The 288358-nt window shown below is 36.2% G+C and overlaps 1 pseudogene; it reads right to left on the bottom strand.

Moving 5' to 3' along the window:
* Window positions 1–191113: 191113 nt before the first annotated feature.
* LOC149170601 (antifungal protein ginkbilobin-like protein 1 pseudogene) lies at window positions 191114–191518 on the bottom strand (annotated as a pseudogene).
* Window positions 191519–288358: the final 96840 nt, after the last annotated feature.

Raw genomic sequence — 288358 nt, 5'->3', positions numbered from 1 at the left:
TGATGGAGAGGATGTTGCATCTGATGAATCCCCAAGTTCTAGGCATGTGGTTGACATGTATTAGTGTCTAAACGTTTCCAAGAAGAAAACAACCATCGAGAAGGAGGCCCCAAATAGAGCGAATGATATAACTTAAGAAGTCAAGGGGCTCCTACTCTAATTGACGTACCGAAAGAGAAATTTGTGCAAATGTTCAGAGAAGTTGGACCACTAGTACCCTCAAGACAAAAGGCACAAAACAAGTCTAGGAAGATAGCACCAACGAAAGATATGTCCATGAGTAGCTCACTTCATAACACTCCATCGGACAACACAAACACAAGTCTTCCTCCTGACATCTCAGTGAGTCTTCCCACTTTGGACTACAACATTGTTGAAGACATTAAGAAGACCCATGTAAACATCAATGTGTACGAACTCACCAAACTCATGAGTTAGTGGGATATTTTGTTGCACACAATGGGAAAAACCTCCACATACAATGTTGCCTCTTCTAGCAAGGGATCAAGTAAGTCTCTCGGATCACTCAGATCTATACTCAATGCGCTTGGAAAAGAAGAAATGAACTTTCTTTTCCCACCATTTTTGTTATATTTCAAAACTTTTAACTTCAATGTCCATAATTGTTTGGTTGAATCTGGTGCATTAGTCAATTTCATTCCACTCTCCATTTCTAAAAGGATCAATGCATAATGGAGTAGTACAATCACAGAGATCATCCAGCTTGATCAAACATGTGTGCCAGTAATTGGTGAACTCCAAGATGTGATCATCTAGTTATCGTCTGAGAGACAACATCACTAATGCATCAACAATGTGATAGTCTACATACTTGAAGCATATGGCTTACTACTCAGTAAAGACTGGTCCAACAAGTTACAAGGATATTTTGCTACAGACTGGTCACATTTATGGATTTCGTATCTAGACAAAAGCAATCAGATTCGAGTGTTTTCAAAGAGGTATATGAAGCACAACGTTACTCCCTTTGATGATTAGAATGAACTATTGGCTTTCACAGAACTTTTGTTCAACAATTTCTTTATGGAAACGCAACTCAGGTGGTATCTTACATAGTTGATCCCCACCCAACTAGATACACAGTTGGGTCTCCTTCCTTGCCCAACTGGTGAAAATGAAGCTTGTACCATACTTTGTAATAGTATTAGTAGTAGTGTTAGTAGTACTAGTGTGGAAAGTGGTCCTTTTATATATGATTTTTGGACCTTGTATATTGACAGATCAAAAACAAAGGATGTCTCTAGAGTCGGGTGTGTTTTGATTGACCAAGAAAAAGAAAGCATTTAGTCTCAAGCTTCTTGGAGTTCGAATGCACAAACAAGACTGCTGAATATGAAGAAATTGTCTTGGGTCTGCACAAAACCCTCGGCCTCAATGTCACTATGCTTAAAGTGGTAGGTGGTTTAAAGACTGTGGTACGGTAGGTAGGTAACACCAAACAATTTCTCTCACCTTGTCTTACAAGTTACCAAAAAGAGGTATGGTGGATTATTTCTAATTTCAAGCTTTTAATATCATATTTGTACCAAGAATACACAATGCAACTACAGATGCTCTAGCAAGTGCAGCTACTACGATGAAACCGCTTAGGGATAGGTTTACTATTGATATTTTGTATAAGTGATATATCGGTGACAACATAACTATGCGTGTTTTTGATGATGATGATGAATAGATACTGCACTTTATGGGAAATGATGACATTTTCAAAGATGCATCCATAAATGAAGACATGCTCGAGTTGTCTCTACAAGACACAACTGATCAAAACAAAGGAAACCCCATCCCTAAGGGTGTGATGTCACTTGAAAAACTCTATGACTTGTAAAACGACTTCAAAGGACCCATGAACACTAAAACCCACAGTTCCACATTGATGCGTGAACAGAGCAACCAAGGAAGAGAAAAGGATATGAAGTTCGTAAATATTGGCATGGTTCACATCAGAGGAGCGTCAAGCACTTTTCCACCTATTCAGACAATACCGAGATGTATTTGCATGGACATATGATGATTTGAAAACATATGACATTCGAATGGCCCAACATGTCTTTCCAATCAAAGAATGGGTCAAGATTTTTTAGCACAAACTCAAAAAAGTCCATCTGTCACTTGAACCCCTCATACAGAAAGAATTCACTAAGTTGTTGAATGATTAGATCTTATACAAATTTCATCATTCTACATGGGTTTCGAGTCTATTTCTTGAAATAAATAAGTCTAGGGAGATCTACCTGTGTGTTTATTTTCGAAATCTTTACAAGCCCTTGGGCAAAGACAACTAACCTATGTCCTCTATGGAGTATATCTTGAAGATAGTATCTGGATCCAAAATGTTTTCTCTCCTTGACTAATGTTTTGGATATAACCAGGTTCTGGTAGTGGAACCTAACAGTCTCAAATCTAGTTTTTGTATAAAGTGGGGTAGTTTCTCTTACAGAAGAATGTCATTTGGGCTTGCAAATGCAGGCACAACCTTTCAACGCACTATGGAGATCGCCTTCTCTGGGCTCATGAGACAAAGCATGGTGGTCTAACTTGATGACATGACAATCTTTTTAAGAAAATAGTCCTACCACTTGTGCCATCTCAAGAAAATATTCGAGTGATGTCAAAAGTATGGTATATCCTTGAATCCCAAGAAGAGCATATTTGCAGTGTCTGAGGGGAACCTCCTTGGTCATATTATCGCTAATATTGGGATCAATGTTGATCTGGATCGAGTTCAGACAATGACGTAGATTCCTCACCTAGTCAATAAGAAAGCTATGCAGGCATTCTTGGGAAAGATAAAATTCCTCTAGAAGTTCATCTCGAATTATGCATAGATTGTCAAAACTATCCAAGATATGACCAAGATGGATGTAGTCTATAGCCGGGGAAGGAAGGAAAAGGATGTGTTTTCTTGTATCAATCAGGTAGTATAAAATCCACCTATGTTGTACAACCCAGATTTCAGCAAACATTTCTTTCTATATACATTTGCTTCTGACAATACACTCATTGCAGTGGTCACACAGAAGCATGAGTTGAACAGTGAACATCCCATCTCCTTCATGAGTGCGACCATGCAGGGGCCTAAGCTTAACTATCCCATAGTGGATAAACATGCATATGCTCTATACAAGGCAGTGAAACGCTTTAGGCCTTACCTACTGAAAAGTCATTGCATAGTGTTTGTGCTACACCCAGCAGTCAAAGCATTGCTTGTTCAACAAGAGTTGGGTGAAATACATGTGGATTGGATGATAGGACTTTAAGAGTTTGATCTCGATATCAAGCCAACTCGCACTGTTAAGGGTGATGGTCTTTGCATACTAGCAGAAGAAGAAGTACATTCTGAAGAGGAAGAAGAAGATCTCATTGGTTGGGAGCACGAAATCGAGATGTATAATATAGAACAAGCACCACCAACTTCGCACGGAAACTCTTAGTATAAAGAAGTGCATTGACACCTCCAGCATGGAACCTTTCCCTCTCACTTTTTCATGCAATAGAAGAGGGCACTTTGCCTCAAAGCCCTATATTACCAGTTGGTGTATGGAGTGCTTTACAGAAAGCATAATAAAGGGATTTTTCTCAGGTGTCTGGAGGCACAAGATTCAGAGAGAGTACTAGATGACATGCATGACGGACTAGCTAGAGGTCATTTTGCGGGTAACACAACTATGTATAAAGTCATGAGATTCAGTTTCTACTTTCCAACATTGTTTAAGGATGCACATGCTTATGCCTACAAGTGTTGGGTCTGTTAGTGATGTGCTGGCAGAACATGAAGGTCAACAGCCCTCGTAGAGACTGTTGTTGTGAATGAACCATTTCAACAGTAGGGCTTCAACATTATTGGGGAAATATCCCCCATTCATCAAGGCAACATTGCTACATTCTAATTTCTATATATTATTTCATGTGGTAGATGGAAGCAGTTCTTATCAAACAAGTGAACAGTCAAGAAGTCATCAACTTCCTTTAGCAGAACATCATCTTGAGGTTTGGAGTTCCTGTATCGCTTGTTTTTGACAATGCAACTTACTTCTCTTCATTTAAATTGTATGATTTTTCATTTCAATATGGTATTGTGCTTAAACACTCATCTAACTACTAGCCACAGGGTAATGGTCTTGTTGAATCAATAAACAAGAATCTCATTCACATCATCCAAAATAAAATTTACTCTAAGCAGTGAAACTGGCATTCTACCTTGGTGAATGCACTCTGGACTGACTGAGTTACACCCAAGCCCTCTCTGACCACATCTCCATACTTCCTTGTATACAGTGAAGAATCCATCCTGCCACCCAATATCTACTTACCTACACTTCAATTATCCCGAGAGTCCCGACACGTGTCGTGTATATTGATTTAGCATAGGATGTACATATTGTACAAGTTACAGGAAGAACAGATGAAATAAAAAGAAAAATTTACACTTCACCATAACTGTATCAAGAGATTGTTCAATCGTAAGTCTGCAGGGAATTCTAGCTTCGTTATGGGTGACCTAGTCTTGAAATGGGATAAACCCCTTGAGGACAAAGGAAAACCCACAAATTTTCAGTCTCTATGGATTGTTCCATACACAGTTCATGAAAAACTTGGCCAACACACATATCGGTTGCAGTCACTTGACAAGAGGATTGAAAACCTTCCTCTCAATGGCCAAAATTTGAAATGTTATTTTTAGTGATCTGGGGTTGTGCCCCACCAATGTACATAGCATGCTTACTGTTACTCTATTACTTTTCTATTTTTGTTTGCTACTTTAATTTCCTATTTTCCCTTTGTTTTGTTTTCTTTGTTTTGGTTGTCTTGTCATTTTATTTTGTAAATAAGTGTTGTCCTATACTGTTTTGGATTTTGAATAAGTATGTGACTAAGTTTAAAGAGTCTTGTGATGCTGCAGCACTTGACTAGTCCTATGTCCCTCTTTCTTGTGCCTGGTTGTAACTTTTGGTCGAAGAAGCCTAGATGGAAAATACGAACCATCTGTAAGGGAAGCTATGGTCAAATCATGAACCTATGTCCAAACTGGGAAACCCCATGCCCGTACTTAGTCTTCTTCTCTATGTGTTCAAGCTTAATCCAAGTAGTAGAAATATAGAAGGGGAAAAATCTAAATGAGAAAACCTAAATTAGAGGTATTATATGCTTTCTTGAAGGAAAAACCTTTTCTGCTCTCAATAAGTAAAGATCCCTCTTCTACCTCAAAGATAAATAAGTTCCTATGATAAGTCCTCTTTTCAAAATTGCCAAGGTGAAAGAAGAGAAAGGATTCCTACACAGAGAGGTGAAGAAGGAAACTCCACCAGGGTACTGACCAAGCTTGTTGGTAGTGGAGCAATGCTTGTGTTCCTATGTGACTCTATTGGGGTAATATCCAGGCCTGCTGGAAGAGGAGAAACACCAAAGATGAAAACTTATACTTTCTGAATCTTAAGCTCACGAATGAAACTATACTTCTCGATTTTGAAACATTGTGATCTAGTTAAAAACTTTGTTAGTTTTTGACTGAGTTGGTACAAGGTGAACCATGTCTATCCACAGGGTAAGTGGGGAAGCCAAGGTAACCTGCACAATGAAACAATACTTCATGAAGGCCAATTCCATGTGCTGCAAATGAACTGAAATACAGAAGCTGGTATTTAACCAATGCGTCGCCAAGTGTTGTGGTGGCTGCAACACCCTCCAAAATTTTGGCCTGCATCCAAATTTCATAGCCTTCCTTGGTTTTAGCTTGATGGTCACAAACACTCGAGCTGATCCCATGAGCTCTTCTTAAGTTTTCACACCCTCTTCACTTGATCGATCACCAGTCATCTTTTGGCATGTTGATCTCTATGTTGTGCTTGCAATTTTTTCTAGCATTTGGAACGTTTTTCTTTGTGTGTATTAGTTGTTTTCATTTTGTCGACATTGTTCACACTCACACACTAAGTTGTAATCACTATCCCACAATTGTCATCACGATCGTTCAAAGACATATTTCAACTATCGCACTTATTGCTTTCAACCTTCAAGTCAGTCTCACTGAGCATATGTTGTCTTGGTTATTTGAGGCGTCTTCGCGTTGAGTCATGTTGAGTGAGTGATCACATTTTCATGTCTGTATGAGTACAGTTGCTCTCACACTTTTCCAATTTTCCTGAAAATATATCAACCAGATAACCCTCTGTCAACCAAACACGATCTCAGTCATCTTGCACTGCTCCGGATAACAACGCTGAGCTTGAGTGTTTCCTCTAGGAAGCCTACTCTACGCAATTTTGGAAATCAACTAGTTGACTCAATATTAAAACTGCACAGAAGTTGTCCCATAAGCCAATCCACTTTGTGCTTCTCGCAAGATATCCCATCAAGCCTCCTGCTGATGAACCATAGAAAGAACTTGAGTTGTGACCGTGGGTTGAACTGAGCCCAAGAATTGTGTAGATTTTCCTATCCTGCCCATCCTGCCTACTCTACAACAAACTCAAAAACTCCAAAATGCTGTCATACCAGCCCTTCTTGCCTGCTTTACAGCCAGCCGAAGAATTGGGTAGATTTGTCCTACCCTGCGAGCCCTTCTTGCTCGCTCTTCAAACATCTCAGGACTTGCATAGAGATGCTCTGTCCAACCCTTCTTCCCTACACTACAATAATTTTAGAAACTATATAGAACTTTCCAAGCTCAGAATGTCTCTCAGGATTGTGTGTTTTTGACTAGAAGCTCCTCCAACCCAAATTTGTTCTCATTTGGAAAAAAAATAGATTTTTCTTTCAATGCCTCTTTGTACATGCACTATCCTCCCCAAAGAAATTTCATAGATCCCAACTGGGTGACCTACTCAGTGCTTCCTTGAAAAATTGTGCAGATTGGCCCAGCAACTCCCCGACACCCTCTGTTGCCTTTATCTAGGAAATTGTGTAGTTCTACCTCCTTGCTGGGATTTTCCATGCAACTGTCATTGTTGTCTCTTATTGTGAGAATATGTCTCCAAGTGACATCTACACAGTTACCCCCAACAGTGCTCTAGAGCCCCACGTCCTCGCCAGTGTTATGCTTCGAGATTCTTAGTGCCTTGTTCCTCTCCCGCTCACCTGCACCAAAATGGAAAACAATGCATCATGGTAAACTAAGGGATTTTTGTATTTGATGTCATCTCATCATTAGTGATTGCAGGAATAGGTACACCAATGAAACATGGTGGGATGACAAACGAGATGGAAAAGAGGCGCATGCTAGAAGACTTTCTCATGGTCAAACGAACACATGAAGAAAATCAAGGAAGGGAGCGAAAGGGACACATGCACATGCACCATCAAGAAAATAACAAGACCATTGAAGACCCCGCAAACCTTTCCATGTACTGGTGGAGACATTTTACACCAATAGCATGTTGTCACTCAGCAATATATCACCTCGGCACAGACACTACAGTCATCCAATACGTGTTGGCAAGGTCATGTCAAGTTGTGTCATAAGTCATCTCAACCACATCACTACTATGGTCCATAGTTGTTGTAATCAATGTAATGTAAGGTGGAAGTGCAAGAGACCCACATATGAAATCGAAGAGTCATGTAAAGTTGAAAAGTCATAAGAAGTTAAAAAACCATGAGGGAAGTCGAAGAGTCGCAAGGGTCAGTTATACCCCCTTGGATATATATACCCCCTCATCATATGAGCAAAGGGATTTTCACCTTGGTTCTTCCCACATAGCCTTTAGAGTGTTTAATTTGTTCTTTGAGGAGTGAGGAGTGGCTCCAACGGCCCGCTACTGGGACTAGTGATGTATGTTGTACAAATGTGTCTTGAATCTTTTGCTTAATTAAGAAGCATGTCTCAAGCCAACACGTTTTCACACATGTTTTGTATCCATTTGTAACACTATTCTTTAAATGTTTGTAATGCATGTTTGCTTAACCTGTACTAAGATAGTTGAACTACTTCGGTTATTTTAGTACTCATATTGTTGAAGATGTGTTGTATTCTTTTATCACTGTTGTCCTGTCTATGTGGACTACTCCACCATAGATTAGACAAAAAATCTTTGTTTGTTTCTTGGTGTTAACGACCATCACCCCTGTGTGGAATATTTCACTAGACAGTGTATGTGTTTTCCCTTGAGCTTTGTTTTTCATTACTACCGTGTATGTTGTGGATTATTCCGCTAGATGCTTGATAGACCCTTCTTCTTTTTCATGTGTTTTTCTTCCTAGCTTGGAACTATTCCTTCTCATCAAGAGGGCCAATAAGAGAACCCTAACACAAAGTTACGTTACGCACTCACTAGGCACACCTGCCTCGCTTTCTTGAAGTTACAAGAATAACACTCTCATGTACAGAACAGTAAGAGCTAAGGCAAATCCATAAGAGAATGGAAACTAAGCCATCATACTAGATGTGAATCTTACACCGAATGGTGTGAGGTCCAGTTAGGACTTCATACCAGGGAGATCCCTTGAATCCCATGCAACATTAGATCCAAAACTAAAAGGATATAAAAAGACCAAAAAAGGAGGCAATTGAGCCCCTCAATAAGGGACTACTAATACAACAGGTAGGTAATGACGGTAACCTCTTGGAATTGTAGAGGATTGGGGTTGCAAAAATGGATGGAGGAAGATAAATATATGAAAATAAACACCCTTAGTACTCTTGGTATAGAAGATAAAAAATTAATGATCAATAGTCCCTCCAAAGAAAATACAAATTGGAATAATTTTGTGTTTTCAAAGAGTTTAGTCATGGAAGGGATTCAAACATCTTGGAATTCCAATATACCTGAAATCACATTCATCTCATGCATGCGAAGGAGTATTAGTAAAACTTATAAGCAAATTTTTCTTGAAGTGAGTTTGATGGCATAAGATAATATGATCGCAAATTCTTACAAGAATGTGGTAGGGAAAGCTCCACGATTTTTCATTTTCTCAAATGGGCTTTAGTGATGACCCCTAAAAATCTTGGTGGTTTGGGAATGGATATCCACTTCTAACAAATAAGATAGTGGGAGAAAAACAAGTTTGGATATCTTTCCCCCAAAAGGAGGTATGGTGTGAAGAAATATTGAAGGAAAAATGTGTTCAAGGAGAAAGACATTGATGCGCAGAATCCATCCAGATAATGAAAATATTTTTCTCTATCTTGAAATTATTTGTTTCATAATCCCCAGGCATCTTGTTAGGGTTGTATTTCAATGCAAGAAATGATAACAATGTTAACATATTTATTGCTAATACTATGCACCGAAGGCCTCCTGAGAAATTTCTTTAATTCTTTCCCCTACAAGAATACTTTTGTGTTCAAAGGAAATTACATTGGTTAAGATCTCCAATTGGGATGAGGATGAGAATTGGATGATTTATAACTTAAGGAATTTTTCACCATAGTAATTCAAATTGAAAAAAGACATATTGATTTTTCTTCATTTGACTTGTTAAAATTTTACAAAGATCTATCGAGTTTTTCTTCATTTGACTCATTATGATTTAATGAATGATATGAATTTCACTTTGTCTCCTCGTACTGATAACAAAATGAGGCAGATGTTTGTTGAGCATAGGTTTATCACTTTATCCAGACTCAATGGACTAAATTATGAAAAAAAACTCTGTGAGGTATACTATTAAAACCTTGTCACACATGATCATCAACCATGACAAAGGTACCCCCCTTGGAGTTATTCTTTATGATATTTTTAGACTCTCTAAATATGAAAACACCATTGAATTTACCTGTTTGGACTGATTAAAGTTAATCAAATGGGAAATATTGGAGAACACAGTGACTCAATATCTATATTCTAAGGGATATTTTGGTAGCAGTCTATCCCTTAAACATGGAACTTCCTCAACAAACCTCTTTTCTCAATGTCTCGCTGAACCTTACCATCCTAAGAGTTTAGCATTCACATTCTGATGCTTTCACATCCCTGTATCCTAACACTCTTTGGTGTTCATGAGTTTAATCTTCCTGGTAGCCTTGGGTTCATGCCTTCTATTGCTCAAGGGATTTATTTACCCTCTAATTCCTATATTGACCATCCATCATATACCTTAAAATGCCCCTCCATTTGTTTGACCCCTTGCTCAAAATTTATCTCCAAAACAATATTTTTTGTCTCATTTCCTGTCAGCTAATGTAGGACACCTCACTGTGTGCCTTTTGACCTATATCTTCCAATCGACTTCAACACTCTACCTAGGAAGAATATCCAGAAGCATATCAGTACCTTGGAACTTTTAGTCCTAAGTGGCAGGTTACCTTGCGTTCGATCGAGGGTTTTCATCATTAGCTCCAGTTAAGTGACTCTATGAGTGTTTGATGACAAAATCCTTCTCACACTAGCTATATATTACGCACATCTTGGAGACCATCATGCTTATTGGTGGCCATCCTCACATCTGTTAACCATTTTGCTGAATTATGGTATGTTCTATGCTTAGATAAATTTACTTTTCTTTCTTATTATTATTCATAGATTAGCAGTCACATGTGCATAATTAAAGTGCAGATACAACATTAAACGATCAACAGAAAACAAGCCAAGACAAGAGACACAAGATGTGGTGGCTAGCTAAGGACAAACCCCACAATGTGTGGGGAAACCCTTTGATCAAATCTTCTTTTATCCTAAATAATTCACTAGAGAGAAATAGTACAATAAATCCGATTTATATCAGTAGTAGCAAACCCTAGATCAACAACATCAACATTAGCGACTTCATCATCCAAACTACGGCAGTCGATATCTCGCAAACCAACCATCGAATTGGCTTGATTCCACCACCAAAAAAAGAAACCTTCAGAGGAGGTCCAGATGGACCTACAATGCAATTTAGAAGAGGAGGTTTGATGGTCAATGCTGGACAAATTTTGGATCTGTAGTTGCAGCTTCAGGTTCAGTAGCTTCCTTCCACATGTGTGAGAGAGAGCCTCTTTTCTACGTAGTAGAGAAGAGCCTCTTTCCTGCGTAGGAGAGAGAGAGAGAGAGATGTGATGCGATGAGTGAGTGCAAATGAGGAAAATTCCTCCTGTATTTATACACAATTGTTGATGTTTGAATAGATGTGATTGTTGGGCTTCTGAGCCTACATGAGTTGTAGGTCAGCTTGATAATAATTCCATAACCAAAATAAATTCATATCTCCGTAAATACTTATCGGAACTGGATGATATTTAGATCAATCCTACACCTCTTGACGAGAGGAATCTAATAAAAATATTATCAGCCATGAATAAGATGACCCAGATGAATTTTGGCCCTAGTTTCCAATTTTGACACTCCCTCTCAACTAGGGAGAACTTCATCTGTAATTTGTCTGTCGGTCGCAATATGTCTGTTGGTCGCTACTACTCATCCATCAAATGCACTACCCTGTATAGCCTGACTCTTGCCCTGCTCTACTTTATTCTGCCTATTCTACTTTGTCTTGTTCTACCCTGTACTGAACTGTACTGCTTTGCTCTGTTCTGTTGTACTCTGCTTTGTTCTGCTCTACTCTTCTTTTGTCTGAATTATGAAGAATAAGAAATTCTCGAGGATGTATCATATTGACTCAAAGTCAGTCTCAGAGTATGTACCACTGGTCCCAGACTAGTCTCAAACAAGTTGAAGTCAACGTCATAGTGAGTACAACTCCTACCACTGGTCCCAGACCAGTATCATCCTCCGCTGACTCAAAGACACCGTCAGAGTGTGTACCACTGGTCCCAGACCAGTCTCAACAGACCCGAAGTCAGCGTCATAGTAGGTACTACTCCTACCACTAGTCCCAGACCAGTATCACATTCTCAAAGAGTGTACCACTGGTCCCAGACCAGTCTCAACCAACCCGAAGTCAACATCATAGTATGTACCACTCTCACTGGTCCCATACCAGTACTACACTGACCCAAGGTCAACCTCAGAGTATGTACCACTAGTCCTAGACCAGTCTTAACTGACCCGAACTTAGCGTCATAGTGGCTACTACTCCTACCACTAGTCCCAGACCAGTATCATTGGTCCTAGATCAATGAAGGTCATCCTAGTGTAGGGAGTATAGTAGATACAACGATGCATCCATCAGTACTACTATGGTCCCTAACTTCATTTCCCTGCTCATTGATCAAATGAGAGGTACTTCCCATGAGTCCTTGACTGCATGGGTAAGATGCCTTGATAGGAGAACTTAATCAATCTTGTCCTCATAAGAGAACTAATCATCCTGCTACACAATCGCTATGGAGAACACATCATCCAGGCCTCACAGGAGAACTAATCATACTGCCACATAATCTTCATGGATAACACATCATCCAAACCTCATAGGAGAACCAATCATCCTACGACATAGTCGTCATGGAGAACACATCACCCAGACCTCACATGAGAACCAATCATCCTGCTACATAGTTTTCATGGAGAACACTTCATCTAGACCTCACAAGAGAACCAACCATCTTGCTACATAGTTGCCGCAGCGTGTACATGTATACGACCAAGGGATGGTGAATCATCATGTGGTCATATATCGCTCTAAGAAATACCCTGCACCCACCCCCAGAGATCCCAGAGCTCAATGCATCATACAGGACCCTCATCAGAGGGATTTTGAACAACACCAAGTTGTTCTGGGAAGGTCAGGAATTTTACTTTCCATAGGGGCTTTGTCAGAATGTGGGCGACCTATTCATTTATACTAATATGTTGGAGCCTGATAGCTCCCCACTGCACCATATCTTGAATATAGTGGTACCTGATATCTATATGCTTGGAGCGATCATGAAATATGGGATTCTCTTACTGATGAATCCCCCTGTAGTTGTCACATAGGATCACGGTGGTATCCAATGTAAATCCAAACAGCTCACTGAAGAGCTTTCGCAGCCAGACTCCCTCACAGGAGGCCATGCTAGTAGCAATATACTCTGCTTCGGCGGTGCTCAAAGCCATCGACTTTTGCTTCCTGCTCATCTAGAATATCGAAGCAGATCCCAAGGAGAAACAACACTCGGAAGTGCTCTTACGGTCCTCCACATTGCCTACCCAATCAGCATAAGTGTATCCAAGTAGTCTCACATCTCTCGCAGTGTATATTAACCCATAAGTAATTGTGCTATGAAGATATCTCAACAGATTCTTGGCACCAATCCAATGTATGTGGTGAGGCTCAACCATATTTTGACTGAACATGTTGACTGCGAAGCATATATCTAGACTGGAGTTCGCTAAGAACACTAATTCTCAGACAAGTTGCCAATACTCAATGGAATTTCGTAAAATAGGTCCCGCAGCACTACCACTTAACTTCTTGAAGTCAAGCTCCATCGGGGTAGTCACAGGCTTCTAGTTCACCATAGAAAATATTTTCAATATCTTGACCACATATTTTCCTTGAGATAGGAAAATTTCCCCTGGCTTCTGCCACACTTCAAGTCCTAGGAAATAGTGCATCAGTCCTAGGTCCTTCACTTCAAATTCAAAGGCCAACTCCCTCTTACATTTGTGAATGAGAGGGTCTGCACCTGTTAGAAAGAGGTCATCCACATACAACACCAGTATGAGATGTTTGTCATATTCAACCTTAAAGTAAAGGTTAATATCAGTTTCACTCCTAGTGAATCCCAGCTTCATCAAGTAGCTATCGATCCTCTCATACCATGCTCGGGGTGCTTGCTTCAACCCATAGAGAGCTTTCTTCAACCTTCATACATGAGATTTTTTATTATAAATCTCAAATCCTTCAGGTTGCTCCACGTAGACCTCTTCTCTGATTGAACCATGCATGAACATAGTCTTAACATCCATCAGATGTAATTTCCATCCTTATGAAGCCACAAGGGCTATGATAGAGCGGATGGTGGTGTTTCTGGAAACAGGTGCAAATATCTCATCATACTCTTTTTCTTTCGGTTCCCTGGTGTCAGCTTCTAGAGAGCTCCTTACAGTGAACATTTATTAAGGAGTCTTGGAACCCAATGCTTGATGAGGAAAACAGTTTTGTACATATACAACAACGTTTGCAGCTTCGGCCCATAGACTCTTCAGAATTCTTTGATCATGGAACATGGCACGGATAGCTTCCACAATCATATAGTTCTTCCTTTCTGCCACACCATTCTGTTTAGGAGTATATGGTGTAGTAGTCTCCCTCTTAATGCCAGCCTCTTTACAAAAGACATGAAACTCATTTGATTCATGTTCAGTTCCATTATTAGTCCTTAAGATCTTGATCTTCTTTTTGGTTTGACTCTCGATTAAGGCTTGAGATGTGTCACTAGACATGACACCTAGCAGACTTCCTCCAACCTGATATAATGAATAAACTATAAACCCAAGAGTTAAGGACACCAGGTTCTTTTTGAGGAAAGATACATATAATACATCCTGTAAGTGGATCGTATTGCCTTGATTCAATTTAAAAGGGACATTGCCTACAACTTTCACGGGATATTTCATATTATCTACAAGGAAAATTTCCAGGTTAGTTTCTTTCTCTATCAGGTTATGGAGAACTTCTTTGTAACCAGTGAAGTGCCTTGAGGCACCACTATCAATGAGCCAAATTCCCATTGAGTCCAAAGGAGCAGAGGTAGATAGAGCAGCTGGTAGATAATATTCATTCTACTTATTTTCAACAATGTTAGATTCATACCTGGAATTTCTAGCCTTCTTGAATGATTGTCCTCTTCCTTCACTTCCAACACTCCTTTTACCTCTGCTATTATATTTTTCATTTTTTTGATAGTCATGAGATGGATCTTAATCATTGTCCTGTTGTGAGTCCTTTCTATCAGGGCACTCCCTTGCATAGTGACCTGCTTTATTTCAAATGTAACATCGTCCTTTTCTTCCACCCTTAGGTCCAGCCTTTCTTTTTCATTTAGTCCTGGAAGTGTTTCTTTTCTTATAATGAGAAAAAAAGGTAGGAGGAGGACCTTTAGGCATGGACATTTCTTGCTTTCCTACCCTTGTTTCTTCTTGGATGCATCTAGCCATTAATTCCTCGAAACCAAGAATTACATTGTTGTTCAGAAGAGTAGTCATAAAGACGTACCATTCAGATGGTAATACTCCAAGAGTCATGAGTGCCATCTGACCATTAGTAACAGTCTCCCCAATAGATAGGAGATCGTCCATGATCTCGGTGATTTTTAGGAAGTATGCTTACATACACTCATCTTTACCCTTGTTAATTTCCTTCAGCTTATTTCTAAGAAACAAAAATTGATTTGCATCATTAACTTTAGGTAAACTCACTGGTCTATTGTAGAATTCCTTGGAGGTGTTCAGGTCAGAGATGTAGGCCAGCAAGTGCTTGTCAATCAAGTCTAGGATGATCTTCTTTGCTTTGACTTCTCTGGTTTCCCATTTGTTCTTGGAAGCAGGGGATGCATTTGATGAAGGCTCAACAATATTGCCTCTCACATGGTCCAACACTCCTTGATTTTCTAGGGTTAGATCGATAGACATCTTCCATCCGTGATAATAAGCTTTCTCACAAAGCTTGTCCTTTGCAGGAAAGAGCGATGAGGAACCCATAGTTCTTTTAGGATAGCCTTGCCAATATTCTCTTTGGTGATTTCTCTTGCTCTTGCTCGGGCTTTGTCTTCACCTCAACTCTGATACCATTTTGAATTATGGTATGTTCTATGCTTAGAGAAATTTACTTTTCTTGTTATTATTCATAGATTAGCAATCACATGTGCATAAGTAAAGTGCAGATAGAACATTAAACGACCAACAGAAAACAAGCCAAGGAAAGAGACACAAGATGTTGCGGCTAGCCAGGGACAAACCCCACAAGGTGTGGGGAAAACCTTTGATCAAATCTTCTTTTATCTTCAATAATTCAGCAGAGAGAAATAGTACAATAAATTTGATTTATATCAGCAATAGCAAACCCTAGATCAGCAGCATCAGCATTAGCGGCTTCATCATCAAAACTAGGGCAGTTGATATCTCACAAACCGATCGTCAGATAGGCTTGATTCCACCACCAAAAAATGTGGCCTTTAGAGGAGGTCCAGATGGACCTACAAAACAGTTTGGAAGAGGAGGTTTGATGGTCAACGCTGGTCAAAGTTTGGATCTGCAGTTGTAGCTTCAGGTTCAGCAACTTCCTTCCACATGTGTGAGAGAGAGTCTCTTTTATGCATAGTAGAGAAGAGCCTCATTTCTATACAGGAGAAAGAGAGAGATTTGATGAGAAGAGTGAGTGAAAATGAGGAAAATTCCTCCTATATTTATACACAATTGTTGATGCTTGAATAGATGCGACTGTTGGGCTTCTAAGCCTACATGAGTTGTAGGTCGGCTTGATAATAATTCCATAATCAAAATAAATTCATATCTCCATAAAAACTTATAGGAATCAGATGATATTTAGATTAATCCTACACCTCTCGATGAGAGGAATCTAATAAAAATATTATCAGCCATGAATAAGATGATCCACATGAAGTTTGACCCTAGTTTTGAATGCAAAATTGGATAACACAGTGACTCAATATCTATATTCTAAAGGATATTTTGGTAGCAGTCTATCCCTTGAATATGGCACTCCCTCAGCAAACCTCTTTTCTTAACATCTCACTGAACCTTTCCATCCTAAAAGTTTAGCGTTCACATTTTGATGCTTCTGCATCCCTGTATCCTAACACTCTTTGGTGTTAATGAGTTTAATCTTCTTGGTAGCCTTAGGTTCATGCCTTCTATTGTTCAAGGGATTTATTTACCATCTAATTCCTATATTGACCATCCATCATATACCTTAAAATGCCCCTCCATCTGTTTGACCCATTGCTCAAAATTTATCTCCAAAACAATATTTTTTGTCCCGTTTCCTGTCAGCTGATGTAGGACACCTCACTGTGTGCCTTTTGACCTATATCTTCCAATCAACTTTAACACTCTATCTAGGAAGAAGATCCAGAAGCATATCAGTACCTTGGAACTTGTAGTCCTCAGTGGTAGGTTTCCTTGCATTCGATTGGGGGTTTTCATTATTGGCTCCTAGTTAAGTGACTCTATGAGTGTTTGACGACAAAATCCTTCTCACACTCGCTATATTTTATGCACATCTTGGAGACCATCATCCTTATTGGTAGCCATCCTCGCGTCTGTTAACAATTTTCATCATTAACTTGTAATGAGACTATTTCTCACATGTTCAAATTTAACTCATTTATTCACATGTGAAAAAATATGTTTTTCAAATAAGCGGTGACCAAGACCTTCGGTAGAGCCTTACATCACTCATCCTTGTTGCTTCTCCTAAGCTACGTATATTGTTTTTGGATACAAATCGTCAGATTGATCATATCATGACACAACTTCCACGTTGTGTCTATCAATGGACATGATAGTCATACCTTTTTTTGAGAAATCACTTTGACATAGCTACTGAGCATGGGAATGCCTCACTTAGGACATGATCTTCTATATTTGACATATGTGGCTTGTTTCAAGTCTCTTGCAAGCCCAAAGCTCCAATCCTTTCTCTTTTCTACTACAATAATTATAAAGTATTTCGGCTATCATCTTCATATCTAACCTCACACTTCTGGGGGCATCTTTTATACAACCAAATGGCCTCCTCATTAGATCAGAGGAGAAAGAAACATTGGTTGGATAAAATACCTATGTCACAAGCCTATTTTCTAGGGCAACACACCCAAGAAACAAACATGGAGAGTTATATTTCCTTCCATCTCCTAGCCAAAATTGATCCCTTGGTTAACACTCTGTTTTTCCTAAAGGGTTGTGTTACTAGATATTTATGAGATTTTGGAGGTCAAAGCATGAGTTTATTGACTAACATTACACTCTTCACTGAAATATTAGCTATAAAACTACAAAACATATGTCTTAGTCCATACTAAGGACATTGTTATTCCTAATGGAATCTCACAATAAGAGAAAGAGAAATAAAGTGAGGCAACACCCTAGATTTTTCCTCATTGGAACTCATGAAAGAATATGCAAGGATTGTTATCGGGAATAGTGTCTATGCAGAGTTGCTAATCCCACTTAAGGCTGGTAGCTACCTTAGAAACAAACAAACTAAAACCACTTTCGTTTTCCTTTATGAGAAGTAGATGAGAGAAGAATAAAGGAGACCAACCTCTGTCTTGCGCTTGGTTCCTTGCTTGATTCCTTTCCCTTCTGGTAGATCTTTGCCACTCACTTCCTCGTCTACCCGGCTTCAAAGAGCACCTGTAGAATCAAAGCAGCATAATACTATCCAAGAACAGAGATCTACTATCATAAGCAATATAGGACCAGATATATATTGAACACACAAATGCATAAATCATCAATCATACAAGAATGTGGAGGAAAACTTGAATAGTTTTATTAATAATCAAGAAAGAGCAAAGAGGATTACAACCAATTGTTCTGAGCCAGCGTCATCCTCTCAGCAAAAAAACCCTTCTTCACCTAATGAAAATCTTAGATCACCCAACACTATGGTGTTACACCAAGAAACCAACACCACTTCCTTACAAGACACAAAATTCCAGCCTCTGGATCTCTGGGATGAGGGATCCATATATAGATGTATGCAAGGGGGGTGAGTCAGCTTTTGAGATTTGATTAGTGTCCTCCCTCTGATAGCTCTTGATTCCACTTGGAGATTGATGATCTCTTACTCATCCCTGGGCGAATGTAGAGAAGCAAGTGTCACATGAGAAGTTTCTGGAAGATTCCATGATTCTCCACCTTGCAGATTGACCATGCCATTTGTCCACTCTCGCCCATCGCACCCCATAGAAGGGAATTTCAACATGCATCGCACCTACTGTGTGTCGGTAGGTGGGATGCAACGCACTTTGACCATGGAGCAGGTGAAATGGTCAAGTTTTGACCAGTTCTGAGTAGTTTTTCATGGAGAACTTCTGGGAGATGCTGTAATCAGTTGACCTTGTTCTTTTAGGGGTTGGAACAACACCTTTAGGGACTTAGGAGCCCTTAGTTTATGGACATTTGTGATTGGGGTTGCAGTTCCCAAAAATGTCTATAACAAGGATGAGCCTCTCTCCATATTTAAATTGGATTCTTGGTCATTCTAACAAAGGTTGAATGGTTGTTTAAAGTTTGCAAGAACTTAAGTATTGTTATGATTCCAAAAAATTGAGAGAGAGAGAGAATGGAGCTGAAGGAATAGAGGAGGCTTGATCCAGCCAAGATGGTTGTAATCATTCATCTTCTATCTAATAATATAGATCTATTTCTGTACTGTCTACTTGAGGGTGTCAATATGGTATTCATTTACTTGTTGGCTCGATTACATGATTAGTAAGTAGCTTAGATGCATGCTATCTTATATTCTCTTATATATTAATTTTTTGATTATAAAGGTTTATATGTTGTAGATATTATGCTTTGTCTTGTTTATGTGCAGGTTCTGATCTAGGAGATGGCAGGGAGGTCTCCTTAATAAAATAGAGGCCTCCTTAATAAAAAGGCTTATGAGGATCATTACAGTGAATTTTGTCGGTTAAGTTTTGGAGCTCTCTCTATTTATCATTGGCATGAAAGATTGTCTGGATTAATAATGGAATTTCCTAGACTTGTCATTTCCTAGATAGCCATGGTGTTCTGGGTTCATTTATTTGTTTTTCTATTTGGTGCTCATGTTTCCTTTAGCTTGGGTTCAGTTAATAGTTCCTAGATGCCCCGTAACAACATGGGTTGAGTTACTAGTCCTAGAAGCTTTGGTTGGCAAAATTATCTGGAATCCCTTGGTGGGTTGATTTACTATACTTGGAAGTAATGCTTGGACAAATGATCTGGAAGACCAACAACATCTATGGGTTGCATTACTATTCTTGGAAATCTTGGTTGGAACAAACACTTTCAAGTTGGAAGGCTTGGGAGAGACCAATCTAGTGATAGTTTTTGATGTCTGAATGTTAGGTACAATCATTGTTTGATGGGATGAGGTGGATTGGCACCTCAAAGCCCTAAATGGTTTTGATTGATGTGTTTTATGAGATATCCCATTCATTCTTGGAATATGGTGCGGGGGTGGCTAGCTGAAGAGATATTTGGCTGAGCCATGTCTACGAGCGGGTTCGTGGAAGTCCCATAATGCTTTGGCCTTTGTGGTGACCTTCAGTATTGCAGCAATAATGCTGCAACTCCTGGGCTTCCTACTTTACTTTTATCAACCCGGTAGTTCGTAACAAACTTGGAAGCGATAGTGTTGTATGCACAAGTAATAGTTCTTACTGCAGGTTGTCACTTGGTGAGCTGACGCAAGATCACTAGGAGCTCAACCCAACTTCTATGGATTCCAAAAGATGCTCTACATGTGATGAAAGGGAAAAGAGAGATTACTCTAATAATGTTATTCTACTTGCGGAAAGGAAGACTGAAATGTAAGGAAAACCAAGGAGATCCTAGTTAACCACTAATCCTACTTTTGCATAAAGCACTATGAAAATCGTGAAAAAAAATGCCATTACCTACTCAAAGAAGTAAACAACATCTACCTAAGCTATTTCTAGAACTAAATGAGCAAAAAGAATCTTTTTGGAATTTTATGTACTTTTATGTGAATTTGTCATGCAGGTAATTTATTTGTTTATGAATGTCTCAATGAATAGGTGGCGTTGGAGGGTGGTTTTAGGACTTGAGAGGATGTAGGATGATGTGGATGGGTCCTAGGAGGTCTTAGGTGGCCTTCTGGATGTTGTTCCCACACTTGGCCTTCAAAATAAAGCCTACAATAAAATATACAGGAGAACATAGAAAATGTACAGGAGGAAAAATAACGTTCTACACGAGGCCTACATGAGGAGGCCGAGAGCAGTTTTCACTGTTTTGAAGGTGGGAGAGTAGGTGGAGAAGGTAGATGAATGTTGGGATGAAGTGTGAGGGCACCTAGGGTCTACCAAGAATCATTAGGAGAGAGAAGGATGATTGGATTTGCTCAAGGAGAGGGAGGAAAGTCTATGGAAAATGCAGGAAACTATGGCCGAATTGAGGGGACACTTGGGCGACCTGTAGGGCATGGATTAGATGGAGGGTCGAATAGCTGATAGGATGGCCTGCTACTAGAATATATATGTTGCATAAACAACTGACAGTAAACCAATGAGATTAAGCAAGGAAGGAAATAAGTGCATCTAAAAAACATAATTTTTGCATCAAAATAAACTATGATCTATGAAAGGAAATGCTGATAACCATTGCATGAAAGAAAAGCATGAGAGAATACTATTGTAAATAATGAAATGAGCATGATGAAGGAGTTCTAAAACGAAGCAAACTAGACTATGAACCAATTACAAAGCTGCAAACACTAGAAGTCCTATAAATGAAGAAAATCTGTGTTTTTGGGGCAACAAGAGGGTCTTTGCCTCAAATCATTGTTCCAAAGAGAGGAAGAGAGACTAAGGCACTATTAAAAGCCTTTCGGATCTTTTCTTTATCACTGCGTAACCTACTATAGAAAACACAAATGGAAGCAACCTACTGAATCATCAAAAGCAACCTATTCTTAACCATAAAAGAAATGCATCTAATAACAACCTATTCCATAAACTGAAATGAAACTTACAAATACAAGTAAAGAGGAGCCTAGCTAATTGGATTGGGCCCTAACCCAAGAGCTTCAGGCCTCTGAGGTAACTCAGTGCTAATTCAAAAAGGATTCCATCTTTATTCTCAAAACAATAACAAGATTACATGAACTGTCAAGATAATAAGCTCGAAGTTGAGCAGAGTTTACAGAAGCAATACTGCAACAATAATCCAAAAAAAAATCGACAAAAAATTCCATAAAAATCCGACCCTAGTGAGGCCCTAGGCCTCCCTACCTATACAAATGAAGCTACCAACAACTTCCTCAAAATCAGGGAGGCTTGGCTCCCAAAACTTGAGATAAACATCAGTTATCCTCCACTTGCTCAGCTGCTTGCTAATGCATGACTTGGCTGCTTGTACTCCAAGATGAATGAAGGGGAATTCAAAGTGAGGAGTAATAAATGAGGGGGATTCCCTCCTATAAGTCCTCTCCTTTGTCCACTTCAAGTTACTGCTGCCATTTGTCAACTGTGTTATCTCAAAATCAAGCCCTGGAAGGCTGCAACCCAGGAAGACTTCAAGTAACTATTTCACACCAATCTTTTGAATAAGGCTTAGCCTCCTTAGCCTGAGAGGGCTCTCTCAAAGGATTATTGATTTTGACTATTAGTAAGATGGCTAACTCTTGTGAATAACATTGACAAATAATGAAGGTTGGACAAACATTACATAAGTTTCCATTGGGCCTATGGAGTCAAACATACTACAGCAAACAATGATGATGCCTTACATAGAAGTCAGGGCATTTAGCATTTGGATGTTCAGAATACCACTTATATAAAACCACAGTTTACAAAGACATACAGGAAGTCAGAGCATGATCAATGAGTTCTGAGTGATTATGCATTTGTACAGCTGTAAAAGAACACTAAAGAAAATATACCATCACACATTCTGAACAAGAAAATCCCTTATGAATCCTGAGAAGTGAAACAGTCATTTATATTACTGAACTCTGTTTTTACATAAGCCAAAACAGTCCTCTGTTTTATAAAATATCCAACCCTCATTACATCACTGTCTTAGCTATATATAGAATTATTATTCTACCTAATTCGAGATTCCTCCTCCAGCATGAGGGGAATTCAATAACTACTTTTTATGACACCTATCTGCTTTGCAACAAACTATTAAATACAATAAGTGCTAACTGGAGTTCTAAAGAGTTCTAATTTGACTATGACTCTAACTCTATCTTCTTCGTAGAATGATTCCTCTTTGTTCTTTGACACCTGGTCTCCTTTTAGTTTGGCTGAGATGGCTGAGATGATTGCTGAGATGAGTATTTAATGCTCCATGTTGGCCTTGGATGCTGAATGCTTTAACTGCTCAGTGATGTTAGGTGATATCCCTTGCTTTTCGGTTCCAGTCCTCCATAACTTCGAATATATAGCAGCATGTCTTTTAGCCCTTTTAATAACCCAAAAATATAGAACACCACCATGTTCTTGATGTGTTGGAGGCTTCATCGATGGCCAAGTGTGCAAGCCAAAATTCCTTGTATGCAACTCATTCAATACCCTATGACCGGTAATAAAGTGACTTTATAACAGAAACTTTGAACTTGAGTTAAAGCATTCCACCTTTTAAAGGTACACCTGTCTTGATCTGAATGGTTGTGATGGCTTCATTTGGTCTCTTACATATCCTTTAGGTGTTTCCTTTTGAAAATTTCTGCACATATTACCAAACTGTTTGTCTGCGTTGAAAACACCACCTACAGCAGTTTCGTAGCGCGCTACGAAACTGCTGAATTGTTTAAACAGCCTGTCTTTGACCTGAGGTATTTACCGCCTAGACATTTGATTGCCAAAACTCCTTTTGATCTTTGATACATATAGCAGGGATCTACATGTCCTCAAAACAATAAAACTAAGCAAAATTTGACAAAATTTGGAACAAAACCTTTCTTTGAACAGCAACTTCATTTAGCAGCTAACTGGCCTAGCTGTGCCTTCAAGTCTTCAACTTTCTTCCTCATAGCTTTATTTTCAGCTCTTAGATGCATATTTATCTTTCTGATGAATTTGGCCTCTTTGATTGCTGGAACTGTCCATGTGTAAACATCGGCTACTGAATCCAACTGGTTTGCTAGGTTTTCACTTCCTTTCCATACAACTTTACGATAATTTGCATACCTGACTGCAGACTCCCTAGTGGCATTCTTCACCTTAGCAATCTCATGTTTAGCTGCTTCTAACTGGTTCCTTATAGCTATAATATTACCTCCTTGAGATATGATGACTGTTCTATTTGTGTCTTTTTGCTTAATTTTCTCTGCCTCCTCTGTTCTGGGCAATTCCTCGGCTTCCTCTGTTCTGGGCAACTTCTCGGCTTCCTTTACTTGCTTCCTTGTAATAGGTATTCTGGGTTTGAAAATGAATTCTTCACCTGGCTCATCAAACTTCAGCCTTTTTGAGGCCTTAGACTTCTTGGTACTTTCTGGTGATGACTGTGTCAAATCGATATGCACTGGTTCAATTTGCTCAAACTCAATGGCCTCCAATAAATCATTCAGGCTTGCCTTAGATACTAGGCTTTCTTCAGCAGCTATGGCTTTACCTTTTTTTTTACTTATTTGGCTTCTTGTCCTTACCCTTGACACTGTTTCAGATCTACTTGTTTCAGGTACAGTCCTCTGATGCTGAGCTTCTTCTTTTGTTGATTGCTGAGGTTGTTCTCTAATGATCAATGGCTTCACTGGTTTTCTTAGCTGTGACTTGTCTTGCTTTTTATCTCTTGCCTCTTTTTGAAGCTTAGCTATCGTGAGTTCTTTGACTGGTTGTTCTTTAACTGGTTGTGGAGTAAGGCCAGTTTTGCTTTGGAAACCAGCCATGAAGATGAACGAATTCCAGTCTCTGCCTATCTTCTGGAGGCCATCTAAAACTAACAATTTAACCAAACCATGGTGAAACAAAGAGGTTTCACAATCCTCTTTCCTCAGCTGCACCTTATCACACATTTTACTCAAACTGCGAAATAAGTAAAAAGGAATGTCTATGGAAGCTTTCCCAGTGAAATGTAAAAGCAGCTTGAAGTGATAAGAGTAGACCTTATTGTATCTTCCTTCACAGGTCAAGTATTTCTGAATACAGGTGAGAAGAAGGGCATAATGCTCCTTGACATAGTTTCTGGGCACTGCTTTTGTTAGGTCTTCATTCACATATGCCTCTTTTAAAAACTCTTTGCATGGATTCATATCAAACTTAAAATTCTTAAACCATTCTTGCCGCCCTCTTGGGATCTCTGTTACAGCAGCTATTGCCTCCGGAGACACTTGAACTTCCAACATAGCTATTTTTGAATTTAAACCGGTGAAGTTTAAAGCAAACTCTTTGGTTACCTGTGCATGTCCTCCTTGCAGCTTTTTACAAAAGTTCCAGCACCCGGCATCTTTGAATGCTTTCTTCACGCCTTCATCTCTCAATGCTATGTCCAAACCTTCAGGTTCGGTCCTCTGGAATTTTCCAGATCTGTGTTCTTTCCTCTCCATTTTTCTTTTGAAATCTTCACACACACAATGACCAACAGCTTCAGTTGAAATGGCGGTTCAGTTCTCTTTAACTCGGCCTCGCTTGTAATCAGGCTCGCTTGAAAACAGCCTCGCTTGAAAACTCAAATACATCATCATACAAGCTTGTCACTTATGCATCGCTTATGATCATCATAAAGATCCATGCATGGTAAAATCCATTGGAATGATATTTCTGTGCATTTCAACAAATCTATTGGTGGAGTAGCGACTAATGAGCGTTTAGACATGCTACGGGAGGTACACCAACTGACATGAGAGGACAGAATTGGTGACTCATCAACAGACTTGACACTTTGGGAAAGATTCGCTGCGAAATGCACGAATCCACGATTTCGCAGCGCGGTTAGTTTTGAATTCTAATAATGCGCTGCGAAACGGCTTAATGATAATGCGCTGTGGAATGGCTGAACAATGATTACGCTGCGAAACTGGCCAATAGGAGATTATGCTGCGAAATCACGAAAAGAATCGGTGACTAGGATAAGACAAGACATGACTTATGAAACCATGATGGTGGAGGAGGACCAATAGGATTCGAGTATAATTTAAATCAAACACCTTTAAAGCTCCAACCCTAAGTAAGAAACATAAAACGAAAACAATTTGACACAGACTTTTGACATTGAACTAGGACAAAGGATTATATGCAATTTTTTTTTTTTTTTTTTTTAGTTCTAAGTGATAACAGTGGCTCCACTTGGGATAGTGTGCTCCTGTAGTACACTAAGAACTCGTAGGTCCAGTGCTTTGTTCAATTTCTTAAAAACACACACAGAGTTGACAAGCATTCCTTTCTAGCTTTGTGGGCCTTCACCTCGGGCTTAAGCTTTCTGTTCAACTTGTCATTTATTTTCAACAAGAAAGATTCATAAAACGGTTATATACAATGTTTGTGAGACACTTGGCAGAAATTCATTAATTGTAATGCTTTAAGAACCTGCCATTAACAGGTCCTCCAGCATTTGGTGTTCCATCAACTTCCTGCAGAATGTAGGTGTTATTTCCATGGAAAGCAGAAATCTGATATGGCCCTTTCCACAAATTTTGAAATTTACCATGTTTACCTTTCTCTTCAATTCTGGCTTCCCATTTCAGGACTTTATCATGAATCTGAAATGTGACCTCTTTGATCTTTTTGTCAAATGCTCTCTTGACCCTATTCTGGTTTTGTTGATGACTGTCAAACACCTCACTTCTTTTCTCCTGCAAAGCTATTAGCTGATTGATCCTTCGCTGTATAGCATTTGGTTCCTCTTCTAATCCTTGAATCATCTTCATTACTGGTACCTCGAGAGATGTTGGGAATATAGCCTCTGCTCCATACACAAGTTCATATGGTGATGTTCCAATGGACCTCTTCATGCAAATCCGGTCAGCCCACAAGGCATATTTCAGTTTCAAATGCCAAGCTTTTTTATTTTCTTGTAGCAGCTTCTTTATGATTCTCACAAGACTCTTGTTTGATGACTCAGCTAATCCGTTTCCCTGTGGATAATAAGCAGTGGAATGTCCAAGGGAAATGTGATACTGATGACAAAAATTAATCACTCTTTTGGACTTGAAAGCTTGAGCATTATCTGTAATGATCTTGATTGGACAACCAAACCTTGATAATATATTATTTTCTAAGAAAGAAATAATCAGAGAATCATTTGCTTGCCTTGTGGGTATTGCCTCTATCCATTTTGTGAAGTAATCAGTGGCTGTGAGAATCCAGCGATGCTGTCCTGATGAGGGAGGATGGATTTCCCCTATAAAATCTAATCCCCACTGCTGGAATGGTGCTTCAACATAAATAGGAACCAAGGGCATTGGCATGAGCTTTCTTTTTCCTTCAAATACTTGACATTCATGGCATGTGGCTATCTTTTTATAAATATCTCTAAACATAGTTGGCCAAAAATAGCCAGCTCTCAAAACCTTGTTTGCAGTGGCTTTCCAATAATGATGACCTCCGCAATCCCCTTTATGAAACTCATCAATTACTTTATCAGCTTCTTCTTCAATGAGACAATTTAATAATATTCCTCCTACATCTTTCCAAAACAGATTTTGATCATACACAAAATATCTGAGAGATTTCAACTTGGTAAACCGAGCTTTGGACTTTGAAAGGTTATCAGGAGCTCTATTATGCTGCAAAACAAATGCTATATCCTTATACCATTCAGAGATCAGGAATTTTTCATTTATCTGGACCAACTCTTCTTCATTTTCAGAAATTTCTGAGATTTCTGTGCTTAAATTAATATCAATACAGTCCAGATTTGACTGAGTCAACAATTTGACCCTTTACCAACTTGGTGGGTTTGATCTCAATATCATATTCCAACAACTTTGCTATCCACTTCCCCCTTTTTCCATCTGGATCAGCTTGTGTAAGAATGTCTTTTATAACAGTATTTGGCACGTATGCAACAATGTGAGAGTGCAAAACATAAATTCTGAAATCCTTAACGGCTTTCACCAATGCATAAGCCTGTTTCTCTAAGATATTATATTTCAATTCAGCATTAGCCAATGTCTTGCTAAAAAAGGAAATGGGCTGTTCAGTACCTTGACTTCCTTTTTGCAATAAAACTCCAGCAATTGTGTCTTCAGAAGCAAATGTGAAGATCAGAAACTCCTTGGTAAAATCCGCGCTAATGAGTACTGGTGCTTGAGTAAGTGATTTCTTAATTTCTTCAAATGATTTCTTTGCTTCAGGTGTCCATTTAAAATCTGCTCCTTTCTTTAACATCTTTGTTATGTTCTTAACCACTTCAGCAAAGTTAGGAATGAATCTTCTAACAAAGTTAACTTTCCCAAGAAAAGATTGAATCTCCTTCTTACTTCTTGGTAAATCTAACTTTTAAATTGCACTAACTCTATTAGGATCAATCCTAATTCCCTCTTCAGAAATAATATGTCCAAGCAGTTTGCCAGAAGTTAAAGCAAAAATACTTTTGGTTGGGTTTAGAGAAATACCAAACCTCCTACATTTCAGTAGGACCCTTTCAAGGTGCTTTAAGTGGTCTTCTTCCTTTTTTGAAAAAACTGTGATATCATCAAGATAAACCACCACTGATTTGTCCTTTTCTTCAGCAAAATCAATGTCCATTGCTCTCTGGAAAGTTGCTCCAGCATTCATGAGGCCAAAGGGCATTTTTGCATACATGAATGTTCCCCAAGGAGTACTGAAAGTTGTCTTCTCCTGATCATCTGGGTGAACAAGAATCTGATTGTACCCTGAGAAGCCATCAAGCATAGACATCCTTTGTGAACCAACAATATTTTGCAAAATGAAATCCATTTTGGGAAGAGGGTAATTATCCTCCAATGAAGCTTTGTTTAAGTTCCTGAAGTCTATACAAATTCTGATCTCCCCATTCTTTTTCCTAACTGGTACCAAGTTAGCAAGCCAATTTGAGAATCTGATTGGAACAATAATTTTGGCATCAAAAAGATTTTTGACCTCTTTTTCAATCAGTGGCATTAGAAGAGGATTAATCCTCCTTAATTTCTGCTTAAAAGGCTTCTCATTTTGCTTAATTGGGATGGTATGTTGTATGATTGAAGAATCATACTGTTTCAAATCAGCATAGCTCCATGCAAAAACATCAATGAATCTTTTCATCATTTCAACATATTTAGTCTTCATATCAGCTGAAAGGAACTTTGAAATCTTGACTATTTTAGGCACTACTGAGTCACCTAAATTATAGCTTTCCACTTCCTCCTCATTAGCTTGCAGTCTTGGTGCTTTGAACACATCATTTTGATCAAATAATTTCTCCAAAGGAATGAGGCCTTTAGGGATTAAATTATTTTGTAACTGTAAGACTTCAGAACCTTCCTTTGATTCTACTAACATGTTCTGCTGATCTATTTGATTGTGCTCAAACTCTTCTTTTAATTCAATGAAATTTCTTACCTGCTGGTCATCCTCAAAAACTTGCCAATTTATGATATTATCTGGTATGACTGGTCTATGGCGAACCTCCACCTCATAACTATCAGAAGAGTGCTTAGGAATGACAAATAAACTGGCTGAAACAGCAAGAGAATCTGTAATAGAGTTTTGGTCTCTAGTTTTGACGCTAAAAGAGTAAGTCTGAAATTTTTCTAACATCTCCAACACTAAATTTCTGTATGCTCTCATTCTTACATCCTTGGTTTGATATGCACCCTCTATTTGTTTAATTACCAATTCAGAATCTCCACAAACAACAATGTTTTTGGCTTTCAACTTTATCAAGGCTTCCAGACCTAAAACTAGAGATTCGTACTCAGCCATGTTGTTGGTACAATCAAAATTTAATTTGTATGAGAGAAACTTACTTTCTTCAGTTGGACTAGTGATCCAAATGCCAGCTCCTGCCCCTTCTTTTCCTGCTGATCCATCAAAGTACAATGACCAACAGCCCATGATATCCTTTTCATCTCCTTGCTGTCCTTCATGACTCTGATTTTCTGCAGGTTTATCTTCTAATTCTCTCCCAACTGATTCATTGAAAAGGATAGCTGAACCAAGACCAGTATCACATGAGTAAATAGGAAAATTCTGAGGCTTTTCTTTGCTGCTCACCATGTAGGCCATCCTTGTTTCACGGTACAACCTCCTTTGCTCACCAAACACTGGAATAGTAGCATATGTAAGATCCATCTGCATTGTGCCCTTGATTTTGGCTGCCCATGACCTTGAAAGAAGCATTCCAAACTTAGGTGGAATGTCTGCAACAACAATGTCCATAACAGTGGTTTTTGCTGGAATTTGTGTAAGACCCACAACAACATCTTTTATCAAACCAATGCAGTGAACTCTCTTTGAATCAAAGGAGAATAAATCCTTATATGGCCTAGTAATCTCTAACCCCAGTCTTTCCATAATTACCTTAGGCATAAGATTATGTGATGCCCCTGAATCTAACATAGCATTATGTAGAGTCATGTCATGGATGGTAATGCTTATGTAGAAAGGAGGAAATTCTTCATTTTGTTCATCCTCAAGCCTTGGACCCAAGCATATAATAGGATTATCTTCTTGTACATTTAGGATATCAGCCACTCCTGGTTGTGAATTTAGCATTTCAACAATTTTGCTTCTGTACTTATCTACCTTGAGAATTTCATTAAAAGGGACTGATATTTTAATTTTTGCAATCTCATTCTCAATATTAAAAACAGAGGTAGACTTGTCACTTTCTTTGGGAGGAGAAGAAATTTGAATGTCCCTTTTGTCAAGAGGAGGATCATCTTTACTTTCACCTACCTTTGCTTTTTCCTTTTTATCATCAGCTGTTCTTGAGGAATTCTTCTTGGGCTGTGCCTTGTTTGCTGTGATAGGAACATCTCTATTCCTAAGATTGTACTGCTTCTGTATCTCAAATATAGCATGCTGATAACCTTTTAAGAAATCTGAAGGCTCCTCTTCTGATTTTATCATGCTAGACTCATCATGTTCCTCCTTAGTTAAGAAAATTCCTGAATCTTCTTCATCAAAGCAATGGATAGATTCCTCAGGGACTTCAGGTTCTTCTTCTTCATCCACCAAGTTTTGTTGGAAAGGAGGTCTCACTGGAGGATCTGCCTGCTGATTTCTGTTGTCTCTTGGCCTTTGCTGATTCTGAGGTCTTCTGAACTGTGGGTTTCTAAATTGAGGTTCTTGTTGTGCTTGAGGAGCAGAAGTATTCCCAAGAGCTAATCGGTCCATCAATTTCTCCATGGTTTTCATCATTGTTTCAAACTTGTCTTCTTGAGCAGAGGTAGAAGGCTTCTCTTCTTCCTTTATCTTTGTCTTTGCCATCTTTGATTTCTTAGCAGCAAGCATATTCACTTCTACCTTAATTGCATCATTTTGCATGTCAGCAAGAGAGGCTGACTCCCTTTCTCTGAGTAAAAGAGAAAAATCTGAATCAAAGGACTCAGCATATCTCAACTGTGCCAAAGCTCCAGGAGGCTTCAGATGAGCTGGAATAGAATTATAAACTTTGTTAAACCTCTTAGAGAAACTTTGAACAGTTTCCTCTGGAGCTCTCCTAAGATTGTTATACTCAGTAAGGGCTTGGACAGGGTTAGTTCTGTTTCCCCATTTCCTTAGAAAGCTGTCTTCAAATTCTACCCAACTATGAATGCTTCCAGCTCTAAGGGCTTTAAACCATTTTCTGACTTCCCCAATGAAAGTTTGAGCAAACAGTCTTAATTTTACATCTTCATCATCCACTTCTTCCCTGTCAACAAAATCATTGAACCTATCTACATGTTCCTCGGCTGTAATATCTTCATCTCCTCCCCATATTGGAATTCTGGCAGCATATTTACTAGGAAGATCATGCAAAACAGCAGGGAGAGCTAGAGGGGCATACCTAGCAGGTATAGCCATAGTGAATGGGGGAACAGTGATAACAGGTATTGTATGACCAGTGGAACCAAAACCAGTATGAGATGTTGTCTGAGGACTATTTGAACTAGCAGAGGCAGAAGATAAAGTATGGGTACGAAAAGGGCTATTTGGACTTTGTAAACCACTGACAAAAGAACTCCAATTTGGGAGAGGTAAACCAGTTTTAGATTTGAGCAAAACTTCAAAAGGGTCAAGCTCTTTGAGCTGATTCAAGTCCTCTTCCTCTAATAGCAATTCTGAAGTAACAACCTCCCAAAACTCTTCCTTATCTTTTTGTGACACTAAAGATGAAGTATCAATGCCTCTCTTTTGTAAATCTAAAATAATTCCAATAAGCTCTTCTTCGTTTTCAGACCTCAACAATACCTCTTGAATTTTATCATCAACAATTTTATCTTCAGGACTTCTAGAAAATTCAGGAAACAAAGATTTTGAAATGTTTGAAGTACCTGGTATATCAGAAAATCTTTGTCTACTCCTTGAGATAATGTTGGGATTATCCACAGGACTAGGTGGGTTTGGGTCAGGATTACTCCTTGTATATCTTCCTCTCGAAGCCACCTTTTTAACTTTAAGATTGAATGGAGTCGCCAAGGTAGAATGTAGCCTCGAAAACCTTTCTGAGCTCCTGCTACCTTCAGAAGTTCAGCTTCATAATTTCGGGAATGAGTAATCTTCAGGCTCCTGGCAGACGCACCAAAATGTTATCTCAAAATCAAGCCCTGGAAGGCTGCAACCCAGGAAGACTTCAAGTAACTATTTCACACCAATCTTTTGACTAAGGCTTAGCCTCCTTAGCCTGAGAGGGCTCTCTCAAAGGATTATTGATTTTGACTATTAGTAAGATGGCTAACTCTTGTGAATAACATTGACAAATAATGAAGGCTGGACAAACATTACATAAGTTTCCATTGGGCCTATGGAGTCAAACATACTACAGCAAACAATGATGATGCCTTACATAGAAGTCAGGGCATTTAGCATTTGGATGTTCAGAATACCACTTATATAAAACCACAGTTTACAAAGACATACAGGAAGTCAGAGCATGATCAATGAATTCTGAGTGATTATGCATTTGTACAACTGTAAAAGAACACTAAAGAAAATATACCATCACACATTCTGAACAAGAAAATCCCTTATGAATCCTGAGAAGTAAAACAATCATTTATATTACTGAACTTTGTTTTTACATAAGCCAAAACAGTCCTCTGTTTTATAAAATATCCAACCCTCATTACATCACTGTCTTAGCTATATATAGAATTCTTATTCTACCTAATTCGAGATTCCTCCTCCAGCATGAGGGGAATTCAATAACTGTTTTTTATGACACCTATCTGCTTTGCAACAAACTATTAAACACAATAAGTGCTAACTGGAGTTCTAAAGAGTTCTAATTTGACTATGACTCTAACTCTATCTTCTTCGTAGAATGATTCCTCTTTGTTCTTTGACACCTGGTCTCCTTTCAGTTTGGCTGAGATGGCTGAGATGATTGCTGAGATGAGTATTTAATGCTCCATGTTGGCCTTGGATGCTGAATGCTTTAACTGCTCAGTGATGTTAGGTGATATCCCTTGCTTTTCGGTTCCAGTCATCCATAACTTCGAATATACAGCAGCATGTCTTTTAGCCCTTTTAATAACCCAAAAATATAGAACACCACCATGTTCCTGATGTGTTGGAGGCTTCATCGATGGCCAAGTGTGCAAGCCAAAATTCCTTGTATGCAACTCATTCAATACCCTATGACCGGTAATAAAGTGACTTTATAACAGAAACTTTAAACTTGAGTTAAAGCATTCCACCTTTTAAAGGTACACCTGTCTTGATCCGAATGGTTGTGATGGCTTCATTTGGTCTCTTACATATCCTTTAGGTGTTTCCTTTTGAAAATTTCTGCACATATTACCAAACTGTTTGTCTGCGTTGAAAACACCACCTACAGCAGTTTCGTAGCGCGCTACGAAACTGCTGAATTGTTTAAACAGCTTGTCTTTGCCCTGAGGTATTTACCGCCTAGACATTTGATTACCAAAAGTCCTTTTGATCTTTGATACATATAGCAGGGATCTACATGTCCTCAAAACAATAAAACTAAGCAAAATTTGACAAAATTTGGAACAAAACCTTTCTTTGAACAGCAACTTCATTTAGCAGCTAACTGGCCTAGCTATGCCTTCAAGTCTTCAACTTTCTTCCTCATAGCTTTATTTTCAGCTCTTAGATGCATATTTATCTTTCTGATGAATTTGGCCTCTTTGATTGCTGGAACTGTCCATGTGTAAACATCGGCTACTGAATCCAACTGGTTTACTAGGTTTTCACTTCCTTTCCATACATCTTTACGATAATTTGCATACCTGACTGCAGACTCCCTAGTGGCATTCTTCACCTTAGCAATCTCATGTTTAGCTGCTTCTAACTGGTTCCTTATAGCTATAATATTACCTCCTTGAGATATGATGACTGTTCTATTTGTGTCTTTTTGCTTAAATTTCTCTGCCTCCTCTGTTCTGGGCAATTCCTCGGCTTCCTCTGTTCTGGGCAATTTCTCGGCTTCCTTTACTGGCTTCCTTGTAATAGGTCTTCTGGGTTTGAAAATGAATTCTTCACTTGGCTCATCAAACTTCAGCCTTTTTGAGGCCTTAGACTTCTTGGTACTTTCTGGTGATGACTGTGTCAAATCAATATGCACTGGTTCAATTTGCTCAAACTCAATGGCCTCCAATAAATCATTCAGGCTTGCCTTAGATACTGGGCTTTCTTCAGCAGCTATGGCTTTACCTTTTTTTTTACTTATTTGGCTTCTTGTCCTTACCCTTGAAACTGTTTCAGATCTACTTGTTTCAGGTACAGTCCTCTGATGCTGAGCTTCTTCTTTTGTTGATTGCTGAGGTTGTTCTCTAATGATCAGTGGCTTCACTGGTTTTCTTAGCTGTGACTTGGCTTGCTTTTTATCTCTTGCCTCTTTTTGAAGCTCAGCTATCATGAGTTCTTTGACTGGTTGTTCTTTAACTGGTTGTGGAGTAAGGCCAGTTTTGCTTTGGAAACCAGCCATGAAGATGAACGAATTCCAGTCTCTGCCTATCTTCTGGAGGCCATCTAAAACTAACAATTTAACCAAACCATGGTTAAACAAAGAGGTTTCACAATCCTCTTTCCTCAGCTGCACCTTATCACACATTTTACTCAAACTGCGAAATAAGTAAAAAGGAATGTCTATGGAAGCTTTCCCAATGAAATGTAAAAGCAGCTTGAAGTGATAAGAGTAGACCTTATTGTATCTTCCTTCACAGGTCAAGTATTTCTGAATACAGGTGAGAAGAAGGGCATAATGCTCCTTGACATAGTTTCTGGGCACTGCTTTTGTTAGGTCTTCATTCACATATGCCTCTTTTAAAAACTCTTTGCATGGATTCATATCAAACTTAAAATTCTTAAACCATTCTTGCCGCCCTCTTGGGATCTCTGTTACAGCAGCTATTGCCTCTGGAGACACTTGAACTTCCAACATAGCTATTTTTGAATTTAAACCGGTGAAGTTTAAAGCAAACTCTTTGGTTACCTGCGCATGTCCTCCTTGCAGCTTTTTACAAAAGTTCCAGCACCCGGCATCTTTGAATGCTTTCTTCACGCCTTCATCTCTCAATGCTATGTCCAAACCTTCAGGTTTGGTCCTCTGGCATTTTCTAGATCTGTGTTCTTTCCTCTCCATTTTGTTTTTGAAATCTTCACACACACAATGACCAACAGCTTCAGTTGAAATGGCGGTTCAGTTCTCTTTAACTCGGCCTCGCTTGAAAACAGCCTCGCTTGAAAACTCAAATACATCATAATACAAGCTTGTCACTTATGCATCGCTTACGATCATCATAAAGATCCATGCACGGTAAAATCCATTGGAATGATATTTCTGTGCATTTCAACAAATCTATTGGTGGAGTAGTGACTAATGAGCGTTTAGACATGCTACGGGAGGTACACCAACTGACATGAGAGGACAGAATTGGTGACTCATCAACAGACTTGACACTTTGGGAAAGATTTGCTGCGAAATGCACGAATCCACGATTTCGCAGCACGGTTAGTTTTGAATTCTAATAATGCGCTGCGAAACGGCTTAATGATAATGCGCTGCGGAATGGCTGAACAATGATTACGCTGCGAAACTGGCCAATAGGAGATTACGCTGCGAAATCACGAAAAGAATCGGTGACTAGGATAAGACAAGACATGACTTATGAAACCATGATGGTGGAGGAGGACCAATAGGATTCGAGTATAATTTAAATCAAACAACTTTAAAGCTCCAACCCTAAGTAAGAAACATAAAACGAAAACCATTTGACACAGAATTTTGACATTGAACTAGGACAAAGGATTATATGCAAATTTATTTATTTATTTTTTTTTTTTTTTTTTAAGTTCTAAGTGATAACACACTGCATCCTTGACTTTGACCACAAAAATCATCAATAATTTCCATTAAACACATATTAGACAACATGGCATCATAAATAACTCAACTCACTCTATAAGCATAAATATAATCAGAAAATCATACAGTAAGCTAGGAGAATGGTTGATTTGACTAGGTTAGGAGGTAAAATGAGCCCATATAATTACCCATTTATGAGGCTCATAATCACCCCCTACTGAAATTGTTGCGCATCCTTTGAGAAGCTTAGTCCATCTCCTCATCTTTTCTGGCCTTGGTGGCCTCCCTAGCATCCCATGATTTTGATGTGGTCTCCTCTTCCTTGTCATGGAATCCTATCTTCCTGTCTACCCCTTCCCACTATTGTTTCTCTTCTTCTTCTTTTCTACCTTCTACCATTCCTAGCAGTAGTGGGGGACTCAATTTGAGGCCAATCCAATTGACCTTCAGCCTCTACCTAGAGCGCTTGTACATTGGTACTCCCCTTAATGCCTCTTTCATCCTCATTGGGTAGTGATACTCCCTGATCTGTAGACTGTGTGGTAAGGTGTTCCATCTCCTCATATAAGCATGCACACAATCATCCCCAAGCAATCTTTCCATATCCTCAAAATGTGCAATGGCTTGTGCCCGATCACTGATGTATCTAGAGGCAATCTGAGGATTATGTCCAAGCGGGTTATGTGTCCTGATGAGTGCCATGGGGTCTGATGTCTCAAGCTCTAATCATTAAGGGCTCATTCTGCTCCTTTATCATCAACTTTCTTATTTCTGCTGCCCTTAACTCTTCATGGTTCATCCATGAGGCCATGGCCATTAGTTGCAGGTCCCCCAGCCTAGCATTGGGGTGCCACACATTCATGTCTATGAGGGACATGTTATGCAGATGGAATTCTGCCATCTTTGCCTTATCTTTTGATGTGCTCTGGTCACATAGGTCCATAAACTGTCTGTAATCTTGGAAGGAATTGTGCCTCTTTGTGCCAAAGTCTTGATCTGAAATTGCATCCATTGGTCCTTGAGATACAGGCCATAGGATTTTGTTGGTGTCCTACATTGCAATGCCTCCATGGACCAGCTGGCCACGCATGCCAGTTGGGTCTCTTTCTCTTGCAGTTGTGTTCTTAGCAATTCCTTTTTAGTTTCCAGGTGACTTCTTGTGATTGCTTCTCTGTGTCTGACATTACTTAAATCCCTGCCCATTTATCTGAGTTTATTCTCCATATGGCCAATATCCTAAACTTCCATGGATTTGGCTATTTGCATCCACCTATGGGTCCTTATTCTTTCTTTCTCCAATTCAAAGAATAGTGGAATTGCAAATTTTTGTAGAATTATTCTTCCCCCCTCAAGAAGATTGTAATAAGAGCCAAGACTAGGCTGGCGGTCAGGTTCTTGTGCCTTTTTTGATTCCTCCTTTCCCTGTGGCTATCCTTCTATCCATTTTTCAAGTTTCTCGGTTTCCTGTAGTTTTGACAGGGTCTCCTGTAGAACAGTTTGTGCCTCCTGTAGAACTGTTTTTGAGTCCTGTACTTCTACTTTCTCTTTTCATGTGGGAGACCTAGGAGTCCGCCTTTCATAAGTGATAGTTGCCTTGGAAGGGGATTCTTTTCCTTGGGCAGAGGGTGAATCTTCAATAATATTTGGCACTTTAGAAGAAGGCTGAGGTTTCCCTGTTTTGATCCTGGTGCTCTTCCTAGCCCTAAAATACATTGAGGTCTGCATTTTCCGTTTTTGTTTTGGTTTAATGGGTGTGCCGAGGGCAGTGAGAGTAGTTGTTGCCTCTCTTTCTAGGGTATCAGGGGACACTTCTGTCTTTTCTGCCCCTTTTTCTCCTCCTTCTGTCTTTTTCTCTGTCTCTGCTTGCTTTGTTTCTCCCTACTCTATTTCTTCAGCTTTCTCCTCCTCTCTTTTGGTTTCTTCCTTCTTCCCTTCCTGTCCCTCTAAATCACCAGTTTCTTCACCTTCTCCCCCTTGCTACTCTTCCTCCTCACTACCAGTAGGGCTAATATCATAGGTCAGGGCCTTTATGTCATCTTCAGCAGTCATGTTTCGGAAAATTTCCCATGCTATGGGGATTGTAAATGTATGGAGGGCTTCTTCCACTAAAATTTTGATTAACCCATGGTGAGCTAGTTGGTCTGGATTTCCTGCTTTTACTTTAGTACTGGAGTCAATGAGGGACTGCAGGAGGAAGTAAGGGATGCCGAGCTTCTGAGGGGCTGGAGTGTCCATGCCATATCTTAATTCATGCATGATTCTAAAGTGGTAACCATAGACAATGTTGTACCGCCCCTCACAGGAAATATACTTGATTATTTGATAGCTAACCTCATCCCAAGGGTATCGTATGCTAGCCCTTCTTATGCCATTCTTATCTTCTACAAGGGTTTCATTGTTTTGAAAGAAGTTTTCCTTGGTAGCCTGGCCAATTGGTTTTTCATCCTTACTCCAAGGCAACCCAAGAGGAAGGGTAGTGACCCTGCTGATAAATTCAGGTGTTGTCTCCATGGAAAGGCCTTTAAAAGTGATAGTGGCATTTGTTCTGTAGTGAGGTACCAAAGAGTGGAAAATTCTTCAGCAATTTCCTCATCAAACCCTCAGAATTTCTCAAAAAAGCTCATCCAATTTGCTCTTGTGAATATGGCCACTACTTGGGGGTGTGCATGGAGCTTGGAGGAGTTGGTGGGCTCCTTCCTCATAAAACCTCCTTTAATTTTGTGAATGCTTCCTTGGAAAACCAACTATAGAAATGGAGAGAAGATTTTTTTGAAGAACATAGAGAGACAAAGAGACTGTGTTTTTTTCTAAGAAATAAGTAGCAATTCTTTTTATGAATTTCTTCCACCCAAAAGTTTCATTTTCTCCTGAAAATTAAACCAATGTTTGCATATTTTGATATTCAATGGAGGTATGCTAAGAACCTACCTCTTAAGCCTGAGAATTGTGCTAAAAATTGTGTTTTCCCTCTCCAAAACAGCTTACTGGCCCTCCTGTAGGATTCCTGTATGTTCTCTTGTAGAACCTCTAAGTACTCTTGTAGAACACCAAGAGTAGGGATATGGGAGAGATCAGTGGAGAATGATGGGTACGAGGCTTGTGGGGGCATGATAAGGTAACATGAGTGGAGCTTCGAGGAGAGAATGAAGGAGAAAGGTGGTGAGAGTGCTTTGGCGAGGAGTACTTATGGATTTTTATGAATATTTCCGGTGATGGAGGGTGAGCTAGCAAAGTGTACATTGGCCCCATTTAGACTGTTGGTGCCCACCTACCTTGTCATCATTTCCCTTTTGTCGTAATCATCCCTCATGATTGCATCAGAGTTCGCACCGCCTCCACTAGCTGTCCTTGACATATCTCTCGAGTTTGACTACGCGCAAATGTGGTGACATCTTCATATGAGTGAAGTCAATTGGATGAAGGTGGTCAATTTAACTAGCTACCTCAACCCCAGCCAGCCTCAACCATCTCATTTTTGTTGCATGATCTCTAATTATACCAATGAAAACATAGGAGTAGGTTAGTTACTTACCTGGGATCCAAATATGTTTGTTGTGAGGTGTTATGGCCTTTCCTTCTCCTGCATGCCTTTATTTCTTTTAATGCATGCTTGTCTGCTTGCTGAGATATGGCTATGCTTTGTGCAGGTTCCTTTTTGGCTGGATCTGATCTTCAAGTGTCCACTTCAACCTTCAGATTTGCATCCTCATGCTGTTGATGCTAGATTTTAATGGGATCAACTGCTACAAGAATTCATACAGGAGCTCTTATAGCTGCTTCTCCCTTTGAAATTTTAGCTTTTTTTGTGTTTGGAGCTATGAGGATGATGCCAAAAATGCAAATAGAGATGATGAGGTAAAGTGTAGGCTTTAGGTGAGGTGAATGGTGTTGTTCCCTTTCTTTTTCTAAAAACTATTTTATCTGTGTTTTTTTCATGGGCAGGAAGAAGAATGATATCTGGGATGTGATGCGGGTCTATAAATGATGGAAGAGAGGTTTGAAGACTACAGGAGGATTTATAAATCCTTTATGAAGCTTCCCTTTTCCTCAAACTGCCTTTAAAATCCACTTCTAGCTCTCTATAATTTCTATAGGAGCCTCCTGTAGAAAACACAACACCTTTTGTAGAAAACACAGTTTTCGAAAAATAAGAACAGCAAGGTGGAAAGAATGCCAAGAATAATGGGGAAAGGTGAGGGAAGGTAGAATAGGTGCTGGTATTGGTCTCAGATCTCCCTTGGCACCTTCTACTGCTTCCTGTAGTCCTCCTGCAAACCTGCAATACAATTGGAAATTCATTTTTCTTTTTCTTTTTCTCTGTTTTTTTTCTTTGCATTTTTTTAAAACAACCAGGGTGCCTCAGGGAGGTTTTCACCGTAGTTTCCTACCCTGGGTGCCTCCAAGGGAGGTTTTCACGCAGGGATCTTATTTTCTTTCTTCTCTCTTTTTTTTGATATCACTCGGCTGCATCAGAAGAGGTTTTCAACCCAATGATGGGACTCAAGCACCTCATGGAGGTTTTCACTTGAGTCCTTATTATTATTTTTTTTTCTTTTTATCCAGTGAATGGGTAAAGTGGAGGCTAAGACATGGTTCAATACCATCACTGACTTATTCAATCCTTCAATGAACTCTCGCTTGGAGAGGGCTTTCTTGAAGACTTTCATCCGGTATCCATTGACAAACATGGGGATGGCTTCATCATCAATGGTTCTTATTAGAATTAAACCATTTTCATTGCATTTCTCCACAATGTAGGGTCCCAGCCATCTTGTCCTTAGCTTGCCCTTGAAATATTTGTATCTTGAATCGTAGAGTAGTGCCTAATCTCCCTCTTGAAATTTTTTTTCTTTGATGTTTTTGTCATGCCATATGTTTCTCTGAAGCTGAACTACCTCTGTATGGAGAAGGGCCTACATTCTGTGTTCATCCAATCCATTGAGCTGGAGTAATCTTTCTTTCTTTGCATGGCTAAGGTCTAGGTACAGCTAAGTTACCATCCTCAAGGTGCTGAATTCAAATTCTATTGACAACAAAGCCTTCTTCCCATAGACTAGCTCATAGGGTGTGAACCTTGTAGTGGTCTTCCTTGTTGTGTTGTAGGCCCAAGTGGCCTCAACTAATCTGTTCGCCCGATCTTTTCTGTTGTTGCTCACTACCTATGTCAGGATCCCTTCCAATGCTCTGTTAGTGACCTCCACCTACCCATTGTCTTGTGGATGGTAAGGGGGGGAATTCCTGTGCTTGATTCTATGATGTGTGAGCAGGTCTTCAATTATATTAGAAGTAAACTAGCTACCTTGATCTGTAACCAACTATCTTGGACACTCAACCTTGTAGAATATGTTCTCTCTCAATAATTCAACTACTTTTTCCTCTATTGTTGCTTTGATTGCTTTTGTCTCTGCCCACTTCGTCAGGTAATCAGTGCACACAATGATGTATTGCTTCTGTGTTGAAGGAGGGTTGATAGGCACCACAAAGTCCATGCCCCACTTCTCAAATGGCTCAATGGTAACTTGAGGCTGCATGGGAATTTCATCCTTTGGAGTAGGTTTCTCCATCCTTTGACACCAATCACACTGGTTGGTATATCTCCTCACATCCTGATGAAGAGCGGGCCAATGGTAGCCTACTTGTAGTATCTTGAAGGTAGTTCTTTTTGCTGCAAAATGACCTCCACAAGGCCCGTCATGACAGGTCAGGAGGATGTCAAAAACTTCCTCCTCCCTGACACATCTCCTCAAGATCTGATCTGGGCAAGGTTTGAAGAGATTGCCCCCAATCCATGTGAAAGGGCCACTTTTCCTTACTATCTTGCTCTTCTCTTTTGAGGATAAATGTGGTGGGAACTATGCTGAAAGAAAGTAGTTTGCTATATCAGTAAACCATGGAGAGAGTACTGAGATAGAAAACAGGTGTTTGTCTGGAATTTGATCATCCACCATTCCTTCTTCACCTGTAGGAAAATTTACTCTAGACAAAAAGTTAGCGACAACATTTTCTTTACCGGGCTTATCAACAATGGTCAAATCAAACTACTGTAGTAAAAGAAACCATATAATAATGTGAGAATTTACATCTGACTTGTTCAATAAATATCTAATTGCAACATGATCAGTGTGCACAAAAGTTTGATGGCCTATGATATAATGTCTGAATTTGTTTAAGGAATGCACGATAGCGAGGAGTTCCTTCTCGGTTACCATATAGTTCAACTCTACCTTTGACAAGTTTTTGCTTATATAGTATATGACATAAGGCAAGTTTTCATTAATTTGTCCCAAGGCTGCTCCTATTACTTTGTTTGAGGCATCTGGGTGAATGTGGAAAGGTAGGGCCCAGTTTGGGCCTCTTAAAATTGGGGCAGTCACGAGTTTTCTTTTCAAGGTATCTAGGGCTTCTTGACAGTTTTCCGACCATATAAATTCGACATATTTTCCTAATAGACCAAACAACAGAGAGGCTAGCTTGCTAAAATATTTAATGAATCTCTCATAATACCCAGCTAAGCCTAGGAAGATTCTGACATCTCTCACCTTTTGAGGAGGTGGGACCCTTTGGATGATGGCAATTTTGTTGGCATCCACCTCCAATCCTTGTTGAGATATTGTATGACCTAGCACGGTCCCTTCAGTCATAAAAAATTCACATTTTTCCAGACTGAGGGACAAGTTCATCTCAATACGCTTGTGTAGAAATTTTCCTAGGTTAGATAGAGCTTCTTGAAAGTCAGAGCCATAAGGAGTAAAGTCATCCATGTATATCTCTACTGCATCATGAACTAATTCAGAGAATATACTGAGTACCACTCTTTGGAAAGTGGCTGGAGTGTTACACAAACCAAAAGGAAGGACCCAGTATGCAAAGGTACCCCAAGGACAAGTGAAAGTTGTCTTATCTTGGTCTTCTGGGCTGATTTGAATCTGATTGTACCTGCTAAACCCATCTAGGAAAGAGAAAAAAAATTTCCCTGCCAGACCATCTAACACTTGATCTATGAAAGGTAAAGGAAAATGGTCCTTTTTAGTGGCTTTTTTCAATTCCTGATAGTCGACACAGATTCTCCACTTACCATTTTTCTTTGGCACTAGCACCAAAGGAGAGACCCATTCACTGTCAGAGATGGGATAGATGAACCCTGCATCAAGCAATTTCTGCAGTTCTTCCTTAATAATATCTTTAAGTGTTGGGTTCATCCTCCTTTGAGGTTGCTTGATTGGCTTGCAACCTTTCCTGATGTATATATGATGAGTACAAACTGAAGGGTGCACTCCCTTCATCTCCTTATAACTCCAGGCGAAGGCATCTAAGTGCTTTGTTAGTAGGCTACACTGTTCCTTCTCCTGGGAAGTGGATAGGGATGGATTTATTTTTAAGGTTCTTCCTGGACCGAACTATATATTCTTAACAAGGAGAGAAGTGGAGTTGGCTGTATAGAGGTTAGTTGAGGGGTTGTTTAGGGTTTCTCTTGTTATGTCCTCTAAAGGTGATACACTGGGAGGTGGATTTTGAATCAGATTTTCAATCATATCATCCTCATCTTGCTACTTTCCTCCCATGGCAATTTCTAATGTACAAAGCGGTGCGGAATAAACTTCATCCTCATATCCCTCCTCCAACAAGAGAGGTAGATAATGTTCTAACGAAGGTTGGGCAAGAGGATATATGATTAATTTGGTGGACATATGCCCATTCCTTATGGTCATGTTCCTAGCTCGACAACTAATGTAGGCATTGGTGGTAGACAACCAGGGTCTTCCCAGAATGAGAGGATACCCAGTGAGCTTTGCCTTGGGCTGGAGAACTAAGAAATCAGCAGGGTACTCCCAAGAATCAATGGAGACCATCACATCTTCCACAATCCCCTCAGGGGTCACGGTGGAGCAGTCTGCTAACGGTAGCACTGTTGTGGTTTTCCTCAAGAAGCCCTAGAGGTTATGTTTGAGCATTGTGTCCTTTGTCATCACATTAATGGTGGCTCCCAGGTCAATCAAATTATGTGGAATCAGCGTGCCATTGATGTGGACATTAACCACTGGGCTTCCAGGGTCTAGATATTTTGGCCAGATTACCTGCCCCAACATCAAGTCAGACAGTTGCCCCATGACATTGATGGTCGGGGCATCTCTCTTGCACCTTCCTGGATGCCTAAAGAGCTTCTCTTTAATAAACCTATTTTAGATACGCACATCCTTTATGGCTTGGAGAAGTGGTATCTTTACACATAAATGTTTCAATTCTCCCAGGAGTTCAGTTTCTTCTGGGGTAGGATAGACTGTCACAGATAGTCTTTCAGGAAAGGGTGGGATTGCTTTCGGTTCACTTTTCTCTTTATCTTCCTCAACCTCCCTAGGTGGAGGTTGACTATCTGGGATAACTTTCCCAGATCATAAGTTAATTTCCTGAATCTCCACAGCATAAGTTGGGCATGATGGTTTGTCACTATACACTTGCTGAGCCTGTCTATTGTTCGGGTTCAAATTCGAATGGGTAGGCATTTGGGGTTTCTTTGGTGGTGCAGGAGGTAACGGCTGTGGTTTGGCAGGTGGTGGAGGCAAAAGAGCAGGAAGAGAGTTTTATTGCAGCCTCCACCCCTAATAAGGTGCATTCCATTGAGGTGGTGGCGTTGCATAGGATTGCAATGAATGGTTGACTGGTTAGGCATGATATTGAGATGAGAAGGACCAAGGAGGAGGCTTGAACCAAGAAGGATGAGCAGGGGGACCCCAAGAATGTATGGAAGTGACTTGGTTGGGTTTGTAGTATGCCTGGGATGTTCCTTGCATTCCCTGCTAATATGGTCTAGGTCCATGAGGCCTTCATTGGTTTATGTAATAGAGCTGCTCAATGACTCCCTCAGCCCCTTCATATACAACTTTAAGTCCGTGTATGGAAGGGCACTTATCGGTGGAATTCTTTCTTAACACACTGAACAAACCTCTATAGAGTTCAATGGGCATTCGTTCCTAGGATGCCTCTTGGTGCATCTAGGGCAAAAGATGGCCAAAGCCCTCTCTGCGTCCTCTTGTTTCCTTTTGATATGCAAGGTATCCATTTGCATGGCAAGAGTTTGCAGCATCTCACTATTGAATTCTTCCAACATGCTTCCAATTTCTTCTTTGATGGATGAGTTGGAGGAAAAGGCACTGGCTATGGGTTGACTCCCCCTACCTTTCTTTCTGGCTACTCTACAATGGTTTCTAAAAATAGTATTTATGTCTTCATATGACAGTTGGTAGATGTCTCCCATAGCCAGTAGATGGAGGGTGTCTAGAAGATCTTCCCAAATTCCCCTGAGCAGAACCATCTTCAGAGACTTAGGGTCAAGTGTACACCCAACCCTTTTATAACTGAGCTAGAACCTCTCCTCATAGTCTTCCAGGGACTCATCACTTCCTATAGTCATTCAGAATATTTCTTCTTTAGTATCTTTTGACCTACAATAGTCTCAATACTTGTTGTTAAAGGCTTGCTGCATCTCAGCCCAGGTTGTGATACTATTGCTAGGTAATCCCATGAACCAACGCAATGCCACATCCTTGAGAGTAGAAGGGAACAGTTTCAACTTTTTCTCATCTTTTGCATAGTCATAGGTTCGACAGATTGCAGCAAACTCAAATAAGAAGGTGTCAGGATCTTTTGTAGTCAGACCATGGAAATGAGGTAGGGTGGAAGGGCTTATATTATTCATTTTAGTGTCCCCATTGGTATCCTGAATGGCAAAGATACCCTCTATTCTCTCTCCATTCCCTCTAGCATTTCTGTGTTCAGCCATTGGCTCCAAAGGAATGGTTTCTTCTTCTTCTTCGCCTATAGGTTCTTTGAATATGTCCGGCTATTCAACAAGTGTTCTTCTTGATCATAGCCACCGAAGAAGAGAGAAGGTTGGTTGTGTGAAGCAGTGGTGGTGTTGGGAAAAAATTTACCTGGATTATCTCTATTCCTACGAGACATGAAAGGAAATATTTTTGGTTGGTTTCTGTGTCTTTTTCCTCACACTAATAGTACCTGCAAAACTGAAATTGATTGAACAAACAAATTGCAACTAACTGAAATGAACTTGCTGAAATGAAATTGCAAAACTGAAGAGGAAAGAAAAACAAATCTATAACTGAAAGAAATGAAATGATTAATCTACTTTTCCCAAAATGGAAATTGCATAATTGAACAGGAGAGCAGGGAAATGCGGGACTGAAAGAAAGGAAATGACTATTCTACTTTTGCTGAAATAATCTATTGGCAGAATGTTGCAAGAGAAAATAGAAGAAAGAAGTAATCACAGAATACTCTAATGCTTCCCTGGAAATGGCGCAAAAAAGTGGTGAGCTCCAGTATTGTAGCACTAATGCTGCAACTCCTGGGCTTCCTACTTTACTTTTATCAACCCGGTAGTTCGTAACAAACTTGGAAGCGACGGTGCTGTATGCACAAGTACTAGTTCTTATTACAGGCTATGACTTGGTTAGCCGATGCAAGATCACTAGGAGCTCAAGCCAACTTTTATGGATTCCAAAAGAAGCTCTACATGTAATAAAAGGGAAAAGAGGGACTACTCTACTGATGTTATTCTACTTGTAGAACGGAAGACTGAAATGTAAAGAAAACCAAGGAGATCCTAGTTAACCACTAATCCTACTTTTGTTAGAAAGCAATATGAAAATCATGAAAAAAATGCCATTACCTACTCAAGGAAGTAAACAACATCTACCTAAGCTATTTCTAGAAGGAAATGAGCAAAAAGAATCTTTTTGGATTTTTATGTATTTTTATGTGAATTTGTCATGCATGTAATTTATTTGTTTGTGAATGTGGCAGCAAATAGGTGGCGATGGAGGGTGGTTTTGGGACTTGAGAGGATATAGGATGGTGTGGATGGGTCCTAGGAGGTCTCAGGTGGCCTTCTGGAGGCTTTTCCCAGACTCAGCCTTCAAAATAAAGCCTACAAGAAAATCTACAAGAGGACACAGGAAATCTACAAGAGGAAAAATAACATTCTACAAGAGGCCTACAGGAGGAGGCCGAGAGAATTTTTCACTGTTTTGAAGGTGGGAGAGTAGGTGTAGAAGGTAGATGAAGGTTGGGATGAAGTGTTCGAGCACCTAGGGTCTACCAAGAATCATTAGGAGAGAGAAAGATGATTGGATTTGCTCAAGGAGAGGGAGGAAAGTCTATGGAAAATGCAGGAAACTGTGGCAGAATTGAGGGGAGACTTGGGTGACCTGTAGGGCATGGATCAGATGGAGGGTGAAATGGATGATAGGCTGGCCTACTGCTAGAAGATATCTATTACATAAACAACTAACAGTTAACTAATGAGATTAAGAAAGCAAGGAAATAAGCGCATCTAAAAAACAAAGTTTTGCATCAAAATAAACTATGATCCATGAAAGGAAATGTTGACAACCATTGCATGAAAGAAAAGCATGATAGAAGACTGTTGTAAATAAGGAAATGAGCATGATGAAGGAGTTCTAAAACAAAGCAAACTAGACTATGAACCAACTAGAAAGCTGCAAACACTAGAAGTCCTATAAATGAGGAAAATCTGTGTTTTTCGGGCAGCAAGAGGGTCTTTGCCTCAAATCATTGTCTCGAAGGGAGGGAGAGAGGCCAAGGCACTACTTAACCCACTATAGAAAACAAAATTGGAAGAAGCCTACTGAATCATCAAAAGCAACCTATTGTTAACCATAAATAAATGCATCTAACACCAACCTATTCTACAAACTGAAATGAAACATACAAATACAAGTAAAGAGGAGCTTGGCTGCTTGGATCGGGCCCTAACCCAAGAGCTTCAGCCCACTTAGGTAACTCAATGCTAACTCAAATAGGATTTCATGTTTATTGTCAAAACAATATCAAGATTACATGAACTGTCAAGATAATAAGCTCGAAGTTGAGCAGAGTTTACATAAGCAATACTGCAGAAAAAATCCAACGAAAATTTGACAAAAAATTCCACAAAAAGTCCAACCCTAGTGAGGTGCTAGGCCTCTCTACTTATACAAATGAAGCTACCAACAGGTTCCTAAAAATCAGGGAGGCTTGGCTCCCAAAACTCGAGATAAACATCAATTATCCTTCACTTGCTCGGTTGCCTGGTAATGCATGACTTGGCTTCTTGTACTCCAATCTGAATGGAGGGGAATTCGAAGTGAGGAGAAATAAATGAGGTGGATTCCCTCTTATAAGTCCTCTCCTTTGTCCACTTTGAGTTACTGCTACCACTTGTCCACTGTATCCTTGACTTTGACCACAAAAATCATCAATAATCTGCATTAAACACATATTAGACCACACGGCATCATAACTAACTCAACTCTTTCTATAATCATAAATATAACTAGAAAATCATACAATAAGCTAAGAGAATGGTTGATTTGACTAGGTTAGCAGGTAAAATGAGCCCATATAATTAAAAATTTACGAGGCTCATCAGTTTGCATCATTAATATGAGGTTGTTTCTCCTTGTTAATTCATGTGTATTTTGGTGGTTTATATATGGATTATACGGTTGTTGTTTCCTTGGCATATTTGGTACTATTAAGTTGGTTATGAACATGTATTATGATAGTGGCTATGTTTGGCTCATATCATGTTTTTACTTGTAAATGAATGAACAATGTATGTATAACCTAATGGATGAAAGTGCAGCTAATGTGTTGAGGCATCAATTCTTCTTAAAAATTCCCAGATAAGTATGATACCCCTATGCTCAAATATGGTTTTTAAGCCTCTAGATTACATAATTGTGACATGTTTGTCAAAATGCCTACCCTGACAAGTACGGGTCCAATTACATCCTTGTTTAAGTAATTGAATTTGTATCATTATTATGTTGTTATCTTTTAGTTCTCAAAGTTTCATTGAGTTCTCCACAGTGACATCAGCTTTGGGCATGAAAGAGTGGCATAAATCCTAGATTCACATACATAGGTCTGAGGAGAAAAGTCCCTAGACGCATGCATACCCATGTTGTGAAAGCGTCTCTAGCCTCCTGGGTACATGAGTTTCCATATTAAGCGATCATTTGGGGGATTAGTGGTCCAAAAAGTTAGTGGGACCTATTATCACTCCATAATTTTTCTAGGCTGAGGATGAAAACTACAAAGGTAGCCACAAAACCATTTTTAAAGTTGGGATCTCGCCCTTGCAACTTCAGAGAGGAATCTCTATATATGATTTAAATTTATGTTTCAGATTTTATACTAGCTATTTGAGTTTGAGATGGGCTTTTCAAAATTTTGGTTGAAAGATGCTGGAAAGTTCCATTGGGTATGGAGTCATGAACCTTTGCGTAATGAATCAAAAAATGACAGAGTAGCTGTAATAGGGAAAGATAGCCAAACTTTTGGATCTTATAGAGTGTCTATGGGGTGAATATGATGAATATGATTTGAGTTCAATTAAATATAGAGCATACTATGATGAATTCTATTTTTAACATCAAAAAGAAAACATGGATGTTTCTAACAAGCCAGAGCAACATACACTTAAGGAAATTCAGCCCTTAATCTTCCCGCAACAATAAAGAGGGAAAAACACATGGAAAATAAGAAAAGAAACAATTTAACATAAGAATGACATCACCAATGGTCTAACACGACAATCCTAGAACAAAAATCTCAGCATTTCTACAAATTGATCACTTTGAGTCCAATCCACGACTTACATAAACAAAAATCTCTATTCTTCCCACATAATCCAATAGATTCCAACCCTTCTAAGTTTTATTAGAAAGTATTAATATCCTACCTATTGAACTAACTTCAAATTCCAAAAAGGAATCAATTATAAAATAATATCTAACAATTTCTCGAAAAAATATAAACAATACACTAAAATTAAAAACAATCACTCGTAAAATGCAAGAAATATCAAAATTGGTTCATTTATGCTAATCCTTTTCCTCTAAATCTAGAGTAGTTGTAGTATTTTTCACATAAGATATGAGTTTCATTTCAAACTACCAACCCCTTTTTTCCTATGTTTCAACAACTACCGACCCAGCCATCTGTTAACACTTCTACATGGCCTATCGGAAAAGTTCCACATCACTTCCAATTCCCTGATACTTTGCAGTCCTTTGTGTTTTACTCGTAGCTTCTGAGCCATTCATCTTCTAACACTTCAACTTATTTCACTATAGGAGCCTTTAAGCTGCGTAATATTGTCTTAAGATACATTCGACTTAAGGTACATTACAACAACAATGAATCTTGGTATTTCCTTGGCCCCTTTTGTTTTTCGCTTTCTCATATTTCTTCACATCGGACAAAGGGTTGTGACCTAATTCTCAGCTTTAGGGCGCTAAGGTATTTAGGCTCTTGCTAGGAGGCGATTTTCCTTTCTTAAATTCTCCATCGTCTTGACTTGTTTAAACCTTCATGACCGTGAGCTGGCCCTTCTATCGGAGCTCCCTATGTTCGAAACTCTTTCAAGTGCCACACATTAAAAAATGTCGATATCTCTCAACCTCTGACTTACAAACTATGATCTTAATCTCATCACTTCCACGTGTAACATTATGAGTGGTGAGACCTGTCACCCTTTTTTGGCCTCTTATGACCCCTGAAAATGTTAAATCTTCTTGTCATGTGTCCACCATACAGCCATGCCATGATGACATCAAATACCATGTGTCTTTATCCAAACTGTTTGTACTATTCCATATGTCCCTAATCAAAACCAATCCTATTATGTAATGTGTCCCTTATTGGAACCAATCCTATTGCGCTACACATCCCGCTAGAGGAGAAAGAAAATGGCCTGTCCTTCCTTGGTTTTGGAACAAATTTATTTGTTAACCTGTTTCTCTGCATCCCAGCGGTTTAACACTACCAGCCCCTTTTCCTAGAAATTTCACACTATATCACAACATTCATATGACACGTTCCTCCAATATGCCAATTCGTCTTGTTTTCAATTTGTTGGTCGCCGAACACATATATGCCATATGACATGTACCTCCAACTACAAATTTGCTGATTATGATGGTCCTCTAATGTGTGATCATTGATTTGTGATAGTTGTGATGTACGCTAGACCTCTGATCACTAATTTACCAATATCACTAATTGCAAAAACATTGAACATGCAATCACTAATTTTCCCTTGTGCCTTTCCTCTGATATGTGATCTCTGATATCACTCTATACCTCCGATATGCCTTCTTTTAAAAGGATTCAACCCTAAGAATTCAACATGCCATATCTTTTAATCGATAAGTCCATTTTTGGACTTCCACATACCATTGGAAATATTGTTCAGGGCAGTTTCCAATGGAGAGGGTTTAGTGTAGACTTTGAGTCCTCTTTTTTCTTGGAAAATGATTGAAAGCCTCTCTACTCATTTTCTCTTTGGACAACTTAACAATTCAAATCAAGACTAACGGATTTTTTTAGACACATATTTTCAATGATTTAAGCAATTTGAGACCTTAGTACCAAGCTTAGTTTAGACTATAATATTTGGTGAATTTATAGGCTAAAATTTTCTCGCAGGTTCCCAAAATAAATAACTGAATAAATAGAATTTGATTACCTATATTACAAGATCCTAAGAATGGGTCCAACTGGGGATGGCATCCTGCTTGTGAGGTGACAAAGAAGGTCATAGGTCAGTAGCCTTCTCTATTGGGCTGATCTAAAACATGCAACATGCTCTGCCCTGAAACCATTTAACTAAAATCCAGCTAGTAATCTGTTCCAATCCTCACAACTGAACCAAATCCATTCTTCAAATTGTAATCTGAACTCTACGCTAAAAACTAGAAATCTCTACTACAAACTGAAGTTCAAAAAATATCACTGAAAAAGATGCTCAGAATGTTGATCTTATTCACACTCCTACCTACTTTAGGCTACTTATACCCTTGAAAAATCAACTAATAGAAAAATTCCAAAACAACCAATCAAGTAGTTGTATACTTGATGTGATTCTTAGGCCGTGTTTCAACAAAATGGAAAATGGAAATTGTAAGTGAAATGATATTTGATTGTAGCTGTTTCTTTCATAGGAGAAACATAATCAAAACTCTGCAGTGAAAAACTTTGATTGTAGCTATGGCATAAAAAAAAACATGATTTTTTTGTTGATCCTCAAAGCTTTCAATGACTTTATTATTATTTATGGACAGTTCAATTGTTCTCTCTTTTCCATCGTACAGTTTCAGCTGTGAGTCATCATACCCATTCTCAAAATACTCCTCAATATCAATATCAAAAGGTAGCACTACCACTTCTTATTTTGGCTGACAAATGTTCTCAAAAAGTTGATTTTGATCTTGAAAATTGTAAAACTGAACATAAACATTTATGATCTAAAAGTCCTTCAAAAGCTTATCAGAAAAACTCTTCTAAGAAGTTGGCTTTAGCTTTAGAGCTACATTTTCATGCCCTCAAATAAAGAGGTAGTAAATTTGAGAAATCATCTTCCATTTCATCATCATCACAAATATCCTAGTATTCTTTGAAACCTTCAATAGAAATAGGGTCTGCCACATACCCTGTCATTTAGATTAGGCAATTCAAACTTTGAATTCTTCGGAAAATTGAGTCGCCATGAGTGTTTTTGCAATATGGATTCTTAGACAATGGAGCCACCAAGTGAATGGTTTAGCCTTCATATGTTTGACTGTTGTCCACGATCACCAATCAGATCTGAGACTTGATAGTCTTTCCTGGGGAAAATAGAAACTTGTCCCCAGTATGGTTGCCAAGATATTATCACTCAGTAAATTTCCTAGGCTGAGGAAGAAAAATACAAAGGTAACCACAAAACCACTTTTGAAGTTGGGATGTAGTCCTTCCAGCTTCAAAGAGAGATTTCTGTATATGATTTAAATTTCTATTTCAGATTTTAGGCTATATATTTGAGTTCGAGATGGGTTTTTCAAAAGTTTGGTTGAAACATGCTGGAAAAGTCCATTGGCCATGGAGTCATGAACCTTTGTGTAATCAATCAGAAAATCACAAAGTAGCTATAATAGGGTAGGATAGGAAAATGTTTTGATATTATAGAGTGTTTGTTGGCTGAATAGGATCAATATGATTTGAGTTCAATTAATATATAGCATATTGGGATGAATTCTATATTTAACATCATAAATAAAACATGGATATTTCTAAGAAGCCAGAGTAGAGTACACTTAAGAAAAACTGACCAATAATATTCTTGCAAAAATAAAGACGAAAAAAAATATGGAAAATCAGAAAAAACAATTTAACATAAGAAGCACATCACCAATGGTATGACATGAGAATATTGGAACAAAACTCTTTGTATTTCAGCAAATTCATCACTTTGAGTCCAATCCATCACTTACATCAATGTAGAGCAGTTTTCTTCATACATAATCCAACACATTCCAACCATTTCTAAGTATTATTACAAAGTATTTATAGACTTCCTACTGAAATAACTTTGAATTCCAAAAAGGAATCGATTATAAAATAACATCTAACAATTTCTGGAAAAAATCTAAACAATACACTAAAAATAAAAACCTTTCGCTGCAAAAATGCAAGAAATCTGGAAATTGGTTCATTTGTGCTAACCCTTTGCATTGAAATCTAGAGTCGATGTAGTCATTTTCACACAAGGTGTGAGCTGCCGTTTGAAACTACCAACCCATTTTTTCCTATGTTTTAACAACTACCAACCCATTCGTCTGTTAACACCTCTCCATAGTCTATCGGAGAAGTTCCACATCATTGCCAATACCCTGATACTTCATTGTCCTTTGTGTTTTATTCATAGTTGCCAACCCATTCATCTTATAACACTTCCACTTATTCAACTATCGGAGCCTTTAAGCCCTGTAATAGCACCATGATGCTACTTCAAAGCTTTTTCCTCATTGAAACTTTTTCCTTAAGATACATTAAAATGAAAATGAATTTCGATACTCCCTTGGTCATCTTTGTTAGACATTTCCTGTATTAATTCACAAAGGACCAAGTGACTTGACCTAGTGCTTAGCTTTAGGGTGCTAAGGTACTTAGGATCTTATTGGGGGGCGATTTTTATTTGTTAAATGCTTCAGCACTTGAGTTCTTTAAACATTCATAACTGCGAGCTAACCCGTCTATCGAAGCTCCCTTTGATAAATTTTTTTTCAAGTGGCACACATTGCGAAATGTCGATATCCCTCAACCTCCAAATTGCCAACTCCTATTATGATGTCATCACTACCACATGGCACATTTTGAGTGGTGATGAGTGTCACCCTTTTTTGGCATCTTATGACCCCCGAAAATGTTGAATATCCCTACCACATGTCCACCATATAACTATGTCATGATGATGTCAAATACCACATGGCTTTATCGACACCAATTGTATTATGCCATGCATCCCTTATCAGAACCAATCATATTTCACCATGTGTCCCTTATCAGAATGAATCCTATTGTGCAACGTGTCCCACCAGAGGAGATAGAAAAGAGCTTGTCCTGCCTTAATTTTGCAACGAATTTCTATATTAACCTGTGTCTATATTTCCTAGCGTTTTAACATTATGAACCCCTTTTCCCAAAAATTTAACACTATATCGCCACATTCATATCACACTTTTCTCCGATTTGCCAATTGACCTTGTTTTCTTCTGATCGTCAAACACCAATATGCCATATGTCATGTACCTCTGATTGTCGATTCACCGATTATGATGGTCCTATAATGTTACGATCAATGATTTGTGATAGTTGTGATGTATGATGGACCTATGATTGTTGATTTCATGATATCACTGATCACAAAACCTTATGAAATGTGATCACCACCTTTTCCTTGTTCCTTTCCTTCGATATGCGATTGTCGATATCACTTTGGACATCTAACATTACTTCCTTTCAAATGCTTCAACCCTTAAACTTCAACGGACCATATCTTTTGATCCAAAAGTCTATTTTTGGACTTCCACATACCTTTGGAAAGATTTTTCAAAAAACATTATGATGGGGAGGGTCAAATGTAGAGTTTGAGTCCTTTTTTCTACTTGCAAATTGACTGTAAATTTCTCTACTCATTTTCTCTTTGGAAATATTTATAATTAAAATCAAGACTAACGTATTTCTTTAGACACATATATTTTCAATCATTTGAGAGATTTGAGACCTTAGTACCCAAGATAATTTAGAATATAATACCTAGTGAATTTATAGGCTAAATGTTATCACTAGATTCCCAAAATAATAACTGAATATATAGACTTAGATTACCTATATTATAGGACCACAACAAGACCCAGGGGTTCGTTACTTGAGTGGCTAAGATAGATTTTTGGAGTTATATTCCTGATGTGGAAGGTATGTATCATTTCTTTCCATCAATTCCACTTCCTTAACTGAAACATAGGGAGTCTAATCATATCATAGTAACTTCGCGTCACATGTTTACCCCAGTTTGTCAGCTACTTAGGTAGATGTGGGGGTAGGGTGTTACAGAGTGGCATCATAGTGAATTCCACTCTCCTTGGGTCATATCTAATACCACAAAGTGGTATTAGAGCATGGTTGAGCCCTCAGCCTGGATGGGTTGTGTGTTGGTCATGCATTCATGTCGGTTGCATATGTGTTTCTTGTGTTGTAAAACCATGTGCTTGTTGAATTTTTATGGTATGGGTTATGGTTACAGTGAGGTCGCCATGGGAATTTGATGTTGCTTTTGTGGAGTATGTCGTCATGAGTATATGGTTGGTTATGAATTGCTTATGCATGTTAGTATTCACATGTGGTCAAGGGTATAATGATGTGGTGGTTGTTGTCATGCATGAGGTCATGATATGTGTCGTTTATATGGTCATGCATTGATGATTGGACTCTAGCTAGAATGATGGTTATATGCTTTTATGATTACTTGTCACATTAATAGATGATGTCATGATTATGTTATAGATGTATTACGTTGATTTGTTGATATTTCAAACGTGGTATCCTCCCCAAATTATGCTAAGATACACTGGTTTATTGTGATTTGGTTTAGCTAACATGATATGCCTTGTAGGAAGAATATCAAACATGACTAGGAAGATGTTATATTATAGTTCCCAAGACTATCCCTATGGATCAGATGAGCAACGTGGTGGTCAGAGCTCTTCTAGTTTGGCAGACACACTGAGAAGTTTAAAGGAATAAATAAGGAGTTGTAAGGCAACAATGACATAATCATACAGTCAAAAGAGAAACAAACATAGGTAAATGTAGTGTTACTTCAGAGTTTGTTAGAATTGCAACGAAACAGACCCCTTCAGATTAGCCATGAGTAGGAGGACAAAAGCAATGAGTAATATTGAAATAGGTCTCATGGTGAGCGCAATTCAGATAGAGATGACATAGTTAGAGATGGCAGATCATTGGATGAGGTGATGGATACATGTACTATTCTAGTTCTGGTTCTGACAGGAATTATGATTAGTATCATGATCATCCTTATAGGAGGAGTTGTAAGGAATGTTTGCATGATGATTTCAAGAAAGAAAATCCACATACATTTCATGGCGAGATGAAGAAATCATAGGATGTAGAAGCATTATTTCTTGGTATGAGGAAGTTCTTCAAGTTGCATGATTATTCAAAGAACATGAAAGCTAGAATAGTTATATTCAATCTCAATGGTAAAGCAATTATTTTATGGGAAGATGTGAAGAATTTTAGAGGTATTCATGAGGAGGACTTGACTTGGAATGAGTATGAGATCTTCTTCATGAAGAAGTAGCTATGAGAAAGGTACTATGATGACAAGGAAAAGGAATTTTATGAGCTAAAGATGTGTTCAATGATAGATGAGGAGTACAGTAGTAGATTCTTGGAGTTGTTAAGGTATGTGCCTTACCTCAAGGAGTCGAAAGCCGAGATTTAGATATTCTTGAGTGGGTTTCCAATAGCATTCAAAGAAAAGATTGTGTTTGATGAGCCTAGATCATTGGAGGAGGCCATTCGGAAGCTAAACCATTGTTACGAGAAATCAAAGGGCAGATATGAGACTAAGCTAGACTAGAAAGGTAATGCAAATAACAAAGGAAAATGGGACAAGAGGTGATCAAGGTCTTAAGGTACTGGTAATAAAGACAATACAACACCATATAAGAAGTTCAATGCATCGGACAGAGGAGAGGGACTCCGATTTGAGGAGAAAAAAAGGATGTGGTCTAGAAGCCTATAGAGTGTTGGACTTGTGGCAAAATCATCAAACGAGGGATTGTCCATAACATTAGGGTGGTAAACCGTAGATCTATTGTGCTTAGGGGTAACATATAGTGGGAGATGTTGGGAATAGTATTCCTAGGATCCATGCAATGTTTGATAATAGACAGGAAGATAACCAAGCATCTATTATCGAGATGGACAGTAAGATCTATAATAAAGGTGTTTCTATTTTGACTGACCCTAGATATAATTATAGTTATGTTAATCCTAACCTAGTGAATAATTTTGGCTTGAATGAAGAAGTGAATGGAGAGTTTTGGTTATTGCAGTTATCTATAAGTACTAAAAAGAAATTTCATCATTTGGTAAGAGCTTGTACACTTATTTCAATGGTATGGATACCTCAAGACATTTGAATGTATTACCATTGGGATCATACAGTATGTTGTTTGGCATGGATTGGTTTTACTTTCATATAACCAAGGTGGATTTTTATGATAAATCCATTGAGTTAGTTGATGACAATGGGGACCAAAGTGTTTTGTAGGGTAAGAAGAAAGAAACATCATTCATAATGGTGACAGCTATGCAGGCCAATCATAGTTGCACAAAATGGTATGTGCTATTTCTGGTGCACATTTATAGTGATAAAGGTAAGGAAGTTAAGGATGTAGATGTTTTATCCGGTTGCCCAATTTTACAGTAGTTTTGGATGTATTTGGTGTAGATATTTCAGAGTTGCTACCTCATAGGGAAGTAGACTTTTCTTTTCAGTTTGTGTGAGGGGAAACTCTGACACGAAAGGCACCTTACAGGATGTGTTATGAAAGCAGCTCACAAAAAGATAGAAAAGATAGATCAACACCTTAGAATTCAGCCTCTTCGAGGAGGCAACCTCCTTTACATTACACAAATGAATGATTCCTTGATGATTCAAATGACAAAACCTCCTTTCTATATATAGGAGTCTAAGGAGTCACAATATAACTCGGCCAACCTATCAATAATAATATAAAGCCACAAAAATAACAATAGAGGGATTCTATGGGGCACAAAATATGGGGGCAATACGGGCACAACAATATTAATAAGGGATACAACTACAATAGTAATGGGGTAATCACTAGTATTATAGGGACCTATCATGCCCCTCTCCTTCAAAAAAGTGTTGTCCTTAATGCTTGAGTAGTTCTGGATGCTTATGTATAAAATTCACATTCTCCCATGTGGAATCTTTAGCCGATAAGTTCTTCCACTTGATGAGATACTCCGAAATTGATCGATTTCGTAGCTGTCGAGTTCTTGTTTCTGTGACTGCTTCTGGTTCCAATATAATTTTTCCTTCCTCATCAAGTTCTGGAAATATTGTTTGAACTGGGAGCTTGTTGCCTATAACCTTATTTAAACATGAAACGTGGAAAACTGCGTGCATCGAGAAGCTGCAAGAAGCTCCAATTTGTACACCATCATACCAATCTTTTGCAACACCTTGTACGGACCATAATACTTTGGTGATAATTTATTATCCTTCTTAGCTTACTTGAGTGACATTTGTTTATATGGTTGTAGCCGTAGGAATACCCAATCACCTACATCAAAACTTCTTTCACTGCGATGTTGATCTGCCTGTTGTTTCATTCTATTCTACGCCAACATGAGGTTATCCTTTAAGAGTTGGAGGACTTGTTGTTGATGCTCGATGTGATTTTCCACTGCTTGAACCTTAGAATTTTCTCTTAAATATGATGTGATGGATGGTGGCTGATATCCATAAAGTGCCATAAATGGGGTCATTTTTGTTGTTGTATGGAAGGAAGTGTTATACTACCATTCAGCCAGAGGCAACCATTTGACCCATTGTGTCTGTTTATCAGATACAAAGCAACGAAGATATCCTTCCATACATTTGTTTACTATCTCAGTTTTCCCAACAAATTGAGGATGATAAGATGAGCTATGAGCTAACTGAGTACTAATACAAGAAAATAATTCTGTCCAAAAATTTCCAGTGAAAATGGGATCTTTGTCACTTACAATAATCTTTGGGTTTCCGTGTAGCTTTTGAATTGTTTCCATAAATGCAGTAGAAACTATACTGGCTTTAAATGGATGTGATAATGCAAAAAACTGTGCATACTTGGTAAGTCTGTCAACTACCACCATGATGACCCTCTTTCCCTCAAACTTGGCTAAACTTGTGATAAAATCCATCAAAACCTCCTCCCAACGTTGGCTTGGAATGGATAAAGGTTGTAATAGACCCGGGGTCTTCATTGTTTCAACTTTATTTTGTTGGCAAACCAAACATTCCACCACAAACTTTTGAATATCTGATTTAAGGCCATCCCAAAAAATTCCTTCTTAATCTTGTGGTAAGTTTTTAAAAATCCTGAGTGCCCTCCTAAGGGAGAAGTGTTCAATTCCATAAGAACCTTTTGTTTCAGTTGGGAATTCTTACAAAGGTATAAGAGATCTTTGTACCATAACGAATCATTTTTCTAGCTAAATCTATTAGATGTACTGGAATCTTGTTGTAACTTTTGAATAAGTGCCCACACTTCTTCATCATTCTTCCATTCCTCCCTTGCTTCGTTTATCCAATCTGGTTGGATAATAGAAATGGCGCACAACAATGCTTCCACATCCTCGTCCTTTCTTGAGAGTGCAACTAACACCACATTTTGCTTCCCTTTTTTGTAGATGATTTCAAAGTCATAACCCAACATCTTTTTGACCCACTTTTGTTGCTCTTCAGATGATAATCTTTGTTCTAAAAAGTATTTAAGGCTATCATGATCCGTTTTTACCTTGAAGTGTCTTCCCATTAGGTAGGGCCACCATTTCTTAAGTGCATGTAGTATTGCCAACATTTCTTTCTCATAAATATCTTTTTGTAAAAACTTTACCTTGATTGGACAACTTTCAAAAGCAATGGGTCTTTCATCTTGCATTAAAACAACACCAATTCCATTTCCTGAAGCATCACACTACACAATAAAGGTTTTTGTGAAGTCCGGTGTAGCTAAGACTGGTGCTTGGCACATTGCCTCTTTAAGATGTTCGAAGGCCTTTATTGCTTCTGGAGTCCATGAAAATGTATCTTTCTTCAATAATGTTGTTAGAGGTGCTGCTATTCTCCCATAATTCTTAACAAACTTGCGATAATACCCTGTCAACCTGAGAAATCCTCGCAGATGCTTTATGGATGTGGGGATTTTCCATTCATTAATGGCTTTAATTTTTCTAGGGTCTACCTTAACTCCTTCATGAGATACAATATGACCCAGATATTCCACCTCTTGTACTCCAAAGAAACATTTGGATCCTTTTGCATATAATTGTTTCTCCTCCAATAGTTGTAGTACCCTGTCAACATGTTCAACACGATCCTTCCATGACTTGCTGTAGATTAGTATATCGTCAAAAAATACCAACACAAAATTTCTAAGGAAGGGTTTGAAAATGGAATTCATCAAACCTTGAAATGTAGAAGGTGCATTGGTAAGGCCAAAAGGCATGACCAAAAATTCATAATGACCCTCATGAGTTCTAAATGCTATTTTCGGAATGTCTTCAGCCTTCATTCTGATTTGATGATATCCTAAATGAAGATCCAACTTGGTGAAGTAAATTGATCCATGCAATTCATCCAATAATTCATCAATGATAGGAATGGGAAACTTATCTTTAATAGTGAGTTTGTTAAGCTCCCTATAATCCGGACACATGCGCCATGATCCATCCTTCTTGTGCATCAATACTACGGGAGCAGAGCAAGAACTTTGACTAGGTTGAATTATACCAGCCTCTACCATTTCTGCCACCATACATTCAATTTCACTCTTTTGGGCATATGGATATCTGTACGGCCTGATGTTTGGAGGAACACTTCTTGGAATCAGATGAATAGCATGATCATGATCACCAATAGATGGGAGACCTTTGGGAGTCTCAAATACCTTGGAATGATTGTCCAAGAATTTTTGGAGATCTGGAGAAATAGATGATTTTGATGTGGAAACATCTAGCAAACATAATTGTGCAATTACACCTCTTTGTTCCTTTTTTAGAAGCTTTGTCATACCGTTAGAGCTGATTATCTTTCTTAGTTTCCATGCAATACCCCTTAATTCAACTCCTTTTCCTTCCACATAAAATTTCATGAAAAGTTCTTGAAAGTTAAAAGCTATTGTACCCAAGGATTGAAGCCATTGGACTCCTAGTACAACATCATCACCTCCCATTGGAATGGAAAGCATTGGGCTAGTCAATACATATTCTCCCATGGATAGCTTGATATTATGGCACTTTCCAGAGCAATTTATTGTTCCTCCATTTTCAACCATCACTTGACACTCTGGTGCTGAATATAGGAAGCAATTCAATTCTTTTGCTACCTTACAATGAATAAAATTGTGGGTACTTCCTAAATCAATCAACACTATTACCTTTTTCTTCTTGGTTTGTCCTTCTATCTTGATGGTTTGAGGAGTGGTAATTCTAGCCAACGCATTACAAGATATGGTCGGATTCATTTCTTCTTTATTTAGAATTTGTTACTCGCGTATATCCTCTTCTTTTGACCTTTCTTGATCATTTTCCTCTTCCTCTTCACAATCTATGTAGAATAATTTCTTCTCAGCACACTTATGACCTTTAGTGTATTTGCTATCACAACTGTAACAAAGCCCTTTTTCTCCTTTTTCTTCCAATTGTTGTGGTGTCAACCTTATAGGTTGTGGAAGACTAGGGGCAACAACACTTCCATCTTTATAGTTGTGAGTGGTATGCTTCTTGGTTGCCATAATTTTGATTTCCATTTTTCTTGCTAACCTGACTGCCTTCTCTAATGAATCAGGTTCCCAAAGGCGAACATCATGTTGGATATTATCCTTTAAAGTCCCTATGAACACATCAATCCTATGCTCCTCTGGAATATTTTTTACCCTTATGTTCAATTTTTGGAACTCCTGAATGTGCTCCATTATTGAAGCCTTTTGTTTGAGACTTATCAATTGGCTAAAAAAAGTGTTGCTTTTTGTATCCTCATAATGTGCTGTCAATTCTTCCATAAAAATTGCCCAAGTGATAATTTGTTTACGAGAGCAAAGCCATTGATACCATACAAACTGGTTTGGTTCCAAATATAAAGTTGCAAAACGTACCTTTTGTGTGTTTTGCACATTATTGAGATCGAAAAATTGCTCCATCTGTAATATCCATGTCACGGGATCCTTGCCATCAAACTTCCTCATATCGATTTTTGGAATATGGTGGGTCTTAGATCCAACATTAGAGTCTATGTAATCATGATTAACATTTTTTTTGTTCGCGTCATGAGTTTCCTTTACTACCCTTTCACCATTAGTAAGTATTTCTTGTAGAAAATTTTTCAAATATGCCTTCAAATCTATCTTCAAATCGTCAATCTTAGCTTCCACGCCCTTTATCTTAGATTCCACACCATTTATCTTAGCTTCTGTTAGCTTTTCTGAGAGTGAAATTTGTTGCACTTGGTCTTGTAATTTTTATATATCATGTAGCATTTCTTCCTCTTCTTCATGAGTCATGCTAGAGCTTTCAGTTTGCTTACTAAGTGTTTGCATTTTCTTTCCTCGGGGCATTAGTTACTGATAATAATGCTCTACTATGCCGTTTGAATTTCTTCAAAATAATTTTTCAAACCAAGCTTAAGCAAAAATTTAAAAAAAATCTACACATCTTTTTTCGCTTTGTAGGAGCTCGATATTGCCTTGATGTATCTCTATAATTTCAGATCATCCAGTTCTGAAATTGTAGCTTGCAGTAGCCCTCTGTGTCCTCTTTCCAATGCCACTAGTTTGATTCCAATTGGATTCTCCAAAGAAGAGTTATGCCAAATCTCCCACAGTGACCTGATTATAGACTAGTTCAGTAGAGCGAACTTGTACGACGGGCCACGTGTCCCTGTTTCGACCTTTGGCTCTAAACAATATATACAAGAATCTACAGTTCGTCCTCTTTCTGTACCTTTTTACAAATTTTCAATCCGATTCCAAGAGAGAAAGTTATGACGATTTTCCCCAGGTCACCTGTTTGGAATGTAATTTAGGAGTCTCCAAAAAGACCAACTTCCCCAGATCATATCTCCGCAACTATAGTGCGAAAAGCTCTGAAATTCGGACCTAAGCTTCAGTGCGATCTCATCTCAAATAGGTTTTTCTTTTAGCTTCTGGAACATCGCAGAAAAGAAGTTATAGCGAAAATGCCATGATGACCTGTTTGGAGCAGCGAAACCCTAGAATCCAAAGCTCTGATACCAAATGTTATGAAACGAGCTCACAAAAAGATAGAAAAGATAGATCAACGACTTAGAATTCAGCCTCTTCGAGGGGGCAACCTCCTTTACATTACACAAATGAATGATTCCTTGACGATTCAAATGACAAAACCTCCTTTCTATATATAGGAGTCTAAGGAGTCACAATATAACCCAGCCGACCTATCAATAATAATATAAAGCCACAAAAATAACAATAGAGGGATTCTATGGGGCACAGTAATAAAAATATGGGGGCAATAGGGGCACAAAAATATTAATAAGGGATACAACTACAATAGTAATGGGCTAATCACTAGTATTATAGGGACCTAACATGATGAGTACACCTCAATTGGTAGATTTGAAGTTTCAGTTGAAGGAAATGTTGTACAAGTGATACATTGGGGAAAGTTTATCACCATGGGGAACACATGTACCATTTTTGAAGAAGAATGATGGTTCTCTTAGGTTGTGCATTGATTATAGGAAGTTAAACGAAGTGACCATCAAGAACAGGTATCTGTTATTGAGTATTGATGCCTTGTTCGACCAGTTCAACGGAGAAACAATGTTCTTAAAGATTGATCTCAGATCAAGATATCATCAGGTACACATTAAAGAAGAGGACATCTACAAGGAAAATTTCTCAACCAGAAATGGGGATTATGATTTTTTTGTAGCTCCATTTTCTTAATGAATTCTCCAACTACCTTTACGTGCTTGATGAATAATGTGTTGAATACTTATTTGAACAAGTTTTTTATTATGTTCATTGATGATATATTGGTATATTCAAAAAATGAAGAAGAGCATGTCGAGAATTTAGTCGAAATGCTAATATTGTTGAGAGAGAATCACTTGTACGATAAGCTTAGAAAGTTTAGTCTCTTTCAGATTGAGGTACACTACTTGGGACATGTGGTTTCCAAGGATGGAATATTAATGGACCTAGAAAAGGTAAGAGTTATGATGGAGTGGGAAGCTCACAGGAGTGTGGATGAGGTGAGATATTTCATGGGGTTAGCAAGTTATTAGAGGAGCTTCATCAGAAACATATTGCAAATTGCTTATCCTATCACATCATTGTAGAGGAAAGGTAGGAAGTTTGAATGGATAGAGGATTGTGGAGCAACTTTTGAGAAGCTCAATTAGTTGTTGACACATGCATCCATGTCAAAGATTGCAGATCCAAACAAAGAGTTTGTAGTATGTACAAATGCTTGCAAGATAGGACTTGGTGGAGTCCTTATGCAGGAAGGACAAGTGGTATGCTATGAGTCATAGAAACTAAATGAGAGTGAGCACAACTAATCGACACATGATCTTTAGTCGGTAGCTATCCTACATGCATTGAATATGTGGAGGAACTATCTTCTAGGTAGGAGGCACTTATTGATGAGTGATCACAGTGGTTTGCAATATTTATTTGACCAATCGAATCTAAATGGTAGGAAGACTTAGTGGTTGGAAACAATCAGTGAGTTTGATTTGGAGTTCAGGTATATCAAAGTTAAAGAGAATAGGGTGGAAGATACTTTTAGCAGTAAGATATAGGTAAATCACATAGCAGCTATGACCTCCCATGTAGTAGATTTACATGATAGGATTTTTCAGGAAGGTCAAAAAAATGATAGGTATATGGAGATTGTGCACAGGTTGTAGTAGAGTATAGGTAGTAGTATAGGTACAAATACAGGTAGTGGTACAGGTGTAGCTATAGTTGTCGGTACACATAGTGGTATAGGTATAGGTACATATGTAGGTGCATAGGATGTTAGCTATCATCTCATGACATATGGATTGGTTAAGTTTAGGGAAAAGATATATGTGTCATATAGCAGTGAGCTTAAGAAGGTGATCTTGAGGGAGTTTCATCTGAAACCATATTTAGGCCTCGCAGGTTATCAGAAGATGCTGACAACAGTGAATAATTTGTAATATTTTTCTAGTTTTAAGAGAGACGTGGAAGAGCTTGTTGCTTGGTGTTTGGATTATCAGCAGGTGAAGGCAGAGTGTATGTTTTTTATGTTGTCATGTTGGTTTCTTCTCAGGAGGATTATCATTGTAAATATTGCAATGAGCTGAGTTATAAAGCTCCATCAGTAGTATGTTTTTCTTACAACAAACTTGTTGGCTCTACGTGTTTTTGAAAATCGAGGACGGTTTTCCCCCAAGTGGGAGGGTTCTATAATAGCCTTGGTGAAAATTCCATGTAAACAAAAGTTAATAAACAAAAAATAATAACCACGATTGATGTGACATTTATTCCAAGCTGAATGTTGGGCAAAGCATAACGATGGGGATCACTTGTGGTTAATTAATGGCTAAGGAAATTGGCAAAGGAAATGGCAAAGGCTTTGGAAAAGAAAAATGCCATTTTAGCACATTTATTTATGAAAATAATGGAAATTAGGAGAAAAGGGAGGTGAAAAGTCATAGGTTGCATGTGAGGAGGGAAATGCTAGAAAAACATGGAAAATGAAGAAAATAGAAGCCTCATTATTAAAATTTCTCGTGAGGATTAATAAATAAAGTTTTGTCAGTTCATTTTTGGAGCTTTCTCTCTATTCTCTGTCTCTGATACTCTTGTAAACAGAGTTTTCTTGGAGCACTCTTAGAGGAGTGTGGCATACTTGGGATTTGGAGAAAGAAGGCAAAGGAAAAGGAGGAAAGCGTAAGAGGAAATCATGATCAATAACTACAGTGGATTTTCATTGCAGGTACCGCGTTTCATGTATGTTTTCCTCACTAATTTTGGCATGCATAGCATATGCATGTGGTTTATTCGTCATTATCTATCATTGGTATGGAGGATTTCCCAGATTGATAGTAGATTTGACAAGGCTTTCTATTTCCTAGATAACCATGATGTTGTGGGTTCATTTCATTGCTTTTCAAGTTGGTTCTCATGTTTCCTTTAGCTTGGATTGAGTTAATATTTTCTAAAAGACCTATTTGGACGAACGCTCTAAAATCCATCTAATACCTTGGGTTGAGTTACTAGTCCTGGAACCATTGGTTGGAAAAACACTCTGGAAGCCCTTGGTGGGTTGAGTTACTAGTCCTCTAATCCTTGGTTGGAAAAACAATTTGGAATCCAGGTAATAGTTGCGGGTTGAGTTACTAGTCCTAGAAGCCTTGGTTGGAAAAAATTCTCTGGAGCCCTGGAAGGTTTGGATACAGACCAATGTGGTGATGGTTTGTGATGTCTGACCATGAGGTGGAATAATTGTTTGTTGGGTTGAGGTTGTTTGGCCTCTAGAAGTACATGGAATATGGCATGAGGGTGACTGGTTGAATAGAGATTTGGCTCAGTGATATCTACGCTCAGGGGGTTCATGGAAGTCGCACAACTCGTTGGACTTTGCATCCTTAATATGAGGTTATTTCTTCTTTTTAATCCATGAGTATTATACCAGTTTATACGTGGATTATATGGTTATTTTTCCTTGGTATTTTTGTTCCTCTTATGGTTGTTATGAACATGCATTATGACAGTGGATATGTTTGGCTCATATCATGCTTTTACTTCTAAATGAATGAACAATGTATCTATAACCTAATGGATGAAACTGAAACTATTGTTTTGAGGAATAAATGCTTCTTAGATATTCTCAGATGAGTATGATACCTCTATGCTCAGATCTATTGTTTAAACATGTAGATTACATAATTGTCCAACCAATTCCTTGTTCAAGTAATTCTAATTGGATCATTATTCTATTTTTATCTTTCAGTTCTGAAAGTGTCATTGAGCTCTGGGCAGTGACCTAATATCTAGGCTTGTAAACGTGGCACATATATTGGAGTCACAGGCACAAGTCTGAGGATAAAGGTCCTAAGATACATGCATACGCATGATGTGGGAACGTTTGTAGCCTCCTCGATGCATGCTTGTCCATATCAAGGTAGGATTTGTAGGTTTAATGGTCTAAAAGCTTAGTAGGACCTTCGGGCTCATTACCTGGGTGGTTGGGATGGATCCTAGGAGTCCTATTATTGATGTGGAAGGTTTGTATCGCAGTAACTTCTTGTCACATGTTTACCCCAGCTAGTCAGTTACTTAGGTAGATGTGGGTAGAGGGTGTTTGAAAAACGACAAAGCCTTAATCATCTATACCAATCAATCAAATATTGTCAAACCCTTGTAATTGTTATCAAATATTCTCATACACTAGCTTCAATGGTCAAATCAAAATGACATATTGATATGCATATTCCAGTCATCTACAATAATAAGTTTAGTCAAGACATTCACATTCTCTACAGTAATTCAAAAATTCAAAATCCCCAACTCATAGAACTTTCTAACATCTACTTCATATTTGTTGGACTAACATACTCCTAGTGCATTCCTAATTTTAAGCATAAAAAATCAGTTTTTTGACCTACAGACATAACCTCATCCATAGGATTTCTTCCATGTTGTTGGATGCCTATAACAACACTGATAAGATTTCTTCCATGCAGTTGGGGCTTAGACTAAGAGAAACCTTCTCTTCTCAGAGTAGAACTTGCTAGAGACAAGCAATATGAAATATTTCTCTATCAATGTCCAAAAATTTTACTCCAACAATAAATAATCTTCTTTACATTTGATATAAATTATTAGGTGTGGGGATCTTATGGAGATTTTATCCCTCTTCATGAGCAGCCACTTTAGTCATCATCATTCGAGTCATCAACCTTTCTATCATAATACTATCAAGCATCAACAAAACTATTAGATAATGAAGTCCAACTATATCATGTTCTACAAACATATCTCCATCATGGTCCTAACATGTTAGCTTAAGCTACTTCATCATGACATGACATCAAATTTTCATGAAGAGTTAGAATCTTATGATTAGGGAAGCTACCAGGTTTATGATCATAATTCAAAGATCAAAATTACTACATAAATTCTTTATTATATTATTTAATCATCAAGATAGGGCATCCAAATTTATCCCATTGTCGAATTCAATAAGGTTATCAAAATCTAAACAAGGTCAACAAGAAGATCTTGAATACCAATCTTATTTCTATGCTTCTATCATCATGGTTAACATTCTTATTACAAACACTTAGTAGTATCAAGATACGATATATAAGAGTCAATGTGCTAGCCTTCTTTATAAGATCAAATCCATTATGTCTAAAATGAGACATGCTTTTCCAAACATCAAATATACCAATATCTCAAAAACCAATGTTTCTTAATAGAATATAATATATTTGTCCAATATGAAGTGCATAATTTCATCATGATTACCATGCATAAAATCTATTTTCATATATATGAGTCATTTGGGAAGGTGAAATCCCCATCATACCTTAGGGTTTACCTTTCCATACAAGTAGCTAAAACATAATATTGAAACAATACACCATACATACCTTGTAGTAATCAAATGCCAGTGTATCTTGTTATTTGACATTGGCAGTGGAAACACTTTGTCAACTTCATTGACATGTGCAACTGCTACTATTCTCTTCTAGCACTAGCCATCCTTTCCTACATCTCAAATGATCCTCAAGAAGGATCCACTTATCACATTTCATCAAGAGGTTAGAAGTATCCAAATGCTCACATATACATTCAGGAAGTAAAACTAATAATTAAAACATTAAACTCAAACAACAATGGAATCAAAAGGAAGTGACGTAAATCTAAAATATGCTTATCTTTTAATGAAATGAGATCAAAACCCTCTTTAAGAGTCATGAATGCCCATCAACAATATACCATTTTTTCCTTCAATATATCCAACAACTTCATCAACAACTATTACTAATAGAGACCATCTAGGCCTTAATAAAATCTGTCATAAGTGCTTGAACATTTTAACATTGATTGTATTACGATTTCTAGATTTCATATCTCAAATATTTGTCATAAACCAGGGTTTGTACCAAAACCCTAACCTCATGATATCCATGAAATCCTAATAACCAAATTGCATAGGGTTTCCTTCAAACCTTATAATTATTTTAGGTATCATCCATCTTTTGATGCTTCCATCAAAGTGGTCTTCATAGGGGTGATATTCAATGACTTTTATTCAACCCAACTCTCATACCATGTTAATTTTATTTAGGGCTATACTATTCATTGCTTTGATAATTGCACTTCTTCATTTAGACATTAAATTCACCCCATAAAATCATATCTGTATTTAATTTTACAACATTATTCAACAACATATGCAAATATGTATAAATAACAACATCATCATCATCAATGAATCAAAACATAAAGGAACAATATAAGAAAAAAATTCACACATAGAGACAACAGAATTTTTTGGAGACCAAGGCAAAGTCTACTACAGGGAAAAGTCTTTCACATTCTTCTTCTTATTAGATTGTGATTCAATGATTCAAAAAAAGAGTGTATAATGATCCATATTTTCAATCATAAACTTGTCCAGAAAAAATCAACTAATCAACATCCATAAGATGAATCCTACAAATCTAATAACCAAACCCTACTTTAAATGCCTACAATCAATTATGATTGTTTGTGGTCAACTAGTAAAAAACTTTGTCAAAAAAAGCAACCAAACCTTAGGTCCCAATGGCATGGAGAGAGCGTCGTGTGTGTGGTTGAAACACATCAACCACACACATAAGACTACATGCCCGCGGGTATGACCTAAAACTACTTTTGTCATGCATATTGTTGGAAACCAAAACCCTAGCAGATGTATAAGCTTGATACCTTGAAATCTTACACCTGTGCAAGAAAAATTTCCATGAACCATCTCAAATGTGTGTGAGCCAAGCCAAAGAAAGATAAATAATGATCATCGTGATGATATCCAAATGAGGTTAAGGTCACTTGTATTTATATCCTTCTAAGGGTGTTTAATTTTCTTTAGGGCTGGCATGATCAAATATGCACATGTGAGATTTAATTAAAAAATATGCTTTCCGTTGTACAAGTTGAGCGCTTCAATAGTCAAAATTGGTGCTCTCTAAAAGAGGAATCTCATCCCATGGTTGGAATTTGTCACTGAGCTACCAAATTAACAACCTTACTAGTTATCAAACTAATATATGATATTCAAGTTATTTTTCATTCTTGTTCCATAATAGTGTCTGGCTTCTTATTTCTCAATCCCTAATAAAATACCAAAGTTTTATTCTAACCCCTAGTAGTCCTATATAGTGGTGTTATATATAATTATTCTCTTCCAATGCATGTTACCCTAGCTAAGAGAAGTTACATTCAGGGACTTATACTTCACATATTTGAGATAGAAAAAGCATACGACTATTTTATAGTAAGTATATATGTATATATATATATATATATATATATATATATATATATATATATATATATATATATATATATATATACTTTTCTTTCCTTTAACTTCACATAACCATTCGCTATACAAGATATACTCACAAACTAAGAAGATAGGTCCCAAAATTATTCAAGAATAGTTTATCCAACTATGTACATACATAAGAAAATATTACAATACCGTTTTATTCAATTTGTGCACTAATTCTCATCGGCACAAGAAAATTTTTTATCAACACATTTTAATTTCTCTTACTATGATGAATTCTTCTTACTTTCCAATCCCATTCATTTCAATGATGTAACAACCCCTAGTTTATTTTCTATGTAAGTAAAATTTGACCAAGGTTATAAGACACATATTCTAAGTTGAATGGTGGGTAGACATTATAGTGGGGATCACTTTTGATTTATTTAAGGCTAATGAAATTGGCAATGGAATTAGTAAAGGTAAAGACACATTAGTTGGAATTTAATCATGAAAATAAAGGAAAATAAGAGAAATGGAAGGTGAACATGCACAAATTTTCATGCAAAGGGAAATTAGAGGAAAAATGAAGGAAAATGAAGAAAATGGAGGCGACAATAATAAAAAGGCATCAAAGAACCAATTCATAGATTTTGTTAGTCTTAGCTTGGGTGTAGTGAGAAAGAGAGAGAGCTCCAAGAGGAGAGAGCAAGTGAGCACACACAAGAAGGAAAAAGAAAAGAAAAGGACAAGCAAGGACAAGAAAAGAAAAGGATAGAAAGGAGAAGGTAGGATAAATAGGTTCAGCAAAAAGGTTTTGCAGGTTACAGGTTGCATGTGTGATTTCCTAGCTGACGTGTCAATGCATTGTCCATGCATTTATGATTTGGTGGATTTGCTGTCATTGGGATGGATCTTTCCAATTTTGAGAGCGGTCTCAACTTTTCCTCTCCATTTCCTGGATAAACGTGGTATGATGGGATTCGTTTCTTGGTTAAGCTTTGGATTGCGAGAAAGTTTTGGAACCGAGTGGGGTGGTCTTTGTAAAACCCCCAAGGGTTTGATATGAAGATGGTTTTCTTTGGAAAGCCCTTGACAAGTGAGTGGAGATAGAAAAATACCTCAAGGTAAGGTGAATAAATTCTAAGGCATCTAAGCTTGGTTTGGTATTGTTATCCCGAGATTAGTTTAGGTGATATCACGGTAGTTTGAGGGTGGAGGTGGTTTAAACTATTGATTCCCTTGGTTATTTATCTTTTGGTTATCCCATGATATTCCACATTCATGCTTGAAATATGGAAAAAGGGTGATTGGATGAAATAAACAATATGGTCACATGGTTTGTTGAAGTCCCTCACTTTATTGGATTTCGTATAGGTTTATAAGAGATGTTTTCCTATTGTGAATTATGATCATTTGTTCTTGTTATTATGTTGGTTTGATGTTTTTTCTGCCATGGTTAATATTTTGGTTATATGTTGGTTATAAGCATGACTTAAGATGTGCTCTATCTATGGATCTCATTATTCTTTGGTATGTTAATGAATGGTTGATGAGTGCATGGGCTAAAATGTGTTGTTGAAGCTACTTGGGAGGCAATTATACCTTCTTGGTGATTATCAAGTAAATTGTAGAGATTTACATTTAGATATGAATTCATGACTTGTATCTTACATGTTCACCATGTGTTTGACAAAATGTGTATTGTGTACTATGGCTCTCTAGGTCAATATCTCATTCAAGTTTGAGTGTCTAGTATTGTTGTCATATTAGTCATGCTTCTTGAATGTTTTTGGTAGTTTTGGGTAGGATATTGCAAGATAGGATGAAAATGTCGCTCAGATCATAGAAACACATGCACATAACAAGAATATTTGGGTCATAATTGCTAGAAACTAGGATTATGAGTGTGGTTGGAGCCTCATAACCACATGCATTACTTACTATGAGCATGTTTGAGGGTTGGGTCAAAGAAAAGGTTGTTATAACTAAGGATCTGGTCATTAGAAGTTGTGTACGAACTTCTAACTAATTTAATGCTCCTGAGGAATATCAGTATGTTGTCAGTTCTTAGCCACACTTCCATCACTAGAAATTGGAGGTTGGTTCATGTCATAGTGGCAAGTCATTTCACATTTACCTGAAAGGGCTTGTAAAAGTGGGTAAATGTGGGGTGATATGTTACACGATGGAATCAAGGCCTCCATGTTCAAACACTTGGACTTGATGGGCTAAATGTATATGGTTATGTATGCATATTAGATCCAACATGCATCATCGTGGTCATTATGCAGTATGTGTCATCATGATGTTGTTGGTATGTGTTGATGGTGTTCGACCCACCAACATTCAAGGGATCTCCCCAATATGAATTCCCAATTAGACCTCACATCGTTTGGTGTAGGAGTGTCATCTGGAATACGACCTGGTTGTCGATGCAATGGGCGCTAATGATATTCCCTAGCTACAATTATGCATAGAGTGATGTATAGTGACTTTGGTGAGAACAAGTGTGTGACCCTATGGAGAGTCAAGTGTGACACATGAAGGTTCTGCCACATGGGAGGGAAAATAAGTGAGCCCCTTAAAATCCAACAACAATACACAACGTGAAAGGAACACACAAACATAATTACATCACAAGATAATGTGTGAAATAATTCACAAGTTAACAACGATGAATTAATACATCACGACTTCAACAAGATTTGTATCAATGAAAATGAAATAGCTCATAAGAATAAGCGTAAGTTAAATAACATACATTGCAAATATAACAGGAATATTCCTACTACAGTTACAACATATGCATGAAAAAGTGTCGACTCTAAACTTTTTATTAAGTGAAAGTTCCAATCATACATACACCATTAACGCATCAGTAGCCCCAATGGTGGAACATGAAATCAACATCAACTACTCCTCTAAAGAAACATCTTCTATGTTATGGAGAAGCCAAGGCTCTCACAAAACTCCCAAGCTCCTGACTCTAAGACTAAGCCTAGGCAAAAGATTAGATACCAAAAGCCCTTTTCATGAGTTATGAGATTCTATTTCTAACAAGAGCGGGTGACTCTTCAACTCGCCTTTGTGACTTTTGGACTACCCTAATGATTCTTCAACTTATTTACAAAATAATTCATTACATTACATCATGGGGTGGGTGGGGAGAGAGGGAGGGTCAGGTGGGTAGGGAGAGAGGGAGTGTAATGCCCTATGGTTGTTGCGACGGACAGGTGGCACGGGCGAGCTCACCTGATCCGGATTTAAATAGGAATGCAACAAATTATAGAGATAACCATAAACACAAAGATGCAATGGAAATAATACTTCATTTCATTAATGTGAAATACTGAAATATGCTTACAAATAGAAATTGAAATAAACTAGCTAGGGTGATGGTAGCTTATCTCTAAGAAGAGATGTGGCAGTTACATGCCCTTGAACTGTGTTACAATGAGGCTCAAAGGCCTATTTATTGTTGAGAAACAATGGGAAACCCAAAACATCCAAAAACCTAACCCTAGAAGATGAAACACCAAATTGTGGGCCTCGTTTTGTGTAAGTTGGTACATCAACTTCCCAGGGTCGTAACTTTGGCACTTGATCTCTGTTTGACACATACAATAGCTTGTTAGAAAGATCTATCCGAGAACTATAACCTTGGGAAGAGAAAAATCAATCCGTAGACCCATGTTGCTCCCAGATTTGCCAAAGAACATCGTTTAGGGCCTCAAAATGGCTCCGGAAGTTCAGGACTTGGAAAACTGCTAAAAATAGTAAATTGTGCTACAATTATGGAAACTGAAAAACTGAAAGAGACAGTTGTGGGGGTCCAAATGGGATAGGTGGGTGGCCACAAACATCCTCCTGGATCATTCCTCCATCCTTAGGAAGCAATGGTCCCCATTGCGTTGAGTTCCTCCATCTGTTGAACTTGGTTCGTGAACTATTCTGCAATCTCAAATGTGTCTAGTAATGGTGGGAAGCATGATCGACGATGGTACACATTGAACACTTGGTGTAAGAAAAGGAATGGAGGAACGTTGTGCTCCAAAGAATTGTTTCCCATAGCCTTGGTAATGTTGTAAGGACCATGTCGACATGGTCGGAGTTTCTGATGGGCTCTTGTAAGGAATTCTTTCTGCAGATGCAACTAGACTTTGTTGCCCACCTGAAGCTTGTGTGGTAACCCTGTGGGCGAGGAGAAGTTGTTCCCGTGTTCTGTCATGAGCATATTCCTTTGCTGCTGTTGTTGCGTAGAGGAACCCTTCGCGGGGGTCATGGATATGGTGACGATCTTCCCCTAACTTTGGGAGCAAACCAGACAGAAAACAAATTTTCTAATCTGTGAGATGAGCTTGCTTCCTTTCTTAGCAGTGATCAAAGAGGTGGTGGTAGGTGGGGCTATCTCTGGTATCTTGTATAATGAATTATCCACGGAAATAATGACAGCGTGAGGCCTTGACTCATACATAGCATGTCGCCTCCACAAGTATGGTTGGCCTAATAATACGTCACAAACATCCAGAGGTGTAACATCACATAATACCTCGTCTGTGAAGGGCTTGATGCTGTAGGGAAGGCAGCACTACTGGAAAACTTTGAGATCTCATCCTCCATGAAGCCACTCGATATTGTACAACTACGAGTGTGGTGTAGTTAGTATGCCCAAGCGCTTCATGACCTCTACTGAGATGAGGTTCTTTTGGCTACCATTGTCGACAACGAATTGCAGCGGTGAACCCTTCACCCACATCTGTGAGTGGAAAAGACGCTCCCCCTCCTTTGGGTCTTTAGGATCATTCTTGTAGATCTTGGTGGTGGCAACAGTGACGCTAGGCTCTACATCAATGATCTACTTCCCTTTACCATTCCCCTTGTCGGGTTATGACTCAGAGTCGGAACATGCATTTGATTCTTAAGCCTTCAACTCAGCCATCAGCAACTATTTTGTCCGACACTCACTTGTGTTATGAGTGGAACTCTTGTGGAACTCACACCACTTTCCCGTGTCCTTCTTCGACTTCATGGTGTTGTTTCTTTCTTGCGGCTTCAACGGCTTGTCTTGGGTCACCCCGCCTTGGCTTTGTCCTTTGGTATTTGGATTTGAAAATCGAAAGTCTCTCTTATCCTGTTTGAACTTTTGCTCGATTTTTAAAGCGTATTGGTATGTTGTGCTGAGCGAGGAGACATTCAGAAACTCCATCTCTTCTTGTATGCATCTGTGTAGGTAGCCGCAGTATTTGAGTACCAGATGCAACTTAGAATATTTGATACCCAACTTTGTGCAAAGGGTATGAAAGATGTTTGTGAACTCCGGCACATCTTGGTCCCTTCTCTGCCATGGTGTGGTCCATTTGATGTATTTGTCCTCATGGCTTTTGACAGGGTAGTACTGCTCCTTGACGACATCCTCAAATGAATCCCAAGTGGGTGCAGCTAAAAATAGTGAGCCTATACTTTCATTCTTCTGCTCCCAGTAGGTTTCCCCGTAGTCCTTGACGTAGGGGGCTGCTTTTAGAAGCACGAAAACAATATTTTCTCGACTCGAAAATTCATGAATAGAAAAATACCCATCTAGTAGATTTAACCATTTATCTACGACATCGGCATCTATTTGACCCACAAAGATGGGGATTTCAAAATTCACTTGTACCTTAAATGGTGTGGCATTTCCAGAGTAGCTGTTGGAAGTTGATGCATCGCCTCTGGGTAGCCGCTAAAGGATCTACGCAAAACTGTCCACCATCATATTCTTTTACTGCATGAGGGCTTCCTCGAGCAAGATTTTTATAGGATATCCTACCCCCTCATATTTATTTTCATCTGCCATGGGAGGCCATTGAGATTTGTGAGGTTGATCTTGTAAAGGTTCAACCAGATCGAGCCCTAGCTCCTTATATCCTGACCTCGTTGGGGACATGCAAAGAAAAACATAGAAAAAGCAGACCGCTCTAATACCATTGATCTAGATTTAAATAGGAACGCAACAAATTATAGAGATAACCATAAACACCAAGATGCAATGGAAATAATACTTCATTTCATTAATGTAAAATACTGAAATATGCTTACAAACAGAAATGGAAATAAACTAGCTAGGGTGATGGTAACTTATCTCTGAGAAGAGATGTGGTGGCTACATGCCTATTAACTATGTTACAAGGAGGCTCGAAGGCCTATTTATTGTTGAGAAACAATGGAAAACCCTAAACATCCAAAAACCTAACCATAGAAGATGAAACGCCAAATTGTGGGCCTCGTTTTGGGTAAGTTGGTACATCAACTTCATGGGGTCGTAACTTTGGCACCCGATCTCTGTTTGACACGTACAATAGCTCATTAGAAAGATCTATCCGAGAAATATAACTTTGGGAAGATCAAAATTCACCCAGGGAACCATGTTGCTCCCAGATTTCCCAAAAAGCATCGTTTAGGGCCTCAAAATGGCTCTGGAAGTTCAGGACCCGAAAAACTGCTAAAAATAGTAAATTGTGCTACAATTATGGAAACTAAAAAACTGAAAGAGACAGTTGTGGGGGTCCAAATGGGATAGGTGGGTTGCCACAAACATCCATCTGGATCATCACTGGGTCAGTTGAGTGACGGAGGAAGAGGCGAGCTATCGTTGGCGAGACATGGGTGAGGTGAGCTGTGGTTAAACAGTTGAGCGAGTGAGTGTGAAGGAAAGCCGGGCCACGGACTTATAGTTGGCAAGCGAGTATATAAAGCCCACAAGCCGACTTGAGCCACAAGGCAATATTCATGGCAGTTGGGCGGGCACACATTATAACGGGTGGGTCGACGTATGTTAAAATGGTGAACAGACCGACGGACGAGTTATGTGAGCTGTGGGTCAGCCGAACGCCCAAACGATGGATGGGTTGGGTATACATACAACCAAATGGTGAGTTGGTTGGAAATTTGAACTTGGACGAGCAGCAAAGACGAAGTGTGAAAGTTCTGTAGTTGAACATCATGAGGATGTGTCTGCACGATGTGTAGAAAAAAGGAAGAACCGAAGCATGAACGGGTGGAAAAGGTCGGGTAGGTGGCACGGCGTGTGCGTCCACCGAATGACTCGGTGAACGAGTCAGGTATGACTTTGTGCAGGGAAACCCATGGGTGGGCGTGCCCGGTTAAGGCTGAACGACAGTTCGTGTAGGGTGACACAGAGGTGTGCCCGCCAAATGGTTGAATAGTGGAATTGGTGGCTCGTGTAGAGGCAACCCGTGATTGGGTGCGCCAGATGTGGTGAGCGATGAAAGTGCGACAGTTTGTGAATGAGGTGCAACCGAAGTATGTGGAGGTGCAGCCTAGCAGGTGTACATGATGACACAGGAGGGAACTCGAGTTGGGAAAATGACACGACGAGCTGAACGAATGAATTCTGGGGTAAATGAAGACTTGGGAAGAATGTGCGGCAACCGTTCAGGTGTGCCGATGAGCTAGGCAGTGAAGTTTGCCGAAGTTGTAAAAATTGGCTAAGTGTAAATTTGGGGTTTCCTCCAAGATTTAACTTGTACATGAAAGATTGAACTTATATATATTGATTATTCAAGCAGGGTCATTATAGGGAGTTTCCCCTCCCAGTTATACTGTTGTGCATTTGTGTTAATGCTAATGAATGGTTAACTTCTGTTTTATGATGAATGTAAGTAATTGGTAAAGAAGAAAACAAACTAAGTATCAAATGTTAGGCATAGTCCACGATCACAAGTATTGGTGAAAAGAAAGTGGTCGGTGGTGCCACACCTCGCTATAGTACTACCAGTGTAGGGGTGTGACAGGTGGTATCAGAGTTTCTTGACGATGAAGTGCTGATCCCATTGCACTATTGTGACAGGTGGTATCAGAGCTAGTTAACTGAATCGGGGAGCTGATTCCACAGGAAGACTGAAGAATTGGAAAGAAATTCAAGTTTTGCAGGTGACAGGTGGTATATCAGGGTGATTTAGGGTTGCAGGAAAGTGGATGGCAAAGATGGTGGAAGGACCTATGGTAGGTGAATCTAGCCATGATGCAGGTGAAGCTTTCCGTTACAAAGTGTTGGAACAAGTGAGTAGATGGAGTTCTAAATGGGCTTCGATGAAGGCCGAGAATATGAAGATTTAGGAAGGTTGTGCAAAGATCAAATAAGAACTTGAAGAGCTCAAGGAACTTGATGAGGAGATCTAGTAGAATGGTCTTAGTCTTCAAGAACTCTTGGATGAGAGAGTTCCACTAAGGGAGAAAAGTGCCATGGTGGAGATTAAAATCAAGCAGCTTGAGGATGAGATGAAGAAAGAGTTTCTTGATAAAAAGGTCATTGTAATTGAGTAGGATGAGCTTGACTACATTGACAGACTTGGTGACTGCTACTGAAACAATAAGGCAGACGTTCAAAGGCTTAGTTCGATGGAAGCATTCAATGGGCACTTGGTTGGTGCACTTGAGCAGAATGCGATAGAGGACAAGCTTGGGGGAAGTCAAGCTGAGCCAGGATCGAGTTGCTAAGAAGAACCAAGCAAGGATGTGAAGTACCTTAAGAGGGATGTTAGGTTGGAACATAAGTGAATGGAAACTTCTGAGGCCAAATTTCTAAAGAAGGTTGCTGATATAAGACACAAGATAAAGCCGACAGAATGAGGTAGTGCCTTGAAGCTGAGTTTTGTGCAAGTAACCATGAAGGGCAAGAGATTTGTAGCTTTGGTGGATACAGGAGCTACTCATAGCTTCTTAAGTAGGAAAGCACTAAAGTCTTTTGGAAAGGAAGCTAAGATGGAGAAAGAGTGGAGTGCTTTCAAAGCAGTCAACTCTACCATGAAGGCTATTACTGGTGTGGTGGAGAACACTCAAGTGAGAGTTGGCTTGTGGTTTGGAAAGTTAGACTTGAGGATCGTGGACATGGATGATCATTCTATTGTTCTGGCTCAAGATTTCATGAAGCTTGCACAAGCCATACTAATGGTGGACCAGGACATTCTCTTGATCATAGCTGAAGGGAGGACCATGTTGGTTCCGATGAATAGGAGGAGTTGCTTGGGGTATAGACAAAGGATGGCTTCTATGACTTTGTATCCTAAAGATCTGAATGTGAAGCATGAGGATGTGGAGCAAAGAGGACTTGGGAGTATGACTCAAACAATGAAGGAAGAGAAGCTAATTGACTTCGTTGCAAGAGTGAGGAAGAAGGAAGGAAGTGGGAGATAAATCTCAGGAATTCTGAAGCACTTGGGCAGAGACATCTTCTACTCAAGATCTTCATGATGGAGTTACAGATGAAGGGAGTCTGAGTACTTCTTTAGTGGTAGTGGTTGGGGAGGATTATGCAGGTAGAGATCCAACTCGCATAGTGGAGTTTTGCAGGTGTTCTATGGCATATATTACTTTCAGTTGACGAAAGACAAGCTTGAGAAGCTTGGGTGTACATGTTAGGAGGTTGAGGCTATGCACAAATAGTTGAGCACATAGTACCAATCTGATACACGGGTGGATGAGAGTCAGGGAGGAAACTTCCTGGCCCTTCTCTATCGATAGACAACCTTGGAGCTGGGTTGGTGCAGGGACCTTGGTTGGAAAGGGTTGTACCACCTTGATAAGGGGCCTTGGAGGAGGCTTCTTCAAGATGATATATGGTTGGTTGACCGAGTTCACTAGACTGATTTGTAGGCTTGGATGGAGATGATTGATTGTTGTGATGGGTCCACATAGTTGGACAGCATGGGAAACTTGAGTCATGAGCATCAGGTTGGAGATATGGAGCACGACAGCCTTATGTAGGGACATTATGCGAGAGCACTTGTAGAGGTGTCGCTTATGGGCATCCAATGAGGAGTGCCAAGGTAGGGATGTTGTGCAAGTGGATTTGCTGGTGTGACATGGAGATGTTTTACTTATGAGCCGATGGGGATGTTGTGCACTCTTGTACAATGAGACCATTGACTAAGCAACATGTTGTAGACAAGATGAAGGTTACTTCACGGACCTGGAGATGGCTTATATTTGGATGGAGAGGGATTCTTGATCGATTTGATGTTGTGGCAAGAGTCTGAGAAAAGACTGATGATGGCATAAGGATGTGCATTCTTATGATTTGAGCATGACAGTTGGACTGGTCACCTGACTAGTTTGAGTCATGAGGGACGTTAGTGTATAAAGATGTGTTAGCATTATGTTGGAGTATCATGGCAGAAGCTCACACGATGGTGATACATGATGGAGGCTGTGTATTATATATGTTGCAGGGATGTTTGTGTTGTATAGATGGATCGAAGTCATGGATCAAGAAGATGACTGTTTTAATGGATTATGAGTCATTGGATGGTAGCTATGGTGGATGGCCAGATTGCCGAGGATGACAATGAGTTTAGGTGGGGGAGGATATAATGCCTTGTGGTTGTTGCGACGGACAGGTGGCACAGGCGAGTTCACCAGGCGAGCTAAACGACAGAGGAAGATGCAAGCTGCAGTTAGCGAGACACGGGCAAGCCGAGCTGTGGTTAAACAGGTGAGAAAGTGAGTGTGAAGGAGAGCTGGGCCATGGAGTTATAGTGGGCAAGCGGGTAGCTCGAGCCCACGAGCTAACTTGAGCCAAAAGGTAGGAGTCATGGCGGTTGGGTGGCCACACGTTATAACTGGTGCGCCGACGTATGTTAAAACGGTGAATAGGTCAAAAAACGAGTTATGTGAGTGGTGGGTCAACTAAATGCCCAAACGATGGATGGGTGGGTATACATATAAAAAAACAGTGAGTTGTTTGACATTCGAACTTGGATGAGCAGCAAAGTAGAAGTGCGAGAGTTCTGCGGTTGAACAATGTGTGGATGTGCCTGCACGACGGTCAAAACAAAGGAAGAACTGAAGCATGAAGGGGTGGATGAGTTCGGGTAGGTGGCACAGCTTGTGCACTCGCCAAACAACTGGGTGAACGAGTTGGGTAAGACTTCATGCAGGGCGACTCGCGGGTGGGCACGCTTGGTTAAGGCTGAATGGCGGTTCGTGCAGGACGACACAGAGGTGTGCCCGCTGAACGATTGAACTGTAGAATTGGTGACTCGTGTAGAGGCGACACATGGTTGGGTGTGCTGGACAAGGTGAACGACAGAAGTGTGACAGGTTGTGAATGAGGTGTGACCGAAGTGTGTGGAGGTGCGGCCGGGCGGGCATGCACGGTGACATGAGAGAGCGCCCGAGTTGGGAAAATGGCACAATGAGTTAAACGATTCTGTTCAGGGGTAAACGAAGAGTTGGAAAAAATGTGCAGCGACCATTTAGGCATGCCGACGATCTGGGGAAACGAGTTTGCCAAATTTGTAAAATTGGCTAAGAGTAAATTTGGAGTTTCCTCCAAGATTTAACTTGTAGATGAAAGATTGAACTTATATATATTAATTATTTGGGAAGACTCATTATAGCGAGTTGCCCCTCCCAGTTATACTGTTACTCATTTGTGTTAATGCTAATGAATGGTTAACTTCTATTTTATAATGAATGTAAGTACTTGGTAATGAAGAAAATAAACTACGTGTCGAATGTTAGGCGTAGTCCACGATATTAATTATTTGGGAAGACTCATTATAGCGAGTTGCCCCTCCCAGTTATATTGTTACTCATTTGTGTTAATTCTAATGAATGGTTAACTTCTATTTTATAATGAATGTAAGTACTTGGTAATGAAGAAAATAAACTACGTGTCGAATGTTAGGCGTAGTCCACGATCGCAAGTATTCGTGAAAAGAAAGTGGTCGGTGGTGCCGCAACTCACTATAGTGCGGTTGGAAGAGTACCACCAATGTAGTGGCATGACATGGAGGGTGGAGTGGAGTAGTTGGGATGGAGGGTAGAGTGTTTTTAATTTCTTCTTCTTTTTTTCTTTTTTTTTTTGTGGGAATTATATATATATATAGATTATGAGGTTTTTTTTTTAACGTAAAAAAATTGGTATTAGATTTTTTTTCTTTGGTTTAATTTTTTTCCTTAAATTATATATATATATATATATATATATTTTAATTCATTAGCTGATTTGTTTTTTCATTTTATTTTTTTTTACAAATTTATAGACTTTTTTTCTTTTTTTATTTTTATATAATTTTCCATATTGATTTTTTTTGTCATGTTTATTTTTATTTTTATTTTGATGTTTTATCACCAATATGAAAATCACTAACAAAAAAATAATGTTTATACTTGATACATAACAAAATTTAAAGTGTCAAAAATAAGCCTTCTAAAAAAATGTGTTGATGCTCCATTAACACTTTCCAAAATCAGCATAAAAATCACTAAGATTTAAAAAAAATGTTCATTCATGATACATAAAATAATTTAAAGTGTCAAAAGATGCTAAAAAAGTTGTATTCTGAATCACCATTTTCAAAATCGAGTGATTTTTTTCTACCTCAAAAAAATAGGTACTAGGTAATTTTCTCATTTGATTGGTAACTATGTTTATTACCAAGGCTCCTTTAGTGACCTTCCATGTTTTTCTGTAAATGTAGTTACATAGCGTTCACCTCCCAATTTCCCTGTTGAAATTAGATTTTTCTTGAGATATCAATCATACCCTTCCTCCTTTAACAGGAACTGGTTTCCATGTCTTACTTTATAAAAACCTTACCCATTCCAATTGTTTTACATGATTTATCATCACCCATATGAACCTCTCCAAAATCTCATTGAACATAGTCATGAAAATGTTTCCTATCAAGTGTGCCATGGAATGAAGCCCATGAATCTACCACCCATCCATCAACAATATTTTCTAATGAAAGAATCAAAGCATCTTGTAACACATCACCTGTTACATTCGCTTCATGATTGTTCTCTTGTTGTCCATCTGCCTCTTTTCCCTTCCAAGATTTATATCATTTCTTTAGGTGCCCTTTCTTCACACATTTCTAGCACAATGTCCCCTATTTGGATTTGTATCTTCCTTTCCTTGACTTACTATGATATCATAGGTTCGTTTCTCTCTATAACTTTCTTCCCCTAGACTTTGAAATCAAAGCATTACCGATTGTCTCACTTAAGTTTTTATTTTGCATTTCCTCACAAATGATAACACTAAAAACATCACCAAACTTTAAAGTACTATATCCAAAGACAAAATCATTGATGGCCATGACTAAGCCATTCCAACCTTCTGGCAATGAGCATAGAAATAATAATAACTTCATCTTCAAAATTTACCCCTACAAAATTTAACTAACTGATAACCTTGCTAAATTCAATTTAATGATCGGCAATAGTTTTACCTTCTCAGATATTCATATTGAATAAATTCTTGATAAGTAATACCTTGTTTGGCACTAAGGGTTTTTCATATAGTTTGGTCAATGTCGTAATTAGATCCTTTGTTGTCATTACCTTTGAAATGCTTAAAGCCACCGACATTGTGAGGCATAGTCGTATTGTTCCGAGTGCCTTTCTATCAAGAGTCTTGTATTTTTTATTCGGCATGCTTGTGATCTTTTTTACTTTTCCATTCAATGGTAGGTAAGGATCGCTATGCTACAAATAATCATTCATTTGCATCTTCCATAGTTGGTAGTTTTTGTTGTTGAATTTCTCAACCCTAAACCTACCATCTTCTACCATAGCTCCCATGCAAACCACAAATCCGTCTTTGCTATTCATTTATCAAGAAAAGAGACCTTCGAATTTGATATCAATTGTTATAAATTAATTAACAAAGAAATTAAAGATATAAAATATTGTACAAAAACAAATAGTTAAAAACATAAAACAAGAGAGAAACAATTATATGTGGTTCACCTAATTTTGGCTACATCCATAGAGAGACAACCTATCTTTTCATTTATATTATCCAATGAAATGAAAAGATACAACCTACAAAAAATCCAATTTAATTTTCTCTTCGCTCTCGCACAACCTCTCCTCTTTTTTCTGTGGATATAATAATACACACGCACAATACAATTCCCTCGTACAAACTAAGGGTTTCCTTATAGGCCAAAAAAACCTAAATTAACATAACTTCTACCATCAGATTGTTGCCTAATGAACAACCCATATTTACTATTAAATTGCAATATTTTACAAGGTAATTTTTTATCTAGTTTTGAAGGTCAAATATTTAAATATCTAGATTTTCCTTTAGCTTATATGATAGCCTTAACATTAGCACCCCATACCATTGTCGATGTTGATCCATCTCTTTCCTTGTCTTTTGATTCATTTGCTTTCGCGTAAGAATATTTCACAAAGGTTGCATCCAAACCCTCTAATCCTATTCCTAGTTCTTCAATCATTATAAATATTGTCGATGATGAGGCTAAATAACCTATTTGGCCCAAAACTATTGTTGAAAAACACACTATCCCTTCACCTGCTGTATGTCTGTCATAAAGCCCTCTTTCGTCTCTTCACTCTACCATGCCTTCTCAAACAATTTATGATCATCCTTCTCACCAATCTGACCATAAAGATACAACTGAATATTTCACTACTATAGAGAGTTTTTGAAATCAAGGATACAACAAAACCTAAGCCGAGTCTAGAAATAAACACTATGATGCGTAGGTAGACTTTTCTTTTATTGTAACCAGATTCCATCACTTTTGACTCCTTAACACAACTCCATGCACTTAGTTTGGACCCAAGTTATTGTAAAGTAGCTTTGCGCCTATTTACATAATTTGTTGATGTTGCTCCTCTTCTTTCTTTGCATGTGATTTCCAAAATCCGAGTCTAACAAGAATAGGATCTTTAGCTAGAGAATTAACATCAAGAACAACCTGAAAAGTATATTGCATGTGGCAAACCATTGCAAACCAAAATTCTGCCTATTGAAAGTATTCCTACATATGACCATAAACACTAGTAAAGTGCTCCCATTACAATTTAACCTAGCAAATCGATTGATTTTGGACCATGGTTTCTCCCCAATCTAATATTTGAAGTGCCTCTACCTGGAAATATCCTTTCAGTTCCACCTATACCAAATTCTAATATATCACATGAGAATCATCATGAATATAGTTTTTACTAAGGGGGCATGAAAAATACTATGTACTTTGATGTGGCTAGGCAACACTAGCTGATAAGCTACTGGCCCAAATCTAGCTATGATTTACAAAGGACCACAAAACATTGTTGCTAATTTAGCACAAGTTCGTAGCCTCAGAGTGCTCTTTCTTTATTTGACATTCACATACACATGTTCTTCTAATTTAAATTCCTTGTGTGTTCTCTTTTGATCTAAATAAATTTCTTGTCAACCTTGGGTAGTCTTGAATTTTTTTCTAGGTTATTCACCACCTATTCCATTTCTTGTAGCACATTGGGTCCTAATACCAACCTGCCATCTAGCTAAATATAGCTCAAGTGAGTACAACATTTTCTTCCATACATTTCTTCAAAAAGGCTCATTTTTTATAGAGGCTTGATAAGTATTATTATAAGAAAATTCTACTAAATGTAAGACATCTTCCTACTTAGCAAGTATTTCCATCGCACACATCCTTAGCATATCCTCTAGAATTTGGTTGATTCTATCTACTTCTCCATGTATTTTTGGGTGATAGGTCATACTAAAATTAAGTTGCATTCTCATTCCTCCAAATAATGTTTTCCAAAAAATTGGAGGTGAATTTAGCATCTCTATCAGATATCACCATTTTTTGTATGCGATGTAACCGGAAATTTCCCACATAAATATATATGTAATCTATGTTGTCCCAAAGGTAGACCTAATGATTATAAATGGTGTTTATTTGATTAGATTGTCTAGTACTATAATAATAGAGTTATTCTTCCTTCTAGGAATTGATAATTTAGTAATAAAGTCTTGAGAAATAACTTCCCATTTCCATTTCGGAATGGGTAGTGGATTTAACAGTCTAGTTGGGTGTTGGTGTTCTACCTTCACCTGTAGGATTTCTAGACAATTAACCAAATATTTTACCACCTATTTCCTCATACCAGGAAAATAAAATTCCTTCCTCAATGTTGAAATCATTTTCTGGTATCCCATATGTCTTATGAAAGGTCTATGGTGACTCTCATTTAAGATAAGTTCTTTTACAATAGCTTTGGAACAAAAATTTTATTTCTGAATATCATCAATTTTTGTAAATTTTTCACATAACTAGGAACTTCTATTTAGTGTATTTTTTTGCAAATTTTTTTAGCTAAGCTTCATCTTTCTATGTCGAAATTATGATTTATTCAATAAAATCAGTTTTAGCGATGCCTACTAAAATTCGCATTAGTGAATTTACATTTGTACTTAAAGCATCTACTACTTTACCTTCTTTTCCCTTAAAATTCCTTACATCAAACTCAAAAACACCTAAACATGTCATCCATATAGCTTGTCTAACATCTAAATCAGACTCTGAAAATGTATTTTAAATTAATGTTGTCACTGATAAGTGTAAATGGTTTTCCCAACAAATAGTGTCTCTCCATTTTTAAATCATGTATGACTTGCGTGAGCTCTAAGTCTTAAACAACGTAATTCCTTTCATGAGATTTCAATTTCATTAACCCATATGCCACTACACAAATATCTTGAATTATAACACCACCTAGCCCTTGATGGCATCCATCAAAACACACTTCAAACCATTTTTCTTGATCTACAATCTTTAAGATAGGTGCTTCTATTAGGAGATGTTTTAATTTGTCAAAACTTTCTTGGCACCTAGCAATACATTCAAATTTTACTCTCTTCTTTTCTAAGTAAGTAATGGGATAGGTGAGTTTTGAAAAACCTTCAACGAAACTTCTGTAATACCCCATGATTTCCATTAAGGATCTGATGTGTGAGACATCCTTAGGTATGGGCCAATTTAAAATGGTATTAACCTTTTCAGGATAAAAAAATAGTCCTTGCTTTGAAATGACATGACCCAAATATTGGCTTTTGTCTTTGTAGAACTCACATTTATATAATTTTGTGAAACAGAAGGCAGTAAGGGTTGAGGTTGAGAACGCAACTAGATCTAGTAACTTGGTAGTAATTAATGTTGTAAGTAATCAACCAGCAGATAGGATGGATGGCTTAGTAAGAATAAAGATGATTAATGAGAGCACATGTGGTGTTATTATAAGTGTAGTGGACTTAGAAGTTAAAAACGCAGAAGTTAAAAACTCAGAAGAATATGCCGATAACTCCCACATGGCTTCCAGCATATGCAAAGACAAGAATAGAGACTGCGTTGTTAACTACAGTGTGGTCATAGGTAAAAACAGGAATGAGGACAAGGGCTAGCATGAATTTCCAGAACGTGAGGACGACATTAAAAATTTGGAAGGTGAACAGATTATTAGTAATTAAAGTGACCAGCATATTACATCAAACATAGGTTATGATGTGAGGTATTATAGCAGCGTTAGTGATGAGACTGTAATTAGAATTGATGACGGTTTTCAGAACAATAAGGGTAGCACTATAACACCAATAAGTGAATGTAATTTTAACCCTAAAAATATAGATAAAGGCAACACAAATGATAGATATGTTTTTAGTAAAGGGTTAGGGAATCCTAATGATGTAGGGGTTTCAAAACCACTGTCTAGTAGAAAGGTTATTAATCTTTTCTCCTCAACTCTCACTCCCGAAGGAAATTAATACTCTTAGTAAAGGCTTGGGATTCGCGGTCTCCCCCCAAAACATTCCATTTGAAAACATCATCTGCAATATTCAGAATGGGACTCAAGGCCTTTCATTAGATGACAAAGAAGTAGTAAAGCAGGAGTTTGCCCTTATAATGATGAAAGCTAATCCATCAAATGGTAATTTAAATAAGAAAGAAAATGTTGCTCTTAGGTCACTTCGTAATAATGACAATATAGTGGTGCTTAGGGCTAACAAAGGAGGAGCAACTGTCGTTTTAGATAAGGGTGATTACATTCATAAAATTGATGAACATCTCAACTATGTTAGTTACAGAAGATTATACTCCAACCCCACTTCCAAGGTTATTAAACAGGTTAAGAAGGCTGTCATGGGGTCAAACCTCGATGATAAAACAAAAAAGAGGTTAATTCCATCCAGTGAGGTCAGTCCCCAAATTTATGGATTACCAAAAATTCATAAAGAGGGGGTACCTCTTAGACCAATAGTCAACACCATTAGTTCCCCCACCTATGAATTAGCTAAATATGTGGCTAGGATCCTGAAACCTCTAGTTGGAAACACAAACTCCTTTATAAAAGACTCTAATGACTTTGTAGAACTCATCAAGAATGAAAAGGTTGATAAGGATGATATTCTAGTTAGTTTTGATGTTGTCTCTTTATTTACAAAGATTTCCCTTGATGAAGTTGTTCTTGTTATAAAAGAAGTCACTGATCCAGATACAGCTAAACTTGTAGAAATTTGTTTGCATTCCACTTTCTTCAGTTTTCAAGACAATTATTATGAGAAAATATTAGGAGTCACCATGGGATCCCCACTTTCACCCATTATCGCGAACTGATACATCGAACACTTTGAAGGAAAAGCCCTTGAATCATACCCTCTAAAACCTACATGGTGGAAGAGATTTTTTTATGACACCATCCTAAAATGGACTCATGGCAATGCTGAGCTCGAGAAATCTTTTAATCATATTAACTCTATATCATCTAACATCAATTTTACTATGGAGCTTTAAGAAAATGGTAAGATTACTTTTCTAAATGTCTTAGTTAGTAGAAAGGACGATGGTACTTTAGGACACCAAGTTTTTAGGAAGAAAACCCATACAGAAAACTATCTCCATGCTAATTCATACCATCATCCAACCCAAAAATTTGGCGTTTTAAATGCTCTTGCCATTACGGCTCTTAGAATTTCTGACTCTGAAGACCCTAATGAAGAAATTAAGCACTTAACCTCTATTTTTGAAGATATAGGATATAAGGAGTTTAATATCAAGAAAGCCATAAAAAGAGCTCAAGAGAAGGTTCTCTCCAAGGGTCCGTGAGATGATTACGAAAAATAAATTTGCAAAAAGGTGTACCTTCCATTCATTCAAGGGGTCACACATAAAATCACTAAGATTCTAAGAAAGAAGGACATACTCACTCAGTTTACAACATGTGGAACAATTAGGAAAAAAATGAAGTCTGTTAACGATAATGTTGAGCATCATCAACTCAAGGGTGTGTATAAGATTGATTGTTCATGAGGGAAAAGTTATATTGGAGAGAGGGGGTGGTCTTTGAAAATACGACTTAAAGAGCACGGAGCAGATATTAATAATGGGAGATCTCGTACATCAGCTTTTGTAGAGCACTCCTCCAAAAGCAAGCATCATGTATGTCTAGAGAATGCCAAGATTATTGCAAGGGAAGATCATTATCAAATGAGAAAAATCAGAGAGGCTATTGAAATTATGAAGGTTCCACATAACCTCAATAGGGACAATGGAAATGAGATTAGTGGAAACTGGCTCCCCCTGATTAGACATATCAATCCCTCCAGACCTTTCGAGGAGTAGTACATCAGGTTTGTCCCCTACCCCCTCCTTAATTTCTAAACTCTCTCTCCATTAGTTAATTAATTAATTAATATAATATACTATAATTAAAATAATATATTATGTTATATAATATAACATAATATAATAATTTCTTAACTCTCTCTCCATTAGTTAATTAATTAATTAAAATAATATAAATTAAAAACGAGTTAAAAAATTAATAATTACCTATTTTATTAACATTAAGATATTAAACAACTAATAAATAAAAATAAAATAAAATTCAAATAAGACTAAAATAGATCTAATATTTACTACTTTATTAATGAGGCAATTAAAAGAATTAATATTATTTATAAATAATATGAATTAAAATTAACATAAACTATTTATTTAATTAAGTAATTATTTATTTAATTAAGTAAAATAATATAATAAAATTTCATATTAAAATAAAAATTAAAACAAACTAGAAGGAAGAAATAAATTCATGAATTAATTATCTAATAATTCATATTAAATTAAAACAATAAAAATTAAATAGGTTATATATTTCAGAATTGGTCAGCAAAATTGTTCTCTCAGTCTATCACTCGTTTCTATCCTGATGATGGATCCCCTTTGGGGTTCGAAACATCAATCTAATGAACAAAATATCATGGATAATCCAGATCATATTTCTCCAATTTTGCATATAGTTCGTGTTCTCTTAAGGTTTGTGACACCATTCTCAAGTGTTCTTCAAGTTTTTCTTTTTTTTTAGAATACACCAAAATTTCATCTATGAAAACCAACACAGTTTATCCATGTACTTGCTAAGAAATTTTTTTATTAAACATATGAAAGTTGCAGGCATGTTGGTAAAACCAAATGGTATAAATAAAGATTTGTAGTGCCCATACCTAGTTCAAAATGTCGATGTATGAATTTCTTCATCCTTTATCCTAAACATATGATATCGTGTTCTCAAATTAATTTTTGAGAATACTGTTGCTCATATTACTTGATCAAAATGATCGTTAATGCGGGGCAACAAATATTTATTTTTTATAGTAAATTTCTTCAATTTCCTGTAATCTATGAACATTTTAAATGTACCATACTTTTTTTCACAAAGAGTACCCGAGGTCCCCAAGGTGAAACACTCGGTCTAATGTAAACTTTATCTAGTAGTTCTTGTAATTGCATTTCGATCTCCAACATTTATGGAATATGCGTTCAATAAGGTTCCTTACACACTAGGTAGCTCCTTGTACTATGTCATTAGAAATATTTACATCTCTTATGGGAGGTAGTCCTAGAATTTATACGAAAAATACATCCTTAAACTCCCGAATTACAAGTAAGTCATATAATATTGGACTTTTTGTTTTCAGATGATTTTCTTCAATTTAGAGAGTAAAGATTTTTCAACATTTTCTTGCACTTATTTTTAGTTGTAATGTTTAAATTTGTCTAATAGAAGGTTCTTCGTATGCCTTTTATCAGTTGTTCTATTCCTTCTTCATTAACACAAGTCACCTTTTTTTCTAGACAATTTATTACAAATTTGCTTTTCTCTAACTAGTCCATGCTTATCAATAGGTCATAACAATGTAGAGGAAGTACATTTAAATTTAACTTCGTTTTGCATCCATTTAATTTTATAGAGAACTTATTGATATAACTAGTTACCTTCCTCTTTGTTCCTACTACCAAATCTACTAATCAAGCCTTTCTAATTTTTTTTGTTTTAATATTACATTTTTCCACCACTTGTGGGCTAATATAGCTAAGAATGTCTCCTTGCTCAATTAATAGAAAGACATTTTGGTTCAGTATGTTACCTTCCATTTATATCAAAGTGGACTAGTGCATCACTTATTTGTCCTCCACACATCATTAATTTGGGGAATGTTCCTTTCAATATCGTTTATTGTAGTGGATTCATGGATAGCATGTACATTTTGTAGATACCTAATATTGTGTGGAGAATTTCTTAATAAATGGGGTTCTCCAAATCCCCAATATTCTAAAGGTTCTCTCTCCTTTGTAGTGATTTCCCCTTTGTTGTTTAACTCCATTTGTTTTGAGCGAGTGTGTAATTGAGATGTTTGGGGTTGATTGTTCCAACAGGATCTCTTTTTGTGATGATCTCTCCCAAAAATTCTCATAAAAGATGAGTTTTGCTTCTTTATTCCTCATATAGACATGTTTTTATCCTTGCTCTACCACGATTTTAAACTTTCACTTTTATGTTTAAACTGTTGGTAACACAATATTGCCTGCCTTATTGCCTCATCCATTGTCCTAGGATTTTCAAATTCAATCCTTCTTTATAAGCAAGACACAGACAATTAAAAGACCTTTGTACATCTTCTTTCTCTTCCTTAATACAAGAAACATGTCTTAGTAGATTGGTGAATTTTGCATCAAATTCATCCATGGTTAACTGTCCCAATCTTATATCATGGAACTCTTTTGCATGATGATCATAGTACCTCTCATTTAGGTACTTATATTTAAGTTGTTTCTTGAATTATTCCCATGAACCTATTTTCTCTTCTAGTTTATGCATTGTTTTGGCGTCCTCCCACTATAAGGAAGCTTCCCCTTGTAGTTGAGATATTTATAATTTGACTTTTAAATTACTATCATATTCATAAACATAAAAATACTTGGTAATGCTTAGTATCCATTCTTATACGTATCCATTTTTTCACTAGCAAACATACGAGGTCTTATCTTTTTAAATTCTCCCTATAACTCTATTTTCTTTTTCTTTTTAAATCTTTGTTCTTTTGGAGAAGTTTTGTCAGATTCATTCCCACTTTCATTTATTTTTATTTCAGGATCAAGACCCTTTCTCTTCAATGGATTTTCCTTATCCCCCTATTCCTATCTATCCAAATAATTGTGACTTGAATTTTCAGTCAAATCATTTATTATTTTTTCCTATTCTTCACTTACCTTAAACAAAATTTATGACCAACTCTTATATTAGCCAATTCTTCATGTGAGTACCTTACTATTTCCAAAAACTAAGTGATGAGAGGTGTGCCTTCTCATCGAAAATCCATATACACTTCTTCTCCTTCATTAAGAGGTTGATCTAGGGATGATGCCATTTTTTTTTGTTAAGGTAAGTTACTCTTGTACCATATTGTCAAAGAAATAAAAAATACATTAGCTTGTCATATCGTCACAACTATATCACAACCTATACATTTTATTCTCTTGATGTGTTTTTCCCTTAGGCCTAGATTTAAAACTAACTGCTCCAATAACATAAGTAGAAAACCTCCATACATATATATATATATATATCTTTCCTTATGCTTATCTTATATTATTGAATGCCTTAGTTCTTTTATACTACTCTCCTTTGATATTTTCTTTGTATTGTCATTAACAAGTTTGTTAATTTATGATTCTCTTATATATAGGTTTTTTTTGTTCATGACCAAAATTTTTCCTCTTGTACTAAATTGTTCCAGAAATAATCCCATTAACGTCTTTGTTAAGGACATTTAACCTCTTTAGTGTTGGTAATCACATCATTACTAATATTGTATTTTCTTTTGATTATGGTTGTGGATCAAGTTATGAATCTTATTCTCATTAAATGGTATCTAAGGGATATACTTATGTCTATAAATCTTAGACCTAGGTTGAGCAAACGACACCTTATTTAATTCAGATATCTCCATCCCTCTTTAAAATTAGTGTCTTTTTCTCCCATAGTTGAATTCGGTGCATTCAATATGATTTACCATCATATAGTCAAATTATTCAAATCATTAGACACATTCAAATCTAAATACTATGTTATTGCACGAGTGCACATGTAATTTGACTAACGTTTTATAATCCAATTCATAATTACTAGTGTATGTATTTAGTTCACATTGATATATTCAAACCCTACGAAATGTTATATATTATGTGCACATAGTCTTTGCAATTCAATTGCGAGATAATTTGTGCTAGTCTTGATCCCCGCATGGAAATGGATCGTTGGTCCAATTGGCACTAATCACGTGAAATTCAAATGGGATACGATTAGGGTTGGCATTGAATGATTGTGATTTTATCTAGGAAATCCAATAGTGGGTTGATGTCATGGTTTTCCCAAAACCTAAACTTCCAATTTGATTCAGCTCATTTTGTAATTGTTCACTCAATGAGGCACTACTCTTCATGCGGGAATTTGAAATTGAGGATTTGGGGGTTTTCCTACCCTTGTCAAATTTTAATTTACTATGTCTCTCATCATTGGCTTGATGTGATCCCCATGGAATCACTTTCTCAAGATGAAGAAGAACATGTAACTTTTTGCGTTGTAATCATAGTGGCACTGTTCATTTTGTTCCTTAATAATCGGTTTTGTAGTTACAGTTTTCCCATACATTCGTTAAATTTCATAGCTATGTTGCAGGAGGGCTTCACCTCGACTCAAGTGTATGGAATTGTATCATTTCATGATTGTATCTGGTGTATTCCCATAATGGTATTTAGCCATTCCATTTCCATTTTATTGGTATGCTCACTACAAATTTTCCATTCAAATGATTGACCTTACCATCATTCATTCAGGATGGTGTGCATGACTTGGGGATTTTCTTCTAATTCTTCATTTTGGTCTCTTTACCATTAATATGAAATTTCCTATGATTTCATATTTGTATGTATGGTTAACTTAGGGACATTTGACACCCTCCTATTTCCTTGAAGATAAATTTATATTCTGCTTTCATCATCTCATTAATTTTGGGCATTTTTCTTGGTTTTCCCACTCTATTGTTTTATGGCCATAACATATATTATGAGCTATATGGTTGGTATTGAAGTCCAAATTCAGGATTAAACTCGAAGTAATCATTTTGGGTTTTATTGTTTCTTTATATTTAGCACTTTTACTCAGTTTTCTTAGGCATCATTTGGTGACACACTAACGTTTGTGTGTATATCTATAGGTTGTAGGGGAGATAAGGTCACAACACAACTATGATAGGTGATCAAAGTTCTATTCCTCTCTCCTTAATTGGTTATTATATAATGAATATAAAGTCACCGTTCTTCTCATTTCTTTAACAGGAAGTCCATGGATGTGGGATCATCATGGAGATTTATCACAGGTAAAATAATGTCACCCATTCAACTCTAGTTTTCTCTTTCATCATTATGCTCATTAGAAGTTGAATACAAAAGTAATGTATGGGTTTTTTTCCCTTTCAGGTTCCATATGCATTTTTGGTGAACCATCTGTTGAATTTCAATGACCTCCCAACTTTGAGTTTTCAACACTTTGACTCTAGCATTCTCCTAAATGTAAGAATTTTTATTTTCTTACGCATTCTTGATGGATGTGTTGTTTGCAAGGTCTTGTGAACTAATTCAAGGTTATGAAAAAATTCCTTTAAAGTTGTTTATTTATTCCTACCTGACCTGGTCAAGATTCATGGTGCAATTTCTCTTGGAAGAATTTATCAACCTTCTAAGCTTTGGATCGAATATGAATTTAAGCTTTGACCCTATATTATGAGCTTAATATCTAAACTACTAGCTTAATATAATTTGAGTTTCTTTGTTGAATATTTAATGTGATGTTTTTTATCATGAGTATCAATAGTCTCTTTGAGATTGTAGTTAAAATTTAATATATAGTTTCTGTCTAGATGAATTTTGATCACTTTCATTGTGTTTAACAACTATGGTTCATATCATATTACTATGATGTTAAATTGTTTACTTATAGACTCACATAGATATGCCTATACCAATTCGACTTCTTTTTAGTATCAAATGCTTTCTTTAGGTGATGTATATTAAATTAACTAGACTATAGATGGGAGTCTATGTATATTTTTATTATAATTCTATCCATGTGACTTAATATTGTCAAGTTATCCTTGGAATTATATGATTGTCAATATTAAGGAATTAATATAAGGCTTTTCCTTCTTTTTTCCAGATAAAATGTTTATTAATGTTAAACTTATATAGTTCTTATATTGTATGTTTTTGTCATTAAGGTTGAGAATGTCAAGCTTCTCGATCATAAATTTAAGGGACCTTACTTTAGTAAATTTACACAGAGTAATCAACATATCATTTACTAATTTTATTTCCACGTTAAAAAGGATAACTACAATGTTACTTGTTAGTGTTATTCGATCATAATAAATGACCAACTAGGAAATAACATTTCTAATAAATAATTTAGAGAAACTCATTTTTCTTTTATTTCTAAAAATCGCTAGGCTCACAAACAGAAGGTATCCTTTGTAGATAATTTATGACTACATAATCATACAGATTTTCTAGTAGCCATGGTGGTATAAAGTGTACTATGGTATAAATTCATAACTAGAACTTTACTAAACATTGTTATAATATTGCTTCACAAAGTAATATCTCCTTATATTTGCATCCTCAATAATTTTGTATAATATACAATATTTCTTCTCTATAAGTAAAACCATCATATTTTAATACAATTATTATATAACTCCCTCTAATTAGACAAATATTTCCTACATGGATCCTTCTCTTCTAATCATTAAAATTGAATCCATGGATCTATTTAATTCTCGAATTTATATTCAATATTTTTCCTTTATTTCACATTTCGGAATAATAACCTCTTGTACGCATATTATTTACACTATTAACCATGACATATCTTTATACATTTTATCCATTATTGTTTATCATAACACTTTAGCATATATTTATACCATAATTTCTCCATGGACTCTCACCATAGACTTCTAGCCTATTCTATTATTCCATACCTACGATAAATAAAATAATAAAGAGTAGAATAAAAAACTATAATTCTATCTAGCCATAAACTGAGGCTTGGGAAATATTCAGTAATCAAGAACATTTAACCCAACCATGAACTACCTCTACCAATTCCGCCTTAGCTAACATATTCTTAGCCTCCTGAGCCAACAACTTCTTTTTTTCTAGGTGGTTTGTTTTATGGATTCTTTCCCAACATATTTTTAGTAGCGTCTTACTTTAAGGTCTTCCAACACTCTTTCCTAGACCTCTTTGTTTTAGCTTTTTCAAAAAACATCATTTTATTTTTCTTTAAAATATGTCTTTCTCTCTAACAATGGTTTATTCCACCCCACTTAGTATTTGTCTTCAACTAAGTCATTAACATAATATTTTTCTCCCATTATGCTAATATTTTTAAATTATTTTCTTCTAAGGATTCTTAGGAGACTTCTAGGGAAGGTTCATCATGTGGACTTGACCACTAACAACTTTTTCTGAGCTAACAAGAAGTCTTCTAAACTCTAGTGTTGTTTCCTGAATATTTCCAAGAAATTTATTTACTAATTTAAATAATAATAAAATAATTACATCATCAGAAAAGTCCCATCATGTATTCCACAACCATTAAATCCAATGATAGTTCAATGCATAAAAATAGTAATCATTTAAAAAGTAGAGCCATAGGGTTGTTAGAATACTACTTTGGAGATAAACATAAACTTTTTATTTTTGTATACTACTATCAATATTCTATGGAGACTAAATCTCCACTATCCACTTAATAGTTATCTGTAATTAAATTAATATTGTACAAGATTTATTTTAAAATTATTTAATTAAATGTAAAAAAGGGCATCCATGGGGGCATGAAATAGATAATGACATGGTGTTCTATTAAGGCACTATTGAGCTTTTATTGGCCAATCAACATCCGATTTTTCCAATTGGGTGATTGAGGGTGCCTGTAGACATCGATGGTGTTCCAAGCATAGCTGATTTCAAGGTCATCGAAACCATGGACAATACTGATCACTATCCATGTCTTCTAGGGATCAATTGGGTCTTTGATAACTAGGTAAGTATAAAATTGAAAATAATATAGATGATTTTCGAAGGAGGATATACTCATATTGTCACACCATTGGATTTTCATGAAAGGGATCGGTCTGTAGAGAATGTGAACAACGAGCTTAGTCATGAGGATCTAGATAATATCTATAATGTTACAACCTAACAAGATGATTATGTAAACCTGACAACTCATGGAGTATTAATGTGGTGCAACATCAAGTCCTACACATCTGACTTTGACGAGGCTTCGGAGAATTGAGAAAATTAGTTGCATGGGGTCAGTACTAAGGGAGGAGCCCATATTATGAGAATGGTACGTTGGATCGAGATTGAGGTGAACAATCCACCTTGTTTTGTTGGTTTTTCTAAGGTGTTTTTTTTTCGCGAGAGTATGAAGAGCACGTAGTAGATTGCCAGATAATTTTTGCAGTGGATGTTGTACTACATGCTACACTGACTAGGTGGTGGGATACACACATGAAGCAAGTCGTGATGTGGTAATAATGTAAATAATTGTTAAAGATTAGATTTCGAGACAAATTTGGGGTCAACGGAGAAAAATACTTGGGAGGGGAGTGCCCTAGAAATCACTTGAAGTGGTGGACCACAATTTTGATGAAGGGAGGAGTACCTCAGCAATAGTTGGTACACAACATTATCCGTACCTTGGATATCATTTCGAAAAATTGGTATATTGAGTTAGAGGTGTGTAAAGCAACCCACGAGAGGGATTAGGTGGCTAAAAAATTCCAAACAACATTTAGTGTTCAAGCAGAAGAACTATCATTGGAGGAGGCTCTTAAAGAGTTGTGATGGAAGTTATTTACAGAGAATGATCCAATTTTAGCCAGGGATGTACCATTGTGTGATACATCTCAACACTCAAAACAAATGCATGAATTTTTGGAATATTACAACATATTAGAAAATCGATGGGATGATGAGGATGATCCTTGTATTATATAAATTCCATAAGTGGAAGGAAAGTACGCAGTGGAGGGACCTCCATTTTTGTTTAAGGAATATCCACAACCGATCAGACAAAAGAACGTTAATCATCGAATCAACGAACATACCAAGTTGTTGGCCAATGAAATTTACTAAGATAGTGGTATCATTTGAAGGGCCATGAGTTCATCATATTGAGAATTAGCTATTAGAAATGGGACATAAGTCATAGGTATTGATGAAGCCAAGATCAAAGATGTGGAGATCGGAATTGCACCAATTAGCAGTGCAACAACAAGGCTAATTGATGGCTATGCCACCTTACAAGAGGTGAGTAAAAGTTAAGATGACCTGGGAAGCAAATAAGGGGTGAGTTATCCCCTATGTACATATGTAAATTTTGTAAGTAGGTATGATTAAGGGTTAGAGAGAGTGGGACTTAACTAGAGGTTAGATAGGTATAGTTAAAACTAAGCATCATGTTGTGTTAGGGGTGATCTTGACTCAGGTACCTAAGTCATTATAAATTACAGGTTTGCAAGATAAACATTGGTCAAAATGTAACTGAGCATGAGAAGGCTCAAATATGTTGATGATGTTCAAGATCACGTGAGGAAGAATACATTAAAATGATTTACCCCTTCATGCAAATATTTGGGGAGAGAGAAAAAGGTGGTTGAACTCGTTATCGAATCCCATTCTGAGGCAAGAGGAGGCTTGCAATCTATCAGTCAACCCATGTATTATCGAGACACAATGGATATGAGGACTATCATTTAGGTGAGGTAAGACCTAAATCGACTAATACTAAATAGGGTGATTCAGTGGCTCATGTGAAGCATCATATGAGACAAGGTTGGAAAATGACTGTGTATGAGATTAATGATAATCAAGGAGATTCAAATATGAACTCCATCATAACTAGGAAAAGGAAAATTTCTTATAAATTATTACCTAGGAACCAAACGAGAGAAAGTGAAGTATTCAAGGATAAATTTAGGACCGAAAAACACATGGTGAGTGTGAGAATCCTTTGAGAGAAGAGAGAGAGGAATCACATAGGGATGATGTGTTGACGATATGGTAGATAAAGGAATGGAAAAGGATACCACCTTGAATAGAAAGCTTGACAAGCGGATGTGACTATGGAAGAATAGGTCTCAACAAGGAGACTTAGGTAATAGAACTAGAAATAGGAAGTGTGGATCTGAGGGGTGGGGAAAATTCACTGAGAGGTTTAAATAAAGGAGATTCCCTCCATTCACAACAATAGTTCATGAATGAAGAAACAAACGTACTAGTGACTTTAGTTGGATGACATATGACAAGAAAACTTGTAGCCTCTTCGAATAGGATGGTGTCAGTGTAGTCCACATTAGAAGGACTATAGTGAAATTATGGGGTTTTATCACAATGCATGATGGAGAAAAATGAACAAACATGAGACAATGGTAAGATTTTAGTGCAAGGGCAAGGCCTACATCATGAATAGAAGAACCAACTTTACGCCTTGTTCCATTGCTCCAAGGGAACGATTGGGTATAACTCTAAGAAGGAGATAACATAGAAGTCATAGGAAGAAGGAGTGCACCAGATGGCTGATTGATGAAGTAGGATCACAACATAGAGCTAGTATAATGGTTGGTGCATGACGAAAGAAGTTGCCACATTGTACGAGGATAGCAGGAAGTGGAATAACATGGTGTGAGTAGATGATATTGACCATTGGGATTTTACAGGAGGAACCAACCAAGGAGGTCACTGCTAACAAAAAATTTAGAGATATTTTGAGATAGAAAGGACTATGCAGAGTGGAGCTAAATGAGGCAGAGGATATTTTGCATAGATACAACACACATGGGACAGCTGGAGAAGAACCAAGGTATATATCTCAATAGCCTATGCGACAACTCGGTCGAATCAGCGAGAAGGAGGGAGGATTCAAGAGAACTCCCGATGGTTATAAAATAGTCAAACGAAAGCCAAGGTAGGGTTAGTTATTGGTCATTAGATGATGGTCAACTATTCAGAGTGTTTTGGAAGATAAGTTAGAGTCAGTCTTGGTAACAATATTATGTTAGTGTAATTTGGGAACCATGGTCGAGTATGTCATTTCTCACCAATGATATAGTAATGGGTTGTATTTATTGGATATATCTATGTTGGTGTGGATGGTTTATGATGGGGTTTCTGTCATGTTTTAATGGTGTCGTAAAATGGTGAGAGAGACTAGTAGTCTAATGCATATAACTCTAGGTATTTTTTCCTCTTTTGCTAATATATATATATATATATATATCTATATATATATATATATATATATATATATATATATATATATATATATATATATATATATATGAACTATTGTTGGAAGAATTGTTGTACTCTTTTGTGCTTATAAATAGTAGTTGGAAAAACCTTGTGTACCTTTTCTTTTATTGCATAGTTTTTTGAGTGTATGGATGAATCTCATAACTAGGTGGATGTTATATATATTAAGCGAGGGTTTTACATGTTTTTCATTGCGAGATTATACTATCATTAACAGTTTATAGTTTACTTGTTTAAACCTAATCATCATCTTGATGATATGTTTTGACGTAATAGTATATAGTGATGATTTGGTTCTGTATGGTCTCACAATATTATGGTCGTTAAACCTCGCAAATTGAGTGCAAATGTTGACCACTTCATTATAATCTGAAGTATGAGCTAGTTTTATATGTCCCTGACACTTGTGTAATAGGAACACATTTGTCACTATGTTTAACATTACCTCGGTTATGTTACAACGCACATGGTCATGGTTACGTTAAATATTTTGAACTTTAAACCTTACAAGGATTTTATGCATAATCTAAAAAAGCTTATAAAGTCAAAACCTTACATGGATCTGCAACATTTTTTCATGTTTTGCGGTGTAAAAAAATTTTCTACTTTGAGAGACTTTATCTCTTTCACATTATAGTAGATTTGAACTCTAAATTAACTAAACCATATACATCTCAAATTCATTGATGCTTTATTTTCATATGATGATGATAATGACTACTATTCTAAGGTAAATCAATCTTGTGTTGGAAATTCACAATAACCCCACACACAAGGAAGCAATATGGCTGCAAAGGTAAGAGATTCCTCCGGGTTTTATTCAATAACCCCACACAAAAAGAAGCAATATGCCTACAAAGATGAGAGATTCCTTCTGGTTTTATTCAATGAGGAACTAATTGTTTTATGTATTTAGTTTTATAAGGGTGATTTTTATTTAATATTACTCATATTTAATTGGACTGCATTTTAATATGATATTGATATATTTCATTATGAATTAAAGCAACAACCAAACCAAAGATTTATTTTGGATTCATTCCTTCACACACATGAACCGTGACATTCTCAAAACCAAAGATTATTGTGGTCATATTTTGCAAATGATTGGTTAAAATTCAAGAGAAATTTCCCACTTCATACCCAAGTGGAAATGACCACTTCAAAATATTTAAAAAACATGTGTTTTTCATACAAAACAATTTTATAACTCAAAAAATCATGCATTTCTCACACTTGTTAGGAGTGATTCATATTTTAACTCATTATTAAAAAATCATGCATTTCTCACACTTGTTAGGAGTGATTCATATTTTAACTCATTATTAAGTGATTTATGATTGAAAATCTATAATTAATGTAAGTTGAAGGCATCCATCCATAATAAACATTTAAACACTTCCTACATTATACATCTCATATTGCTAGAATTAAAATTATATATATGTAAAATAACTAAATTATAACTTTATTTTAAATTACTACTATTTGTTATTAACTATAAAGAATTAATAATATATTTTTCAAGCATTTATACATTCCAAAAAAATTAACAAGCTTTTAAACCATGAATACTACCCCACCTTACAATAGAGATTCTTAATGTCTAAATAAACGGATGTAATAACATGCACCAATAACTTGTTTTATCAATATCACATGCACAAAAAACATATCTAATTTCATATGACACTTGTTCATATAACATTTATTTTAATTAATCAATTTAATTAAAAGACAAATACAGACACAAATCTAAGGCCATGAGTAATGCCAAAAATGAATTTATAATTTGCATTAACATAGAACATTGATATATACATGGAGAGGGAAGCTACTTGGTTTCCTCTCCCACAGTCTCTTCGTCTTCCAATTCCATTTATTTTTCTATTTACAATATTTGCATGGATTTACCTAATCCAAAAGATTAGGTGTCAACATCCCCTCCTAATCTGAAGGGACGTTCGTGAGTCCTAGCATCATTATGAATCTTTCAAACTTTTTCCTGCTAAGATCTTTGGTGAAGATGTCTCCAATCTGCTCATCTTTGGAACAATTTCATAGGTGGATTGTTTTGGCCTCAACAAAATGTTGAATCATATTGTATCTTGTATTGATGTTCTTGGTTCAATCATGAAACTTTGGTTTCTTGGCCAACTTTATTGCAGAATTGTTGTCAATAAAAGGAGGAGTTGAATGCACTTGTTTCTCGTACAAACCTTCCAGATCTTTCTTGAGACACACAATTTCCTTTGTTGTTTCAATTGTTGCCACATATTCTACCTCAGTTGTGGAATCTGTTGGAACTAATTATTCATGTGACCTCCACGAGACAACTCCTAATCCAAGACTCATAACCTAATCTGAACTAGATACGCAAGTTTCTTTATCTCCATCGAAATGTGAATCAGAGTATCCAATCAAGTTGATGTCACCTACATGTGTATACTTGAGTCCAAGGTCTTGAGTTCCCTTGATGTACTTTTTTGTAGCACACAAATGACCCTCACAAAGCTTTTAAATAAACATGTAGAGGATTCCAACAAAAAATTAAATGTTTGATCTCGTAGTAGTGAGGTAGTTGAGACTTCCTACAAGTTACCTGCACTTTATTGCATCATCAAATTATTTTCCTTGAGTGGATGTGAGCTTTAAACTTTGCTCCATCGGAGTAGTCAAAATATTGCACTCAATCATGCCAAACCTATTCAATAGATCTCCAATGTACTTCTTCTGAGAGAGAAATATAAACTTTGGATGTTGGGCTACTTCAATACCAATATAGTAGTGAACATAGCCCAAATTTATCATTTCAAAAACTTTCCTCATTTCTTTCTTTATGGATGCAATGTAGTTCTCATTGTTTCTTTTCATCAAAAGATCATCTACATACACCACAAGATATACAACTATTTTTCCAACTTTCTTGACAAACAAAGTTGCCCAGCAAAATCATAATGTTTGAAATTGAGTTTCAAAATATGCTTAGTTATTCATTGTATGAGACTCGTGGTTCTTTCTTGAGGCCAGACAAGGATTTTACAATTTTGCATACATTATGTTCTTGTGATGCAAGCTTGGCCTGCAATACCCAGGATTTCCTCTCTTCAATTGCAACATACACCTCAGTTGATGCCAATCAAACACCCCAATGGCTAATTCTAAATCATTCATGAAAAAATTTACTGCATTTCCAATGCCTACCGATCGCCTTTTACCTGTTATAAAGGTTCTAGCGCCAACACCATCAATCGATCTGTCCTTCTAATCATCTTTCATGGAGAGGTCAGAATATTATATTGAAATAAGGCAGATAATCAAATCACTGGACTAATCGTATAACAGAATAACCTTCATTGTTAGAACAACTCGGATAAACGGTCTCAAGGCCCTCCGCTTGGATTCGAAAGCTTCCTCGCTGCCTCAGGTAGGAAGCTTCGCTCCACTTATAATTTAAATGCCATTACACGTACTTCAGGCAAATTGTGATTCAATTCAAGAAAATGTCACATAAACCCAACTGCGCCCACGCTTGCAGGTATTAATATACAGTTTATATATATATATCATCGGCAACCCTCTCCACGCGTACAGATATGTAGTTAACAACAAATAGGTAACTATTGGTTTGAATGGCTAAGAACCGCTCTGCCAGTGGACACCCTCTCCACGCGCACAGTTATATAACTAACAGTCAATATGTTAGGAACGCGCTGCCCTTTCCATACATATAATACCGCCTTCGAGTCAAACGCTGGAGAATTCACTTGCAAAGTATTTAATGCATATGGTTATATATATCCATGCTTGCGAGACGGTATTAATAGATAATTTTATATATATCAAATACAAACAGCTGTACCATGTGGAAGTGGCGGAATTCTCAAATTCATTTTGTAAAGTTTGGTAATTCTTTCACTGGAAATTGTGCCTGAGGTTCGAACTTATACTGCACTGTCACCCAACTGTATTAATACACAGATCTTTCAAACATTCACTGGAAATTTACTTATACCAAATTCTGTCTCTTGGAATCGATCCATTGAGATTGATTTGTTAACTCCATGATTTCAATTAAGGCGCAGGCTAATTTGATAACTCCATAATTTCACACAATTTCATATAAACAAACAGTCATTCACATTGATGTCTTCACAACCAAATTCTATGAAACGTGTATTCAACTTAAAATCTAGTTACAAAAATATTCCACCACTTAATGAATCAAGCCCCACAATTCTGAAAACACATTGTTTTTACATTAACAAATGCAACTAAATACTTACAACCTTTCTTCGTGGTGAAATATTCAACAGTCGTGGCCTTACAATTTGTTGAAGGCTTACAGCCTTGTTGTCTAAGCTTACTCTCCTTCTCTCTCTCCTCTTCAATGCCTTTGAGGCTTCATAATTTATTAAACTTAGCATGATCTAAAAATCCTAAAATCACTCAACTAAAAGCTCTAAGACTCTACATGCAATGCACACATATGGAAGAAAGCATCTCCTCGGCTTTATTCCATCTTTTTCCCTGTTCTAAAATAGAAAAGCTTTCCTTATCACTTAATGGTCCACATCCATTCCTTTTATGCCTAAAATCTCTCCTAGTTTTATTTATTTATTTTGAGAATATATAATTAAAAGCCTAAATATTAAAGTGACTTGGAATTTAGGAAACTAATTCCACAATTGCATGACCCCTATGTCTATTATTTACAATAATATCCCTTTGGGCTGAATGCTCCTGCATCATACTCCCAAGGTAGAAAAATTTCATGATCTCCTGATCATGTGTTCAGATCTATGTTTGCCTGCATCCCATATCTTGTACTGTAACTTTCCATTTGCCACTACTTCTGCCTGTTGTTCTTCTCTAGGTCTCCACACTTTATGCTGCTTTGCTCCACTAGCTGTACTCTTGCAATCTTCTGTTGTCTTCCTCTTGCTGCTTCTCTTTTGCTTCACTACTGCTGGTCTCTTCCGGAATTCCTTCATCATCATCCGCCTCATCATTTCAATTTCTTTGTCTAGCAGATTTTCTCCAGCTTCTTCAGTAAGACCTGTACTCACAAAACAATTGTTAGAATAAAAAATATAAGGCATCAGTGCCTCTTCTGCTGCTATCAATGTTGTCTCAGCTGTCATCATAAATGTCACCCCACATGTTGCTCTAGCTGTCACTATGGATGTTGCTGCCTCCCAAACTTCCTGTCCCTCTGGAACATTCCTTTGCTCGGCACCTGCAATTTCATCTGCAACTTCTTTCTCTGGTTCAAACGTCTCCAGCAAACATTTCAGCATTTCATCAACATGCTGCAAATTAACTCTAGCATAACTTCCATCTTCCCCTTCGACAACCTTCAGTAATTGTCCACCATCATCTTGATTGATTATGTCAATCAAATCAAGTCCTTCAAACATTGTAGCCTCATCTTCTAACATTGTAGCAGCTCCAAAATTTCGTACACCAGTCTTCTCTTGGCTATACAAACAAGCCAACTCTTTCTTGTCACCCATGGTAACAAGCCTCTGTTTATGAGACATGACTGTCTCATCTTCTACCCGCAACAGTTCTTCTTCTCTCGAGACAATTCCAAGTGATGAACTGTCTTTTATATCACCTGTAAACACAATCAAATTGTCAGCATTAAAATCATAAGACACAACGGTCTTACTTGTTGATTTAGTCATCTGAAAATCTTCACTGGTTTTCTCCTCAGCTTTCTCTGGCAATACTTCAGTATGTTGCTCTGAGTTTCTTCCCAAATTCTTTGTCAGCACATCAGTATGTTGATTCGCATTCACCATGAGACTGTCAGCTAGTCTCGCCTTCTTACCATCTATCTCCAAGATGTCTTTCTGCTCTTGTTCACTGTACTGAACTCTTTCATCTACTGCAATCTTTCTATCATACTCTGAATTTATCAACAAGTATTCCAACAAGGCAATTTCTTTGTAGCATTGCTGAAGCATATCATCATCACCATTTTCTGCTTCCTCTGTCTTCATTTCCTCCTGACATCTTGCTATCTCAGCATCGATCTGAACATTCTTCAGATTCAACTCTTCTTGAACAAACTCTAAAGCTTGCTCATCTCCCTGTATTGTACTTGCAAACATACACAACTCATTAGTTTTAAAACCACAAGACTTTTCAGTCTCGACTGCTTCCTTCAACATTTTTCTTTTAATATATCTGCATGTGGGATTTTCAAACTCCAACTCTGGCGCAAGAACTCTAAGTCCCTTTTTCAACAAGGCAATCACAATTTGCCTCAACCTCCTCTGCAACTGTCGCCAAATCACTCTCTTTCCCTTCAGTGGAAAGATCCATTTTCCTTTCCGATTTTCCCGCTCTTGTAGCCATTCTTCTAGTACCTGCAATTGTACCTTTATTTCTGCAATCTCTCTTTCTCGAACCTCTGCAGTCATTTCATCTCTGTGGCATTTCTCTGAACCTCTTCTTCCTCTAGAAAAACTCCCTCTGCCTCTGGCAGACTGCTTCCTCGTAAGTTTCTCATTCACCATGAGTTGTACTAGCCTCTGCAACAACAATCTCTCTTGCTGCAACTTACCTCACCAAGCTCTCCTCACTCAGTCTTTTGGTAAGTACTGGTTCACTGCCTCTGGAACCTCTTGAGCACTCCTCTGCTCTCTCTAGGCTATCTCTTCAACTCACCTTCTTCTTCTTCATGACACTTCAATTGTCCTCCCTATCTAGCCTTCAGCTGAATGCCAGGTTCACTGCCACCTTCTCTGCAACCATAAACTTCATTTACAAATTTCAAATCAGAAAAATAATCGCACCTCTTATGATCTTGCATGATCTTGTCTTCTTTCCTCTTCTGCAATCCTGTTCACTTGTGTAGTTTTCATATCATATTTAAAAATCATTCATCACACTTCAGTTCTCAAAAAAAAAACAAACATCTTCAGCTGAGCATTCTAGCTCTGATACCACCTGATGCAAGCCTGGCCTACAATACCCAGGATTTCCTCTCTTCAATTGCAACATACACCTCAGTTGATGCCAATCAAACACCCCAATGGCTAATTCTAAATCATTCATGAAAAAATTTACTGCATTTCCAACGCCTATCGATCGCCTTTTACCTGTTATAAAGGTTCTAGCGCCAACACCATCAATCGATCTGTCCTTCTAATCATCTTTCATGGAGAGGTCAGAATATTATATTGAAATAAGGCAGATAATCAAATCACTAGACTAATCGTATAACAGAATAACCTTCATTGTTAGAACAACTCGGATAAACGGTCTCAAGGCCCTCCACTTGGATTCGAAAGCTTCCTCGCTGCCTCAGGTAGGAAGCTTCACTCCACTTATAATTTAAATGCCATTACATGTACTTCAGGCAATTGTAATTCAATTCAAGAAAACTTCACATAAACCCAACTGCGCCCACGCTTGCACGTATTAATATACAGCTTATATATATATATCATCAGCAACCCTCTCCACGCGTACAGATATGTAGTTAACAACAAATAGGTAACTATTGGTTTGAATGGCTAAGAACCGCTCTGCCAGCGGACACCCTCTCCACGCGCACAGTTATATAACTAACAGTCAATATGTTAGGAACGCGCTGCCCTTTCCATACATATAATACCGCCTTCGAGCCAAACGCTGGAGAATTCGCTTCCAAAGTATTTAATACACATGGTTATATATATCCACGCTTGCAGGGCGGTATTAATACATAAGTTTATATATATCAAATACAAACAGCTGTACCATGTGGAAGTGGCGGAATTCTCAAATGCAGCGTGTAAGGTTTGGTAATTCTTTCACTGGAAATTGTGCCTGAGGTTCGAACTTATACTGCACTGTCACCCAACTGTATTAATACACAGATCTTTCAAACATTCACTGGCAATTTACTTATACCGAATTCTGTCTCTTGGAATCGATCCATTGAGATTGATTTGTTAACTCCATGATTTCAATTAAGGCGCAGGCTAATTTGATAACTCCATGATTTCACACAATTTCATATAAACAAACAGTCATTCACACTGATGTCTTCACAACCAAATTCTATGAAACGTGTATTCAACTTAAAATCTAGTTACAAAAATATTCCACCACTTAATGAATCGAGCCCCACAATTCTGAAAACACATTGTTTTTACATTAACAAATGCAATTAAATACTTACAACCTTTCTTCGTGGCCAAATATTCAACAGTCGTGGCCTTACAATTTGTTGAAGGCTTACAGCCTTGCTGTCTAAGCTTACTCTCCTTCTCTCTCTCCTCTTCAATGCCTTTGAGGCTTCATAATTTATTAAACTTAGCATGATCTAAAAATCCTAAAATCACTCAACTAAAAGCTCTAAGACTCTACATGCAATGCATACATATGGGAAAAAGCATCTCCTCAGCTTTATTCCATCTTTTTCCCTGTTCTAAAATAGAAAAGCTTTCCTTATCACTTAATGGTCCACATCCATTCCTTTTATGCCTAAAAGCTCTCCTAGTTTTATTTATTTATTTTGAGAATATCTAATTAAAAGCCTAAATATTAAAGTGACTTGGAATTTAGGAAACTAATTCCACAATTGCATGACCCCTATGTCTATTATTTATAATAATTTCCCTTTGGGCTGAATGCTCCCGCGTCATCTTGACCCTTCACAACAAATCCTTGTGCTTGGGACATAAAAATATTCTCTTTTAGATATCCATTCAAGAAAATAATTTTTACATCCATTTCATGGGCTTTCCAACCCTTCTAAGATTCCAAGGTAAATTGTGTCTCGATGGTATCCCATTTTGTTGTTCCTATTGTTGCAAGTGAATTTGTAAGCACACCTTTTCATCTCTTACATCTTTGACATGTATGATAGATTTAAAAATAAATTTCTTAATTTTTTTAACTAACAATAAACACAATTATTAAATATTAGGTTCCAAATTATTTGATTCCACACACATTTACATGAATTCATCTCAATTCCATTCCAAATTAATTGATTAATTCACAGTGAAGGTTCAAACCCAATGCATTCTGTTTTTTACATAATAATACAAAACTCAATTAAAAGCCCTAATGGAAACAATTTTTTCCTTTTTAAATAGAGAACTATGAAGGGGAATAATACTAGAACATGAAAGCCCGTAGGGTCTTCAATAGATGATGATCAAGTGCGCTTTCAAGGCACTCTTAGATGTTAAATCAACGGTTCAATTTTGTACCCTATTCGGGTGTTATTCTTGGAAATGATCATGATGTAGCCTCATTCTTGCCAAACATACAAAGAAAATAGTAGACCATGAAAACACTTTTTTTTTGCATCAAAGCTCAAGCACCAGAACCATGAAATCAATCTAAGGATCCTTGGGAGATATATGTTCCTCAAACATATGACGAAATTGGATTTAAGGACAAGAACCATCGACTTACAAAATCACTATCTACAAAAATATTCGTGAATCAAAATAAAACATAAATTAGTAAAAGTCACTACTACTATTCATTTCTATATGGACATTTTGAAAAAGATAAAATAGAGCAAGGGAAAAATATTTACCCTAAATATATTTTTTCCTATTTTAGTTAACACGAGGACATTAACTTCTCTCTCAGGACCTTTGTATCCAATCATGGGAAATAATATGGAAGACAATGGTTCACGTCTTATGTCGAATTGTGGCATGGAGATGGCTCGTGCTATTGATAGCAATGATCCTAGATTACTCCTCCTAAGTCTATGTTAACCACATTACACTTTCTCATATCCGTATTTTAACTTCTCATCTCAATCCCCCATGGTCATCCTTAATTCATATCATCCTTCTCCTTCCATGGTCATTGATTGATATCATCCTACCTCTTCCACAATTTTTATATATTTTTCTAATGATTTTTCATTGTGAAGCTTCATAGGCAAACAACCTAAACTTAAAATCCTTGAAAATAGCTCATTCTTGGGTAAATAATATATTTACCATAATTTAAGCATGTATTTTCATAAACAAAATGAATAGGAACAAGATGGAAATAAATATACCTACAAGAGTTATGCCTTCAAGAGTTACTTATTTATGTTTTTTTCAACCCTTTAAGATGTAGGAGTAAAAGTGTAAATGTGAAAACTTACTAGTGTTTACTACCAACCAAAAAGTAATGCAATTCCTTATCCCTTAGTAGGAAATTAACTTTTCACTTCATATATCAATTTATATTTTTTTGTAATGTAAGGTTTAACATTTTGGCTAAGTCAAATTAGACAAAAAAATAACAATAATAACAAAATAATTTAACCGTCAAAATAAAATAATAGAATAAAAAAATAGCAAAATAAAAATATCCCTATAAAATAAAATAAAAATACAAATAAAATGGCCCATGGGTTTGATCCTTGATATCCATGTGGAATATAGCTTATTTAAACAAAAACCAAACTATATCCATCTTCACTTCAATCTATCAAGTAGTCAAATCTCTTTTCAATCTAAAAGAAGTTTGCATATAAGATATTTGATACATCTAGTTGCTTGGTAGATGCAGAGTTAAGATGGATCTAGACTACTATTAGTAACTAATGTTGGGTTGAATATCCATGGTTAAGAATCTTGTTATGTGGTTTTTCAAATGTTTATATGTTTAAATCATATATTATTTTTTCTTATAACTAATATAATAATGACAATTTAAAATAAAGTTATATATATATATATGTGTGTGTGTGTGTGTGTGTGTGTGTGTGTGTGTGTGTGTGTGTGATGATGATGATGATGATGATGATGACGATGATAGTTTTTTTATTGACTATGTCTACCAAGCATACACTAGTTATTAGGTAGATGCTGAGAATTTAAATTCCCTGACATATTCTAAAACATTCATCATAGTAGTCACAAATCAAAGGTTGAAATTTATCTTAAAAGTAGTTATGCCCTTTTATTAAAGTTTATTAATTATGAAAATGTCAAGGTTTTTTGGACATATGGTATTAGTAAGCCATGACATTATAACAATGTCTATTTCACTATCAAGGATGTTGATGGTTAAAAATCATGTTAAATGTTTATTTCAATTTATGTATGTTTAACTCATAGTTATTCTTTTTATCATTAAAATTAATAAAAATAATTTAAAATAAAGCTATAATTGAGTTATGTTTTACTTTTTTTTTTAAATAATAGCAATCGAAGGTGTATTATTATCTCTCTTATTTTTTAACCTAGAATGAGAATTTTGTATTTATATATGCAAGTTTGTGTGATGATCACAATGAATACATGAGGTAGTACGTATCTATGTCTAAAAAAAAAATCATGATTTGCCTTATCACAAAAAACTAGAAATTTTTTGAGAGGGACTCGACAACAAAAAATAGGGTTTTGTAGATATATACCTTTCTAACATTTTTTTTCCCTTGGAGAGAAGCTCTTCACAAATATGAGTTAAAGACGGAGTATCCCAAAATAGTAAGAGATATTGCCTGGATTTTTTTTGGCTAATTGATAGGGGATAAGCTTTAGCCTTGGTTGTTTGTCATGCATTGCCCCATGAATTTGCAACTTTAACTTACAACAATGTAAGGCATATTATGAGGTAATTATTTTGATACTTATCCATGTGTTATCTGTTATTATGCAGATATGCCTATCTATTCTGGAATAGGGTTCTAGAATTTCAATTTCACTATTAATAATTATTAGGTTAATAGTAGGGATTTTACATCCACTAAATATTCTAATATACATAAATCAAAACTTTAGATTTATTTTCAAAACTGTTGTTCCTTTTTTTAATTTTAGTTAAATTGAATTTGGAATAGGGCATTCAAAAATTTAATTTAATTATTAATACTTGTTAGGTGGATGGTAGGGAACTTCATGGAATATTGTAAAATATTCATATTAGTATACAAAAATTAAAAGTTTAAATTTATTTCCAAAGTAGTTGTTCTGGACACCTAATCTTTGGCATTAGGTTAATCCATGTAGATATTTGAAATATAAAAATAAAGGGAATTGGAAAACTAAGAGGCGTTGGGGGATGAAACCCAATAGTCTCCCTCTCCATGTATATATCCATGTTAGATCTTAATGCAAAGTATCAATTCATTCGTGGAGTTCCTCTCCATGTATATCTCCCTGTTCTATCTTAATGCAGAGTATCAATTCATTCGTGGAGTTACTCCTAGCTTGATATAGTATGAGAGACAACCCCCATTTTTTAGCATTTTCTTCCTTGTAACTCCTATATAATTTCATTACTATCTACTATATTGTCCCCATGGTCATTTTTTACAAGTATCCTTATGTGTTTGAGCTGAGCATTAAATCGAGGAATATTTATTGGTTGTGGTATACTTTATTTCTTTGGATTCATGTCAAAATGCTTTTCAATGCATTGAGATTATTTGTGAACACTAACTAATGTTGGTTCACCATTGTTTTATGTTTGTCCATTAGTGTGTACATTGCTTTGTGCATAGTGTGTTGGCTGACTTAGAACTCAGGCTTGGATACTCAATGTGGTAGGGGTGTTGAGGTGGTGTTGTTGCATAAATATGGGATGGAATACAAGCCCAAGGGGTGGTGTATTATGCATTTTCATGGATTGTATTACTCTTGGTCTAACCTTAAACTTGTCACTTAAACCAAGAGGAACCTGTGCATTGATATATCTCCTCATGCATGGTGCGTTGATCAATGGTATATTGGTCATATATATATATATATATATATATATATATATAGATATATATATATATATATATATATATATATATATATATATATCAGGTCCGATGGTGGTTGAAGTGTTGAAGGTAGCATAAAAAAAAAATCATTTCATTATAAAAGTCAACTAGTGATATCCTCAATGAATATTGATGAACCCTTAACCATGGTACAGTTTCCTTTGTGCCTTAAACTTGTTTTGATGGCATGTTGTAGCCACTACAACCACCCTCCAAAATTTTGTCCTACACCTAATTTGGGAGCCTCCCTTCAGAGTTTCAATTGATGACTGCCCACCCTTAGGTTCACACCCTAAGCCCATGGGAGTCTTTACATCCACCTTGGTTGTTCATTTCACCCAAGTTTCTACATGATTGGTGTCTAAGTCATGTTGCAACCTTGTCCTGGTTATGCTCAAATTCTTTGCTTCATGTCGACTTGTTGTGTTTGCTATGAAAGAATTTATCACACTCACACACAGAGTCACATGTGTCATTACACATGCATCATCACAGTCGATCAACAATCAAACACGAGTGTCCCGCTTGTTTTTTCCATCGTCGGTCAGTCATGTTGAACATGTGTGTCTGGCTACCTTGAGTTGTTTCGTCGTCGGGATTGCTGAAGTTCTGACAACTGAACTCCACTCTATTAGCCAGACCATCACCCCACCATCGACTCGGTCAACTATCACCTAGAGCAGTGTATAAGTAGCAAGCAAGTATTTCCATGTTGTGTTGATCAGAAGAAATCCAATCAAATCTCAAGTTAACCATCGAGACAGTAAGACCCGTAGCCACCTGAGGACTGATTCCCATAAAAAATTGTGTAGAGGCTACTGACCTTGCATGCTTTGCTGACTAAGGAAATTATGCAGACAAGTCAGATAGAAACCAAGTGTTTTTCCCTACCTCCCTCATAAAATTGTGCAGTTTTCCTAGTCAGTCCTCCCGACAATCGATCAGATGCTCATCTAGGAAAGTGCCCAATTTTCATTAGCAAACCTTCTTCTAGACAATAGTTTGCTCAACTTAGGAATTGCACAAAGATGATCAGTAGGTTGGCTTATCAGCCTCAGTGTAGTTTTCCTCGCTTGTAGCTCCTACCAGCAGACTCCTAGTTCTCTGCTGGAATTACATAGTTTCTGCTTGCCAAGCGCCCAATAACTGATTGCATGTTCCCCTTGGGAATTGCATAGCTTCTGTTGTGAGTGACCAAGCACCCAGCTGCCAGTTCCCTTTGAGAATTGGGTAATTTTGACTACCAGTGTCCCCGCCAGTTCCTCCCACATATTGTAAAATTTTTGCTTATTCATCCTCCTTGCAGCTTGACCTATTCTTCAAGAAAATTGTGCAAATTTTTCTCTGTAGCCCCTGTTTCCTGCTCATTCTTGAAACTATGTAGATTATTCCTACCTTGCCTTCCTACAACTAGGATAGTCCCTCCCAATTGTTATGCAATTTTTCCTTCCAACCGAGCCGAACCTCAGGGACAGTCACTATCGACTTAGATTGCTCACGTTCATCACGTAGTGACTCTTGCATAGTTTTCATTAGTAGTGTCTGGAGTCATCATCTCACCTCATAACCTTGTTAACTCCCCCAACCATTTGCATCTAAAATGATCATGTGTCATGTGTGATGGAAGACATCCATCACCTAGTAGCACTGTAGGTCGACGTGCGGCCCAATAACAACACGAATATACTAACATTGTCATGTCAGGTCATGTCATGGGTCATGTCGGCAATAGCTCTACTATGGGCTATGTTGTCAATCAATGTACTGTAACGTGGAAGCCCAAGGGACCTGCTTGTTGTACAAATATTCATGCAAAGTCGAAAAGTCATGGAAGTCAAATAGTCATGAGGGTAGTCGAACAGCCACAAGGGTCAGTTTCACCCTTGACTATAAATACCCCCTTATTTTTACATGCAAAGGACTTTCACATCATCTCCTCCCACATACCCAAGAGAGTCTATACTATTTTCTTTGAGCAGTAAGTAGTGGCTCTAATGCCCCGCTCACAGTGTTAGTGATGTACGGTGTAACGATGTGTATTGGAACTTTCTCTTAATTCAGAAGCGTGCTAATAGGCCAGCACATTTTCACACATGTATTGTAATTGTTGTAAGACTAATCTTGAACACTTGTAATGCATGTTGATTTAACTTGTGTTGAACACTTGAACTATTTCACTTGTTGTAAAACATAATCTATTAATTGAAATTTGTTATATATGTTGTTAACATTGTCTCGCTCGTGGTGGATATCTCCACAGACATCAAGCACACCTTTCACATAAAGCCTGTTGTAACAACCGTTTCACACATTAGGACTCATTTGTTCAGTGTTGTACATGTTATCTTACCTTATGAGTTGTGACTGCCACATCCGTGTGGACTGCTCCTCCGAAAGATACACTAGCATTCACTAGGCACACAAACTTCACTAGACCACTCTCCTATGCTAACAGGCAAAAGTTAAGGAAAATCCTTAAGACAATGGCAAATGGGCCATCATACCCGATGGGAATCCCACACCAAATGGTGTTAGGTCTATTTGGGACTTCATACTGGGGTGATCCCCTGAATGTTGGCGGGTCTGCTACTGTTAACATTTCTAGTGCTAGAATGAGGGAAGCCAATTATATATGGATGAGCATCCCCTCACACTCATTCATTAATCATTTGGTGAACGTAGTAACTCACACTGCCTCTCGCCTACATGAGACTTTGTAGTTGGTTACTCCCCACCTCCCACGATTGAACACAAGATCCTGTATCATCAACTTTCCTTTGTCCATCCCATCACTCGTCAGTTCATGAACATAGTTAGACTAATGCCAAGATTACAACATCTTCCATATGCATCAAGGAAACCGAAATCCACTCCCACAGGAGTTGTTGTGTCATCGATGGAAGAAGTAGTCCTTGCCAGACTTGAAGGTCTCACAGAAGCTATTGAAGATGGAGAGGAGCCTCTAGTCTTCTAGCAAGGTGAACAAGACACTCTTGTGAGCTCGGGATCAAACTCCATTATAGGAGGTAGAGGGGAAGGAAGCAGAGGAGGTGGAGGTGAAGACAAACCAATAGACTCGGAGATGAAACCATCAAACTTTGAAAGAGAGGAAGAGGATGAATAATAAGAAGAGATGGTTGACCCAAATCTTGAATAGATGACTGAGGTACCATTGTCTCTCTCAGTTTTTCTGCACCAGATGTTGCAGCGAGTGGAGAGAATGAACATCAATTTCAACCCTGACAGTATGGTGAAGGCAGAAGACCACCTAGGCAACTTCTACCTACAGTTGCAGACCCTTGAGGTATAGTTTGACGATGTAGCATGTAGATTGTTCCGATGTACCTTGGATGGTCATGCAGCTGCATGCTATCATAGCCTTCCACCAAACTCTATAATGAACTCGGGTGCATTGAAACTCATGTTCCTTAAGAAGTTCGCTGACGAGAAAACCACATCCATTCTACTCAAAGAGTTGGGAAGCCTCAAGATGGAGGGAAAAGAAAAATTAAAATCCATCAATCACATGTTTACACATATTCTAAACAAGTTTGTTGCAGACACTAAACCTCATGACTCCATCACTGTTGATTACTACATGTCTACAGTGCTAACCGCCATTGTGTAGTACATCAAGACAGTTGTAAAACCAACACTCTTGGTAAGTTGTGAAGAGGCTATTGTTGTATAAAAATACCTACACGTGATCAGAGTCATCAAGAATGATGAATCAATGGAGGACTCCAAGGATGCGAGCAAGAAACCCTGAGCAATGGCGAGCAAGGGCAGAGACAAGGAAGTAACCAATATTGAGACCCTCACTCACCGTGTCAGTAACTTGACCAAGGAAATTTCCAACCTCAACAAATGGAAAACGAACACATTTGCAAGCAGCCATCTACCCAGTCAAAGACAAGAAAATAGCTAATCGAGTTGCTCATCAAGCAGCAACTGGTTCACTTGAAAAACTATGTAGAAGATTGTGTTCCAACTCGAACAATGTGTAGATCCTAAGTTTTGTTCCTTCCATGAATAACATCACCATGAGAAATCTTGTTTGGATTGGAAGAAATTCGTTATCTTTGTATGCAATCATATGCTTGATACAAAAATAAATATGCAGGAGAAACTCGAAGATGCTGACGATGACCAAGAGCTTGCAGCTGATGAAACATCAAGTTCTTGGCATGTGGTGAACGCATATCAGTGCTCGTAAGTAACGTTGAAGATGAACACTGAGAAGCATCCCCAAAATAAAAGTGATCGCTACAATCTTAGGAGCAAAGGGGTTGCCCCTAAACTTGGGGAAATGCAATAGAAGGTGAGACTGTTGATGAACAAGGTTGATGCATTGACTGCCCCAAAGAAAAAAACATAACAGGTCTAGAAAGCAATGATGGATAAGAGTACATTCATGAGCAGCAAGTTGAAAACCATAATGCCGGACAACATGAACATATGTTCCACCATGGACACCTCAGTCAGTATACCACCTCTAGACTATAACATTGTTGATCACATGAAGAAAACTGGAGGGAACATTAGTTTGTTCGAGTTAGCCAAGGTCCAGAATCAGTGAGATATCCTGTTGTGTGTATTGGGACTGATAGCAATAGACAACACAACCTCTACTGACAAGGGAGTAGGCATGCCCCATGAGTCACTTTCCATTGTGCTCAATATACTTTGAATGGATGAAGCAAACTCAGGTTACCCCCCATTCCTTCTTTCATTCCATGTTTTTAACTACAATGTTCAAAACTACTTGGTTGATTCTATTGTGACAACCAACGTCATGCCACTCTCCATCACTAGGAAGATCAATGCTCAATTGAGTGAGAAATTTGTGGGAATCATCCAAATTGTTTGGTTATCAATACCAGCCATTAGTGAATTGCGAGATGTGATCATCCGAATATCCCATGAGAGTCAAGTCCATCAATGCATCAAAATATTTGTTGTGGACATACTAGAAGCATATGGTCTGTTGCTCAATAGAGACTGGTCTAGTAATCTAGATGGATATTTTGCTACAGACAAGGCTCACACGTGGCTTCCATACAAGGGAAAAACAAACCAAATTTGGGTGTTATCCAAGAGGTACATAAAACTCAATGTCACTCCACTTAACGACGAGAATGAACCATTGGCCTTCATAAAATTCATGTCTCGCAACTACCTTCTGCAAAAAACATTGGAGTGTTATCCTGCACAATTAGATCCAACCTCACCAAACACATAGTTTGGACTCCTTCCTTGCCCAACTGATGGTAATGAAGCCTGTACAGTTCATTGTACCAATAGCAGCAACAGTAGTAACAGTAGTACACTCATGTTAAACAATCTGCATATAAATAAGTTGTAGGCCATGGGTTTTGACGTATCAAAGACATATGATGGCTCAAGGACCAGGGATAGCTTAGTTGCCCAAAACAACAAAAAATGCATGCTTTCAAGTTGCTTGAAGTTCGAATGCACAAACAACATCGCTCAGCATGAAGCATTCATGTTGGGATTACCAAGAACCATTAGCCTCAACATGGTCACACTCACAGTAGTACTACACTCCATGAATAGTGTTGATACTTTCAAGAACATAATAATTAATGTAGGCAACCATATGCAATCATTGAAAACTGTAGCTGAGGGCAAGAAAGGCGACTGCATCCACGATGGATTGGGTTCTATCAACAAGCTCTATGATTTGCAGAACTTTGGTCAAGGACCAAGAAACAACAAAACCAACAAGCCCACCATTAAGAATGAACAAAGCATCCTCGGCACAAATTATAATCTGAAGATGGTTCATCTTGGTACAAACTCCGCGCCACAGCAGAGGTCAGCTTTTGACTGGATGATCAAAGGGGACTAGGATGTGTCCACGAGGGTAGATGACGACCTGAGTAAATATGACACACAAATAAGCGAACATGATATTCTACGTAAATGAGGAGCCAAAACATTGCAACAAAAGTTATGGAAAACACATATGTTATTTGAACTCCTTATACAAAAAGAATTTATGAAATTGTTGGATGTTCAGGTTACTTGCAAATTTCATCATCATACTTGGGTTTCTAACCAAAATTTTGCCTATAAGAAATCCAGGAAAATCTACTTATGCATTGATTCGAGGAACTTTAACCGTTCCTAGCATAAAAAAAACTACCTCGTCCCATCATCTAAGTCTATGTTGCATGCAGTACCTGAAGTAGTGGTGTTGTCTTCCCTTAAAGCTTTTTTTGAATGCCACCAGGTTCTAGTAGTGGAGCTTGGTGGACTTACACTGGTCCACGAGAAGCTTGGTCCACACACGTATCATCTACATTCACTTTATGAGAGGATTTATAACCTTCCTATCAATGACAAAGATCTCAAGCATTACTTTTAGTAGGTCAAGCTGGGCCCATGCCATGTACATAGTATGCTTGTTGCTTGTTGTTTTCACCCTATTTACTTTGCTTGTTACCTATTATTTTACTTTGTTTAATTCTGCTCACTATTTTTTTTTACATTTGTTTTGTTTTCTTGGTATATTACTATTTTTGTTTCTGGAAATAAGTGCTGCCAACTACTACGTTCTAGCTTTTGAATAGAGTGTGTGGCTAAAATTTGAAGGGACTTGTGACACTGCAACATTTGGATAGCCTTGTGTCCATCTTCTTTGTGCTTGGTTATAACCTTCGTCCGATGAAGTCTTGAAGGAAAATACGAGCTGTATGTAAGGGAATTTTTCGTCCATCCATTAACCTATGTCCACACTGGGAAGCCCCATGCCTATGCTCAGCCTCATGCTATGTGTGTTCTAGCTCATCCAAACGGCAAAACCTATGTTAGAGGTCTTACATTTTTCTCTGAAGGAACAACCACTTCTGCTCACTATAAGTCAGTATCCCTCTTCTGCCCCAAAAATAAATAAGTGCCTATGCATAGTCTTTAGATTGTTCGAAGTTAAAGTCGTAGAGTTTTCATGGAAGCTAAAGTTTGAGATTATTCATGGGGCCATGCATGAAAAACATGCAAAGAAACAAATATATAAGGTAACATCTCTCACTATTTTGGCAGAATCCCTCCTTTATCAAAATTTGGTTAAGAACTCCACTCCATGGAAAGAACATTAGAATCGACTATGAAATGAATTAGTAACACATCTGAAGGGTTCTCTTCAAATATAGATGTATACTTATGTGCTAATGAAATGTATAAATTAAGATTTTTAAGATTAAAAAATCAATGGCTAAATCAAGCCTTCTCTTATTTCTTAGAAAAAAATGGGTTGGTATTAAATAGTTATGAAGGACCACATTATTGATGAGTTCGAGTGTGACATCTGCATAGACATACAAAACCATTTTTTTGTTACCATGTTTGGAGTCTCTCTCTAAAAACTTGTATTTTTATTAGATAATATGTTTTACGATTTTTTTTTACAAATCGATTTGTACTGCATCATGTATTGCTTCAACCCAAGCACATCCTATCATATGGAAAAAAAACACACCTTAAATTGTTATGATTAAGAAAAAAACATAAAAATGAACAAATTATAAATTTATCTTAAATTATTATTAATAATTTTAATGGTAAAAATGATAGATATGAGTTAAAAATATATATATTTAAAAGAAAATATAACAAGGTTCTTAACAATGAACATCCTTATTCGTTTAATTGACATTGTTACAATGTCATGCCTTATAAATAACACTTGTCTAAAAAACTAAGGCATTTTTCTAATTAATTAATTTAAATATAAGGGCATAACTACTTTTGAGATAAATCTTAATCTTCAATTTCTGACTACTAATAAGAATATTTTAGAATATGTCATGGCGTTTAAATTCCTACCATCTACACAATAACTAGGGCATCCATATAAATTAAAACAATAGTAGACACCAAAAATCTTTTAAAAACTTATCTCATAGTAGTTCTCACATTGTCAAAATTTAATTTCCTCAAGTGCGAAAATAATTGTATTTTTTAATGCCATATAGAATATAAATAGGACCAAATAAACATTTTAAGATAAAAACCTATTTTTTATGATATATATATATATATATATATATATATATATATATATATATATATATATATATATATATAATTTTTTAACAGTGATATATAACATATAGTAATATAATACTATTATAATATATAATATAATGATATATAATATATACACAATTGGCAAAAAAATATTTTATTATAACATTTTTTTTGTTTGTCACCATAAATTACTTAACCTACATCTTCAAATAGTTTATTTAAATTTCTTGTTGAAATATTGTTGAAAAGTATAACATTTGAAACATGCTACTCACACATTTTTTTTTAAATAGTTACTTTAAAACAAATTTTTATTTATTTATTATAGCCCACATTATTTTTCTATTTACAACATATTTTTTTTCTTTTTTATTTATTTTAAAGCGGCACCTATCAACTCGACTCACTTACAGATAAACAAACTTACACATCTCCTCATACTGGATTGTAGAACCTACATAACTTACACATCTCCTCGTACTAGGATGTACAACCATGATAGATCCATTTTAAATACGGATCTAACATTTAGATCATTTATATCTGACATGATCCGACATTTTTTTTTTAATTTTTTAGGAACATCCTTACACATCATCGTGGGTTGCAGAATGAGCCTCTGACATAGATATATTTCATTCCACCACCATTTTGGTGAAACAAAAAACCTCAAATAAAAAATAATATGATAGGTCATCGAATTTGAGAGTGACCCATTAAAACATGTGAGAAATTTACTCTTTCATACCCAACTGTAAGTGATCACATAAAAATAATTAAAATATTATGTTTTTTTTTCCATACGTGCCAATTTTATAATTTAAGAAATTATGCATTTCTCACTGCTCACAAGGTTGAGGTGATTCATGTTTTAATTCATTATTTCATGATTTTTAAATTAGTGTAGTCATATAACTCCGTATAAGCATTAATCATAATAAAAAATATCAAAACACTTACTGCGTGATACATCTTATGTCGCTAAAATGAAATTAAAAAAAAACACATATAAACTACATAAATTATATCTTTATTTTAAATTACTATTATTTTATTATTAACAATAAATAATTCATATATAAGTCAAACATTTATACATTTAAAAAAATATGGAACAAGGTTCTTAAACATATGACGATTTACCCCTAGTTTTAGGGGGGATTCTTAATGTGTAAATAGTCTTTGTCACAATAAAATGGGCCAATACTATGGTTTATCAATACCACATTCTCAAAAATCATGAATCACTTCATATGCCATGTGTTCATATGGAAATTGTTTTAATTAATCAATTTAATTAAAAGACAAAAAATGACATGATTACTTTAGAGATAAATTTAAACTTTTAATTTGTGTATATTACTATGAATATTATGGAATATTTAGAGGACATAAATTTTCTACCATCCACCTAATAATTATTAATAATTAAATTAAAATTTTGGAAGCCTTATTGGAAAATTCAATTTAATTAAAAGTAAAAAAAGGGCATAACTACTTTAAAGATAAATCTAAAATTTTGATTTGTGTATACTACTATAAATATTATAACATATTTAGTGAGGGTAAAATAACTATCATCCACCTCAAAATAATTAATAATTAAATTATAATTTTGTAAGCCCTATTCCAAAATAGACACATCTATCATGGTAATACTAGTAAACATGAATAAACATCAAAATAATTACCTCATAATATTCCTTAGCTTGTTGGAAGTTAAAGTTGTAGAGTTTTCATGGAAGCTAAAGTTTGAGAGTATTCATGGGGCGATGCATGCCAAACAAGTAAAGAAACAAATATAGGTAACATCTCTCACTATTTGGGCAAACTCCTCCTTAATCAAAATTTGGTTAAGAACTCCACTCCATGGAAAAAAATTAGACTCCCCTATGAAAAGAATAAGTGAAGCATTTGAAGTGTTTTGTCCAAATATAGATGTATACTTATGTGTTAATGAAGAGTGTAAATTAATATGTTTAAGATTCAAAAATCAATGTCCAAATCAAGATTTCTCTTATTTCTTAGAGAAAAATTGATTCGTATTAAATAGTTATGAAGGACCACATTATCAATGAGTTCTAGTATGAAATCTACATATAGCTACAAAACCATTCTTTTTGTTCTCATGTTTGGCGTCTCTATCTAAATATTTGTACTTTTATTAGATAAGATGGTTTAGGATTTTTTATTAATTGACATTTTTACAATGTCACGACTTATAAATAACAGTTGTCTAAAAACCTAAGACATTTTTTAATTAATTAATTTAAATATAAGGGCATACCCACTTTTAAGATAAATCTCAATTTTGCATTTGTGACTAATACTAAGATTATTTTAGAAACTCTCATGGTGTTTAAATTCCTAGACAACAAAAAGGATTTAAAAAATTACCTCATGATAATCCTCATATTGCCAAAATTTAGTTCAAAAAACAAATGAATTAGAACTTTATTTTAAATTTATACCAGCATAGATCCATCTTGCTACAAAGCCTTTATTTTTGTTCTCATGTTTGGAGTCTCTCTCTAAATATTTGTACTTTTATTAGATAACAAGGATTACGATTTTTTATTAATTGACATTTTTACAATTTCATGACTTATAAATAACACTTCTCTAAAAACATAAGACCATTTTTTAATTAATTAATTTAAATATAATGGCATACCTACCTTTAAGATAAATCTCAATTTTGCATTTGTGACTACTACTAAGATTATTTTAGAAACTGTCATGGTGTTTAAATTCCTAGACATCAAAAGACACTTAAAAAATTACGTCATGATAATCCTCACATTGCCAAAATTTAGTTTAAAAAATAAATGAATTAGAAATTTATTTTAAATTTATACCAGCATAGATCCATCTTAAGATCATATCTAACATGAGTCGAGAGGGATCAAATTTCTTCATGTGAAAACTTAATTGTATTTTTTAGTGCTATATAGAGTATACATAGGATCAAATAAACATTTTAAGGTAAAAACTTAATTTTTTTTAATATATACATAATCTATTTTAACTTGATATATAATATATGATAATATAGTACTATTATAATCAAAGAGATTTAAAAGAGTCGGTGAAGGAGCATGTCGTTAAGGTGCTTTGTAAGCAAAGGTCACCGGTTCTAGTCTCGCCGACACCAAAAATTCAGCATGGTTTTGCCTGGTGCGGCTCAGGCTGGGTGCGATCCCCTAGTGACTTTGACAGCTTAGACGCCCCTGAGTAATGGCCTCTCAGCCACAGGGTAAGAGTGATTTTCAGGATTCACCCACTTATCAACCAAAACAAATAAAGATAATATAATACTATTATAATATATAATATAATGATATATAATATATACATAATTGGCAACAAAATATTTTATTATAACAATTTTTTATGTCTATCAATAATATATATGAAGTTGCTATGGACATAAATTAGTTAACATACATCTTCAAATAGTCTATTTAAATCTATTGTTGAAATATTTTTGAAAAGTATAAGATTTAAACATGTTATTCACACATTTGTTTTCTATTTCTGTTTACTTTAAGCCATGTTCTATTTTTTTAATTATAGCCCACATTTTTTTATTATTTAGAGCATATTTATTTTTTATTTTCTTTAAAGGGGCACCTATGAATTCAGTGACGTATGGACAAAAAAACTTACACATCTCCTCATACTAGGCTATAGAACCAAGCATAGATCCATTTAAATATAGATCTAACATGAGCTTAGAGGGATCCAATTTCTTCAAAATTAATTTTTTTATGAGCATATATTTTTTAAATTTTTTGTATAGTTATTTAATTTTCTATTTTTTTTTCAACTTTGATGATGGAGGAACATCCTTACACATCATACTAGGTCGTACCTTGAGCCTTGGCTCAACCAAAGATCGACATTATTTAAATGTTTTGCATAGTTATTTAATTTAAAATATATATTAGATTGGATGACATGAAAAAAATTTCAACTTTGATGATGGAAAAATTTGCTTACACAAGATATTGGGCTGTAGAATGAGCCAAGCACATCATACTAGATATATTTCATTCCACCAAGATTTGGGGGAAAAGAAAAACCTCACATAAAAAATAATATGACACATCATCAAATTTGGGAGTGACCCATCCAAAATCGTGAGAAATTTACTAGTTCATAACTAACAATTTTATAATTTAAGAAATTATGCATTTCTCATGCCTCAAAAGTTCAGAGTGATTCATCTTATAATTCATTATTCCATATTTATATTAGTGTATAACTCCGTATAAGAATTAATTATAATAAAAAACATCAAAACAGTTACTTCATGATACATCTTATGTCACTAAAATAAATTTAAGAAAAAAGAGCACATATACACTACATAAATTATAACTTTATTTTAAATTACTATTATTTTATTATTAACTATAAATAATTAATATATAAGTCAAACATTTATACATTTAAAAAATATGGAACAAGGTTCTTAACTATATTGATTTACCCCTAGTTTTACCATGGAGATTCTTAATCTGTAAATAGGCTTTTTAACAATACAATGGGCCAATATTATGGTTTATCAATACCACATTCTCAAAAATCAAGAATCACTTCATATGCCATGTGTTCATATGACAATTGTTTTAATTAATCAATTTCACTAAAAGACAAAAAGGACATGATCACTTTATTAAACTTTTAATTTGTGTATATTACTATAAATATTATGGAATATTTAGTGGAGGTAAAATTTCTACCATCCACATAATAATTATTAATAGTGAATTTAAGAATTTTGAAGCCTTATTGGAAAATTCAATTCAATTAAAAGTAAAAAAAAAATGGCATAACTACTTTAAAGATAAATCTAAACTTTTGACTTGTGTATACTACTATAAATATTCTAAAATATTTAGTGGGGTTAAAATCCCTATCAACCACCTAATAATTATTAATAATTAAATTAAAATTTTGGAAGCCCTATTCCAAAATAGACACATCTATCATCATAATACTAGTAAACATGAATAGACATCAAAATAATTACCTCACATTATTCCTTAGAATTTTGGAAGTTAAAGTTGTATATTTTTCATGGAAGCTAAAGTTTGAGAGTATTCATGGGGCCATGTGTGACAACTAAGCAAAGACGAAGCTTATGCCCTCTACTAGGGATTTAGTTATCCAAAAACAAATATAGGTAACATCTCTCACTATTTTGGGAGACTCCCTCCTTAATCAAAATTTAGTTAAGAACTCCACTCCATGGAAGAAACATTAGACTTGTAACACCTCCATGCACATTTGCTCAATTTCACTGGCTTTCCCATAGTAAACATGAGCTGAGGGTCACTATGATAAGACACAACCTCCTAGGTAACCTTAAGGAAATGGAGTCAACAAAACAAGAACTTACGGACTTCCCTTAGGTGCTTCAGGACCTCCAGGAGCTAATCCACCACTCGAGGTGCCCAACCCCTGAGTTAACCTAGCATTTCAATGAGTTAAACCAAGAATTTCTCACATGAAAAGGCATGCATGTGACTAGAACCCTAGAGTCACTCCCACAATGACTGCAAGGGAGAGACTCTAGTCTTTTTCAGCCATTTCTGTATGAGAGACTGCGAGATTTAAGCCACTTTTTCAGGGCTAGTCTCCATACCAATGACTAGAACTTGATGAGACTTTCCAAGACATTAAATGACACCAAGGAAAAGCCTCTAACACAAACAATTGATGAATGGATTAACCTAACCAAGCATAACCATGATAGGAATGTTGTCAAACACTTAGTAGATATGAAAACTTCAGGTGTAAATAATAAATCTGAGTATAGGGGTATCATACTTATTTGAGAATCAATATGAACCATTTTTCCCTCAAACAATGTAAACTTTGAAACGGGAACTATAAACTCAAAACGGGAACTCTGGCCAAAAAACCCCAAAAAAGCATCAAAAACAGTGCTAAAAACGAAAAGTGTGTATACTGGAACGATGTTTTTTTTTTTAGGTGTCAATTTTGAACGTGTTTTAAAAATGGCAGTGACTACGAAATTTACTACGAAATTTTCGTGCAAAATATAGCTTCAAAATGAAAGTGATGATACTGGAATAATGATTTTTTTTTTTAGGGTCAATTTTCAAACTTTTTAAAAAATGCTAATAAAACCAATTTTTTATGTCTCAAACAAAGTTAATTTTTAAGGAAAAAACACATTAATGTTTCTGGTAGAATATCATTTTTATTTCCTAAGTATAAATTTAACATGTTTTCAACCACACCATGCTAGATACAAAAGAAATTGAAATTTTTTCAACTATAAAATTAAAAAACCATGACATTATGAACAAGTTATATCACTGAATGAAATCAAAAGTCTTTATTTGTATACTGAATAAAACAAACATTATATCTCTAATTTGATATTGCATTGTAGATATTTAAACAGTAAAATTTATCATACTTAAGAGATAATCCAACAACATAAAAATGCTTCATAACTTCTCATTTAACAACATATGGAAAACATTAATTTTATTTGAAGATATGATGCATACATCAGTTATATAATCTGTCTTAAACAATTATTCAAAATCACTCATATTTTCTTGCACACCATCAGAATTCGCATCTTCAGATGAGTGACTAGATGCTGACGAAGATGTTCCATATTCTTCTCTTTCATCAACTAGTGCCCCATCTGAGTCCACATGCATGCCCAACATTCCAGGTTTCAAAAGTCTTCTAGATCTACGTCTGGTTTCAGCAGACTCCCATGTCAACACTATTCCTTCTGGTAATAACCTTTTCAGAATCTCTGTCATCTTGAAGCGAAGAGTTCCTCTCTTTGTTAAATTGAAGTCATAAACAAGTATGTCAACATCCTCCAATTGTAATATGTCTGTGCGGCGGCGATTTATATTTGTACCCTTTCTTTTTCTTTTTCCACCATTTTTTTTTCAACTACCATCTCTGGCTTATACACACCATTGAATGGGTGTGTATTTGTGGCATACCAATGTACTTCAACACTTGTAACATCCTCATTTTCTGTAAAGACCTTTATAACTTTAGCAACCCAAAATGGATAGCCTTTGGGATCTCCATCTGCTAGCACTGCAATCATGCAACCCTCCTTAATATCATGTATTGAACCCCTATAAAGGTCTTCCATGGCTTCACGTTGTGCACGAGATCTTCTGGAACCAATACACATCTCTCTTTCCATTGCCTGTGAAGAATTAATAATACCTTGAGTTTGTTGTTGTTCAACAATGTTTACTTCCTCTTGTTCATTCGACACATTTTGTGGCCAAATAAATGGATGTGGGAGAAAACCTATCTAGAATGTGAGGCCTATGCTTTGCCACTTTTCCTTTAGTTATGTGAATGTAAATACAAAGAAAGAGACGCGCACCATGGAGTTTTCTTTGGCACCATGGCGTGAATAACAACTAAAGATTATTTTCCTCCTTTTTTATGCTCTCAAATACCATTTCTAGATGTTCTAGTCAACTATGGAAGGCTTAAAATGCTAAATAATGGAATCCCTTTCTTCCTATTGGCCCTATATTTAACATAGCTTAATAATATATTAAAATTAGGTTTTTTGCATGCTTCACCCTCAACTTTGAAGTCCACACATGGCTAGCCATAAATGTGTGGCTAATGAGGCATAACACACCATCTAGTTACGTCATGGTTGTCAAAATGCTGGTGCTTTTTACATTGTTAGAAATGTCTTTATTTTCATAATAATGTTTAGGAGTTGTGAGCTATAATAAAAAAATATTAACCCAAAAACGTGTTGGTTGATTGAAATGTCTAAATAACTATATAAAGTTCTAAACCCCAAATCTCACTCAAAATTTATAAATATAAATAAAAAAATATATAATAATTACTCCATTCCAAACCATACCATATACATATACAAAATAGTTAAAATTTATAAATATAAATAAAAAAATATATAATAATTACTCCATTCCAAACCATACCATATACATATACAAAATAGTTAATTTCATTTTATTGAAGGAATCTTTTTCATGGCTGGACATCCAATACAACTCATTTATAAACTTACCTCATGGTTTGGCTCCCTATTCTGCTTGGATTTTTGTATATACTCTAATTGGACAGATAATTTTTATTATTATTTATTTATCTTCCTTAACTTTAATGATTAAGGCCTTTAAAGGAGGAGAAACACTTTACCGGATATTTTTTAGATTATATATTCTGTAATAAAGCATCCAATGAGAGGAAGCATATAATAGAGCATAGGAAAAAAACACCATAATATCATAGTTTTGCAATAAGCTTTATGGATTTAGATTTTAACAATCCACCATTATTTTATCAAGAAACTGCATAAACTTACTTTATTTCCAACGAGGTGTTCTCCTTTGTCATTATCGTGTTTGCTTTTGACCTTATTGGTGCATTTCCAATCTTATATCATAGTAGCAGAACAATTTGTGGTGCGTGCTGCTGCTTTTTAAAAAATTTAAAAACAGAAATTTCGCAATCAAGCATAACCTGAATATCTAGAAGTAGTAGATCAAGATTGTGCAGTTATATATCTAGTTCTTTAAAGTTTTAAATATTTTTTTTAACAGTGGCCTGAAGCTTAGATTAATCAGTCTCAACAAGCTTCTTAATCAATAAAAAATTTATAATTTAAAAGGTTTATATATAAGGCATTTACATATACATTATTAATAACGTTAATTAACTTATATAAAAATTTACCAAAATACTAATAATTGGAACCGGAAAAGAGTCTTATAATCTTCATTTACATTTACATGGGAAAAGAAATAAAATTTGCACATGGTGAAACTTTCAGTCCTAATTTCCCATATTTTTTTTATGGAGGATTCAACTCAAATTGTGACATGGAGATTGCAATATTCTCAACTTTGCAATATGGGTATTTCAAAACTGTATAGTGATTATTTTTTTTTACGAAAATGTGACCGAATTATTGTTTCATGGTCTACGTAGTTAATCTTTCCATCATATTTTTTGAATATATCTATATATATACTAAAACCTCCCCATCCTTTGAAAAGAAAAACAAGAATGTGGACACTCAAAACCTAGAACAAACTGAAAGTTGATGTTACTGCAATTCCAGAGCATGTCCACAACGTGGGATTATTAATAGTAAACTATATATCAAATTCATCTTTGTGTTATGAATGGGATTCCAGAGCAGGTCGATTCCGGGAATCGACCTGCTCTGGAATTCATGAAAAGTAAACTATATATCAAATTCATCTTTGTGTTATGTTATGGTAAGTATTAATGTACTCGTTCATTAATGAATTATGGAACTAAACCTATAGCATTTCATTAATCCTCGTTTACCAATTATGGTTGTATCAATGCCAATTTTATATAGTTTTTTAAAGTTTTAAATATTTTTTTTAACAGTGGCCTGAAGCTTAGATTAATCAGTCTCAACAAGCTTCTTAATCAATAAAAAAGTTTATAATTTAAAAGGTTTATATATAAGGCATTTACATATACATTATTAATAACGTTAATTAACCTTATATAAAAATTTACCAAAAGACTAATAATTGGAACCGAAAAAGAGTCTTATAATCTTCATTTACAGTTACATGGGAAAAGAAATAAAATTTGCACATGGTGAAACTGTCAGTCCTAATTTCCCATATTTGTTTTATGGAGGATTCAACTCAAATTGTGACATGGAGATTGCAATATTATCAACTTTGCAATTTGGGTATTTCAAAACTGTATAGTGACTTATTTATTTTTTTACGAAAATGTGACCGAATTATTGTTTCATGGTCTACGTAGTTAATCTTTCCATCATATTTTTTGAATATATCTATATATATACTAAAACCTCCCCATCCTTTGAAAAGAAAAACAAGAATGTGGACACTCAAAACCGAGAACAAATTGAAAGTTGATGTTATTGCAATTCCAGAGCATGTCCACAACGTGGGATTATTAACAGTAAACTATATATCAAATTCATCTTTGTGTTATGAATGGGATTCCAGCTTTGGAATTCATTAAAAGTAAACTATATATCAAATTCATCTTTGTGTTATGTTATGGTAAGTATTAATGTACTCGTTCATTAATGAATTATGGAACTAAACCTATAGCATTTCATTAATACTCGTTTACCAATTATGGTTGTATCAATGCCAATTTTATATAGTTCTTCAAAGTTTTAAATATTTTTTTTAACAGTGGCCTAAAGCTTAGATTAATCAGTCTCAACAAGCTTCTTAATCAATAAAAAATTTATAATTTAAAAGGTTTATATATAAGGCATTTACATATACATTATTAATAACATTAATTAACCTTATATAAAAATTTACCAAAAGACTAATAATTGGAAATGGAAAAGAGTCTTATAATCTTCATTTACATTTACATGGGAAAAGAAATAAAATTTGCACATGGTGAAACTTTCAGTCCTAATTTCCCATATTTTTTTTATGGAGGATTCAACTCAAATTGTGACATGGAGATTGCAATATTCTCAACTTTGCAATTTGGGTATTTCAAAACTGCATAGTGACTTACTTTTTTTTTATGAAAATGTGACCGAATTATTGTTTCATGGTCTACGTAGTTAATATTTCCATCATATTTTTTGAATATATCTATATATATACTAAAACCTCCCCACCCTTTGAAAAGAAAAACAAAAATGTGGACACTCAAAACCGAGAACAAACTGAAAGTTGATGTTACTGCAATTCCAGAGCATGTCCACAACGTGGGATTATTAATAGTAAACTATATATCAAATGCATCTTTGTGTTATGAATGGGATTCCAGAGAAGGCCGATTCCGGGAATCGACCTGCTCTGGAATTCATGAAAAGTAAACTATATATCAAATTCATCTTTGTGTTATGTTATGGTAAGTATTAATGTACTCGTTCATTAATGAATTATGGAACTAAACCTATAGCATTTCATTAATCCTCGTTTACCAATTATGGTTGTATCAATGCCAATTTTATATAGTTTTTTAAAGTTTTAAATATTTTTTTTAACAGTGGCCTGAAGCTTAGATTAATCAGTCTCAACAAGCTTCTTAATCAATAAAAGATTTATAATTTAAAAGGTTTATATATAAGGCATTTAAATATACATTATTAATAACGTTAATTAACCTTATATAAAGATTTACGAAAAGACTAATAATTCGAACGGTAAAAGAGTCTTATAATCTTCATTTACATTTACATGGGAAAAGAAATAAAATTTGCACATGGTGAAACAGTCAGTCCTAATTACCCATATTTCTTTTCTGGAGGATTCAACTCAAATTGTGACATGGAGATTGCAATATTCTCAACTTTGCAATTTGGGTATTTCAAAATTGTATAGTGATTTATTTATTTTTTACGAAAATGTGACCGAATTATTGTTTCATGGTCTATGTAGTTCATATTTCCATCATATTTTTTTAATATATCTATATATATACTAAAACCTCCCCATCCTTTGAAAAGAAAAACAAGAATGTGAACACTCAAAACCGAGAACAAACTGAAAGTTGATGTTACTGCAATTCCAGAGCATGTCCACAATGTGAGAATAATAATAGTAAACTATATATCAAATTCATCTTTGTGTTATGAATGGGATTCCAGAGCAGGTCGATTCCGGGAACTCTGGAATTCATGAAAAGTAAACTATATATCAAATTCATCTTTGTGTTATGTTATGGTAAGTATTAATGTACTCTTTCATTAATGAATTATGGAACTAAACCTATAGCATTTCATTAATCCTCGTTTACCAATTATGGTTATATCAATGCCAATTTTATATAGTTTTTTAAAGTTTTAAATATTTTTTTTAACGCTTATAGATTAATCAGTCTCAACAAGCTTCTTAATCAATAAAAAATTTATAATTTACATATACATTATTAATAACGTTAATTAACCTTATATAAAAATTTACCAAAAGACTAATAATTGGAACCGGAAAAGAGTCTTATAATCTTCATTTAAATCTACATGGGAAAAGAAATAAAATTTGCACATGGTGAAACTGTCAGTCCTAATTTCCCATATTTTTTTTTATGGAGGATTCAACTCAAATTGTGACATGGAGATTGCAATATTCTCAACTTTGCAATTTGGGTATTTCAAAACTGTATAGTGACTTATTTTTTTTTTACGAAAATGTGACCGAATTATTGTTTCATGGTCTACTTAGTTAATCTTTCCATCATATTTTTTGAATGTATCTATATATATACTAAAACCTCCCCATCCTTTGAAAAGAAAAACAAGAATGTGGACACTCAAAACCGAGAACAAACTGAAAGTAGATGTTACTGCAATTCCAGAGCATGTCCACAACTTGGGATTATTAATAGTAAACTATATATCAAATTCATCTTTGTGTTATGAATGGGATTCCAGAGCAGGTCGATTCCGGGAATCGACCTGCTCCGGAATTCATGAAAAGTAAACTATATATGAAATTCATCTTTGTGTTATGTTATGGTAAGTATTAATGTACTGGTTCATTAATGAATTATGGAACTAAACCTATAGCATTTCATTAATCCTCGTTTACCAATTATGGTTGTATCAATGCCAATGCCAACTTTATATAGTTTTTTAAAGTTTTAAATATTTTTCTTAACAGTGGTCTGAAGCCTAGATTAATGAGTCTCAACAAGCTTCTTAATCAATAAAAAAAATTATAATTTAAAAGGTTTATATATAAGGCATTTACATATAAATTATTAATAACGTTAATTAACCTTATATAAAAATTTACCAAAAGACTAATAATTGGAACCGGAAAAGAGTCTTATAATCTTCATTTACATTTACATGGGAAAAGAAATAAAATTTGCACATGGTGAAACTGTCAGTCCTAATTTCCCATATTTTTTTTTATGGAGGATTCAACTCAAATTGTGACATGGAGATTGCAATATTCTCATCTTTGTAATTTGAGTATTTCAAAACTGTATAGTGACTTATTTTTTTTTTACGAAAATGTGACCGAATTATTGATTCATGGTCTAAGTAGTTAATCTTTCCATCATATTTTTTGAATATATCTATATATATACTAAAACCTCCCCATCCTTTGAAAAGAAAAACAAGAATGTGGACACTCAAAACCGAGAACAAACTGAAAGTTGATGTTACTGCAATTCGAGAGCATGTCCAAAACGTGGGATTATTAATAGTAAACTATATATCAAGTTCATCTTTGTGTTATGAATGGGATTGCAGAGCAGGTCGATTCCGGGAATCGACCTGCTCTGGAATTCATGAAAAGTAAACAATATATCAAATTCATCTTTGTGTTATGTTATGGTAAGTATTAATGTACTCGTTCATTATTGAATTATAGAACTAAACCTATAGCATTTCATTAATCCTCGTTTACCAATTATGGTTGTATCAATGCCAATTTTATATAGTTTTTTAAAGTTTTAAATATTTTTTTTAACAGTGGCCTGAAGCTTAGATTAATCAGTCTCAACAAGCTTCTTAATCAATAAAAAATTTATAATTTAAAAGGTTTATATATAAGGCATTTACATATACATTATTAATAACGTTAATTAACCTTATATAAAAATTTACCAAAAGACTAATAATTGGAACCGGAAAAGAGTCTTATAATCTTCATTTACATTTACATGGGAAAAGAAATAAAATTTGCGCATGGTGAAACTCTCAGTCCTAATTTCCCATATTTTTTTTATGGAGGATTCAACTCAAATTGTGACATGGAGATTGCAATATTCTCAACTTTGCAATTTGGGTATTTCAAAACTGTATAGTGACTTTTTTTTTTTTACGAAAATGTGACCGAATTATTGTTTCATGGTCTACGTAGTTAATCTTTCCATCATATTTTTTTGAATATATCTATATATATACTAAAACCTCCCCATCCTTTGAAAAGAAAAACAAGAATGTGGACACTCAAAACCGAGAACAAACTGAAAGTTGATGTTACTGCAATTCCAGAGCATTTCCACAAGGTGGGATTATTAATAGTAAACTATATATCAAATTCATTTTTGTGTTATGAATGGGATTGCAGACCAGGTTGATTCCGGGAATCGACCTGCTCTGGAATTCATGAAAAGTAAACTGTATATCAAATTCATCTTTGTGTTACGTTATGGTAAGTATTAATGTACTCGTTCATTAATGAATTATGGAACTAAACCTATACCATTTCATTAATCCTCGTTTACCAATTATGGTTGTATCAATGCCAATTTTATATAGTTTTTTAAAGTTTTAAATATTTTTTTAACAGTGGCCTGAAGCTTAGATTAATCAGTCTCAACAAGCTTCTTAATCAATAAAAAATTTATAATTTAAAAGGTTTATATATAAGGCATTTACATATACGTTATTAATAACGTTAATTAACCTTATATAAAAATTTACCAAAAGACTAATAATTAGAACCGGAAAAGAGTCTTATAATCTTCATTTACATTTACATGGGAAAAGAAATAAAATTTTCACATGGTGAAACTGTCAGTCCTAATTTCCCATATTTTTTTTATGGAGGATTCAACTCAAATTGTGACATGGAGATTGCAATATTCTCAACTTTGCAATTTGGGTATTTCAAAAATGTATAGTGACTTATTTTTTTTTTAAGAAAATGTGACCCAATTATTGTTTCATAGTCTACGTAGTTAATCTTTCCATCATATTTTTTGAATATATCTATATATATACTAAAACCTCCCCATCCTTTGAAAAGAAAAACAAGAATGTGGACACCCAAAACCGAGAACAAACTGAAAGTTGATGTTACTGCAATTCCAAAGCATGTCCACAACGTGGGATTATTAATAGTAAACTATATATCAAATTCATCTTTGTGTTATGAATGGGATTCCAGAGCAGGTCGATTCCGGGAATCGACCTGCTCTGGAATTCATGAAAAGTAAACTATATATCAAATTCATCTTTGTGTTATGTTATGGTAAGTATTAATGTACTGGTTCATTAATGAATTATGGAACTAAACCTATAGCATTTCATTAATCCTCGTTTACCAATTATGGTTGTTTTGGTTAGAGTGAGGACATATGGCTGTGAGCATGGTATAACGTGATAAAAGCAAAATACTTTGCCCATTTGGTCCACCTAAAACGATGAAATGACTTGAATATAGTTGTTTGTTACGTCAATTTATAATGATGAATTGAATAGAATGTATTCACATGATAATTGTTTTTGGTTATATATATGGGGGTCAATTTAATTAACACTATGTCATAATAGAAATAGTAGGTTTTGTAAAATTAACGACAGTTTTTTGGTTGTGAAATAATATTTAAAAATGTTTTTAATTAGTTATGAATTTGTCTTTTTGAAATATAAGGAAATAGGTTAATGTATAAAATAATTAATATATTTATCAAATAGTTTGAGATTTTTTTTGTTATTGTAATAATAAGAATTTTTGTGATGATTTGTATATTATTATTAATATTTTATTAGACAATTTGTCACAATAAATCTACTAAAATATATTAGAAAATCTAAAATATACGCCATGATGGTTTGTTTCTCTTTAGATTTAGGAATATGTTAATTATTATTGATTGCATATGCATGGAAATTATAATTATGTGGAAAACAAATAATAGTAAAATTAAACTTGTATATCAAAAAATTAACAAAATATATACCTTGGGAAGCATTTTTGAGAGAGAACCCAACTGGAAGGCGAGACCACCATACACTCGTTCTTTGAATGGAAAAAGGATGAAAGTATGAAAAAGTGAGGCATGTGGCTTGTGGGCTACTATAGTGCACAAGTCCTCTATGTTTCCTTCCTTTTTATCCACTCTCAACTACTCTACTCATATATGGCACAAAATGCACTTGAATAGAATCAAACGTCTTTTCCTCCTAGTGATTCAATTATAACACATCTTGATAGCCTACTAGTGGTTAAGTCTGACTCATTGAACTCTTCACTTTCAATGAGTAGGGTTTTGGGGGGGGTAAGGGGGTAGGGCGCGGGTAGGGTGTAGGGGGGGGGGGGGGGGGGGGGGGGGGTAGGGGTAGGGGCAGAAGGTGGGGGGGTTGGGGTAGGGCGCGAGGATGGGGTAGGCCATTGGGTAGGGGTCGGGAAGGGTAGGGGGGGCGCCCGGTGTGGGGAGCGGTGGGCATAGTGGGGAGGGGCAGCCGGGGGGAGGGGTTGGGGGGATGGGGGGGCGGGGGTTAGTGGGGGCGGGGGATGAGGGGGGATGAGGCGTGGGAGTGTGGAGGGATGGTAGGGGGTAGGGTGAGGGAAGGGGAGGGGGGGCCGGGGAGGGGGTTGTGGGGGGTGCGTGGGTAGGGGCTCACCCATACTTGCCTAAATGTCCACTTAACCTCATTATCCCTCACCTGACCTTCCGCTCACCCATCAACCCGCCTGCCCGTTAGAGGTGGCAAAGACCCATTAGAAGAGGAAATTGTGCAAAAGGAAGCAGAAAATATTGTGGAAGATGACAATGATGAAACTCTAGAGGACGAAGAGTTTGGACTACGTGACATTGTTGATTAAATTTAAGTTATACCTGGAAATCAAGCTTTGCAATGTTTTGACTCTGACATTTCATGAAAAGAATAATCAATGAATTAAATTTGTTATGTGTTCAATATTTGTAATTTGTGATTTTCGCATTAATTTTTAAGTTAATTATTATTTTTTGAAAAAAAAGTTGTTATTATTATTTTTTTGACATGAAATTCATAAAAAAAACTATTATTTGACCATTTTTAGTTAATATTTTTGTATAAAAATTGTGATTTTGACATGTTAATTCTAGCAAAAAATTATCAAAACGTTCAGTTTTTTTGTTATATTTATGTTAAAAATGGTTATTTTTATGTCCATTGTTAAAAAATATTGTTTTTTAGAAACAATTATTTCATGTGGATTGAAAAATTAATTAAAGATGTATAAATATGTAGATTATCTAAAATTCAAACTATCGACTTTCTAATTTAAAAACACAAAACAATAAAAACCCCCCTAAAAAAATAAAAAAAAATAAGATAGAGAACAAGAAAATATGAATAAAATGACGACTTCAAAAACTGTCAAATTTAGAAAATAATTTTTTACATTTCACACACTAGAAAATTAAAAGTCAAAAAATAGGTCTTTTAAAAAAAGGGTGTGATGCAGAATACTCACTTTTTAAAATCGGCATGAAAATCACTACGATTCTAAAACTTGATTTCATCCTTGAACATGAAAAAAAATTAAAGTTCCAAAAACCATGTTCTAAAAAAAACATGTGTATTCTGCATCACCACTTTTGAAAATCGGGTCATTTTTTTGCTATCTCTACGAAACGGGTAACAGTATCAGTTCCCGTTTCAAAGTTTACATTGTTCTCATGTCATTTGCTGCATTATTATCTATTAGGTCATAGATAAATGATCCATTCGTTGACAAGTAAAAACATGAGATAACCATGACATGAACGAGTCATATAATCATGCTTATAATGGTCATTAAACCATGTAAATATCAAAGATATGATAGTCATCAAATCCACATATAAAGAACTAAAAAAGTAAGAGAACTTAGCTTTCATTAATCATAGGAGAATCTGATGAGGTTCGGGACTTCCACGTACCGCTTGACCATATACATGGTTGAACCACATGTTTCTTTCAGCAAGTCACCCCTTGCCATATTCCAATCATGAATGTGGGATATCATAGAACAACCAAGGGAATGTAGAGGTTAACTCACCTCTACCCTCACCAAACGATGATCACACCAAAACCAGTGCTCCAATCACAACTGAACAAAACTTGGAATGCCATCAGGATTCCATCACTATCCTTTATAATTTTTTCATCTTGTTGTCTCTTAGGCTTTACCACAATCCAAGCCTAGATCAGTAGGCCCTAAATTGATACCAGTATCTTAGGCTTTACTAGAATCCAAATCTAGATCACTAGGCCCTAAATCGAGACTTCTCCCTTAGGCTTTATCTTGTATCCCACAAAAACTGGTTAAGGGATTCTTAGACCTTTCGGAATGAAACTTGAGACCACCTCCACCCCAAAATCTGAAATCCATCCATCAAACCAAAGCTCAAAAAATGAAATAAATACCCGAACACCATGGCATCCCGAAAAATCCAAGGTTAGGCTAGAAATCACTGTCATAACCCATGAACACCATGCCACCAACAAGAATAGAACCATACACAAACATGAAAAACCATGCAAGTCCAAACCAAATAGGAAATCACACATGAAGTATGTTACCTACAAGTATTCATCCTAAAGTTGCTTGATACTGCTTTTCCTTCCTTCATCTTTTCTTTCCCTCTTTTCCCTTTTGTTTGTTTCCTTCCCTGATCCATATGTAAAGTTCTCCAAGAAAACTCTAAGGGATGAATAGAGAGAAAGATATAGAATAATGCAAGAGATCCAAACTTGAACTAAATAAGAGCTTAACGCTACCTAAGAATCGTACACTGAGAAGACTTGCCAAGTGATCCTCAGAAGGATTTTTTTCAGTGAGGCCTATATTTTCTTAATTTTTCGTTAATTCCCTTCAATTTCCACCTCACATGAAACCTATGACCTTTCACCTTACTTTTCCCCTAATTTTGCTTTACTTTCATAAATAAATGTAACAAAAATTCCTTTTTTCCTTATCCTTTTCCAGTTTCCCCAGCCAAAACACACATCTAGTGATGCCCACTATGATATATACCCAACATTCAGCTTGGAATACGTGTCCCTTACTTGTGGTCTTATTTTTCCTTTATTAAGTTTTAGCGCATGAACTTTTCACCAAGGAGCTTACACAACCCCCTCGCCTTGAGGAATATCATCCCCAATGTTAAACCACAGCAAGGCATCAACAAAATGATTGAAAAATAAACATACTACCCATGGAGTTGTATAAGTTAGCTCGCTGCATTATTTACAATGAAGACCTGCTCAAAAGAAAAACATCATGACAACATATCACATACTAGAGCTTTATAACATAACTCATTACAATATTTACTAACCACATATACACATATGTACATTTTCTAAACCAACAAATAAAAGGACATGATACTTGTATCAATGAAGAAGGGAATCCATCAGATCACACCTCCATCCTCAAAGTAATACCAGGACTCACCTCCTTCCCAAGAATTCCTGAATCCATTGTCACAAGTCCTTCTATACTACACAATCCCTTGGGAAATCTAGTCACCCCCTTCCGTGCAATCATTCACCTTCCAAGCTCCCTAGAATCCCCTAACCTAGACGATCCATCGCTAGGCATGAATTCCTTGCATTGAAAAATACAAAACCAAGGCCGATACCTCCATCAAAACCATGATACTATTCATAGATGCTCATGAAAATCAATGGAAACTATTGTGTACCAGTGTTCCACAATGACCCTACAACTAACGTGCTTTATGAGCATGTTGTTGCATTTTCTAATTTCTTTCACTGGTGCTGAAAATTCTTGCAGTCAATTTTAGCCACTCAATTGAGAATGTTCATGCATTCCTATTCCAAACACATAAATTCCATTACATTTAAAATAAATTTAAATAACTTCAAATCATACCTCATTGGTAGCTCATCAATAAGGTACACTTGAAATTCTATTCGCTTCCTGTCACAACAAGTCAAATTAACTGTTTGATCAAAAAATCATGTATAAATATATCACATCTAGTTAGCTCAAAACATAACCATCATAGATCAATATCATAAATCACATGTAACCATCATAAACTAGAATCATAGATCACATATAGTCATCATAGACCAGAATCATAAATCATATGCATAGTAAAACTGAAATACAATACCGATACTTGCCCTACATGGATCCTTAATTCTATCTTTGGGCTTTCTGTACACATCGGATTAATTGCCACACCCGAAAAAAACCTAGTTCATTCTCCTCAACCATGTGCATGTACACATGTCACGATATTACAACTACACAATGCACATACATAGTACCTCATGACTTCCAACCAACATGTATGATATGTGCATAATACCACACGTACACTAGTACCATATGTACAACATGTACATAGTACCACCTGTACACCGCACCACCTACATAAGGTGTGCATAACATCACATGTACATGGCACCACGTGCACAACATATACACAATGCCACATGTACACTGCACCACTTGTACAACATGTACACAATACCACATGGACGACATGTACATGCCACCACATGTACATAGCATCACATGTATGACATGTACACAAAACAACATGCATAGAGGACCACATGTACAACATACATACAACACCACATGCTCATAGCACCACTTGTACAATCATGCACACAACACCATATGTACATAGCATCATATGTACAACATTCATATAATACCATATGTACATAGCATTGCATATCCAACGTGTGCATAGCATCACTTGTACACCACACTGCATATCCAACATGTGGAAAACACCATATGCACATAAAACCACATATCCATCATGTACATGGCACCATCTATACCCAACACTGCATATGCAATATTCGCACAACACTATATGTACCATCTTATACATAACATTGCATAAAAAACATGTACACATTCTATGTATACACAACACCACATGTGTGCAATATCATAGATGAAACATGGACAATATATACAAAATGTGCACAACAATAGTACCTCACATCCAAAGGCACATTGTCCCTACCAAGAAACCTTGCTTCTAGTGCCACTATCCATGCTTGTCCCAACATGCCACAAACCAAACTACTTCATTTCGTTGATGTATCTCTCAGTGTTACCTATCATAACATAACATAGGCATAATACAAGCATATAATATCGATTCATAGCCACATGATATTGACCTCGTATATTTTTCATGACTACTCTTCCCACCTGATTCCCATAAGACTAGGAACCTCGTCATGTCATTCACCTATATAAGAAAGCATTCCTCCACAAGAGTGATCCCCAACATCCCTATTAGGTAGCGACATAGATACATGGATACATACATACATATATAAATTCTAGCATAAAAAAATCATGATCCTGTCAGGCAACGAAATACATACACACATATATAAACATCAACATAATCATGATCATAACATAATTACTAGATTTCATAAGTTTAAGGTTAATAGAACTTATTTGCGCACAATATGCACAACATTGAGAACAATGGTTCTGAACATAGCCAAGGCATCAGACAACTCAGATCCATTTACTTTACCTTTTCTAGTTACCTTTCACATGTTTTTACTTCCCCCATCCATTTACCACTATGGACGAACTAGTCCAACCGACTGCCATAGTGTTACCCTCCACTATGCTTACTCATACATTGAGCTTCATCCATGTCTTACATTACTTGTTGGGTACCATACAACTCTCCCTGAGCTCCATTAAATTTCTTCTTTCCCAACCAATTCCCAAGACTCAAAACATAAAAAGTAGGACAAGAAACAATCAAGAAGAAAACCATGGAAACCAATAACAATATGACACCACAAACAAAGTGGCAAGGCCTTGCACCAGACATAAATAAAACCATAAATCAAGGTCAACAAATCATAAAAGACCAAAAGCACAAGACTAACAACAAACACCATGACTCAATCCCCATGGTTCCCAGTGCTTCCAAGGGAAAGCTCAACCTGAGCCTTCTTCGAGATTTCATGGAAACCTCTCTTGCTACGTAGCTCCCTACATCATATTTCCATAAAAACATAACTGTCAGTGTATAAATAAACATAGCAATACACCAGTTATCTCACATTGTTGTTTTAAGCACGTTGCTTACGACTGAACACATCCATGCAATATCGCAAGGGTCTCCAATTCCCTTAACAAATCTACCTCTAACTAGAAATTGGTTGATATACCTATCAAATGCATGTCCATGAATATAACACATATCCACATAATGTTAGATGAAATCAAGGTTAAGAATATTTCATGTATGCAAAGCACTCATTAATTTGGAATTAGGGTTTTCCAAACATAGCCAAAGGAATTCTTGTCCAATTCCTTTCTTTTTCCCTTTTTTTAACTTATTGCAAATGAGGCTTACTATGTACTGTCACATCACCCCAATGTTAGTTATATAAACACATCAACTATTACCTTATCATGCTAATACCTACCATGTGACCCTGAAATTGCTCACACATGTCAACCACATGTTCCAAATATCAAGACAATCATATCTATCAATTTGAAATAAACCTTTACCAAGACTAACCATCATGTCATAACCCATAGTCAACTCATAGTCAATAGACATAATGCTACAACTCTCACCTATTATGTGTAATTACATATCAACTGTCTCAACACATACATGTTAATACAATCTTCTTAAAACAAGATCATTGGAAAGCATACTCATATTATGAAATTCATCAAACATTCAACCAACTTGCAAACATACCATGTTAAATAAATAAACTGTACATCGAACACTCAAACACCAAATAGATGTCATAATCAAATAGTCAATCACAAGGTAGATGCCATAAGCAAGTTCATACCTTAATGTATATCAGGGGAGGCAATCTTGTCTGCACAATCAATCTAGTTAGGATGATATAACTTCACAAGATATTAAATCAAACATAAATAAGATCATGATGTCCATAATAGTCACTAGCTAACTTGTTCACATCATAAGCTCATAAAAAATTATCATTTGTGTATAGAAATCACATCTGTATGATCAGTCTAGATTAGTGCAACATAATCTCACAAATAAGTCGACTCATAGTTGAATGTCGTAGCTCTAACCATCTGCATATGCCAATCCAATTTAGTATGATACATATAACATCAAGGTCTTAATGTAGTAACCCTAATCATCAAGTTATCTAACATAAAACAACAATAGTAATGCATAAACCACAAGTTACCATCATCCTTGACTACCCAACACATGTGCATAAAACTATACTAATCATCTATCACCTCTACTGTATGTAACCAAAACATCAAAATACATGTACAAAAAACTAATGTATATAACCCTAATGCATATAGTAATCCTTAAATTACATATTTTCATGCGAACATAGAATGCATGTATGATGATCTGCTCTAACCCCAAATTCTAATTCTTCAACCTCATTATGATGATCTGCATCTCCTGCTCTATCTCAGCTAACACATTAGCATCGTGATGACCCAAATTGCATGCCATGAATTGACAAGGTCTGTTTGACATAGTATTCATGCATAGTCATAACTAAAACTAGACATGCATAACAAATGCATATATACATATCACAAATGAGTGCCAAACCATATACACATCATTCTAGTTAGAGTTTGGTCATCAATGCATGACCATATCAACCACACAAACCATGACCTCACGCATGATGACAACCATTGCCATATTGTACATATTTCCACATTCATCCATCAACATGCATAAGAAATTTCTAATCAACTACACATATGCGCAAACACATGTAGTCCAGCATAAGCGATCAATTCTTATAACCAACCTACAATACTCATACATGTAATCAAACATACAAGAATGCAACCTACCATACAAGTATGTAATCAAACAACATGTAACCAGTCATATGCTCATGATGTTGCATTCCATAAATCAACATCAAGTTCCTCATTAGAATATTACAACAATCATGATCAATGTCATGCAATGTAACAAGAACATGTAATGCAAGTGTAAGAGACACACATGCAACTGACATGCATGCATGACAAACACATTCACCGAAGGAGAGCACAACCATGCTCTGATACCACTCTATAACACCTCCATCCACATTTACCCACTTTCACTGGCTTTCCATGGGTAAACATGAGCTGAGGGTCACTATGATAAGACTCAAAATCCTAGGTAACCTTAAGCAAATGGAGTCAACAAAACAAAGCCTTACAGACCTCCGTAAGGTGCTTCAAGACCCCTAGGAGCTAATCCACCACTCCAAGTTCCCAACCCTTGAGTTAACCTAGCACTTCAATGAATTAAACTCATAGTCGCTCCCATGACAACTCATGCATTCGAATCGAACCCTATAGCTTCTCCCATAATTCCTGCAAGGGAGAGACTGCAGTCTTTTTTCAGCAAGTTCAATGCGAGAGACTACAAAAATTAAGTCAATTTTTCAGGGCTAGTCTCCAAACCAATGCCTGGAACTTAATTAGATTTTCCTTGACATTAAATGAAACCAGGGATAAGCCTCTAACACAAAAAAATGGTCAAGGGTTTGACCTGACCAAGCCTAACCATGACAGGTATTTTGTCAAACAATTAGTAAATACACCTCCTACAGGTGTAAATAATAGATTTGAGCATAGGGTTATCATACCTTTCTAAGAATCACTATGAACCATTTTTCCTGCATTTCATTTGTTGCATTATCATCTATTAGGTTATAAATACATTATCCATTCATTTACAAGTAAAAACATGTGATAACCATGACATGAACTAGTCATATAAACATGTTTATAACCATCATTAAACCATGTAAATATTAGAGATATGACAACCATCAAATCCACATATCAACAAGTGAAAAAGTAATAGAACTTATATTTTATTAATCATAGGAAAATCTGACCAGGTTCGGGACTTCCATGTACCACTTGACCATAGACATGGTTGAACCAAATCTTTTATTCAGCTAGTCACCCACATGCCATATTCCAAGCTTGAATGTGGGATCTCATAGAACAACCAATCCAAGATCAACCAAGGGAATCTCGAGGTTGAACCATCTCCACCCCCATCAAACTGTGATCACACAAAAATCAGTGCTCTGACCACAACTGAATCGAACTTGGAATGGCGTCTAGAATCCATCATTATCCTTGAGGAATTTTCTATCTCCTTCTCTCTTACAATGTACCGCAATCCAATCGGATCACTAGGATCTAATCTAAGACCAATCTCTAAGGCTTTACCGCAATCTAAATCCACATCACTAGGCCCTAAATTGATACTCATCCCTCAAGCTACCATGTATCCCACCAAAATTGGTCAAGGGATTCCTAGACCTTTGTGAATGAAACTTGAGACCACCTCGTCCTTGGATTCTGAAATCCATCTAGAAAATCAAAGCTTAAAAATTGAAATAAACATGCTAACACAATGGCATCTAGAAAAACATAAGGCTAGGATGAAAACCACTATCATAACCTGATATACCATGCCACCGATAGCAAGAGAACCATACACCACCATGCAAAGCCATGCATGTCTAAAACCGCTATGAAATCACACGTAAAATATGTTACCTAGAAGTATTCCTAGTAAAGATGCTTCATCCTACTTTTCCTCCCTTGATCTTTCCTTTCCTTGCTGCATATTTTCTTTTCTTCCTTTCCCTTTGCTTTATTCACCTTCCTTGATCCACAGCTAGAGTGCTCCAAGGAAACTCTGAGTGACCAAGAATGAGTGAGAGAGAGAATAATGAAAGAGCTCCAAACTTAACCACACCAAGAGCTTAGCACTACCTAAGAGTCTTACATTGACAAGACTTGCCAACTAATACTCATAACCCTTTTATGAATGAGTCCTCTATTTTCTTCATTTCCCATTATTTTCCTTCAATTTCCTCCTCACATGGAGCCTATGACCTTTCACCTTACTTTTCTTCTAATTTCCTTTATTTTTGTAAATAAATGTGGCAAAAATTCCTTTTTGCCTTTTAATGCCTTTGGCTTAGCTTTTTTCAATTTTCTTAGCCAAAAAACAAATCCAATGATGCCCACTAGGATATCTTTGCCTAACATTCAGCTTGGAATACATGTCCCTTACCCGTGGTCTTATTTTTCCTTTATTAATTACTATTATATGAACTTTTCACGAGGCTTGTTACAAGATTGGCCTATGAAAAGAATTAGTAAAGCATCTCAAGGGTTCTCTTCAAATTTAGATGTATACTTATGCGCTAATGAAGAGTGTAAATCAAGATGTTTAAGATTCAAAAATCAATGGCCAAATCACACCTTCTCTTATTTCTTAGAGAAAAATGGATCAGTATGAAATAGTTATGAAGGACCACATTATCAATGAGTTCTAGTATGACATCTACATACACCTACAAAACCTTTCTCTTTGTTCTCATGTTTGGAGTCTCTCTCTAAATATTTATAGTTTTATTAGATAATATGGTTTATGATTTTTTATTTATAAATATAGACATGTACTACTTCATGTATTTGCATCAGTCCAAGCACATCCTATCATATGGAGGAAAAAAAAACATAAAAATTAACAAATTATAAATTTACCTTAAATTATCATCAATAATTTTAATGATAAAAATAAGAGATATGAGTTAAAAATATATAAATTTAAAAGAACATATAACAAGGTTCCTAACCATGAACATCCTTAATCATTATATTGACATTTTTACAATGTCATGGCGTATAAGTAACACTTGTCTAACAAACTAAGACATTTTTTTAATTAATTAATTTAAATATAAGGGTGTAACTAGTTTTAAGATAGACCTCAAGTTTCCATTTGTTAGTACTACTAAGAATATTTTAGAATATGTCATGGTGTTTAAATTCCTACCATCTAGCTCATCCATACAAATTAAATCGATGGTAGACATCAAAAAGAATTTAAAAACTTAACTCATATTAATTCTCACATTGTCAAAATTTAATTTAAAAATAAATAAATTACAACTTTATTTTAAATTTATACCAGTATAGATCCATCTTAAGATCAGATCTAACATGAGCCGAGAGGGATCAAATTTCTTCATGTGAAAACTTAATTGTATTTCTTAATGTTATATAGTGTATATATAGGACCATATAAACATTTTAAGATAACTTAATTTTTTATGATATATACATAATTTTTTAAAACTAATATATAATATATAATAACATTATAATAGATAATATAATGATATATAATATCTACATAATTGACAATAAAATATTTTATTTTAACAATTTTATTTATATATCAATATATATGAAGTTGATATCAACATAAATTAGTTCACATATATGTTGAAATAGTTTATTTAAATTTCTTTTTGAAATATTTTTGAAAAATAAAAGATTTAAACATGTTACTCTCACATTTTTTTTTTACTTCTAATTACTTTACAATACCTTTTTTTTAATTACAGCCCACATTATTTTTCTATTTAGAGCATAATTTTTTATTTTTATTTTAAAGGTGCATGTGTGAAGTCGACTCATGTACAGATAGACAAAATTACACATCTTCTCATACTGGGTTGTCACATAGATCCATCTTAAATATTGATCTAACATGATCCGAGAAGAGGGATCCAATTTCTTCACGTGCAATTTTCTCCTCATACTCGGTTGTAACATAGATCCATCTTAAATATGGACGTAACATGATCTAAGAGGAGGGATCCAATTTCTTCACGTGTAATTTTTTTTATGAGCAAACATTATTTAAATGTTTTGTATAGTTATTTATTTTTTAAATTATTTAGATTCAATTTTTTTTGGCTTACATGAGCAAAATTTAAATTTTGATGATGGACGAACATCCTTACACATCATACTAGGTTGTAGAATGAGCCTATCGGCTCAACTAGAGGGATCGAGTTCCTTCACATGCAATTTTCTTTATGAGTTAACATTATTTAAATGTTTTCTATAGTTAATTTTTTAAATTTTCCTATCTTTTAAATTTTTTATTTTGGACGAGATGAGAAAAATTTCCTTTGATGACGGACAAACATCCTTACACATAGTATTGGATTATAGAATGAGCCTACGAACATCCTTACACACCAACAAAGATCCATATTAAATACAAACATAACATGAGCCTAGAGGGATCCAATTTCTTAACTTGAAATTTTTTTTATGAGCATACATTATTTAAATGTTAAAGAGATTGTCTTTGAGATTAATCACATCATTGAATTTTGGTCAAAGTTTCGAACAAGCTAATGTGGTTCATCCTCGAGACCTTTATGAGCATACATTATTTAAATGTTAAAGAGATTGTCTTTCAGATTAATCACATCATTGAATTTTGGTAGTCGTTTTGGACCAACAAATGTGGCTGATCCAGTCCTCAAGATGAACAACATTAGTTGATTCGAAAGGTTAACCAAAATTCAATGATGTGATTAACCTAAAAGATAATATTTTTATCAAAATAGATGACAAAAGTCTAATATCTAACATTATTTAAATGTTTTGTATAGTGATTTATTTATTTTTTATTTTTAGATTTTTAAATATTTTTATTTTGGCCTACATGAGCAAAATTTCAACTTTGATGACGGATGAAGAGACAACATACTGGGATGTAGAATGAGCCTCTTAGCTCAATGAGCCTCCCGGTTCAATTATTATATTCATTAGAAAATAAATATTGATATTTCCTTTACTTTTGTATTTAGAATTTCAAAATTTATTAAATATATAGAACCTTAAATTTTACGAATATTTTGTTTAAAAAATTAAATTAATTATTCAAATATATTTCAATTCTATGACAAAATAGATGTATTCTATTTTATGTGAAAATTATTTTCTTTAATATCATTGTTTCTATGGGGACTGGAATTCAGCATTATGAAAGGGAAGATTTGATTTTGTAAGGGAAACGATTTTATTTGATATCATCCTTATCTAGTTCTATCGAATGGATGTATTTGATTTTGTTTGTATAATCTTTTTGCTAAGAGAAGAGGCTCACATTAGAAAGTAATACAACTTTTTTTCCTATAGTCAAATTTTTTGAGGTGACTAGTTCATCTCAAAATAAGTTTAGTGGTTCATACCCAAGTGTAAGTGACCATTTCAAAATAATTAAAAAAATTGTGTTTCATACCTCACAATTTTATATTTCAAAAAATTGTGTTTCTCACACCTCACAAGTTAGAAGGAGTGATTCATATTTTAATTGATTATTTCATGATTTATGATTGAAAAATTGTGTACTCATATTACTATAGATAAGCATCAATCAATAATAAGCATCAAATCAAGCATTGCATAATACATCTCATGTAGCCAAAATAAAAGATAAAAATAAAAAGAACAAATCATATAAATAAACTAAATTATAACTTAATTTTAAATCACTACCAACCTATTAACCCATTATCTACGAAACATTCATGAAGATAAATTCTCTTTTAACTTTAAAAGATGTTTTAATCTCAAAAGATTTGATCTCTCTCCACCGGTTATCTACCTTAACCCAGTATCTACAAAACATTGAGGGAGATAAACTCTCTTTTCACTTTAAAAGATGTTTGCATCTCAAAAGATTTGATCTATCTCCACGTGTTGGTAGATCCAGTTAAGATGGACCTATTTTTTAAAGTTTTTTATTTTTTTTTTGTTTTCTTTTCAAAGTCAAAATGTTTTACAAGACATTACAACATCTTTATCATACTCGGTTGGAGAGGGTGCAATTATCTTATTACCATCCTAGATCCATCTTAATTCTAGATCTACCAAGTGTAGAGCAAGATCAAATCTATTTTCATTCTAAAAGTGGTTTGCATCTCAAGAGATTTTATTACTATCCTAGATCCATATTAACTCTAGATATACTAAGTGTCGAGAGATATCAAATTTATTTTCATTCTAAAAGTGGTTTGCATCTCAAGATATTTGATCCCTCGCTTGGTATATGAGTTAAGATGGATCCAAGTCATGTTAATTCCCCCTTTATTCCACATGAATACCATGCCTCATTTTTTATTTTATTTTTATTTATTTCTATACAGTTATTTTTATTTTGTTATTTTTTTAATTTTAGCCCAGCTAAAATATTTACTTTAAATTACTTTAATCTTTTTGTTTTATTTTATTTTTTATGTAATATGACTTAGTCAAAATGTTAAATATTAAGATAGAACATATCTACCATACTAAGATAGAGAGGGGACTCAATTATCTATAAAGAATTAATATATAAGTTACATTTATACATTTAAAAACATAGGGAACAATATTCTTAAGCGTGAAGATTTAACCTCACTTTACCATGGAGATTCTTAATATGTAAATAGGTTTTGTTACCCTACCATGGGCTAGTACCATGGCATATAAAAGCCACATACCCAAAAACCATAACTTACTTCATATGACACTTGTTCATATGACAATTTTTTTAATTAATCAATTTAATTAAAAGACAAAAAAGGCATATTTGTAACCATTCCCCATGTAAAAAAAATTATAAAAGTAATTGAGTGTCATAGTTCTTTATACCACTCTCTTTTGTCCTTAGATTTGTATTGTCATTAGCAAATTCATTGATTTATGATTTTGTTGTTCATAACCAAAAGATTTCCTCATGTACTCAATTGTTCCAAAAATAATTCCATTGGAGTCTATGTTGAGGACATTTAACCTCTTTAAAAGTTGGAGGCCTCGACCAAAAGACACATTATTTAATCCTTATAGATATGCATCCTTTCTCCCATAGTTGAATTGGGTATATTCAATACCATCCTTTCTCCCATAGTTGGATAGTTCTACATCCTTTCTCCCATAGTTGAATTGGGTGTATTCAATACCATACTTTCTCCCATAGTTGGAGGGGGTGTATTCAATTGATGTATTCAATACCATCATTTTCTCGTTTCTGCCATAGTTAGATTCGGTGTATTCAATTGGTGTATTCAATACCATCCTTATCTCCCATAGTTGGATTGTGTGTATTCAATTCCTTCATATAGTTGAATTATTCACATCACTATGCACACTATGAATTGTTTGTATTGAATACCATCCTTTCTCCCATAGTTGGATTAGGTGTATTCAATTCCTTCATATAGCTGAATTATTCGCATCACTATACACATTAATATTTATAGTTGAATTATTCACATCACTATACACATTATAGTTGAATATACAAATTATATCACTATAGAAATTATCGTTGAATATACACATTATATCACAATACCATCCTTATCTCCCATATTTGGATTGCGTGTATTCAACTCCTTCATATAGTTGAATTATTCACATTACTATACACACTATGAATTGGGTGTATTCAATACCGTCCTTTCTCCCATAGTTGTATTGGGTGTATTCAATACCATCCTTTCTGCTATTGTTGGATTGGGTGTATTCAATACCATCCTTTCTCCTATTGTTGGATTGGGTGTTTTCAATTCCTTCATATAGCTGAATTATTTGCATCACTATACACATTAATATTTATAGTTGAATTATTCACATCATTATACACATTATAGTTGAATATACACATTATTATCACTATACACATTATCCTTGAATATACACATTATATCACTATACACATTATATTTGAATTATTCACATGAATGTATATATTGTTGAATTATTCACATTAATATATACACATTATAGTTGAATTATTCATATTAATATTTATACACATTATAGCACTATACACATTATTTTTGAATTATTCACATTAATATTTATAGTGTCTTATTGCACGACCCATAGTTAAATTGGGTGTATTGAATACCATCCTTTCTCCCATAGTTGGATTGGGTGTATTCAATTCCTTCATATAGCTGAATTATTCGCATCACTATACACATTAATATTTATAGTTGAATTATTCACATCACTATACACATTATAGTTGAATATACACATTATATCAATATACACATTATCGTTGAATATACACATCATATCACAATACCATCCTTATCTCCCATATTTGGATTGCGTGTATTCAATTCCTTCATATAGTTGAATTTTTCACATTACTATACACACTATGAATTGGGTGTATTCAATACCATCCTTTCTCCCATAGTTGTATAGGGTGTATCCAATACCATCCTTTCTCCTATTGTTGGATTTGGTGTATTCAATACCATCCTTTCTCCTATTGTTGGATTGGGTGTTTTCAATTCCTTCATATAGCTGAATTATTTGCATCACTATACACATTAATATTTATAGTTGAATTATTCACATCACTATACACATTATAGTTGAATATACACATTATTATCACTATATACATTATCACTATACACATTAATATTTATAGTTGAATTATTCACATCGAATATACACATTATTATCACTATACAGATTAATATTTATATTAATATTTATATTTATAGTTGAATTATTCACATCACTATACACATTATCCTTGAATATACACATTATATCACTATACACATTATTGGATATATCCACATTATATCACTATACACATTATTGTTAATATTTATAGTGTCTTATTGCACGACCCATAGTTGTTGAATTATTCACATTATTGTTAACATTTATAGTGTCTTATGGGTCGACATTATCCTCGAATATACACATTATTGTTAATCCACATTATATCACTATACACATTATTGTTAATATTTATAGTGTCTTATTGCACGACCCATAGTTGTTGAATTATTCACATTATTGTTAACATTTATAGTGTCTTATGGGTCGACATTATCCTCGAATATACACATTATTGTTAATATTGTCTTATTGCACGACCCATAGTTGAATTGGTTGAATTGGGTGTATTATAGTTGAATTATTCACATCACTATACACATTAACATCTATACTATGCTACCCCAAATCACAATTACCAACACATGTATTAATTTCACTTTGATATATTCAGTCCCTTAGAAATGTTAATTGGGTGTATTATAGTTGAATTATTTACATCACTATACACATTAACATCTTTACTATGCTACCCAAAATCACAATTACCAACACATGTATTAATTTCACTTTGATATATTCAGTCCCTTAGAAATGTTATATATTATGTGTACCTATCTTTTGCAATTCAATGTGGGATAATGCGTGCTAGTCTTGACCCCCACATGGCAATGGATCACTAGTCCAATTGGCACAGATCACATGAACTTCATGTGGGGTACATCTAGGGCTAACATTGAATGGTTGTCATGTGAACTGGGATATATGATGGTGGGTTGAGGTTAGGTTTTTCCCAAAATCTAACCTTCCAATGTGAGTCGCCTCATTTTTCAATTGTTCACTCGGGCAGGCATCACTCTGCATGAGATAATTTGACACTGAGGGTTTGGGACTTTTCCTACCCCTATCACATTTTAATTTAATCTTTTGCTTACCATTAACTTGATGTAATCTTCACAGATTTTCTTTCTCAAGCTGCAGAAGAAAATGTAATTTTCTGGCTTGTAATCATAGTGGCACTGTTAATTTTTTTTCTTTCATTGTTGGGTCTATAGTTACATTTTTCTGATATATTCGTTAAATTATGTGGCTATGTTATAGGAGGGCTTCGCCTCAGCTCAGGAATATGGAATTGTTTTATACCGTGCTTGTATCGGGTGGAAGAGCTTTTTTTTCTCCTATTCAGGTAATGATATTTAGCCATTCTGTTTCCATTTCATTGGTAATTTTCCATTCAAATCATTGACGTTACCACCATTCTTTCAGGATGGTGTGCATGTTTTGGAGTTTTTCTTTCAATTTGGTGTTCCGACCTCTTAACAGGTAATCTAAAATTTCCTATGATTTCACAATTTTATGCGTGGTAACCTTAGGGCCATTTGGCACCCTACTCTTTTCATGAAGAGAAATTTAGATTTCTATTACATAATCTCATTAATTTTAGGCATTTTTCTGGGGTTATCGCAACATGTTGTCTTACGACCCTAATATGTATTTTGAGTTACAGGCTTGGTATCAAATCCCAAATTGGTGGTTAACTCTAAAGTAATCAACTGGGTTTTCTTTGTTATTTGTATGTAGTATTTTTACTCGGTGCGAACCTTTGCTTTATCTACGTAGGCATTATTCAGTGACACACTAACTTTTGTGTTTATATCTACAGGTTGCATGAGAGCTAAAGTCATAACATAATTATGACAGGTGATCAGAGTCCTTATGCTTCCTCCCGAATAGGTTATTGTACAATGGGTTTGTTTTAAATTGATATAATGGATTGAAAGTCATCCTTCTCATTCTTTTTTTAATAGGAACGCCATGGAGATGACACTTCCATGCATACTTACCATAGGTAAAACATCGTCACCCATTTAAACTGTGGTTCGCTCTTTTATCATTATAATGAGTCTTAACATAGTACCTTTGATAGTATAGTTGAATTTTAATATACAATTTTTGTCTAGATTACTTCTCATCACTTTCATTTTTTTTTTAACTATTGTTTGTATCATATTACTATTATGATAAATTGTTTACTTCTAGACTCCAATAGATATACCTATACTAATTTGATTGTTTTCTCATATTAAATGTTTTCTTTAATATTATGTATATTTAATTGACCAACTATTGATGGGGTTGATGTATAGTTTTATTAGTTTAATTTTAATTGGAATTATATGATTATCAATATTTACTAGTTACTATAAGAATTTACCTTCTTTTGTTGAGATCAAATGTTTAGGAATATTAAACTTATATAGAACCTATATTGTATGTCTTTGTCATTAAGGTCTATAACACTAAGCTTCTTGATCATAATTTTAAGTGAGCTCCCTTCAATAAATTTAGAGGGAGTAATTAATGTATCTTTTAGGAGTTCTATTTCCAATTTAATAAGCATGGCTACAATGTTACTTGTTAGTGTTATGTGAAAATAATAAGTGATCAACTAGGAAATAAAAGTTTAATAAATAATTTAGACATTTTTTTCTTTTTTCAAAATATCTAGACTCATAAACAAAAGGTGTCCTTCTTACACAATCTATGACTACATAATCATACAGTTTCTCTAGTAGTCATGTTGGTATCAAATATGTAGATTTTTACTTGTACATTCAAACTCCTTATGTAATATGCTATAACAAAAGACTTGAATCTACTCTACTCATGAGAAGAAACAAAAATTGATCGATGAAAGCACTAAACAGAAAAGGAAGGATTTGAATTTCACATAACACAATATTTTTCTAGGGAAAGAAAATTCTCAAAACCCCCACTCTCTATATTACATTAACTAGAAGATCTCAGAAGAAAATATAATGCTTTTTCAACCTCGAACAATTCTTGCACAAGTATAATCTATCTCTTTGCTTCACAAACAAGCTAAAGCCAACACTTAGCCACATTTGCTACCTGCCAAGCCCCTACTTCCTTGCACAATTTCTGAGAGAATTAGCCCATATTTAATTAGGAAAACCCCTCACCACAACTGTGCAATCCATCATAGGCCTTCTACTCATTGCATGCACCATCTATACAACTTAGAAAATTATACAACTAATAGTACACTGTCCGTGAACTCTAATCTCAACTTGTTCTTCCTCTGAACTAATATGCATGAGTTATTTATGAGTGAATCTTCAGTTAACTCGTGAATGAGTGAAGCTGCACTGAAGCTCCTCCCCACTGCTAGACTTCTTACTAGTTCATCAAACTATTTGAACTAGTTTAACTCACTATAACTAAGTTAGACTTAGTTAATTAATTACAACTCAAAATAATTCAACGTGGACCCCTAAAATTTAGGAATCACTCTACATGACTCTAGATAGACTTCCAATTCGAATTTACTATGCCAACTAAGCCAAATTAACTTAGTTAACTATTCTAAGTTGCTATGAGAATAGAATTTTCATTTAATTCCTCATTTAATTAAAAAAAAAATAGGATTTCTTATTGTTATTTTTTTAACTCCCTCTCAACAAGAATGAGATTATGTGCTACCCCGATTGTGCCTATGTGAAACTCGAATTTGCATCTTGACAAGGCCTTCATCAAAATATCAAAATCCTGCTCATCTATACGAATGTACTCCAACACAGAATATCAAATATGATGATACCAGATATCAATATGCTTGGACCGATCATGAAAAACTGGATTCTCAAAGAGTTTGATACAACTCTATTTGTCATAGTAAATCATTGTTGGATCCATCTAGTGACCAAATAAACCAACAAGAATCTTGCTCATCCAGATAACCTCATAACCTCCTTGACTAACATCCATGTACTCTTCTTTTGCTGAAATGAGTGCAGGTGATGTCTACTTTCTGTTGTACCAAGAAAAACTCTTGACGCAATATTAAATATCCCACCTAATGTGCTCTTCCTCTCAGATGGACTCCTTCCCCGATCTACATCTGTGAATCCTTGAAGCTTCACTCCCTCTGTCGATGTGTACCAAAGACCAAACTTAGTGGTGCCTCTCAGGTATCTCAACACATGTTTCACTTCCTTCTAATATAGTTTGGTCAGCTTAACCATAGCTTTACTAAGTTGGTTAACTATGTTACACATGCTTGATCGTGTGTTCACCAGATACATGAGTGAACCCACAAGATGTCTATAAATAGTAGCCTCTTCTACTTAACCTGAAGAAGTACCCTCCTTCCTCTAGTTATGAACTAGAGGAGTCTCCATGGGCTTACTTCTATCCATGTGGAACTTCTTCAGTATCTTGTTAGCATACTTTCCCCGAGAGACAAAAATTTCCTCATCTCCTTGCCATACTTCCATTCCTAGAAAGTAGTGCATGAGCCCTAAGTCCTTCATTTCGAATTCTCTTGCAAGATCCTCATTGCACGACTTGATCAACTTATCATCAACTGTCAGAATCAAATCATCGACATATATAACAATAATTAACAATTTACCTTCAACTAAAATATGGTAAAGGTCCACATCTGCTTCAATTTTGGTGAAGACCAACCTGGTGAAATAGCTATCAATCCCGGTGTACCAAGCAGGGGATGTTGGTTTCATTCCATGCAATTCTCAATTGATTCTACACACATGTGACTCTCTCTTTAAGGTCTCAAATTCTTCAAGTTGCTCAATATACACATCTTCCTAAATCATACCATTTAGGAGTGATGTCTTGACATCCATCTGATGTATCTTCCATCCCATTTTCACTAACAGTGCTAGAATGGATCTTGTCGATGACCACCTTGCTACATGAGAAAATTTCTGATCTTAATCAATCCCCTCCACTTCAGAGAACCCTATGGCCACAAACGTGGCCTTGTGTTTCTCCACGCTACCATCAACTGCTTGCCTTACGTTGTAAATCCATCTGGTACTCACCACTGACTTCTCTGTCAGTCTTGGGACCACTTCCCAAAGACTGTTCCTGATAATGGAGTCATACTCATCAACCATGGCATCAATGCAAACTAGTTGTTGCACTACTTATTCAAAAGAGGATGGCTCAATCTCTACACTCCCACTCATCAGAACCATGTAGCCAGTGTACCTTTCTAGTGACCTCATTTGCCTGCACTGCGATGTGGTTTCTCCCACATTCTCTAGAGCATCATGCAATAACCTGTGAGCCTCTTTGGTGGAATTTATCCCATCTTTGGAAGAATTTGCATGAGTGGTGTTTCCACTTTGTGCTCCTCTGCATGTGACTACTCCACATCATCCTCAGATTCCTCCTTTAGAGCTAAAAGATCCTTAACCGCATGTAGCTAAATCTCCCTCTTAATGGAACATCTCATGGCCTTCTCTTCATTGAATTTAACATATTTTTGAACCACTATCATCCTGTTGGTTGGAAGTTACACCTGATATTTTTGAGTTATATAAGTTTACCCCACAAACATGCCCAACTTAGGTGTTAGCTCTAAATTTTTCCATGCATATTTGGTAACAAGGGGTTAGACTGATGAACCAAAGATCCAAAGGTTTTCCACATCTAGTTTCTTCCCTAAAAATATTGTTTCCAGTGTTCTCATCCTGAGAATTCGATGAGGGATTATGTTCTACAAATAAACAGTTGTGTTGCATTCTTCAGACCACAGGTGTAATGGTAGGCCCTAATCATGCAACATCTCCCATGCCTCTCCCATAATAATTTTGTTCTTCATTTCAGCCACTCCATTATGTTGTGGGTTATGAGGTTCTATCAACTCTCGCCAAATTCCTTCTGATGCACATAAGATTTTGAGCTCATTCGACTCATAATTCCCATCATTATCACTTCTGAGAGCTTTAACTTTCGTGCCAGTATCTTTTTCGACTAGTGATTCAAAATCACAAAACTTAGCGAATGTCTAATATTTCTTTTGCATGAAGAAAATCCAACACTTACAACAAAAATCATCAACAAATATTACATAATAGTTGTGCTTGGTTATGGATGTTGTCGAGAATGGTCCACACACATTTTAGTGAACTTGATCAAGGATCACTTATGCTTGACCCGCTTTTTCATGAAAGGAATATTTGGTGTACTTACCTAATGTATGCCCTTTATATGTGTCTCTCTGCTCTAGTGTACCCTTGGGGAAGCCCTATAGAAATTTTCTACAAGATCTTTAAAGGGCCATGATGCAAGTGACCCAATCTCCTGTGCTACAACTCATCGATGTCTCGACTCTGCACCTTCTCTGCTTTAGTGCTCAGAGAAACCCAATCTTCTACCTCCAATTTGTAGAGGTTCTTCACTCGAACCCCTATCTGCCTCACTTTTCCTACGGCTATGTGACGAAGGAATGTCTTTCCCTTACTAAATATCACATCATAGCCTCTATCCTCCAACATGGAAACAAAAACCAAGTTCTTTGTCAAACCTGAAACTTACATAACAACTCCCAAAGTGAGGGGAGAACCACACTCCCTCTTAAAGGTAATTGTACCAATGTTGATTAAGCTATACCTCCCATCATCACCCATATTGATATGCATCTGGAGATCCCTCTCCTCCAAGTTACTAAAGATATCTTTGTTACGAGTCATATGGAAATAAGCTCCACTGTCCAAGTACCACACACTACCCATCATCGATGACACCATACAAGTGATGATTGTAAAATCTAGTTTGAACTATGAAGAAAGAGCTTCACCTACTCCTCCTCTTGAGGCCTTCTTACCGACCTTCTTGTGTAGACACTTTGTGGCAAATTTTCCTAGCTCGTGACAATGAAAACACTTTATTTTTGACATTTCCTTCTTCTTTCCACCCTGACAAGAATTTGATTTGGAATGGGATGACTTCCCCTTCCCTTTCTTTTCCTTACCATATAAGGCACAATTCTCATCATCATCATGCTTTGATGAGGATCCGTCTCTAGCATTCCCCCAAATCTCTTCCTATACCAAGTTGGACCACAATCGCTCCCACTCTCGTAGCTTCTCCCTCCCATTAATTGAGTCCTATTAACTATGCTAACTCTTGGGAAGTCATAGAAGTGCTAGGCTCACCAGATCGCCTTCTGCAACAGTAATCCCAACACCTCCAATCTCATCCCAACATTGGGTGAACTTGGTCAAGTACTTCGGAATTGAGCTGCCCTGATCCATCTTGAGATTTCTAAGCTTGTCCTTCAATGCCAGCTTCATGTTGTCACTGCTATTTTGAAATAGGTCTGTCAATTCCTTCCACATTGCAAATGGAATTTCCTTACCATTGAGATTTGATACAATATTATCTCCAACCCCTTCTAAGATAATCCTTTTCAACTTTTCCACACACTTCCTCCATTCATCCAGATCTTTATCATGAGATGTTGGAGGCTTCAGAATATCATGATCTATGAATTCCTTGAGCATGTTGTATTCCAACACTACCTCCATCATGTCCTTACAAGATATGTAATTCGAGTTTCCCTCCAGGGAATACTTGTTGGCATTATGATTCTGGTATGGCTTTATGATACATATGTTGTACTTGATGGCAACCCACTCATCTCAGATGATAAATTATAGTGCAGAAAAGTTCACGCACTTATATGCAGAGAAAAGCTTATTCTATGTAGAGAAAAGTTCACGCACTTATATGCAGAGAAAAGTTTATTTCATGTAGAGAAAAGTTCACGCACTTTTATGCAGAGAAAATTTTATTTCATGTAGAGAAAAGTTTATTTCATGTAGAGAAAAAGTTCACGCACTTTCATGTTAGAGAACTTACCTTTGGTCCATTGTAGTTAGTCCTTGGTATTTGAACCTATGGTTTTGGACCATGGTACCTCTTCAAAAGTGTGTATATGTTGGAGAACTTACCTTTGGTCCATGGTGGTTAGTCCTTGGTATTATTGAGCCCCATGTTTTTGGGCCCCTTGTATTGGTTATCTATGGTATTGATCCATGATTTTAGGAAGAAGCTTGCCTATATAAAGCAAAAGAGATCACTTGGCTAATTCATTCTTGGAAAGCAAATATCTTAAGATCTGAAATATTGGGTTATTGTTTTAAAAGTTTGATCTATGAAAGGGAAGTTGAAAGTGAATCTGTTAAGGGTGATCCCTCGAGCGCTGCAGCTACAGAAGTGCGGAGGCGCCACAGAAGGCGCAGTGCGGAGGTGCCACAGAACGCGTAGTGCGGAGGCGCCACAGAAGGCGCAGTGCGGAGATGCCACAGAGGCACCACAGAAGGTGCAGTGCGGAGGCGCCACAAAAGGCGCAGTGCGGAAATGCCACAGAGGCACCACAGAAGGCGCAGTGCGGAGGCACCACAGAAGGCGCAGTGCGGAGGCGCCACAGAAGGCGCAGTGCGGAGGCGCCACAGAAGGCGCAGTGCGGAGGCGCCACAGAAGGCGCAGTGCGGAGACGCCACAGAAGGCGCAGTGCGGAGGCGCCACAGAAGACGCAGTGCGGAGACGCCACAGAGGCGCCACAGAAGGCGCAGTGCGGAGGCGCCACAGAAGGCGCAGTGCGGAGGCGCCACAGAAGGCGCAGTGCGGAGGCGCCATAGAAGGCGCAGTGCGGAGATGCCACAGAGGCGCCACAGAAGGCGCAGTGCGGAGGCGCCACAGAAGGCGCAGTGCGGAGGCGCCACAGAAGGCGCAGTGTGGAGGCGCCACAGAAGGCGCAGGTGCGGTGGTCGCGGCGCCACAGAAAGTACATGTGTGGAGGTAGTACAAATATCCACAGATCTATACCAGTGAAGTTGCGATCCCTGCTTAAAATTTGTTTTAACTGCCTTTGACTATTCTGCAGGGTTTTGGGTGCATAACTGATGTTTGGTTACTGGTATTGAGTTCAGATAACAGCATGATTAATGACTTATCTTTATGTACTAGATCTGGTTGATAACTCTCATAATATCATTGTATATGTATGGATCTGGTGATTGGGTGATTCAGAAGGTTGTTTGATTATGAGCTTCAATGTTGTTGTTGGGTCCAGTATGAAAATTGGATGAAAAGTGGCCTTTCAGATTATGTGTTGTGCTTCAGTGTATCCAGTCTGAAAATTGATGAAACGTGGTACCTGGAGGAGAGAAGATTGTAGGCCACCGCCTATGTACTAGTATCTAAGCTAGTACAAAAGCTAAGGGAGACATTTGGAGCATTGTAGCAGGTAGCAGCCTGCGTACTAGTAAATGGATCGGCTAGTACAAGAGCAAAGGGGGTTGTAGCTCCCGTACTTGTATAAGACTGCACCAGCACAAATATTGTAAAAGTATTTTCTTATTAAGAAGAAGATTGAGATGACTTGCAGCAGGTGGTTTTTCTCTCGCATTGGGTTTCCACCTTATATCATGGTGTTCATGTGTGTGCCTTATGTGTGATGATCTATTCTCTATTACGGCATCTGTTATCTGATAATATGGTTGATAATGTTCTAATGCACTCATTGAAGATCAATTAACATAATCATAAGAAGTTGTGGAAGTAGCATATATGAATCTGATTATGGAAATGAAAAATTTTTATTAATATGATAATACTGATTCACCCCCCCCTTTCAGTATTATTTCCAACAATTGGTATCAGAGCAGGTCCTTTGATAGAAGCTTGATCGCTTGAAGGAGATCCGTGGAACAATGGGAAAGAAGCTTAAGAAGAAAGCACCTAAGAAAAAGAAGTCATCTCAGAAGAACTATGACAGTGGGAGAATCGATTGGGGATTAGGTATAATAAGCTCTTCAGATTCAGAATCATTATCAGGTATGAATATATTATCCTCTGATGTTCCAGCTATCTTTCCTTTTGGAAGAGATGAAAGTGATAGCGAAACTACTGAATTTGCTCTTATGGGTGAACAAGAAAGATATCAAATAGAGGCAGAATTTAAAAGGCTGACAGACAAAATTAGAGATCAACAAGATCTATTGAACAAAAGGGAATGTGATTTCAAAGAAGAAGCTACCAAACTAAAGGCCCAACTAGAAGAAGGAAACAAGGTAAGAAAGCTACTCAAGGACAAGGAAGACCAATGTCAAAAATTGCAGCATGAAGTGACATCATTAAGAAAAGAATTCAACGAAAGAAGCACAACCATCAAGAAACTCAAAGATAGATCCAGCTACTATGAAAATCTTGAAGCTACAATCCTCTCACTAAAAGGAGATCTTGAAGAATCAAAGAAGCAAAATACAGATCTACTCCAAGCTATTGCAAAACAAGAAAATGAAGTCACTAGCTTAAAATCTCAACTAGAATGTGCCTTCCGAGTTCGTCAAATGCAGCAGGATCTGAATGAAGAACAAGAAAAGGAGATTCTCAAACTAAGGGAACAAATGGAAGAAGGAAGGAAAGCTGAAGAAGATTTGAAAAAGCAATCTCTTGAAAAGGAAGAACAGCTTCAGGTTGAGGTAAATATCTTGAAAGGTAAACTAGAAGAAAAGGATAAGCTTTTACGATTTCAAGATAGTTCTAAAGTCTTGGATGATATTCTTAGTAGTCAAAGGTCTCCTGCTATAAAGACTGGTCTTGGTTTCCATGAATCTGTTGAAGGTGAATCTAGTTCACAAGGTGAGGCAAGGAACTCTAAAGAGAAATCTAAAGTGATCAACGAAGAAATGAAAGATCAATCTCATCATCAACCAAGAAAAGAGATTCCTCAAAGAAAATCCTTTACTCCTCCTATGAATAATGTTGAATGTTATGTATGTCATAACCTTGGACATGTTGCAGCTAGATGTAGAAGAAGAAGGGTTCAAGACCATTATGCAGAAAGATCATCACATTCAAAGTACTTTTATGGATATTGCTTTGCTTGCAATATGTTTGGTCACAAAGCTGCTGATTGTTACAGGAGGAATATGAAACATGTAAGATGTTATGCATGTAACAAGCTTGGACATATAGCTAAGGAATGCAGGAACAAAGTGTGGGCACCATATCAAAAGGAGAAAATGTCATCATCACGCTTGAAGATATGGAGGAAAAAGGAAGTACAGTCAGAAAAAGGCGGCACTGCACAACGTACAGACATACCAGAATCAGAGGGAGCTGAAAGTACAAAACTTCAGTGTCCTGAATCTCATATGCAAACTCCATAAAGGAAAGTTGCATATATACGCGAGTTAGTTGCTACACAGTCGCGTATATGATTGTTTGACGAAAGGCAGTAGGGACAGATTCAAGAGAAGGATCAGTTTTGCTCTAGTTAATAATAATGATGTGTGGATATGATGGTTAGAAGTGTTTTGGTTCTAACTTGATATTGATGATGTCTTGATACTTCTTATTGATATGCATGATCAGACAAATGGCACAGGTTTAGAGGGAGCATATGGACTTAATGCATTATTGGCATTATGGTTAATAGTCCTTGGTGATGATACTTATATGGATAAATGATTCATCTTGCTATGGTTATGAGTTGTTCACATGGTTCTTGGATCAGATTTATGGTTGATTCTCTAATGATGCTTGCATGGGAAGCACTTAGCTTTAATTCACATCTTCTTGATGTTGAGTCACTCATATGCTGCTGTCGTCATATGCATAAAGATCATATATTACAGTTATGATTCCTTTCATTCTTGGCACAAATGGATGAGGATTGTTGGCTGGATACAGGGATGATTATTCAAAGTTGCATTGTTGGAGACATGATGATAATGAGCTCTTATCTATATGATGATAGGATTGTTTCATACATATGTTGATTAATTTAGATATTCCTAATTGATGATACTTGATTCATGCAGATCTGGATGGCTATGATGTTTCTCACATAGAATGTGAAATTCTATTGATGCGGACATACCTTGATGATTCATGCACTAATACAAGTTGCTAGTCTAGTTGCTGTTGACAGATACTATGGAGCAGATCATAAAGTGTTGTTGCTGATGTTCATCTTATTTAGGTGATGTCATATCAAGACTCATGATGTAATAGTGTCATCTCTTCAGGTCATGTAACGACCTATGTTGGTTTCCCCACTATGCCTGGGATGAAGATGTAATGTATTTGGTTTTCATTTTTCTGATATATCCCCACTTGGTTGGGTGATGGATGTATGTATTGAATCTTTTAGGAAGGTCATTTGTGATGTAGAAAATCCTTTTGCAGACCTTGCTTACAGTCAGGGGGAGCCTGAGCATGAACAACACTATATAGCAGAGCAGACATTTTAGCTTGTTCTCAGAAAGAGCATGATCAGATTGGTGCACCATGACATATACAAAGGGGGAGCTCATTCAGAGATTTCAACAGGTACTCAGGGGGAGCTTATAATGCATTGTTGGCATTATGGAGGACGTACAGAAGGAGATCTTGGATGCTGGTCTGATTATTGCTGCAATCTATCTCCTTCATGGTGGATTATGGTTCTTCGTTGCAGATCTGGTTCATATTCAGGGGGAGCATGTTCTTAGGGGGAGCATAACCCTTTGCCCTTGATGTCAAAGGGGGAGAATGACGCTGAAGTTTTTGAGGTTTCCATCAAGTCCAAAGGGAGAGATTGTTGGCATTATGATTCTGGTATGGATTTATGATACATATGTTGTACTTGATGGCAACCCACTCATCTCAGATGATAAATTATAGTGCAGAAAAGTTCACGCACTTATATGCAGAGAAAAGCTTATTCTATGTAGAGAAAATTTCACGCACTTATATGCAGAGAAATGTTTATTTCATGTAGAGAAAAGTTCACGCACTTTTATGCAGAGAAAAGTTTATTTCATGTAGAGAAAAGTTTATTTCATGTAGAGAAAAAGTTCACGCACTTTCATGTTCGAGAACTTACCTTTGGTCCATGGTAGTTAGTCCTTGGTATTTGAACCTATGGTTTTGGACCATGGTACCTCGTCAAAAGTGTGTATATGTTGGAGAACTTACCTTTGGTCCATGGTGGTTAGTCCTTGGTGTTATTGAGCCCCATGTTTTTGGGCCCCTTGTATTGGTTATCTATGGTATTGATCCATGATTTTAGGAAGAAGCTTGCCTATATAAAGCAAAGGAGATCACTTGGCTAATTCATTCTTGTAAATCGAATATCTTAAGATCTGAAATATTGGGTTATTGTTTTAAAAGTTTGATCTATGAAAGGGAAGTTGAAAGCAAATCTGTGAAGGGTGATCTCTCGAGCGCTGCAGCTGCGGAAGTGCGGAGGTGCCACAAAAGGCGCAGTGAGGAGGCGCCACAGAAGGCGCAATGCGGAGATGCCACAGAGGCGCCACAGAAGGCGCAGTGCGGAGGCGCCACAGAAGGCGCAGTGCGGAGACGCCACAGAGGTGCCACAGAAGGCGCAGTGCGGAGGCGCCACAGAAGGCGCAGTGCGGAGGCGCCACAGAAGACGCAGTGCGGAGGCGCCACAGAAGGCGCAGTGCGGAGGCACCACAGAAGGCGCAGTTCGGAGGCGCCACAGAAGGCGCAGTGCGGAGGCACCACAGAAGGCGTAGTGCGGAGGCGCCACAGAAGGCGAAGTGCGGAGACACCACAGAAGGCGCAGTGCGGAGGCGCCATAGAAGGCGCAGTGCGGAGACGCCACAGAGGCGCCACAGAAGGCGCAATGCGGAGGCGCCACAGAAGGCACAGTGCGGAGGCGCCACAGAAGGTGCAGTGCGGAGATGCCACAGAGGCGCCATAGAAGGCGCAGTGTGGAGGCGCCACAGAAGGCGTAGTGCAGAGGCGCCACAGAAGGCGCAGTGCGGAGGCGCCAGAGAAGGCGCAGGTGCGGTGGTCGCGACACCACAAAAGGCGTAGGTGCGGAGGTAGTACAGATATCCACAGATCTATACCAGTGAAGTTGCGATCCCTGCTTAAAATTTGTTTTAACTGCCTTTGACTATTCTGCAGGGTTTTGAGTACATAACTGATGTTTGGTTACTGGTATTGAGTTCAGATAACAACATGATTAATGACTTATCTTTATGTACTAGATCTGGTTGATAACTCTCATAATATCATTGTATATGTATGGATCTGGTGATTGGGTGATTCAGAAGGTTGTTTGATTATGAGCTTCAATGTTGTTGTTGGGTCCAGTATGAAAATTGGATGAAAAGTGGCCTTTCAGATTATGTGTTGTGCTTCAGTGTATCCAGTCTGAAAATTGATGAAACGTGGTACCTGGAGGAGAGAAGATTGTAGGCCAGCGCCTATGTACAAGTATCTAAGCTAGTACAAAAGCTAAGGGAGATCTTTGGAGCATTGTAGCAGGTAGCAGCCTGCGTACTAGTAAATGGATCGGCTAGTACAAGAGCAAAGGGGGTTGTAGCTCCCGTACTGGTATAAGACTACACCAGTACAAATATTGTAAAAGGATTTTCTTATTAAGAAGAAGATTGAGATGACTTGCAACAGGTGGTTTTTCTCCCGCATTGGGTTTCCACCTTATATCATGGTGTTCATGTGTGTGCCTTATGTGTGATGATCTATTCTCTATTACTGCATCTGTTATCTGATAATATGGTTGATAATGTTCTAATGCACTTATTGAAGATCAATTAACTTAATCATAAGAAGTTGTGGAAGTAGCATATATGAATCTGATTGTGGAAATGAAAAAGTTTTATTAATGTGATAATACTTATTCACCCCCCCTCTCAGTATTATTTCCAACAATACTCAAGTCTCAAATTGTAGAATGACATCATGTTGACTCTGAAGCATTAAACTGCGAATTCGATTTGACCAGCAGAGCAAAATAGTACTATCCTCTTCTATAATGTCTTCAATTTTGGATACCATATATATTTTTACTTGTAGATCCAAAATTCTTATGTATTATGCTAGAACAAAAGACTTGAATCTACTTTACTCATCAGCGGAAACAAAAATTGATCAATGAAAACACTAAGGAGAAAAGGAAGAATTTCAATCGCACATAGCACAATATTTTCTGAGGAAAGAAAGTGCTCAAAACCCTAACTATCTATATTACATTAACCAAAATGTCTGAGAAGAAAATACAATGCTTGTTCCACCTCGAACAATTATTGCACAAGTACAATCTATCTCTCTGCTTTACAAACCGACTCAAGCCAACACTTAGTAAATTTGTTGCCTACCAAGCCCCTTCTTCCTTGTGCAATTCCTAAGAGAATTAGCCCATATTTAATTAGGAAAATCCCTCACCACAACTGCACAATCCATCATAGGCCTTCTATTGATTGCATGCATCATCTGTACAAATCGAAAAATTATACAATAGATAGTACAGTGTCCCTGAACTCTAATCTCAACTGGTTCTTCCTCTGAACTGACATGCATGATTTATTTATGAGTGAATATTTAGTTAATTGATGGAGTAGTGAAGTTGCATTGAAGGTGCTCCCCACTACTAGACCTCCTACTAGTTCATCCAACTATTTGAACTAGTTTAACTGACTATAACTCAGTTAGACTAAGTTAATTAATTACAACTCAAAATAAATCAACTTGGACCACTAAAATTTAGGAATCACTCTACATGACTCTATATAGACTTCCAAATTGAATTTACTAAGCCAACTAAGTCAAACTAACTTAGTTAATTATTACAAGTTGCTATGAAAATTCCTAATTTAATTCAAGGACAAATTAAATTAGGATTTCGTGTTCCTATTTTTAACAAAATATACTATGGCATAAAGTCATAACTAGAACTTTACTAAACAGTCTTATCATACTACTTCAAAAATTAAACTCTATTTATCTTGACATCCTTAATTATTTTGTATAATATACAATATTGTTTCTCTGTAAGTAAAACCATCATATTTTAATATAGTTATTATGATAACTCCATCTAATTAGATAAATATTTTATGCATGCATCCTTTTTTTCTAGTCATTAAAAATGAATCCATATATCTATTTAATTATAGAATTTCTATTCAATCTCTTTCCTTTCATTCACAACTCAGAATGGTAACATAATTAAATAATATTCTCATGTATGGAGATTCTTTACACTATTAGCCATGAGATATCCTTATCCATGTGGTCCATTCTTATCTACCAGAAGACTTTACCACAGATATATACCATACTTTCTGCATGCATTGTCACCATACACTCTAGCCTATTCTACCACTCTATACTGGCAATAAATCAAATAATAAAATGTAGAATAAAGTTAAATTCCATCTAGCCATAAACCAAGGCTTGGGGAATATTTCATAACTAAGCACGTTCCACCCAACCATGAACTACCTCTTCTAATTCCCGTCGAGCTAAGATCTCCTTTCCCTCTAAAATCAACAACCTCTTTGATTCCTTGGTGGTTTATTTTATAGATTTTTTCCGAATATATTTTTACCAACATCGTGCTTTAAGGTCTATGAGCATTTTTCCTAGGCCTTTTTGTTTTAGTTTTTTCAACAAAAAAAAATAAAATCTTTAAAGCACACATTTATCTCTCATGATGCTTTATTCGACCCCACTTAGTATTTATCTCCAACTAAGTGATTAACATAATCTTTCTCTCCCATTATGTTAATATTTTTAAATTATTTTATCCTAGGTATTTTTAGGACACTTTTAGGGAAGGTCCATCATGTGGACTTGACCACCAACAACTTTTTATAAGATGGAAAGCAGTTTTCTAAACTCTAGTGCTCTTTCCTAAATATTTCCAAGAAATTTATTTATTAACTCAAATAATAAAAAAATAACTACAACATAACATAAGTCTGATCACGTCTTCCATAACCATTCAATCCAATAATAGTTAATGTCAAAAGATAGTAATTAAAAAAAAAGAAGATCCATAGGGGTGTTACATCTTACCCCTTTAAAATAAACATTGTCCTCAGTGTTTTCCTTTTGGTTCCCTTCCCCATGGAAAAAAGTTAGAAATGCTTCTTGCATTTTGTCCTCCATGTCCTAGGTGGTCTTCTCTATGGTAAAGTGCTTCCATTACACTTTAACATAGGAAATGGCTTTATTCTAGAGCATGGTTTCTCCTTGATCTAATATTTGAAGTGCCTCTACCTGGAAATCTCCTTTCGGTTCCACCTATACCACATTCTAGTAAATCACATGAGAATCATCAGGAATATAGTTTTTAGTAAGGGGACATGAAAAAAATTATGTACTTTGATATGGCTAGGAAACGCTAGCTGATAAGCTACTAACCCGAGTCTAGCTATGATTTCAAAAGGACCACAAAACATTTTTGCTAATTTAGCACAAATTCCTAGCCTTAGAGTGCTCTTTCTTGGTTTGACTTTTACATACACATGTTCTCCTAATTTAAATTCCTTGTGTGTTCTCTTTTGATCTGCATAACTTTGTTGTCAACCTTGGGTAGTCTTTAAATTTTTTCTAACTTATTCACCACCTATTCCATTTCTTGTAGCACATTGGGTCCTAATACCAACCTACCATCTAGATAAATATAGCTCAAGGGAGTACAACATTTTCTTCCATACAGTTCTTTAAAAACGCTCATTTTTTATAGAGGCTTGATAAGTATTGGTATAAGAAAATTCTACTAAACATAAGAAATCTTCCTACTTAGCAAGTATGTCCATGACATACATCCTTAGCATATCCTCTAGAATTTGGTTGATTCCTTCTATTTGTCCATCTATTTGGGGGTGATAGGTCGTACTAAAATTAAGTTTCATTCTTATTCCTCCAAACAATGTTTTCCAAAAATTTGGAGGTGAATTTAGCATCTCTATCAGATATCACCATTTTTTGTATGCCATGTAATCAAAAAATTTCCCACGTAAATATATATGCAATCTATGTTGTCCCAAAGGTATACCTAACAAGTATTAAAGGTGTTGATTTGGTTAGCTTGTCTAGTACTATAATAATAGAGTTATTCTTCCTTCTAGCTATTGCTAATTTAGTAATAAAGTATTGTGAAATAACTTCCCATTTCCATTTCGGAATGGGTAGTGGATTTAACATTCTAGTTGGGTGTTGGTGTTCTACCTTCACCTGCAGGAGTTCTAGACACTTAACCAAATATTCTACCACCTATTTCCTCATACCAAGCCAATAAAATTCTTTCCTCAATGTTGAAATCATTTTTTGGTATCCCATATGTCTTACAAAAGGTTTATGGTGATTCTCATTTAAGATAAGTTGTTTTACAATAGCTTCATTTGGAACAAAAATTCTATTTCTGAATATCAATAGTTTTTATAAATTTTCTACATAACTAGGAACTTCTATTAAGTGTATTTTTTGCAGAATGTTTAGCTAATCTTCATATATCTATGTTGAAATTATGATTTATTTAGCAAAATCAGTTTTAGCGATGCCTACAAAAATTCACATTAGTGAATTTACATTTCTACTTAAAGCATTTGCTACTTTACTTTCTTTGCCCTTTAAATTACTTACATCAAACTCAAATTCACCTAAACATGTCATCCATATAGCTTGTCTAACATCTAAATCAAACTCTTGAAAACATATTTCAAATTAATGTGGTCAGTGATAAGTGTAAATGTTTTTCCCAACAAATAGTGTCTCCGCATTTTTAAAGTATGTATGATTGTCGTGAACTCTAAGTCCTAAACAATGTAATTCCTTTCATGAGATTTCAATTTTCTTAACCCATATGCCACTACACAATTATCTTGAATTAGAACACCACCTATCCCTTCATGGCATGCATCAACACACACTACAAACCCTTTTTCTTGTTCTACAATCCTTAAGATAGGTTCTTCTATTAGGAGATGTTTTAACCTGTCAAAACTTTCTTGACACCTAGCAATCCATTCAAATTTTACTGTTTTCTTTTCTAAGGAAGTAATGGGATAGGTGAGTTTTTAAAAACCTTCAATGAAACTTTTGTAATACCCCATGATTTCCATGAAGGATTTTATGTCTGAGACATCCTTACGTATGGACAAATTTAAAATGGCCTTTAAAATCACATGAACCAAATATTGTATTTTTTCTTTATAGAACTCACATTTATAGAAATTTGCATATAGTTGGTGTTCTCTTAAGGTTTGTGACACCATTCTAAAGTGTTCTTCATGTTCTTCTTTATTCTTAGAATACACCAAAATTTCATCTATGAAAACCAACACAATTTATCCAAGTACTTACTAAGAACATTTTTCATTAAACACATAAAAGTTGCAGGTGTGTTGGTAAAACCAAATGGTATAAATAAAAATTTGTAGTGCCCATACCTAGTTCAAAATGTCATTGTATGAACGTCTTCATCCTTTATCCTAAACATATGATATCATGTTCTCAAATTAATTTTTGAGAATATTGTTGCTCCTCTTACTTGATCAAACTGATCATCAATGCGGGGCAACAAATATTTATTTTTTATAGTAAATTTGTTCAATTTCCTATAATCTATGAACATTCTAAATGTACCATATTTCTTTTTCACAAAGAGTACCCGAGCTCCCCAAGGTAAAACACTCTGTCTAATGTAAACTTTATCTAGTAATTCTTGTAATTGCATTTTGATCTCCAACATTTCTGGAATACGCATTCAATAAGGTTCCTTAGACACTAGGTAGCTCCTTGTACTATGTCAATAGAAATATTTATATCTCTTATGGGAGGTAGTCCTAGAATTTATACCAGAAATACATCCTTAAAATCCCTAATTACAAGTAAGTCATATAATTTTGGACTTTCTGTTTTCTGATGATTTTCTTCAATTTGGAGAGAAAAGAGTTTTGAACATTTTATTGCACTTATTTTCAGTTGTAATGTTGAAATTTGTCTAATAGAAGGTTCTTGGTATGCCTTTTATCAGTTGTTCAATTCCTTCTTCATTAACACAAGTCACGGTTTTTCTAAACAATTTATTACAACATTGTTTTTCTCTAACTATTCCATGCTTATCAATAGGTCATAATAACCTAGAGGAAGTACATTTAAATTTATCTTCATTTTTCATCCATTTAATTTCATAGAGAACTTATTTATATAACTAGTTACCTTCCTCTTTGTTCCTATTGCCAACTATACCAACGAGGCCTTTTTAAATTTTTATGTTTTAATATTACATTTTTCCACCACTTGTGGGCTAATATAGCTAATAATATCTCCTTGATCAATTAACAGAAAGACATTTTTGTTCAGTATGTTACCTTCAATTTATATCAAAGTGGACTAGTGCATCACTTGTTTGTCCTCCATGCAACATTAATCTAGGGAATTTTCCTTTCATTATCATTTATTGTAGTGGATTCATGGATAGTGTGTACATTTTGTAGATACATGATATTGTGTGGACAATTTCTTAATAAATGGGGTTCTCCACATCCCCAACATTTTAAAGGTTCTCTCTCGTTTGTAGTGATTATCCCTTTATTGTCCAACTCCATTTATTTTGGTCCAGTGTGTAATTGAGAAGGTTACGGTTGATTGTTCTAGCTAAGTATCTTTTTGTGATGATCTCCCAAAATGTTTCATAAAAGATGACTTTTACTTCTTTATTCCTCATATAGACTCGCTTTTATCCTTGCTTTGTGTTAGGCCCTTATACTACTAGTGTAACCCCTTATTGTTATTAGTACAACCCCCTTATTATATTGTTGTACCCATGTAGTCCCCATATTGTTATTATTGTGCCCCATAGAAGCCTACTATTGTTATTATTGTGATCTTACCTTATTATTGTTATGTCAGCTCTGATTATATTATGACCCCTTAGACTCCTATATATAGAAAGGAGGTCTTGTCATTTGTATTATAAAAGAATTATTCATTTGTGTAATGTAAAGGAGGTTTCCCCATTGAAGAGGATTTATTCTAAGGCTTTGATCTATCTTTTCTATCTTTTTATGAGCTAGTTTCATAACATTTGGTACCAGAGCTTTGCATTCTAGGGTTTCGCTGTTGCAAATAGGTCATCGTAGAATTTTCTCTTTAACTTTTTTTCTACGACGTTTCAAAAGTGAAAAAAAAAACCATTTGAGTCGAAATCGAACTGAACCTCAGGTTCGAATTTTAGAGCTTTTTGCGCTATATTAATGGAGATATGATATGAGGAAGTTGGTATTTTTGCAGACTCTTGAATTACATTCCAAACAGGTGACCTGGGGAAATCGTCATAACTTTCTCTCTAAGCAACGTATTGAAATTTCGTTAGAAGGTATAGAAAGACGATGGACATTAGTTTCTTCTAAATATTTTTCAGAGCCAAAGGTCAAAATAGTGACACGTGGCATGTTGTACAAATTCGCTCTACTAAACTAGTCTATAATCAGGTCACTATGGGAGATTTGGCATAACTCTTCCTTGGAGAATCCAATTCGGATCAAACTAGTGGCATTGGAAAGAGGATCTAGAGGGCTACTGCAGGTCACAATTTTAGAACTTAAAAATTAGAAATTACATAGTTACAATCATTTCAAGATCGAGTTCCTAAAGTCAAGAAAAATCAAGATGAGGAAGTTTGATGGCAAGGATCTAGTAAATTGGATACTTCAGATGGAGCAACATTTTGATCTACATGGTGTACCATTGTTACAAAAGGTATTTATTGCATCTTCATATTTAGAACTGGCTCAATTTTTATGGTATAAAGGGCTTTGTTCTCGTAAACAACTTATTAAGTGGTCAATTTTCACGGATGAAATGATAGCACATTATGAGGATACAAAGAGCAACACCTTCATTAGATCAACACCACAACAATTCGGAAGAGTAAAAGGGCTTTGTTACATAGTGGAAAGTAAAATTATGGCAACAAGGAAGTCTACCCATCACAACTATAAAGATGGAAGTGTTGTTTCTCCTAGCCTTCCAAAACCTACAAGGGTTACACCACAACAATTGGAAGAAAAAAGAGAAAAAGGGCTTTGTTACAATTGTGATAGCATATGCACTAAAGGTCATAAGTGTGCTGAGAAGAAATTATTTTACATAGAGTATGAAGAGGAGGAAGAAAAGGATCAAGAAGCATGAAAAGAAGAGGATATACTCCAGAACCCAACCCCAGAGAAAGAAGAAATGAATCAGACCATATCTTGTAAAGCATTAACAAGAATTACCACTCCTCAAACTCTCAAGATAGAAGGGCATATCAAGAAGAAAAAGGTTCAAGAAGTGAAAAATCACATTGAGAAAGAAGAAATGAATCCAACCATATCCTGTAATGCATTGGCCAGAATTACCACTCCTTAAACTATCAAGATAGAAGGACATATCAAGAAGAAAAATGTTCAAGAAGTGAAAGATCACATCGAGCATCAAGAAACGAATCCGACCATATATTGTAAAGCATTGGAAGAAATTACCATTCCCAAAACTCTCAAGATAGAAGGACATATCAAGAAGAAGAAGGTTCAAACAGTGAAATATCAGGAAGAAAAGTATCATGAAACATTAAAAGAAAAGGATACTCACCAGGAACTAACCCCAGAGAAAGAAGAAATGAATCTGACCATATCTTGTAATGCATTCGTCAGAATTACCACTCCTCAAATTGTAAATATAGAAGGACATATCAAGAAGAAAAAGGTAATAGTGTTGATTGATTCAGGTAGAACCCATGATTTTATTAATTGTAATATAGCCAAGGATTTGAATTGCTTCCTAGATCCAGCACTAGAGTGTCAAGTGACGATTGTAAGTGGAGGAACCGTAAACTGCTTTGGAAGGTGCCATAATATCAAGCTATCCATGGGAGAGTACGTATTGAATAGCTCAATGTTTTCCGTTCCCATGGGTGGTGCTAATGTTGTACTAGGAGTCCAATGGCTACAATGCTTGGGTACAATAGCTTTTAATTTTCAAGAACGTTTTATGAAATTTTCTTCAGAAGGAAAGGAAGTTAAATTAAGGTGTATCACAGGTAAACCAGGAAAGATAATCAACTCCGACGGAATGACAAAGCTTCTAACGAAAGAACAACAAGGTGTAATTCCAAAACTATGTTCGCTAACTATTCGCACATCAAAATCATGTATTTCTCTAGATCTCCAAAAAGTCTTGGACAATCATTCCAAGGTATTTGAGACTCCCAAAAGTCTCCCACATATTCGTGATCATGGTCATGCTATTCATTTTATTCCAGGATGTGTTTCTCCAAACGTCAAGCCTTATAGATATCCATATTCCCAAAGGAGTGAAATTGAACATATGGCTGTAGAAATGGTAGAGGTTGGTACAATTATCCAACCAAATTTGATAAACAAAGGAAGGTATGAATGGAAGAATGGCGAAGCAGGGTGGGAACTCATTCAAAAGTTTCTGAATATCCCAGTTCCAACAATATTGCCAGAACTGGAAAAGGAAGGAAAAATCATATTGGAACCTAAAGCATTTATAGAATCGAGAAGACCACAGCTATGAAATTGATCAATTTCAAAGAATCTCGTCAAGTGGAAGAACTTACCTATTAAAGATTTCACATGGAAGGACAAGAATTTTATACAGAAGCATCAAGAACTAATCAAGCATTGAGGACAACACGTTTTGAAGGAGAGGGGCATGTTAGCCCCCTATACTACTAGTGTAACCCCTTATTTTTATTAGTACAACCCCCTTATTATATTTTTGTAACCATGTAGTCCCCATATTGTTATTATTTTACCCCATAGAAGCCCACTATTGTTATTATTGTGCCCTTACATTATTATTGTTATGTCGGCTCTGATTATATTATGATCCCTTGGACTTCTATATATAGAAAGGAGGTCTTGTCATTTGTATCATCCAAGAATTATTCATTTGTGTAATGTAAAGGAGGTTGCCCCCTCGAAGAGGCTAAATTCTAAGGCATTGATCTATCTTTTCTATCGTTTTGTGAGCTGTTTCATAACACTTTGTCATGATTTTGAACTTTCAATTTTATTTTTAAATTTTCAATGACACAGTGTTTCCGTCCTTATTGCTTCATCCATTGTCTTAGGATTTTCAAATTCAATCCTTCTTTATAAGAAAGTATCACACAATTAAAAAACCTTAGTACTTTTTCTTTCTCTTCCTTAATACAAGGAACATATCTCAATAGATTGGTGAATTTTGCAACAAATTCATCCATGGTTAATTGTCCCAATCTTAAATCATGGAACTCTTTTGCATGATGATCATAGTACCTCTCATTTAGGTACTTAGATTTAAACTATTTCTGGAATTATTCCCACGAAGCTATTTTCTCTTCTAGATTATGCATTATGTTGGCCTCCTCCCACTATAAGGCAACTTTCCCTTGTAGTTGAGAGATTTATAATCTGACTTTTAAATTACTATCATACTCATAAACTTAAAAATACTTGGTAATTCTTAGTAGCCATGCTTACACGTATTCATGTTTTTCACCACTAAATGTAAGAGGACTTATCTTTCTAAATTCTCCCTATAACTCCATTTTATTTTTCTTTTTAGATCTTTGTGCTTTTGGAGAAGTTTTTTCAGATTCATTTCCACTTTTAGGCCTTTTTATTTCAGGATCAACACCTTTTCTCTTCAAGGGATTTTCCTTATCCCCCTATTCCTATCTATCCAAATAATTGTGACTTGAATTTTCAGTCATATCATTTATTATTTTTTCTTGTTTTTCACTTACCTTAAATAAACTTTATGACCAAATATTATATTAGCCAATTCTTCATGTAAGTATCTTACTATTTCCAAGAACTAAGAGACCAGAGGTGTGTCTTCTCCTCCGAAATCCACATACACTTCTCCTCCTTCAATAGGAGGTTGATTTAGGGCTTCTCTTGATGTGCTTTTCCCTTACACCTAGATTTGAAACTAACTCCTCCAATAGCATAAGTAGCAAACCTCCATACATACATACATACATACATATATATATATATATATATATATATATATATATATATATATATATATATATATATATATATATATATATATATATATATATATATATATAGTTTTCCTTATGCTTATATTCATTTTGGTAGGTATATGTCATTGAATTCCTTAGTTCTTTTATACTACTCTCCTTTGATCTTTTCTTTGTATTGTCATTAACAAGTTCGTTAATTTATGATTTTGTTGTTCATAGAATTTTTTGTTCATAACCAAAATATTTCCTCTTGTACTAAATTGTTCGAGAAATAGTTCCATTACCATCATTGTTAAGGACATTTAACCTCTTTAAAGTTGGTAATCACATCATTACTAATATGGTCTTTTCTTTCGATTATGGTTGTGGATCAAGTTATGAATCTTATTCTCATTAAATGGTATCCAAGGGATATACTTATGTCTATAACCCTTAGACCTAGATTGAGGAAAAGACACCTTATTTAATTCAAATATCTCCCTTTAAAATTAGTGTTTTTTTCTCCCATAGTTGAATTGGGTTCATTCAATATGCTTTACCTTCATATAGTTGAATTATTCAAATCACTATACACATTAAAATCTAAATACTATGTTATGGCACGACTGTACACTTAATTTGACTAACATTCTTTAATCCAATTCACAATTACTAGTGCATGTATCAAGTTCACTTTGATATATTCAAACCCTATGAAATGTTATATATTATGTGCACATAGTTTTTGCAATTCAATTGCGGGATAATGTGTGCTAGTCTTGACCCCCACGTGGCAATGGATCGTTGGTCCAATTGGTGCCAATCATGTGAACTTCACATGTGCTACGACTAGGGTTAACATTGAATGACTGTGATTTGATCTAGGAAATCCAATAGTTGGTTGAGGTTAGGGTTTTCCCAAAACCTAACCTTCCAATTTGATTTTCCTCATTTTGTAATTGTTCACTCGGTGAGGCACTGCTCTGCATGCGGGAATTTGAAATAGAGGGTTTGGGGGTTTTCCTACCCCGATCACCTTTTAGTTTACTCTGTCGCTCACCATTGGCTCGATGTAATCCCCATGGAGTCACTTTCTCAAGATGAAGAAGAAAAGGTAATTTTTTGGTTTGTAATCATAGTGGCACTGTTCATTTTTTCCTTAATAATCGGTTTTGTAGTTACAGTTTCCCATACATTCATTAAATTTCATAGCTATGTTCTAGGAGGGCTTCGCCTCGACTCAGGTGTATGGAATTTTATCATTTCATGATTGTATCAGGTGTAAGAGGTCTTTTTTTATCATATTCCCATAATGGTATTTAGCCATTCCATTTCCCTTTTATTGGTATGCTCACTACAAATTTTCCATTTGAATGATTGACCTTACCATCATTCATTCAGGATTGTGTGCATGACTTGGGGTTTTTCTTTTAATTCTTCATTTTGGCCTCTTTACCGTTAATATGAAATTTCCTATAATTTCATATTTGTAAGTACCATTACCTTAGGGCCATTTGACACCCTCCTCTTCCCTTGAAGATAAATTTATATTCCAATTTCATTATCTCATTAATTTTGGGCATTTTTCTTGGTTTTTTCCACTCTATTGTTTTATGGCCCTAACATATATTGTGAGTTATATGCTTGGTATCAAATCCCAAATTCAGGATTAACCCCGAAGTAATCATTTTGGGTTTTCTTTTTTCTTTGTATTTAGAACTTTTACTTGGTGTGAACTTTTGTTTTATCTACTTAGGCATTATTCAGTGACACACTAACATTTGTGTGTATATCTATAGGTTGTAGGGGAGATAAGTTCACAACACAACTATGATAGGTGATCAGAGTCCTACTACTCCCTCCCAAATTGGTTATTATATAATGGGTTTGTTTTCTGTTGATATAATGGATATAAAGTCACCCTTCTTCTAATTTTTTTTAATACAAAGGCCATCGAGGTGGGATCGCCATGCATATTTACCGTAGGTAAAACAATGTCACCCATGCAGCTCTAGCTTTCTCTTTTATCACCATACTCATTCGAGGTTGAATACAAAATTAACATATGGGTTTTTTTCCCTCTCAGGTGTGCTATGCAGTTTTTGGTGAACCATCTGTTGAATTTCAATGACCTCCCTACTTGATGTTTTCAACACTTTGACTCTAGCGTTCTCCTACACGTCCTTTTATTTTATTACCCATTCTTGATGGATTTGCTGTTCTCAAGGTCTCATGAGCTAATTCAGGGTTATCAAAGGATTCCTTTAAAGTTGTTTATGTATTCCTACCTGACCTAGTCATGATTCATGGTGCAATTTCTCTTGGAAGAATTTATCAAGCTTCTCAGCTTGGGATTGAATATGAATTTCAGCTTTGACCATATATTATCAGGTTAATATCCAACATACTAGCTCAATATAATTTGAGTTTCTGTGTTGAATATTTAATGTGATGTTTGTTATCGTCGGCATCAATAGTCTCTTTGAAAATGTAGTTAAATTTTAATATATAGTTTTTGTCTAGACGAATTTTGATCACTTCAATTTTTTTTAACAACTATGGTTCATATCATATTACTATTATGTTAAATTTTTTACTTAGAGACTCGCATAGATATGCCTATACCAATTCGACTGCTTTGTAGTATCAAATGATTTCTTTAAGATTATGTATATTCAATTAACTAGACTATAGATGGGGGTCGATGTATATTTTTATTATAATTCTATCCATGTGATCTAATCTTGTTGAATTCTCCTTGGAATTATATGATTATCAGTATTATGGAGTTACTATAAGGATTTTCCTTCTTTTTTTCAGATCAAATGTTAGTAATTTTAAACTTATATAGTTCCTATATTGTATGTGTTTGTCCTTAAGGTCGAGAACATTAAGCTTCTTGATCATAAATTTAAGGGATCTTACTTCAGTAAATTTACAGGGAGAAATCAGCATATCGTTTAGGAATTTTATTTCCAATTTAATAAACATCACTACAATGTTACTTGTTAGTGTTATTCGATCATAATAACTGACCAACTAGGAAATAAAATTTTAATAAATAATTTAGAGAAAGTCATCTTTTCTTTTATTTCTCAAAATAGCTAGGCTCACAAACAGAAGGTATACTTCATACATAATTTATGACTACATAATCATACAAATTCTCTAATAGTCATGCTGGTATAAAGTGTACTATGGTATAAATTCATAACTAGAACTTTACTAAACAGTCTTATCATATTGCTTCACAAAGTAATATCTCTTTAACTTTACATCCTTAATTATTTTGTATAATATAAAATATTGTTTCTCTATAAGTAAAACCATCATATTTGAATACAATTATTATGATAACTCCCTCTAATTAGATGAATATTTCCTACATGCATCCTTCTCTTCTCATCATTAAAACTGAATGCACAGATCTATTTAATTCTAGAATTTCTATTCAACCTTTTTCCTTTCATTCACATATGAGAATAATAACATAATTAAATAATAACCTCTTGTATGCATATTCTTTACACTATTAACCATGACATATTCATATACATGTGATCCATTCTTATTTATCAGAAGACATTAGCATAGATTTATACCATACTCTCTCCATGGACTCTCACCGTAGACTTCTAGGCTATTCTACTATTCCATACCAGCAATAAATAAAATAATAAATGGTAGAATAAACTACAATTATATCTAACTATAAACCGAGGCTTGGGAAATATTCATCAATCAAGAATGTTCAGCCCAACCATCAACTACCTCTACCAATTCCCCCTCGGCTAAGATATTATTACCCTCTTGAGCCAACAACCTCTTTTATTCTAGGTGGTTTATTTTATAGATTTCTTCCCAACATATTTTCAGTAGCATCTTACTTTAAGGTCTTCCAACACTCTTTCCTAGACCTTTTTATTTTAGCTTTTTCAAAAAATATCATTTTCTTTTTCTTTAAAGCATGTCTTTCTCTCCCACAATGCTTTATTCCACCCCACTTAGTGTTTTTCTTCAACTAAGTGATTAACATAATATTTTTCTCCCATTATGTTAATATTTCTAAATTATTTTCTTCTAGGGATTCTTAGGAGACTTCTAGGGAAGGTCCATCATGTGGACATGACCACCAACAACTTTTTCTGAGCTAGCAAGAAGTCTTCTAAAATCTAGTGTTATTTCATGAATATTTCCAAGCAATTTATTTATTAATTCAAATAATAATAAAATAATTACATCATCACATAAGTCCCATCATGGCTTCCACAACCATTCAATCCCATGATAGTTCAATGCATAAAAATAGTAATCAATTAAAAAGAAGAGCCATAGGGGTGTTACAATACTACTTTGGAGATAAATCTAAACTTTTGATTTATGTATACTACTATCAATATTCTTGAATAATATTCTATGGAGATTAAATCTCCACTATCCACTTAATATTTATTTATAATTAAATTAAAATTCTACAAGCCTTGTTTTAAAATGATTTAATTAAAATTTCAAAAAAGAAATCCATGAGGCCTGAAATAGACAATGACATGGTGTTCTATTAAGGCACTATTGAGCTTAGGTTGGCCAATCAACATCTGAATTTTTTAATTGGGTGATTGAGGGTGCCTGTAGACATCGATGGTGTTCCAAGCATGGTCGATTTCAAGGTCATTGAAACCATGGACAATAGTGATCACTATCCATCTCTTCTAAGGATCAACTGGGTCTTTGATAACTAGGTAAGTATCAACTTGAAAAGAAGATATATGATTTTCGAAGGAGGATATACTCATATCATCACACCATTGGATCTTCATGAAAGGGATCACTATGTAGAGCATGTGAAGGGCGAGCTTAGTCGAGAGGATCTAGATAATATCTATAATGTTACGACCTGACAAGATTATTATGTAAACCCGACAACTCATGGAGTATTAATCTGGCGCAACATCCCGTCCTGCACATCTGACTTAGACGAGGCTTTTGTGAATTGAGAAAATTAGTTGCAGGATGTCAGTACTAGGTGAGTAACCCATATTATGAGAATGGTGCATTGGATCAAGACTGAGGTGAACAATCCACCTTGTTTTGATGGTTTTTCTGAGGTAAATATTTTTGTACGAGAGTATGAAGAGCACGTAGTAGATTGTGAGAGAATTTATGCACTGGATGTTATACTAAGTGCTACACCAACTAGGTGGTGGGCTGCACACAGGGAGCGAGTCATAGTGTGGTAATAATGTAAATAATTGTTAAAGATCAAGTTTGAACCCAACTTTGGGGTCACCAGAGAAAAATACTCACGAGTGGAGTGCCCTAGAACTCACCTAAAGTGGTGCATCGCAGCGTTGATGAAGGGAGGAGTACCTCAGCAATAGTTGGTACACCACATTTTCCATACCTTGGATGTCATTCCAACAAATTTTTATATTGAGTTAGAAGTGTGCAGAGGAACCTAGGATAGGGATTAGTTGGTGCAAAACCAAGGATGGACCATTGTGTGATGCATCTTAGCATTCGCAACAGATGCATGAATTTTTGGAATATTACAACATATTAGAAAATGGAGGAGATGATGAGGAGGATCCTTGGAATATCTAAATTCCATAAGTTGAAGGAAAGTGTGCAGTGGATGGCCCTCCATTGTTGTTTAAGGAATATGCACAACTGATCAAACCAAAGAAGGTTAATCTTGGAATCAAGGAACATAACAAGTTGGTGGCCATTGGAATTTACCAAGACAGTAGTATCATTTGAAGGGTCATGAGTTCATCATACCGAGAATTAACTATTAACAATGGCAGGGAAGTCATAGGTATTGATGAAGCCAAGATCGAAGATGTGGAGATCATAATTGTACCAGTTAGTACTGCAACAACGGGACTAATTGATGGCTATGCCACCTTACAAGAGATGTGTAAAAGTTGAGATGACCTAGGAAGCGAAGAAGGGGTGAATTCTCCCCTATGTACATATGTAAATTTTGTAAGTAGGTAGGATTAAGGGTTAGAGAGAGTGGGACTTAACTAAAGGTTACATAGGTATAGTTAAAAATAAGCAGCATGTTGTGTTGCGGGTGATTTTGACTTGGGTACCTAAGTCATTATAAATTATGGGTCTGCAAGATAAACATTGGTGAAAATGTAACTTAGCATGAGAAGGCTCAAATATGTTGATGATGTTCAAGATCGTGTGAGGAAGACTGCATTAAAATGATTTACCCCTTCATGGCAATCTTCGGGGAGAGAGAAAAAGGTGGCTAAATTGATTATTGAATCCCATTCTGAGGCAAGAGGAGGCTTGCAAGCTATCGATCGACCCATGGATTATCGAGACACAATGGATATGAGGACTAAAATTTAGGTGAGGGAAGACCTGAATCAACTAAGGCTGACTAGGGTGAGTTAGTGGCTCATGTGAACCATCATATCAGACAAGGTTGAAAAATGACTATGTATGAGATTGATGTTAATCGAGGAGATTCAAATCTCAACTCCATCATAACTAGGAGAAGATGCCATCAAACATAATGGAGAAAGAAAAAGGAAAAGTTGTTGTAAATTATCACCTAGGGACCAAACGAGAGAAAGTGAAGTATTCAATGATGAATTTAGGACCAAAAAAGAGATGGTGTGGGTGAGAATCCTTGGAGACTAGAGAGAGAGGAATCACATAGGGATGATGCACTCATGATAGCATAGGTAAAGGAATGGAAATGGAGACTGCCTTGAATAGAAAGGTTGACAAGATGATGCAGTTATGGAAGAAGAGGTCTCAACAAGGAGACTTAGGTAATAGAACTAGGAATAGGAGGTGTAGGTCCGAGGGGGTGGGAAAAATTCACTGAGAGGTTCAAATAAAGGAGGATTCCCTCCACTCGCAACAATGGTTCATGCATGAGAACACAAACGTACTAGTGAGTTTAGTTGGATGACATATGACAAGAGGACTTGTAGCCTCTTCGAATAGGATGGTGTCATTGTAGTCCACATTAGAAGGACTATAGTGAAACTATGGGGTTTTATCACGATGCATGATAGGGAAAAATGAAGAAACATGAGACAATGCCCATGTTTTAGCGCAAGGGAAAGGCCTACATCATGAAGAGAATAAACAACTTTAGGCCTTGTTCTATTGCACCAAGGGAATGATTGGGTACAACTGTAAGAATGATATAAATGCTAGGGACAAGCATAGAATTCAACCCTAGAGGAGGAGTGGTGGCCAGGTCTCTTTGTCTGAGAGCAACGATGCAGGGGAGGGGGGCATGGTTGACCCCTATTTGGGTGTTTTAAGAGCTCTAAGGTGTCCAGGTTCTATGTATTTTCCTACAATAGTAGTACCGAAGGAAAGGAGACAACCTCAGTGATATTGGAAGTCTCAGATCCATGGGGTTAGAAAAAGGATTGAGTGGCTCAAGGACCCTACACTTTTTTGCATTAGGGTCGTGTTGGGGCCCAAAAAAATTGAAATATTTTTAACATAGTGATATGGCGTATTAGGAAAAAGGAGTGTGGAAAGGATAAGGTAGAGCATATGAGAGGGTTGGTGCAAGAAGCAGGAGTGTAGCAGAGGGATGACATAGGAAGAAGGAGTGCAACAGAGGGCTGATGCATGAAGCAAGATCACAGCGTAGAGCTGGTGTAATGGTTGGGATGTGATGAAGGAAGATGCCACATTGTATGAGGATAGAGACAAGTGGAATGAGAAGGTGCGAGTAGAGGATATCGACCATTAGGATTTTATAGGAGGAGCCAACCAAGGAGGTCATTGCTAATGAAAAATTTAGAGATATTTTGAGATAGAAAGCACTAGGCAGAGTGGATTTGAATGAGGGAGAGGATATTTTGCATAGCTACAACACACATGGGACAACTCGACAGGAACCAAGGGAAATATCTCAATAGACTATGGGACAACTCGCTCGAATCGGCAGGAAGGAGGTAGGATTCAAGAGAACTCCCGATCATTATAAAATAGTCAAACGAAAGCCAAGGTAGGGTTAGTTATTGGTCATTAGATGATGGTCAACTATTCAATGTGTTTTAGAAGATAAGTTAGAGTCAGTCTTGGAAACAATATTGTGTTAGTGTAATTTGGGAACCATGGTCGAGTATGTCGTTTCTCACCAACGATATAGTAATGGGTTGTATTTATTGGATATATCTATGTTGGCGTGGATGGTTTATGATGGGGTTTCTATCATGTTTTAATGGTGTCATAAGATGGTGAGAGAACCTCGTAGTTTAATGCATATAACTCTAGGTACTTTTGCCTCTTTTTCTAATATATATATGAACTATTGTTGGAAGAATTGTTGTACTCTTTTGTGCTTATAAACAATAGTTGGAAAAACCTTGTGTACCTTTTCTTTTGTTGCATAGTTTTTTTAGTGTATGGATGAATCTCATAACTAGGTGGATGTTATATATATTAAGCGAGGGTTTTACATGTTTTTTGTTGTGGGATTATATTTTCATTGAGGGTTTATATTCTACTTGTTTAAACCTAATCCTCATCTTGATGATATGTTTCGATGTAATTGTATATAGTGACGATTTGGTTTTGTATGGTCCTCTAGTATTATGGTTGTTAAACCTCACAAAGTGAGCACAAGTGTTGCCCACATGATTATAGTATGAAGTGTGAGTGAGTTTTATATGTGCATGACAGTTGTGTAACACTTGCACACTTGTCACTATGTTTAAGGTTAATTGGACTGTGTTACACCTCACATGGTCATGGTGGGGTTTCACAGTAGATAGATGGACTAAAATATCATGCACTATGCATAGGGCACAGTAGGAGTGGGGTATTGAAGTATGTGTCACCTAGAAACCATGTGTCATATCCTCAAGACAATCGTGTAGGATTTCATAAACTTGATAGTGAAAGTCACCCATTAGTGTATCGAGTGAGACTTTAGTCAATGTGTTGGTGTTTCCAAAAGGGGTGATGCTAAGATGGTCTTTGTTGACCACCATCTCACAAATCCGGAGTAACAACATCTCAACAAATTTTATCCCTATGAGACTTGCTAGATCCATTTTTATGCTTAATCAAAAAAATATTTTGAACTTTAAACCTTACATGGATTTTATACTTAATCTAAAAAATATTTTGAAGTGTAAACCTCACATGGATCTACAACATTTTTGCAAGTTTTGCACTGTAAAAAAGTTTTCTACTTTGAGAGACTTTATCTCTTTCACACTATCATAGATTTAAGCTAACATGAATATAAACTTATGCTTAATCCAAAAATGCTCTAGAAAGTCACTTTGCATAATGAGTTGACTTTGCAACACTCATTAGGTGGATAATATTTGTAGTCTAAAAAAAATCCATTATTCATTTTAACTAGAAAAATATCTCATACATAAAAAAAACCAAATCAAATGACTTTGAAACTCACAGAATGAGGTGGATAATATCATAAGTGTCCAAAAAATTATTTTATTCACTTTAAATTAACAAAATATATGATATTATGAATGATATGAGATTTTTATATAAAGATCAAATGAGTGAAGAAAATAAATAAATAGTACAATCTGAAAGTTAACTTTGAAGTATTTTACAATGTTACAATGGCTCCATGGAAATAGAAATATTGACAGAAAGACTATGATAAATATATATATAAAAAAAAAAAAAACCATACTCAAAACTAAGTTATATTCAACCCTCATGAGGTTTGAACTCTAAATTTACTAAACCTCACCTAAATCAACTTATCTACACCTCAAAGGTATTGCAACTTTGATTTAGATACCACTAAAACAAAAACAGTCAAGCTATGTAAATGAAATAAATGATTGCCCAATAATTTGTTTAGTTTGTTTAATAATAATAATAATAAAAGAAATAAATTGAAATACATAAAATTATATAAAACATAGCCACAACAAATTGACGATAATGATTCCTATTCAGTTATAAATCAATCTTATATTAAAAATGTACATTAACCCACACACATTCTAGAACGACTTCCAAACTATAACAATTTAGAATATTCATGGAAAAAAAAGATGGATACCAACACATTACCAAGCAAGCAATACACTAGAAAGGCAAGAGATTCCTTCGGGTTTTATTAGATGCATTTGGTATCGCACCCTATTGTACTGTACTCGATACTAAAAGAATTTGTATTGCTCGTAGTGGATGGAACACCGGTCATTGTCTCCGATGGCATTGTTGTAATAGTGTGAGACAGAGTTACCGAGGAAAGTAAGGTGGGTGGTGCAGAGAAAGCGAGGTTGCAGGGCCTAATTGCAGTTTGCTTGCCCGTAGGCAATTCTGGATGACAATGGGGATGATGCCCTGTGGAGATATATGTATATGTTAAAGGCAGTCCCTTGTTCCAGAATTATGAGCATCGAAGAATCGACTTCTGCTTGGGGTTTGGTGTGCGTCATAAGAGTCTGTTATGGTATAACCTGATAACCCAGGTTATACGGTTATAGGTATAACGTGATAGCTCACCAACATATGTAATAATGTTAAGCTAAAGTTAAAGTAAAATTAAATTATAGTTATGTTATTTCAAATGAAACAATATTATTTTTAATAAAAACAAAAACAATCTCTTTTTTTTTCTTCTCTTTTTCACACTTTCTTCATCTTTTTCTTTAGATTCTTTCTCTCCCTTTTTCTTTTCCACCTCCATGTGTCTTTCCCCTCTATCCCTCTCCTCTATCTTTTTCTTCTAACTCTATAGCTATCTCCCTCCTTGTATCCTTTTCCCTGTCCCCCCCTGCCCCACCAATTGATGAGTCTCCCTGTTTCTCCTTATCTCTCCTTAATCGAAAAATTCTTTAGAAAGTCATGAGTCTCCCTGTCTCTCCTTATCTCTCCTTAATCTAAAAATTCTTTAGAAAGTCATTTTGCATAATCAAATCATTTTGCAAAACTTTTGAGGTAAATAATATTTGAAGTCTCCAAATGAAATCCCTTATTCATTTTAAATTAACAAAATATTTCATAATAAAAAAGATATGGGACATGGGAATTGTTTGTAAACCCAAAACTAAATAAAATGACTTTACAACAAGGGGAATGAGGCCACTAAAAAAAATCATTATACATTTTAAAATAATAAAAGATTGGATACTATGGATGATATGAGATTTATATAAAGATAAAACTAGTATAACATGTGAAAAAATAAATAAATATCTCAATCTCAAATTTATATAGATTTTTACAATGTTAAAAGAAATATGAGCAGGAAGACAACCAGAAATTAAAAAGCCAAAACTAAAGAAAATAGTTAAAAATATGGTAAAAATAAAAATAATACATGTGAAGAAAATAAATAAATATTTCAATGTTAAACTTTGAGGAATTTTACAATGTTATGATGGTTCCATGGAAATAGAAATATTGATAGCAAGACAAGGAGAAATAAAAAGCCAAAACTAAAAATAACCATAAAAAAATCATTATTCATTTTAAATTAATAAAAGATATGATACTATGCATGATAAGAGATTTATATATAAAGATAAAACTAGTATAACATAGGCAGAAAATAAATAAATATTTCAATGTTATACTTTGAGGAATTTTACAATATTATGATGTTTCCATGGAATAAAAATATTGGTAGCAAGAAAAAGACAAATAAAAAACCAAAACTAAAAATGAGCATAAAAAATCATTATTCATTTTAAATTAATAAAAGATGGGATACTATGCATGATATGAGATTTATATATAAAGATAAAACTAGTATAACATGTGCAGAAAATAAATAAATATCTCAATCTCAAATTTATATAGAATTTTACAATGTTAAAAGAAATATGAGCAGGAAGACAACCAGAAATTAAAAAGCTAAAATTAAAGAAAATAGTTAAAAATATGGTAAAAATAAAAATAATACCAGTGAAAAAACTAAATAAATATTTCAATATTATACTTTGAGGAATTTTACAACGATATAATGGTTCCATGGAAATAGAAATATTGGTAACAAGACTGAAAATAACCATACACAATATTGAATTATATTATATTCAACCCCTGATGGTCAAATTTAATCTCTAAATTAACTAAACCCCACTCAAATAACTTATCAACACTTTAAAATTCATTAATACTTTGGTTTCATATGATGATGATAATGACTACTATTCTGAAGTAAATCAATCTTGTATTGGAAATTCACAATAACCCCACACACAAGGAAGCAATATGGCTACACAGGTGAGAGATTCCTTCCGATTTTATTCAATGAGGAACTAATAGCTGTATGTGGAATATGTGAGGGAACAGTTGTCACCGATTCCATTTGAAGTATCAACGTATCCAACCGAAGCAGCAACGGCATTGTTGCAAACTTGCCAGACATGATCACCCAGGAAGGTAAGGCAGGTGGTGCACTCAAGGGGAGAGAGTAGCAGATAACAGACTGCTTGCCCGTACGCAGCTGTGGCTGTGGTTGCGTCATACACCGTCGTCTCGTAGTTGTAACCGTTGACCGGTGTGTCTTGTTCCAGAATTACGAATAGCTTTCCGACAAGACTGAAGAGTGGACTTCCGCTTGGGATTTGATTTGGGTTACAGACGTACGATATAACCTGCGAACCCACCACTGCGAGTAGTAACGTGAGAGGTAAAGCAAAGCCAAAAGCCCTGATCGCCATGGCTAGGCTCAAATGAAATAATATCACCTGTAACAATAGTATTAATCACAATCCCTAAAAAATAATATTAATCACAATGATAATCAGATAAAATCAAATGATATTAATCGTAATCCCTTCAAATGCCAAAAAATCTGATAAAATCAAATTTGTGTTAAAAATACACTTTATGTGCTGAGGACGCCCCCGTTTTATATAGCCCTGGCGACACAACCATGATGGTGCTTAGTGCCATGCTTTGTCATTGACAGAAACGAACAAAAGATTCCTTTTGGATTCGTTTTCATAGCCGGAAGCAAAGCATTTTCAAAATTATCCTTATATTCTTTCTTTCAATCTCATTTTTAGCCAACTGCATCAAATTTTAATCACATTTTTATCTGAGTGCACAAAATTAATTTTAATCTATTTTTTACCTAACTGCACCAAATTTTAATATTATGAAGCAGATGTATTCCATGTTGTATGGGAATTATTTGACTTGATACTATTGGTAATCAACTATATTAGATTTTACCATTCCAAAATTTGGTAAATGCAACATTATTTTGGATTTTGGGAATATTTTAAAATTTAATTTAAAAAATAAAATCAACTATTAATATATATTACATTTATGTAATTAGACAAGAATTTAACATTCTAAAGTAGATGTATTTAGTTTTATTTTTTTTAATATTATTTTTATTTAATTGGACAGAATTTTAATATGATATTGATATATTCATTATTAGTATTGTTTTTCATACAAAACAATTTTATAACTCAAAAAGTTATGCATTTCTCACACATGTTAGGAATGATTCATATTTTAATTCATTATTGAGAAATTTAATTCATTTATTTAGTGATTTATTATTTTTATTTAATTGGACTGAATTTTAAAATGATGTTGATATATTTCATTATCAGTCACAAACAAACAAACAAAAGATTCATTTTAGATTTATTCCTTAACACATGAAGAATAACATTCTCAATATTATTGTGGTCATATTTTGGTTGGTTCAAATTCATGAGAAATTTGATTCATATTTTTATTCATTATTTAGTGATTTAATTAATTTATTTAGTGATTTATTATTTTTATTTAATTGGACTGAATTTTAATATGATATTGATATATTTCATTATCAGTATTGTTTTTCATACAAAACAATTTTATAACTCAAAAAATTATGCATTTCTCACACATGTTAGGAGTGATTCATATTTTAATTCATTATTTAGTGATTTAATTCATTTATTTAGTGATTTATTATTTTTATTTAATTGGACTGAATTTTAATATGATATTGATATATTTCATTATCAGTCACAAACAAACAAACAAAAGATTCATTTTAGATTTATTCCTTCACACATGAAGCATAACATTCTCAATATTATTGTGGTCATATTTTGGTTGGTTCAAATTCATGAGAAATTTCCCACTTCATACCTAGGTGGAAATGACTAGTTCAAAATATTTTAAAAAATATTTATTTTTCATTCAAAAAAAATTTATAACTCAAAAATTTATGCATTTCTCACACATGTTAGGACTTATTCATATTTTAATACATTATTTAGTGATTTATCAATGAAAATATATAATTAATGTAAATTAAAGGCATTCATGCATAATAAACACTTAAAACACTTAGTGCATGATGCATCTCATATTGCTAAAATTATAACATATATATATATAAAAGAGTAAGTAAATTATAACTTTATTTTAAATTAATATTATTTTATTATTAACTATAAAAATTAATATATTTTTCAAGCATTTATACATTTAAAAAAAATGAACAAGATTTTTAACCATGAATATTTACCACACTTTATCATAAAGATTCTTAATCTGTAAATAGACTTTGTTATAATACCAAGCACCAATACCTTGTTTTATCAATATCACATGCACAAAAAACATAACTAATTTCATATGACACTTGTTCATATAACATTTATTTTAATTAATCAATTTAATTAAAAGATAAATACGGACACAACTCTAAGGCTAGGAGTAACTCCATGAATGAATTGATAATCTGCATTAACATAGAACATTGATATATACATGGAGAGAGAGACTATTTGGTTTCCTCTACCAATGTCTCTTCATCTTCCAATTCCATTTATTTTTCTATTTACAATATTTGCATGGATTTACCTAATCCAAAAGATTAGGTGTCAACATTTCCCTCCTAATCTTAAGGGATGTACGTGAGTCCAAAAATCATTATGAATCTTGTTGGCATTATGACGCATGTGTTGTACTTGATGGCAACCCACTTGTAGCAGAACAACTCACTTGTATATGGTAACTAGATGAATATACGTAACTAGATGAATCTACATGAGAGATATGAGATCTCACACAATGCATGACAGTTGTGTTTAGAGATGTGACAAAATGCATGGTAGTAGAAAGGAATCATTCCAGAAGTAATAGGGAAAATCACATTATAACAGGTCTATTCATAGGGAATAAAGTAATGGTACAAAAGAATGGGATGAAGGAACAAAGGACTACACATCAGAATTAAGAAATTGAAGAAAGAGAATGGTTTGAGAAGTATACACTTGTTCACCTTATCCAAGTAGCATATACATGCAAGCTCATGGAACAGAAGAAGCGTATATGTATGCAAGCACTTTCAGAGAAGGAAAATCACGTATGGGATGGAAAATCAATGTTTTGGTTTGAGGTTTTGGTCCAAGGTATTGGTTCAAGGTTTTAGTCCATGGTATTGGTCTACGGTTTTGAGAAAGGCTAAAACTAAATAAGGAGGAGAAAATCAAAGGAATAAGTGTACAAGTAATGAATATCTTATGAAGTGTTAGATCAAAATGAATATGCATGCTATGTGTTTCTCATGCTTTGCTTCAACTAGACTAAGTATGCACGTGAGTGTTTGAAGATAGATGAGATCTAATGATAGATTAGGATCATAATAACTTATCTTGATGTGATCTGATAATTTATAAGCTAGATCCAAGTGCTAAAAAATATCTTATCCTTTATATGTTATGATCTGGGTATGACTGAAGTCTCGAATAAATGGGAGGTTATAAGTAAGTATTTGAAGATCTATACACTGGTTCATTTTGGTGAAGGTGCGTATACACACTAGTTCAACTCTTCCAAGACACGTAGGCCAAAGAAAAGTTTATTGTTGAGAGATGACTCATCTATCTAATGAGTGTTGTTGTTTTACTGTTGTTTGTCAATTATGTATTCAGTAGGTCTGAAAGTAAAATTGATTATATAATGAGATTGAGTCTAGTTGATTGATTGATTGAGAAAGAAGGGTGATCCTTCTTTCTATCTATTTAGAACTTTATAATATGACAGTAGATCTTCATAATGTCACTCATTGGTACAGTTTTTTGTACAAAAGTTTTGTGATTCAGTATCTTTAAAGGTATACGCATGTTGGGCTAAAGGAAGTAGCGTATACATGGAGGTTAGCTCCATTGAAGGAGCATATACATTCTGACACATGAATTTTTGAGGTTAGAGCTAGTTTAGGTTGTTGATGCAGTATTAGGAGTTCATATCTCTGTACTTGTTATAGTGATCTATCTATTCTAGTTGATTGGGTTAATTTGATTATGTTTTGAATGAATGGTTGATTTAGTTGTTTCAAAGGTTCATTGATTGTTTGATTCAGTATGTGAGAGGTGTGAGTAATTGATTGATTCAGTTACCGTTGACTCATAGATTAATGATTAGTTTTCAGTTATCTCATAGATTGATGATTAAGTGATGCAAATGTATTTGATGGTTGTATTGCAGTGGTATTTGATTTTGAGCTTCATTGTTACTAATGGGTCAAGTGTGAAAATTTGATGAAACATGGCCTCCATAGTGTGTTCTTGTGTACTAGGAGTATCCAGTATAAAAATTTATGAAATGTGGTCCTTAGAGGATGGTGAGGGTTGGAGCTTTCAGTGAAGAATTTGAAGCTTCCTGCTAGTACTGGCTCATGATTTGATTAGGGGGTTCGATCTCCGTTCCAGTAGCAGTTGGAGAACAAGTGAAGGTTGTAGCCTTCTGTAGGTTGATGCCTAAGTACTACTAAACATATCAGCTAGTACAAGAGCCAGGGCATTGTAACTCCCTTCCAATAAAAGCTGGAGAATGAGAGAAGGTTGTAGCCTTCTATAGGTCGGTGTCTTCGTACTGGTATGAGTCTCCACTAGTACAAGGTTGTAAACAGATTATTCTTTATATTAAAAGAAGACATAGACAACAACATCCGGTTGTTTTTATCCCGCATTGGGTTTCCACCTTAAATCTTGGTGTTCATGCGTGTTGCTTATGTGTGATGGTTTATTCTGTTATTACTGCACATGGTTACTATTTTAATGTTTACTAAAGTATTGATGAACTAATTAATGATCAACATATGATTAATTAACTGAATCATAAGTTCACTAGATATATGATGGTTTCCTTAAGAACAGTTGCATGCACACACGAGTTCCATTCAATAAAATGTCGTATATAAATCTGACTATGGAAATGAAAAATTATTGATTTGTAAATACCGGTTCACCCACCCTTTCAGTATTCTTCCCAACAATTGGTACTAGAGTAGGTCCTTTGGTAGAAGCTTGATTTCTTGAAAGACATCCAGAGTAACAATGGGAAGGAAGCAAAAGAAGAAAGCACCTCAAAAGAAGAAGACATCTAAAAGGAGTTGTGATAGTTGGAGAGATGATTGGACATTATGTGGAAGCAACTCTTAAGATTCAGAATCACCTCAGAATCAAGATGAACAAGCAAAAGAGTTATCAGGTATGAATTGGTTGTCCTCTAATGATACATTTCTTTGTTCATTTGAAGATAATGAATGTGACAACGAAACAACTGAATTTTCTCTTATGGGTGAAAGAGAAAGAAATCAAATAGATGCAAAATTTAAAAAGCTCATAAGCAAAATTAGATATCAAAAGGATCTAATTGATAAAAGAGAATGTTTCGACAAAGAAGAAATTACCAAGTTAAAAGTTCAATTGGAGGAAGGAAACAAAGTAAGGAAGAAGTACAAGGAAAAGAAAGATCAATGTCAAAGGCTGCATGATGAAGTGACATCATTGAGAAATTAAGTAAATGAAAAGGATACAAAAATCATGAAACTTACAAAAATATCTAGATACAATAAAAGCCTTGAAACTTAGATAGTCTCTCTAAAAGAAGATCTTGAAAATTCAAGTAAGCAGAATGAATAACTACCTCAAGAAGATGAAGAACAAGAAAATGACATTCTCAAATCAATGCAACAAGTGGAAGAAGGACAAAAAGATGAAGAAATCATAAAGAAGAAGTATCTTAAAAAGGAAGAGAAATATCAGGTTGAGGTAAATATACTAAAATGTAAATTAGAAGAAAATGATAAAATTTTATGATTTCCAAATAGTACTAAGATTTTGGATGATATTCTTAGTAGTAAAAGGTCTCCTCCCATCAAATCTAGTCTTGGTTTTCATGAAACTGTTAAAGTTGAATCTAGCTCACAAACTAAACCAAGGAACTCTAGTGAAAAATATGAAATTCTCAATAATGAGATAAGATGTCAACCGCATCAATGACCAAGGAAAGAAAGTCTTCAAAGAAAATCATTTACTCCTAACCATAGAAGTGTTAATCTATTCTTTCCTCTAATGAATAATGCTGAATTTTTTATATGTCCTAATTTTGGACATGTTGCAGCAAGATACAGAAGTGGAATGGTTCAAGCTAATAACAGTCACATAGAAAGATCATCAGCATCTAGGTACTTTAAGGGATATTTCCTTTCTTGCAATATGTTTGGTCACAAATTCATTAATTGGTATAGAGGGAATATGAAAGATATAAGATGTAATGGTTGTAACAAGTCTCGGCATATAGCAAAAGAATGCAGGAGAAAATGTTAGCCAACATCAAAAGGAGAAAACATCATCACACTCCAAGGTACGGAAGAAGAAGGAAGTACAATCAGAAATATGTGGCATAGCTCAGTATACAGACAGAACAGACTAAGGAGGAAATGAAAGTATGGAATTTCAGTGTTCTAATTCTCATACATAGTAATCATGAAGACAAGTCACGTATATAAATGAGTTCGAAGCTGCACAGTCGCATTTATGTTGGTTTGATGAAGAAGCAATGGGACAGACTCAGAAATATGATCTGATATGGTTCAGACAATTATCTTTTATGTCTTGATGATTGATGGCTATAGTATGTGGATGTTATTTGGAAGTGATTTTGATCCTCATAATTTGTTGGTGACTTGATATATATCTGATTGAAGATGATGCCTTGATAATTCATATTGATATTTCCAATGATCACATCTAATAGTGAACAGTTGGCACAGGTTCACGAGGAGAATATGTTATGCTTCTAATAATGCATTTTTGTCATTATGTTTAGAAATATTTGGTACCTAATGATTCTTATCAATGGTCATGATGCTTAAGTTGCTGAAGTGTTTAAATGATACAGCATGTTATGTTGTGGTTATGAATTGTCTACGATGAATTCTCATATGATACTTGTATTTCTTGCGGTTACATAGTTCTTATTCAAATCAAATTTATGGATGATTGTGGATGACTATTTTGATGATCCATACAATTCATATGGTGCAGTTATGATGTAGGATTCCCATAGTTCTTGGATCTCACATGATATATTGGTTAAGGATTGTTGTTCTTGATGGTATCAAGAAAGTTTGACAAATGAATGTGAGATTATGGTTTTCTTTCACATTGATGAGAAGCTAGATACATATTTCTCTCTTTATGATGGATATATATTATGATAGATACATGGATGATTACTTAAGTTGCATATTGGTAAATATTGTTGATTGGCAAAGAGAATGGTGTTATTGCAGACATAGCTAGTTGCACACATGGATATTCGGAGACATGGATTACTTAGCCACATAATGATGATGAATTCTTACTTTATGACGATAGGTTTGATACTCACAGATGTTGATTATCATGGTTGATTCTTATCAGATATGGGATGTTCCCTACTGATGATACATGATTGATATATTCAGGGTTCTTGTGGAATGATCATGTCGCTCTTGATGATGGCGTTATGATCATAGATGATGACTATGGTGTTTTCACATACATATGATATGATATGAATGATTTTGTGTTAATACTTGGAGATATGACATATTCTTAGTTGATAGATGGAGCGTTATGATAAGGCTCTTTCTACCAAGGAAACAAAGAAAGTTGATCCTAATAAGATCAAGAGGATGAGTCGATATCTATATGTGAATTACTTTGTCACAGTTTGATGATATTTATATTGTCATATATTGGGAACTGATGATGGACATATATAGGTTGTTGGTCTAGATGTTGCTAACATATGCTTATGGTGAAAATCATATATGGTCTATGATATTTGCTGATGAATATCATGGTCTTGTTTAGATCTTTCATCATTGTTATAAATGTCATGTATATCTTTTGATGTAAAAGTCATATAAAGGCCCATGATGTAATAATATGTCACCATCTATCATAGTCTTTTAATGAGTCCTTTTTGGTCATATGATGTAATTTTTACCCCCACTATGCATGGGAAAGATGATGTAATTGCTATATTTCTATCATTTATAAACATTTGGTATATCCCCACTTGGTTGGGTAGATAAGTCAAATTTGGTATATCCCCACTTAGTGTTGAGCCCCAAAACTACCTCTTTTCTACATACTTTTCTAAACCTTTTCTCTTCCATTTTCCCACATCAGTGCCTCATAAGCTATCAAAGATTATTACATATTGATTCTAGGAGTGCATTTAAGTGGTTTTCAAACTATATCCTTGTGTGTGCTATTTGATTTAGATTTTGTTCATTAGCTATGGAATGCATCCACTTTCCGCAGCTGACTTGCAATTCCATAGCTCTTTTCATTGTTCTGTAGGTTACAGGTGTCGGTAGGAGAAATGAGGCACATGGGCAGCTCAAAAAATTTCTACACATGGAAAAGGCCCTATCTATTTAGCTGAATTCATGAAGAAAGGCATCAGTCAAAGGATGGTCAACAGAGAGTCCTACGTCAATTAGGACTCTGTTCCACCATGTGAAAAATTTCGAGACTATTCCTGAGTTCATGGATCCACTTTTTCCAGTTGCAGGCCATCTCCATGACGCAATCTAATACCCACCTTTTGTAGATTTAAGGTTTATGCAAACCAAGAGGCTAAACTTCTGGATTCTGTCTTGTTCACGTGTCCTTTGTTGAAGATTTTTCTCCAAAAGACAGTTATCTATTTTCCTCTATAAATAAAGCGTTTGCAATGCAAGTAGTTAGTCTTGATGTTAGTTTTGATGCTGTTGTTTTAGTGTTATTCTGTTGTTGTAACCAAGAGACATATCCTCTATTTTGCAATACAAAAACTTTGTTTTCTTATGACTGTTTAAAGTGTGGTTTTGAGGTGACAGCGTATTAACCCAAGGCTGTGCAGAGGGCCCCTACTGGCTGAGGTTTTGTCTTTCATTTTTGTATAGTTTTCATGCATGTTTTCTCTTATTTCAACTGTACATTTCTCATAATTTGTTTATGGTATTAATCATTTTTATTCCTATACATGATTTTGCAGCATTGTTATATTTTTCACTAACACTGATCAGTGCATTTCAAGATAGGTTATGCTCGAGCTTTTTAATATAATTTTTGCATCAAGTGGTGATATGAGACTTTCTTCCTCTGCTATATTTTAGCTTTTAGTTCCAATTGTTATGCTTTGATTTCAGTGGGATTTTTTTACTACTTTTAGCTAGTTTAGATATCAATTTCTTTATCCTGCATGGTGTTATCTCTGGTGCCATTAGCTTAACCCCATTTTAGAAGTTAATTGGCGAGCTATCAGATTTTAGGTGAAGTAATTTTATTTTTCTTTCATTAATCAACAAGTAGATAACTTAGATATCAGTTCCTTATGCTACATGACGTTATCTCTGGTGCCTTTAGCTTAACCCTGTTTTAGAAGTTAATTGGCGAGCTATCAGATTGTAGGTGAAGTAATTGATTTTGCTTTCATTAGTCTACAAGTAGATAGTTTAAATGTCATTCCTTCATGCGATATAATGTTATTTCCAGTGTCTTTAGCTTAACCCTATTTTATAAGTTAATTGACGAAATATTGGAACTATGGGTGAAATCAGTGACTAGTTTCCAATTTCTTTATTCTTTTTGGTTTTGAGTGCAGTAGTTTAGATTTTATTTCTGTAATTAGATGGACAGCAGAGACAATAAACTTATGTTCAATACTTCATCTTTTGCATGATTTAAGTAGCTTCATGTTTACACTTTTTCAAGCTCTGATTTTATCAGCAGCATGTTTTGAGATCTTTGAAGTGCTAAGTTTAGAGATTACCATAAGAGACATAAACCTTGTCTTAAATTATATATCCATACTTGACCTTTAAAATCATTCTTAAGGCCTTCGAATAAGATTTCCATTTGCATTAGACACTTTAGGAGACAAACAAGAACAAAACCCCAAAAACAAGATAAAAACTGAAAACAACAAAGTAAGAAAGAGGTTGTCTTGCACATACGGTGTGCGACACTTCATCAGTTTACGACTCCCAGATTGATAATTAATGTAGTAATTTAGGACACACTAAATTGACTAAACATTTTGGTGCCATTGCCGGGGAAGTGTAACTTGGTAGCTTATCTCTTACATTAAAAAAAAATAGGGAAAAGTTCATAACTTCTTGAGGTATGCTCTCCTCTTGCACCTAGTGTGATCTGGAGGATCAGAAAAGAGAGTTATTAGTTTAATAATTTATTGAGTATGCTCTCTTCTTGCACCTAGTGTGATCTAGAAGATCAGAAAAAGGATTATTAGCCCGATTAAAAAAAATTCATTAAAAAAATAAAAAAAAATGGCACGCATAGAGCAAGAGATTCTAGGGGAAGGTTTATAGCTAGGGCCAAAAGTTTTATTTTTACAACTCCAACTACTTCAAGGCATAAACAAGATACACCTCCATCCTAGACTCATACTACTAGCCTTAGGATTCCTGGAATTCAAGGGGCAGCAACTGAATTAGAAGATTCTCCCACACTATCTAATAAATCTGACCTAGGAGAAGAACCGTTCTTCACCTCGAGAGGGGAACATATTGTAGTAAAAGAGGTAGAATCACCTAGAGAAGAAGAATAGGTAGAGATTGTCTCTCATCAGCCATTAATAGAAGAATGAGAAGACCATGGGGAAACTATCATGGCAGAAGAAGTGATAGATGGGGAATTTTCACTATTTGGAGGAGGGGGTAGAGGTAGAGGTAGAGGAAATAATAGAGGTGGTGGTAGAGGTAACAATGGAGGAGGTGGAGGCACTAATGGGGGAAATAGGGGAGGAGATAACTCATTTGGATTCCCTATAGTCGGTGAGGAAACCCATACAACAATGAAAAACATTTCACCATCTGTTCTCCCAAACTTTTATGGATTGCTAAGTGAGGATCCTGAGACATTTCTATTTGAGTTTAAAGTCTTATGCCGAACCTATGATTATCTAAAAGACTCTCAAAAACTCAAACTATTTCCTTCAGCATTAAAAGGGGTTGCTCTGAAATGGTTCATGGGATTAGTCACTCAATCTATTAGGACTTGGAATGATGTGAAGCAAACATTTTTGGATAGATATCTGGATTATTGTATGCCCACTAATCATAAAGATGAGGTATTCAAAATGATGCAAAAAGAAGATGAGAACTTGGAAGATTTACTTGAAATATTTCAATACAACTTAAAGAGAGTGAAAATGAACAATTTAGATGAGGAAATCTTGAAATCCCTTCTATTGAAAGCCATTATAGATGAATGGATAGATATTTTAAACATGATGGTGAAGGGAGACATTTCTCAACTTCCACTACATGACATAGCAGAACTGTGTGTCCATCTCTCAAGGGGAAAATCTAAAAATGGAAAAGGGCTTAGAGATCCTTCTCTTATTATAGCAAACAAATTTGCAATTGGATCAGCAAGTATGGTAGAGATTGGCAATATGCTTAATGAATTCAAAACTGACATTCTTGGGAGCCTTAGTGAACATCTAGACACCCTTAAAATTCAAAACAAACAGAAAACAAAAGTAGATGCCTTAGCCATCTTTTGCCGAAAATGTAGAAAGAAACATGCTCTAAGGGAATGTCCCTTGGATGCAAAAGTTGTAGAAACATGTATGATTTTCTCAAAAATTGAGACCAAGGATTGTCCTTCAATCCCAGGACTCAAAGCTCTCTTTGAGGACGACCCAAATTCAGTAGAATCACATTATTTTTTTCAAGAAGACCTTGGAAAGGGCAACAAAGTCAAGGATTTAACAATCCTATGAATTTTCAGCCCCCACCAAATTGGAATTAGTGGCAACAACCTTGGCCCCAACCTCAAAATCAGTATCAATCTCAATCATGGGCACAAGGGGTACAAAATCCTTATGGGAGATTTGCTCAATTTTATCAATATCCTCCATCTTATCAAGGCTATCCTCTTCCTCAACAACAAAATACACAACTTCCAAATCAAATTCCACAACTTTCATTGCCACTTCCACAACAACAACCTCCCCCAACAAAATCAAAATTCTCAACTCTTGCTTCCATTTCAATAGAAGCCAAATCAACTACCAGCCCAGTCATTACCAAATCTCAACAACAAAAACCCTCAGAATGCTTACATGGTAGATGGACAACAATTTCCTACTTACATGATTGTTCCTCTAGATCTTAATAATGTTCAACTTAGATCTGGTAGGATTTTAGAAAGGGAAAAACCTTCTATAGATGTTGAAGAGCAAGATGTTTCTGAGGAGGATTCTCTTAAAATCAATAAAAGTTTTGAAGAAGCACCCCTTAAAAACCCAACCATTCAAAAAGAAAAATAGAGAGAGTCAACCCCCACAACTCCTATACTTGAGCAACCTGCATCTACATCCACACCTCCTTTCCCTGAAAGATTACAAATTGACAAGGTGGTGGAAAAACAAATCTTGTTGCCTCACTATGATTTCCTAGATGAATTGAAGAATGTTTGTATCAATATTCCCTTGCTACAGGCCATTAGAGAGATTCCTATTCTAGAAAAAACAATAAAGGAGTTGAGTATGAAAAGACCAGGTAGGAAACCAAGAGACACAAAACGAATCCACCTGGTAGGAAAAATAGCAAATATCATGATGGGAAAGATTACCATGCAGAAATATGTGGATCCAAGTAGTCCAATTGTCAAGACAAATATAAATGGGATAGAAATTCCAAATACATTGATTGACTTAGGGGCTGCTATAAACATTATGAGTAGACAAACTATGGAACAGCTTAAACTTCCTAATCTTCTTTTTACACCTACCTTACTACAACTTGCAGATAGATCAGTAATCAAACTAGATGGTGTACTAGAAGATATTTCAATCTCCTTAGATTCTTGGGAATATCCAGTAGATTTCATGATTTTGACTCCCAAAAGTAATCTAGGAGGGCACCCACTTATCTTAGGAGACCTGGCTAGCGACAGTTGATGCTTTTATTAGTTGTAGATCTTGGGACATGTACATTTCCGATGGTATATCAACAAATAAATTCATCTTGTATCCTCCAGCAACAGCAGTTATAGAAGTAGCAGGCAATGAATGGGTCGATGATGAAGATACTATACAATCTATCTTTACTCTCTTTGAAGTTAGTGAAGATAGTCAAATCTTGAATACATTAGAAAATTTTGAAACACCTTCAAAATATGATCACACACAATTTCAGTTAGATTCTGATATTGAATATTTGTCATCAAGGAAAATGACTCTCGACTCTATGGAAGAGTTTGGCAGTTCTGCAGTTGAAATTTTTCCAGGAAAAGCATTGAATATTTACAAAAATTTGGAAAAATTACAACAGGAAGAACTAACCAAAATCTTGCAAAAGCATTCTGCTACATTTGCATGTGAGTATATTGATATGAAAGGTATTGACCCTAGGACTTGCATCCGTGATATCTATATTGAGGAAAATAGTAGACCGATCAGACAACCTTAGAGAAGGATGAATCCAAATCTTAGGGAGGTTGTGAAAGAAGAGCTCCAAAAACTACTCAATGTGAACTTCATTTACCCAATTTTAGATAGCCGATGGGTTTCTCCCTTCATTATAGTACCCAAAAAGAATGGTAAATGGAGAGTGTGCATTGATTACAGGGAATTGAATAAAGCAACTTTGAAGGATCACTTTCCATTGCGATTTATTGATCAAGTATTAGATACATTAGCAGGAAAAAAGTACTTTCCATTTCTGGATGGTTTTAGTGGTTATAATCAAATTCCGGTAGCACCTGAAGATCAAGATAAAACCACACTCACTTGTCCATGGGGAACTTTTGCCTACGAGTGCTTCCTTTTGGATTATGCAATGCACCCGCAACATTCCAAAGAGTAGTACTAGGAATTTTTTCTAATGTAATCCATGATTGTGTAGAGGTGTATATGGATGATTTTACAGTTTATGGTAATACATTTGAAGAAGCCTTAGAAAATTTGGAAAAAATCCTTATAAGATGTAAAGAAACAAACCTTTCATTAAGCCATGAAAAATGTTTTATGATGTTTACTCAAGGCATTGTTTTGGGACATCATATTTCAGGGGATAGGATTAAAGTTGATAAATCAAAAGTTGAAGTCGTCTCCAAGTTACCTATTCCAAATTGTTAAAATGATGTTGGAAGTTTTCTAGGATTTACTGGTTATTATAGATGATTTATAGAAAACTTTACCAAAATAGCATCTCCACTCTTCAAATTGCTTACAAAAGACTGTGAATTTAAATGGAGTCCTGATTATCAATCAGCACTTGAAGCTTTCAAAATAAGAATATCTGAAGCACCTATCTTGAGAGGACAAAATTGGAAACTTCCTTTCCATATTTCTATAGATGCTTCAGATACAGCTCTAGGAGTTGTATTGGGACAAAAAGACTTGTTTCCTTATGCCATTTACTATACCAGTAAAAATTTGACTCCCACTGAGTTGAATTATACTGTGACTGAAAAATAGTTCTTAGTTGTTGTTCATGCAATTAATAAGTTCAGACATTATATAACAGGCTATGAAACTTTTATTCATACTGATCATTCTGCAATTAGATATCTATTGAAAAAACCTGTTACTAATGGCAGAGTTACGAGACGGCTCCCACTTTTACAGGAATTATATATTACTGTGTTAGGTAGACCAGGGAAACAAAACACAATTGCTGATTTTTTGTCTAGGATTAGGAATATCAAAGAAGATTCTCCTGTAGAGGATAAGTTTCCTGATGAATACTTATTTGCAGTAACTACTAAGGCTCCTTGGTTTGAAGATATGGATAACTATTTGGTTATAGGGAAACTACCTCCACATTTGTCTCCTAGTGAAAGAAGAAAAGTTATTCAGGAGAGTTCAAGATATTCATGGATTTCTAATTAATTGTTTAAAACAGGGCCAGACTTTGTGATCAGAAGATGTGTCAGGGAAGATAAAATGCCTGATATTCTCAAAGCATGCCATGATGAACCGTGTGGTGGAAACTTTGCTGACAAGAGGATAGCCTATAAAATCCCTTCTTTAGAATATTATTGGCTGTCCCTCTTTAAATATGCAAAAAAATATGTCAAAAGGTGTGATAGCTGCCAAATGGTAGGGAAACCTACCCCCTCAAATGAGATACCATTACAACCTCAGGTACTCATCGAACACTTTCAAAAATGGGCTTTAGACTTTGTTGGTCCTATTAATCCTCCATCCAAACAAAAAAAGTATATATTGGTATAATGTACTGATTATGTCACCAAATGGGTAGAGGCCAAAGCATTATTTTCTGCTACTGAAAATTCAGTTGTTAGTTTTCTTTATGAGGATATTTGTACTTTCTTTGTTGTTTGAAGAGAAATTGTGACAGATCAGGGAGGTCAATTCACATCCATATTGGTGGAGAAGCTGATGGAAAAGTACAAGGTCAAGAACAGAAAATCCATTCCTTACCATCCACAAGCAAATGGTCAAGTGGAGTCAACAAACAAAGTAATTAAAGGCATCATTACCAAGACTATTCATCTACACAGAAAAGATTGGGCAAAAAGGCTTCTTGAAGCCTTATGGGCCTACATAAATACATGGAGTAGCACAACAATACATTCTCCCTATGAACTTGTTTATGGGAAGCAAGTTCTGCTCCCCATTGAGTTCCAAGTTAAGACCTTCAAGATGGCAGTTCAATTGGGAATGAATCTCTCAGAAGCCCAAATGCATAGAATGGAGTAGTTGAATGAACTAAATGAGATCAGACAAGAAGAAATTCTAAGAACTGATCTAGTTCAATATCAAAGAGCTAAGTGGCATGACAAATACATCAAGGACAAAAAGTTTCAAGAATGAGATTGGGCATTGCTATTTGATTCCAAATTCAAATATTTTCAAGGTAAATTTCAGACTCATTGGCTTGGGCCATATGAGATTGAAAAATCTTTTAGCAATAGAGCAGTAAGAATCAACACAATTGATGAGTATCAAACTCCTCTCATTGTGAATGGTCACAGATTGAAGATCTATCATAAGCCACTCTCAAAGGAGGAGTTTATCAAAATCTTTCAAGATAATTCTGCAATGAGGCTGGTGAAGAAGAACCCTTCTTCTCCACCAACCTAGTCTTTGTTCTTTTCATCATCATCATAAAAAAAAAAACAAAAAAACAAAAAAATGAAAAAAAATGAAAAACGTATAAGCCTGAAAACCTATCACTGATTGGCAGTCTTATACAGAAAATACAGGATGAAAATTAGAATCTTCTGACACCCTATATTTTCCAAAAAAATCTCTCTCATTTCACTCATAATTGATTCATTTCATGTCATTTCATTTCATTTCATTTTCATTCCATCTCGCCACCACATTCCAGCAATAAAATTTATTTCAATTTATCTTCATATACAGCTTTCCATATATCATTCATTCAGTGATCTTTCATTTCCACCCATCTCCATTCATTTCACCAAGTCATGTGTTATTCACTATGTCAGTTTCCGCATCCGAATTCTGATTCTGTAGCTCAATACTGATTCTGCAGCTGATTGTTGATTCCGCAACTAATCCTCTATTACTCTGCAGTGACAGTCAGGTTATTAGCCAAATAATGATGAAAGTCAGATACAGGTATGGAAGAGGAAAATCTTTTGAAGATGTCAGCACCTAAAAGCACCTACAAGAGGCAACCAATCAAAAGTTAGCGAACGGAAGTGGTAAGATTCTAAGGTATGAGCAAAATCATTTTCAAATAGCACTTTAAACACATAATCTATATAGTTCGTAAAATCAGAAACTCCATAATGTGTAACAATTGATTTGATAGCCACCATAACTCACCATGTCCTCTGCACATCAAATTCTAATGGCCTTATAATCCTCTTCTAAGTTTAACTCATACTCTGCATCACACCTATTAAAATAGTTAATCATGAAGACGTAAGCCAATTGACCACATCTCTCTTCCATGTTTCACCCCGCAGTGGTTTTATGAATTTGCCAACGTCCACTCCGCAACCTTTCATTTCAAAATTCTACCAGTCTCACTCTGTCTCCATACTCTCACACCAAGTTTACGATTGCTAGTTCAAGGTTTGTTTAAATAGCCTCTGCTCCATGAACACACTCTCACTGCATGCTTTGTATTCCTCTCGCTTTGTAACCATTAGTTTTCTCTACAGCCCTCTTCGTTTTTCTACTGATATAACTGTTCTACCTCTGTGAAACCATCACTTACAGAGGTATTTTCGAAGCAAGGAGGAGGAATGGGTCTTCAGGTAAGAACATAGCTAGATGGAGCTAAATTTATGGAGGGTTATCCACAACTGAAAAGCACGTTAAGGAAAGCAAGATGGCTGCAGTTTATTCAGAAGTTCAGGGGTCATAATAAAGAAGTCACGAAGATGCTTGCAAGGTCCTTTAATGGTATGGAAGTTGAGATTGGGGATATCAAATTCCCAGCAACAAAGTCCTCCATTGCAGTAGCAACAGAGCTCCCACAGGAAGGAGAACGATGGTTCAAAAATAAGAGCTTTGATGAAAAGGCCTACAGAATCATTTTGCGTAACCTAGGTATGGATATATCCATTTTTAAATGTGGAATTCCTGCTTCAGCCCTAAAGGAAAAATGGACTAGTCTGATGTTGATAATTCAAAAATTCATTACGTGTGAAAGAATGTATGGGTCTATGTACATGTACAATATAAGGTTATTAATGAATTTTCTGAAGAGTCAAACCATCAATCTTCCCTATTTCTTGTTGAGTAGCTTGAAAAAGATGTCTACCACTATACAAAAGAATTTGGATGATGTAAAGCCTCATCTTTATCATCACGACCTTGTTAAAATTCTGGTTAAAAATCAATTGAAAGAGAGAGGGGACACATAGGAACAATTCCTAATTAGGAATTTCTTTCAGGACCCATTTGAAATCCCTGAGGGTAGCTCAACAAGAAAAAGTAGGAGAAAAATAACAAATGTAAAAATTCAACATACTCCTACTAGTATAACTAAAGAAGCCAGTAAGGAAGAATTGTTGTCTGAAAATTTGACTCAGATTAGAAAACAAGTAAAACAGAAAGGGAAAAAAATGTTGAAGATATTTATCAGACCTCAGAACCTTCTTCAAAAGAAGAACAGGTACTTTCTGAGGGACTAGTTCATCTTAAGGAGTACTCAGCTAAGGTAAAAGAAAAAGGAAAGGAGAAACAGAGTTTAGAAAGGGGAGATACCAGCTCACAGAATTTAAGAAGAAGCTCAAGACTTAAAGGAAAATTGAAGAAAGTGCAAATCAAAGGAGCCCACTTCATAAATCTAGGAGGGGAAACATCAAAACAGTCACTACAAATCACTCCTCCTGACCATAGTCCACAGCATTCTCCTTCTCCTCAACTGGATTTTGAAATCAGTCCAAGGAAGACCACACCAGAAATTGATTAAACTCAAAAAGAGATGTATGATTTTATTGAATCATTGGAAAACACTGCAACAAAACAGGGCACCTCATCTAATCAACCTGGTAGAGCTCAGGAAATTTTGATCCAATCATTAAAACAAGAAGTTTATGAACTAGAAGTCCTGAACAGGCATATCAAAAGAGAAAATGAGGCATTGAAAGAACAAAACAAATTGGACAATATCATCCATGAAAACACCATGCTGCATTTAGGATTGTGGCACAAGAAAAATAGGAAATTGAAGAAGAAGAACAGGAAGTTGAGTAGATCCCTTATCAATCTCAAATACAAGTGCCTTATGATGAAGCCCGGGATGACAGTGACACCAAGGAAGAAGAAGAAAAGTTTAGATGTATTAGCAGAAGTCTCAGAGTAGATGAATTGAAGGATAGTCACAATTTTGGTTGCATGAGGACATGCAACATCTTCACAATGGGGGTATGTTGAGCCCCAGAACTACCTCTCTTCTACATACTTTTCTAGGCCTTTTCTCTTCCATTTTCCCACATTAGTGCCTCATAAGCTATCAAAGATTATTACATATTGATTCTAGGAGTGCATTTAAGTGGTTTTCAAAGTATATCCTTGTGTGTGCTATTTGATTTAGATTTTGTTCATTAGCTACGGAATGTAGCTACCTTTTGCAGCTGACTTGCAATTCTGCAACTGTTTTCATTGTTCTGTAGGTTAAAGGTGTTGACAGGAAAAACGAGGCACATGCGTAGCTCACAAATTTTCTACACATAGACAAGTTCCTATCTATTTAAGCAAATTCGTGAAGAAAGACATCGGTCAAAGGATGGTCAACAGAGAGTCGGGCATTAATTAGGACTCTGTTCCAGCACATGAAAAAGTCTTAGACTGTTCTTGAGTTCATGGATCCACTTTTTCTAGTTGCAGGCTGTCTCCACGACGCAATCTAATACCCACCTTTCATAGATTTAATGTTTATGGCAACCAAGAGGCTAAACTTCTGGATTATGTCTTGTTCACATGTCCTCTGCTGAAGATTTTTCTCCAAAAGACAGTTATCTATTTTCCTCTATAAATAAAGAATTTTCAACACAAGTAGTTAGGCTTGATGTTAGTTTCGATGTTGTTGCTTTATCGTTAGTTTGTTGTTGTTACCAAGAGACATATCCTCTGTTTTGCAATACAAAAAACTTGGTTTTCTTATGAATGTTTAAAGCGTGGTTTTGAGGTGACAACGTATTAACCCAAGGTTGTGTAGAGGGCCCCTGCTAGCTGAGGTTTTGTCTTTAACTTTTGTATAGTTTTCATGCGTTTTTTCTCTTATTTCAACTGTACATTTCTCATAATTTGTTTATGGTATTAATCGTTTTTATTCTTGTACATGATTTTGTAGCATTGTTATGGTTTTCACTAACATTGATCAGTACATTTTAATATAGGTTATGCTCGAGCTCTTTAATATAGTTTTTGCATCAAGTGGTGATATGAGACTTGCTTCCTCTGTTGTACTTTAGCTTTTAATTCCAGTTGTTATGCTTTGATTTCAGTGAGATTTGTTTACTACTTTTATCTAATTTAGATATCAATTTCTTCATGCTACATGACGTTATCTCCAGTGCCTTTAGCTTAACCCCGTTTTAGAAGTTAATTGGCGAGCTATCAGATTGTAGGTGAAGTAATTTGATTTTCCTTTCATTAATTAGCAAGTAAGTAACTTAGATATTAGTTCTTTATGCTAAATGATGTTATCTCTGGTGGGATTAGCTTGAACCCGTTTTAGAAGTTAATTGGCAAGCTATCGGATTGTAGGTGAAGTAATTTATTTTTCTTTCATTAGTCTGCAAGTAGATAGTTTAAATGTCATTCTTTCGTGCCATATGAAATTATTTTTGGTGTCTTTAGCTTAACCCCATTTTAGAAGTTAATTGACGAAATATTGGAATTATGGGTGAAATCAGTGACTAGTTTCCAACTTCTTTATTCTTTTTGGTTTTGAGTGTAGTAGTTTAGATTTTATTTTTGTAATTAGATGGACAACAGAGACAGTAACCTCATGTTTAGTACTTCATATTTTACTTGATTTAAGTAGCTGCATGTTTACACTTTTTCAAGCTCTGATTTTATAAGTAGCATGTTTTGAGATCTTTTAAGTACTAAGTTTGGAAATTACCATAAGAGGCATAAACCTTGTCTTAAATTCTACATCCATACTTGACCTTTAAAAGTATTCTTAAGACCTTAGAATAGGATTTCCATTTGCATTAGACACTTTAGGAGACCAACAAGAACAAAACCCCAAAAACAAGATAAAAAATGAAAACAACAAAGTAAGAAAGAGGTTTTCTTGCACATACGGTGCACCACGCTTCACCAATTTATGACTCCCGGATTGATAATTAATGTAGCAATTTAGGACACACTAAATTGACTAAACACTTGGTTTGGAGATTGATGTATGTATGAGTCATTCACGATAAGAATTTCATACTCACAAAGTTGCGTTATAGAGTCATGTTATTTTGGAAAATATTTTTGCAGACTCTGAATGTGCTCACAGGGAGCATGGACAGTTTAGTGCATCTTAGTATGTACCAAGGGGGAGTTTAATCAAAGAATTTAGCATGTGCCTAGGGTGAGCATGATCAATGTTCATATTCAACTATTCAGGTATGGAATTCTTCATTTTGGTAAACCCTTTGCCCTTGATGTCAAAGGGGAGAATATCTTAGACTGCCCATTTCCCTTGATGTCAAAGGGGGAGAGTATTTTGGTGTTTCTTGATATCTCTAACAGATTCAACAACTTGTAGTAATCAACACCAATATGGTTGCCATCAATTCCAAAGGGGAAGATTGTTGGAATTATGATGCATGTGTTGTACTTAATGGAAACCCACTTGTAGGAGAACAATTCACTTGTATATGGTAACTAGATGAATCTATTGGAGAGATATCAGATGTGACAAAATGCAGGCACTTTAAAGGGATCATTCCAAAAGTAATATGGAAAATCACATTATAACAGGTCTATTTAGAAGGAACAAAGCAATGGTACAAAAGAATAGGATGAAGGAACAAAGGACTATAGATCAGAATCAAGAAATTGAAGAAAGATAATGTTTTAAGAAGTATACATTGGTTCATCTTGTCCAAGTAACACATACACATGGGCTCGCGGAACAGAAGAAGTGTATACAAATGCACACACTTTTATAGAAGGAAAAGCACATATGGGATCGAAAATCAAGGTTTTGGTACAAGGATTTGGTTGGAGGTATTGGTATTAGTTATTGGTCCAAGGTTTTGGTCTGAGGTATTGGTTCGAGGTTTTTGTCCAAGATTCTTGTCTTTGGTATTGTTCTGAGGTTTTGGTCTGATGTATTGAGAAAGGCTAAAACTATATAAGCAAGAGAAGATCAAAAGGATAAGTGTACAAGTAATGAATATCTTATGAAGTGTTAGATCAAAATAAATATGCATGTTATGTGTTTCTGATACTTTGCTTGATCTAGACTAAGTATGCACCTCAGTGTTTGAAGACGGATGAGATCTAATGATGGATCGGGATCATAATGACTTATCTTTATGTGATCTGATAATGGAAAGGCTAGATCTGAGTGCTAACAAATGTTTTATCATTTATATTTTATGATCTAGGTATGACTGAAGTTTGGAATAGCTACAAGGTTATAATTAAGTATTTATAGATCTATATGTTGGTTCATTTTGGTGAAGGTGCATATAAACGCTGGTTTGGCTCTTCGAAGTAGCGTATGCCAAAGACAAGTTTGTTTTTTAGATATGATTAATTTATCTAATCAATGATGTTGTTTAATGTTGCTTTCAATGATGTCTTCATTAGATCCCAAAGAAAAAATGATAGTATAAAGATATTGAGTCCAGTTGATTGATTTATTGAGAAATAAGGGTGATCCTTGTTTCTATCTATTTAGAACTCTATAATATGGTAGCAGATGTTCAGAATTTCACTGATTCGTACAGTTTGCGGTACAGAGGTTTTATGATTCAGTATCTTTAAAGCTATACATAGGTTGGGCTAGAGGAAGTAGCGTATACACATAGGTTGGCTCAATTAAAGGAATGTATAATTCTAACGCATGACATTTTGTGGTTATAGTTAGTTCTCATTGTTGATGCAGTGTTGTGTGTTCAAATCTATGTACTAGTTATAGTGATATGCCTATTTTAGTTGATTGGTTGAATTTGATTAAGTTTTGAATGAATGGATGATTCAGTTGTGTCAAAGGTTCAGTGATTGTTTGATCCAGTATTTTAGAGGTGTCAGTGATTGATTGATTCAGTTATGGTTGATTCAGAGATTGATGATTGGGTTTCAGTTATATCGGATTTTGATGATTGGGTGATGCAGATGTATTTGATGGTTGTATTGTAGTGGTGATTTATTTTGAGTTTCAATGTTACTAATGGGTCGAGTGTGAAAATTTGATGAAACGTGGCCTTCATAGCATGTTGTTGTGTACGAGGAGTATCCAGTCTAAAAATTTATGAAACGTGGTCCCTGGAGGATGCTGAGGGTTGGAGCCTTCAGTGAGGAAGTCAAATCTTCCTGCCAGTAGTGGCTGGTGATTTGATCAAGTGGTTGGAGATCCCTTCCTGTAGTAGCTGGAGAACGAGTGAAGGTTGTAGCCTTCTATAGGTCGGCAACTACGTAATAGTAAACATATCAGCTAGTAAAAGAGCTAGGGGGTTGTAGCTCCCTTCAAGTAGAACATGGAGAACGAGAGAAGGTTGTAGCCTTCTACAGGTGGGTAATTGCATACAGGTATGGGTCTTTACTAGTACAAGATTGTAAACAAATTATTCTTTATATTAAAATAAGATAGATATAACAACAACAGGTGGTTTTCCTCCCACCTTGGGTTTCCACCTTAAATATTGGTTTTCATATGTGTTGCTTATGTCTGATGATTTATTCTTTTATTAATGCACATGGTTACTTTTTAATGTTTAATAAAGTATTGATGCACTGATTAAAGATCAACATATGATGAATTAACTAAATCATAAGTTCATTGGATATATGTTGTTTGCCTTAGAAATAGTTGCATGCACACGTGAATTCCCTTCGCTGAAGTAGCGTATATAAATATGACTATGGAAATGAAAAAATTATTGATTTATAAATATAGATTCACCCCCCCCCCTAGTATTACTCCCAACAACTCTTTCAAACTTTTCCCTTCCAAGCACTTTGGTGAAGATGTCTCTCATTTGCTCATTTCTTGAACAATGTCATAGGTGGACTGTTTTGGCCTCAACATAATGTTCAATCACATGGTATTTTGTATTGATGTGCTTGGTTTGATCATGAAACATTGGCTTATTGGCCAAATTTATTGCAAAAGTGTTGTCAATAAAGAGAGGAGTTGAATGCACTTGTTTCTCGTGCAGATCTTCCAAATTTTTCTTGAGCCACACAATTTATTTTGTTGTTTAAATTGCTGCCACATATTCTTCCTTACTTTTGGAATCTGTTGGAACTAATTATTTTTGTGACCTCCTTGAGATAACTCCTAATCCAAGGCTCATAGCCTAATGTGAAGTAGATATCGAAGTTTCTTTATCTCCATCGAAATCTCAATCAGAGTATCCAATCAAGTTGATGTCACCTACCTATGTATAGTTGAGTCTAAGGGCTTCAGCTCCCTTTATATACATTTTTGTAGCAAACCAATGACCCTCAGAGGGATTTTACATATACCTAGAGAGGATTCCAACAACAAATTAAATGTTTCGTCTCGTACTAGTGAGGTGGTTGATAATTCCTAAATTTTACCTGCAATTTTTCTCATCAACAAATTATTTTTCTTCAGTGGATGTGAAGTTTAAATTTTGTTCCAATGGAGTGTCAGAGGATTTCACTCAATCATGCCAAACCTATTCAATAGATCTCCAATGTACTTCTTCTGAGAGATGCTCTTTCAATACCAAGATGGTAGTGAACATCGCCCAAATTTGTCATTTAAAAACCTTTCCTCACCTCTTTATTTATGGATGCAATGTAGTTCTCATTGTTTATTTTCATCAAAATATCATCTACATACACCACAAGATATACAACTGATTTTCCAACTTTCTTGACAAACAAAGTTGCACCATTAAAATCATAATGTTTGAAGTTGTATTTCAAAAGATGCTTACTTAATTTCTTGTATGAGTCTCGTGGCACTTGCTTGAGGCCATACAAGGATTTTACAAGCTTGCATACTTTATTTTCTCTGCCATTCACAATAAATCCTTGTGGTTGGGACACACCAATATTCTCTTTTAGATGTCCATTCAAGAAAACAGGTTTTACATCCATTTGATGGACTTCCCAACCCTTCTAATCTACCAAGGTAAAGTGTGTCTCTATGGTAGCCCATTTCGTTGTTCCCTATTGTCCTGAGTGAATTGGTACCCACAATTTTTCATCTGTGACATGTATGATAGATTTATAAACAATTTTCTTAACTTTTTTAACAAATAATAAACACAATTATTCAATATTGTGCTCTAAATGATTTGATTCCATGAATATTTACAAGAATTTTGTCCATCTCAATTCCATTCCAAATTAATTGATTAACTCACAGTGTTGGTTCAAACCCAATGCAATTTATTTTTTACATAATAATACAAGACCCAATTGAAAGCCCTAATCTAGACAACTTTTTATTTTTCAAATAGAGAATTACCAAGGGGAATAATACCAGAACATGAAAGGTCCATAGGGTCTTGGATAGATGATGATAGGGTGCACTCTCAAGGCACTCGTAGATGTTAAGTCACCGTTCAATATTCTACCCTATTCAGGTGATATTCTTGGAAATTAACATGATGTAGCCTCATTGTTGGTGAACTTACAAAGAAAACATAGTAGAACATGAAAACAATTTATTTTCCATCAAAGATTAAGCTTCACAACCATGAAGTCAATATAAGGATACTTGGGAGATATATATTACTCAAATAAATGAGGAAATTGGTTTTAAGGACAATAAAAATCCACTTACAAAAGAACGATCTACACAAATATTCATGAATCAAAATAAAACATAAATTAGTAAAATTCACTATTACTATTCATTATTATATTGACATTTTGAAAAAGAAAAAATAGAGCAAGGGAAAAAAATTACCCTAAATATATTTTTTCCTATTTTAATTCCCACAAGGACATTAACTTCTCTCTGACGACCTTTGTATCCAATCATGGGAAATAATAGGGAAGACAATTGTTCACATCTTCTCTCGAATTGTGGCATGGAGATGGGTCATGCTATTAATCAAAATGATCCTAGATTACTCCTCCTAAGACCAGGTTAACCACATTACACTTTCTAATATTTTTATTTACCTTCTCATATAAGGCCCCCATGGTCATCCTTGATTCATATCATCCTTCTACTTCCATGATCATTGATTGATATCATCCTACTTCTTCCACAATTCCTAATCTATTTCAAATAAAAATGAAATTTGGATTTCCTATTGTCATTTTTAACACTCCCTCTCAATAAGAATGGGATTATATGCTACCCTGATTCTGCCTCACTGAAAATTAAATTTTCATCTTGACAAGGCCTTTGTCAAAATATCTGCATCCTGCTCCTTTGTGGGAATGTACTCCAGAAACATGATTCTCCTCGACAAAAAATCTCAAATATCATGAAACCAAATATCAATATGCTTGGATTGATCATGAAAAACTGGATTCCAAGAGGTTTTCATACAACTTTGTTTGTTATAGTAAATCTTTGTTGGAGCCATCTGCTAACTAAATAAACCAACAATAATCTTGCTTATCGAGATAGCCTCACAAGTTTCTTGACTAGCATCCATGTACTCTGCTTTTTCTGAACTGAGTGTAGTTGATATTTGCTTCTTGTTGTACCAAGAAACATCTCCTAACCCAATACTGAAGATCCCACTTGATGTGCTCTTCATGTTGGATAGACTCCTTGCCCAATCTGCATCTATGAATCCTTGAAGCTTCACTCCCCCTATCTTTCTATACCAAAGGCCAAACCGAGTGGCTCCTCCAAGGTCTCTCAACTCATATGTCACTTCCTTGCAATACAATTTGGTTAGCTTAACCATAGATTTACTAAGTTGGTTAATAGCATTACATATGTTTGGTCGTGTGTTCATCAAATACATGAGTGAGCCCATAAAATGTCTATAAATGGTAGCCTCGACTACTTCACCTGAAGTAGCATCCTCCTTCCCCTAGTTACCAGCTAGAGGAGTCTCCATGGGTTTACTTCTCTCCTTGTGGAACTTCTTGAGAATATTGTTGGTATACTCTTCGTGACAGACAAAAATTTCCTCATATCCTTGCCATACTTCCATGCCTAGAAAGTAGTGCTGAGCCCCAAGTCCTTCATTTTGAACTCTCTTGCAAGATCCTCTTTGTAAGACTAGATCAACTTATCATCACCTATCATAATCAAATCATCTACATATAAGACAATAATCACCAATTTACCTTCAACCACAATATGGTAAAGGTTTGCATCTTCTTCACTTTTGGCAAAGCCCAACTTGGTGAAATAGATAGTCATCCTAGTGTACCAAGCATGGGTTGCTGGTTTCATTCCATATAATGCTCGCTTGATTCTCCACACATGTGACTCTTTGTTTAAGTTCTCAAATCCTTGAGGTTGCTCAATATTGCACCTCTTCCTCAATCATGCCATTCAAGAATGATGTATTTACATCCATGTGATGTATATTCCATCCCATTTGTGCTAACAGTACTAGAATGAATCCCATTAATGAGTACCTTACTACAACAGAAAAAGTCTCATCGTAATCAATCCCCTCCACCTCAAAGAATCCTCTGTTCACAAAACAAGCCTTGTTTTTCTCCACACTACCATTATCTACTTTCCTTACCTTGTAAATCCATGTGGAACTCACCACTGACTTGTCTCTCGGTCTTGGGACAACTTCCCAAAGAGTGTCCTGATAATGGTGTCATACTCCTCAACCATGGCATTAATCCAAATTGGTTGCAACACTATTTCCTCAAAAGACAATGGATGAATCTCTATACTCTTGCTCATCAGAGCCATGTAGCCAGTGCACCTCTCTAGTCACCTCATCTTCCTTCATTGTGATGTGGGTTCTCCCACATTATCTCTAGCATCATGAAATAACGTGCCAGCCTCTCTAGTGTGCTTCCTCCCATCTTTGGAAGACTTTGCATGAGTGGTTGTTTCCACTCTGTACTCCTCTGCATGTGTCTACCCCACATCATCGTGAGGTACCTCCTTTGTAGGTAAAATATCCTTAACCACATGTAGTTGAAGCTCCCTCTTAAGGGAACATATCATGGCCTTCTCTTCATTGAACTTCACCTCTTTGTGGATCACTGTCATCCTATTGGTTGGAAGGTACACACGATAGTTGTGAGGTGTATCATTTTACCCCACAAATATTCCCAACTCAGCTATTGGCTGTAGTTTTTCCCACGCATCTTTGGTAGCATGGTAGTAGACTGATGAAACATAGATCTTGAAGTTTTCCACATCTAGTTTATTCCCTAAAAAACCACCTTTCTAGTGTTCTCATCCCGAGAATTCGATGAGGTCTTATGTTCTACAAATAAACAATTGTCTTTCATTCTTTAGCCCACAACTGTAATGGTAGGCCTTAATAATGCAACATTTCTCAAGCCTCTCCAATAATACCTTTGCTCTTCATTTCAACCACCCCATTCTGTTGTGGGTTATGAGGTTATATCAACTCTCGTTTAATGCCTTCTAATGCACATAACTTTTTGAACTCATTTGAAACATACTCTCCATCATTGTTACTTCTGAGATCTTTAACTTTCCTGCCAATATCTTTCTCGACAAGTTATTTAAATTCACAAAACTTAGCGAATGTCTGATCTTTATTCTACAGAAAGAAAATCCAACAATTATAAGAAAAATCATCAACAATTATTACTTAATATCAGCGCTTGGCTATGGATGTTATCGGGAATGGTCCACACACATCTGAGTGAACTTGATCAATGATCACTTGTGCTCGACTATCTTTGTTATGAAAGGAAGATTTGGTGTACTTCCCTAATGTACACCCTTTTCATGTGTCTATATTCTCTAATGTACCGTTGGGAAACCCTGTAGAGATTTGTTGCAATATCTTCAAAGGGCCATGACGCAAGTGGCCCAATATCCTATGATACAAGTCATTGATGTCTCGACTATGCACCGTCTTTTCTTTAGTGCTCAAAGAAACCCAATCTTCTACCTCAAATTTGTAGAGTTTCTTCACTTGAACCACTATTTGCTTCACCTATCCTATGGCTATGTGACGAAGGAATGCATTTCCGTTACTAAATATCACATCATAGCCTCTATCCTCCAACATGGAAATAGAAACCAAGTTCTTCTTCAAACCTAAAACATACCTAACACCTCCCAAAGTGAGGAGAGAACTAGACTCCCTCTAAAATATAACTGTATTGATTCCAGTTGAGCTATACCTCACGTCATCACCAATCTCAATATGAATCTAGAGATCCTTCTCCTCCAAGTTACAAGGATATAATTCTTACCATTAATATGGAAATAAGCTCCGTTGTCCAGGTACCACAAACTATCCATCATCGATGACACCATACAATCGGTGAGGGTAAAATCGAGTTCAAGATCAAATTTTTTTGATCTAGGTGGATATTGGTGGCCACCTACCTATTCCACCCTAACCCTCTAGTCAATTTCATTTGTTTCTTTTTTTATCTTATCATTTACTATTTTTAGCAGTTTTTTGGGTCCTGAACTTTCAGAGCAATTCTGACCCCCTAAACAACATTTTTTGTAGGTTTGTTGTAGGCCCAAATCCATTGTCAAGGGCATGTGCAAAACCCTATAGTACTCAAACAGACCTTTCCAACAAGGTATCATACGTGGAAAAAAGAGATAATATGACTAAGTTACGACTCCGAGAAGTTGGTTGCCCAACTAACCGCAACGAGGCCCACAAAATCTTAGGTTACATCTCCTTGGGTTAGAGTTTTGATTTTTTAGGGTTTTATCATGTTTTTCAATAATAAATATGCCCTTAAGCCTCATTGTAACACAATTTAGTTGGCATGTAGCCACCACATCTCTTCTCAGCGATAAGTTACCATCGTTCAAGTTATCCTATTTCCATTTTGTTTGTAAGCATAGTTCAGTACTTTTGTATTAATGAAATGAAGTGTTTTTCTACTCCATCTCTATATTTATGATTATATCTATAATTTGTTGCATTATTATTTAAGTTCAGATCGGTGGTATTAGAGCAGCCTTCTCTTTCTATGTTTCTCTTTGCATGTCCCCAATGAGGTCATGGTATAAGGAGTTAGGGCTCGATCTAGTTTAATCGTTACAACAACTGCCTCACAAACACCAATGACCTCCCATTGTGGAAGAAAAGAAAGACAAGAGGGTGGGAGATCCTTTCAAAATGTTTCTCGAGGAATCCCTCGAGCGACAGAGGAATGCAATGATGGATAATGTTTCCCAGATCCTTTGATGACTACCCATAGGCAACACATATTCATCCAGCAGCCACTCCTGAAGTGCCACTCCTTTTAAGGTACAAGTTAACTTTGATATTCCCATATTTGAGGGCCTGATATATACAGAATCCATAAATAAATGGTTAGATCTATTACAAGGATATTTTTTAGTTCATGACTTTTCCAATTGCGAAAATATTACGTTTCCAATTTTGAAAGCTACCCCACACATCAAGGACTAGTGGAAAACCTACTCTGAACAAAAGGATGAGAGTGAAACCTAGTTGTTTTTAGCAACACTGGCTCCGGATTCTTTCTGAGACACCACCAAGGGATAATATTACCCTGTCGGGAGCTATGAACATAAATACATAAAGTGGACCAAGCTATGGTAGGGAACCAAGATGTACCAGAGTTCAAAAATATTTTCCATAACCATTGCACGAAGTTGGGTATAAAGGATACTTAGTAGAATTGGGTACTCAAGTACCATGGCTATCCATAGAAGTACATCCAGTAAGAAACAGAGTTCCTGGACATTTCCTTGCTCGACATAGCATACGGAAACGTTGTCAAGGTTGAGCAGAAGTTTAAACAAAAGAAGTAGGACTTTGGATGTGTGAACCTAAAACAAGGAAAAGGTTCCCCTAAACCATAGAGGAAAGGATAGAACCAAGGTGATGCTACCGAGGACAACCCACTGAAGATGCAAGAAAATAACAACATCATGAAGACAAACAAGGACACGGGAAAATGGTATGAGTTCCATAAGAGCTCCACTCAAAACACAAGTGAGTGTCATGTCGAGTAGTCACTGGTGGCCAAGATGAAGGCATATGAATCAAACACATGTTTTGACTCTCATTCAGAACTTGATAAGTGAAATGACAAAGGGAAGCAGATCATCAATGTAGACCAGATTGCCAATGTGGCCACCACCAAGATCCAAAATATTGAGCCTGAACATCCACACAAGGGGAACACCTCTTCCACTCACAGATGTGGGTGAAGGGTTCTCTAATAGAGTTCATTGTTGACAGAGGGAGCCAAAAGAACGTCATTTAAATAGAGTTCATGCAGTGGCTAGGCCTAAATATTATAACACATCCACATTCATACACCATCAGGTGGCTTCACCAAGGATGAGATCTCTGCCTCAGCCAACAGTGTCACCTTCCCTACAACATCAAGCACTTCACAAATGAGGTACTCTATGATGTTGCTCCAATTGAAGTTTGTGATGTATTGTTAGGACAACCATACTTGTCAAAGCGGCATGTTGTATATTAGTATAGACCTCATTCTGTGGTTATTACTTTGGACAATAAGTTGTACAGGATACCGGAGGTAGCCCCGCTTACCACCATTTCTTTGACCACTACAAAGCAATGCAGTAAGATCATTTCCAAGACCAGGAAATTTGTTTTCCTTATGGTTCACCCTAAGGGAAAGAATAAGGTTATGGTGAAAGCTTCCAGGTAGGGCTCCTTTGCATAACAAAAATAGATGGATAAGTTCATGGAGGAGTGTAGGGATATTTTTGCCTCATCTACAGAGGTACCTCTACACTATCAGGTCAAGCACTCCATCGACCTAACCTCAAGCATGTCGCTGCCCAATGGACTCATCTATTGATGCTCTGTTATGGAGAACGATGAGATCAAGAGGAATATTAAGGAGCTAATATAGAAAGGGAACACCATGCCATGTTCATGACCCTGTGGGAGCCCAGTTGTATTGGTACATAAGAAGGATGGGACTTGAAGACTTTGTATTGACTATTGGGTGCTAAAAAATATCACTGTCTAGAATATGTACCCAATCCCTTGGATTGTGTACCTTCTAGACTGGCTCAAGGGGGCGAAATATTTCAGCAATATTGAAATGAAGTTAGGTTATCACCAGATGCCTATCCAACCTTGTAATATGTGGAATATTGCCTTCAAATCCAAGGAGGTCCTTTACGAATGGTTGGTGATGCTATTCATATGGAATAATGCCCCTACAACCTTCATGAGACTGAGGGATGACATCTTCTAACACTTCACCAATGCATTCATGGTGGTTTATTTTGATGACATCTTGATCCTCAGCCAGAGTTGATAAGATCACCTCCACCATATTCGATAGGTCCTTCAAAACTCGCGACAACACAAGTTGTGTGCTAACTTGGAGAAATGTACTTTTAGCCTGACTCGGGTTCAATATCTATGCTACATCATTGATGAGTAGGGTGTACATGTGGACCCAGCCAAGACACAAGTAACTCAAGATTAGCTATTCCCAACCATTCTCAGAGATCTCTATATATTTTTGGGTCTTTCCAATTTCTAGGGCAAGTTCATGTTGGGATTTTCTCATATCGCTTGGCCTTTAACTCAAGTCATGAAGGGTAGAGCAAAAGAAAATATGTTTTGGTATGAAACCTAATAGTAGTTGTTTTTCGAGTTGAAACATTGCCTCTACTCTCCACCAATGCTCACATTAACAAACCTCTAAAAACCATTTAAGACTGAGACAAATGCCTCTGACTATGCTATTAGTGTGGTTCTTACTCAACATGGGAATCGAGTGGCTTACCATAGTGAGACACTTTTAGACACAATCTGAAAGTATCCCACTTATGAAAAAAAATGTGTTGCTTTGTACAAGCCTATCGTCAATGAAAGAATGACATTCTAGAGAACGAAACAATCATCCACATAGACTACCAAGCCCTGTAGTTCATATAAACACATGGGAAGTTGCAGAATGGTCGCCATCATAAATGGTCCAACTACCTACAAAAATTCCATTTAAACATTAAGTATAAGAATGTTAGCACCAATATTGTTGTTGATTGCCTCAGCTGACCACCAACCATGGCATTAATCACTGTGCTTGACTCTTGTGGGCACGAGACATCGGGGCAGCCACATCTTTACAAGAGAAATCCAGAATTTGGTCACACATACCATACACTCCTGGATGGGAAGCAAGTTCCAAATTATGACCTTTAGGACACATCTATGTTCCTTCATGTGAGTGTGCCAAGATGGTTTGGGAGGCACACTGTAGCCGGGTCATTGGACATTTTGGAGTAGAGAAAAGAGTGGCAGTATTGCAGAAGTATTTGTATTGGTCGAAACTTTATCACCATGTTGGGAAGTACATTAGATCTTGCATTGTGCACATCATTGCCAAACTAGCCATCAAGAAGAAAGGACTATATACTCCACTACCTACTCCTAGTTAGCCTTGGGAATCTGCCTCCATGAATTACATGTTGGGCCTTCCTTCTTCTAAACATGAAAATGATTATGTTTTCATGGTCGTCGACAAATTCTCGAAGATGGCCATCATGGAAGCTTGCAAGAAGAGTATCACAACAAAGGCCATCATTAAGCTCTTCTTTGAGGGAGTGTTGGTACACTTTTAGATCCCACATTCCATGTGTCAGATTGGGACAACAGATTCCTATGTGCATTTTGGTCCAATCTTTGGTCGATGTTGGATACAAAAATTACTAATTCCATGACTTTCCATACCCAAAATGATGGCCAAAGAGAAGTTGTTAACATGATGATCGTACACATTTTGTGCATGTAGAACTCGAAGCATCCATGCATATGGGATGAAAGTCTCCCGTATGTCCAACACAGCTAGAACAAAGCTCTCCAAAGCTCAACATTCCACAACCCATTTTAGGTAGGGCTTGAATTTCAGCCATTATGTTCCATTGACGTGACCATACCATTTGCAGCCACTCAAGAAGATTCGTCTTATGTCAAATCTGAAGTCGAAAGGGCTACCAGTTTCATTCAGTGCATTCAACACTTCTATGAATAGGTCCATGATATATTGGATAGACCCAATGCTAAGTTCAAGCAGTGCTTGTGTTGGGTCCCTATAATACTAGTGATTACCCCATTACTATTGTAGTTATACCCTTATTTATATTGTTGTGCCCCTGTTGGATCCCTATAATACTAGTGATTACCCCATTACTATTGTAGTTATACCCTTATTTATATTGTTGTGCCCCTATTACCCCCATATTGTTATTTCTGTGCCCCATAGAATCCCTCTATTGTTATTTTTGTGGCTTTATATTATTATTGTTAGGTCGGCTGGATTATATTGTGACTCCTTAGACTCCTATATATAGAAAGGAGGTTTTGTCATTTGTATCATCCAAGAATTGTTCATTTATGTAATGTAAAGGAGGTTGCCCCCTCGAAGAGGCTGAATTCTAAGGCGTGGATCTCTCTTTTCTATCTTTTTGTGAGCTGGTTTCATAACATTTGGTATCAGAGCTTTGGATTCTAGGGTTTCGTTGCTCCAAACAGGTCATCGTGGCATTTTCGCTATAACTGTTTTTCTGTGACATTTCAGAAGTCACAAAAAAAATCCATTTGAGAAGAATTGGCGCTGAACCTTGGGTCCGAATTTCAGAGCTTTTCGCACGATATTTTCGGAGATATGATCTGAGGAAGTTGGCCTTTTTGCAGACTCCTGAATTACATTCAAAACAGGTGACCTGGGGAAAAGTGTCATACCTCTCTCTCTGAGGATCGGATTGAAATTTCGTAAAAAGTTACAGAAAAAGGACGGACTGTAGTTTCTTGTATGTGTGTTTCAAATTCAAAGGTTGAAACAGTGACTCGTGGTACGTTGTACAAGTTCGCTCTACTGAACCAGTCTAAAAGCAAGTCACGGTGGGAGATTTCACATAACTCTTCCTTGTAGAATCCAATTTGGCTCAGACTTGTGGCATTGGAAAGAGGACACAGAAGGCTACTACAGGTAGTAATTTCAGAACTGGATGATCCGAAATTACAGAGATACATCAGATTCAATATCAGGCTTCTATAAAGTGAAAAAAGGTGTGTAGTTTTTATTTTTATTTTTGTGTAAGCTTGGTTTAACGGAATTCAAAGGGCATAGTAAAGCATTATTATCAGTAACTGATGCCCCGAGGAAAGAAAATGCAAACACCTAGTAAGGAACCTGAAAGCTCTAGCATGACTCATGAAGAAGAAGAAGAAATGCTACATGATATATCAAAATTACAAGAACAAGTGCAACAAATGTCACGCTCACAAAAGCTAACAGAAGCTAAGATAAGTGGCGTGGAATCTAAGATAAAGGGAATGGAAGCTAAGATGGATGATTCGAAGACAGATTTGAAGAGAGACATGGCAGATTTGAAGACAGATATGGAAGAATTGAAGAAGTTGCTACAAGAAAGGGTCACTAATGGTGAAAAGGTAGTAAAGGAAACTCATGATGAGAACAAAAGAAATGTTAATCATGATACCATAGACGCTAATGTTGGATCGAAGACTCACCATGTTCCAAAAATCGATATGAGGAAGTTTGATGGCAAGGATCCCGCCACATGGATATTACAGATGGAGCAATTCTTCGATCTCAATAATGTGCAAAACACACAAAAGGTACGTATGGCAACTTTATATTTGGAACCAAATCAGTTTGTATGGTATCAATGGCTTTGTTCTCGTAAACAATTTATCACTTGGGCAATTTTTACGGAAGAATTGATAGCACATTATGAGGATACAAAAAGCAACACTTTTTTTAGCCAATTGATAAGTCTCAAACAAAAGGGTTCAATAATGGAGCACATTGAGGAGTTCCAAAAATTGAACATAAGGGTAAAAGATATTCCAGAGGAGCATAGGATTGATGTGTTCATAGGGTCTTTAAAGGATAATATCCAACATGATGTGCGCCTTTGGGAACCTGATTCATTAGAGAAGGCATTCAGGTTAGCAAGAAAAATGGAAAGCAAAATTATGGCAACTAGGAAGCATACCATTCACAACTATAAAGACGGAAGTGTTGTTGCCCATAGTCTTCCACAACCTACAAGGTTGACACCACAACAATTGGAAGAAAAAAGAGCAAAAGGGCTTTGTTACAATTGTGATAGCAAATACACAAAAGGTCATAAGTGTGCTGAGAAGAAATTATTCTACATAGATTGTGAAGAGGAAGAAGAAAAGGAGCAAGAAAGGTCAAAAGAAGAGGATATATTCCAGGAACAAAGCCTAGATGAAGAACAAATAAATCCGACCATATCTTGTAATGCATTGGCGGGAATTACCACTCCTCAAACCATCAAGATAGAAGGACAAATCAAGAAGAAAAAGGTAATAGTGTTGATTGATTCAGGAAGCACCCACAATTTTATTCATTGTAGGGTAGCAAAAGAATTGAATTGCTTCCTATATCCAGCACCAGAGTGTCAAGTGATGATTGCAAATGGAGGAACAATAAATTTTTCTGGAAAGTGCCATAATATCAAGCTATCCATGGGAGAATATGTATTGACTAGCCCAATGCTTTCCATTCCAATGGGAGGTGCTGATGTTGTACTAGGAGTCCAATGGCTACAATCCTTGGGTACAATAGCTTTTAATTTTCAAGAACTTTTCATGAAATTTTCTGTGGAAGGAAAGGAAGTTGAATTAAGGGGTATTGCAGGGAAACCAGGAAAGATAATCAGCTCTAATGGCATGACAAAGCTTCTAAAAAAGGAGCAAAGAGGTGTAATTGCACAATTATGTTCGCTAGATGTTTCCACATTGGAATCATCTATTTCTCCAGATCTCCAAAAAGTCCTGGACAATCATTCCAAGGTATTTGAGACTCCCAAAGGTCTCCCACCTATGCGTGATCATGATCATGCTATTCATCTGATTCCAGGAAGTGTTCCTCCAAACATCAGGCCGTACAGATATCCATATGTCCAAAAAAGTGAAATTGAACGTATGGTTGCAGAAATGCTAGAGGCTGGTATAATTCAACCGAGTCAAAGTTCTTTCTCAGCTCCAGTAGTATTGGTGCACAAGAAGGATGGATCATGGCGCATGTGTCCAGATTATAGGGAGCTCAACAAGCTCACTATTAAAGATAAGTTCCCCATTCCTGTCATTGATGAATTACTGGATGAATTGCATGGATCAATTTACTTCACCAAGTTGGATCTTCGTTCGGGATATCATCAAATCAGAATGAAGATTGAAGACATTCCGAAAATGGCATTTAGAACTCATGAGGGTCATTATGAATTTTTGGTCATGCCTTTTGGCCTTACCAATGCACCTTCAACATTTCAAGGTTTGATGAATTCAATTTTCAAACCATTCCTTAGAAAATTTGTGTTAGTATTTTTTGATGATATACTAATCTACAGCAAGTCTTGGAAGGATCATGTTGAACATGTTGACAAGGTGCTACAACTATTGGAGGAGAAACAATTATATGCAAAAAGATCCAAATGTTTCTTTGGAGTCCAGGAGGTGGAATATTTGGGTCATATTGTATCTCATGAAGGAGTTAAGGTAGACCCTAGCAAAATTAAAGCCATTAAGGAATGGAAAATCCCCACATCCATAAAGCATCTGCGAGGATTTCTTGGGTTGACAGGGTATTATCGCAAGTTTGTTAAGAATTATGGGAGAATAGCAGCACCTCTAACAACATTATTGAAGAAAGATTCATTTTCATGGACTCCGGAAGCAACAAAGGCCTTTAAACATCTTAAAGAGGCAATGTGCCAAGCACCGGTCTTAGCTACACCGGACTTCACAAAAACCTTTATTGTGGAATGTGATGCTTCAGGAAATGGAATTGGTGCTGTTCTAATGCAAGATGAAAGACCCATTGCTTTTGAAAGTCGTCCAATCAAGGGAAAGTTTTTAAGCAAAGCTATTTATGAGAAGGAAATGTTGGCAATACTCCATGCACTTAAGAAATGGCGACCCTACCTAATGGGAAGACACTTCAAGGTAAAAACGGATCATGATAGCCTTAAATACTTTTTAGAACAAAGATTATCCTCTGAAGAGCAACAAAAGTGGGTCACAAAGATGTTGGGTTATGACTTTGAAATCATCTACAAAAAAGGGAAGCAAAATGTGGTGGCAGATGCACTCTCAAGAAAGGATGAGGATGTGGAAGCATTGTTGTGTGCCATTTCTATTATCCAACCAGATTGGATAAACGAAGCAAAGGAGGAATGGAAGAATGACGAAGAAGTGTGGGCACTTATTCGAAAGCTACAACAAGATTCCAGTACTTCTGATACATTTAGCTGGTAAAATGATTCGTTATGGTACAAAGATCGCTTATACCTCTGTAAGAATTCCCAGCTAAAACAAAAGATTCTTATGGAATTGCACACTTCTCCCTTAGGAGGGCACTCAGGATTTTTAAAAACTTACCACAGGGTTAAGAAGGAATTTTTTTGGGATGGCCTTAAATCAGATATTCAAAAGTTTGTGGCGGAATGTTTGGTTTGCCAACAAAATAAAGTTGAAACAATTAAGACACCGGGTCTATTACAACCTTTATCCATTCCAAGCCAACGTTGGGAGGAGGTTTCAATGGATTTTATCACAGGTTTACCCAAGTCTGAGGGAAAGAGTGTCATCATGGTGGTAGTTGACAGACTTACCAAGTATGCACACTTTTGTGCATTATCACATCCATTTAAAGCCAGTACAGTTTCTACTGCATTTATGAAAACAGTTCAAAAGCTACATGGAAACCCAAAGATTATTGTAAGTGACAGAGATCCCATTTTCACTGGAAATTTTTGGACAGAATTATTTTCTTGTCTTGGTACTCAGTTAGCTCATAGCTCATCTTATCATCCTCAATCTGATGGGCAAACTGAGATAGTAAACAAATGTTTGGAAGGATATCTTCGTTGCTTTGTATCTGATAAACAGACACAATGGGTCAAATGGTTGCCTCTGGCTGAATGGTGGTATAACACTTCCTTCCATACAGCAACAAAAATGACCCCATTTATGGCACTTTATGGGTACCAACCACCATCAATCACATCATATTTAAGAGAAAATTCTAAGGTTCAGGCAGTGGAACATCACATCGAACATCAACAACAAGTCCTCCAACTCTTAAAGGATAACCTCGTGTTGGCACAAAATAGAATGAAACAACAGGCAGATCAACATCGCAGTGAAAGAAGTTTTGATGTAGGTGATTGGGTATTCCTACGGCTACAACCATATAAGCAAATGTCCCTAAAGCAAGCTAAGAAGGATAATAAATTATCACCAAAGTATTATGGTTCGTACAAGGTGTTGGAAAAGATTGGTACTATGGCATACAAATTGGAGCTTCCTGCAGCTTCTCGATTGCACCCAGTTTTCCATGTTTCATGTTTAAAGAAGGTTATAGGCAACAAGCTCCCAGTTCAAACAATATTGCCAGAACTTGACGAGGAAGGAAAAATTATATTGGAACCGGAAGCAGTCACAGAAACAAGAACTCGACAGCTACGAAATCGATCAATTTCAGAGTATCTTATCAAGTGGAAGAACTTATCCGCTGAAGATTCCACATGGGAGGATGAGAATTTTATGCAGAAGTATCCAGAACTGCTCAAGCATTGAGGACAACACTTTTTTGAAGGAGAGGGGCATGTTGGGTCCCTATAATACTAGTGATTACCCCATTACTATTGTAGTTATACCCTTATTTATATTGTTGTGCCCCTGTTGGATCCCTATAATACTAGTGATTACCCCATTACTATTGTAGTTATACCCTTATTTATATTGTTGTGCCCCTATTACCCCCATATTGTTATTTTTGTGCCCCATAGAATCCCTCTATTGTTATTTTTGTGGCTTTATATTATTATTGTTAGGTCGACTGGATTATATTGTGACTCCTTAGACTCCTATATATAGAAAGGAGGTTTTGTCATTTGTATCATCCAAGAATTGTTCATTTATGTAATGTAAAGGAGGTTTCCCCCTCGAAGAGGCTGAATTCTAAGGCGTGGATCTCTCTTTTCTATCTTTTTGTGAGTTGGTTTCATAACAGCTTGATTAGCATCGAGTGTCACACAAGTTCCAAGTGGGCAACAACGTTTGGCTACATTTGCAGAAGGAGCACCTTGATTGACCATACTACGAGTTGTGGCCACTCCGATATGGACCATACACCATCGCTAAGGATGTCAGTGACAATCCCTTCAAGATCAGCATCCCAGCATTTCTTGGTTTGCACCCAATGTTCAATGTAGACTGCCTTCAGTCATACCTTCCACCATTGTTGGACACACCTAACATTGCAAAACAACTCACACTAATAGAGTTAAACCTAGACTACATGGAATAGAACACAATTGATATGATCATGGATGCACATATCAATAACACTCACCAATATATGATACAACTATATCGAGTTGTCAAAGAAGGCCAACTCCTTCACTAGGGATGGTGGTTCAACAAGGACCAGTTTCAACAAGAATTTCCTCCCCTCATGGTGGCTCACCATGCAGTGGGTACCATTACTTCCTAAGGGATTAGCAATGATCTAGGTAGATATTGGTGGCCACCTAATTTTTCCACCTAGACCCTCCAATAAATTTCATCTCTTGGCTTGTTTATTTCAACATTTACTATTTCTAGGCATTTTTCGAGTCCTGAAATTTTGGAGCAGTTTTGACCCCGTAAACAATTCTTCTGAGTTTTACTACAGGCCCATAGCCATATTTAGATGCCGATGGAAAATAATGTAGTAATCAGAGAGACCTTTCCAACAAGGTATTTTACATTCAAAAAGGAGATAATATGACCAAGTTATGACCACGGGAAATTGGCTACCCAACTAACCCCAACGTGCCCCACAAAATCTTGGGTTACATCTCCTAGGGTTAGGGTTTTGGTTGTTTATAGTTTTTTCATGATTTCTAATAATAAATATGCCATAGAGCCTTATTGTAACATAGTTTGCTTGGTAGGTATACTACATCTCTTCTCAGAGATAAACTATCATCGCCCAAGCTATTTTGTCTCCATTCCGTTTGTAAGCATACTTCAATATTTTTCTATTAATGAAATGAAGTGGTTTTTTGCTGCATCCATGTATTTATGATTAGATCTGTAATTTTTTGTGCTTCTATTTAATTTTAGATCATTCTTGTAAGGACACTTTGTGGCAAAGTGTTCCAGCTTGTGATAGTGAAAACACTTGATCTTCGACATGTCCTTCTTCTTTTCGTTTTGAGAAGAATATGATTTGGAATAGGATGACATCCCCTTCCCTTTCTTGGCCTTACAATCCAAGGCACAATTCTCCTCGTCATCATTATTTGATCAGGATCCGTCTCTGGTGTTCTGTCGAATCTCTTCTTGTACCAAGTTGGACCACAATCACTCATACTCTGGTAGCTTCTCCCTCCCATTAACTTAGTATTGTTAACTATGGTACACCTTGGGAAGTCATAGAAGTGGTAGGCACACTAGATCATCTTCTTTAATAGTGATACTGACACTTCCAATCTCATCCTAACATTTGGTGAACTTCATCAAGTACTTCGCCATTGAGTTTCCCTTCTCCATCTTGAACTTTCTGAACTTGTTCTTCAGTGCTATATTCCTGTGGTCACTATTATTTTCAAACAGGTCCATCAATTCCTTCCACATTTCTAAAGGAATTTCTTTACCATGGATATTTGAGACAATATGATATTGAACTCCTTCTAAGATAATCCTTTTCCCCTTTTCCACACACTTTCTCCATTCAACCATATCTTTAGCATCAGATGTTGGAGGCTTCGGAATATCATGATCTATGAATTCCTTCAACATGTTTTCTTCCAACACTGCCTCCATTGTCTCCTTCCAAGCTATGTAATTCGAGCTCCCCCTATAGAGTACTCAAGTCTCAAATCATAGAATGGCATCTTTCTTAGTCTGAAATATGAAACTACAAATTCGATTTGACCTGCACAACAAACTCGTACTCTCCTCTTCTATAATGTCTTCAGCTTCGATACCATGTATACTTTTACTTGTAGATTCAAACTTCTTATGCAATATGCTAGAACAGAGGACTTAAATCTACTTTACTTATCAACAGAAACAAAAATTGATCAAATGAAACACTAAGAAGAAAAGTAATAATTTCAATCACACATAACACAATATATTTTCAGGGAAAGAAACTACTCAAAACCCTAACTATCTATATTGCATTAACCTAAAGGTCTAAGAAGAAAATACAATTCTTGTTCAACCCCAAATAATTCTTGCACAAGTACAGTCTATCTCTTAGCTTCATAAACCAACTGAAGCCAATGATTAGCTAAATATGTTTCCTACCAAGCCTCTACTTCCTTGTGCAATTCATGAGGAAATTAACACATTTAATTGGGAAAATCCCTCACCACAACTGTGCAATCTATCATAGGGATTCTACTTATTCCATGCACCATCTATATAAATCAAAAAATTATACAACTAATAGTACATTGTTGTGAACTTTAATCTCAACTTGGTCTTCTTCTCAAACGACATTCATGAATTACTTATGAGTAAATCCTTAGTTAACTGATGGAGCATTGAAGTTTCATTGAGGTTGCTCCCCACTACTAGACCTCCTACAAGTTTCTCCAACTGTTTGGACTAGTTTAATTGACTGTAACTCAGTTAGACTGAGTTACTTAATTAGAACTCAAAATAAATCAACCTTGACTACTAAAATTTAAGAATCACTCTACATGACTCGAGATAGACTTCCAACTCGAATTTATTGGGCCAACTAAGTCAAATTAACTTATTTTATTATTACAAGGTGCTATCAAAATAGAATTCCAATTTAATTCAAGGAAAAATTAAATTAGGATTTCATGTTCCTATTTTTAACAAAATATACTATGGCATAAATTCATAGCTAGAAATTTACTAAAAAATATTATCATATTGCTTCACAAATTAACCTTCATTGATATTTACATCCTTAATTATTTTTTATAATAAGTTGGGACTAGAATTGGTGATAGACTGATGTTGATCATTCAAAAGTTGTAGTCCTCGGATAGATCTTTCTAATGAGATATTGTGCGCGTCAGACGAAGATCGTATGCCAAAGTTACGACCCCGAGAATTTGATGTACAAATTTACCCAAACAGGGCCCATAGTTTGGCATTTTAGCTCCTAGGGTTACGTTTTTGGATGATTAGGGTTTTCCATTATTTCTCGATAATAAATAGGCCTTTGAGCCTCATTGTAATATAGTTCAAAGGAATCTAGCCACCACATCTCTTCTCAGAGATAAGCTACCATCATTGAGCTAGTCTTATTTCCATTATTTTTGTAAGCATATTTCAGTATTTGATATTAATGAAATGAAGTGTTATTTCTATTTGATCTTTTTATTTATGGTTATATCTGTAATTTGCTTCATTCCTATATAAATCTGGATCAACGATATCATAGCTGTCTGCTCTTTCTCTATTTTTCTTTGAATGTCCCCAACGAGGTCAGGATATAAGGAGTTAGGGCTTGATCTAGTTGAACCTTTGCAAGATTAGCCTCGCAAACCCCGATGACCGCCGATGGGGGAAGAAAATAAAGATGAGGGGGCAGGAGATCCTATCAAAATATTTCTTAAGGATTCCCTTGAGAAACAAAGGAACACGATAATGGATAACTTTTCCCAGATCCTTCAATAGTTTCCCACCGGTGGTGCATCCACATCGAGCAACCACTTCGGAGGCTGCACTCTTTTTAAGGTACAAGTAAACTTTGACATTCCAATATTTGAGGGCCAAATAGATGTAGACGTCATAGATAAATGGTTAAATCTTCTATAAGGATATTTTTATGTTCATGATTTTTCGAGACGATAAAATATTACTTTTTCTCTTCTGAAAGATGCACCCCAGATCAAGGACTGGTTGGAAACCTACTGTGAGAAGAAGGATAAATGTACAACCTCACTATTTTTAGCCACCCCCACTTGGAACTCGTTCCAGGAGCCCATCAAGGAGAAGTGCTACCCTATCATGAGCTATGAGGATAAATACATAAATTGAACAATGATGTGGCAGGGAAGGGACCAACATGTGCCAGAGTTTACCAATGTTTTTCATACCCTTCGCATAAATTTGGATATCAAGGATTCTAACAAATGTTTGGTACTCAACTACCATGCCTTCCTACATAGATACATCCAGGATGAAATGCAATTCCTAGATATCTCCTTGTTCAACGCGACATACTGATACACCATCAAGATCGACCAAAAGTTTAAATAGAAGAAGTGAGACTTTGGATAGGAAAATCCAAAGCTAGGGAAAGGTGGCCCCAAACCACAAAACAAAGGATAAAGCCAAGGCAGAGCAGCCCAGTACAACTCACGAAAGCTACAATCAAAGAACAACATGATGAAACTAAAGAAGGACATGGGACAGTGGTGTGAGTTCCAAAAGAGCTCCACTCACAACACAACTGAGTGTCAGGCCAAGCATTCACTCGTGGCCAAGCTAAAGGCTTCAGATTCAAATGCATGCTTTGACTCTGAATGAGAACATGATAATGGGGATGAAAAAGGGAAGCATATTATCATTGTAGAGCCGAATGCCACCATTGCTACCATGAACATCCAAAACCGGAAGATCCAGAGGAGGAGGAGCACCTCTTCCACTCCCAGGTATGGGTAAACAGTTTCCCACTAAAATTCATTGTTGATAGCAGGAGCCAAAAGAACCTCATTTTGGCAGAGGTCGTGAAGCTACTAGGTTTACTGAACAAAGCACACCCACAACCTTACACCATCAGGTGGCTTCATGAAGGACGGGATCTTCAAGTTAGCTAGCAGTGACTCCTTCCATATAGCATCAAGCCCTTCATAGATGAGGTATTATGTGACGTTGCTCCCCTTGATGTTTCTGATGTATTATTATTCCAACCATACTTACGAAAGTGAAATGCTATGTATGATTCAAGTCCTCGTGATGTTATTGTTACTTTGGGAAATAAGTTGTACAGGATACTAGAGATAGCACCACCTACCACCATCTCTTTGGTTAGTGCAAAACATTGCAGGAGGCTCATTTCCAAAACTGGGTAATTTTTTCTCCTGATGATATTCCCATGAGTGAAAGAAGAATACGGTGGCCACAACCTCCAGACAGGGCCCCTCCGCACGACAACAATAGATGGACAAGGTGGTGGAGGAGTACGAGGACATCTTCACCTCCTCCGCAAGGGTGCCTCTGCATTTTCAGGTCAATCATTCCATTGATTTGACCCTAGGTACGTTGTTTCCCAATGGAACAATCTATCTACACTTTGTTCTTGAGAATAATGAACTCAGGAGGAAAATTCAAGAGCTGCTACAGAAAGGTCACATATGGCTGAGTTCATCACCCTGTGGGAGTGCAATCATATTGGTATAGAAGAAGGATGGGATTTGGAGACTTTGTATTAACTATCGGGCACTGAACAAGATCATTTTCTAGAATAGGTACTTGGACGCATGGATTAATGACATTCTAGACTATCTTAAGGGGGGGAACATTTCAGCAAGATCAACTTAAAGTTTGGATACCAGTAGGTGTCGATCGAACCCTCCGATGTGTGGAAGATTACCTTCAAAGTCAAGGAGGGCCTTTTCAAATGGTTGGTTATGCCTTTCGGGTTGATGAATGCTCCTGCAACCTTCATGAGGTTGATGGATGACATATTGTGGGCATTGACCAACTCATTTGTAGTGGTATACTTAGATGACATCCTCATCTTCAACTAGAGTTGGTAACAACACCTCTACCACATCTGACAGGTTCTCCAAACACTGCGGCAACACAAGTTGTGTGCCAATTTAGAGAAATGAACTTTTGGCATGACCCATGTTCAGCATCTGGGATACATTATTCATGAATATGGATCCAGCCAAGATCCAATTCATTCAGGATTCGCTAGCCCCAACCACTCTAACATATCTCCACAACTTTCTGGGTCTTTCCAATCTCTACTAGAGGTTCTTATTGGGATCCTCACATATCACTTGGCCCTTGAGTGAAGTCACCAAGGGACGAGCGAAATAAAAATTATTTTAGTCTGATTCTCAACAAAAGGCATTTGCAGAGTTGAAACATCGCCTCTACTCTACACCAATGCTCACATTACCAGACTTGCAACAACCATTTGAGATCGAGAGAAATGCCTCTAACTATGCTATTGGGGTAGTCCTTCCTCAACAAGGGCATCCACTGTCATATCAAAGTGAGACACTTTCAGACATAGTTCAGAAGTATCCCACTTATCACAAAGAGATGTATTCCATTGTGCAAGCCTGACAACAATGGAAGAATTACATTTTGGTGAAGGAAACAACCATCCACATAGACCACCATCCCCTACAGTTCATACAGATGCAAGGGAAGTTTCAGAATGATCGCCATCATAAGTGGTCCAAACACCTACAAAATTTCCATTTGAATATTAAGTACAAGAAGGGAAGTAGCAATAATTTTGCAGATTACCTCAACTGACCACCGATCATGGCGTTAACCACCGTGCTCAACTCTTGTGGGAACGAGACTTTTGATTGGCCACTTCTCTATGAAAGTGACCAAGAATTTGGAAAAATAGAACAGACACTCTTGGAGGGTTAGAAAGTACCATATTTTCACCTCCAGAATGTCGTGATATGTCACCTGGGACACCTCTGTGTTCCTTCAAGTGAGCATGCCAAGACGATTTGGGAAGCACACTACAATCAGGCTGCTGGGCATTTTGAGGTTGACAAAATAGTGGCAGTACTATAGAATTATTTCTATTGGCCAAATCTTCAACAAGATGTCGGGAAGTACATCAGATCCTACATTTCCTATGCATTGCCAGACCGACCATCAAGAAGCAAGGTGGTAGGCTGGTTGCAGGTGTAAGGGATAACCGTTCAAAATGTGGAACTGTTGTTTCAAGTTCAAGTGGCACGTCTCCTAGGTTTTATTTTTTATTATCAGTCATGAACCTCCAGTTTTGGATTGTTCTGCTAAAATAGCAAAACCGTTAAATTTACTCGGAATATCGCAAATTTTCAATTCTACCACATAACTGAAAAGGAAATAAAACTTCAGCTTAAAACCTTATCACGTCTGCCTTTTCACAAACCTCTATCACGTTAATCCTCCACCATTGATCTTATTTTACAATCCGATGGTTATCGCTTCCCCGCTCGCAAACTAGCCACATGATCTCCACCGTTGATCAATCCCACTTGAGCAAACGGTTGATGCATAATCTCGCGTGGATTCTTGCGTGATGTTTAACAAGCTAAGAGCACTAGGGAAAAGCAGTTTCTCGTGCCACGTGTCGGTTGCCTAGTGTAATCACATGAAAAAATTAAAATACCACTTACTACTCTGAGGCCGAGCGAGAAACAACTTTCACCTATGAAGATCACTTTTCTACCTTGACTAACGCATGTGCTTGTTGGCACGCGATCACCATTAGATCTACTGGAACTAATGATCAGATGGTTTCTACTCTTATTCTAGGTTTAGCATGATTTTTTCAGGTTTTCCTCATTCGACTAGGATTTTAGCACTTTTCCCAAGGTTAACTTGTCTCTAAGTTATATTCAGGATGTCACTAATGAAAACTATATGGTCTCGAAATACATTCAAGTTATTTCAATACACATTGAATGAAGATTTAAATGCGACAACACAAAATTATCTAGAGTCTAATTCTAAAAGGCCAACTAGAAATCAACAGAAACTCAGATATTTCGAAGGAAATTAAACCCTTCGAGATTGACCATTCATATACAAAATACACAGAGACATAGAGATATTTCAATTTTTATAATTTAATCCTCCAAAGCCAAATCCTTTTACATTAATTCAAAACTTACATAAATACTTGTACATACAACACCCATATCCAAAATAAATGGATCGAAACTGCCTAATCCTATCTAATCTGCATGATATTCTCCTCAAGAATCTCAACTAAGCCTAACTACTTGAATTTATTACATGATAATCCAAATACTTGAATTCTTGTTCTAATCCTATCGAGAAAGCTTTGTAAAGTGATAGCTAAAGGATCTCACTCCTTTTCTTGTAAACTTTTTTTGTATTTTCGGAATAAATTCAAAGTATTTTCTCTTCAAGCCTCATGCTCCCACAAAAATCTTCATGGGCTCCTATCCATGAGCTCTTCTACAAAACTGCTCAACTTCTGTGTCATGGTATCTATCATCCAAGTACCATTAGCAATTGGTTAATCCTTCCACTTAACCAAATACTTCAAATACTCATGTCCCATTTTCCTTTTAAACAATCTCTTGTCTAAAATCCTTTTTGGCTGCAATGCCTCTACTATAGGTAACTTTTTAACCCAATCAACCTCTTGTTCCTCTTGATCCTCTGATGTCTTCTCTACATTTCTACATTCATACCTGGACAAATCAACAACATTGAAAATTGGAGAGATTCCATTATCAAGGGGTAATTCAATTTCATATGCATTTGCAAAACATTTCCTCAAGACTTTGCATGGTCCAATTTTCTTAAATTTTAATTTTTTATACTCGTTTCTTGGAAATATTTCCTTCCTTAGGTGTGCTAAAACCAAATCTCCAACCTCAAAATTAACTTCTCTCTTCTTCAAGTCTGCTCTGTTGTTGTACTTTATGTTGTTGTCCTATAACTGTTGTTTTACCTGTTCATATATTGCTCTAAACTCTAAAGTAAAATCTTCTCCTTTAGCACTTCTCATTTCATCTTTTCCCAAGTCTCTTAATTCAGACACTCCTCTTGGGTGCATCCCATAAACTATATGCAATGGATTCTGTCTTGTACTCTTGTTAGGAGAATCATTATAAGCATATTCTGTCTGTGCCAAAACTTGATCCCAATTCTTTGGATGTTCGCCTGCAGGTCTTTTCAGAGGACTACTCAAGCTTCTGTTTACAACTTCAGTGTATCCAACAGTCTAAGGATGATAAGATGAACTAAAACTTATTTTAGTACCAAGTTTCTTCCACAAGGTACTCCAGAAATGACCAACAAATCTGGTGTCTCTATCTGAAACAATGTTCTTAAGTAACCCATGCAACCTTACAATCTCGTTAAAAAATAGATTAGCAATGTGAGTAGCATCACTGGTTTTATAACATGGAATAAACTATGCCATTTTAGAAAATCTATCAATCACAACATAAATTGAATTGTTTCCTATTTGTGCTTTTGGTAAGCCCAAAACAAAATCCATACTTACCATATCCCAAGGTCTATCTGGAATAGGTAATGGAAGGTACAAACCTGTTTTTTGGCTCCTTCCCTTTGCATATTAAAAAACTTTATAATTCTTCACATTCTTTTCCACTACTAATCTTATCTTTGGCTAGAAATAAAACCGGTTCAATTGCTCATAAGTCTTGTCTACACTAAAATGTCCTCCAAGTCCACCACTATGTTTCTCCTTGATCAAATTTTCCCTTATATAACAATTTCGTATGCACAACTGATTTCTTTTAAGCAATAACCTTTCTTGCAAGAGAAAATCCAACCACTTACTTCTGTCTAACAAAATAGGATTCTTACAAGCTTCAAATGGCTCTTTAAAATCTAAATCCTTCTCATATAATTCTTTAAGAAAATCAAAACCCAACACTTGAATTTGACTTTCTTGAACTAAAAAGATTTTTCTACTTAAGGCATATGCTACCTTGTTTGATTGGCCAGTTATATTCCTCAATACAAAATTAAAACCTTGAAGATATTCTACCCATTTTTCATGTTTCTGACTAAGCTTTGGATGTTGCATAATGTACTATAATTCATGGTTGTCTGAAGTAAGTATAAACTCCTTAGATATCAAGTAATGTATCCACTTCTTCAATGACTCCACAACTCCATAAAATTCCTTATCATAAGAAGAATATTTCTTCTTTGATTCATTCATCTTTTCATTGAAATAAGATACAAGTTTGTCCTCTTGACTTAAAACAGCTCCAATGGCTTCTCCACTGGCATCACATTTCAGTCGAAATGGTTTATTAAAATCAGGAAAAATCAAAACAGGTTTTCCAGTGATCTTTCTTTTCAACACCTAGAAGTTCCTTTCTGCTTCAACATTCCATTTAAATGGGTGATTATCCTTCTTTATTGTGTCAATAATAGAAGCATCGTTCTTACTAAATTTCCTTATGAATTTCCTATAAAAACTAGCAAGACCATGAAAACTCCTTACCTAAAAAACTAATCTTTGGTGAAGGCCGCTCTATGATTTCCTTGATCTTTTTTGGATCCATATTTAACTCATCACCAGAAAAAATAAAGCCCAAATATACCAACTCTTCCTTCATGAATGAACAGTTCTTTAAATTTAACAAACTTTTCTTGTTGTAGCCTCTGTAATACATAATTCAGATGTCTCATATGTTCCTCTCTAGATCTATTGTAAACCAATATATCATCCAAATATACTATTACAAATTTACCATTAAAGTCTTTCAAAACATCATTCATAAGCCTCATAAGTATATTAGGAGCATTTGATAACCCAAAAGGCATTACCATCCATTCATACAATCCTTCATTTGTTTTAAAAGCAGTTTTCCATTCACCTCCTTCTCTAACCCTTATTTGATGATAACCACTATTTAAATCCAGATGTGTAAAATACCTTGCTCCACATAAACAATCCATCAAATCTTCAATTATAGGTAAAGGAGATCTGTATGTGATTTTTATTTTGTTGATCTCTCTTGAATCAGTGCACATTCTCCAGCCTCCATCTTTCTTTGGACTCAACATTGTTGGCACTACACAAGGACTCAAACACTCTCTAATTAGTCTTTTATCTAATAGTTCCTAAACCTGTTTCCTAATTTTTTCATTCTCTATGGGAGTCATCCTGTAAGTTTCTTTATTTGGCAAATTTTCCCCTAGAATCAAATCTATATGATGACTAATTTTTCTAATGGGTGGTAACTCATTAGGCAAATCATCTACAATGATATCACAATAACTCTCCAACATCTCTTGAATTTCAATTGGAAAATCATAAATTTTAGTGGAAGTAATTATTACCTTGGGTTTGCGAATCAATGCAAAATTTACCTCATCCTAGTCAATCTGCTGTAAGTATTCTTTTCCACTCAACAATAGAGTCTTTGGATCATACCTTCTTTATCCATCCTCTTCTTCCATAGGAATCAATGTATGATTGACACCATATTTACCAAATTTATATGTGTTCTTTTTCCCATCATTCATAGCTCATCTGTCATGCTGCCAAGGTCTTCCCAGCAATAGGTGACACATATCCATATGCATCACATCACACAGAACTTTGTCTTTGTATCTGCCCAACTTCAACTCCACTTCACAATGTTCATTCACTAACAACTGATGTCCTTTTTGAAGCCATGACACCTTATAAGGTGTTGGATGTTTCTTTGTCTTCAATTTCAACTTCTCCACCACTTCAGTACATACCAAATTATCAGTGCTACCACTATCAATTATCATTTGACAACATTTTCCTTGAACCTTGTACACAGTCCTAAACAAAGTCTTTCTCTGTGCTGGTTTAACAACTCCCTTTGCTCCCTTTAACAAAAATTTGTTAACTACCAAATATTCCCCTTTCCTTTATACATTTTCTTCTTTTGATACATTTGCTTCTTCTTCTTTATGCTTAGCAACAATTTCATTTCTCTGGTTTGTTCCTGTGTTTTCTGGGCACTCATAAGTCTATGTCCCAGCTTGTTACATCTGTAACATCTGATTTCTCTTCCCCTCCCTCTACCTCCTCTTCCTCTATAAAAACTCCCTCTTCCATTTGCATCACCTCCTATCGGTGTATGCTAACTCGAGTTGCTGCTAGGTCCATCTCTAGGTGTTGTAGATCTTCCTCTACCACCTTGACTTCCCCTTCCTTGAAAAGTACCTCTATTTCTAGCAGATTTCCTCCTCATGAGTTTTTCTTCAGCCTTCAATACCATCTAATAAGCCTCTTTTATTGCTTTATGATACAACACACTTATCTCATCTTGAATCTCCATTCTAAGACCATTTACATATCATGCAACCTTCTCATATGTATCTTGAATTTGTCCATCTCTTATGCTCACTTTTTAAAATTCCCTTGTGTATTCTTTCATTGTCAAAGACCTCTATCTAATATTTTGCATCTATCTAAATAATGTATGTTGATAATCAATTGCGAAAAAATTACCTCTCAACTTTTCCACCATCCTGTTCCAATTTCTAATTGGCTGCTTACCAAGTCTCCTTCTCTCTGCCTACACTTCATCCCACCAAAGTGCTGCATCTCCTTTCAATTTTGTGAGAGAAAATTTCACTCTCTTCCCTTCTTCTATTTCTTCATAATCAAAGAATTTTTCCATGTCATTAATCCAGCCTATCAACTCCTTGGTGTTTAAACCTTTTGTATAAATTGAAACATCAAGTTTGGGTTTAGATGTGGATCTCAACACTGATCTAAATAATCTCATTTCGTTAGTAACATATGCAGGTTCCTCCTCTTTTGCAACTTGAACTTCAGGCTCACTGACATCTCCAACAACTGCATCTCTTCCCATTTCCACTACTTCTAATCTAGCTTAAATATGTTGCATAGCTTCCAACACTTCAGCATTTTCAACTAGTCTTCCTCTTCTACCACGTCCTCTTCCAACTCTAAAAGCCATTTTGGGTTTCTTTTTCTGATCTTTGAGATACTATTCAGTGTCAGTAGGCTACTCTGATACCAATAATGATGGGTTGGTTGTAGGTGTAGGGGATAACCATTCAAATTGAGCAACTATTGTTTCAAGTTCAGGTGGCACGTCTTCTTGGGTTTATTCTTTATTATTAGTCATGAACCTTTAGTTTTGGAGTATTCTATTAAAACAACAGAACTGTTAAATTTACCCAGAATATCACAAATCTTCAGTTCTACCATGGAACTGAAAAGGAAATAAAACTTTAGTTTAAAACCTTATCACCTCTGCCTTTTCACAAATCTTTATCACGTTAATCCTCCACCGTCGATCTTATTTTACAATCCGACAATTATCGCTTTCCTCGCTCGCAAACTAGCCACATGTTCTCCACTGTTGATCAATCCTGCTTGATCTAAAGGTTGACGCATAATCTCGCGTGGATTCTTGTGCAATGTTTAACAAGCCGAGAGCATGCAGGAAAAGTAGTTTTTCCATAATACATGTCGGCCACCTAGTGTAATCATGTGAAAATTTTAAAATACCACTCAACACTTTGAGACTGCACAAGAAACAACTTTCACCTATGAAAACCACTTTTCTACTCTGACTAACGTGTGCCCTTGTTGGCACGTGATCACCATTAGATCTGCTGAAATTGTCGATCAAACAGTTTTCGCTCTTCTTCTAGATTTGTCGTGAATTTTTTGGATTTTCCTCATTCCACCAGGACTTTAGCGCTCCTACCAAGGTTAACCTGTCTCTAAGTTATATTAAAGATGTCTCTAACTAAAACTCTATGGTCTCGAAATACATTCAAGTTATTTCAATACACATTGAATGAAGATTTAAATCCGACAACACAAAATTATCTAGAGTCTAATTCTAAAAGGCCAATTGGAAATCAACAGAAACTCAGATATTTTGAAGGAAATTAAAACCTCCGGGATTGACCATTCATGTGCAGAATAAAAAAAGACACAAAGATATTTCAATTTTTATAGCCTAATTCTCCACAGCCAAATCCCTTTACATTAATTCAAAACATACATAAATACTTGTACATACAACACCCAGATCCTAAATCAATGGATCAAAACTGCCTAATCCTATCTAATCTGCATGATATTCTCCTCGAGAATCTCAATTAAGCCTAACTACTTGAATTTATTACATGACAATACAAATCCATGAATTCTAGTTCTAATCCTATCGAGAAAGCTCTGTAAAGTGATAACTAAAGGATCCCACTCCTTTGCCTGTAATTTCTTTTTGTATTTTTGGAATAAATTCGAAGTCTTTTGTCTTCAAGCCTCATTCTCCTGCATCACAATGCCTCTATACTCCACTTCCTACCCCTAGTCAATCTTGGGAATCCATCTCCATGGATTACATGTCGGGCCTTCCTTCTACTAATCATGGCAAGGACTATGTTTTTCTGGTCATCGACAGATTCTCGAACATGGCAATTATGGCATTCTAGAAGGAGAATATCATAGTAGAAGCCACTGCTAATTTTTTTTTTGAATGAGTGTGGGTACACTTTGGGATCCCATGGTCTATCATCTCAAATTGGGAGAACAGGTTGCTTAGTAAATTTTTGTCTCATCTCTAGTTGATGCTGGACACCAAGCTCACTAAGTCCACAACTTTCCATCTCCAAACTGATGGCTAGAAACAGGTCATCAACAGGATGATCGTACACATTCAGTGTATGTACAACTCAAAGCATCCATGCACATGGGATGAGAGCCTCCCCTATCTCCAACATAGCTATAACTGAGCTCTCCACAGCTTGATTGGCCACAACCCTTTTCAGGTGGGTTTGGGATTTCATCCACTATGTCCAATTGATGTTGCCATAACATTTGGAGCTACTCAGCAAGATTCGACTCATGTCCAGTCTCAAGTCGATAAGGAAAAAACTTCATTGATTACATCCAACATATTTTCTACTAGGTCCATGACATTTTGAAGAAATAAAATGCCAAGTACAAGCAGTGACATGATCAACATTGGGTTCCACACAGTTTTCATGTGAGTGACAAAGCCTAGTTGCATTTGCAAAAGGAACTCCTTACCAGAGCTAATCGGAAACCCATACCACTACAATATGGTCCCTACATCATTGCCAAGGCTGTGGGAGACAATTCGTTTGTGTTCAACATTCCCCAATTCCTTGTCCTGCACCTAATGTTTAATTTGGACTGCCTATGACCATACTTCCAACCATTGTTAGACACATCAGACATTGCGAAATGACTCACAACTACAGAGTTAAATCTATATTGCATCGAATAAGACACAATTGATCATATCATGGACACATAGATCAATAACACTCGATAACAAATGATCCAACTATGTTCGAGTTTTCAAAGCAGGCAAACTCCTTCACCAGGGCAAGTGGCTCACCAGAGACCAAGTGTGGCAAAAGTTTCCTCATCTCACGGAGAAACTTAATGCAATGGGGACCATTGCTTCCTAAAGGGGGAGGAATGATCCAGGTGGATATTGGTGGCCATGCCCTATTCCACTCAGACCTCCACCATTTTTTCTTTCAGTTGTTTAGTTTCCTTATTTGTAGCGCAATTTACTATTATTGGCATTTTTTTGGGTCATGAACTTTTGGAGCCATTTTGAGGTCCTAAAGAGAGTTTTTTGGGAAAACTTGGACCAATATGTGATATAAATTGATTTCAGTCAATCAAAAGTTGTGGTCCTCGGATAGATATTTCTAACAAGGTATTGTGCGTGTCAAACAGAGATCATATGCCAAAGTTACAACCCCGAGACTTTGATGTACCAATTTACCCAAATGGGGCCCATAGTTTGGCACTTCATCTCCTAGGGTTACGTTTTTTGATGTTTAGGGTTTTCCATTGTTTCTCAATAATAAATAGGCCTTTGAGCCTCATTGTAAGACAGTTCAAAGCCATGTAGCCGACACATCTCTTCTTAGAGATAAGTTACCATTGCCCGAGCTAGTCTTATTTCCGTATTCTTTGTAAGCATATTTCAATATTTGCTACTAATGAATAAAAGTGTTATTTCTACTGCATCTTTGTATTGATAGTTATATATGTAATTTGTTGCATTCCTGTTTAAATCTGGATCACAACTTGGGGCAGTCTTTAAATTTTTTCTAACTTACTCACCACCTATTCCATTGCTTATAACACATTGGGTCCTAATACCAACATGTCATCTAGCTAAATATAGCTCAAGGGAGTATGGCATTTTCTTCCATATAGTGCTTGCAAAAGGCTCATTTTTTATAGAGACTTGATAAGTGTGGTTATAGGAAAATTCTACTAAATGTACGAAATATTCCTAGTTAGCAGGTATGTCCATGACATACATCCTCAGCATATCCTCTAGAATTTGGTTTATTCTTTGTATTTGTCCATCTATTTGGGGGTGATACGTCGTACAAAAATTAAGTTGTATTCTCATTCCTCCAAGCAGCGCTTTCCAAAATTTGTAGGTGAATTTAGCATCTCTATCATATATCACCATTTTTGGTATGCCATGTAACCGAAAAATTTCCCACGTAAAGATATATGCAATCTATGTTGTCCCAAAGGTAGACCTAAGAAATATAAATGATGTTGATTTTCTTAGCTTGTCTAGTACTACCATAATGGAGTTATTCTTCCTTCTATATATTGATATTTTAGTAATAAATTCTTGAGAAATAACTTCCCATTTCCATTTCTCAATGGGTAGTGGATTTAATAGTCTAGTTGGGTGTTGGTATTCTACCTTCACCTGTAGAAGTTCTAGACACTTGGGCAAATATTCTACCACCTACTTCTTCATACCAAGACAATAAAATTATTTCCTCAATGTTGAAATAATTTTGTGGTATCCCCTATGTCTTACAAAAGGTTTATGGTGATTCCCATTTAAGATATGTTGTTTTACAATATATTTATTTGGAACAAAAATTCTATTTCTGAATATCAGTAGTTTTACTAAATTTTCTACATAACGAGGAACTTCTATTTAGTGTAATTTTTCCAAAATTTCTAGCTAACCTCCATGTTTCTATGTTGAAATTGTGATTTATTCAGAAAAATTAGTTTTAGTGATGCGTACAAAAATTCACATTAGTGAACTTACATTTCTACTTAAAGCATTTGCTACTTTATGTTGTTTTCCCTTAAAATTTCTTACATCAAACTCAAATTCACCTAAACATGGCATCCATATAGCTTGTCTAGCATCTAAATCAGACTCTGAAAACATATTTCAAATTAATATGGTCAGTTATAAGTGTAATTTTTTTCCACACCAAATAGTGTCTCCAAACTTTCAAAGCATGTATGATTTCCATGAACTCTATGTCCTACACAACGTAATTCCTTTCATGAACTTTCAATTTTCTTAACCCATACACGACTACACAATCTTCTTGTGTTAGAGCACCACCTAGCCCTTCATGGCATGCATCAACACACACTACAAACCCTTTTTCTTGTTCTAAAAACTTTAAGATAGGTACTGCTATTAGGAGATGTTTTAACTTGTCAAAACTTTCTTGGCACCTAGCGATCCATTCAAATTTTACTCTTTTCTTTTCTAAGGAAGTAATGGTATTGGTGCATTTTGAAAACCCTTCAATGAAACTTTTATAATACCCCATAATTTTCGTAAAGGATTTTACATATGAGACATCCTTAGGCATGGACCAATTTAAAATGGAATTAACCTTTTCAGGATCGACAAATAGTCCTTCCTTTGAAATTACATTACCTAGATATTGTATTTTGTCTTTATACAACTCACATTTATAGAATTTTGCATATAGTTGATGTTCTCTTAAGGTTTTTGATACCATTGAGCTTTTGATACGATTCTCAAGTGTTCTTCATGTTCTTCTTGATTCTTACAATACACAAAAATTTCATCTATGAAAAGTAACACAATTTATCCAAGCACTTACTAAGAACATTTTTCATTAAACACTTGTAAGTTGAAGGTGTTTTGGTAAAACCAAATGGGATAAATAAAAATTCATAGTTCCCATAATATTTTGAAATGTCCTTGTATGAATGTCTTCATCCTTTATTCTAAACATATGATATCATTTTCTCAAATTATTTTTTGAGAATATTGTTGCTCCTCTTACTTGATCAAACTGATCATTAATGCGGGGCAACAAATATTTATTTTTTATAGTAATTTTTTTTACTTTCGTGTACCCTAAGAACATTTTAAATGTACCATATTTCTTTTTCACAAAGAGTACTCGAGCTCCCCAAGGTGAAACATTGGGTCTAATTTAACATTTATCTAGTAATTCTTATAATTGCATTTTCAGCTCCAACATTTCTAGAACACACATTCGATAAGGTTCCTTAGACACTAGGTAGTTCCTTGTACTATGTCAATAGAAATACACATATATCTTATGGGAGGTAGTCCTATAATTTCTTCCAGAAATACATCCTTAAACTCCCTAATTACAAGTAAGTCATATAATTTTGTCGATTTCATTTTCTAATGATTTTCTTGATTTTGGAGAGAAAAGAGTTTTTAACATTTTCTTGGACTTATTTTCAGCTGTAATGTTGAAATTTTTCTGATAGAAGGTTCTTGGTATGCCTTTTACCAATTGTTCAATTCCTTCTTTATTAACACAATTCACAGTTTTCTCTAAACAATTTATTACAACTTTTTTTCTCTCTAACTAGTGCATGCTTATTAAGAGGTCATAATAACCTAGAGGAAGTACATTTAAATTTAACTTAGATTTTCATCCATTTAAATTCATAAAAAAATATATATATGATTAGTTACATTCCTCTCTATTCCTAATTCATGGGTAGCTTGTACATTTCGTAGATACTTGATATTGTGTGGACAATTTATTAATAAATGGGGTTCTCCACATCCCCAAAATTTTAATGGTTCTCTCTCCTTTTTAGTGATTGCCCCTTTATCAGTTAACTCCATTTGTTTTGAGCCACTATGAGATTGATAAGGTTGGGGTTGATTTTTACAGTTGAATATCTTTCTGTGATGATTTGTCCCAAACATTTTCATAAAAGATGACTTTTGCTACTTGATTCCTCATATAGACTTGTTTTTATTCTTGCTCTACCATGATTTTTAACTTTAACTTTTATTTTTAAACTCTTCATAGAACAGTCTTGCCTTTATTATTGCTTCATCCATTGTCTCAGGATTGTCAAATTCAACCCTTCTTTATAATCAAGACACATATAATTAAAAAACCTTTGTACCTTTTCTTTCTCTTCCTTAATACAAGGAACATATCTCAATAGATTAGTGAATTTTGCAACAAATTCATCCATAATTAACTATCCCAATCTTAAATCATGAAACTCTTTTGCATGATTATCATAGTACCTCCCATTTATGTACTTAGATTTAGGTTATTTCTAGAATTATTCCCATGAAGCTATTTTCTCTTCCATGTTATTCATTGTTTTGGCCTCCTCCCACCATAAAGCAACTTTCCCTTGTATTTGAGAGATTTATAATCTGACTTTTAAATTACTATCATTCTCATAAACTCAAAAATACTTGGCAATGATTAGCAGCCATGCTTATGCATATTCATATTTTCACCATCAAACATAGGAGGTATTATCTTTTTAAATTATCCCTATAACTCCATTTCATTTTTCTTTTTAGATGTTTGTGCTTTTGCAGAAGTTTTGTCATATTCATTTTCATTTTCAGAACTTTTTATTTATGTATCAACACCTTTTCTCTTAAAGGGATTTTCCTTATCTCCCTATTCCTATCTATCCAAAGAATTGTGACTTGAATTTTTAGAGAATTCATTTATTATATTTTCCCGTTGTTCACTTACCTTAAAAATATAATCATGACCAACTCTTATATTAGCCAATTCTTCGTGTAAGTATCTTACTATTTCCAAGAAATAAGTGACTGGAGGTGTGTCTTCTTCTCCAAAATCCACATACACTTATCCTCCTTCAATAGGAGGTTTATTTAGGGCTTCTTCCATTTTGTATTGTTAAGCTTACTTACTCTTTCCCCATATTATCGAAGAAAAAAAAATATATTAGTTTTTCATATCTTCACAAGTATATCACAATATATACATTTTATTCTCTTGATGTGGTTTTCCCTTAGGCCTAGATTTAAAACCAACTTCTCCAGTACCATAAGTAAAAAACATCCATATATATATATATATATGTATGTATATATAGTTTTCCTTATGCTTGAGTTTTCCTTGTGGTTATCTTCATTTTGGTAGATATATATGTAATTGAATGCCTCAGTTATTTTATACTACTCGCCTTCTATCTATTCTTTCTATTGTCATTATAAAGTTCATTAATTTATGGTTTTCTTCATAAAATTTTTGGTTCATAATCAAAATATACTCTTCTACTAAGTTGTTCGAGAAATAGTTCCATTAACATCTTTGTTAAGGACATTTAACCTATTTAAAAGCTGGTAGTCAAGTCATTACTAATGTGGTCTTTTCTTTCGATTAAGGTTATGGATCAAGCTATGAATCTTATTATCATTAAATCGTATCCAAGGAATTTACTTATATCTATAAATCTTAGATCTAGCTTGAGCAAGAGGCACCTTATTTAATTAAAATATGGCCATCCCTCTTTAAAATTAGTGTTTTTTTCTCCCATAGTTGAATTAGGTGAATTCAATAAGCTTTACCTTCATATAGTCAAATTAATCAAATCACTATACACATTAAAATTTTTATACTATGTTATGGCACAACTCTACAGATAATTCGACTAACATTCTATAATACAATTTGCAATTACTAGTGCATCTACTGACTTCAATTTGATATACTCAAACCCTATGAAATGCTATATATTATCTGCACATATTTTTTCAATTCAATTGTGGGATAATGCGTGCTAGTCTTGACCCCCACAAGGAAATGGATCGTTGGTCCAATTGGTGCCAGTTACATGATGTTCACATGGGCTTCGATTAGTGTTAACATTGAATGACTGTGATTTAATATAGGAAATATAATAGTCAGTTGAGGTTGGTGTTTTCCCAAAACCTAACCTTCCAATTTGATTCCCCTCACTTTGTAATTGTTCACTCAGTGAGGCATTGGTCTGCATGGAGGAATTTGAAATCGAGGGTTTGGGGGTTTTCATACCCCTATCAGATTTTAATTTACTCTTTCACTCACCATTGGCTTGATGTAATCCCCATCGAGTCATTTTCTCAAGATGAAGAAGAAAAGGTAATTTTTGTGTTGCAATCATAGTGGAACTATTCATTGTTTTCCTTAATAATCGGTTGTGTAGTTACTATTTTCCCATACATTCGTCAAATTTCGTAGCTATGTCGCAGGAGGGCTTTGCTTTGACTCAGGTGTATGGAATTGTATCATGTCATGATTGTATCGGGTGCAACATGTTTTTTTATCATATTCCTCTAATGGTATTTAGCCATTTCACTTGCACTTTATTGGTATACTCACTACAAATTGTCCATTCAAATCATTGACCTTACCACAATTCATTTAGGATTGTGTGCATGACTTAGGGTTTTTCTTTTAATTCTGCATTCTGGCCTCTTTACCAAAAATATGAAATTTCTTATGATTTCATATTTTAATGTATGGTTACCTTAGGGCCATTTGACACCCTCCTCTTTCCTTGAAGATAAATTAGTATTCCAATTTCATCATCTAATTAATTTTGGGCATTTTTCTTGGTTTTTACCACTCTATTGTTTTATGGCCCTAATATATATTATGAGTTATATGTTTGATATCTAATCCCAAATTTAGCATTAACCCCCGAAGTAATCATTTTGGGATTTCTTTTTTCTTTGTATCTAGAAATTTTACTCAATGTGAACTTTTGTTTTATCCGCTTAGGCATTATTCAGTGACACACTAACTTTTTTGTGTATATCTATAGTTTATAGGGCAGATAAGGTCACAACACAATTGTGATAGGTGATCAGAGTCCTACTACTTCCTCCTGAATTGGTTATTATATAATGGGTTTGTTTTTCGTTGATATAATGGATATAAATTCTCCCTTCCTCACATTTTCTTTAACAGGAAGGAAATGGAGGTGGGACCTTCATGTAGATTTACCACAGGTAAAATAATGTCACCCATTCAACTCTATTTTCCTCTTTTATCATTATACGCATTCCAAGCTGAATAAAAAATTAATGTATAGGTTTTTTTTCCCTTTGGGTGCCCTGCACATTTTTGGTGAACCATCTGTTGAATTTCAATGACCTCCCTACTTGGAGTTTTTGACACTTTGACTCTACCATTCTCCCACATGTTAGAATTTTTATTTTCATACCCATTCTTGATGGCTATGTTGTTCGGAAGGTCTCGTGAACTTATTCAGGGTTATGAAAGGATTCCTTTAAAGTTATTTATGTATTCCTCCCCGACCTACTCAAGATTTGGTGAAGTTTCTCTTGGAAGCATGTATCAAGATTTTGAGCTTGCGAAGATGAATTTCAACTTGACCTATAGATTATTAGGTTAATATCCAACCTACTAGCTCAATATAATTTGAGTTTTTGTGTTGAATATTTAATGCAATATTTGTTATCCTGAGTATCAATATTCTCTATGACAGTGTAGTTAAATTTTAATATATAGTTTCTCTCTTGAAGAATTTTGATCACCTTCATTCTTTTTAACAACTATGGTTCATATCATATTACCATTATGTTAAATTATTTACCAGATTGGCATAGATATTCCTATACTAATGTGATTTCTCTATAGTATCAAATTATTTCTTTAAGATTATGTATATTCAATTAACTGGACTATAGATGGGGTTCAATGCATGTTTTTATTATAATTCTATGCATCTAACATAATCTTATCGAATTCTCCTTGTAATTATATGATTATAAATATTATGGAGTTACTATAGGGCTTTTCCTTCTTTTTTCGAGATCAACTGTTAGTAATTTTAAACTTATATAGTTCCTATATTATATGTCATTTTCCTTCAGGTCGAGAACATTAATCTTCTTGATCATAAATTTAAGGGATCTTACTTCAGTAAATTTACAGGGAGAAATCAACATATCATTTAGGAATTTTATTTCCAATTTAATAAGCATCACTAGAACGTTACCTGTTAGTGTTATTCTATCATAATAACCGACCAACTAGCAAATAAGATTTTAATAAATAATTTAGAGAAACTAATATTTTCTTTCATTTCTCAAAATAGCTAGTCTCACAAATGGAAGGTATCCTTCATAGATATTTTATGACTACATAATCATATAGATTCTCTAGTAGTCATGCTAGTATAAATTATACTATGGTATAAATTCATAACTAAAACTTTACTTAATAGTCTTATCATATTGCTTCACAAAGTAATATATCTTTATCTTTACATCCTTAGATATTTTGTATAATACACAATATTGTTTCTCTGTAAGTAAAACCATCATATATTAATACAATTATTATGATAACTCCCTCTAATTAGACAAATATTTCCTACATACATCCTTCTCTTTTGATCATTAAAACTGAATCCACAGATCTATTTAATTCTAGAATTTATGTTCAATATTTTTCTTTTCATTCACATCTGAGAATAATAATATAATTAAATAATAACTTCTTGTATGCATATTCTTTACATTGTTAACCATGACATATCCTTATACATGTGATCCATTCTTATTTATCAGAAGACTTTAGCACAAATATATACCATAATTTCTCCGTGCACTTTCACCATAGACTTCTAGCTTATTCTACTATTTCATAGAAAGAATAAATAAAATAATAAACGGTAGAATAAACAACTATAATTCTATCTAATTTTAAACCAAGGATTGGGGAATACTTGGCAATCGAAAACATTCCACCCAACCATGAACTACCTATACTAGTTCACCCTCGGCTAAGATATTCTTAACCTCTTGAGCCAACAACCTCTTTTATTCCTAGGTGGTTTATTTTATAGATTTATTCCCAACATGTTTTTCATAGCGTCCTACTTTAAGGTCTAATAACAGTCTTTCCTAGACCTTTTTGTTTTAGCTTTTTCAAAAAAGGTCATTTTATTTTTCTTTAAAGCATGTATTTCTCTCGCACAATGCTTTATTCCAACCCACTTAGTATTTGTCTTCAACTAAGTGATTAACATAATATTTTTCTCCCATTATGTTAATATTTCTAAATTATTTTCTTCTAGGGACTTGTTGACGGTGTTGGACCCACCAACATGTCAAGGGGATCTCCCAAGTAAGAAGTCCCAATTAGACCTCAAAATGTTTGGTGGAGGAGTCCCAGCAGTGGGTCATAAGGTAATTCCTTGATTGTGATGTTTCACATAGGCAAGTAATATAACTTCGTCAGTAGCAAGGGTTTGATCACTGTAGTGAGTCAAGGAAGGTGCATGAGAGTTTCTAACAGAAAGGGGGTGGGATGAATGTGCCCCTTGACAACCTGTATCATTACTCAACTGAGAAGGGAACACATGAGTAAATATGCATCAAAAACTGGAAAGGAGATCAGTCAAAAATCTAAAGTGATGGTTAAACCAACAACAAATCTGCAAAAAGATTCATATACTTTGATATGAAGGAGTTCATACACAAACACATAAGTTAAAAAACATACATCATTAAAGAAACTAGAATAGTCCAACTACAATAAGAACATATGCATGGAAATGTGTTGCCTCTTATTATATATAGAAGTCTAAGTTCCAGCCATATAGTACATCCTGTATACCTACTAGCCTCAAAAGTGGAACGTTACAACCACATCGACCTACTCCTCCAAAGAGATGAACTAGCTCCTTGCAGTGAAGAAGCCAAGGCATGTTACAATACTTTCCAAGCTCTTTCCAAGATAGTATTATCAGAAGCTTCGCTAACCAAAAGCCTATACAATGAGTTATGAGGTACTATTTATAGAAAAGGGTGGGGTGACCATTGCCATTCCCCTTTGTGACCATTCACCTACCCACATGACTCTTCACCTACTCTATGAGTGTTACATCAACTATTGACACTTGAATTACACTTGATATTTCTCAACATTACAATGGACATGTACCCATGTGAAAAAAATGGCTTCAACAAGCAAAACTATAAATCAATCTGACTTAGACAACAATAGAATTCCATCTGCTCAGCATCCTCATGCCGATCAATAGTAACATATTAATGCCAAGATTTGTAGTCATTGATAGTGTCTGTGTGTTCTGTTGTGACATATATATGAAACCTAAACCTTTCCTCCATAGCATTCTGGTACACTACTCGGGCTCCTTTATCCAACTCATTTGAAAGCATCGGCATAGTTGTATTCAATGTGTCCGGACCAGCAACATACTTCTGCATGATGTCTACACTAATAGGAAAATCCGAGTTGGTGCAGACATGCATCAACTCGTCAAAGTATTAGTCAAGCTCCTGTCGGACCTTCTTCTTTGTCTTCGCCTAGGTGAGAGTCCCAAGTGATGTGATCGCATGTGTACACACCACAACATCCATGCTCTTGAAAACTTGTGCATGGGAAGCTTATATGTTAGTGATGAGTTGTAGCAGGTCTTTATAGTTCCGGATCTGACTCTGGAGACATGCTTGCAGCTCGACTACATTGGCTCTCATCATATTTGGGAAGGTAAGCGTGGCTCCCTTGTACTTGATCGTCCATGTTTATATGTTATCAACAAAATCATGTATTTTTATTAAGATGCATGCTTTTCTTGTACATCGTTGTTTCCATCCATTGAGATGGACAACTGCTTGGTGCGCGGTACCAAACTTGGTGTACAATAAACACATAACCGTGTCAAGGGACAATACTTCATCTAGTATTGTCTTCTTCAGTTCAGCTCGGGCAAACATTTTCACAAAGTCTCCTCCTTGCTTGGCCACCTATAGTTCCTTCGCCATTCACTAATTCTCAGATATAAGGAAACAAACAGTTGAGCTAGTCACTTTAGCACACACTCTGGTTGCATCGGCCAAAGTAGCTAGATGATTTTGCACATCAGTCAATATCACTCATTATTTAACTTGTGCAGCGGATGTTTGGTCCCTCAGAGTCAGTACTCTATGAGATTGCATAACTCTGTGATGAGATTCGTCAAAGGAGATGTTGTCCATCTCTGCTTCCAGCTGACCACCAAGGATCTCAGTGCCTCCTTTGTCATCTAATACTTTCTCATCATCTGGATGCATTGGAGTGGGTGAGTTGACCTATTTGTGGTGAGGCATGAGGTCGGTTTCCTGTTCCAACTCTTGCTACTACATGTCTGTGTCCAACTCTTGAAGTGCCTATTATATATCATGAGAAAAGTCTTGCTCCTACAATCTTTCACCCTATTCGCTTAATTTCAGTTGTTAAGATGAATCAACTACTTGTATGGGTGTTGCTTCGTCTATTTGCACATGTTGCGCCCCTTGCTGTATCTGTTGTTGTTACGCTTCCTTCTCTTGTTGGCACCTCTTTTTATTTTTTGAGTTCCTCTCTCAGCTCATGCAACTCTTTCTCTCTTTCTTCCATTCTCTTCTTATCCCTCTGCCTATGCACGATTTGCTTGTCACACTGTTGACTCTTTACCTGAATAGCCATATCTTGTTTTTCTACAAGTGGATCTACTTGAAACTTGCAGCTTTGCTCCTCCTCCATATGATTGACAATCTTCCTATTCCCTTTTTCACGCACAAGTGTTCTTGGCTCTGCTACCTCTGCTGCTACTACTACTACTGCGTCTACTATTGGTGCTCTTCGTGACGCTACTTCATGTTTCTTCGCTCACCACTCAATAGTGAAGCTAACCTATTCATTGGGTCTAGAGGAATTGTAGAAACACCTCCATAAGTCTTCTTTGACCCAATGAAATGCCCCATGGATCTAGTTGAATTGAAATCTTGTGGAGTGATCCTTCACAATGTAATGTGGATCATATGGACTGAAGCTTCAGATCTCATATAACCCAATCCACAATGGAAGAGTGGGTCAAGGTTCCTTCTTCTTCTGCTATAGTCTAGTTGCCAATCCTATCGAAATGTGATATTCTACTTCCTGCATGACAAGTACATCCAAGGAAAAATTTGGTAGAACATGTGGAGGCTTCTTTGCACTGAACATTCGGATGAAAGTGTCGAACGATGAGGCATGCCAATATGAAATGCATGATAATGCCTTCATTGTGTCCTTTGACATGTAGGGCGGATCCTCTTTGAATATCATCCTATACCCTGGGGTGAAAAAATGGTCGAACAAGAATATGATTACTCCTCTAAAGCTGCATTCAGACAACAACCTGAAATATGTATTCACAACAGTCTCTACTAGTGACCATGCCCACTCCAAGCCTGGGAACTCATGTTGGGCACAGACTACATATAGGATGTATGTGAACATGTAAATCTCTGCATCCATACCTTCAGGTGACTATCGATCCTTTGTGACTTGTTTCTTCGGCTGACGAGCCAGTATGACGGATTAGTTACATGGTTTTCCTTATCTGGCCAGTTGGTCCAGTGTGATCACCCAACTCTAAGGAAAGATTTCAACGCTTGCTTGGCCACTCAGTCGACATGTGAATATGACCAAGTATTTGTGTGCCTTAATCAATATCTTTGTCTTTTAGATATTTTTGGGTGTCATCTTGAAATGAGTTGGCTCCTTTACCCAATCCTTCAGAATGTCTCTAGAGTTAGCTCTACTATTGGGCAAGCTGAATGGCAGACTCATGATAGTCATTGACTCAACCATATAATACATCTCATCATAATCATGCACCAATAAGGTCGTAATATTTATCGCACTGACAATTCTCAAGGTCATCGTCTTGGGGTCAGTGTGAGAGACCATCCAATGAATCATGTCTGTGCATGGGAACTTGATTTATCTACATGCAATCCGGTACAAGACAAACTTGTGAATGTTGATGTACACCTAACGGTCTTTGAGGTCTTCCCTGAAAGTGGCTACAAATGTTTCATTAACCTCTTTCCACTTCAATTTGATGTCCTTGTCTAGATACAACTTCGTATCTTCATAGACTGGTAAACTAGAGGACACCTGCTCCACTGCTGCTCCAGCTGCAATTCCATTAGTGTCCTAAGATCTCATTCTCTTGGAAGCCATTGAGATAGATGAACACCTAAAATATTTGGATACAAGCAACATGCATGGCAAGAAATTTGTCAGCGAAAACAGAGCAAACTCTGGTGAGTGACACAACACATACCCGGGGAACTGATGAGAAAGATTGCACAATATCTTCTGGGAGTTTGGGTAACTAGATTCCATAACTTCGTGGTAGTCTAGGGTATTTGGGAGGTAGGACTAGCTGCTAGATCTATCAAATGTGCAATCCAGTCTAGCTATTGGCTGTTTGGATTACGCAATGTACAATTATAGCTGGGAAGGATTGCAGGCCCAGGAACTGGCTTCCACAATTTCCTGGGCTAGGAAGTCACTGTCCTCTAGAAATGTGCAAAACAGTCATAGAGGCTAGTGTTGGGTAGGCATGCTCATTTCTGGAGAGGAAGGCAGAGCATTCCTTCACCAGATTGCTCAATTTAGCCTTGGTGAAGGTAGAGTCTGGGCCAAGGTTGGCCCCACTAGTCGACAAGCAACTAAAATAAAAGAAGATAGTGAATGCATGGTGACACTAGGAGATAGCATAAGTGATTGATATTTCATGCAAAACAAGAATGAAATATTCAACAAACAAATCAACATGCACGTGGGTGAGGTGGTTTTCCGGTTTGTCGAATGTCTGTTCAAAACAGTTTTATGCATGTGACAACAGTAAGATAGCAACGAAAATTGAAACAGAGCTAGGAGAAGCTATTATAAATGCAAATGACAGCAATTGTTCAAATAAATCAAGCAAACAACACTCAGACAAGCAAATACACAAAAAGCAACGGAAATGCTGAAAAAGACAAGTTGAGGCCACTTACGTGTGAATAGCTGAGCCAGATTTGTCAAAGAGTCCTAAATGTGTTGTGGGATGTTAGAGCTCCAATATCGATGTGAATGAATGAGCTTTGATCCATCAGATAAATAATTTTGGCCTCATGACATGCATGCCACAAATGTAGGAAAAAGTTACACTTGTAGGGGTGTTTCTAAAACAAATTTGCATGTAACCCCCGAATGCTGAAAATAACTCCCTAAAACATTGGATGTATTTTTCATGTTTCCTCTTGCTATTCTAGGAAGAGCAAGTCATGCATGCATGAAAGTCAAGTTTCATCAATCCCAGGCTGAACTGGTCATGCATGAAATTGCTCAACTACTTGGGAAAAATGCGCATTTATGGCTGGGAGCTGGGATGACTGCTGAGGAGGTTTGCACAATTTCTAGCCAAAGTAGCTAACTGCTACCCAAATTTGTGAAAATTATGGGCTAAGAAATCATGTTGGGAAAATTTACGCAAATTCTGCTGGGAGTGTTGACTGGCAGGATCACGCAATCCTAGAGCCCAGCATGCTGCCAGACACGATTGAACAATTTCTGGAGGGAAGGCTAGCTTCCCTCCAGAAATGCACAATTTCATAGTGGAATTTGCTCAACCTATAGCTGAATCAAGTCCGGGTGAAAAACTTGTGAAGGGAATGGATCAAACTATGATCGATAGGTTGCCTTTCTATGAGGAAAACACTGAAGCTCCAGTACATGACGAAGCAAAACAAGGTGCTATGAAAGGTTGGTAGGGAGGCTCCAAAATAAGATAAGGAAAAATTTTGAAGGATGGTTCTAGCCACTACAACACTTGGTGACACACTAGTAGAACTCCAGCTCTCTAAATGGACCTTTTTCATGAAAATCAAGTCTAACACTTCCAGAAGTATTGTTCAACTCTCAACTCATTTTGGCTTCACACTAGCTTGACTATAAGATATAGGATCTGCCAAACTCTTGGTCGATTGACACACAATCCAAGCCAAGGCAACACAGTTGTTTTGATTGGGGTTTAGGGGTATATAGGTGCACAAACAATATAGTCACCAGAGTCTTAGTTTCATCTCTGGTGCTACTCCAATGCTAGTAGGATTGGACCATACCCTGGTGGAGTCACATATGAACAAAAGCATGGCTCCGCTGCTAGCGAGCCTGGTCAGTACCCTGGTGGAGTTACTTGCATCACCTCCCTTCATAGGAAGCTTTTCTCTTCTTTCGCCTTATTCATTTTTCATTTTGAATTTTTTGACTTTTCATTTTCGTAATTGTGCATAACGCTTATTAATTTCAGAGGTGAAAGAGGGTTGCCAACTTATTGAGAGTAGAAGAGGTCATTCAATTAGAGAATTAGTTTATCGTTTCTCTCACATGCTTGTTAAGGTTTTCCCCCTCACCTTACTCTACTTGACTGAGTTGACAAGGGTTAACCCAAAACAACTGACTAGAGAAGGTGATACTATTTAGCATGCAAGCGTTGTGTTTTCACCAAGGTTCACTTCGAACAGTACGTATTTTGCTTTGATGTATCATGGACTACAAGTAACAAGCTCATCATTGATGAGCCTTAGTATTGCAACAAGAATGCTTCAACTCCCAAGGCTACCGACTTTAATTATCAACCTGGGGTTCATACAAATTGAAGAGGTATCGACACTATATGTGCAACATACAATTTGTGCTTTTTTTTCTATCATGATATAATGGAGTGCATGTATTGAAGTCAAATCCTAAACTAATTGCAGAAAATGAAATGTTCAAAATGGAACCTTCACCTATTGCAAGAATGAAAGTACAAGGAAACCTATTCTAACTGCATAAATGTAGTGAACTAGATGTAAAAGAAACCTATCTTAAAGCTATTTATCACATGTGATGATTTAAACTGACCAAGCATGAAATCTGATCTAGAGAGTACTAACTGTTGTGTGCATGTGTAAATATAAAAGAACTCATTTTTAAAATATTTTTTCTTTATAAGTGAAAATGGTAATCTTTTCGTGAACTTTGGCAGGGGAGACAAGTGTGTATCAAGATGGTTAAAATGGTATTGATGGCATGGAGGTCAAGTAGAGGCCTAATACTAACGTCAATGATGATTATTCTCATTTTGGGCTCAAAAAAGGCTTTCCTACAGGATGCTATAGGATTTCCTATAGGATCACTTGATTTACTACAGGATGTCACAAATTTACTATATGAAATTATAATTGATCAAGTGACCATGAAAATAAAATCCAAATTGGATGGGAATTTTTTTTTTATTGACTAGGATGTCTTAGGTCCCCGTTCCAAGTGGAATCACTCAAAAATACCTCTGTTAACCCATGCTAAAAAATAAAAAAGCATTAGTGGTCGAAAATCTAGAAATTCGAGAACTAGTGAGCTAGTAAATATAAAAAATGGCTGACCTAATCAAGTAAAAATGTAGTGGGGTGATATTTTTTATGTACTAGAATAATTTTTTGATCTAATGCAAGTGAAACCAACTCTACTAATGCTCATTATCATGCTCTAAAAAATATCATAAATTTACTCTTCTTTGCCACAAAGGAGTTTCGGAAATCTAGATTTCGGAATAAGAAAGCTAATCCAAGTAGCTAAATGATTACTATGACCTTCCAAAGATTTCTCAAAAGTTAAATGATACTTGTGATCCTGCAAAATAACTTACATTAACCATTTAACTCAATCCTACAACAAGAAATCATTAATACTAAATGCAGAGTAGAAGGAAATAAAAACAATAGATGCATGTCAATAAGTAGTGAAAAGAAGGAAATAAAATTATAGAAAAAGAGCTCTGAGGCTGACGGGATGGACAAGCCCAAGGAAACTCAGATATGTAAGGAGGACAACAATATTTGTAAGGTGAAAATGACACCAATATTCATTATTTTTGTCATTACAATTACATCCCTATAAGAAAATACAATGGAGCTGCAAAAATGCAAGTTCTCTCCATAATAATACTAATGAAAATCTCTCCCTAGAGGAAAATTCAACTTGGTACTTATAAAAAATGATTAGGAATCATTCTGCATGAAATGAGGAAGTTTTCCCCACCAAAATCCCTTGATTAGTGGACCTGGTCCCCAATACTATTAATCTGCATTTAATGGGAAGGAACACATTCCTAGATTTTCTCAGTCATTGGATTTCCACAATTTGTGTCATAATTCCACAATATATTGTTGATTTATTATTTAACAGTGATCCTCCTTTAGTAGGGAGAAAGTCCCTAAATTATCTCCTCCTCCAAATCTTCATAATCTTCCCAATATTGTCATAATATTCCAAAAAAGTAAATAATATTAGGCACAAATATCCAATTATTCATAAACCTTCCTAATGAATATATTAAAGTTAAAAATACAGTATCTAATGTGGAAAGAGAGGTTTAATGTGCTAAAGGATGGTCTTAGGCCTTAAATTAATGTTTAATTTAGGCGCATGTGCCTTAATTTATGTCTAATTTAGAGGCATGTCATACCCCCTGCTGAAAGTGTTTCTCATCCTCTTAGCAACTTAGTGAACTCATTGTGCCTCATCCAATGCCTTGGTGGCCTCTCTCTTGTGCATTAAGAATCTTGGCTATAATTTCTACAAGGACGAACCCAAAAACATATTTGTGCAAAGAAAAATCATTGTTTCTTGAGACCATTAGCTTTCTTTCTTACCCTTATTCAAGACGGGTTCTTGAATACTTTTTAGTTTAGCAAGGTCTTCCATATCCTTATCAACATTCTACTACCTTGTTCCACCATTTGGACACCTCTAAAACCTTCAAACTATCGATAGATGATAACTATGACATCTTGTAGTACTTCTTGTCAAAACTACAGGAAACCTACAGGAACCCTTGTTAAAACTACATGAAACCTACAAGAAACCCTGTTAAAACTACAGGAAACCATTTTTGAGCATAAATCATATTCTGGGCCTAGGATAGGCCCTCAACTTGACTCCCATGCCTTTTTCCCATTTTTAGCCCTTGGACAAAAGCTAGAAGGAGATTGGAGTTGCAGGTTTTAACCCCATACAGGAATTACCAGCATACAAATTCTAAAACACAGAAAATAAACAATGCGGGAGCATAACACATAAAACACATATACACAGTGATTTTCCCCTGGATCCCAAAACCATGACTACCAGCTTGATTTTTCATTATTTTTCTTGCAATGTTACAATTCATATATATATACATGCCGAAGCATCAATACCATGGAACAAAAATGAACGCGCCCAAAACCATGTGCGAAAGCCATGCACAAAACCATATGTAGGACTACCCACCTAATATAGGGTCCCAAAAAATTTCCCTGGGAGGCGCTACTCTAGACCACGCAGAGGGGGCCTACCTACCCCCTTCCAACCCCCTAGAGAGGGGGAATGCCGTCCCCTCGTTGCGAAATGGGTGCAACGAAGGGGTGGCTCCGCCCCCCCTCTAACCCACTAGTTAACTAGGGGTGCTAGTCATGGAAAGAATATAACACAACCCAATATTCTCCCACTTGTTGTTTTCTTTCCACAGGGTGCCATAAGAGAGCTTAGTCATTTATCCAGCCACACAATGCCCATTTTTCCTCTACACCAAGAGAACTTGTTAGAGGTCACAAATTTTGTCAATGCATTTGCAGTATTCTTCAAACTGTCCACCTTTACTAGCAACACCTTTTTGTCTTCTATCATATCCCTCACAAAGTGAAACTGAACATCAATGTGGTTTGTCTTTGAATGATAAGCAGGGTTCTTTGCCAAGAAAATTGCACTTTGGCTGTCACAATTTATCCTTATAACTCTATGTACTAACGCCATACTTGAACACAATATCTGCAACCAAATTGCTTCCTTCCTTGCATGAGTGGATGCCATGTATTGTGCCTCTTTAGTTGATAGTGCCACTACAAATTGTTTCTTACTCATCCAACTAAATGCACATCCAAATAGGTTAAACACATACCCACTTGTATATCTTCTCTGACCCATATTTCCATCCCAGTCTACATTAGAAAAGATATGAATATCCAACACTCTATCCAATCCTAGGCTTCGTTTGTAGAAAAAACCATAATCAGTAGTGCCATGCACATACCTGAAAACCCGCTTCACTTTTGTCTAGTGTTCCTTCCCTAGTTTTAACATAAACATACTCAATACTTCCACTACATGTGCAATGTCTAGTCTAGTATAGACCATTGCATACATCAGGCTACCAACTGCACTTGAATATGGAGCACAGGACATGTCCTCTTCCTCTTCTTGTGTCTTGGCACACTCTTCAATAGATAACTTCACACCTACAAGAATAGGAACCTTCACCGATTTACTATCCTACATATTAAACCTCTGTAGTATTGTCTCGACATACTTCCTTTGGTTTAATCAGAGCTTCCTCTTCTCCCTATCTCTTTTCATTTCCATTCCCAAAATATAGTTTGGAACACCAAGATCTTTCATGTCAAATTTGATGGACAATTGGGTCTTCAAATCTTGGATAATTTATTTTTTCATTTCCAACCAGCAACATATCATCCACATACAAGACTAGACAGATAACATGGTCACCAATTAATTTAAAATACACACAACGATTTGCTTTACTTCTAGTGAATCCAAGTCACCATATAATTGTATCAAATTCTTTATACCACATCATTGGTTACTATTTTAACCCATACAGAGACTTTTTTAACTTGCATACTAGTTCTTTCATACCCTTCACCACAAAGCCTTCAATTTTCTTCATGTAGATCTCTTCTTCTAAATCTTGATGAAGAAATGATGTCTTCACATCCATATGTTCTATCTCGAAATGAAAAGCAGCAGCAACAGACAAAAGTAATATAATAGAAGCTACCTTGGCAATAAGAGAAAAAATATCAACAAAATCAATTCCCGCACCTCGAAATAACCTTCTGCTACCAACTGAGCTCTATATTTATCCACCTTTCCTTCAACATTTGTCTTCTTCTTGAAGACCCATTTGCTGCCAATGGGTTTCCTTCCACTCAGCAACTACACTAGATCCCAAGCCTCATTTTTGTGTAAATATTCCATTTCATCAACCATGGCCTCTTTCCAGAGTTTTCCATCCTCTGAATCCATTGCTTCCTTCACAGTTCTAGGATCATCATCAGTAATAGATCAAGCAAAATGTGAACAAAAAGTAGATGGAATATACCTTTCTGGCTACCTTATTTCTCGAACTGATCTTCTTACGCTCGACGTTTGTGGCTCTTCATCTTCTGATTCCTCTTCTAATGTACATTCTGATTCTTCCTCCTTTAGCTCAAACTCTATCTTCTCACGTTCCTTTGGTTGGACTTTATGTTTAGTAACATCATTCACCTATTTGAACACCACATATCAGTTGTACACAACCTTCCTTGTTACTACGTTCCAAAGCTTATAACCCTTTAAACCATCCTTATACCTAATAAGGATGCACTTTTCATATTTAATACCCAACTTAGTTTTTTCTCCTTTGAAACATGTACATATGCATCACATCAAGATACCCTCAGATGTGAAAGAGAGGGTTTCTTACCATTCCATACCTCCTGTGGAGTCTTATCCTCCAACACTGATGAAGGTGATCTGTTGACTAGGTAACATGCTGTCTCGACTGCCTCTACCCAAAATTCCTCTCCTAACTTGGCACCACAGAGCATCCTTCTTGCCCTTTCCATCAATGTCTTGTTCATTCTTTCTGCAACTCCATTTTTCTGAGGTGTATATGGAGTAGTCTTATGCCATGCTATTCCAAACTTCTTACACAATTACTCAAATTACTTAGTGAAAAACTCTCCACCATTATCTATCCTCAACACCTTTATCTTCTTCTCTGTATGGTTTTCCACCAAATCCTTAAATTCTTTAAACCTATCAGAGACTTCGGATTTATTCTTGAGGAAATATATCAATGTATTCTTTGAGAATTTATCTATAAATGATACATAGTACACAGACTTACTGAGTGATTGAACCTTCACAGGTCCAAACAAATCATTCTGCACAAGCTATAATATCTATTTCACTGTCTAACCACCGGAAGGGAAACTCACCTGATTCTACTTCCCATATATCCAATTTTCACAAAGATCAAAATCGAGAGATCTATTACTCATACCTTATACCATACCTTTACAATGAAGTATTCGAAGGCCTTTCTCTCTAATATGTCTAAGAATTTGATGCCATAACATGGTCTTCTCTCCAGAGACCACTAGATTTCCTGCTGCACTTTCAGGAACCAAAGAATTTTTCACCCATCAACAATAATGGTACCTTGTAGCCTGTACAGAGTTCCAATCCAAACTCCCTTCATCAATACCATTTCTCCTTGAATTGTATTGTAGGTATCTTTCTCGAACACGGTTTTTACACCTACATCATCAAGCTAGCTTACAAAAATCAGATTTCTAGCCAATGTAGGAATATGGAAAGCACCCGAAAGTGTTCTAATCCTTCCACCTTGCAACTTCAACTTTAATTTTTCACAAGAAATGATTCTAGCCTTCCTGTCATCCCCCAAGAAGACATCACCACCATCATATTTCTCATACTCACGAAACCACTCTCTATGGGGAGTGAAGTGAAAGGATGCACGTGAGACAATCAACCATGCCTCATCATCTACATGTGTACTTGAAGAAGCCAAGTACACATCCCCACCTTCGTCTGAGGAGGTTTTCAGCTCTGCAGAAGTAGCATGATCAGATCCATTTTCTTTGTCAGGAGATTTAGATTTACAGTTCCTTTTTTAGTGCCCTTCCTTTCTGCATTTCTAGCACACCACCTTTACAGGTTTTCATGGAGATTTAGATCTTCGTCTAGATTTAGATCTCTCACTTGATGACTTAATTTTGTTTCTGTTTTGGGTCCATCCTCGTACAAACAAGGCATCACCATTTTGGCTCTCCATATTTTTATATCTCATCTCCTCCATAAACAAGGATGAGACTATATCATCAAACTGCAAGGCAATTGCATTGCTACCTATTGCAATAACTAGACTATCCCACGAATCTAGTAGAGAACACAGCAAACCAATGCACCTATCTTCATATGGAATATTAATATCAACAAATAATAACTGACTTACCATAGTATTCAATTCATTCATATGCTCTGTCATCAAGCCTCCATCTTTCATCCTCGGGTTATTACGCTTTTTCCATATGAACAGCTTATTCACCAGAGACTTAGATTGGTAAAAAGTCCCTAACTTTTCCCATAAATCCTTCATCATAGCTTCCCCTGGTACATTCAACAATACTAAATATGAGACACACAATCATATTGTGCTCTTTGCCTTCCGATCCAACTTCTTTCATTCTTCATGGGACACGCCTGTTGGTTTAGTATCTGGATCTACCACTATCCACTAATCTTTATCCACCAATAGATTCTCCATCTTGAGTTTCCACAACTCAAAACACTGACCATTAAATTTCTCGATCTCTACTTTCCCACTTCTCGCCATCTTCTTTCATTACCAGAATCGATCCCACAGATCTCCCACTGAACTAGGTCTATCATAGGCCTGAGCGAAACCCCTCATCAACAAAGATGTCCCCTTGAAGTCAAAACAATTTTGATACCAAATGTAGGCTTTAACCCCATATAGGAATTACCTGCATATGAATTCTAAAACACAGAAAATAAACAATGCGACAGCATAGCACATCAAACACGTACACACAAATATTTTCCCATGGATCCCAAAATAGGGACTATCAGCTTGATTTTTCATTATGTTCCTTTCAATGTTACAGTACATATATATACATTTTGAAGCATCCAATAACATGGATAGAAAACCATCGCGCCTAAAACCATGTGCGAAAACCATGCAAAAAACCATAGGTAGTTCCACCCACCTAATATAGGGTCCCAAAATTTTTTCCTCGAGGTGCTACCCCAGACAACCTAGAGGGGGGCTATCTGCCCTCATCAAACCCCCTAGAAAAGGGGGGCTACCTGCCTCCCTCAAACCCCTCAATAGGGGGGGGTTTCTACCCCTGCTCTGACCACCCCGTTGCGTAATTGGTGCAACGAAGGGGGGGATCTGCCGCCCCTCTACCCCCCTAGTTAACTAGGGGAGCTAGTCATGGAGAGATTATAACAACCCAACAGGAGACCTCTTGTAAAACATATTTTCATCATTTAGTTTAAGTTTTTATTTTATGGTGAATGACTCATTTCTTTTTGTTTCCTTCTTCTTCTCTCTTGTGGCCTAGATGACTACTTAATGGCCTTGGAGTTCTTTGTTTTGATCAGGTCTCACTTAAGCTCTTCCATCTTGGGGTTTAGCATAATTTTTTCATTTCTTCCTTCTTGTAGAAATGTTCTGCCTTCATGTAGTAGTCATTCCTCCTCTTTCAGGGTCTTGTAACATTATGGGAGTGATGAGAAACGATGAAAAGGGATTGGATGATGATGTTAGGGTCAAAGGGAGTAATGTAGGTTTGTGAAAATGGAGAGGATGCTTTATTTTTTTTTCTTCAAGAATTAAATGGGATTGATGAATGATGAATATATAGTGAATATGAAGTGGATGGAGGGTTTGGAGTGTTGTGGTGACTTGGCCTTTGCAAAAATTTCTTCTTTTAACTGCTGTCCTCATTCCTTGAAATCATCACCCTTCATAATTTGACTTTTCAAAATTGCATGAGTGAAGGAGTGAGTTACAATTAACTAGTTGAAGGTAGTTGAGACTATTGACTCATCCTTAGCTTCTAAAAACTCATCTCTCGTGCATTGACAACAAATTTCTAAGTATAATATGCTAAAGAGAAGAAGTCAAGAACATTGCATACCTGTACCTACCTGATGGTTGTTGGAGATACATACATGTTTCTACTGAGTTGATGTTGATGTACAGGTGTTAGGGGACATATATCAACCTTCCTAAAGAATATCTGATCCATTTCTCCATCATATTTCCTCGTGTAGCTTCTTCTCGGCCTTCCTGTAGATGTTGTTTGTTGGAGAGTGAAGTCATTGCTTGTATTTGTTCCATGTGTTTTTCTCTTCTTCTTTTTCTTCTCTGATGTTTTTCCTTGATGTGCAGGTACTGGATGGTGATGTTGAATGGTAAAGCTGACAGTAACCTGTGATTTTTTGTTTTGTGGGAGAGACTGCTACAAGATTTCCTATAGGATTTCCTTCCCTCAATTTTTTTAATTTTTTCTTCACTTTTGGGGAATGAGGATGGGTGGCATGGGTAGAGAAGGGGTCTAGGGATTCATGAATGAGAGGTATGGATTTCAGGTATTGTCCCCTTGTTCTCTCTCTTCATCCTCTTTTGTTTGTTTTTTTTTTTCTTTTCAAAATTGTAATTTTTATGAAACTAAACTTATTGGATTAATGCAGGGGTGATCGTGGTGGAGAGAGGCATGGTGATGAGTTTGTGAGGTAGACATTTATTTTTTGACATAATCACGTCATACCCTTGCTCTAGGGTTACTTTTTTTGGGATTCCCAAGCCATTGTAATTCCTACAGGATCATCCCATAGGTTTTCAGGGAATCTAGTAGGTTTATAGGGAATCATGTAGAAAACATAGAAGCTTTGCAAACTAAGCTAAATGAGTGGAAAAATGGAGGGAATAATGGAATGATGAAGGATGTGAAATGGAAAAATAAAAACATGAACTGTATAGGTCTCCTTTGATCCTTTCTTGTTGCTCTGATCCTCCTCTTGCAAATAATATTTCAAAATTCAGGACAACCTCTTATAGAATAATTGTTTTGTGCATATCTCCCAAATAATAAAATGCATTGACTTGGAACTTTCTTATCATGTTATCATCATCATTATGAACCTCCCCATTAAAACAATTTGGTCAATGGATGCATGGATCTCGAGAAAAAAAACTAAAAAGTGATTGAAGGTGATGGAGGTTGATTTCTTGGAAAATGTGCGCTAGAATTATCTGAAATTGCTTGGGCATGTTACTGTCATTCATATGCCTATCCCCATGAAACATATTTGTAAATGGATGATATTGAAAAAATGCAAAAAAGGTTGTAGCCGATGGAGGTTGATTTCTGGAAATTTGTGCACTGGAATTTTATGAAATTGATTGAGCAAGTTACTGTCATCCATATGCATCTCCGCCTGAAACAACTTGGCAAATGGATGCATGGTTTTCAAGTTATGGAAAAAACAAATTTCTGCTCTATATATTTTTGTTTCATATAGTAAAACAGAGCCTTCCTGTAGTTTTTGAGGACATAAAGGAAAATGAATGGTAACGGCTTGAGAATCATGGGTGGATGGTGGAAATAGATGAGGGTGATGGATTGGCATGGTCTTGGTCCTATTGGAGCATTTAAGAAAAGGAGGATAAAGTCAAAATTTGACTTCTTTTGACTAGGTTTGACCTATTTTTTCCTTTCTTTGGTGCCAACTTGTTTTTGTTCTTTGTAGATGTTGGAGCGCACCTACATTCATCAAAGAGATACATGGAGCAATTATTTTTTTTTCCTTTTTTTCTTCTTCTAGGCCTACTAGCCACCTTAAGGAGGTTTTGAACTAGTAGGTCTCCCTAGCCACCTCAAAGGAGGTTTTCACCTAGTATTTTTTTTTTATTTTTTTTATTTTTTTCAACCCATTGATCGCCTCATGTAGGTTTTGAATCAATGAGCCAATATGAGGCACCTCCAAGGAGGTTTTCACCTGAGATTTTTAATTTTTCTCTTATTTTTCATTTTTTTTCTTACCTTACCCCACTTGAAAAACAAAATCACTTTCAAGTATAAGAATACTTCTAATGGAGCCATGTGCACATCAAGATGAAAGACAAAATGATTTGTAGGCTTGAAATGTATGCTTGTACATGTACCTGGATTTCAGAGACCAAAGGTTTGACCTTGAAAGCATCAAGCATATCTGAAGAAGAGAGTGATGATCCATCTTGTTGATTTTTTGGAACCAAACTTCAATATAACTTTTATGTCCTTGGTTTTCTTGCTTATCTCGATCATTCTTCATGTCTTATTCTACCATGACCTTCAAATATTCCTCTTTTCATTAATTCTTCTCTTTAATACATGGAGGATTTGATGGTAACCATGAGGGAGCTCTCTCGATATCCAATTTTGATGTCTTCTCTTCATCAAGTGCAGCCCAGGATTCTGTGGTCTTCTCATTTGAATCTTCTTATTCTAGATGTAGTCCTTCAATGATATCAATATGATCTCTTTTTTCCAATAATATTCCTGAGCTATGGTGAAAACCATTTGTCTCAAGAGGATATGTTTGGAAGTTTTTTACTTCAAGATTATAAGTGGGCTGAGCTACTTCAATGTGTGGTTTTGGAAATGGTGGTACAGGTAGTTGAGTAGTAGTGAATATTTGAGATGGATGTGGTTGGGGTTGTGGCTGTGGTGGAGGTGAATGGTAGGGATAACATGGAGTTGGGTATGGAGGATATTGAGGAAAATATTGAGGATATTGTGGACAGCTCTCATAATTTCCTTGCAAACCTTGTTGCCAAGATTGGTTTTGGAGTTGAGATGGCAAATGTTGCCAAGGAAAGGGTGTCTTCCAATTAATTTGAGATGCATGTGAATAAGCTTAAAATTTTAAGTTAGGCTCTTGCATCATGTCAGGTTGAATAGGCTTCCATGGTCGTCTTGGAGCTACATAACATGGCTGCATTGGCATTTGACTTGCTCCATTGTCCTCTTGGTGAACTTCCTTCAACGTTTGTGATGAGGAGCAATATTTGACATCATGTGATTTTGCATGGACAACATGAATATCAACATATTCTTTTTGCTCATTTTGTATTCTTAACATTTCTACTTGCTCACTTATATTGCTACAAATTTATGTTTTAAATTTATCAACCAAAGTTCCAAGTTTAGCTTGACTTACTGATCTTGACCTTGATTTACCTACTCTTTCCCTTCCTCCTGATATGTGTTTGCATGTTTCAGAAATTTCTTCAAATGATAATTGGTATACATCACATCTACTCATGAGATCAAGGAGATCAATCCACTCATCCCTAATTGCTCTAAGTAAGAGGGTTTTTAGCATGTCAGATCCTAAATGATGTAGTTTTTCCCTCTTAACATTGTACATGAACCTCTCTATTAGATCCTGTAGACTCTCATCTTCTCTTTGATTCATTCTAAATATTTCTTCTTTAAGATCATGATCTTTATATTTTTCCAGAAATATATTTTGCATATCATTCCATGATCTTATTGAATTAGTGCCAAAACTCATGATCCATTCAAGAGCTCTATCCTTCAATATTGCGAGAAACAATCTCAGTTTTTGATTTTTTAATAAGTAACCAAAAGATCTACTAACAATTCCAAATTCAAAGAGAAAGGATTTTGGATCCTCTAACCTTAGACCATGAAATTTTGGAAGAAAGGATGGAGGGATGTTCTTCATGTGCACACTACCATCAGTATCTTAAATGGGAAACCCGAGAGGATCTTCCTCATTGTCACCATCTCCATCCATTTCTTCTACATTTTCTTCCATCTTCTTCTTCTACCTGAAAAAGTGAATGGTGATGTGGATCTTACTGCACCACATCATCAAATGGGGGGTTGGGTTGGTGTTGGAGATCTTTTTTTGTTTTTGTTTTTATGATTGAATGAAAACACTAATACTATACACTTTTCTATTTTTGAAATGAAATATGCCTAATGCAAATATTTTTCGTTTTTGCAAAAAGTAAAAAGAAATAAATCAACTAGGGAAGAAAATAATGCATACTTTGATACCTCCCTGGCAACGATGCAAAAAAGTGATGAGCCTTAGTATTACAACAAGAATGCTACAACTCCCAAGGCTACCGACTTTAATTTTCAACCCGGGGTTCGTACAAACATAAGACGTATCTACACTGTATGTGCAACATAAAATGTGTCCTTCCTTTGTTTTCATGACATAATGAAGTGCGTGTACTGATGTCAAATCCTAAACTAATTGAAGAAAATGTAATTTTTGGAGTGGAACCATAACCTATTGCAAGAAAGAAAGTACAAGGAAATAAAGCTATTATAATTGCATAAAGATCATGAACTAAATGTAAAAGAAACCTATCTTAATCGTATTTATCACATGTGATGATTTAAACTCATTGAGCATGAAATCTGATCTAGAGAGTACTAACCGTTGTGTGCATGTGTAAATATTAAAGAACTCATTTTTTAAATTTTTTTCCTTTATAAATGCAACTGCTAATCTTTTCTTGATCTTTGGCAGGGGAGACAAGTGTGGAGCAAGAGGGTTAAAATGGTATTCATGTCATAGAGGTCAATTAGAGGCCTAATACAAGCTTCAATGATTATTTTTCTCAATAAGGTCTCAAGACATACTTTCCTACAGGATGCTATAGGATTTCCTATAGGATGCTAGAGGATTTCCTACAGGATCCCCTAGTTTACTGCATGATGTTATAGATTTACTATATGGAATTATAATTCATCGACTGACCAAGGAAATCGAATCCAAATTGGATGGGACAATATTTTTATTGACTATGATGTCTTAGCTCCTCATTCCACGTGGAATCACTTAGAAATACCTCTATTAACCCATGCTAAAAAATAGAAAAACATTACTAGTCGAAAATCTAGAAATTCGAGAACTATTGAGCTAGTAAATATAAAAAATGCCGAAACTAATCAAGTGAAAATGAATTGGCGTAAATTTTTTTTTATGAACTAGATTTTTTTCTTGATCTAGTGCAAGTGGAACCAACTTTATTGAAGCTCGTTAGCATGCTCTAAAAAATAGCAAAAATTTATTGTTATTTGCAACAAAGGAGTTCCAGAAATCTAAATTTTGGAATAAGAAAGCTAATCCAAGTAGATCAATGATTACTACGACCTTCCAAATATTTTACAAAAGATAAATGATCTTTTAATCCTATAAAATAACTAATATTAACCATTTTACTCAATCCGACAACAAGAAATCATTAATGCTAAATGCAAAAGTAGAAGGAAATAAAAACAAGAGATGCAAGTGAATAAAAAGTGAAAAGAAGGAATGAAAATCATAAAAAAAGGATTTGAGGCTCTTCGGATGGACAACACCAAGAAAAATCATAGACCTATGGAGGATAACAATATTTAGAAGCTGAACATGGCACAAACTTCATTATGTTAATCAAAACAATTACATCATTGCAAGAAAATACAATGGAGCTACAAAAATACAAGTTCCCTCTATAATGACACTAATGAAAATCTCTCCCTAGAGGAAAATTCGACTTGGTACTTATAAAAAATTATTAGTAATCATTCCCATGAAAGGAGGAAGCTTTCCCCACCAAAATCCCTTGATTGGTGGATCTGGTCCCAAATACTAGGAACCTGCATTAAATGGCAGGGAACACATTCCTAGATTTTCTCAATCATTGGAGTTCCAAAATTTGTGCCATAATTCGATAATATCTTGTTGATTTATTATTTAATAGTGATCCTCATGTAATAGTGAGAAAGTCCCTAAATTATCTCCTCCTCCAAATCTTCATAATCTGCCCAATATTCTCATAATATTGCACAAAAATAAATAATATTAGGCACAAATATCGAATTATTCATAAACATTCCTAATGAATATATTAATGTTAAAAATACGTTATCTAATGCAGAAAGAGAGGTTTAATGTGTTGAAGGATGGTCATAGGCCTCAAATTAATGTTTAATTTAGAGGCATGGGCCTTAATTTATGTCTAATTTAGAAGCACATCAATCATATAGAGGCAAGATGATAGATAACCAAGTAGCGATAGTTGTACAAGCTCTCTTGCACATTAACAATCTCATTACAAAAAAAATACATGGTTTCATGCAAAACTAACCTATGAACGAAACAAGTGAACTGACAAAGAACAAAGCAGAGCAAAAGTAGAAGCAAAAGTGAAAGCAAAGCAAGTAAGCAAACAAATAAGAAAGAAAACAACAAACAAAGAATGTAAGAAAACAAGCATGCAAGAAAACAACTGAAACAGAACACTACTCCTACTCCTACACTAACTTTGCATGGGCCAGATCACGTGAAGTGATATTTCCAATACAGCCACTGACGCATTGGTTGACCCATGTTGGTGAAGACTTGGTCCTCGAGAAACCCGGTTGTGTGAACCAACAAGCAAGAAGGATAATATAATGAAGACAACCACACTTCATGTTTCAAAGTTCCTAGAGGACATAAGTAAGCAGAAGTCCAAGATGAGCAGCACATGGAATTATCAGGGTGTTGTGTGACATTGCATGCAACTCTGACACATAAGCACACTCTTGACTGTGACATGCAAGTGAACAAAGGAAACAAAGATAACTTGCATTGTGAATGAGTGTTTGTAACGTAAGACTCCTCTAATGCATGAGCAATGTGATCATGCAATTCAAGTGGAGGAAGAGTGATATATGTGTGAAATGGATCTTTAATGCATACATATGAGTGATGAGGAGCCTTTTCCGATTGAAAAATTTCATGATCGGAAATGAGACTAACCCCAACAGCGCAAGGACCTGACATAACCATTAGCTCAGGCTGAAGTGCATTGACAGCCTTGGGTGTTTCAACTTCATCATCAGGTAGATCATCATAAACTGGTGGCTTCAAAAGATAATTGTGATAGATTCATGATGATGATAAAAAAATAGAAGTAAATGGATCACGACTTCCATGATCAGAAAAATCAATGATTTCATCAGCATCCTCATGATCAGATGAATCAAATAGAGGGGTAGATGAAAAGTGAACAAACTCATCCTCTGTGTTTCCAAAAAAGACAGATGAAGGATCAAGTGGATTTTCAATGAATATCTTATCCTCTCTATTGTTGAATGATATACCAACATCCAACAAGTCCTATGAGTTATCAAAAATGAGTGCATTAGTGGATGAGGACAAACTTGAAAAATCATGGATGGCATGTTCACCAAAAAGGTCAGGAAACAACGGAGGGGGCTCAGATAGAAGGAAGTCATCCTGCATTGAGTATTGATGCTCAAGCTCCCACTCATACTATTCATGAATGATAGTGCATGTTGGTTGAGCAAAACCAACTCCATTAGTGGGTTGTTCCCTGTTGACAACAGGTGAAGAGTTTGGAATGGATGAACACAAAACAACATCATCTAAAGGAACACCCTAGCGTAAAGATGGAGGTCATAGAAAGGAATTCATATGAGAACTTGAAGGACTCACAATCAAATCTGCATGAAAATTGAGTGAAGTGATGTTGGGATAGTGTGAAAGATGAGCAAGTGTGTGAGCATGATCCTCAACATCACTAGGAAGTGGTGGAGATGTTGAATGAGAGGGAGGCGACAACCAGTCAAGACAGTGCTCGCGTCCACATGAGATTGTGCAACTCCATCAATGAGGAATGTTCAGCAAGGCTTGACCTCAGACTTCCTCTTGGGATGGATAGATTTCTTAAGGCAATACTCAAAACAACTCTAAAAGATAAGAAAATTTCATCTGGCTCCTCGGAGCTTGAAACTGCAAGTCATGGAAATGCTGCGAAAAATCAATAACTGATTCATGTGGAGCCCTCCATTTTTGTAACAGTTTCCAATCAAGATGGTTTTCATCAAAATGATACAACATGTCTTCAATAAGATCACAGAAGTGCTCAAGTGAGTGCACGATGTTAGTCGGTAGGCTGAGCAATCAACGGCGTAGAGATTCGCAAAGTGTGTGTTCGAGCAGCAAGCTGGCATGTTCATCAGAACACCCTTGTTCCTCATGAAGCATGGAAAGAAAGTCATGTAAGTGCTTAGGCCATGCCACTTCGCATTCACTATCATACATGAAAGTGGACAAGAGGTCCAAAAACTTGCCCATGATGGAGAAATCTTCATGATTCAAAAAACACAATGGGGGAATAAGAGTGCAAGACTCCATGAAAGGTATGCAAAGGTTCAAAACTGGATGATAGGACATAACCTCTTATCAGGCCCTCCTTCTAGCACCAGAAATGTTCATGGTGTTGGACCTGCCAACACATCAGGGGGATCTCCCCGATAAGAAGTCCCAATTAGACCTTAGACCATTTGGTGTAGGAGTCCCAACAATTTGTCATAAGGTAATGCCTTGACCACGATGTCGCACAGAGGCAGGTAGTAAAACTTTGTCAATGGCAAGGGTGTGACCATTGCAGTGAGTCAAGGAAGGTGCATGAGAGGTTCTAACACGAAGGAGGTGGGATGAGTGCGCCCGTTGACAGCCTGTATTAGTACTCAACTAAGAAGGGAACACATGAGTGAAGATGCATCACAAACTAGAAAGAAGACCAGTCGACAATCCAAAGTGATCGTTAAACCAACAACACATCTGCAACAAGATTCATATAATTGCACGTGAAGAAGTTCATACACAAATACGTAAGTTAAACAACATACATCATTAAAGCAACCGGAACAATCCAACTACAATAACAACATATGCATGATTTGGCTCTTATTATATATAGAAGTCTAATTTCCAATCATACAATACATCAATGTAAACCTGTTATCCCCAACAGTGGAACATTACAGCCACATCCTCCTACTCCTACAAAGAGATGAAGTAGCTCAGTGCAGTGGAGAAGCCAAGGCGCATTACAATACTATCCAAACTCTTTCCAAGATAGTCTTATCAGAAGCTTGGTTGACCAAAAGCTTATACAATGAGTTATGAGGGCATATTTATAGCAGAGGGTGGGGAGACCTTGACATTCCCCTTTGTGACCATTCAACTACCCTCATGACTCTTCACCTACACTATGATTGTTACATCCAATATTGACACTTGAATTACACTTGGCATGACTCAACATTACAATGCACATGTTCCCATGTGAAAAAAAATGCTTGAGCAAGCCAAACTAGACATCACTTTGACATAGACAACTATAGAAGTCCAACTAATTGACATCCTCATGCTGATCAACAATAACATATTGATGCCAAGATCTCCAATCATTGACAGCGTCTATGTGTTTTGCTGTGACATATGCCTGAAACCTGAACCTTACCTCCATAGCATCCGGGTACACTGCTCGGGCTCCTCTATCCAACTCGTTTGAAAGCATCCGCATCATTGTCTTCAATGTGGCTGGACCAACAATATACTTGCACATGATGTCTACATTGATAGGCATGTCTAGGCTGGTGGCGAAGTGCATCAACTCGTCGAAGTACGAGTCAAGCTCGTATTGGACCTACTTCTTTGTCTTTGCTTGGGTGAGAGTCCCAAGTGATGGGATCACTATGCACTCCACAACATAAATTCTCTTGAACACTCGTGCATGGAAAGCATGTATGCTAGTGACGGGTTGGGGAAGGTATTCATAGTTCCGGATCAGACTCCGGATATGTGCTTGCAACTCGACCACATTGGCCCTCATCATATTTATCAAGTGAAGTGGGGTTCCCTTGTACTTCATCATCTATGTTTGCATGTTACCAATAGCAGCATGTATGTTCATCAAGATGCATGCTCTTCTTGCATATTGCTACTGCCATCCATTGAGATAGATGACTGCTAGTGCACAGTACCAAACATGGAGTACAATAATTGAATAATTGTGTCAAGAGACAATACTTCATCTAGTATTTCCTTCTTCAGTTTAGCTTGGGAAGACATTGTCACCAAGTCTCCTCCTTGCTTGGCCAACTGCAGTTCCTTCACCATTCTCTCATTTTCAACTATAAGGAAATGAACACTTGAGCTAGTGGCTTCGGCATACACTCTGGTTGCATTAGTTAAATAAGTTGGATGCTTGTATATATCAGTTATGATCACTCTTTCTTCAACTTGCGTAGGGGATGTTGGGTCCTCTGAAGTTGGTACTTTGTGATACTACATAACCCTGTGACTAGATTCATCAAAGGAGATGTTATGCATCTCAAGTTTTGGCTGACCACCAAGGATCTCAGTGCCTCCTTAGTAATCTGAGACTTTCTCATCATCTGCATGCATTGAAGCTAGTGAGTGAACCTCTTTGTGGTGAGGCATGAGTTCATTGTCCTATTCCAACTCCTGTTGCTCCATGTCTGTATCCAACTATTGAAGTGTCTATTCTATCTCATTAGAAAATTCTTTCCCCTATGATCATTCACCTTGTTTTCCCGATGCCAGCTATTCAGATGGATCAACTACTTGTATAGGAACTATTTTGTTTATCCGCACATGTTTCTCCCACTGTTATATTTGTTGCTATTGTGCTTCCTTCTCTTGTTGGTGCAGATCTTATTATTTTCAGAGTTTCTCCCTCAGCTCATGCAACTCCTTCTCTGCTTCTTCCATTCTCTTCTTATCCCTCTTCCTTCACTCAATTCACTTGTCGCGTTTCTTCCTCTTTGCTTGAATATCCAAAGTTTCTTGTTGTACAAGTGGATCTGATTGAAAGTTTCAGTTTTTATCCTCCATGCGATCGACAATCTTCCTCTTCCTTTTGTCACAAACAAGTATGCTTGGCTTTGCTTCCTCTATTGTTTTTGTTGCTACTACTGCTACTGTTGGTATTCTCTGTGATGCCGCTTCATGTTGCTTCGCTAACTACTCCACAGCGAAGCCAACCTATTCATTAGGTCTTGAGGAATTGTAGCAAAACCTCCATGAGTCTTCCTTGGCCTAATGAAATGCCCCATGGATCTAGTTGAATTGAACTATCATGCACTAATCCTTCTGTTAGCTACCTATACCAATAGGTTTCATATTTCATGATTGGCCAAGAAAGTTCCAAATATGCTCTGCTTTGATGATGCAAACATCCCATATTTCCAAGAGAAGACAATGTGTGTATATAGTTTGATGTGGACTCAATTTTGATGGATGGTCCAACAGCCTAATCTGGATCATGCCATGTTTCAATTTTCTATTGTAGAATAGAGAAAAAAGTCTGTCCAAACTGTTTAATCTTGGCAGACCAGTAGCTTAGGTAGAGAATTAAGGTTCCCACCTGCTTAATCTGGGACCTTGGAAGCAATAAGGGTAGTTCTAGATAGAAAATCAAAAGAAAAAGCCAAGAGAAAAGAAAAGGCAAATAAGGGTCTGCAAGTCTAAGTGCACCCTCCAAGAAGAAACAAAAAATGCTAGGCAACTAGATGGGTAGGCAGATGGGGTTGCAGAAATGTCATTCCTTACAATTGAATGTGTGCTAACCTATTCACAAAGGAAAATCAATGGATTGAGAAGGTCTTCTTCTCCATCAGGTTGTAGCAAAGCAAAGGAGCATGTCTAACTTCCCATTTTCCCCTTTCCCATTCATTACTAACATCCCTTCATCAATTGAGATTCATGGAAGAATCTGTGGTTTTATGGTGGTTCTTATTCCTTTAAAAGCCACATTTCTTGTCTAAAATTCTTTTCATTTTGATCTACTCCCTAAACTAAGTGATTTCCAAATAAACTCAGTGATATCACTCCTCATTCACCTTTTCCATCCATATTAACCCCTAACTTCTATTATCTAAATCCCCTATGTTACCCTTTCCCTACTATTATAACACTATGGTGTATAAACCCCAAGCATTGTATAAATATCCCTCCCCTTGGCATTATAGCCATATGTTCACTATTAGGGATTAAATTGGCATCTGGTCAGTTTAAGAACCCTAAACCTTACCCCTTTTTCCCCTTCTGAAGCCATTTGACCCATTAAACCCTTCATTGGCTAAGAAACCTTGTGAAAAAACCCCTTTTTACCCATAACCCGCTTCATTTGCAAAAAACATACAAAAACCCACTTTTTCCCGTTTACCCAAAGTCTTAGCGCTATGCGCATTTTTGTAAAAACATTGAAAAAACCATATGAATCGCCAAATTCCCAAAGGTCCCGCCGGGCGCAAATTTCAAAAGAAATATTATTTTAATCCCGCCCGCATCCGTATCGTCCGGCCAGCTCAACGATCCGTCGACCGTCGGATCGGGCCCTTTTCATCCGACGGCCCTCGTGCATATCGGACCGGCCCCGACGTCCGAAAGATACCTTCCGATATCTGTCAGAGGGTGACGTCAGGCCTCTGCCACGCATCACCCCCACATCGTATCGGAGGTACCTCTGACAATTCCACTTCCGTATGGAAGGCGGTGCGATATGAAACCGCTAACCACTTCCGGTTTCGGTTAATCTGCCCTGCCTACGTCACTGCCAGCATCACTGCTACGTCAGCGTCGCGTCGGTACGCCCCGTCCGCCATTGCTCCACCTGTCTGCCACCTCACCATCCCCGTGGACCTCTCTTATGCCGCCACGTCACCTGATGATGTCATGCTGACTTCATCCGACCTTGACCCCACCTGATGACGTCATGCTGACGTCATCCAAAAAGGCGCCAATGTTCCAAAAAATCCATATTTTGGCCAAAATTTCGCGTTTTTTCACTTTTTTCCAAAAATGTTGTTGTTTTCTCTGCATGGTTTTTACGTCCAACTGCGCACCAACCTGCTGAACTCGACCTGGAGACCGCTGGCGCGCCATTTTCACCTGCATTCGTGTCCATTGTTCTCTGTGTACCAGGTATTTATCCTTGTGAATCCCTCCTGCACCTGGTTTCGTTTGTAAATTGCCAAGAAAGCATAAAACACTGAGAAACTTATAATTCACTGGCAAATCCCCTGTGCCTAGTCCCCATTTACACTCTAAGGTCGAAATTCACCGGTTGAGCCTTGTTTTCCCGAGTTTTTTACCAATAACTGCATTATGTTCGCACAATCGCGAAATGGTAACCCAAACTGTACCAATTTGCTGAGAAAAAGAGTTTGAGACCAGACATTTGTCTTATCCATACTTTAAGCAGTATTTCAATTGCTGCAATTGACCATTTATCCTCTGTCCCTCAGTAATTTACCTTTCTGTTCGAAGAAAACTCTGTGGTGTTGCTCTGCACAGTAACACCAGTTTATAAATGACAGAAATCCTAAAAGTAACCATGGATCCACCAATAGCTCCTGTAGCATTGAACATTGCTCCTTTAAATGCCCCTCAGAGACAATTGGATTGGCAGCCTCTAGCAGACCTGGATTATCAGATAGCAGAAGAAATGCTAATGCACAACAAGTACCACATTCATTTCCTGAATGAGTTGAGGATTAAACATGAGGCTGGAACAGATGTATTGGGCATTTGGGATTCTTTCCTCCCTCTATTCAAACTCCCTCAGGTCAACCAGTTTCCTGACCTGATCCACCTACGTGCTAAATCCTACGACGCCACTCAGAGGGCTGTGATTGACCCTTCGGGCTCAGTTGTTTTCTATGTCACCCCTGAAGCCATCAGAGAGATGCTCCATTTCAAAACTGAGAAGAAATTAGTCCCTTTATCACTGGCTGATCTGATAAAGCAAGGAGCCAAATTGACAGATGCCCAGATCACCAAAATAAATCAATTATATATTGACTCTGACACAGTGAAGTACCCTCCCATTTCTCATGTTTACCTAAACCAATTGGGCAGGGACCTTGTAGACATGATCAGTCCCATTCTGGGCTATAATTCTATTGAATTTGTTGATGAGACTGTGCTGGTGATGATGCTCATGTTTGCCCCTGGCAAGTCTCCAATCTGCTATGACTATGCCACTTATATATCTGACAAAATACATGAGCAATTGATGAACTTACTAAGAGAAAGGGTGTTCAGATACACCTCCTACATCTACCACTTGATTTTGTATTATCAACATGAGAGGTTCCACTTTGCTATGAAGAGAGTGGATGCACAAGGAAATCCAAGGTCAGTGGTGTATTGGTCCTCTGCTTTCCACTGCAGATCTGTTTCTCCATACACTTATTGTGAATTTATAGACCTCTTCATCCACCCAGCCATGTCTCTACTCATGAGCTCACCTCCTCCTAGGCTAACTGATGAGATGCAGAGGATTCTTCAGCTGTCCAAGGCATACAGCATCGGGGATTGGTATTATTACCAAAACCACACAGTCATCAGAATATATGGGTGTGAGCTGCCCCCATACAGATTGCCCAGATTTGTGCCCATGAGATTGTTTGCCCTGGAATACTTCAGGCAATTTGGGAATGCTGATGTGCTGCACTTTTCAAGCAGAGGCAAGAAAGCACAACTCAAGGTCAGAAACCAATTAGGCCACTTCATCTACAACAAAAGGGAGGAAGGTTAGCAAGAAGTCGACAACATGTTAGGATCCCTTGGCCTACAGACCAGTTTCCTTTGCAAACCTTATGACCCCAATCACTTCATAACTTTAAGAAGGGTCAAGTATAGGCTGTCTGGTTATGACCATGTAAGGTTGCCTCACATAGAAAAATATGCAAATCAAGCAAAATGGAGGAGGGGAACCTTAGAGGAGGCTACTACACAAGAAGAATTAAATCAAAGAGCAGTTAGAAATATCCAAAAGATGGCTGACTTGGAGCTTTGTGCATAGGTGTTTACTCTTCCAAGCACTCAAGTGGGAGCAGCTGCATCTTCCTCCATAGCAAATCAGCAAGCGGTTAAAGCTACTGAGCAAACCTCAAGCAAAGGCAAAGAAAAGGAGATGGAACCAGAACGGCCACCTCATGAGGAGGCACAGCAGCAACAACAACAGGTACAACAGCAACAAGAGGGGCAACAAGAGAAAGAGCAGCCATTACAGCAAGAAAAGGCAGCTGAAGCCCCAATTTCCACTGAGCAGCAGGCTCAGGACACAGTGCCTCCTAGGCCAGAAACAACAGTGGAGGCCTCAGTCCTCCAAACCCCACAAAAAGAAGACATAAGCAGAAAGAGGGACAGAGAGACTCCCCTCACAACAACAACGACTCAAGGGGAGAAAAGACACAGAATGAATCCCCTTTCAGAAGAGGAAATGCCTTTGGGGCAATCTTTGGGCATGGGCCCACCAAGTCTGGAGGCCTCAGCAAGTTCCTTCCAGCAAGAACAGAGAGGATGATGGGAGGAGAAGTTATCTCCTCAAGCCAGCAGAGAGAAGGTGAACTGAGCATCAAACAACAGTTGATTGACATAAAGAGGAGGAATGAGCCAATAAAGATACAACTATATAATCATTTGTTGAAAATGGCTCCCACCAACCAGCAAAGGCTCATGTCTGCATAGGATGTTAATGAAGGAAAAATGATCATGAGTCACTTCATGCCAACTGCATTGCAGCCACAGTCCCCATCAGACTACTTGAGGACCAATCTTGAGGTCCTTGCCAATGACATCCACCCAATGGACAAAATCGAATTGCATAAACAAACGGGTGAGATGGTGTATGCCTCATTGGCAGACAAGACACTGGATAACTACAGGCTAGAAAATAGCCTAAATAATACAGCTGCCCAACTTGAGTTGGAGAGAGCATCCTCACAAGCAAAGGATAACAGGATCAGGGCCTTAGAAGATATAATCATAGAGATTGGACATGATCCCAAGGACATCAAGGGCATACAAGAAATATTGAAATTGAGGGATGCAGACATGGCAGCTTTGAGGAGAAAGATCAAAATCCCAACAACAATTCACCCTCAAACAGATGAAGTTGCCCAGCTGAGACATGATCAAGATGCCACAGCTTTGCTGGTGTCTTTATATAAACAGCTAATCCAGACTCAAGAAAAGCTGGGAGAATCAGAGGCTGCACAGGCAGCATTGCAAGCATCATTACAGCAAAAGGAAGGAGGTCAAACATCTCAGCCTCCTCCTGAAATAATTAACCTTGAGGAAGCTCCTCCAACTACTGCTCCCCTCACTCAACAAACAGAACAGGCAGCACCTTCTACCTCAGCACCACCACCAACAACAGAGCAGGCCCCAAGCCTGGACATGCAAAAGCTGAGAAATGAGATTCAGGCCCTGGAAGCTCAAATGACAGAATTAAATGAGGCTAGGGAGAATTTAGCCAAGGTAAATGAAAAATATGACAAATCTAAGAAGACTGTGGCAGAAAAGGGCAGGGAAATAAAAGCCCTCAAAGACAGGATAAAGGAGCTGGAGAAGGAGCTCAAACTGGATAAAGTAGTGGTTGAGCTCAAGACAGTGCTATAGGCCAATATTGGCCAATCCATCACTGATCAATGGCAGTATATTGAGACAATTCATGAGCAGTTAGAGCTCATTGCAAAAGCACAGAAGGAAATTCAGAGATCGAGGGCCTCTCTAGGCAATATGCCTGAAGTTGCCAACAGGATGATCAATGTGCTTAATAATAGAACAAGTGCTCAATTAGCAACTATGGGAATTTCCAACAGGACTGAGACCATTTTGTTAGTAAAGAGGGTCTTGACACTAAGAAACCTGGTGCAGACATTAGAAAGAAGGACCCAGGACATGCAGACAGAGGTCAACAGATTCATGGAAAAATTTGTGGCATTGCAAAACAGAGGTCTCCCTGGCTTACTGAACAGCGCAGGAAGACTACTTACACATGAGCAGTATGCCAAGAGGGTCAACACATTCTCCACAAATCAGATCACTGAAAGACCCAGCACCTCAGAGGAAACAGGGCCAGCTACAGGACAAAGTCTCTACAACAGGGTAGAGAATTTATTCTTTATAATGAATGAAATTAAACACCTGTTTGAAGTGCCTCCCAATTTCTATAAATACACAGAGGCAGATGAGACTTTGGATGCAATTCTTAGACATCAACTGCCCACACAGGAATGGTGGACTAGCATGATACAGAAGATACTGTAAATCCAAAGGCTTCCAACACAGTTTTCATCAAAAAACATAAGTCATCACCTTCAGAAAAAGTGATGCATACACGGTGGATGAGAGAGGAATGGGCTGAGCCAACTCAGCAGATCATATTCGGCCAACAAAAGCAAGATTGACAGCTAACAGGTAACAGGGCCGAAAAGCTACAACACAACAACCATAAAGGCACATTTCCAGCATTAAAGCAGAACGTTCAGACCGACTAAGTGGCCTCCAAGGGTCAAAGTATCTCCTGACAGATATAAAGGGCATTCATTTTGTATTAATAGCAGCAGTAACTGCTTTTCTGATATTTTGTAAAATTTGGTAACGTATTTAATTATCAGATAACTCCGCGGTTCAAATATTTTGGAACCGATTGTATAAATTCCCCCTCGCATAAGCTTGCAGGGGTTGTTGATTTCCTCTTGAAGAGATCCTATGCTGTAATTTATTCAGAGTTTAATAAAACAAGTGATGGAATCTCTCAAGTTCTAAGCTGTTTGAATGCGTTCATGGTGTTTGTTAAAAGTTGCAGGATCCCTGTGCATCTCACAATACAATAAGTCTTCTGTAACTCTTTTCGTTATGTGTTTCAGTATTTTACAATCCATACATGTTTCTAAGTTCTAGTATTTAGCAGCAAAGAAAAAGAATAGCTTCAGGATTTATTCATGAAATACCCTGAGCTCAATCTGTGTTGTTAATGAATGTTTTCTTCAGTTATAATCTTGATAAGTGTAATTCTTAATTGCTGCACTTTTAGAATATACCTTTCACAGTGACCCTTGTTTCAGGAATTCAAGTTTGCTCCTGTGCAATATACTTCACTTTCACACCACTAGCTTAGTGGAAAATTCTTAATTGCTTTCCATTGGCTAATCATACATCATCACCACAGTTTTAAGTTTGTTTGTTGGAATACCCAATAGGCCCTGCAGTCTGAACACTCCCACTTAAGCATTTCAAACAATTCACAGCTCTAGACTCCATTGCCCAATGAATTACAACTGTCTGAACACTACATCTTAGGTATTGAAAGATATCATTCAACCAAAATTCAAACCAAACCCTCACTTCATAACTAGCCTAAAATCCTCACAAAACAGAGATAAATCTTAAAGAGAGAGCCCTCTCTGATTACAGTTTGGCTAGAGACTGTAATCCAAAGCTTGGTTAGTGGTTACCCCGGCCGTATTCCCTTGGGAGTCATAGGGAACAACCTGGGTGTTAACATAATTGGCGACTCCACTGGGGACTCCTTAGGATTTTCTAGTTGCTATATATCCCCTAAAGCTGCTTCAGTCAAATCTTCATGATAGCTTTGAGACATATACAGCCATTCCAAAATCTAGTCTAGTCCTTGCAGATATAAAAATTTCCTCAAAATACTCAAAAAACAAGTTCAGAAGCTGGCTCCCAAGAAGAATCCACGGTACACAAGGTCAAATCCGGACCCCAACCCACCCACTGTTTTTGAAAATCCTAACACAATCCCTAAGATTGTTAGGAAGCAGCAAGGGCCAGATAAGCTTGCTGACTTAAGTCTAGAGACATTTCACCCTAACCCCATTTCCACTCCAATCAAGGTTCTTTTTCGGTCTACCCCCAATTCCCCTAGTTCACCATCCACATCTCAAAGCCCTCCTTTCACACCTTCATCCACTGCACATATTCCCTTGACCAACACTCTAGGTTCTGCTATACCCGTTACCCCTGTGGTACCGATCATTCATGCTATCCCTGTCAACCCAATAAATCCTACAAATATGGCTAACAGATATGCTCCCCTGCAGTTACCTGCCAATGCTCCAGCTCTACCTCAGGACTATCAATCCAAGATCTCATATTTTGACTCCACTGGCCCTTTCACAGCAATTCAGCATGCCAGAAGGATGCAAGACCACTTTGAGAACTATGAAATTGATGATGACAGTGTGAGAATGAGAGTTTTTGTTCAGAGCCTCACAGGGGATGTAAGAACTTGGTTTAGATCACTGGCTGCAAATATCATCACAACCCCTGATGACCTTTATCAAGCCTTTACTAATAGGTGGGAGAAGAAGAAAGATTCCCTGCACATACTTGGTGAATATGACACAATCAAACGAGGTCCTCAAGAGACCGTCTTGGAGTATTGTGCAAGATTCAATA

The sequence above is a fragment of the Pinus tabuliformis genome, chromosome 4_2 (assembly GCF_031772625.1).
Source record: "Pinus tabuliformis cultivar Carrire ecotype Pingquan chromosome 4_2, CPIR1, whole genome shotgun sequence".
Classification (NCBI taxonomy): Eukaryota; Viridiplantae; Streptophyta; class Pinopsida; order Pinales; family Pinaceae; genus Pinus; species Pinus tabuliformis.
Note: the sequence above shows the minus strand (reverse complement) of the source record. Positions and strands in the feature narration are given on the sequence as shown.